This window comes from Poecile atricapillus, chromosome Z (genome assembly GCF_030490865.1).
Source record: "Poecile atricapillus isolate bPoeAtr1 chromosome Z, bPoeAtr1.hap1, whole genome shotgun sequence".
NCBI lineage: Eukaryota > Metazoa > Chordata > Aves > Passeriformes > Paridae > Poecile > Poecile atricapillus.
Genome location: NC_081289.1, coordinates 10,283,725 through 10,536,137, shown reverse-complemented (window position 1 = coordinate 10,536,137; position 252,413 = coordinate 10,283,725). Strand labels below are relative to the sequence as shown.

Here is a 252,413-nt window from a genome sequence, read left to right as displayed (position 1 = left end):
TAATCTGCATTTATAAATAAATGCTATTCATTTTCCATTCTCTGTTCCCTCTTTGCCTATCCATTGGCCCTGATGCTCTGTGGTTTCACCCTCTCCCGAAGGTGCAGTACCTGAAGCAGGCAGGGATTTACAGCCTACCCAGGCATCACCAGGCTGGGATCTTTCTCAGTTCTATTTTGTAAGAGAAACCAAATGCTTTGTGTCAGGCGCCACCCAAAGGGCATCCAGGTTTTCATAAGTTCTTTTGCTTCACCTCATCATAGGCAATCAAAAATTATTCTGGCTATAATTAAGTTTTGCTACCTCTGCCAGCTAACATCACCATATAAAATTACAACACTTTTAAAGCAGTGCAACAAAAAGTCCATAAGTGTCTGCTAGATGTCAGGTTGTTGAATGAAGGTCTAAGACAAATTTTAATGGCCATTAATATTCTGGAGTGCTTTACTAAGACCATGGTTTCCTTTCAGTTCTATGAATTGTTGTTTTTACAAAATACATGGTTGATAAAAGTAAGCCCACCCAAAGTTTCCAGGACTACTTCTTGCACAGCATCCCTTGTGTAACACCAAGGATTTGTGGACAAATCAGGAATTACATTGAGCTCTGTGTGGGCTCTTTCATGTGATTTAGATTTGTAATTTTATCTTTACCAGAATATCTGGGCATAGGACTGGGAAAGTCACATTTTTGCCCATGCTTTGCCCTCGTAATTTTCCAGCTGAAAAGCTCCCATGTGAATGCTTCTGAAGTTAAATTTCTCGATTGATTCTTTCAAGATAGGAGCTAAACCCAGCAGCAGAAAGTAAAAGCCTGCTGGAGGTGCAGGTACTCTTGGGTACTGACATTTCCTGTGTTTTTACCAGACATGTGGAGGCATTTCCTTTTCCATGAATTCACTCCACAGGTGTAGCTATCTTTATATTGGTCAAACACCTGGTCTGTTTTGTAAAATCAAAAGTTATCACTACAGTGAAAGCACCCCCACCCCCCAAAAAACAAAAACCAAAAAACACACACTGTTACTGCAGGAGCTACATTTTATTCTGCAGTCTTGACAAGCTCAGCCTGGTTGTCTTCAGCAGGAGAAAATGAAGAACACTATTGACATTCACAGAGTCACACTGACAGAAAATAAGGTGGAAAAGGTAACCAGAAGCCACTAATTATTTCAATTTTTTTCCTATGAGTAGTGGGAATGCATTAAGAAAGAACTTCTGGCAAAGCATATGCTTTAATTCAGTGATAAATCAGTGCCATTAAGACCTTAATTCAGGAAATCTATTCCAGTAGACATCTAATCTTCCAGGCAGTAGAAAAAGTATTTCCTGAGCACCCAGGAGCATCACCTGCTTTGCTGAATGGATGTACATACATGTCATTTTGGTACAATCCTGAACAAGTCTAATAGACTTACACAGTTTTTCTAGCAGTAAGAATAAGTTAATAGCCAGAGTTATCAGCCATAATGTGGAATATGGGCATTCCAAAAGCTTCTATTCTGATGTGAATCCATTTGGATTACACTGACTCAGATGAAGAACATGCTATGGTTGAGGTTATTCCTTTACACAAAGCTAAAGACCGGGAGGAAGATGATTTTTAGTCCACAAAGATGAAGGGGATTTTGGCTCTGTTGGGATAATGGTTCAGATATACAGGACTCTTTTTGTTAGTTTTAATTCTTACTGGGTTGGAATCAGAAGTAGTCAAAAACCTAAGGCCAGAAACTCTTGATCTTCCTTTCTATCCTGGTGGAGAACCTCTTAACACACGTGCTAAATGCATCTTCTCCTCAAGGAAGGAGAAAGGTGGATCAGTTTTTGGAGTTTATATTATCTATTTCTTAGAACACCAGATTTTATCAATCCAGATGAAAAGCCAGACTTTACCCTGTGTTTTACCTGAATTTCTTTCTGGAGCCAAGCATCTCCTAGGCATTGGAGCACCAACTCTCAAAACATTTAAGTAGTTCTGTTTAAGGCTGCTTTCACCCCAAAGCGGGTATTCTGTCTGGAATCCCTGAGTGAAAAGGCTGGTGGTCCCTGAAATTTTACACAAAAATAAAAGCAAATATACACAGATGGTTTAGCATGACAATGCCTCATGCCACTGTGAAAACTTTCAAGAGTGTATTTAACTCAAATTCATTTGGTAAGAGAGTCCTGCAAGCCTTACTTCACAGCTTCAGGAGCATGGATGGTCAGTGACCCTAGCTGTGGTGGTAGAGGTTAGATCACACCACATCAAAACCTCCCAGATAGCAAATTAAAACCATTTTTACATAATGTCTGATATCTCATTATGCACTAAAAGCTGAAATTTGAATCTTATTAATTCTCACAAAGGATTGAAACAGAACAAGTCAAACAGATATCTGAGTTTAAACCATTCATGAGTGGTTCTACCTTGAATTAGTATATTTGACTTTGTGTTTCAATCTATCTAATGCAGCACACAGAGAAGACAATTTAGGCAACTATCTCTGATCAATCAGATCTGACTGAGACCTGTTACATAGTTTTATGAGTGTTTAAATTTCTGACAGGTGGTTAAAATCACCTATTTGGTCATCAACTCTAAGAGACCAGAAGTTCTCAGTATTGCACAAAGGATGATGAAATATTTACAGACACAAAGATGTAATTGCAGTGTCCATAGCTCATGGTATACAGAAGCTAATGGCAACTCTTCCAAAACAAACCCCAAAGAAGTTTAGGAGGTAGTGGGACAACAAGAAGTGACAGGGCTTCCTTCAGATGAATATCATTTTCAGGACATCTTTTTCAGTAAAGCATTGCGTGTAAATACTATTTTCCAAGTAACTGCAATTATATCTTACCTTGCTATTGTGCCACTTCTTTTCCTCTCTCATTGTGCTCAAAGAGCTGTCTGAGATGTACTTCAGTCTGGAACAGATTTTGCAGCTTTAATTGGTTGCTGAGTCTTGTGTGTGTACCTTACTGGGAAATGCTACTTGTCTATTTCAGCAACACATCTACTGTGTTCTGCTTTCTCCCTCTTCCCTTTAAAGTAAAAGTTGAAAAGTGGGGGATGAAATGTAGATGTAGGGAAGAATGAAGGGCATCTCACATGGTGATGGGAATGGATGGATGACTTTTGACAAAACCCAATTGAACAGCCATATCAGCAATTCTTGAGTGCCCCCTTGCAAAGTAATGAGGATAATGGTGACTCGTGGATACCTCAAATATCCCAGAGGATGTCCTGTGAGAAGTCTTGTTAGAAAATTTAACAATCTTTTCCCATACCTGCATTTTTCAAAACTGGGCGTTATAACACAGTTATTGAGCTGAAAACCAGGCAGAAAGAGGATTTATGAGTGCAGGAGGCCACAAAAGTCATGTAGGAGGTTAGTCACTGAGCCTATACATCTAGCTTTGGTAGAGTCCCTCTGAAAAAACTGGCCTTTTTTTCTGAAAAAACTATCCTCATCTCAGACCCTCAATCCTCCCTTGATAAGCAGCCAAGCTACATCATTCACTGGTATGGGACCAGGTATTCAACATTTAAATATTTTTATGTTCTTTATTCAGACCTCAGCCCTTTTATGGTACCTCCCATAAACCTCTTTCTGAGGAGAAGAAATGAATTGCAAGAACACCCAACTAAATTATTCAGGAGCAGTTTTCTATTAACTTCTCTTGCTAATCTCTTCTAAGGTTTGTTTTTTTGTTTTTTGTTTTTTTTCCACAGTTGCTTCTTGGATATTTCAAAACAGTATTTTGGAAGAAACGCTCTCTTGCGGCCTGAAACCCTGAATGCCATGGTTAGATGCAAAAAGGCATATTTTACTCTTTTGAAAGTTTTGAGTATTTTTGTTCCGCATGTGTGACAAAGCCAGTTGGCTACAAGATGGACCCACTGCTGGCCAAGGCTCAGCCCATCAGTGACAGTGGCAGTGCCTCTAGGATAACAGAGTAAAGAAGGGGGGAAAGTTGTTGTGCAGGAGAAATTGCAGCTGGAGTGAGAGTATCTGAGAGAAACATCCCTGCAGGCACCCAGGTCAGTGCAAAGGAGGGGCAGGAGGTGCTCCAGGTGCTGGAGCTGCAGCCCCTGGTGCAGCCCCAGGCGAGGCAGCTGTGCCCCTGCAGCCCAGGGATGCGGGAGCACAGATCTGCTGAGCAGTGTAGAAGAAGCCATGCCAGAGCACATGGATGCCCAAAGGAGGCTGTGGCACTGTGGGAAGCCCACAGTGGAGCAGGTTTGCTGGCAGCACTTGTGACCCTGTGCCACACCATAGCATTGTGCTCCTGAAGGACTTCAGCCCATGGAAGAGACACACGCTGGAGTAGTTAATGGAGAATTTCTGCCTGTGGGAGGGATCCACATTGGAGAACATTCTGGAAGACTATCTCCCATGGGATGGAGCCCACCCCGGGACAGGAGAAGACTGAGGAGTCCTTCCCCCAAGGAGGAAGAGGCAGCAGAGGCAACATGTGAGGAACTGACCTCAACCTCCACTCCCTGTCGCCTGTGCCACTTGCAGGATGGAAGTAGGGAGTTGGGAATAAAGTTATGTTCAGTAAGAGGAGAGGGGTAAGGGACAGGTATTTCTAAGATTTGAGTTTATTTCTCATTTCCCTACTCTGATTTAATTATTAATACATTAAGTTTGTTTCTCCATGTTAGGTTTGTTTTGCCTGCCCAGGACAGTAACTGATGACTGATCTCTCCCTGTCCTTACCCTGACTCTTGAGTCTTTCGTTGTATTTCCTCTCCCCTGCCCAGTTGGGGAGGGTAGGGATAGACTGGCTTTGGTAGGCATCTGATGTCCAGCCAGGATGGTCCACATGCATCCATGCAGCAAAGCCTGGGAATGCCACAGACCGAGCAGAAGTGGCAGAGACCAATGCTTTACAACCCTGAGTCACAGTCACAGTGTGGGAGTAATGTGCAAGATGTGGAGCACTCCCAAAGGCAAACAGTGAAAAATTTTGACTGAGAAATGAGAGTTACATATTTGCATTCGATTTTTGAGCAAATACTGAGCTGAAAGAGGAAACACTGCAAAGGACACCTGCAGCTTTTCCTTTCTGTATTTACAGGGAGGGAGTACGGAGGACTTTTCCCTGAGTTCTCCTAGAGAAGGAAGGAGGAAAATGAAAGAGCTCAGAGTTTCAAATTTCTCCTACTGTGCCCTCACAAAATTGATTCGTGCTCCTTTAGAAAAAAAAAGGACACTGGGGAATTCTAATAAGACTTTCTTCCTGCCACGGCATAATGATCTTCCAGCCTAACTTTTCTGAAGCCTCCACTCCTTTTTTCCATTTCTTTAGTGCCGGGAATCTCAGCTTCCCGGCTTCACCATGCAGTCTCAGTGATGTTCACTAGATGGCAATGCAATATGTAGGAAGCTCCTAATTCTCCAAATATCCTGAAATATCCTGTCCAGAACGGCTCACCCCGCACCGCCTTTTGGGTGATACACTTTGGGTGTACTGAGCCTTCAGCTGAGGACTATTTTATTTCACAGTACTCCAGAGCATAAAAAAATTGCATCACATCACTGCCTCACACAGTGTAGATGGTTGCAGCATTTCCACATGAAATAGATATTACAGGGCTCTTACCATATCATCAGGGCATCAGCTCTCACTTTTCCTCCTTTTCTCCAGACAAAAAACTCACCTGTGCTGATTTTCCCTGCTTCTCGGGGCTATAAGGACACCTGACCATGATCACAAGCATTTTATCTCAGTTTTGCTAGAAAAGCTGTCGTGTCTAGAAATGGCTCTGTATGGATTTATATAATTTTGTATTTAAGATATTTGCTTAAATAGGGATACAATATCCCTCTCAGATATTCTGTTGTAAATCAAGGCTCTAACAACTAAATGATAACATCGCCTTTACTGCAGGACATGTTTGGTTGCAGAGAAAGGAGGTTATGTTTCTATTTTTTGTATATGGGAAAACCAAATATATTTACAAAAAATTAATGGCTAGATAGTTATAAGTTGGGAAAACATATGACAGCAATATCCATTAATAAGATGTCCATGATAGCAGTCATGAATGACAGGAATGAAAAAAAAAACCAACAAAAAAACCATGTACATTGCAAACTTGACTTTTAGCCTGCCTTCAAAAATATGTCTACAGAAGAGTAAGCAGCCTGTGAGCGATTTCTGACCCTTACTGTCAAACCAAGAAGTAAAGACCTGGTGAGAAGCAGCACCTCAGCAAGCTGGACGGGTCTAGTTGAAATTATGATTAGACTACTATTCACCTGTGTCCATTATTTATGGAAATAATGTATTTATCTATCCCTCTCTGTGTATTTTTTAAACCCAACATATATGTAGTTCACGGAGTTATGGAGATAGGACAACAGTGATAAATATATCTGTTTGTGATTTTTATATATAATTACAGACACAAAGAGAAATATTGGAGTCTCTGTTGAGAAATCATGGGTTATGATGTCTCATACGTGTGAGATGACATCCTAATACCCAGGTGAAACTACTTTTAACACTCAAAAGACCATTTAAATTACGGTATATCAGTTTATTTTTCAAAACTGAGTGACTTGAATTGTATGGACAGAGAGTGAGAAGTAGAGTGTAAGTAATTTCTCAGAGAAATGAGGACCAAGACATTACATCAGAAGTTCACTCTGCTGCTAAACAGACAAGGTGTCAAATGCTGGGCTCATTTTCTTCTCTGTTTGTAGTTGCAAAATGCAGATGTGGATGTCCTAAAGTTATGGTTTCTGTTGGCTGGTCTACAACTGGTATGAGGAACATATTGAATGTAAGTGTGACTACTTGTCACTCTATGTCATGGAGGTTTCTGGTGACAATTTTAGGATGAAAATTTAATGCTAAATTTCACTGTCATGTAGTATGAAATACCTCTTATGGCCTTTTCATATATATATAATTACCATATTGTTTTTTTAATAAATTTTAAACAATAGACCTCTACCTTCTACTAGTCACTGAAATTAGTTTTTGGCACACCTGCCTTTCACTGAAGGAAAATGAATTTTTAATATCTTTACCCATACAAGCTGAACTTGGCACAGAGATAATCCTGTGGGGACCTGGTACCAACTGTAGTGAAGGCTTTTGTGTTGTGGTGCTTTAAATGATTTAGAAACTTGTATCCATTTTCCAAATCAGCTTCACAAATGAGCTTTGCAGCAAGTCCTCCCTGATGGAAGCTCAGCACATGGTAATTTATCTCCCTGATGAAGACTAAGCCTTCATGCTGGGTGCCTGGAGGGCAGAGAGAGTGTTTCCAGGTCTGAGGAGGTGGTGGAAGCATTTTAAAATTACAAATTTACAATGTGCATTAAAATTTCTCCATTACTGGCTTTGCCAAAGGAGATTTCATAGGCAGCTGCCATGGTGTGAATTCATCTCCAGCTGCTGGCTCCCAAGGGAACACACACAGCTGCTGATGTACAAAATAGTCTTTCTCTGCTTCTGTCCCATCACTCTGTTTCCTCCAGCCCTCAGCAGTGGCTGCCATGAAATCCTCCAGCCTGGCATTGACAGCTAGCAAAAAAAGCCATATTGTGAAGCAGGAGTCACTGCACACTTGACATCATTACAGCACACCCACATAAACAAAAAGTAAAATTGCTTTACCTTGTACAAGGCTGAGACTCTCCATTACACCATCTGCAAACACACCCATGTGCCACATCACACTATCCCCACCCATTTCTTCTGTCTTGATATCCACCCATTGCTTTGATAATGATTCTAGCTCCCTGCACAAACTTACCTGGAATCCTCAGGTAAGCAGGGATGGGGGTTAAAAGCCAGATGGCAGTGAGACAACAGAAACATATTTGGGAAGATAAAATGTATCATGTCCCTCATGAGGTATCATCACCCATGTGAAATGTGGCCTCACACTCTTGAGCAACTTTACCATCATAAATAAACAAACTTAAACTGAATGTAATAGGGGAAAATATGCACAAACGTTTTTTGGACATGATCTATATTTTCCCTGCAGAATGCAGCCTCATACACAAGACTGGTAATGTCTTTAAGTTCCCACCAGCCCCTCTGCTTAAAGAAACCTTGATTGCTGTGAAAATATGTGTCCAAGGCTTTTTCACATGGAGTATTAGAGATTTATTCAGTGTATACCAACAGTTTAGTCAAAATATGGGGTGACATTTTGGTGCAGAATGCTGTAGGGTCTGAGATGGGCAGCCTTGTGCTGGCAGTGTGACTGGAAAAGGCACAGGCATTTGTTTCCTGGTGTCATCAATTTCTGAAAATTACAGGATTAGGAAAAGGACTGGAAAAGAGTCACAAGTTTATTGACAGGACTGAGGTGTTTTATAACTGTGCTACCAAAGGATAAAACACCTTTACACCTTTTCCAGGCCACTGTCCTTGCTCTTGGTGGTTGCAGGTGGGACTCAGAGAGGGACTTCCCTCAGGAAGCAGTTCTGTCTTCTGCAGCTTAAACCTCCATGGGCAGGGCATTCACACCCAGAAGCTGACAGAGGTCCAACCTCTGCAGCACTGCTGGCATTTATGACCCCCAAATAATTTCAGTATCCTACAGGTACTCAGCTACCCCTGGACCTCGGGCCCAAGGCTCAGGTTGCTTTGGTTGTAATGAGCCATGAAAATGTGAGCCCAGGGCAATGGATCATAATGTCTACAGACACCCACCCAATCCAAAGAGCAGCTGAGGAGCAAAACCCAAACCTACCTACAATGGACACCATTTCAACAGCACAGGCTCGGATGGCAAACCAGACGGCCCACCCCAGCTCCCAAAATTCCAATGAAAACTTTTCCTTTAGTGCAGTCAGTATCAGTTCAAGACATTTGGCCTTAATGATAGGTTTCTTGCAAGCAAAAATTCATCCACTTTGTCTTATTTCTGTGTTCAGAGATGGTGCTGCAAATGAGTAGATATGAAAGCAACGAGAATTTAGCAAAGCTCCAAATAATACCTCCTAGGAAAAGAATTGCTCTTTATTTTATGCATTTTTCTACTGAAAATCAGTGGCTAGTAATCAAAACTTAATAAATGTACCAGCTTTAAGCATCTGGAGAAATCATTGTCCAAAGTAAATTGTATGCTTTATGCATTGTTTAGCTCTGGTGTGGTCACTTGATTCCTGAGGAATGAACACATTCTGTGTATGTAGGACAAACTCTTCACCCTAAGAATGCAATCTAGCAAGCAACAGCTGTCTAAGGTTTTAGCCAACAGAACAGGAGAAGAAATAATAATAAGATAAAGCTAGAAATCTGTATTTACAGCTGCATTAACACTTAATAACATGAATTTCTTTCAGATTCAAGAAAAAACCTGACCTTTAAAAGTAGCAAACTAGGAATATAAATGCAAAACATGGCTTGATTCTGAAAGCTCTGATAGAAAGCAGGTTTTATTCTTACAGTGCTTGTCAAGCCTTGGACTTGGAACCACAAAGGTCTGCTTGCAGAGCATTTCCAGGCAGACAATAAATCTGCCTGCTTTGTGCAGTTTGATATGACAGCATGGCTCGTGCAATTCTTTTAAGCAATGAAAATACGCCCTATACTTCAAGATTGTGTCACAGATAAAGGAAATCTCTATTGCATTGTTTTTCTTTTTCACAAGGATGCTAAGGGTATTGAAATGCTCCAGGCTCACGTGCATATGGTCACTTATTGATTGACTCTGTAGATCCAGTTACAGCAAATGACATTATATGCTCTCCTCCCTAATTACTTAATGAAATCCCCTTGGGCTGTGACAATTTCCATATCAAAGTGGGTGGTTCATGCATAAATATAATGACTGGGACTGAAGCAATTCTCTTAAAAGCAGTGGCATAAGGCCAAAGGCCGTTTCCTACAATTAAATAAGGTAATCTAAAATCAAGTTTGATCAGGTGCTGTGGTCCCAGAGGTGTGCTGAATAGTCTGAGTTACTTTTCAGAAAGAACATTAAGTTTGTGTATCTCTTCTGTTGCAAAGGTCTGGAAGCTGGATAAGGTGGAGGAAGCAGTTTCTGGGAGCAGATCCCCAGAAACAGAGAGGTTTCATGTGTATCTGCCCAGCAACTCAGTTATCACTGCAGCCTTTCAGCTGCCCTGCCCTGGGAGTCCTGCCTTTTCCCTGCCTTGCTGACCTAGAAGAAGGCCATCATTTGTGTATCTGACCAGGGCCAAGAGCAGAGGACTGGCCAGTGTGAAACAAGTAGCTCCACTCACATTTGCTGTGTTTAGGGCTGCCCAGCACTAGAGAGAAAGTTTTGGGTTTTATCTTGGAATCAAACTTTTGTGTTGATCATGGGACCTATCTGCAGGAGAACTTTCTCTTCAATATATTGCATCTCTCTCTCTGGATGCCTAAATCTAAACTCCCACTTCACCTACTTTCTGACCACAATCAGCTGTCATCTGCCCACAGGAGAGCACAGCAGTCACCTAAGCTCTTAGAAGTTCTCAGATTATGTACAAGCTCAAACAAACACATCCAGAGGAGGAATCCTCTCTTCCTCCAATTTCAATCACAGATCGTGGCCTAACTCAAATGCCAATTTCTCCCCAACCAAAGAGATTTTTTTTGCTTCTCTCAACCAGTTTGAAATTAGCTCTCTTGTTGCATCTTGAGCAGGGGTATTGAAGTATCTCATGCCTCTTTTTTTTGGCTTTGCATGGAAAAAAAAAAAAAAAAAAAAAAAGAATAAAGAAACCTCAGAAGCCTCAGCAGTACATTGTTCAGGACTGTCACCTGAAAAATACTCTGTTCTCTCTGAGCATTTAAACCTTCCTCTTGTTCTGATTGGACTGAAGTCCACCCCAGAGATTCTTTCTAATTCATACTACACAGAGCAGCCCAATGTTGTGGCCTGAGACCTCATTGAGGTATTGTTTCTCTCAGTGTGTTGGGCAATAAACAGCTGTATCAATATTACCTTAACAGTAAAGTGATTTCTCCGTGTCAGTCGTCTTCTTTTTTTGTGTGTTTTCTCCAGTTCCTGGGCTGAAAAAAAAAAAAAAATCTCTTTGTAAATTCAGATTTAAAATTGGAGGTGAAAGGGAAACTGCTGCCATTTTACAAACATGGAGCTACATCCATGGCAGTGGCTGAGCTGTGGTCAGATTGCTCATGTCCCTGGAAATCGCTGTGCAGTGGTGGGATGCTCAGCAGGCAGCTAGCACACATCAGCAAAAGTGAAAATCATCTTCCCAAGGCTAGTTATAAAATATCAGCAATCATGTGCTTACAAACAGAATATGAGGATGTATACATTGTGTTTATTTAATAGAACTCTTTTTTTATCAGCTTGAACCCATTTTTTATCTTTGTGGAAAGGCCACTATGTAGTGTGGGGTCAGTGGTGATAAGAGAAGCAGAAAATATTGGAGGTTAAATGTCCTTTGAGACCTGCATTTTCATTTCAGCTGTTGCTATGTGTATGTAGCTGTCCACAGACCAGAGTGTGAGATCTGGAATGACATACTTATTTTGAATTGCAACCAATTTTCTGACCAGCCAAATGAAAATATAAATTCAGGCTGTGCTCAACTGTGTCTGCAGGTCTGCCATATAATTAAATTACACGTTTCCTTCAGTCAGTGGACCCAAGTGAGCTACAGGCAAACAAGCAAAGAAAAACACAGAACCACCCTGCACAGACAGTTAGAGAGATCAAGGGTGAAGACATGTGGCAGCAAGAAAAATTAAGCTGCACAAATGGTATAAATTCCTTTATTAAGGAAGACAAACCTGCAGAGGTACAAAGCCCTACTACAAGGCCAAGTAGCTGTTACCAATGGCAAAGGAAGGGATTTTTAAATTTACTTTTAAAAAATTTCATCCCTAAACACAAATCACTATTTAGTTAGTAGTGCAGTATTCATGATTTCTAGTCCAGGACTGAAGTGTAGAACTGGCTCATTTTGCAATTTTTAAGTGAAGAGGCACATTGTAAACCCAAGTTTTAAGTAGTCTCTGATCAACAGTAAGAAGAATGTGAGCCATATGCTACTTAATGTAATGCAGCATGTTCTAGCACCATCTAGCCAACTTTAAAGGCAACTTCAAGGCAGCAAACAGGTCCCAAATGCCACATTTCATCAGACTGGCAATAATGGTGTTGCTGGAGTTGATGGACTAAAGAGCACAGTCACAGGACAGCTGGGCTTACAAATTCATCCGTGTATCTCTGTTTAGGTTTAGGACTGCAGTCACTCCTGAAAATATGTGATTCATCCTACAAGGGAGAACATCCAGTGAAGAAACTGTTTAGCAGCCTTACAAATCACCCAGAGCAGAGGAAATAATCCAGAGCTTTGGGGCATGGAGATGATGCAGAGGACTAAAATTATCACAGTTATGACAGACATTTGTCAAATAAAATCAGCATCAGAGTGCATTTTAATTTCTACATAATGCCAGAATGTGTAGGAGATTATTTAATTGTAATTTCAGGGTTTGATTTTTTCTTAATGTTACTGAAACAACAATTTTTCTCCTCTTTCTTTTTTTTTTTTTTTTTTAACGTGTATTCTGAGTGTTTTCTCATTACTGTGTGTTTGCAATAATTTAAATTTGCAATTTGTATATGGTAACTATGGCCATAGTAACCTAAAATAAATAACACAGAAAATAAATGTTCTCTCAGTGATTTGGAATGAATTTATCAAGAGAGTTTATAGATCACCCTTGACCAGGTGGTGAGAAAGATTTCCAATTCAGAAGACCCTGGACACAGGAAAAGGAGACTGAGCATGCTTCTTAGAAAGTTAAATCCCACAGGCCTTATTCAGCCCTCACTCATCCAAGCTGAGTGACCTCAGTAGGAGTTTTCACTAGGAACCTGGCTTAGGGAACTGAGAAAGGAACTACATTGGACTAGACTGCAATTTAAAAAGTCTTCAAGGAAATACTTGCTGGATCTTTCCTAGGATCTGAATAGGAATTGCTAGATTATGGATGCATTAGCCAAGGAGTTTATGGCATTGCTTAAGACTCAGGGTATGTTAGCATGAACTGCCTTGACTTAATTCTGGTTCTTTCATGAATGATATATTTTCTATTTCAATTTGAAAGTATCTTTCACTTTGTTTAGTGAAATAGGTATGCAGCATGCTGTAAACATTTAAGATATTATTCTTAACTATTCTCATCTTACAGCTGAAAAAGGTCACTGCCAAGAATGATTTGCAAATCAGAGTTCCTGGTTTCTGCACGTGCCCTTCTTTGGGATGCTGGTATGACCCAACTCTGTGCAACGTAGAGCTCTGTCCCCATAGAGGGACTTAAAATAATGACCTACACCCAATGGTTGCTTTGCAAAATTCTGGTGATGAAAAGCAGCTGTTAATCAACTTAATCAACCAGTTAAATGCTGTTTATGACTGTCTCAGCTTTCTGGGACAGCACAGAGTAGCTGGAGTAAATCGAAGGAGAGGCGCAGCGTTGCCAGTCTGAAGCAAAGAAAGGGGGACTGCACCATTTCCTTCTCTTTCACTGACAAGTAACACAAAATCTGGTGTAAACAGGGCTGGGGGGATGCAGCATCTGGCATGGCACGATACTGTCTGCCACACTCAGCTCTGCCTTCACAGCCAGGAACAGCTCAGTCAACAGCAGTCACTTCAGAGGTTTCCCTCAGAGGGAGATTTATTCTTGGCAGCCCAACCTGAGTGCTCTTAGCGCAGGAAGGCTTGTACCATTTCCAAGATTTCTGCTGGCTGAATTTACAGTTGGCTGGAGGATACAGGGGAAGTTTCTGTTCAGCTTATATGGTTTTCGCCATCGTGTCGTTAGCTCCTTTCAAAATAACAGCTTGCCTTCTTGACAGGAACGAATAAACTGGCAAGGCAATTCTTTCTTTGTTAATCTCTAGCTGGTCTCCAGCAACACTGGAAAATGAGCTGTCTCTAGCTCCATTTGGGGCTCCTTGGCCTGTGTGTGCTGAGCCACAACAGCCCCTCTGCAGGGAGATGACTAGCATTCTCCAGAGGGCCAGGTGGTTACCAAATGGCACCAAACATTATTCCTAACTTCTGGAGTGCTGGATAGCTCAGCAGGCATGGTATTCTCTGCTTTAACCATTTCCTCATAGCTCAGACATCTCTAGGTGGAAAGCACAGCACGGGACAGATCCATGCACAGCAAAAACCCATATATAGGTAAATATCATTAATCTTTCTAATCCTTAGAAAACTTGCAAAGGGAAGAAAACTTGAAAGCTCCTTTTCATCCCATATATGTGAAGGAGGCACCTGGATTTGTTGCTGAAATAATAAAAGTGATCTTTCTATTCTGTGGCAAAAGGTTTGCCCCTCCAAAGAACAATCTTAGGAACAATTTTTGTGCTCACTGCTTTGGGTACCTTAGACTAATTATTTTCAGTAATAACCTGCGTTAAAAAATAATTTTTCCTACAGGTAATTAAAATGAAGGTGTTTAAGACTGGCAATCTGACAAATAGATCTATATAATATAATCCATTGATATTTTTAATCTATATCCTGTACTATATCTCAAGTTCCCCAAAACAAAATCCTTTAGCTCGGATACTTGTAGTGTCAGGTATGGAATAAACAGCAATCTGCAACATGAATGCCGTGCTGAAAATAATAGCAAAAAATATTATTTTAATGTTTCTTAGGTGTGAACACAGACATGTAGCTAGTAGTTTAGTTCCAATCCTTGCTCTTAAGCTCAAAGGCTACAAGCACATTGGAGGTGTTTTATACTTATTATATTTTGTTTGCTGACACTACAAGCAAAGAAACTTGATGATAAAAAGTCCAGCATCTTTTGAAGATTATAATAGGTAATATATTTCAGAGTATTGGTGTGAAAAGGAGTTATAATGAAAAGAGTTCAATTAAAGTGGGACTATTAGCATGAGTTCAGCTGAGAAAAGGAAAAGGAATAAAGAAGAGTCTATACAGAGAAGGAGGAGTAGAACCATAGAGGAAGAAGAGCTTTTGAAGGAGGAAATGGCTTAATTTTTACCCAAAATTAAGGGGGATATAAAAGCTCTTCAAAGGGCTCAACCAGAATCTCATTGTGAGCAGTGAAAGGACCTTAGTCTTGGTGAGCTTTAACCCATGAGAAAATTTGGCTTTCAGGACTACAATAAGAATAATATTTTTCTATCGTATAACAACATGCAGCAGTGAGGAAATGTTCACAGTGTTATTGTAAGGACCATGGCATGTTCCATTGCTCTGTTTATTTCTGGGGTCTGTGCCATTTTCAGCACAGTCTTACAAATATTACATTTTTTTTTCCCAAATATTGAATCAAATAATGACATTTATTAGGCAGATATCATAGGCAAAACTGAATGCAATATAGCTTTTACTGAGGTCTTATTATACAAAAAGATGAAAGGATGCCCTGAACATCATGTTCTAAGTTGTCAGCTTGGAAAGAACCTATAAATTGCATGCTTTTAAGGGCCTTTGAAATGCAGACAGGGAGAGCAGATACTGGAAAAAGGACTACTATGAAGAGCTAAGGAACAGCATCCATTCAAAAGGTTGTGAACCCAAGATTAAACAAATGTATTTTTCTTATTCCTTCCCCACACTGCATGTTTCTGTACAAGCTAGAAAACAATCCTTTTTATCAACTCTCATTTACCTTAGACAACAAAAATGGCTGTTTTTTAATTTGGCTTTTTTTTTTTTTCCCCCTAAGATCCTTTTGAAAAAAAATCTATGGCTCTATAAAATGTTGGATGTGATGAAATCCCTTGGCCTAAACTGTCTTGAATGTAGAGCTTAGCAAACATTCAGGTTCATTTATAAGGCCAGCATATGAGGCTGTTCGTTTATCAGGCATTCAAATCAGCAGTAATGAAGCTGATAGAGTGCTAAGAATACACAAATGCTGTTTGCTTTGTAAAGCTGTATCTGGAATCCAATAATGAGTCCTGAGACACAGGAGTCTATCACTATAGAGTAATTATTTGTTGACTGCTGAGCCAGCTGTGTTGAATTTGCTTCTTGGTGTGTTCAGAATGCCAAAGCATCTTTAAATCTCGGTCTTTAGATTCGATTAGACATGTTAAATGACAGCACATTTTTTATTACTTACACTGTGCTAGTCTCCTGATGCTAAAAGCAAATTCTTGTTGAGATGGTACAGAACAAGGTAAGCCGGAAAGAAGAGTGAATAGAAGAACTTTTGTTGACTATTTACTTGTCTTTAAAATGCTCTCAGAGATGGGAATGACAATACCTACAAGCTGTTGGTGTCTTGGGACTGTGAGGACTGATTCTGCCCACGTGGAAACAGAAGAGGACACACATCAATGTTAAAGAAAGGCAAGTACTGCATGGAAAGAAAAGCTCCCCTGTATGCAGGTAGCTCCATGTATGCATGAATATCTGGGACCTACTCTGTGTCTCTGTGTAGTTGTACTTGGGCTCAGAGCACATGGAGCCACCTGGGGTGTGTGAGAAGGGCTCAGCAAGCCACTTGCAGTGAAAAGGATAAAGAAGCACTGGCCTCCTGAGACCTAGCCCATTGCTTTGGGCAAAAGCCACAATGCCACAACCTGTTTTTTATGGCCTTCACAGTAGAATTACATTTGCTGATTTCATTCTGGAGGAAACAATTAATTCCAGAGGCAACAATCTGGTAGCATTGGGGGCCGGACCAGTGTTGGCAGCCCCTCCTGTACAGGGAACATTTTTCACTGGTCGCCTCTGGGCTTCTGTGGCTGCCTGGAGGAGGCTGTGCTTGACACTGCTCAGTCCTGTGAGGAAGTGCCTGAGTTCTGCATCCTGCATTTACTCAAAGGGAAACCTTAGAAAGGTCTTTCCACCAGAAGGCAGACCTTACAAAAAGCAGTACCTCCCAATGGAGCTACTGGAAAAAAAAGTGATCTAACACACATTTGAAAGTCAAGGGAGAAGCGTCAGACCCCCAGAGGTCTCACATCTGACATCCAAAAACGTCTTGTTTGGACACTGCTCAGAGTCAAGGCATCAAAACCTTAAGTGCTGAACCCTGCAGGAGAGGGCAAAAAAGAGTCAGGGAAGATCAGCAAAAGACAACTGAGCAGTATGGACAGAGGATCAGACTGGGAAAGCTTTCTCAGAGTGTAAAACTCTATAAATGTCCATCTGTTTTGGAGCCTTATCCAAACATTTCCTACAGCATGTGGGAGTGCTTGAAAACTCAGCTTCTGACCCAGACTGGTCTGAGTGCTGAGCAGGTAACTATCCAATACCAGCACATCTCAGAACCAGCCAGTATGGAAATCCTGGAGTGAGGTCATCTTATCCACTCACACTTCATAAAGCCTTGCAGCAACCTATCTAGCTGGGAAATCAAAATCTGGGTTTAACTATCCAGAATCTTGCTATGAAGGTCAGTATTTGTGGCATTTAATTTTCAATTATTATCCCAAAGAACTGAAGAGTACCTATGCTTTCTTGTTAAAACCCATCTGGAAAAACAATCAGTAAGAAGAGCAGCAATAACACTGCTCAGATGCTAACTGCAGGAAAAAGGAGCATACTGTAGGTGTCAGGCAGGTTATTTCACTGCAAGTACAAGCCAAGAAACTGGGAGACAGCTGTGTGCACCACCCTGTGGTGCAGCCCCAGAAGCCTGCAGAGATAGCTGGAGAATTTATTTTTTTTTTCATATTTTGTTGGGTTTTTTTTCCAGTGTAATAAAATAAAAAAAAAAAACAACAAAAAACATTTACACTTCACTCCCCTTTTTCAGTCAGACATTTCTGATTTACTTTGTACTCCTAGGAGAACACAAATCTTTTTAGTCTCTTTTTTTAATAATGAATAAAAGTAACTTGCTTTTATGCAAGGTACTTATATGGGATAACCTCTGAAAGAATCAATCTCTGACTCCTCATGAGCTCCTTATTATCTCTGTGACTGGGCTTCAGTCTAAAGCAGGGCTCAGAACTGATCAGCTACAATACCTGATGCTCCAAATATTTTCTTGAACTTATTTAGAAAATCTAGAGAATTGCTTTTCAGGTTCCTTCCTTCAAAAAAACAAATTAAAACAAAACATTTTTTAATGCACATCCTTAAGGGGCAAACCAACAAATTTTTAAGATGTTGCAACACACTTTATTTTGTTGGGCATTTTAGATATTCAATTAAATAGCACTATGTTAAACTACATTTTGTTCTTTCTTACACACTATATGATGCATATTCACTGTCGTGACAGTTTCATCATGCTAGGAACTTATACACATAACTACACTTTTAAAACCAAGATTCTCTTAATAAAACACGCATATCTACAGTAACAACAATTGCAAAGAACACATTGTTAGGTCAAGAATTCAGCAAACTTTACAAACTACACAAAATAAAAAGGCAAAAAAAAATAACAATACATAGTGAGTTCTTGGCAGCGAACACATCTTTACATTTGGTGAAGTTATGCCTAGAAGTCATTTTGCTTTTGCATTTTTTTAAGGAATAAAATTATATACATTATTTAGAAATCCTCAAAATAGGAAGTATTAAATAGCACAAATAATATTATAGTCTTAAGTTTTGGTGTTACCTACAGTAGAGGGGCTACTTTAAACAAAAGTTGCAGTTTGTCTTTTCTGTACATTTAAGGCCAAACACTCAGCTGGTATCAACCCCAGTAGCTATAAGGACAGTAAGGAAGTTATATTAGTAACTTCAGTTTACACCAGCTGAGCATCTGGCTCCTGACTTCTCTATACATGCAGGAAGGCTTCTAAAGCATGGAGGCTTGGACCAGTTATGCACTGACAGAAGCTTATTGTATTCATATACTGGAGTTCTCATGCAGCAGGAAAAATGTTAGTTTAAGTATAATCCCTTAAACAGTCATACCATAATAATGGTATATGAAGCAGCTTTAAAAATATTATTTTATAATCATACGAAACTCTGAGCTATGCTGATTGTTTTAATGGAATCCCTTATTGCCAATATTCTATTGGAAAAGTGTAACTGTAATTTCTGAGGCCTAATGGGGGCCCATTAAAATATCACTGTACCTAACCACTTACAGGGCAATTTGTACCCTGAAATACCTATTAATCACTGTATTCCATCTGGAAGCAATTCTGATGCTCACAACAGACATTAGTATCACACTAACTCTGCAGTGAATCTGCTGGGGAGACAGGGAAAGCATGGCAGCATAGAGAGAATATGCACTACTGTCATCCCAGGAGGTAGTTTTGTTCCATGGCACTCAATTTTTGGTTTGTCACTTACACACTTCAGAAGTCAGTCATATTCAGGGGAAAAAAAATAAAATAAAAACCCCCAGATTCCTCCAGAATCTACTTTGCCAGCTCATGGGGCCAAATTCAATCTCATGGAGGTCAGTTTCCATAAGAAGGACCTTAGTTATCAATGGCCAAATATTGCAGAAATACACATTTAGGCCTTGAGTGAGGGAGGAGATCACTTAACTAGATGGCAAAATAAGAGCAGGCTGGCCCTGCCATGCAAGCAGTAACCACACAAGTTCAAAGAGCTCCCGCCAGCATCAAAGGGACTTAGAAACTGTTTAAAAGGTGTGATTAGGGGTCATTTCCCATCTATCCTTCATGAGGTGGTGATAAAGTGACAATCCAACTAAAGGCAGGTAAATACCAGTGTTACCTCCATTACACTAGACTGAATTCACACAGGCACAAACCCAGAAGTGTTTCCCCATGCCCTGTTGAGTTACTCCCAGAGTATTCTATTAAAAGCAGGATTTTAACAACATAGCTCAGTTTTGAGCTGAACATCAGTTAATATTTTTGTATAATGTCATAAATAATTGTGATTTTTCTAAGGTACTAATACATTTTTACTCCCTGTTACTGTTTTGAACAGACTCAGTGACTTACAGAACACTCTTACATTAAAAGTAAAAGGATTGATGATCTGTCCCTCTTTTTGGCATTTGTGTTGATAAAAAAAACAACAAAAAAGTGATTGCTTTTCCTAGCATAGCTTTGTGCACACTCACACAATTTTCAACAAAACTTGCTTCATTAACCTGACAGCTGCTTCTTAAACAAAAGATTTCTGTTTGAACATGCCTCTCAAGTTATAGGTTTTGGTTTTTGACCCAAACCCATTTTTCAGTTTTATTTTTCCCTCATTCATTTTTTTCTTCTTTTCTTTTCCTGATCTGCTTTTCAGCAGTGAACTGAAAATAGGAGCAAATTGGGAAAATAACCTGGAAAAGAATAAGGGTACAAAGACTGGAAAATGGGAATGGTTTAATTAGAAAATTCTAGTTAAAATATTTGCAACTTTGAGAAAAAAGTTGAAAAAATAGTGTTTTAAAATTTTTAAAGACACTTATGACTTGTTTCCACATTGCAGACCAGCTCCAATTTAATCATGGAACAGAATAAAGATAATCTATATTTTTCATTTATGAACAAGTACTATACAGTATATCTGCATTCTGTCCATTGAAAAGAAATTGGAGTGTAATCCTTTGAAAAGTAGCTAAAATACCTAAGTCACTTAGGTGTTTTTCAAAATTGTATGCATAATGAACATTCTCATGTTACCTTTGTGCCTCTTATAAAGCTATGTAGTGTTATAGGACACCCTATTTTAATAAAAATCAATATGATGAGCAGAGATATTTTAAGTTACATTCCAGAACTCATTAATTTATTACAACTCATACTATGCACAATAATCAGTGCTTACTCTGATAAAGTATAAATTCTTTGTTTTCCTTCTGTTTGTTCCTTCATTTGACCTCTGAGCAAATGAAACATTTCTACTACACTTTACTTGCTTCCTGTCATGCATTCACATGATTTGATCGATGAGTGAAAGCTGTAAACCCAATATTGAGCAGCAAACAAGAAGAAACTCATGCTCTTAAACGCAGTGCAAGGAAATCTTAGTACCATCCTACTCTGAAGACACATCTTAACCCAGATTCTTTCACCATCAGTCTAGTTGGTACGGTTCCAGAGTTGCAAGACAATGCACCGATTTTGTAAAAATTTCTATTCAGCTGTAATTAAATACTGTTGTTAAAGATGAATCTGGTTTAAGATGCATACCCAGTGCTGCTTCTAGGACAGAGTCCAGCCTAGAGTCACTAAGCATCCAGGAAAGAAAATGCTCTGAGTTACTTTCTTTAGTTAGGTTACACTGCATTTTATCAGGAGACAGATCTTTTATGAGGTGTGTTGGATTTTAATTAAATTTTTTATCCGATTTGCACAAATTTTTTCTCAATAGACAAATATAAGCCCCCTACACTGAGGACAAAAATATCTATTACTATAAAATAAAATTAAGATCCAGGTAATTGATTCCTTCTATTTCTACTTTTTCTGCTATTGATAAGGGCCTTTAGTTTGCTGTAGTCCCCTCTCATCTTCTGGGAGTCTTCCCTCTGCTGCCCTGCCTGCCTGCTGTCTTTGCAGTACTGGTTAATCATCTGCATCTCGGAGTGGCTGAAGGCCCCCACAAAGTCCTTGGGGTGGAACTGCAGCGCTCGCACCGAGCTGGCCCAGCTCCAAGGGGACCACTTGTCAGTCATGACAGCCACCATCTCCGAATCCAAGACTTTGAAATTGATCTTTGCCAAGGTCTGCTTGAAGCTGTTCTCTGTTGCGATGCAGTGGTAAAGGCCCCGGTCGCTGTCCTGCACGGAGCGGATCAGGAGCCCGTGCTCAGTGGCTATGATCCTCTCGTTCAGCTTGACCTAGAGAGAAAAAAGGCAGGAGGAACCTTTTAGGGAAGGTTATGGACCTTCTGGGAAGCTTCACTTCAAACATAGCTTTCTTAAAGTCACTATATTTTTATGTAATTATCTTCAAGACACCACCAATATTGCTACCTTTAGGAGAGACCTTATCTCAAGGAAGGCAACTGCTGCTGAAGAAAATTACTTGAATATTTTTATTTCTTATATTAGAATAAATTTGATCAGGATGTAGACAAAGATGAAAATTTGGAAACCACATGAAATAGAAGTTTTCATAATGTTCAAATAGCAGAGTTGAAGAAATGAACTTTTATTTGCCCTGCTGCACTCCTGATAATGTCTCTTTCAGCATCAAGAGATTGTTGCTGAGAATCAGTGGAAGAAAGGTGCAGGATCAGGGAGGCTAATTTGGCACTGAACTCAAGGTGGCTTCTCATTAAATATTTTGACTTTGAGCAGGCTCCTGCTGAGGAACTCTATCTGCTCTGCAGAGTCTATAGCCTCGTATAAAGATTATCACCACCGTGGTCTCAAGTGGGACTTGGCTCAATGTGAACCAGGAGCACAGGTACTCTCCTATTTCCTTTCTGCCTTCAGACCCTGCACTGTCCCAGGAGATGGTCACATCATCTGAAAGAAGCAAGCTACCAGAGCTTGTTATCATCCAACTATAAATGAATGTGCAGATGTCCCTTAGCATATCAGTATGAAGCAAAAATTGGTAGTTCAATCCGTTATGAGAGGAAATCACTGCTGGTATTTTTCTGAATGGTTTTTCTATTTTGCTACTCAACTTTGCATTATATTCAGTTCTCTGGGGAACTAATTTACTTATTATGGTATTCTGCTATTGTAAACTTCTGTAGACTTTGTGGAAGATTTCCAGAAATCTGAGAGCTTGAAAACTAATTAACACTTTGATTGTTTTATTCTGCCTGTTGTACCTTGAAACTGCATTGATTCAAATGCAGTTACTGAACATGAGAAAAAAAAGGGAGATGTTCTGCTGAAGTAATGAGTTAAAGAATTGCACCTATTGCCAGGACATGGCTTGAGTCTTTGAATAGTTAGAAAACTCAGTGAGACATTTGCAAGTCCCCTCTGTTTTTTTAAAATGGACTCATAGGAGAATAATACTTTACAGTATTTATAACATATCAACAGACACCACATTACTTAAAAGTTCCTTTTGAAAGATGTTTCTTTTTATCCATATAGTAAGTGCCTTGGATTTGAAATGGATTTTTTCCCCTTTTACATTACTTAAGGAAGGCACATTCCCCATAAACAATAATACTGTATATTACAGTGCTGAAACTCGAGAGCCTTAGAGAGTGCAGTAATGGAAAATGTGATTGCACCATGGTGAGGAAATGCTTTTGTCAATACGTGTTCTTAGACTGGACTAGTTTCTTGCTAAAGAAATCTTTCACTTTTCTCCCACTTTTGCCTTTTATCTCTTCAATGGCACAGAGGAGCTACTGCACGCTGACTTCTCCCTGAACTTTATACAAGTTATTGTTTTTGTGCCTATTTCCTTAGATCAATCAAGTTCTGAGTGCTGCAAACCTTCAGTTTGCAATTTGTAAAGTGTGAAGCAAAGATTCTTTAATTTTCTGGTTGCTGTGCTGATCTGACAGACATCAGTGGGGCTGAGGCTGAAGTCCCAGCTGTACTGAGCCTGCTCTTCTAAGTTTGAGTAAATGATGGGCACGGTCCTGCACCCACACAAATTCTCCAGCTTCACTGTAGCCAGAGTGCCTGACAAAAACACAAACTGTCCCTTGCCTTTGTCTGGGGAGGGAATGTGATGCTGACAGGATTCTCCCAGAGCTCCTGCTCACATTACTCACCTCTTTCCTCCTGTCATTGTCTTTCTGTAGCAGCCATTTAATAGAAGCCTGAGGAGATTTAGGTGTGCATTCCAGAAAGGTGGTGTTGTTTTTTACTCCATACTGAACTATTTCTGCAGCATTTCTGTATGCTAGAAAGAAAGAAAGAAAGAAAAAAAAAAAAAAAAAACAGGTCAGGATACTGTGAATGGTGATTTGATTAGGAAAACATGTAACTCTTTGCAATATAGATTAAATTAAGTATGCCTGATTCTGATATTGGCCAAAAATAAAAAAAAAAAAAATTGGGGAAAATTTTCAAAGAAATTAAATTAAATTAAATGTGAAGCACATTCAGTTTCAAATGCCAGTGTTTTCAGAGTGACATACCTAGTCTGTTCTGAGAAATTAGGATACCTATAGGCTATATTGGATATATTGGATAACTGAGCTCAGGGATATTTTTCTATGAAATTATCTCATTCTTTACTACTCCAAAAGAGAATGAAGTATTTAATATATTTCTTCACATTTCACCATTTATGAGTTGGGGGAATTTGACCAAAATAAAGCATCATGCCCTAAAGAAGGCTCCAGCATCCCAGGGAGGAGAGAGGGCAGGCTGGGCTCCTGCTCCTCTGCTTCTCATCCAACACAAGGACAGGACTTGGCTCTCAACCTGAAATGTTATGAATATGCAGACAAGCCAGCAACAGAGAGAAAGACAGATTTATAGCCCTCCACCAACACCTGGGCAAGTGCTGAGCATATGTCATCACTTAGACTTGTTGTGTCCCTTTATAGCCTCGATAGATGGATAATTGGCAGTTACCAGTAGGAACTTCTGGATGCTTATTGCTTGGTCAAAATCGTAATATTTGTCCTGAAAACAAAGCACCTCCAGATTTAAAAGCTTGCCTCACATATGAAATACAATTTTTCCTTTTTTTTTTTTTGAGAAAGGAGCAATGGATATAAAGTAATATGAGAACGGCAAATACCTAGAGGTTTGCATGTCTAAAACCCGTCTCTGTTTTTGCAAAGTCCTAAGACAGGTTTTCCTCAGTCTCTACTTTATCTCCCATTCTTTTCAGCTTCTTTCATCAACTGATATGTGAAATTGAAATCCATTCTTCTGAAGGAAGGAGACTTTGACTGGTTCTAGTCCTTCAGCACATTTAGGAGTTGTACCAAAACCAATTCTAACTTTTAGGAGAATAATGTGGAAATATTTTGCACTCAAAATGCATTTCTGTAATGGCTATAAGGGCTAACACAAACATAACAATATTAAACAGACTTGAAAAGAAAACCTACAAGATTGCTTAGTTCTTGATGATTTATTTAAAAATAACAATGTGCCAAAAATGTTGAGTTTATATGTGCTTAGAGGTCTACCATGTTTAAAGACTTTGATTCAGCATTTTGATTCTCTATGAGCTTGGAAGATTCCTTGGCTTTTCTTGGTTCTCTGCTCTTTTGTGTTTTAGGTAGATTTCATTTTTTTCTCAAACATAGTCATTTTGCTATAAATGGCTCTAATTATATTTCGCAAGGGTCTAAATTGCTCTTTCTTTAATTTATTTTTTTCCAGGCAAACAACTGTCATCTATCTATCCTATATCCCACTGCTACCACCAACACTTCCTTTACAAAGATGCTAAAATACATAAACTTATAAATGCTAAATACATAAACCTAGAAATACATCCACATTACAAAAGTGGCTGGAAAACAAGAAACCTGTTTCACAAGACAAGACAAGACTGTCAAGCCTCAGGGCTGAATGCAGACAGTCGACATTCTCACATTTTCCACATGGAAAGAGGAGACACCCACCCTTGGGACAGACAATGGGTGGGAGGTATCAGCACATGCCTGCAGGGGAAGACAGGCAGCTCAAGTTGCTTCAACGTGGATCTCTCAGAGCTCAGGTGTATTCTCTAACACTGGGGTCATCTCTTGGAATTACCTGTTCAAGCTCTTCAACTTCACAGAAATGAGCTAATACTGACTCATGGGCAAAGGCTCATTTAAGCAGAGGGATCTGCATTCAGCTGACTGCTGTGGTCTTTTCTCATCCAGGAGATTCTTCCAGCAATCAGTGGAGACTGTATCAGTAGAATTATTATTAACAGAACCTTCCACATGTAACCCTTAAAGCATTGTTCTTTGATTGGGAAAACATCAATAAAAACATTTACAATCAACTCTATTATTTGGTCTCCAGGTGGTACAGATGAGGACATGCTTCAGAATTCAGGCTCATAAATAGAGGTGAAAGGAGCATAATTCTCTGTGTGCCCTCGGTCTGATGGCATATATTGCCACTGCCTAGCTCAGACATGCATGGAGTTGAAGAGGATTGAGCTGCCTTTACTTATTTATTTACTCCCATGACTTTGGGCATATCTGACTGGTGTCCATCAATCTGGAGAAAATGCTAGCTGGGAGGGCAAAGCCTTGGCTCCCCTGGCCACCCTTACCATGCCAGGCTGACAGAAGAGTTGCACAGCTGGAAATAAGAGACTTCATAAAGAAATTTGGAATAGGTTTGCTTCTTTTCCCATGTAAAAGGAGAAGGAAATAATCACAAATAAAAAGAGAGGCCAGCCTAGATCCTGCTGTTTGGTGAAAGGTGTGCTCCAAAACTCATTATGGGATCAAACATTCAGAAAAATTCTGAGGTCCAAAACTTAAATGAATGAAAAGGCAGTAATAAAGACTGAAGAGAAACAGAGGTAGAGAAGCCCTCAAATTAACTTTATCTTTTTCTAGTCAACAGTGTCAGCTCATCAATTCAAGTATGCTGGACTATGTATTTCAGGGCTCATCATTTTATCATATATGTGCAACTTTCATGTAATTGCAAGGAAAGATGCTAAAACCAAATCAAAACAAAACTCAGACTTGGAAAATAATTATGCTTTACCAGTAAACCATACCAATAATGTCAGTTACAATGAATCATATAAAGGAAAGCCATGTGTTCTTTATATAGCATGAGAATCTCTAAATTATAGTACCTTTCAGGTTGAAACCTCGGCACTGAGTCAGAGGGTTTCCATGTCTCACGTCTTGTCTACGGCTCCTCCTGCAATATTTTGTAAAAACAAAATGTTATTCCAAGATAGAAACACTGAAAATAACCACTCTTTTATTTGTGGATTTGTTGTGTTTTGTTTTTTTTTTACTAGATCAAATGCTAGAGGTAGTTCATGACCTACTGTGAGTGTGCTTAAATGTGCACTACTCTTGGCTCGAGTGAAGATCCTGTTTAGGTGAAGCATCTGTTGAAGCTTTAAAAAACAGGTGCAGTTTTTGTAGGTAAAGCAGTTGTGCAGTGGGGGTATAGAGATGGAAGGACTGGAGGTGATACATGAAAGAGACCTCTGTTCACTCACAAAACCAAGCATTCAAAGCCAGAAGCCCCAGCCAGAACTCTTCATAAAGGCAAGCAGCTGACAGTGAGACGCAGAAGAGTCATACTGCTCATGTCTGACACACCAGCACAAAATTATGATAAAGGGCATGCTCCTGCCTTGATTTTAGCAATTAAGGGCCTGAGAATATTGGCATTCCAGTCCTCCTCAGCTAGGAGATCACAGCTTGCAGAATTCAGTGCATGAAAAGCTGGTACACAATTTTTTTATTAAGACATATTATTTTCATTGCTAAATATTGTGTAAGGTAGTTCAGTACTTATCAAGTTCAAGAAAAAAATATATTGGTGATAGATAGTTGCAAATGGACACTGTTGGGATATTAAACAGCTGTATTCTGAACCATGCACTAAGGACTTGAGGATCAGAAACCATAAGAAGCCCCTGGAGCTCCATTACTGCTGAGTGAAGGGTGACAGATCTGTGACCACGTTATAGCAGGTAGTGCACAAACACCCAGAGAAAGTGTTCATAATCCCCTGTCACCCGAGCCTTCACGGCATCATTTGAAAAGAAAATATTTGAAAGGTGTAATTACTGACATTCCAAGTATAGTTTTTATGTTTACCATCAAAAATATTTCATTTTATGCCTTGGGCTCTTAACCCTTGTGAACTATTTACAGAAGTCAAGGGAGGCAATGAAGAATTTCTGAGTGAATATCAGAGTTCTTGTGCAACCATGAGCTGCTCCACGCTGTCAGAAATGGCATGTTGTTTGCATTAAGCAGTTCTGAGAACGTAAACTTAGCACTTAGATATTTATTAAAAAAAAAAAAAAAGTGGTAGTTAGAAAATAAAGATAATACCATAAGGTGTTTTGGGGTAAATCAATGTTGCATGAGGAACTACTGTAATTCACAGGAGACAGAAGTGTCAAAAGAAGCAAATAAGCAAATGCATACAGCAGAAACTACTGTCTAGACAATGGGATTTGGCTCTAATTACCAATGTTTTCTCCTTCATAATCTGTCTTGTTAGATAAAGAGACAACTTATTTCCTTCACATATGAAAACCAGAACTTCTTCCATACAGTTTGAGGTGTTTATTTTGGTTTGACATAAAGAGAAAATTGCAAGCAAAATACAGAAAGTAAGCCCCAGAGGAAATAACCTTGGGTGGGTGTGTATAATGGGGATGGCAAACTGGAAACTGCAGAGGCTGGGTGTACCTGACTGCTCCTTGTACCTTTTGGCAGCTATGTTACTGTAGGAGTTAGGTGGCCTGAGACTTGGGGATTTTTCTTTCCTTTCCTTTCCTTTCCTCCCCCATATTCTGACCTTTGTTCCACGGAAGAAAACAATGAGTTTGCAGACTTGTGGCTGAATATTCTGAATGAAAGCAGCTAACAACCCCATGTACTCTACCTATTGCTATGTGGCCAGTTTGGGCTTTACCTTGTAATCTCAAGTATGGATTGAGTCAAGAGAACTTTGCAGTAACAAAAACAATTGTCCAGGGGATGACTTTATTAGCAGCAGATCCAGGCTTTGCCTGTTTCTGTCAACTGTCTCCCTCCATGAGGGAAGAGCAATAAAAGCCAGTGACTGTACGAGGCCTTCTGCACCTGCAGCTCAGGTGTAGACACTGAGAACAGTCACAGGTTTAGGCTGGATGTCAAGTTCTTCATCCAGAAGGTGGCTGGGCACTGGAACAGGCTCCCCAGGGAACTGGTCACCAAGTCTTGAAGAAGTGTTTGGGAAATGCTCTCAGGCACATGTTGTGATTCCTGGAGTATCCTGTGCAGGCCAGGAGTTGCACTCAATAGTCCTGGTGGGTCCTTTCCAACTCAGCATATTTCATGATTCTGATTCTAGAATATGCAGTCTAAACCTCTTCTGGCACAACTTGAGGCCGTTTCCTTTTGTCTTTTTGCTTGTCACCTGGGAGAGGAGCCCAACCCCCGCTGGCTACAGCCTCCTTCCAGGTAGTTGTAGAGAGCATACATGTGGAAGGTTTGTCTCCTCTGCAGTAACACTTCATTGTGTATTCTGTAGCTTTGTTTGTATATGAAGTGAAATCTTATTAAGAGAAGAGCTCACTACAGTCTTCTGCTATTAAATATTTCCCCTGGGAGGAGGAAAAAGGCTCCCGATTTGCATAAAATTATGAGATGGACGATTAATTCTGTTGTAAATTAAACAGAAATTGCTTTCCCTGTCTGCTTTAATAAACCTCATGTCAAAAGACTCAAATCCACAGGCATTACATGGAAATCACATTTGCCTAAAATTTTCCTGAAAACAATTCTTCTCACTTAGGAACAAATGAGGAACGAAAAAATATAAATGAGTTTATTCCTCAGACAGCCTGAGAGATCTTTTGGTGTATTTAGGGCTATCATAATTACATCCACGGTAAGTAATTGAAGTTAAATGAAAGGAACAAATGTCTCACTGATTTTGTGTGTGTGAGACAGAAAGATTAATATTTATGATTAGGAACCATTTTTCTCCTTTTCTTTTTTTTCCCATCCATTATTTAAATATGAAAAGCCAAGCTCTTCACCATACACTCTTGTAGCACACAGTCCTGGGTGATGAATTACTCCAAGCACACCAGCTATGGGGGTACTGTTTGTAGATGCTCATGAAAGGAATGACATCCTGCTTCTCTATCACAACACTCCAGGCTATGCAGCAGAACAAAAACCATCTTCCCTGGCAAACTTCACCAGGCTGCTCACCGTTTTCCTGTGGGATAAAACCTGGAGCAGGAGTTGCCATCCCAGGCGCAGTATGGATCTCGGGCTAGGCAGCAGTCAGCACAGGCGGTGCCGTAGATGTGGCAGCGATGCAAGGAAACCTGGGTGACCCCCTCATCTGAGCTCACGTACAACTGTTGCTGCAGGAGGAAATGGGAAGGTTTATTTCACATGTGGAGGAGTTTCACCTGAGACCTGGCTAACACACCCAAAAAGCTTTTAAATTAATTTTGGAATTAACTCAATACCAAGAAGGGAGCCAAAAATACGTATAAAATCAAGATCAACAGAAATCTCCCAGGTGAACAGGCCTACATTATTTGCACCTTCCTGCTAGAAAACACCTAGAAACACTGGGGAATGTTAATGGTTTATTGGACATTGAGTGTCACTGTTCTGCTCTGGGGCAGACAGGCTGTGTTAATATCGCTCAGATTTGAGAACTTGGTTCTTACTCTATGAGGATTATTGGCTCAAGCCTTTGAACTAAGTATTTTCTCTGCATATAGTCACTTTAATAAATATTATGCAGAGTTCCTAGTTGGATCCTCCAGTGCATACATATCCAAGATGTAAAAGCTAGAGATTATGTTGAGGCTTATGGCCAGATTCTGATAGCCTTATATACCTGGAAAAATAAGCCAAGAGAACTTTCACAATAAATCAGAGCTGCTGCAAGAGAAGTTCAAAGGGAGTAGGTCATTACCAAAATCTGGGCCAAAATGACTATTTTACAAAAACAATTAATCATTCTAAAAATATAAATCAATATTGAATTAAACCCCTTGAAATTCCTTTGATCTTTTTATCATAAAAATGAAAAAGCATATGAAATTCAAGTCAGTAGTAGCTTCGCAAAATATTGAGCAACATCTTGCTTGCAAAATCATAAAATACACACTTTTAGCTTGTGTGTTAAGCATTTCAGCAGAAATCCTCTCAGCTGTTTTCACCATTCTTATTGCCATTGTTTATTACTGCTAAACAAACATGCACAATTGCACCAAGGACACAACACTGCCTTTTCACACTGATCAGACAGACTTCCAAGGAAAAAATTCTGTTTGGGACTTTAGAGAAAAAAATGGGGAGGGTGAATTTCCTCTTTTAGTCTTTTTTTGATTCTTTAATTGTAAATAAAAACAACCAAAAAACTGACACTTTCACTGACTTAGAAATGACATTAGGAATAAAAATTGTTTTATCATAGTGGCTGAAGGGCATATAAACAGCTCCTGCACACTTCAGTCTGTACTCTATGGAAAATTCACCTTTATTTAGCGTGCTGCACAAGAATTGCTATTCTAACATCTAAGTCAATTTGCTTCTCAGCTAACAAGCACTAAGCAGACATTCTATTTGCCTTACCTTTTTAGATGAAATCTTCATTGTTGTTATAGGAGAATTACTCTGAAAGACAGAATTACAAACCATTGTCAAGAACTCTGTTCCAAAATTAATATTTAAAAGTCACTAAAACCTAAGTTTTAGTGACTAAAAACCTAAAGAAAAACTATAAGCTAGAAAAACTATAAGAAAAACTATAAAAAAACCTATAACTATAAACCTAAGAAAACTATACATTTTCATATCCTGGAAAGGGACCACTCACCCCTACTAAGTACTGCTATTTTCAGAACTAAACAAATGAAACATAGACAATTAATGTCTCACAAAATATATTGTTGAGCCACAATATTATTACATCTATCTAAAAGGTTTTTGTACACTCATAATTAAACTGCATCTGTGCCATCTCAGAAATATAGGAGCCATTACTTTTACTTTGTAATAAGAAACAATGTTTTTTCTTTAATTATGATAATAAGGAAAAATCATAAAATAGCTCATGAACATTTACCACATGATCTAGACAAGAATACAAAACTCTTTTCCTACAAATTATCTACCGTGAATATAGTTTGGCTACCATGCAACATATAAATTCAGATTATCAATGACTAGATTCTTTTAAAATGGCATAAGTGTTCTTGAATGTTTCTTTCCCAGAGATAGTATACTACTATGTGTCATCATAGCAGTCTATTAATGTCTGTGTCCAAATCAAATGTTAAAAAGCTGGAAAAGGAATTGTTACTTTCATTGCCTTAAGTCATTATGTTAATCCAAACAAGTGATAAAATCGATGGTAATAAAAATATTCAGCTTTTTTTAAGATTCAGAATTTGCTCAGTCACAAAGGAAAGCCACAACAGCAGGCTAGGATTAACTGCAGTAGACCACAATCAGCAGGGAGGTCAGGACTAGAAAATCTGGCTGCAAATCATGTGAATTGGCAAAGGTTTGGAGAAGTTTAGAGTTGCTTCATGAACTGTTTGGACACTGCAGGTCAAATGCAACACTGGATCTGATGCCACGCTCTGCTCTCCTTGTTGACTCTGGAAGAGGATCACTCCTTTGCTACCCTTGATATTAATGAGCACAGGGCTCATGACTTCATCCCTGCTCTCTTGGAGAGAGCATCTAAACACCATGATGCCACACAGCTTGTAACAGCAGAAGTTGTGATATCATGGTTTTTAGGGCTCAGGATAAAAAGGTCTGTGCATAGAAGCCCAGAACTGGGTTTAGGCTGAGGATGACTCTCAGCCCCACCTATCTTCCTGCTGCATTAATTGATGTTTCAGTAACTGGAATGAGCAAAATCTCAATGAAGACCGTGGTTTAAGTAAACATGTATCTTTTTTAGCAGGAAGTCTTTGATGAAAGCCTAGGGAGACTAACTGTGCCTTAATGAGTGTTAACACAGATACCTTTATGAGCGTTCCTTTCTTAAGGAAACTGTTAATGCTGCCTCAATAAAGAACCTTACATTTTCCTTTTTTGTATTTTGTCAATTAAATTGATAAAAAGCCATGACAAAATCCTTAACTAAGTTTATAGATGCATACTACCATTTTCCCAGAGAGTACTGTTTAATGAATAGCCCATTCAAATATTTGAGAGGGATTTTTCAACATGGGGGTGAATATTTTCTTTAGGTTATTACAACTGTTACATGCCAGAGTGATTGACAGAGGCAATTCTTTTATCTCCTTGTAGCTTTTGTGTTTATTTTCAGCTTATGTTGTTTTAGACTTGTAGCTTTCTTGACTCCAGAAGCATGTGACTTTGAAGAACAGGAGTTAAATAAAAACAACATTAATTTGATTTCATTTTGCAACCGAGAACCAGGAAGATTTTTAGATAATCAAAGTACAGAAATCTGAAATTCCAACCATACACAGAAACAGTCTCTATAGTGATGCCAATGATAAAAGTCTCCTTCTGGAAGCCATTGTAACATGACGTCCTAAAAAACTGATTATCAAAATATTTCTAGCCAGTATATCAACATAAAAAATTGGCAACTGAAATACCAGAGAAGAAAAGGGCTTCAGGTAGCCATAGGCTTCATAACAGTCAACATTTCATAATCCTCTTTACATGGTTATCAACCTGACATCATGCATATTTACTTGGTATTTTATCAAATCACAGTTGTCCTTGCCAAAGTCTGTTAGAACAAAGTGTTTGTGTGAACATAGACACTGGAAAAACAAAAGGAGGAGAAAGCCAAACCTGAAAAACCTCCATCTCTTCTAAAATGAGTTCTCCACTTGCAGAGAAGTTGGTGGGTAGGACAACAACTTTTTGTACAGTTCCTTGATCTGCAATAGGTGAGAACAAGTGAGACCATATGACACAGAGAGGGAGAAATAAAAAAGCAGATGAACCTTCATTAATTATTAAAGAAAACCATCAAAACAAGCACCAGGACATAGAGACAGGTAAGAAATGTTCAGTAATTTCTGCAGTTTGGAGTCAGTAAGAATGATGAGATGATTCCTTATACAGGAATACTATTAAAATGTTATTCTCATATATGAATATAAGTCATGATAAGATTGGAGTTATTACCATTACTGCTACCATTCTATATGAAAAGATCAATAAAAATCAGTATGTTCTCTTGCTGTACAGACACACAGAGGCAGAATCTATCCTAATGATCTTAAGGTAAAATACAATACAAGCAGGTAAAAGGGAGCTATTGCAGGATGTGATATATTCATATCCAATAATAAAACGCTAGGAAAACTGATGACATGAAAGGTAAACCTGACAAAGAGTAACTCTATCTACACATTAACACAGTAAGATGAAAGCTTTTTTTAAAAAATGAAATTAAAATAATAATCAAGTACATTATATATTGGCAGGAGTTAATATTTTGCTCTGTAAGGTAAAAAGAAAAAGTTAGGTGAAGATATTTTAGCTATTGTATCATGGCTTCCCTCTCAAAATACAGTTCCAAACCTCACAAATCCACTCAGAACAAAGGAGTAAGAAGTAGAAATATGTGGCAATGACAGTGTTTTTGCAGGGTAGATGTGATGAGTGAGACCAAAGGGAAATTTGTGATTAGTTTTCCAAATTTCTTATGTGGAAAGAATACGTAAGATGAAGGGGTCCATCTGTGAAGGCTCTTAAAGGCTGAGGCAGCCACTGAAGTATTTCTAATGTGGCAGAAGAGGCAGACTGTAGGATAATCACAACAACAAGCATTTTAACTTGGAAAAAGCACATAGAATTCCTCTTACCTGAAAGACCTAGAAATTAGACTGAGTAGAATAAATCTACCTGCTCAATACTGATTCTCAGGAATGAGAACACACGGGACAGATTTTGTTCAGCCTTCAAAAGTTTTAAGAGCAATGTAGAGTTGTGCAGTTGGAAGAACATTAGCACAGCACAATATAGGCAAGTATCTACATTTATGGGGAAATTTCAGTTTCCTGTTTGGCAACTCATAACAAAGACAATGTAAGCTGAAAAAGTTGAATTTTATTTTTGCTTTAAGCTCAGTGACTAAATTCTGTAGCTAGAGCTGCAGAGTAAGATGATTACTGTAAGTAATTTGCATCTCTTTATTTCACTTGAAGAAGCCAGATACTACCACTACTACCACCATCACCACTACTACTACTACTATTACTTGTTGTTGTTGTTATTATTATTATTATTACAAAAAAAAAAAAAGGTTTAAAGACAGAATACTGATATTTAATCACTTGACCACACACAGAGAGCACATTACAGTATTTGGTCTTTAAAAAAAAGAAGGGAAAGAGAAATTGAAAGCTGACAAGACTTAAAAATGTGTAGCTATCAATGGCACATGCTCAGGGCAAGTTAGGCATGAATTTTTCATGAGAATTTCTACGGAGACATTTATTCTCATTATACAATGGCATGATAAAACAGTTCCTTCTGAAGAAACTTTACTGAAACTCAATCTTGTGATAGCACAGCTGTGGTCTAGCCTGGGTGCCAGTATTAGCAAAGCTATGAGAATCTGAGAGAGATTTAGTAACTGCCAGGACCCACTGAAGTGTTAAACTGCTGCAGATGCCTCCCTCAGAGGAAAGGAGAAAGGGGTTGTGTGTATTTCTTCTCCTGCTTAAGGGAATAACCCACTCACACATGCACATGGCTTCAGTCCAGCCTACTTCTGCCTCTTTGCATTCTTTTATCAATTCTCTCTCTCTAACATTAAACTCTATACAAAATACTCAGTCAGAAATGCAGGAAGGAATTGCAGCCTTTTGGGTTGTTTTTTGCAGCTGCCTGCAAAATGTCAAGTACCTGTAACCCTGACAGACAGGGCACTAAGCATGTTGACAGTGACCTTACCTGCAAAGGAATGTAAGGCTGCTGAGCCTCTGAAGAACCGGTTTATGTCAATGATCCATTAGCACACGCCACACATTTAAAATTCCTAAATTGTCTTGAGTCCTCAAACATTTCACCAAACTGAAATCAGAACCTGAGAGGAGATTTTATCCTGGGCATTGGCACAGAAAATATTGATAATGCCTGACGCCAAGTCCTTGTGTCCTAATAACCTTTCCTATTTGTAAAGCAGGTTCCTATCTACCTTTTTGTCACACCCCAGAAAAATACACAGAGTGAAGGACTGTTTACCTTTGTATTAATTCCCTTTGACTCAGTATTTTACCATTTGCTTTGACTCAGTATTGTACCATGATAGACAGGTCCTTGCAGAAAGGAATGTTCCATTGTTTCAAAGAAGACTTAATACAACATTTAGAATAAATATTCATGTAGGTAATAGAAAGCTATTGATTACATGAAATTTCTTAAAGCAAGGGATTCTAATAGTCTGTACATATATATCTCTCTATATACACCTATATATAAACACTTCCAATAATATAAAGCAATAATATAAAGGCTATAGTTCTCCCATTGCTTCTAAAAATAGTCTTGCTACTGTTAGTCAGCCTCTTCCTTAATAAATGGAAAGCAAATATTTGTCCCCAAACCCCACTTTTTGTTTCTTTCTCAGCAGCACTGCTGTCTCCACTATAAACACAAATTTGTATCTGACAAATCAAGTCACTTACATGTGTTCACATACAAAGCTTATGGTACATTTGAGTTTTGTTAAAAATATTATTTGATTATTTCTGCTACTGGCAAAAATGTGAACTAAATTCCCTGGGTCAGAGGAAAGGATGAAGCACTGTGCACTGCAGAACATTTATGCAAAGTATTGCCTGAGCTGTTTCCGAGTTTATTTCACAATAGATAATATTTTATGCTGTAAATCAGGCATAAGAGATCATCAAACAAGTGCAAGTGAAATTTTTTCAAGTTTGGTCAATGTATGAAATTAGAAGGTACTCCTCTAAAATTCATAAAAAGGAATAGCATGGTTTCCTTTGCCATTTACTTGTTCCTTCCAGAAATCCACTTGAAAACAGTTCTCCACTGCTATGATTTTACATAGTCAAGAAAAAGCTACTATGTCTCCAGAATATCAATCCGTCACTAAGAAATAAAGAGGCAGAATTTTGGTCACCACTTTCCCAATTCCTCACTGGGAGCTGTTTGCAGCCTTGCATCAGCTCAGCAGTCTGTGAGTTAGGGGGAGATGGACAAACAAAAGAGAATCTCCCTCAAGCTGACAGCAAAAGGACAGGAGTGACCCAAAATGCTTTTCCATTTCAACCCTGCTTAACAAATGTGGGTGCCCCAGCTTGACATGAAAGACAATGACACTGAGATCACATTCCTTCTGAGAGGACTGAGAAACTGGGAACAGCAAGGAAGGGAAGTGCAGATCAAACAAAAGGTGCAGAATGTATCCAGAGTGGGAAATAAATGAAGAAGGAAAGCATTCCGATAAATGGAATGGAAGCATAAGAGGCAACTCATCATAATTATAATAATATTTATTGAAATGCAAGGCATGATTCTGGACTGATATTAATCAGCTAAGCTTCATCAATACCAGTTAGACTGTGCCTGATTACATTAATTCCTAGTCTGCCTGACCATGGGCAATGGAAAAAGTAAAGCTTAATGAACAGATATGAAAAATATGGAGTTTTTTGGCTGAATCAGAAGGTCTGAGTATAAAACTTTTTCTCTGAATTTTGACTAGTTTTTATTTTTCCAGTTCCAAGTGAACACTGCAGCTGTCAGTAATGTGAGCCTCAAAGAGAGCCAGGACCCATTTACTCCTGATCCACATCACATGGACAAACTGAACTACAAATAAAACCACCAAATTTTCCACATCATAAAAAACGACTGCAATAGGAACCAAATTCTACTCTGACATGAGTTTTAAGAAGCTTCTCTCAGTAATCCCCACCCCTGATGTGTCTGATACTGCTGGAGACCCTCTAAAAACTTTTCTTCATGTTTTACCTGTCAGCCTAATGGCAACTAATTATTTCTGGTCTCTTATCTGAGTTGATCCTGATGTATACAAATAACCTTACAAAGAAAAAAAGAAAGCAAGAAGTTGATAGAATGTTTGAAATGTCTGTTTGAGAAAACAGCCTCTGCTGAGGCTCAGCAGAGCACCTGAGAGGGCGGCAGGTTAGCAGTCAGGCCTGACAGCCACGTTCCCACGCTCTGTGTCTGCTGTAACTCAGAGCTCCCACCATGGCCACTAACCTCTCTGTGCTTAGTTCACTCATCTGTCAAATGGGGGTAATTTTTTTCCAGCTCATAATATCTCTGTGAAACTTCATAAAATTCAAGCTGCATCAAAGAACAAAAAGACAGATACAAATGCTCACACTTGAGGGCTAAGTTTTTGTATAGCCCTCACTCAGTCAATCTTTTGGGACACAGGGTGAGCTTGCTTGAATAAAAGCTGAACAAAGGAAATGAAGCAGGTGGAGGTATAACATCTTAACTTACATCTTAAAACTGTGAAAAGGCTTCGGATGAACAGGCCAACAAAAGGTTATGAATGACTCAGGCACTATGACCAAGAGGAAGAAGGAAATTGTGTCTGACGCCTGTTGTGCCACTGTTGTGCAACATCATCTTCCCAAGCTCACAGTCACGCAGCAGCAGCCAGGAAAACTATGGGAGGCAAGTTTGCTCTTTTGACAAGATTATCTCCCCGTTAGAATCTGTAGATCATTTGGCTATTGCATTACTGGAGGCTACTGCTGTCAGCAAGGGTTGGTTTTCCAAAAAGACTGCCATCATACAACACCATGAAAATGAGTATTACAAACTTATGCTCTGGAGGCACTTAATGCATCCAGACTTTGAAAACAAATGTTTCATCAGAGAAGGAAAGATAATGAGAAACATCGATCAGCCTCATGCCACATCAGATGCATGTGGCTGACATTAATCATCTCAATAAGCCACACTGAAGTCTGTAGTGCCTTTTTATGACAGTAACTCAGATCTCTTTCCAGAAAAACATATCATATCTTGATAGCAAGGAGCTGAAAAAAAATCCCATTGGTGCCCATAGCTATTTAATGCACCCAAGTTTGACCCAGCCATTTAAATATTCTCATAATAACAAGAGCAATAAAAAACCCCATGAATAATCTTTTGGTTGTGCAGTCTGTGTGTACTCTGACCAAAGGCTTTTGAGCTGCAAGCAGTAGGTGGCACTTAGTAAATGAAGATTAATCTCATAAATATGTTTGCATGATGTTTTTACTCCTGTCTTATAACTCAGAAAACAATATACAAAAGGATGAACACAAAATATTGAAAGCTCAGGTTTTTTACATATAACTGAAATGAGTAAACAAATTACAGTAAAACCCTAGGGTGAATCAAAAAAACTCAGGACTGAGTCCTGCCCCATCACAGAAATAGAATAATTGAAACAGAAATCTAATCCCAAATTCTTGAACTATGTTATTTCTCATTGCATATGGAAAAAATACCATCAGCACTGCTCTAGTCAAATATGCATATATGAGTGATTACATTCTTTCCAAATAAATTATGTCTTGGGTTTCTGTTTGGGAAGACAAGATAGATAGACAGCACTCTTTTCTTGCAGCACTGCTCTCTACCAGTCCAGACTTGCACCTTAGTCCACATCAGCTCAGCCCAGACAGGGGTGAAGAGACCCCTTAGGGGAGACCTAACAAAACTATCAAGTTTTGTTAAGTGCTTTGGGAGCCTTCATGTTTAAACACATAGGAAAACCAGGAGATTGTAATCATTTGAAAAGCATGGAATGCCACAAGAACAATGTCTGTCCCTGGGATTTATTTTGTTTGTCTCCCTTAAAGGGACAAAAGCAGTGCATTAACTCTGGCTATGGATCAGCACCTGTGAGCACAGAACTGCCTGAGGGAGCAAAGGAAACACTACATTTAGTTCACACCAAGGTGAAAAAATTACAGAGCTGCCTATACCCTCCTGTGCCATGGCTACATGATGAAAGCCACTGGGGTTGTTGGAGCTCTTTACTTCTGTTATTCTTCGCTTGCTTTCAGGAATTGATTTATTACTAAGGCTAGAGGAGGAAAAGAGGAAAAGCTAAACATTTCGTGTGCTTTGCATCTGGCAAGACATAAAACACTCTGATTTCAAGCATGAGACAGGTCACTGACAGTGACAGACATGGCTGGCAACATCTCAGTTCAGCAGCAGTAACTCATCATTTGAACTGAGTGTAATTGTCACCAGGTGTCAAGTCCCATTGTCTGGCTGTGGGGCTCCAGACTCCCAAGGAAATTGTCACATGAAATTCTCCCATACAATGTGGTTTTTGCATTTGCTGGGATGAACTGACACCAAAGCAAATCCCCTCTGCATTCCTTTTGACACTTAATATCTCTATCAAATCCTCCTGAGTCTCACAGAAAGCAGAGAATAAAGAAAACAAGTTTCTCCTCTCAGTGGCTGAAACCTGATCACTTTTGTTTGAAAGGGCTGAGAAATGCAGTAACTTATATTGCAACGATTTCTTTGGAGGAAGACCTTGGAAGGTATTAATGTCCTGTGCCCTGCTCAGGAAGAATAATGCCTGCCCTCCATCTCACTAGAATGCAGAAAATGATCCTTGTCTCCAGTGTAATGAAGAAGATAAAGCAATGGATATAAAGTATCAAGAGCTGCACTTTTTGTATCTGATCCATAATGGGGCCAGTACACAGAGGAGGATTAACATAAGAACAGACTAAGGTATGTTTATGTTTTTAACAGCTCACGTGTGTCTATGAGGCCACACTGATCACCTAAAATCACTCAGATGATCATCAAAGGATAAAATGAAATTACCTATGTTTAACTCTTGCAGAGTTATTAAAATGTTTACTATCAAATTGTGATTTCAAGGACATTTCAGCTTTTCAATAGTTTTCTAGCTTTAACTATCATTGCTACATTAACAATCTATATAGTCTGGGAACTTGTGTCTCAATCTTTTCCACTAAGCTTCAGTAGAATTTGCCTCCAAATAACATTAGATGCTTACAGAGCACTTTGAAACAATGACACTACTATACATTGAAAAGAAAAAAAAAGAGAAATCCCTGTCCTAATTGGGTTCATTTAGTAGTTTCCAACAGCTGCAAGTAGGAGAAAGTCAAGAATCCCTTAAAACTAATTTATCAACTTACAGTCAAGAAAACAGTAATACCCAGATCAAAAACTTATGAAATTCTTTGAATAATTCATTACCCTGACTATGCCTTTTCATATACTAAGCATTCACTCTACATCAGATGAAGACTTGGTAAAGGTTTAGTGGAAAAACATGGAATCATAGAATCGCTTAGGTTGGGAGAGACCTGAAGGAACACTTTGTGACCAGCCACCAGCTGGCTGTGACTCCATTCAGCACCACTCTCTGGGCCCAGCTCTCCAGCTTTATCCCCAGTGAACAGTGCTCCCATCCAGGCCATGATCAGCCAGTTTCTCCAGGAGAATGCTGTGGGAATGGTGTCAAAGGCTTTACTGAAGTCCAGGTAAACAACACCCAGAGCCTTTCCCTCATCCACTGCGTGGGTCACCTCCCATGTGGGTCATAGAAGGAGCTCAGGCTGGTCAAGCAGGACCTGCCTTTCACAAACCCTTGTTGGCTGGGTCTGATCCCTGACTGTCCTGCACACTCCATGTGATGGCACTCAAAATTATCTGCTCCACACCCTTCTGCAGCCCTGAAGTCTGTAGTTCCCCACATCCTCCTTGTGGCCCTTCTTGTGGATGGCATCACATAACTTCCAATCAGCTGGGTCCTCCCCAGTTAGCCAGGACTGTGCTAAGTGATGGAAAGTGGCTTGGTGAGAACTCTGCCAGCTCCCTCAATATCCTTGGGTGGATCCCATCCAGCCCCAAGGACTCGTGTGTATCTAAGGGGACAGAAGACATCTGGTGCAGTCCCACACTCAAAGCAAGTCCTATTAGAGCAGTTCTGTGTTTGTCTGGGTTTTAAATGTCTTGAGTCTCTGAAGATGGAGAATTCATCACCTCTCTGGATCCTTTTTCCAACTGTTTGATCATGCTGATGGCAAAAACTTTTTCCCTTATATCTAATAGCACTGTCCCACATTGCAACTTGTGTGAAATGCTCACCTTGGCACTGAGCACCTTGAGAAGAGTCCCCATCTGTTTTCTTCCCACTAGATTATTGTATCCACCCATTTGACAGCTGTGAGCAGCATTAAGGTCTCCCCTTAGCTTTCTCTGAATAAACCCATCTTCTCATCTTTTTTTTATACATCATACAGTCCCTCCACTGATCCTGCTCCACTAGGTTAATGTTTTTTTTGTACTGGTGAGCCCACAGCTGGGCACAGTACTCCCAACAGGAGCCAAATACAGGGAAAAAATCCTTTCCATCAACCTGTTTGCTGGATACACTTCTGCATGCACAGCACAGTGTGCAGTTGGCCTCCTTTGGCACATAGGCACCCTGCTGATTTTGATAGCTGGAGAGGTTTTTCTAAGAAGAGTGAAGAGAGATACTTTCATTAAGTACTTTCTCTATAGAAGCCTGACATTATGTGATTTTTTAGCACTCACTTCCTAAATCTATTATAACAAGATGGTTATTCCCTGCCCCATGCGAGTTAGTTGGCAGACACAGTTATTCCATAAGCAGAAAACAATCAGGACCCCAATAATATGTGAACCATAAAAGCAGTGCAAGACATCTCTGTAATCATTTTCTGATGTTCAGAGATACATTTGTTCTTTAAAAGAACTCTATAGAGTTATTTTCCTTTGTTCTACTTGAAAGTAAAAAAAGTAAAAAAGATTAGTCTTTGTGCCTATCAACCTCTAATGCCCTGTTAGAATAGTGGGAGTTTCAGATGTGAGTGAGTCCTAGGGTCTACTCAGAGTAGCACTCTACTTGTCTGCTTCAATCTAAAGTGTGTGATTCATATCAGAATATTTAAAAAAATCAAAATTGATCAGTACAAGAATCACTTAACCTGTTCCCTGTAGACTTCAGACACATAACACCAGATTCAAATTTGATGTAAGTAAAAACAGAATATAGGTTATATTAGACAGAAGTTATTTTAGAATACTTGGATCAAATTCTCTGTGTCCACTACTGCTAGGACTCCAACCATTTATTTCTTTTTCTCTGCTAAGTACTTCCATATTACCGCTGTTTTCTGGAGGAGTTGTTTCTGCCTTTGCAACATCTTGATCAGATCGTGCTTTTCTTCAGAAGTAGCTTACACAGCATAAATTAAATAATGATGATGGGAGTATATAAAAACATTATAAAGCCACATTTTGGTATTTTTTTCTTGTGCTAGAGATCATCAAAATCTAATGTGGAATCATATTGCAGACATACCATATTCAAGAGAAATATTATAATTTAGATCAAATAAAATATGCACTGGTGTTGTTTTTTGTCTCAAAAATAAGATCAACACATTGTATCTCTTGCACATAATTGATGTCTATAGTAAATGGAAAAATGCACAGAAAGTAAAAATAACATAATTCCTGGATTTCTATAACATTTCTGTATAGTGCAAACATTTACACAAATATTTCTGAAAGCTGTAAATTATAAAAATCAGAGTTGATTGCAGATTACATTGCAACAGAGGAAAATGAATGCTGCCAAATTTGTCTCACCTGTTCCGAGAAACAAGACATGGTATCTTCCATCAGCAGCATTCACTCGATCCACAGCAATCTTTGTATACTTGTAGTCAGCTCCTATCCTGATGATTAATGGCCTCTTGTGTATTGGGTAAATGGGATTAAACATCAAAGGGTGGTTCCTAATGAAGGTCACAACATCGTCTGGAAACTCTTTGGTTGTCCGCACGTTGGGTGTGAAGGCTCCTCCCGGACACTGCAAGAAACATGCACAGGAATGGTGAACAGCACTTACCATCTTTCAGAGAGTTTTCATCTCCACATCATTTACAAATATGGACAGATAGCTGACAAAGAAAACTCAAAAAAAACACTTCAGACTTGGGCCAAACTTACTATATTCCAGTAAGGGCAATGAAGTGTTGAATAGCTACACTTTGAACTCCCATCACTTTTGATAAAACAAACCAAAACATATTTTTGCATTTTCAAAATCCTTCTTGATGGCAAAGATCTGTACTTCTGAAACTATTTCTACATGTTTTATGCTTCTAAACTGCCTGTTGAAAAAAAAAAAAATCCAAAAGATTGGTACAGGAAAATACCAAACTTTGGCATTTGATTTTTACAGAATTACTACAAAGGCAGAAGACAAAATCTGATACTTAATTGTAATTTGGCCAATATCCCTCTTGTCATTCTGTTGATTATAAGATGATGAAAGGGCCTGTTACTCATCTTCATTTGAAAGAGCAATAATATGGAGTTAAGGAGAGAGTCCCATAACAACTTATTTATATCTGAAAAGGTTGTCTATACTTTCCCCTATGCCTGAGAAGTAACTGAAGTCCATGAATACTTTGGATGCTTCTTTAACTATAATGAAGAACTATCCAAATAATCATCCCTGAGGCATTCTGGGCCTCATGAGAAAATATTAGACATCTTAGAAAAGTCTTTACTGAGTTTGAAAATAAAAGGAAATTGTGAAGAAATCTGAGTTTTATCAGTAATTTGTACAAAGTTCTGGATGTATCGATGTTAATTTACTTGATTTATTTTTTCCAGCTACCACTACCTCACTTCTTATTGCTGCTCCTGAGTTTTCATTTTTTCCCCTAACCATATTTCTGAGCTGTGACTCTCCTCAGAGTACTGGAGAGATTCAGAAGTGTTTCAATGCAGTATTTTTTTCCAACTGGAAAATGATTTGTTCAATAAAAAGCACTTGACAGAAATTTGTTTATTTTGACAAGGGCCATTCTTACATCTAGGATGGAATTTCTGGTCAAAACCACAGACACAAAATAGCCAGTAGCTTAGGGAGAGATTTACCTCACCTGACTTTTACTCTCTTAAAGTCAGGCATCTATTCTTAGGTTTCCTCTGTAGTCAGTAATTCGGACTAAACACCCTGCTTTTAGATGGCTAAAATGACATAAAATGAATCATATTCTGAGAGACTTGGAAACTGTCTGGGGAAATGTGAGTCATGTGTCCAACCTACCTGATGAGATGCAATGTTAGAATTTGGGTCTTCACCTCCCGGGGCATCCCCGTAACCACAGGCAGGAGAGTAACCACAGCCTGTTCTACCCTCACTGCTAAAGCTGCTCCATATTGTGCACCCAATTCACTGTTCATTGGCCATACCAGAAAACAAATAGAGAGGGGACTCCAGCCTAATCACAAGCTTTAGAGTCATCTTCTGGCTCAATTAGGAGTCAATTATTTAGACAAAGTAGAACAGCTCTGGTAGGAACTCTTTAAATGAAATTGCTCTGGCATCAGTTCCATCCAGGAAGAAGAACCAGAACTCAGCTCAGACATGGGTTGTTTCTCTCATCTGACATCCCTGACAATTTATTTTTCTGGGCTCATATTTATCCTAAGGGTTTTGTTTTGGCTCTCATTAGAAATGATGCTATATGTTAACACTCTAAGGTTGCTCACAAAGGAGAATTCTTATTATCTTGCTTGCTTTACCCTCTCTGGAATTTTCATCCACATTCCAGAAAATGTATGGAACTATCTGTTAAGATTAGCAACAAATGCTTAAAAAAGAACTGCATTCATCATTAGTAAGATTATTCTACTTGGTAGTACTCTGCCAGACCCTATTTCCTTTCAAGAGGGATTCTGTTTCACAAACAGTTCAACTTAAACCTTCCTGTCTCACATAGCTCAATTAAAACTCTTTCTCTGATACTTTCAACCCTTCCATTATTGACTTGGAGTCATAAGACTTCTGTCTGTGACTTCTTGCAAAAATGTCTGTGCTATGATTCACACCAGCATGACCCTAAAAACTTACATTATATCATTGTTCCGAGCAAAGCCTTAGCAAACATCTTTAATCAATTAATTCTTTTGCTAAACCAGTGACAAGCAAAAGATGATACTGAAGAAACCCATAAGCTCTCTCTTTCCTGGAAGGATTGAATGGGCAGCCTTCACAGCTCATTTGAGAACTTGTCTACACAATTTTATGTTCACACTCGATTATCAAAATTCTTTAATTTACAGCATATTCCCCCATATGATGTAGGTACAAAAACTATTTCTGTAAACTCTGAAAAATGGAAACTACCCTCAAACATCACAGAGTTCAGTAGCAAGCTGCCAATTATGTATTTTTTTTTTCCATAAGTAAGTTTTGCTTGTGGAGAAATAAGAAACCATTGGTATTTAGTGAAGGCCAGCCAAACACTGCAGAGTTGATCATGGCCAAAAGACTGTATTGCTTTATTTAATCCTACTCAAGCTACACTGAAGCCTGTCCATTGTTTATCCAGTGTACTGCAACACAATGAACTTTCATTTCTAGCCAGAGGTTTAGTATGAATATCTCTTTAGGCAACTGCAAAGTAGGATTTTCCATGTCATATAAAAAGGCATGCCTCTCTAGTGCAGCATCCCAGAAGTTACAAAGAGAGTACATTCCAAAGAAGAAAAGAAGCCCCACAGACTGCAAACCTGGCTAATCATGTTAACTCTTTGAGCACAAATTCTGAGTAAGGAAAAATCCCCATGTCCTGATTTTCACAGATGCTTTGATATAAGTGAAAAATGAAGTTTGTGGCACACATTAAAAGTGGATTTTATTTCGGCAGGGAAATAAAAGAAAAGCCAAAGAAATTCCATCTTAAAAAATATGACTTATGGATACTGTGTTGTGGCTGAATCATGAGGAACACACAAAAGCCAGTGATCCAAAAAAATGGTCATCTAAAGGAATCTCTATGAGCTATGATTTAAGAATTTATCTTCAAATTCAGAGCTCATCAGCGTATCTGGAAAGTGTAGATAACTTCTGTCACCATGTAAAATCCAAATCTGATTTTTTTCCTCTTTCTGTTGTGTTGCCCAGTTTCTTTAGGCCCATCTGGAATACCGCAAAAGCCTCCAAGACATGAACCAAGAAAAACATGGCAGTGGTTGAGGAAACACATACAAACAAAATACTCTGAAGAAGCAAGAAACTTTGAAATGTGACTAATCACAAGGGTGTGAAACTTCCTGTTCAAATGAGTCTTTTTTTAAAAGCCCCAGTGAACTCATGAGATTAGAGCTGTAAGAATTAATTGCAAGGAAAGACTAATGCTAGCATTAGAGCTTAGTGGTATGTCAGGTATTGATTAGTTAATTCTAGAGATCTGGGAATGTGAAGTCCTAACTCTTAAAGCCAGAAACAACTGCATTAAAATGTCATGAAGAATTGTGTGAATGGGGAGAGCTATTCCATGTACCTAGCTATTCCATGAACAAGAAAGAAAGAAAGATATAAAAAGGACAAGATTTTGCAGTATAAAGACAAATCAGACTAAAATAGTGATATGGCTAAAGGTTCTCACAGGGACTGGCAAAATTTAAATAAAATTTAATTTCCTGTGATGAATGGAAAAGCAACAAAGTGTTAATCTAAAAAAATATATAACTGCATTGTTGAGAGATTATTTATGTTTCTCTGCATACTTATTTCATTCTGATACTTGAGAAACTGTAAGACTTCATAGGAGTCAACACACACACACACTACCATACTTCATTTAGCAAATTTGGATTCGGAGATGATTCTATAGAAAGTTCATACATTCTTCATTAAAGCTTGAAATATTAGATGTCACATTTCTGCTAAACATAAATTAAGAACAGCTAAAATAAGTAAGTAAATAAATAAAGAAGAAAGTGCATTAACAGCAATTTTATACATCATGAAGTTGAAAAGTAAGAAGAAACAACTGTTTTGTTTAAAATATTTCATGAGATACTTTTACACAACTGGGAAACAGAGCTAACTCTAATTGTGTACAGAATTTATTGGAAGATTATTACTACCCCTGACACAGTTAAAGAAAGTTCTGAAAGTAAGGCATACAGAAAGCATTCTTATGAGGGAGACTATGGTGAGCTGAATGACAAGAAAATTTTCTAGAAACATCTATTTCTAGGTCTCTCTTCTAAGATTCAGAACCTGTCAGGGTATGATTTAGTCAAGTGACAAGTCCCAGAAACCTCATTGTCTAAATCTCCTACTACATCTCCTAAGCATCTGAGTAGAGGCGCAAGAGTCTAGACAACTAAAGAAAACTCATACAGACAGAAAACAGACTTACAGACACTTGGATCCAGGCTGTGGAACACACTAACAATGCTGTCTTTGCATGCTTGTTTATTTAGCTACAGTTTGCTCAAATGTACCCAAAAAATGGAAATGCACATGCAAACAAGAAGCCTATCACCTAATGAACTAATTCTTATCACCTCTGAGCAGAAAAAGAACGATTAGCATTTTACATGACTTTTAATTCTTTTTAGATTTCCAGACACTACGCGATTTGTAGTTGGATTTGTAGGCAACTGAAAAGCAAATAAAATAGTTCTGAATTGTAACTGTCACAGTCACATACAGACTTTTCTCTTGGAATAAATAATATTTATTTATGCATTAAACGAGGACAAGCAGTTGGCAAGACTGAATAAACATCTTTGTACTTACGGTGCCAGGTCGTGGGTATGGAATTCTGCCCTGATATGGAATCAGCTGGTGGTTTGGGCCCTCCTTGTGTGCAAATGGTCCATTGAACACAGTCTGGATGTCAGACAGATGATACACACACACGGCTGAGCCTTTAAATATGGAGCTGGAAGACAGAAGAAAAAGTTAGCATTGCAATCTACTTTTTTATAGTTTTACAAAAACTTTTTTATAGCTCTTCCATAATTTTACATGGTCCAATGTTGAAAGACACCTCTAATATAATATTTCATACAATTTATTGCTTTTATATGGATTTAAAACATTTTAAATCAACTAATCTAGCTGCCCAATATGCACCACTACTTCTTAAGACTTAGCACCTTTCTGAACAGTGAACTGAAAAAAGAGAGGGGCAGGCACTGCCCTGCTGGTGCAATAAGATTTCGTAATGCTAAATATAGAAGAAATATAATCTGGCTCCATTTAAATCAATGGCAAAAATATTGCTGAGTTCAGTGAGGCAGGAGTTTTATAAACTTTTTACTGCCAAGCTCAGCACAGGTTTCCATAACTCTCTTCCAGTATATTAACCACAAGACCTCCATGAGCCTCCTACAATACATGGCTAAAATATAATCAAAATATCCAAAGCGATGACAATCAGTTGGATAATTATAATCACTTTCCAGATGTTTTTGCAAAAAATGGGGACATGATGTGGCTGTAAAGGAATTACTCCTGTACAGTCCACCCATAAAACTGGTCTTATGAAGACCCAAGTTTGAAGTTTCCTGAGGAGAACCAAGGGATTTGCCTAAGAAAAGGGAATGTTCTTCCCACTGCTCTAGATTCTGCCATGGATACAGGTAGCACAAGCCCTGAATGTTCTCCATCACCCTGTGATGATGAAGAGCACTAGGGAAAAAAATTTCCAGGTTGATGCTAAGGCTGACTACAGTGAATGAACTTCATTTTAACTCTCACTTCATGTAAGGTTTGTAACATTCATTTTTAAAAAGTGGAAACTCTAGACAGTCTAAAATCTGCCTGGTGTTAACTGTAGGATGAAGATAATCCGAGTAACTGTTTTCAGCTGAAGAAGAAAAAACACTCCAGAAAAAAGCCTGAAAATATTACACATAGTGTAACACAACCAAAGCGAAATCCACATTGCTCTCAGATATATATGGATTAGTGGAATGAACCTTTTAGCTGGATTATGGTATTTGTGGAAATTTTACTAGGCATTAATAGATTTTGAGAAATGCATTTAGTCTTTCCAAATGTTTTATGTTACATTTACAGCATATTATGACACTAAAATAATTTAGTTCAGATTACTCAGTTTCCTTCTGTATGATTTAGATAAAAATACTACTAGTTATTACTTCCTGTGATATTTCTCTCTTGCTACTCTTATGAGTTGGAAGTCTACAGAGATGAAGATATGGGAACTATTAAGGAGTAAAAATCCTTATGGTTTCTGTATTTAACTAGGTAACACATTGAACCTATAGCTGAACAAAAATAAAGCAAGAATAGACCGTATGCTTAATGATAACAGAAATGCATGTGTAAAAACTTCAGTAGAGAGAGAAAATATCTTAAGAGCCAGGAAAAAGTGAATTTTTCTTTTTTTTTTTTTTTTTTTTTGTAACCTTATGTGGTCCCTTGATTCAACCTCATTTCCACTGAGAAATACCAGAATTAGGTAGAAGTGTTTCCAGTTCAGTCTTGTTGCACCCCTAACCTAAAGATAAGTGTGGTTTTACTACTAAACATAAGCTCATCCTTTTCTCTTTTTGTGAAATAGGAATTATAGACAACATCTAAGTTTACAAGTTAAGTGATACTTTTTTTCTGAATTAGATATCACAGAATCTTATTCTCCTGTCATATTTACATATTTGAGCAAGCAGACCCCTGTATCCAGTAAAAAAAAGTTTATTGGAGCAAAAAGGATCTGAAAGTATTTTTTTACTAAAAATTGCCATTAAAGGAATTATTAATAATAAATTACATAATTTTCTAATTTAATTAAATAAATGAAAATTAAAAAAAACAAAACAGAAGGCTTCTTTGAGTGTAATAAATAACAGGTAAATAATAAAGGGTAGCATATCAGAAATCAGGGGGTAGTAACCAATTTTACTCTGTGTTAACACTATGTAGTGAGGGCAAGAGGAAAAATAAAAAATAGAGGTAGAGGTGGAAGAATCTGTTGGTCCACCTGTCAGTCTATCTTTGTGGAGAGTTTCTGCATAGTAAGCCACATCTAGTGCTTCCACCACCCTTGGGAGCTCAGAAAATGCTTTCTAAACCAGACAGTGAGTGAACACTACTGACTGGCAACAGGGAGCTGCAAGGAGGTGACCAAATGCCACGTAAGCTTCTCCTTTTGTAGCCAACCAAAGCCAACCTCTGTGATCATCAGCCAGCCCAGAGACTGGAAATCATTGGTATGAATTCATGTAAGAATTCCTGGTTTGATCCTTCAGGGATGCTGGATGTTCTTCAGGAGGTGTTAAGTGCTCTCAGATGCCACATGAGTTCTCTGGAACGTTTTCCCAGTGGCAGCTGACAGTGTGGCAGGAAGCAGTTTGCTCCAAGAGGCATAGCTCTGACACAGATAGCAACAGCAATGACACTGAGACTCCTGCATGCAAACCATGGCCACAGCAGACACACAAAATTGCCCAGCACAGCCTCATCCACAAAATACCAGTTTGAGTTTTCATACAGAAAATCAGGCAGTTCAGGTAATTTTTTTTCAAATCTCCATGTTTACCTTGATGTTGTAAAAATTCCATACACGAGTGTTGTTCTGGGGTTATCTGTCTCTAGCAGAAACACATCCTCTGTAAGAAAGAGAAAGAAAAACATTTTGAATAGTTTTTCTTTATTTTTAAAACCTTTATTTTCCAGTTTAATTGATGATTTTATTTCTCCTAAACTCAACAGTAGTTTTATCTCAAGACTTGAATGGGAACAAGGAGACTTACCACATGAACAGACCATTTATGCATATATCTGGCATTTGAACATTCAGAAACAAATTTGGAAATTAACTTCATGCCCCCTAGCCTTGTGGAGACAGAAGGCAAAGATTTTCAAATACATTCAGGATCTATGTCACACATTTTTCTCAGCTGTATCTTGTTTCAGCAGGTTGTTTAGCAGTAGGGAAACATTAAAGTTGCATTAGGTTAAAGACAAAGAGTTCCCATAGATGGATGTAATTGAGAACAGGGAAATTAGGTGTTTTATTGTCCAGACTGCACTGGAGTGTCCTCACTAGTGCATTTTCAACATGGTATGAACAGACAGCTTTGCAGTAAAGACGGTGAGGGATGTAAACCTCCTGCCTCCTGTTGTGTAGGGATTTATTGACTGCACCGTGCAAAACTCACTGTACCTACTCACCAAAATCAATCTACCCACAATTACCTCTGATCTGTTGATTTTTTTTTTACAGTTCAGTGAGGACTACTTTAATCTCTGACATTTTCTCCTCACAAATGTTTATAATAACTATAATCATGCTACCTCTTACACTTAATTTACAACAAAAAAAGACTGAACTGTTTGAGCTTTTTATCACAGAATATGTTCTTCAGCTTTCCATTAATTTATGTGGCTCTTTCATTTAGCCCGCTGAATTTTTTAAATATTCTTTTCAGTATGTCAAAAGCAAAAGACTTCACCATGCAGAACTGGAAGTGTTATACTCTCCTGCATTATACATGAACACAGAATCATGTGTTTGCTCTCTCCCAGCTTTCTGAATTTCCAGCTGTGATTGGATTCTTCCTCTTTGCTGTGAAATTGTGCTGGGAGCCCACGCTGAGAGCATTGTCCCCTGTTCACTATGGTCCTACACTTTGTCATACAAGAAACTAAAAGCACTTATCCTACTGCTTTGTTGATGAGGAGGGGGTTGGTAAATCACAGTTCTGAAAGATGAGCTGTGGCAGTGCTGAGGCACTGTAAACTTCAGAAAATCAGTCCTCCAAGCACCTTGCACATTCTGAGCTAGACCAGGTTAGGAACTATTCCTAGGTCCAATCAGGTTCCATTGAAAACTTGAACCAAAGCAAGTACACAAAAGAGTTGTAAATATATAAACTCAAAAGACTCCAAACCTCATTTGCTATGGTGGGAATCAGAAATAAGAATGGACAAAAGAGGGAGAGGATACAATGAGAGAAGATCAGAACCAGATGCAGACCCAGTGCAGGGCACGTTAGCTGCCTATATTACTTGTATTTATAGTAAAGCACATACCAAATCTTCCAATACCTGAATTTACAACTATGATTTTGCACATCTCAGCTGTGGAAAATATAGAATTTGAAACTTTCTGATAATGTTGTTTGGCATGTAAGTACATGCATCTATTAATTCCTTCATGAAAAGAAACTTCTTGTGATTGCTGTATCATAATATAGATTATGTAATATATATAGATGTAATATTAATGTTTATTAGCATTAATATTACATATCAACATCATTAATATTGAATGATAGTAATTTAAATAGTAGTTAACATCAATATTATTATTAATGTTAAGTACTGATAAATACGTAATAACGTAATAAAGATTATATGCATAGAATATTTACAGTATTTCACATGTTGAAACAAAAATTGATGTGACTGAATGATTCCTGAGAAATTATATTTATGAATAGTGCTATTGCTGGTGCCAGTAACAGGATTTATTAGTATTATCTTGAATTACCAAATTTAGGACTGTGATCAAAAAATAGAAAAAAAAATCCATTATGGAAAATGATGTGTAACACTCTGTGTTACACAGTGGTATAAGAAACAGTTTCAAAGGGATGTTAAAAACCCTCTATTGTAATCCAAGCTAGTAGCAAAATATTAAGAGTCACTCAGATGTTTCCTTCTAAATATTAATTCTTTACATATGTCATTGTTTTACATAGTCAAGATTAATTACCTTTATTTCAAAGGTAATGATAATTACAGAGAGAGACTTAGGAAGTTTTTTTTATTTTGCCATCATAAAACTGAAAGGGGAATTTTGTCATGGACTTCTAGAGCTATGATTTCACTACGAACAACTTGACTGAGAAACTGAATGAAAATCAGTCATTAAATATGCACAAAATGTAGCATTCAGATAAAATTTTAAGGAATATTTTTTGTGATACCTAATTCATCAAAGTATGTTTCTGTTCCATCTTCATCCATTACTGAGCACACAAGTCTTGCTTTCAAGAATGTTGTCCACTTGTTCACGAGACTGCGCTGACCTCCTGTGTCATTCTGGAAAGGAATATTATTTTCATAAGAGAAGAAATAAAACAGCTAATATTTTACTGGGTTTTCCCACATTTTTCTCAGGTTAATTCATTATCAAGATAATTATCTGGTAAATTTCATATTTAACAGAGATAGGCCTAAGCAAAATCCCCTCATCTAAGCATTCTATATGCAGAAAAAAAACGAGAATTAGTTTTCTGAGTGGACTTTTTCTGCTGGGCTAGAAGGGTTGGAGGGTTGGGCAGTAGATTTTGTGCATCAGCAGTGTATGCTGTTATGACTGGAAATGACTGCATCACTCATTGGCACCCAGGATAAAGACCATGCACACTCTGAAAGGTCTCATGGACCTACAGAGGAATGTTTCTTCTTGTCCTGACAGCAGCATAGCTGCACCTGACCTAATAAAACACACTTCACGTGAGGTGGATGCTCTAGACAATACTCAGAAATGATGGCTAGCGTGGGTCAAGCTAGTTGTGCACTGTTGCAAGTCCTGCTAGCTTGGTCCAGAGATGGCCTGGTCACAGCTCACTCGCAGATCTTTCCAATTTTCCATGGCTCTGTAGCTGCCAAACCAGGGGATGCAGCAGTTTGGTGACAGATCCTGGCTAACTGTGCTGGTGAATGCCTTATGTAAGAGCAGCGTCTTCCAAACTGCACAACATGATGTCACCCAAGGAAAGAGAAAAACCAAATTGAAATGTGATTTCAATAAACTGCTATGCTATTCACTGATGCTGATGGAGTTGGTAATCCAATGTTTTGGGTGACTTATAAGGAGTCTTTTCAGGGGGTGATATATCTTGCCAGTCTCAAAGGTGTTGATACATGAACACGATGGTATGTATACAAGTATACAAAAACCACTGGCTCAGATTTATTTTCATTTGCCTTGGGATTCTGCCACTGGCTTCAGTGTAAGCCTAAAAAGGCTTAGGCCTTTCAAAAATCATCTGGGCTTTGCTGTAACAGTGAAAAACCAAATGCAGCTGTAATTGTGTCAAATGTCTTCTTGCAAAATACCAAAAAAGGCCTTTAGGCACTCTCACTAAAATACAGGGAACGGAGATTATAAAAGAGATCACATGCCAGAGAAGGACAAGCACCTTCACACCTAGGCAAAACAACATCACAAAGCATCAAATTTTAAAGAAAACCCAATATAAAGAAAAGGAATATATAAACACTCACAATGAACTTCCTGAAACCTTCCAAAAGAAAGAATGAATAGGCTAGCAGCAATTGTACATTTATAATTTTTCTCTCATTAAAGAAAAAAAAAATTGATTTTTCCAGAGATATTAATAGCTGCTTCAGTAATTTTTCATCTACAGTTGATTAGAGATATAAAAAAAACCCCAAACCCACAAAATAGAGACAATGAAGAGTTCTGCAAAAAAAAATTAATTATTGCCCAGGAATAGCTATAGCTCCTGAATTTAAATTTCCTGTGCACATTTTTAAAGTTAGGCTCACACATGCATCAATACAAGCAAGTAGAAAGAACAGATGCCATAAAAATGAAAACAGCATTTGCAAGTTAAATCCACCAACTTAAAAGCTTGATATTTTGGATATGCTTTAAATATTTTGAGTGTGTGTGTGTGTGAAAGCCTTCACTGCTTAAAGTTCATTTTTATTAAGAAAATAATGTGCCTTATTTGTGCCAAGGACAATTCAACAATTTCAAGGAAAATCCAACACTGGCAGCCATTCTGACTCAGTCAGAGAAATACACAAATTCCTGAACCTTTACATTTCCATATTCTTACACATAAAGTCAGATATACATAACCTGTTCAGACCCTAGCTGTGAGTTCAGTAACAACTCTTCACAATTATGAATGGTGACACAGGAACAGGAAACTTTGTCAAATCTTTTTGTCAAATCTGCCAAGGCTTTTCAAACATTTAGTCTTTTACATTATCATGTCACACTAGCAGCTTATCCCAGCAACCTGGTAAAAAAAAATAGTTCTTACTGGGCATACTCTTGCAATCATTGAATGAATTTGCTTTGTGCTGCCGCTGTTGTCTGTGAGTCTTTCTTTGAAGAAGAAGTAGATTTTGGCATCATTGGGGTCAGTGCCATCTGGGATAACATGAGCATCCACAAAAATAGGCTCTGAAATGAAAAAGTTTACCAAAAGGATGAAACCAAAAGATGTATCAGTATAAGCAATGAATGATTTGACATTTACTGACTGCTTCAAGGAAGTGGTGAATATACCAAATATTAAGAAGTAAATGGCCCCTTGCTGGCAACCATATGTGTTTGCATCCTCAAATTTTATTTCATAGCAGATTTTTAGAGAAGCAGTCCAGAAGCAGTGGTATTAGATTAATGCAGAGACTCAAAGACTTCAAGGAAGAAGGAAGAATCAGTGTGTTATCTGGGGCACCAAAAGAATGTCTCATTGAGACAAAACATAAAAATAAGATGGAAGAGCTTAGAAATATAACAAATGAGGTTCATAGATAAGAGAGGAAAACAATTTGTGTAACCCAGAAAAGGAAAGCAGAGTATGCAAATGCTTGAGCAGCATCTGACCTCATATCAGAGGCTGGTAAACATACTGAAATACATGTGCAAAACACTGCAAATGAGAATTAGGGAGAGAGAAAAACGATTTATAACCTTAACAGCAAGCATATAATGGACAGTGCAGGAGCTCTCAGAACACCTCCTTTGACTGAAGGAAGAAGTGGCCCCTTTCCCTGCATTTGTCTTTTCAATGATCATGCAAGATTGCTTGTCCTGTTGAAGTGCAGTACAAAGTTTGAAACAATCTGACACAAAGGTTGAATGTCTGACAGAAAACTCTTTTAAGACTGCAGCATTTTTCTGTTCACATAATTCTATTCTCAATTAATATAATAAATGTCATGACTCTGGCTCTAAAAGAACATGGAAATAAATTGTACTTTCAAGAACCTGTTTTGAACAGGTAGATTTTCCAGAAATTAGGCATTTTAAAATTTTCTTTTTCTCTCATTTTAGGATGCACACGTTAGGGTGTGCAGATAAGTATAAAAATGTACAACAAACAGAAAAAAAAAAATTAGAGAGCAGGCATAGTTTCCTTTTCATAGTGAAATGAATTTGTGACTGAAATCTTGTGATTTCTTTGTAGTTACAGCCAGACAGGAGTAATAAGTCACCATAAAAAATATCAAGACAAAACCACAGTAACTTTACTTCAACATACCTGAAGGCTTTTTAAAACTGTAACTGCTATGTTAGTTGCTCTAAAGCCTTTCACACCTACCTCTGCTCAGGGGGTTGACCACCATTTTCATTTAAATTGGTTTCATTGGAAGGAGTCTTCTTACCAAAAAAGACAGGGAAAATTTTCACAGTGATGTCAGTAAAGCAAAGAGTTATGTGATTCCACTCAGAAGGGAGTTTTTCTACTCTGTTTAGATGAACAATTCCTCACCACTGAATTAAGTGGCAATGGCCCTCATTGACTTCTCTGATAGTGGGACACTCCTCTGCACACATTTCAAATGCAAGTGGTGGTGAAACCTCTGTGCAGAGATGGATTGCCTTGAATTAACTGAAGCTGGTGGCTTAGAATCAAACTCTAATTTAAGGCAATATCTGATTCATTAGAGGTGTAGGCATTTTTCTAGAAATCAGACTGTCTGACCAATTGGCACTGGAAAGGTTTTCATGCACTTGCCCTCAAACAACTTGGTTCAGCCTTAATGCAAAAAGGCCCTCAGGTGGAGCTTGGTTCATGAAGGGATCCCTCTACATCTGTGCATTGTCTACAGTTTGTATTTACACACATTCTTCACAGTTCAACTTCATAAATTAAATTCAGAAAAGTTCTTTAAAATATAAGATCTTTGTTTTAAGCAAAGGAAAGCAGAATTTCTGTGAAACCCATTAATATTCTGGTAAATTAAAGGCATCTCACCACTCAGCCACTTGGAGTTGTGCTGGTCAGTCCTCACTGCATTCCTCCTGGTCAGACTGCGAAAAATGGCCGCATCTGTCCCCATGAAATCAATATACATTCCTGAAAAAAGCTCTTCATCTGAAAAGAATTGAAATGGAGGGGGAATTGTTATGGCTTTTGAGAAAACAAAAGTTTATTTTAAATTCATCAGCTCCTTATTTACACAGGAGTCTATAAATAGTGGGTCATGGGAATGAGGATTTCTCTGATTTACAAAGACTTAACCTAGAATGCATGAGAGTAATCAGATTTTTCTTAGAGACTTCATGGAACTGTACCATTAAATGTCACAGCAGAGCTGAATATATGGGAAACCATTCGTGATAGAAAGTTTAGTTGTTCCATTTGCACTGCTAAGGACTAAGGGAGAATAAGGCTACTGTTACCAAAAGGTATCACATTCAGTATGTTAAGTATGAACTTCAAAGAATTGTTTTTTTGTTGTTACAAAAGTAGATGAAATGACTGGATTGAATTTATTGCTGCTGTAAACTGACACGACATCTATTGCAGTCAATGGATCAGTGCCAATTTTTACCAGCAGCAGTTACGGCTGCCCAGGCAGCCTCAAGCTGACTTCAGTACTGCAGAGGCCAGACAATCATATTGTTGAACTTTACTCAGAGTAACACAGAGCAATAGTTGTCCCCTTTTGTGCACTTGGTTCTAAGCACAGGGTCATTATGCTTGAGCAGAATGAGACATTCAACTCCTACATTAACATAACTGTGAGCTTCTGCTCCCTGTGCAGGGCTGGAAACTCAGCCCATCAGTCAGGATGTCTATCTGTGTTTGTTTGAGTCTGTGTGTGTGCATAAACGTATATATAATTACAATTATAATTACATATACTATCATTTTCTACTCTGTGAATAACCAAGCAATTTCCACTGAATAATGACAAAGAAACCCCAGAGTAGAAAACAGTAGCTAAAATAAACTCTCTCAGAGTGGGAGTAGTGGCTGAATATGTTCCAGTACAGCTGGGTCCTTTGATTGATGTTTTTGTCTGTACTCCTGGACTACCCAGAGAGTGTGGTCAAGCTGGCAAAAGTCACAGGCTCAGAAATACTTGAGGCTATTTTCATGCTCTGTGTGTGTGCATTTTGTGTGTGTGTGTTCATAATCAGCATGGAAGACTACTGAGAAGCTCCTGAGAGAATCAAAACTCTGGAGAATTTGCTTTTCTGCTGCTAACTGGAGCCTGAAGTGAACCCTGCCAGGGCATCCAGCAGCCACTCTTCTGCTCTCACCTCTCCCTGTGATGACAAGATTCGTACACAGGGGATTTAAGCAATGCATTTGCTGCATGTTGCTGAAGTGTTTATTTCTGGAGCAGGTATTGACAGAATGATGTCAGATCTGTACAAATTTATAAGTGATTTTGTACATCTGCCTCCTTGCCTCAATCCATCAGAACTTTATTCTTATTATGAAACAAATGGGCTGAAAGAGATCAGGTTTATAGCTCTCACTAAATGTTGTGTACAGTCCTGTGCATAAATACATACATACACACCTCAGCAACAGTATTATACTATGTAATTTTAATCCTATTACATATCAATGGTATTACTTATGTCTTAAGCATTCCTAGTGTCTGTTTGCTAATCATGTATCAGAGGAGATCCATCAGTTCCACTTTGTTCTGGTAAAATCCTTAAATTCCACTCAGTATTTGGTCTGCACAGCACAATGAGTTCACTTTGTTTCTGGGGGGAATTACTGAATTGATGAGGTATGTCTGCTTTTATAAATATCTCAGTCCCGGTGGGGAGAGAGACATGCACCCTCCACACTAGCAATGCTTCAAGCACCTTCTTCATTGCTTTGATGCAAATGCATTTGTGTACAACGGCAAACTGTACAAAGTTCAAATTTATTTTTATAGCACCACTTTCTTCTGAAGGGTGAGTCAGCTTTCCTGCTGTATTCTAGGCCTGTGATGTCCAAAATAGTCAAGAAATTGCATCTAAATTTAAAAAGGGTTCTTTTATTGTGGGAGAGTTAGTTGGTCTGGTGGTATGTACTATCGTCTGAATATGGGAGGGAATTCCTCCTGCAGAAAGCTCAAAGGTGAGTCCAATACATTGGCTCAGTCCCCTCATTACTACATGAGCTGAAACTTAGAAAATGTTCACATTTCTGGCATGGATACTAAGGCTAAATTCATTAGAGCATAATGTTTTTGAAGTGACTGGACTTTACAACTGAAACTATAAAACCCAATCTGTGAACTCTTTTTTACAAGACTCTTTTTACCTTTGTGGAATAATTTAAACTTTGTAGATGAACCATGTCATGAAAGATAAGTCAAACATTAGGGAAAGTCTCCTTAGTCACACAACAGAGATCAAGGAAGATAACGAAAAGTCTGTTAAGATGAACAAAGCTGCCACAGATCTACTGTAGAAAGAAATGAGCTTACTATGCAAACAATAACTCAGAAACAATGCTCTTTAATGTTGCTATACAAAATCCAGAAGAAACAAGGAAAGGAAACAGTTGCTTCACCTAATACCACAATTGCAATGAGTAGCAGTGGACTCAGTTATCACTGACTTCAAACAAATATTTTCTTTACACTGTGAGTATCTGTAAACTCTATCCCTAGATCACTGTTGAGATAAAGGTGTAAGTGCAGCCAAGGTTCAGAAAGATGTCTAGGTAGCATTTACCTGTTCTCTAAAGGTGTTCACTTCATGTATTTGTGAATAGATATACTTGTCCTTTGTTGAAAATATATTTGCAATGAGAAATCAAAACAAAAAAAACCAACAAAACAAAACCCATAAAACAAAACAAACCAAGGCAATTTATATTTTGAACAGGCCATGTAGGACAGACTGTATAACACTTCCCTTAAGATCCATAAGATTTTAAAGAAAATATATTGCAAAATATGTAATAGACTTCAGAGGAAGGTGAGTATCAGAAACACTGCACATTGCTCCCCTGTAAGCTTCGGGTGAAATATGCAGTACCTGTGTGCAATAAGTTTTATTTACTAGGAAAGTTTCAAAAATCTGTGCAACTGTTGTTACCATCATAGCCAAAAATACAGCAAGGAGCAGGCACATGCTGAAAAATCAGGCCTTGGCACTAGGAGTGTGTGAACATACTGCAAATGTGAAAGGTCAGCTTACACTCTGTATTTCCAGCACTTCCTGGTTGAAAAAAATAAAAGTATCTTTTACAGATGACTTAGGCTGCTCAAAGTGTATGCCCACTTTGAGTTTTCTCATAGGTGTGTAACAAGCACAGCAGAAATCCTTTATTGCTTCACTTTCTGGCCTTTCAGATGGAAGAAAATTGCAAAATTGGTTGGGTAAAAAGCCAGTTGAAGAATGAAGAGCTTTATAGTTGGTGAGCTCTACAGCAGCAATGAGAACAAAAATGAAATTTAAAGCATCTGAAGTTTTCAGGCTTTCTTTCCCTGGCTACTCTGAGTTTTTAAAAATAATTAAGTAAGACACAAGTGCTGTCTAGGATGAACAAGGTCAGAAACCATTCAAACACAAATGCTAGACAGGGTAATGCAAAGCTGAAACTATTCCTGGGAACAAAATGTGTAATCTGGAAAAGGGAGAACCTTTTGTTTCCTGTGTCTCTCTCCCCCTTTAAATAACTTATTCCTGCATTTCATTTGTCCACCCACTTTAAGCTTCATACAAGCCTTGAAACACAGATGGATCCACCCCTTGAGCCCATCAGCCAGACAAAAGGCACTGCTCCTGGGAGGCTGAATTCTGTGTTCAGCTCCCTTGGGTTATTCCATCAGCCCACCCTACACATGACCATATGGGTTTAGACCTCAGCAACTTGGAGTATCTTTACTTACTGATCATCACAGACACAGTATTCACGTTAGGGTTGAAAGAACAGCGTCCCTTTCCTGATTCACACTTGGAGTCGATCTTGAAGATTTGTTCCTGCAAAGTAGATTTGTGTGTCACTTCTCATGTCAGAAACCATTAGATCTAAGCTGATTTTTATGCCTGGCTGTTCACAGCATTAGCACTGCTCTATTAGCAGTGCTCTATTGGCCACTTTTACTGTACTATGGGTAGTTTAACTCTTCTATTCAGAATTCCATCATTTTATTAGATAACACTGACACATGGTTATTTCCAAGACTCTTATTATAAATTCAAGACACTGAATCAAAAAAAAGTTCCCTCTGTGTCTGTTAAGGATAGGTTGACTGATCTCTGCAATAATATCTGTGGAGATTGCTCCTGTGGGTTTGAAGTTCTTTATCATTTATTTTCTGAATATATTGGTGTACTTATACCTGTCTAGGACATTACAATAAAGCTATTAGAACAATAATACATATAAAATAAAAATCTCTTAAAACAACTGTCATTAGATTATAGCATAAATAATTTGGTCTTTACTGAGCTATCAGACCTCCAAAAATCTCCCAACATTTATTTTCTTCAATACCGTCTCTTGGATTTCGTGTAGAGCTTCAAATCCACAGTGATAGATGATTTATTGATACCTCTTACCATGGTCTGAAATCTCCTGGGGTTTGTTGGTTGTGTTTTTTTGGGTTTTTTTTTAAGAAATGATGGTACAGTGATTTGTTTATATGTTTTGTACTTTATGAACAGGAAATACATTTAGCAAAGTAGAAGCAATTTGGACTACTACAGCTTAAAATACAAACAACCTGAATATCTTTAAAAAACCTGCTCCTTTTGGTGCAACTCTTCACTTCTTTGCTCCCAGAAATATTAGCACAGTGTGCTCAGCAAGAAGTGACTCAGGCCCAAGATCATTCCTAAAAAACTGCAGTCAACAATGGCAGATACTCTGACCCAACACACACTGTATACCAAAGAACTTGTTCTTAGGCTCCTACAACAAAATTCCAAACTTCAACAAAAAGCCAAAAGACACAATTGCAAGGAAAAAAACCCAACAACAAATAACCAAACTGAAACATTTCCAAAGAAAAACGTAGCTGACAAAAATTCCAAAGCAAGTCTTCTGTCAGGTAGATGCCAAGAAATAGTTATTTGAGAAAGGACAGAAACTCCTTGTAATCCCTGTACCAGTTAATGTAAATCACAGGGGAGTGGGGATGCCACACAAGTCCCTAAGCATTTGGCACCAGCAAATTGAAGATTACACCAAACTCAAATGCACAGCTGCATCAGGAAGTTTTCATATCATTATCCCCTCTTTTCCCCTTCTGTTTTGCCTAGTTTAATCCCAGAGATCTTATCTACTGTTTCAGTAATAAGCTCTCTAAACAATGTAAAACACAAGAATGAAGTTTCTAATGTGATCTTGGGTGGTATCTTTGTTGTTTTCTTACTTCTAGATTATATGCAGCTTGATTCTAATCCATATTTACTATATTAAACCACTATTTACCAATTCAAAATGCCCATTAGTCTTCTATTAAGAAAGCTCCAGGATTACACTTGATTTTCATATATATTAAACTGCTATTTAGTCTATAATTATTCCACATAGGGATTACATTTCCTTCTGTTTGCATTTACTTTGACATTAGAATATATTTGGGTGACTAAGGGAGTAATTACCAAAGACCAAAGTACCAAGCGTGCCAAGGAAGAAAATTAATTGTTTCATAACCTCTGTTTCAGGGAAAAGGGTAAAATTTTACTTCATCAATGTAACCCTCTTTTTTTTTTTTTTTTTTTTGTGAGCTCATGTGGGGTCCTGGAGACAGAAGAGCAAAACAGGCCCAGTTCTTACGATTGCTTGATATGACTCTGTCAGGATTTGTAGCTTCTAGAGAAAAACAGATGTGCTTTGTAAAATATTCATTTTGCACGTGCAAAAACAGCCTTTTGTGCATTGAAAATTGTACCAAATAGAAGGTGAAATGATAAAAGCAGAGGAAAAAATGAATTTTCACTAGTCCCATCAGTACTACATGGTTCCTCATTCTGCTCTATCAATTAGTCATGCACAGATATATGCAATGAGTTCAGAAGGAAATGCTTGGGTTTAAACTGTTATGCTATTGTTGGCCTGTACAGTAATGGCTTTGAGCATGAAGTGTCTACAGTCAAGTGTCTCAGACTCCAGATGTCTGAAACAGCAGTTTATTTAATCAATTGATCATAGGCATGCAGCTATACAGACAGCCTAAGTGAAGCCATTTCTGCTTTTCCAAGTCATGTATCTTTACTTTTCATTTAAGAAATTTAACATCTTGCATCATCTGCAGATGTAATTTCCTGCCCTTCCCTCTGTCCCAATCTCATTTACAAACAGTCTAAAATAATGAGATTCAAACTTCTCTGAGCTGAAATACCAGTACTTAAGATGATAGAGTATTACATTAATTAAAGGCAAATGAGATCACTGTTCATGTTTTAAATGATTTTTCAAGAAATAGAATAATGCCGGGAAAAATTGACCCCCATTTCAAAATACATCAAAATAAGTCAATGAAGAATTTTTTAACCAGGATAGATTTACATACTAATTCTGCTTGCTTCTGCTTTTAAATCCAGGCCTACAGTCTCTACTTTTGGATATTTTAGTAGGATTGAAGTGCAGTGATTCTCAGTGCATGCTCTGTTAAGGACACTGGAGCCAGGTAGGGATCTACCAAAAGTCACTGAGCTCATACCATGCAAACTGACCTGGAGAAACACTGACTAATCACCTCCCTGGCAACTCTGCAGCAATCTTGGGTCTCGGCCAGAATTCCCATCCCACTCCCAATTAAATCAGTGATGAATTTCTCAGTGTCTTCCCGAGAAGCCAGCCCAGCTTTTAAAGCTGCCCTCACGTGGCAAAGCTCCAGGTAGCATTCTCTGATCTTCCTTCCCAACACATCTGCTTCCACATTGTTCTGCAAAATATACTGCACACCCCTGTGCCTGCAGACATGAATCTGACCCAAAAGCTACTGAGGTGCTGCCTCCTGCTTAAATGCCTTTCTTTTTCCTTCTAGTTGATTAATTTATTACCTATTACATTTGCACATAAACAAACACTTCACTTTCAAATCAGGAAACTTGGACCACACACTTCTGAAACATCTGATACTTGTACTGAAAATACACTCAGTAAAACTGAATATAGAAAAACTGGAGACCTATCTAGAAAAAATAAGATCTTACAGTGAAACTTACCAACTTTGTCTGGACACCATCTAGTAGGGCAAAACTTACACAGTAGATAAAGTTCCTGTACTGGGATTGCGTCTAGCTGGTGTTAGGCTGAATTCCAGTTTAACCTGAATAGTTAGCCAAATTAAGGGCTTCTCCAGGGAACCAGTAACACATGGAAGTTATAAAAAGTGGACTTTGTATGTTACTTTTCATCTAACTGGCTATTTTTTTTCAAGTTTTTTTGGGGCATTTTTCTACCAAATGGTAGGAATGAATCCACCAGCAATGTCAAATAAAAAGTATTATCAAATGTATCCTAGATTTTGGTATGACTGTGGAATTTTGGACAACCATCATATTTGAGGCATGATTTTTGATTCTAGCTGGTATCAGGTCAGAAAACTATGGACCTTTGCTCTTTGGCACCTTAACATCGGTGAAGGAACACACCAGGACCACTGATTCTTGCATTTTCAAAACTTAGAGCTTTCGCACCAGACCAGTAGGATGGACCACAAGATGAGTGGACAGATTGAAAAGGGAGGTACCTCAGACCTGCGTCCCCTGTTGATGTAGACACAGACGGGGCTGAAGGCGCCGCTGCCGCAGACGTACAGGTGGGTGCGGTTGTACGACTGGATCACCCGCACAAAATTCCCACAGCCGTGCTGCAGGAAACAGGGACACACAGAGAACAGTCACCCCACAGTGGCAAATGTATGAGATGTTGGGAACTCCAGGGAACAGGCATGACATATCATTTTAATTGCATCGTGAAAACAACTACTGAATTTGTTTGTCTCTGGATTTGGACAGGTGTTTCCTTTCATGTCACTTTGCCTGCTTTGGGGAGCTGGGCTCTCTCTGATGGAGCACCACAGATGAGTTATAGAGGAGTCCATGTAGCTTTCCCACTTCCACACAGCAATCCAATTTTCATTCACATATTTCTCTTGCATGAGAGGAAGTAGGACCTCTAGAAGACCAAGGTGTATGTAACCTTAGAAAGTTTCCTTAAGGACATCTCTGAATCTGTCTCCTCTTCCCCCAGATTTGTTCAACATAAATGGAGATAATTAAAAAGAAAGCAAGTCCAAATATCAGATTTTATTGTTTATATAAACAATTTATTTCAAAAACTTTAAACTGAGGTTTGCAGTCAATTGTTGCTTTGTATTGAAGACATACAGTAATATCTTCAAATCAACATGAAAATTAAAACAGAATGTTAAGGGAAACACAGTTCATAATATTGGATTTACAGTTTTTTCCTTCCCTTTGTTCTCTAACTCTTTTATTTCTTACTATGATCAGGTGTTAATTCACTTTAGGCTGAAAATAGATTTTTTTCATGAATATTTTTTCTTACCCATATCCCAGCACTGCTTTCATATTCAATAATCCGAACCTCACTCAAGACAGTGAGAACTGCATATGTTTTATGAGCACAGCGTTGGAAACTGTGCCATCAGTCATCTTCATGAAAATCAGTGGAGTTAATCCTTGTTTGGCAGACTGCAGTGGTTTATTTACTTTTAAAGGCATTCACATTTTTGGTTCAGCAGGAGCCAGCACCATACAACATCATCTGAAAACTGGTGCACAACTGGGGTCTTCAGACTGCAGTCAGTGGGCACCACCCACCTTCATTCACAGTGAGCTCCTGGGGGAGCAGCCAGCCACAGAACTTCCCCACTCGGAAGAGCAGCTCAGCAGGCTGTTCAGCATCACCCCAGGACACATCTGGAAAAGCACCATTTCCCTGCTTGATTAGTAACAACCAAACAAGGCGAGGAAATGGACACTGCGTATCTTCTCCCACCTGGCAGTCTGAAGATTCATTCTGTTTACTTTGCCTGATTTTCCAAAATTTTACTTTATAGGTTGGCTTTCAAAGCATTTTAAAAGAAAAACAAAGACTTATTTCATTTTGCTTTGGCTGCACTCAAGGTGCTCTTACTTTATTGCCAAATACCTAATATGTGTGTAAGTGTGCATGTGGATTATAACTTACTGTAGGATCCTTTCCAGCCATTTTGCACTCTTCAACCTTGTTTGCCGATGCTGGCCAGAAAATCTGTAAGGAAAGAAGTATTGTTCAAGTAGTATATTGATTACATAATTTAAAAAAAATAGTTTTACTGCCTCACACTCATAGATGAATATTTAGATAAAATTTACACTGATTATAAGGAAAAAATGGATTTTTGTTGGTAAATAAAACTGCCTTAGCATGCACTTAACAAAATCAAGGTTCAAGTTTTTGACTGATATATATTAAGTTTATTACATATTTTTAAGGCAAGTTAATTAATTCAGATTTTTTTCTTCTAAAGAAGAGAGATTTTCCAACACTATTGCCTAAATTACTATCCATCTTTACTTTTTTACTTGTATTGAACTTGTAGAAATTATTCACACTAGAAACCAGAAGACTTAAATATTGAAAGAAGAGCTCTTGTAAAAAATTTTCAATTCTATTATTAAAGGTTTGGCTAGATTATGATAAAACCTACTTGAAATCTCAAGATTTCACATTAATTTCTTTCAGAGAGTTTTTCAAGAAATACCACAGTGTCTGAACATTTATCAGTTTATCTCAAACTGTAAGTATTTTGAGCTTCTTCCATTATTTATTTTGATTTTGAAATAGGAAAGACATCCATTACAAATGTATCCCTAGAAACCTAGTAAATGACAGAGCCTGATAACATTTAGCCCCAAGATAACATAAACAGTATCATTAAAGGATCTGTGTATATATGTACACACACATATATAGATGTAGAATTGTGGATTTGAATGTATATGTATATAGGATTTCTGTAGATATATAGAATCTGCATAGTGAATCTATTGTTAAAATAAATAAACAAATGGAAGACTGTGCAGAATTGCAGTGATTCATTTTGAACTTAATACTGGGTGATCACATTCACCGCCAGAAGGCTTTGTGTGTTTTTCCTTTCTCTTGATTTTTTTTATTTTTTAATTCTTGTTTCTCCAGGCCTACATGAGCTGTTGAAGTGCCTCACAGCTTTACAGTGCAGAAAATATTCCATGTAACAGAGGCCCTCCTACCTAACCAAACCCAGCACAGGATCAAACCCAACCTGCCAAGGACAGGAGGGAGCGTGCCGTGCTGGGGCACAGCTCCTGCCAGACCAGGGTGGCTGGATCACTGTGAGATGGAAATTAGCCAAAAGGTCACAGAAGGTATTTCAGATCCTAGGAGGCAGCCCCATTTCAGAGGGAGATTTGGGTACCATTAGGAGGGGGGAAGGATGCATTCACACCATTGAACGAGAGGCATTTAATTTAAATGGGTAAGTTAGAATCCCTGGCTCCCTGAACAATAAATTCAGGTCGACAGGAAAGTCCAGAGAGTGATTCGGAGCAAAGCCGAACTTGACTGTGCTCAATCACTCTCTGGCAGCGCCCCCTCTCTCCCCTGACACACTAAAAGCCTTGTCTCTTAAGGAAAGCATTTATCTTCCCTATTGCCAGCTGGGTATCGCTGCCCCTCTGAGGTACAGTAATAAAGCCCAGAGATTAAAGGACTGGATGGATTTGGAGGAACAAGGTACAGTAATAAAGCCCAGAGATTAAAGGACTGGATGGATTTGGAGGAACAAGGACTTTTTGGTGCACTTTCAGGCAGGGCAGTAGCTGTGACAGTCTAAAGACAGGCAAGACAAAGTCTGTAGACAGGCAGTAATAGCTCAACAGCCAAGCTTCTGGGCACACAAGTACTTCTGCAGGTCACCTATTTCAAAAGCAGAGAGGCTGAATTTCAGCTGGCTTTGGAGACAAGAGAGGAATCTGTAAGCATTTGATAATGTTATTATTTTCACACAGAGATTGCCTACTACTGTTTGGTGAGGGAATACAAAGTCCTGGGAGAACACCATCTCAGAAGGTGAGAGAAGACAGAAAAGAGGTGGTGTCAAGGAATAGCTGTAGGTCACAGTACCCAAAAAACCCAAATAAGGTGTCTCAGCTACCCAACTGAAGGGCAAAGGCTAACACAGACATAACAAGAGATTGCAAAATAGTTCAGTGATTAGGGTTGATAGCAGAAAACAAAAAAAAAAAAAAGTAGTATAAGGTTAAGGAAACCCTGTCCTTGCTTTTTTTTTCCATATGGTGTGAGAATGGTAGTGCGGATCTTATTCTTCCTTGAGGATTCTTCCAGAAGTGCATCTCTGAAATACCTGATCTTGCAAAGAGGTGAAAAGTGTCAAACCACACAGGTTCTCCTTGTGAGGTCAGGCCAAGCAGAGTATTGCTTCACAATTGGTAAACAGGTCAGTTTTAAACAGTGTTTGAGGAACAGCGTATAGCTTCATCCGCATTACACATCAAGCCAGGACTGAAAATTCAATAAGATGAGGGCATGGACTTCAATGCAAAATAATCAAACACCATTTTTTTGTCTTAAAAGGAAGGGCATGGAGTAAAGCAACCTCAGATTCTCAAAATAAAACTTGAACTTACACTGAGGGGGTCTTGGCTTATATTGTTAATATTCAGGGACAGAATATGATCTTTACTCCCCACGTAGATCCGATCCTGATCTTCATCCATCAATAATATCCTGTAATCCAGGGGGCTGTGGGATATCCTGTGATACTCAGAGGTCTTAGTTTCTTGCAGCTCTGAAATAGTAAAGACAGTAGCATAGTAAAGCAGTTCACTCACGTTTCTTGCTTCTCAACTGCATTTCTTTCTAAGTAAAGACATCTTTAGACACAAGTGGGGTAAGAGAGGGAAGAAAGTGCCTCATTGGACACTAGACAATAATACAATGGCTGACATAAAACAAATTTTCTTTTTCCAGTTTGAATACAACTATCTTGTGCATTAAGTAGACATAGCTCATAAAAATCAGGCAGTGCTGTTATTCATTCATCTAATTAACTCTTATTTTAATGGATATTATTATTTACAGGTTTGGCTTTTAAGGAAGATAATTTATTAAATTAATCAATGTGTTCAACATTATGACTACAGAAAATCCACAAGATCAATGAACATTTTACTTCCTTTCCCTAATAGGGGGCTTCATTAAGAATAGGTTTTTATCATTTTCAAGGTCAAATTTTACTTTGTTCTTCATCACCATGCATGGCTTACTTAAAAGAAAAACAAAATTATTCAGTCAAGCCTCAATGTGCCTGTTCATTCAGTTGTTTGTTTACAGGTTTGGACCAAACTAACAGAACTGTAGAAGGAACTCTATTTTTCTACTTAAAACTTTCTTCAACACAGTGAAGAGAAAACATGCTTTGATCTCAGCAGTGCAGGATCAGGCCTGTTACAGGAATAGCAGGAACTGCAATCTAAGTATTACTTGCTGCCCTCAAGAAAGCTCAGCCTTCCCATCTTTGCTTGGCCAATATATTTTGGCCCCCAGTCAGACTGTTTTACTTTTCTGTAATAACAGAAGGGAGATTTCTCAAGAGCTGAGAGTGGAAAAATAAGACCTTAATAAACAATTTGTCTTTGTTAAAATACTTAACATATCATTATGCTTTCTTTCTTCATGAATATTAAGATCGAATCGTGTTCCCTGTGACTCTAAAAGGGTGGTAAATACACAGTACTTATGAAAATGAAGTGCTGCTATCATGTTTATTCATAAATGTAAGATCTGAGCCCACAGTTCTCAGTTGCAAACGTTGTCTGGGACAATACGGGTTGTCACTTTTGATAAAGATTTTTTAAAAGCAAATTTTTTTGCTCATTCTTTCTCTATGAGAAGCAGTAAATGTCTTATACAAAAGTAGTCATCTAAAGCTACTGATATTTTATAAAATAAAACTCTCAAAAAATAAATATTTTGTATATGTGCTCCTGAAAAAAAAAAACAAACCAAAAAACTGTGCCAATAAAAGTGTGCCTCAAGTCTGAACCTTCTGCAAAAGACATACTTAGCTGAAAGAAATTTTTTTTTTTTTTTTGAAAATTACTTAAGATGGAGAGCCATTTTTAATAGCAGGCAAAAGCTGGAGTCCTAGGATTTATGCCTGTCTAGTAGAGAACTAACGATTGCAAGAACACTTATCAGAATATAGTTTGCATTGGTAAATATGATACATAACTCAATTTTTTATCATTGTTAAATAGTTTCATAGGAAGATGAAAAATTTTTCCAGTTACTGAAAGATAATTGTATTTTGATTAATTTAGATGTGTGACAGCTTTCAGGAGCCATTTATTTAAGATAATATTAAAAAAACCCAAATAGTATTTCTTTTGTCCCTTGACAACAGATAAACATACAATCAAGATTTACAATCTGTGCCTAAAAACTGAAAAAGAACTTGTTAAATATACATGAAAATTCTTCACAGTACTTTCAGAAGTTTTTATTTAGTGGTTCAAAAATCAACTGTTCTACTTCACTTTAACAAAATTCTCCCTGTAAGCTCTTAGCTAGGATTGCCCCAGGCACCTGGAGACTCACCAGCACAGTGCCATTAACACCCAGGACCTTTGGCTGCCCTCAAATGCTCACAGCCAGTCTCAGACACTCGTGCTCATCCCTTTTCCTGGGCATTATTAACTTTACCATAACATTTGGCAGCTGTGAGGTGAAACTGAACCTTCTCCCACCTGTACACTTGATATACCAGGAAAGCAGAGATAAACTGGGAGGGTTTCCCACACAGCACGGGGTAAATGTGAGCACAGTGAATGCACAATGTAATGTTCCACCTTCCTGCCTCACTGACTGACACTGCCTGACAATGAAACCACCATGGCTGATGTAAAACATACTCATGATGATTGCTTTTAAACAGACAGAAACAACAGATTTCCACAATTTTCACTTATCAAAATCTATTATTTTCTTGGAATTTTAACCTCTTTGAAATGGTATTCTTTCCTAGGCTCCTGAAGGTAATCTGCCTCCATCGAGCTGCTGATGAACACCTTATGTCAGGTTACAAAGCTATGGAAACTCAACACCATTCATAAAAGAAAGGAAAGCTGTGAAACAAATATTCTCACACTGATTTATTTGTTTTATTTCTTTTAATGCTGAAGCTTACAGCTTATTACACTCTCTGGGCTACTCAAGCAAGTAGGGAAGGAATTTATACCTAATCAAATTCTATTTTCATTCAACAAAATTTACCACACAATCACCCAAGAATATTTGAATTTTTAAAGATTTACTATCTGGTTGTTGTTGCTTGGAGAAAGCAGTGGCTGCAAAGATGCTGTATGATCTGTCACATTCCCTTTCATCTCTCTCAAACAAAAGTTTTTGTCAAAAAATGAAGAAGATATTTACTGACATTCTGAGCAATTCTATTCCATGCTTTGAGAATTCAACCAAACATTGAAAGCAGTAAAACCTAGATAGAGAATGATGCTACAGACATCTCTCTGAATACTAAAAAAAAATTGTCAATAAAACAATATATATGTAACTTTCATCCTTAATGATACAAAAATAATCTTTGCTGGTAGTTTTCTTCATCACTTGGTGAAATTTGCCTTTCCTCATGGATAAAACCAATACCAACTTGATCGCTGCTGTAAGATATCTGATCTTAGAGGACAGGTTGCTCTAACAAAAAAACAAAAACCTCAGTGAGTTCTCTTTCCAGAATTATGCTTATTATTGAACTGCACATTTTGGAGATCCCAATGACTGGGAGTTTTCTCTGTACACAGTGCACAGATTACTGACAATTAGACAATTTAAGTCTTACTCTTTAATTATCCTTCTAATCCACCACAAAAAAAAGCATTATTTTTAAAAAGTGTTCTCACAAAAGAAATAACAAAATATTTGTGCCATGTCTATTACTGACATCACAAAAGCCTTTGTAACAAACCTAAATACATTGGCCAGAACAAAACCATTTTGGCTATTAGAGACAGGTGTGGTTATCTCACACAGCCTATAATAACCAAATTGTCCAGCCTGCCTAAGGATACAAGAGCTAGATCCATCAGGTAGTCCTCTGAATGTCTTATTTAATCACTCAACCTCAAACTTTCATCACTCCTTGTTTCAAATTCAATGGTAGCACTATGTTAAAAACAGCCTGACTCCCAGACTAAGGAATATAATTATCTCTGATATATAGAGGTAAAACCCTAAGTAACTTCCTTGGTTGACATCTTATAAGGATGTTTGATGCATTTGCTACTGAAATTTATGCAATTTTTAGCAGGATCCTCCCAAAATACAACCTTCCTTTTTGCAGAATCACATAACCACTTATTAATGAATGTTCAACATAATCAAGAATAACTTCAACATAATCAAGAATTATCTTTAGTTGCAGGGTTTGGTAAACTACAGCCATGGTGTGCAAGCATCCCTAGCCCAAGTTCAAAGGACTGAATTCATCCAGTGACAAACTGTGGATGAAATGGGAGACTGCATGCACTCTGCCATCCCTGGGTTTCCAGCCTAGCAGGGCTTCTTTGAGCAAGCCTAGGATGGTCTGACAAACTTTTAATTTAGGATCCCCTGTGGAAGAGTGCAAGAAATAATATGCTTTCCTCCTTATATCCTGCTGGCATAAGGATTCAGTCTCAAAAGGCTGTTTATGGGCAAGTTCAGAGCAAAAGCAGAGATTTGGTGCCTCAGAATCAAGCAGGAGTAAAACACAACAATTCATTCACACGCAGCACCACAGTGAACAAACACAGCTTTCCAGGAAGACGGGCTCCATCTCCCCACAGGACCTCTGCTGCCCAAACTGGCATGGATTTTATGTAGCCTTACTGACATGGAAGTCAGCAATACAACATTTTATTTTACATTCTCATGGGGTGTGGGGTGCACAACTCACATGCCTTGTGTGTATCTAGTAGCAAGCTCGATGTTAGCCTCTGGTTACGGAGGCTGTAAGACTCTCTTAAGCCTCATTAAGTTTTGAGTTTGTGCCAACAAATATGCCAGCCCATGCCAAATGTGAGACTGCAATGTAAAATCTCACCTTCTAGGAACTAAAAAGAAAGAAATTTTCTTTCTCTTTTTCTTTTTTTTTCCCTAGAAATAAATACTTAAATAGAAAAATATTTTTTTATTATAACATCAAATGGAAATAGTCCCCTTTTGCCAACAGGTCATGTTTAAACAGGTGAAAAAGTAATTTGTACATCTAGACACTATGCAAAATGTTGCTAGTATTGAATGGAATGGTTATGTATTTTAAGAATGTAAGTGAAATCTGAGGTTTTTGCAGAGTTACCAAAAATAATTTAAAAAATCCCAAAACCAAAGAAGTTCAGCCAGAAGAAAAGTTCTGTTTTATTTTAGTTTAAATATTCTCCCTTCTACTTTGTATTTACAAATCTGTTTTGTAACATTTTAGCAGAAATGATTGGAAAATATTTAGTTAAATGGTATCAGATTTCATAAGAACCTAAAATTTTTAATTATTTTTGGCTTTATTTTTAATTTTTTAAAGCCATAGAAGAAATAAATGCACCATTTTTATAGTTTACACAGTGCATGTGGAAATAGTCTGCTATAATATTGCAAGTCTGAGAACACCAGTGACTACTTTTTCAATTTTATGTATGGAAAGAGAACAAGTAAAGCCAGAATATTTCTCTTCAAAACTTCAGAATGAATCACCTTTGCCCTGTCAATATTCCTTTTCTTTGAAGATATATGTATTGATTCCTGCTGGTTAAAGGGCTGAGATAAGGGAGCTGCTGAAGCATTTTGCCACTGCTCATGCAGTGTTCAAACCATCCCTCAGCCACGCTCAAGTGAATCCCATTGTGAAGGGGGACACAGTCACCTCACCAAAGAGCCAAAAGTGGCCAGATGTGCTGCTGGTCATTCCCTTGTGTGCCTAAACTACACAGGGCCCAAAAAAGCTCAGGTGGACCTTTGACCTTTTCTTTATCTCTTTATCTCTTCTTCATGCATGAGACTTTTCCTCTTTTCTTTAATGCTGTGACAATGAAATCTGGCTTTTTATACAGGAGTAATAGCTTCATAAGAACTAGAAATCACAGATGTGCACACTTGCTTGCTTCTGAATCCATCTGAAAGGGGTTTAATTCATTTTTATTAAAAAAAAAAAAGTGAAAGGGAAGAAAATAGATTTACAAATGCTCATAAAATCACAGGCTAACTAATTAACAAGATCATTTGAACAAGAGAGAAGGGAGTTCAGACAGTACAGGCTGAAACAGAACCCTCTCTTTGCTCAGAGCTAAAATGTATAATCTGCTAGAAGGAAACTTAATTGCTGCATTTGGAATGAGAGTAAATAACAAGGAAATGTCAATGATATCTAAGTATGATCTGGTTCAAATATACACCTTGAATACTTGTGGGTGTATTTGCTAAGTGAGTTGAGAGTGGAATTTAAACATTACTGGACTGAGATAGTGCAGTCTTTTATAAAGGGAAATCAGAGCACCAAGGTGAGGTCTTTGGAGAATCAGGCCCAGAGGTGGCTCTAGCATATCTGAAGAACAATTTGTCACCTTCAGCAGTTTAACATATACATTAGGAGCAGTAAAACACTCAATAGCTCTTTGTGAAGGGGACCATGTGTTGATAGGAAAAGACATACCAGTTAACAGTTGACCTTAGGCAGAGCATTCACATATGTCAGTAGATGGGTTTTTTTTTTACAATTTGCAAAATACTCAAAACTCTTGAAATCCTGGTTACTCACAGACTTTAAAAAAAATCATAATTGAGTATTAACTGGCTTTTAACACTGTGCCTTTTAAAAAGTTGTACCAAAAGGGAAATACTTCATAACAGAGTGCTGTTTTATTAAAATTACTGAAATCTGTAACAGAATTTTCATCTTTTATTCATCTTATACTTTATTATTTATATTTATATATTTTGAAGAAAAAAGGAGGGGCATATCCTCTGAGGTGTGGGCAGCTGCCAGTTTTGTGCAGAAGGAATGTGCTTTCTAAGCAAAAGCAAACACACAAGAAGAGAAAGCCACTTACTCATGTGTGGCAAAATGTATTAACATGGCTTTGTGGCACACTTATGAACCCAAGACACCCCACGATGCTCTGTGCCTCTTCATTGAAGCTTTAAATTATGAAGAAGAGATATCATTCCTTTTTCATTTTCAAGGATATTGTCATGTGAAATCATACTACATTCCACAACAGAAAACCTACTCCAAAACAAAGAGAAAGAAATGTGTCAATGTTTTCCAAACTGCAGTTACACAGCTATCCTAAATCTTGCCAAATATTCCAGTATTGAGATTCCTTCATTGAGCATTATGCAAGACCACCCACACCCTCCAGCCATCTAGTCTCACTAGGCTGTAGACACTTCTGGGCGTAATTTTCAGGTTATTCCTCCATTTACCTCACTGTAAATCTTGAATAACTCCTCTGAAGTCTGTATAGGCATTTCAATAAAAACATTGAAAAGTATGCTTCTTGCTTTTTAGAGTGAAGTTCCAATTTTAGTGTGAAGTTATAATTTTATATAAATGCAATTTGAATGTTTTATTTCAGAACATGCTACAAATACTGCCATTCTACAGAACTTTCTAGAAGATATCCTATTTTTTCAAATATTATCTTGTTCTTTTCTTCTCATTATTATCCTGTCCAGGCCTTGCTTTCATTTTGGGTCCCAAAACGAAAGGGACAACTTTGGCAAGCTTGGAGAGCTATAAAGACAGGCCAAATGGGTTTAAGATTACTGCAGCTGAGTTACGCAAATCAGAGCCAGTCTCCTCCAAGCTGTGTGTGCAACAAGCCTGTGTACAACAGCTCTGCAGCATGAAAGCTGCTCTCCAAGAGCTGCATACCTCAAAGTCTGCACAGTTACACAGAGTTTACCCCTTTGGCTGCTTTCCAAAACCCACGGAGAGAGAGGGCCCTTGCCACACTGCCCAAAGGGAGCTCAGCCTGGGTGCACACAGTGGCTTTGCCATTGGCACTCGGGATGTTTCTGTTTTCCAGATGCAGGAGTGAGAAGATTTTGGCTGCCAAGAATGACATTATTTTTGAGACAGAGTAAGAAAAAAAAAAGAAGCCACACCCCTGGAGAAGTCAGACAGATTCCACATAGTTTTGCTTCTTCTGGGAGAAGTATATCTCGTCACTGTAACCTCTTGTGTTTTTGCTCTTCCTTTTTTTTTTTCTAGTGGACCACCAATCACACAACTGGAAGAATGGCTGCACTTCTTCCTGTGATGCTCAGGCATGCAGAGAAATGTTCCAAGTAGGGATCAGACTAACTGGACAGCTAAACCCCTGACTGTATGCAGACACTAAAACACTGATACAAATTTACAGAGAGATATGAGGAATGGAAGAAAGTGAATTCTTGTAATTATCTGCCCAAAAAAATTAATTAAGACTGAAGCTTGTGGTAGTCTTCAAGTCAGAACTGGGCAACAACATGAGATCTGGGAACTGTTCTTCCAAATCATATATCTTCATCCCATTTGCCACTAATGGGTTAGCCACAAGGACAACAAGGTCTGAGTGGACTTCTCTTTAGTTCTGCATCTCATTCAGACTATTGCTTTTGTGATAAAAGCAAACCTTTTAAGGCTTAGGCTTAAGTACCTGACTATCTACTCCCCACAAACAGATGGGTCAGATGATGTCAGCTGAGACATCTCTGAATATTGGGAAGGGAGAGAGTGTAAGGAAGGCTGGGTGAGAGGTAGGTTGTTTTACTGCTAGAATTGTCTTTGCAAATTTATCTTTCTGTTCAATCTAAGTGAGCACTTTGCAGATGTATCGAGGTAGTCTGTAGACAGTGAAGACATAATTTGGATTTTGCAAAACTGACAGCTACTGGGCAGTAGCAGTGTTCAGTTTTGAAATGGTAATACATCTTTGCTGATGTACCAACAATGGTGACATTGAACTGTAGTAAAGATCTATCAAATGTTTAAGAATAATCAACACCTAAATAATGAAAGCTTGATAGTAGTCTCCTAACTCCTTTTCAGACTGAAAAAGCTCTTAGCTCACATGCAGTCATTTTCTCTCTGAGCATATTTTCACTATGCTGCCAAATTATTTGTTTCCAGAGTTAATAAAAACTTTTTCAGAAAACGCAGCTTATCCTCTGAAACTTTTCATTATGGTTTCTGTAATAAAGTAAAAACCCACTTCACTGTGGCAAGGCAGAGGAACCCTTTCCATTATATTCCTTTCTCTCCCTCAAAGAGCAACCTCCCCAGAGATTCAGCTAATCTCTGTATGTCTACAATTGGCATTATTGCCCTTGCTGCAGTAATCCTTGCCTTTATTGATGTTACCAACTGTACTGCAATTTTAGCCATGCTACTTTATCCACAAATCTCCTTAAAACATATTGTTCATATCTTCACCAGTCACTTCTCACCACTACTCTTTAAAAAATAGGGCAATTTAGTATATGCAGGCTTGGTTAGAATTTCATTATTATTATTATCAATTTAATCAAATTAGGATTAGCTATCAGGCAGACATCAGGCATAAACAGATCAAGCTAAATCCCAGTGCTTAGCTTTCATTCATTCTTCATTAAAATAATGTAAAATTTACCCAGTTATGAGCAGAAGAAACTTTGGAAGGCAGTATTTCTCATTCAAAAGAATTACAGTAATAAATTTGTTTCAGTTGACTGCTGAAATAAAGGGTAGTATTTTTATATACAAAAAAAATTTGAATTTTGTGGGATACTCATAAAAACAGTTAAGTTGTCCATAGCGAAACCAAGCAAACAAATATGTGGCATGGCAGGTATCACACACAAATAGGTAAACCATTGCTTCTTATTTTTGGTGTGTTTTCTTGTTTCTTCAGTATCAGTATGTCAGTGGGATGCATTTACCTGTCTACATAGTCTTGTCTATATATCAGATAATCATCTCTATATGCCAAGTCAAGATAGTTAGCAAGCTCTGCTTTACATCTGGGAGGGATAAAAGAAACACTTATTCTCACTCAACTGTGTGAGAAAACAAAGCAGCTGGAGGTCAACAAATGGCATCCCCTGCTCAGTGAACCTTCCATGAACCCCTAGTTCAACACGATGCCAGAAGGGTCATTATATTGGAGATAACAAATTTCACCAAAAGCAACAGCCACGCTCAATCCCACAGTCGTGTCACAACTGCATTTATCCAAATCTTTCATTGGTATTTCAATTTACAGAATTTTTAGAATAATAGAATACTTTTCCACATTATTCTTAATTCCTTTTCCTATATTTATTTGTTGTTCTGTATGCTTTAGTAGAGTACCCACTGTACTACCCCTTGTAGCCTAATTTGAGCTCTTGGATTGAATTTTATTTTGCAGCTGCAAGGCCACCCAGCCTTTTCCACTGACAGGAAGCAAGCTGCTTTCTGGACGTGGGTGTTTGGGATGCTTTCTGAAGCCAAGGGAAGTTTGGTTTGGGAGAAAAGGTCAAGCCTCTCTTTAAATGTCTGGGCAATTGATTCTTTATTTTTTCTTGAAATAGATTTTTCTGGTATATTAAATGCATTCTCTCCTATTGGATGAATAGCCATGCGGTGTCATCAGATTACACATTAATTTTTATTTATTCTTTTTCAAATCACTGTTATGACACAACCTGCTTACATGGGGTTTGCCATGTCCCCCAGAGGACTTCAGTGGTTGGACACAACTGGAAATCATTAATATCATTACCAGTGTTTTCTGCTCCTGTTGCTGAACATCGAGGACTGTTATGAGTACTTAAAATATTAAATTAATTAAGACTTAGAGTGTTTTTTTTTCAAGTGTCAACTTTAAAAACAAAATATTTCTAAGCATGTGTGCAGTATTTCATTAAAGCTTATTTTTTTATTTTTTTTTTTCTGTATGGATTTGGCTCTGTCATTGCTAGGTGACATTTATAGGAGTGGCTGTCCCTACTGCTGGCTCCGGGGAGCACGAGTGCCCCAAGCCTGTGGGCAGCCGTGCTCAGTGGGAAGAACACTTGCTGTTTAAACACACAGAGCACAAACGTTTTTCACTCTTTTTCACACCATGAACACTGACACAAAGAGTGAATTTAGGAACACATTCCAGAGCTGCATGCTACCATCAATCTTCAAGTGATCACCAGCTGGTATTTGGGTGCACAATAAAAGTCATGTTCAGTGGGCTGAGCAGAGCCTGGTGGATTAGAGTCCTCTCAGCTCTAAATCCTATTCTGCTGGTGTTTTGCTTTTGACTTTAGACATGTCACATAATCTCTGACTTGTATATGTAAGGTGAAGGTAACAGTTTGGTACTTATTTGCCCGAGATTTTTCTTTTGAATTGCACATGGTAATGTACAAAAAAGCCTTTGAAATGAAAACTAAATAGCTGAAGGAAGTTATTTCAAATGTATTTCATATGCAAAAAGAGGTATTTTTTGTTTGTTTGTTTGTTTCAAGTCCAGACACTTCAGACTTAATAAGCTCAGCCAAAACTCTGGTTTGGATTTAAGAGATAACTTTTATGCTTTTCTGTTTATATTTAATCTGAATGGAAAGCCATTAAAATAAATAAATCTTCTACAGTCACTCACTCCATGTTTAAACTAGACTTGCCATATTTATTCATCAAGATGACCATTTAGAACTTGGCCAAAAGCGGGAAAAAAAAAAGTATAAGAATTCCCTCTTTTGCATTTACACAGATAAAAAATAAAAGTAGATAAAACCTACTTGTTTATATTCAACTTTCAGTTATTAAACATCTCATGATTACAACACTATCTCTTTCAGATAATGGGAGGCTCTAACAGAACTAAGCAATTAGCGTATTTGGATATCCTGAACAACAGCAAAGAAGAAAAAGAAGACAAATTTCTGCTTCCAGATAAAAAGGCAGAAGAGTCAAGATGAGTAACATACTCAATAAAATATCATGTTGTTATTTCTCCTACAGGTTCAGTACAGAAAGTGGAGTTCAAGGAAGGAAAGATTCAAGCAGCAAACTGAACCTGAAGGGTATTTAGATTGCTGACAGATTAAAATTGGCACAGTGCAGGTACAGGACAGGAAGTGTCAATAGGATAGAAATCAACCACAGTCATCCACTTATCTCCACAGCAAACTACTAACTGTAGCAGAGGATGATGCAAGTGCTTTCAGTATTTAACTCTGTGCCCTTGATCCTTACAACAAAAATTGCATTAATTTAGGGGCAAAAATCAGATTGTGTCTCTTCTGTATGCCCTGTACTTATATTTTAGAAGCAGAAGCAAAATAATATGGCTATTCTCTTCAAGTGTAATGTGCAAATACATAGAACAAAGGAGATTTGTTTCATGATCAGAACAGAGAACTAACTGTATGTCAGAACTCCTGGGCACTTGCTCTCTGACCTTGAACAAACCTCTCACCCTCCATTTATGTCAGTTTAACCATCTGCTAAATGTTTGTAACAACACTTACCTGTCTTTCAGAATTACTATCCAGTTCAGTTAATGTATTTTTGGTCCAAAAAACCAAATTAAAGGCATTTTAATGTTCAAGGTGGTATTCTAATTTGAGTTCCTGCTAACTTATTATTAGGCTTATTACATAATACATTTAAATCCCTCTATTTTACAGGTACAGATGCTTTAGTGTTTCCTTTTTTGTATTAAGCAATGCTCCTTAATGTACAATCCATTTTAGCTCCATTAAATAGATGTCATGAATTTGATTACTACAGAAAGAAAATATCTACAATGTGATTGTGACAAAGCAAATAGAGACAGCTCTGAACAGCTTTTAATCAGAATTTGTTTACTAAAGGCATGCTAACTTCAGCAGATTTGGCTGTGAGGAGGAATGCCAAACAGTGACCTTTTGAACTCACATTGAATGAAAAATATTTTCAACAGGTTTAAGTCTTTTGGCTGGTGTTTATTAAATAGGGTTTTCAGTGTTATATAAGACATATTTTGATTTGTTCCCTTAAATAGCTTCACCTTCATAGCATTTCACTGTACATTTTCATCTTTATGTTTTAACAAACTGATTATCAGTTATAAAAACTAGCATTTATTCTAATAACTTTTAGATTTGTAAAATGATCTCTCATAGTTGCTCCTCTTGCTCAGCCCTGTTTGCTATTTCATGCTGAGTTACTGGCACTGAAAGTTCTTAGAAGAAGGGGTTTCTTTCAACAGATGCATATTTAGTGTAGAATAAATAATTTAAACTTATTTTGATGTGTTTTTGATGGCAATCAAAAGCTTTGAAGACACATTATCATTGAAAACACTAAAATCTAGTGATACTGATCTTTTCCATTTGTGCTACAAAAGTTATCAAATCTACTCTTGCTATGTGAATATCATTAGCCTGAGACCTAAAACACTTTACGTGATGCTGGATTTTGTCACTGACCAGTGTCTGCTGACCTGATTTTTCACTGCATTGCTATGAATGTTCAACTCTCAACACCAATAAAACCAACAAGAGCCACTGGTGTAAAACACAGCATTAAAGCCTTAAAATCAATTCTCAACTTTCCAAACAACTGTCAGAAATGAAGTCTCCAAATGTACCATACTGACCAGTATGGTAAAATTACCAGCAGGTAAAATTTCAAAGATTATTAAAACATGAGGGTGAGAAATGACCTAGAAGTTCAGGTGCTTGGGCTCTAGCCCTGGTATTACAAACTAACCTAGAGCACAGACAATCATTTTCAGATGTCATTCTCAGTTTGGCAATACCAATCAGACCCTCCTGGTACAGCAACCCTAAGGCAGAACTGAGGAGAGCACAAATATCCAGCTACTTTTGAGAATATTTCAGGAATTATCCTTCTGTCTTTTTTTTTTTTTTTTTTACAGCAATCACAGACCATTTGGTGCAGGTTGGTAAGGCCTGACCATCATATCAGGCTCACCAAAGAACTTTGGCAGAGAAATGATTGTGTTCAGCAAGCCAGTACACTTTAGGCAGCCAACCCAATGCAAAGACAAACTAAGAAAACTGTGCAGGGCATTCCAAGTAGTACAGTTTACATCTGGGAAAATATCTGAACATGATTTGGGCTGGGTTTTCCTGAATTAATATTATGAATTTAGACTCCTAAATCCTACCTACATGCCAGCTTAGGTGCATAACTGGTGTATTAAATTCGTGGTTGTACTTCCCTTCCATATTTCACTTCCTTTACTCTAGCTTTGGTAATATCACAACTACTTTCATCTCTTTTACAGTTAAATTTTGTACAGCAATGCCACATTATGTTCTAAAATAGGTCCTCTAAGAGAATTCTCAACACATTTCATAACAAAGGAAACACACTGGAATCTGGGGAATTATACTGTCCCTTCATTCTGCTTCCCATGTGCCACAAGAAGGAGACATGCAGATATGAGACTGCCATGCTCAGAGGTCTAACTCCTGAGTCTTCTCACAGGAGGCAAAGTGGGCTGTGCCTCACTTGTCACTGCCTATTGATTCTCCTTTAGCATGTCAAATCAGTGAATGCTTGCCTGGAAACTGAACAACACAGAGCAAGTGATAATAATTTACAACTTGCGAGATAAAGTACACGCAGAGAAGTCCTTCAATGTTCCTCATACCAAACAAAATGGTCACAAATCCTGCACTGCCAGAAAATGCATCAATTTCTTCAGGCTTAAAACATGACAGTGTACTTTAGCCTTGGGCATGAGAAAAGGGAAATCTTAACAATCAGTGACTACTCTGGGGGAAAACATTCTGGGGAATGAGGGAGAAAAGAGTAACACAAGAAACTCTCATCCAAACCTACATAATTTTCTCCTTTGTTATTAATTTCATCCTTCTTCTTCAGGTTCTTGATTTGTTTTGTTTTTCTCTAATGGCTACAAAAGAAGCCTGAATGATTAACTCAGACTAGATATAAAATATTTACATGATGACACAGAATTTCCTGAATGTGTTGAACTTCCTCAGTATGACAAAAGTACAACTTTGTCTCACCTGGTACTTTATGTGACAAGTGTAACACAGTAAAAAAAAATTATCTGAAAACAGTTAACTAAAGGGTTTGTTTATTTCAATGATTGACTTTGGGCCACTGAAATAAAAAAAAAATCTAATTCTCTGCAACTGTAGTGAACTCAAATGTAATTGTATCAAAAACCTTCAAGCAGGACAAATAACACATAGGCAGAATTACGACAAATTAACTTCTTGGATTTATCATCTTAGAAAGTAAGAGGCATATGAGAGAGGAAGGAAGGGAGGGCAATAAAATATCTGCAATTTGAACACATTTGCATAAATCTCCTGATGACCTTAGATACTGTCTAGTATCCCCCTGCCTCTTGCACACTAAGCCAAAGCAGACCTGCATGATTTGTCCTGAAAACGCTATTCATAGAAGTAATCAGAAGGTAATTTTCACAGATGCCAAAAGATAATCATGCAAGTAAATGTTTGAAGGTTCTGTCAGGCTGCACATTACCAATATTTAGATGCTGCTCAAAGATAAATTATCACTGTCCAGATCATGCAATTAATAGTGGTTTTCTCCTTCAGTTCTGCTTCCCTTTCTCCTGCTCTCTAATAAGGTAAAGGACTATCCTTTCAGCTAGTATGAACTTATGCATACCAAGTGAAGTGGTAGAGAACCCAGGTCCAAGTGATAACATTTACCTTTCAAAATTATGAAATGCTGCTGCTAAAAGACAGTTTTTGTTATGTGTCTTGGCCCCCAAGTTATTCATACACTGCAAGAATTCTGCTTCAAGCAGCTGACACCAAAAATCCCTTTAGTTGTTCACATAAGGAATTTTAAATATCTTCCAAAGTTATTTATAGCTATTGCATTACTGTAATTAAGACCTATCAATTACATTAATTAACAATGTTAGTGTGTGGATATCTGCCTAGCAAGTGACTATAGAGTGCAATTTGTTGGAACTGTTTTCTCTGCTGCAATGATACTGTTACTCAAGAAATATTAATGCTTAGCTAGGTTTAATTGAACAAAGAAAACTATGTCAATAGCCTTGGGGAAAAAATCTAATCAGAAATGAGCAAGTAGTTAAACAAGCTTGCATCCGTACTGAAGAAAAAATACGAATATAAAAGGCATAAAATAACTGTTGATGATTAGATATGAGGACATAAAAATACGCATTACCAGTCTAGAATAGAAAAAATATTATAATATTCCCAGAATCTCATCTCTTTTTCTATATTGATGCAATTTAGTTTTTGCCTTTTTTCTTTTGTATGTTCTCTGTATTCTTCACACATATATTTGTAGCTCTGTAGTCTACTGTATTAGTGACTAGTTTTCCCAATATTTTTTCATGGCTTTTCCTTAAGCAGAAAGACAGAACAAATTCCAGGGCTCAAAGCCCTGGGAAGTAGAAGGCTCTGTGCTATCTTGGTTCTTCCTGGCAACCAAAGCCAAGACCAATTTTGGTGATACATTCTCATGGACAAAGTACAGCTAGTGCTGAAGGGGGGCTCCAGAGAAGGGGCTTGACCTGGGGGAGAACTGCATCACCTCCCAGCTGGTGCTTTTTATCAATCATGCTAATTCCCTAAAACCTATAAAAATGTACTCACCCTTGGGGGGTTGGGCTTTTGTGGACATCTTTCCATAGCTGCTCCTGAAGGCCTTCCAACAAAGATCCCCTTTTATATTACCTCCTTACTAAAATTAGCTCAAGTTTCATTTCCAGGTTGGGAAAAAGGCAACAGTATGTCAAGGTAAAAAGCACTTAATTATTGTGGGGGTGTGTCAGTATATCCCACTGTGATAAAGGGACATGTTATTTCTGATTCCATTTCACGACACAGTAGACAATGCTCTTACTTCTTTTCTCAGTTTGTGAATTCATTAAATCAACACATTTTTGCTATGTCTTGCCTCTGAAATTTTAGTGAGTAGCTTATAAAAGTCAATTGACTCAGCTTGTAGCTGGCATAAGCCAGGTTTTTCTTACTAGAACAACATATTTCTTGTGACAAGCACCTCTTAGATTAACTTGAACTCTGCTACTGGCCAGATGCAGAACCAAAGGTGCATCATTTCATCTGTCTAGTTCTCCTTCTGGCTTTGGTCTGTCTTGTTTATTTGGATTATAAACTTCTCAAGCTGGGACCACACACAGCATCTTCTGAATGCCTGTGCAGAAGGACAGGGCGGTATATTACATAACTTCAGTTTACTGCAATATCAATGAGGAAAAAAATTGTGCCCCCAATTTGCATTTTGAACTGACTGAGCAAAGTTCTTGTTGGAAACTTTCTATCAGGTTGCCTCCTGTCTGCTTTGCTGTGTTGGGAGGTCCAGGGTAAATACCTTGTCATTGATACTGAGTCACTCAAACATTGTAACAGCCCAAGCCAACACCAAATCCTCTGTGGGCATTAGGATTACAAGTAATCTAAGCATCATCTTCTGAAGCAAATCAGCAGGCAAGTGTATGTAACAACTGGCTTTGAATATTAAGCAGGGAAGGTCTGTAGAAAGTCAAAAATACATTGTATGGCAGCACAAACCACAGGCTCAAAGTCAGGATTGCCACTAAGCTACAACAGACCCGCAAACATTCTAGGAGGAGAAAGACAAGGGTATTCTTCCAAATACAAATGGCTCCATCACCCTTCCTGACTCAGGGAAACATAAGCAATTAAGAGTGGCTCAGGAGTCCCATGTTAAGCATTCCAGGTTATCTGAAGGTAAGGGAATGGTTTGCACTAGTCTCTCATTTGCACTAATAAAGCCAAATTCCAAAGAGAGGAGAGTTTGCACATTAGCTGATTCAGCAGGCTGGGCAGTCATACAGTCCACTGCAGGGATCTGAGGTACTGAATTTAGGAGAACAGTTTGTAGAAGCTCTGTAAATTCTCTCTGAGAGGGAAAAATCAGAGGGTTAAAGAGAGAGGGGGATGAGGACTCTGCTTTACAAGTAGCTGTCAGTTTGCTTGATCTGCATAAGGTCATGCCTAATGGTGACAATTCCCCATGAACTGTCCATCAGAACAATTCCCATCAGAACAGATGGAAATTGCAACTCCTTGAACAAAACATTGTGGGTATTTTTCAAAACACCAGGCTCATAGGTCAGTGGTTATGTATGTTTTCTTACAAGTATTTAAAAATGCTGCAGGGTTATCCATGTCTCTAACAGGATCATGGACAATATAAAGTTAACAAACTAACTTCAGTTAATAAAACTTCCAACTTCCTTTTATGCCCTTTCAAAGAGATTAATCACTTGGAGAGAGGATCCCTCTCTAGATCTTTATCTCTGCACTCGCATCTTTCACAATCAATGGAATTCACAAGATCACACTGAAAGACTGGTGGCAGTGTTTTTCATAGGGCAAGGTTAAAAGATTGAAATAAAAAATTTAAAAAGTGTACAAGAACAAAAGAGAGGCAAGTGATAAAGTGATTTTAATCTGATACAGTTGTAATATAGTCTTCTCTAGAAAAATAATAAGCACTTAGAGTTTAATTGAAAACATACAAGAATTTCCACTAGGACTTCTCAGGAATGCAAACTAAGCATCTTTAAATGCTCTACTGGACCAATTTTTAATTTCAGGTAAAAAAGAAAGTGAAGAAAGACAATCACTTTTGAGGGGAAAAAAGAAGGCAAGGAAATTGAAATATTGGGTTATTTATTACAAATGACAATAGTTATTTCAATGTTTTAAAATACACAGCAGTGTCTTACGGGAAGATAGGAAGCTAAATTTTATCTGGTTGTACAGAAACAGTGGGCTGCCACAATAATGTATTGCTATCCCAGCAGAGGAAATAATCAACAAGAAATAAGAGAGGATAATACTCCAAAGAAACACCGAACCAGAAAGAGAGCAAGAAAAAAAAAAATATCTAGAAATAAGATTGTCAATACAGCTGAAAATTGATTTAAACACAGTTTTCCTCTTTCTACCTCTATACAATCTCACTTGGACATGTTTAATAGCAGATGACCTCAAGAATCCCTCTAGGTTAAAGATACAAAGATGGACTGTGAGAAGATACTTCTCATAAACCAAAGATGCTAATGTATCTATCAGATAATTTAGTTATCAGCATCAATTTACTTCAGATTGAAAGTAAAATTGCAACTCTGCACAGCAGAAACATAGGGCTGAACACAAACATCTGTCAAAAACAGCTGCACCTTTGTAAACAACTCAAACAGAAATCAGAAACATAAAGAGTGATAGTGACTTGCCAAAAGTCATCCAAGACCGTAACTGGGAAGGGCATTTACTGCCAAGGCCCACTTTCACATCGCGTTCAAGCAAAGGTAGCACCGTGGCCTTTCATCATGCAGAGGAACAAATCATTTGGGAACAGCCATCCCTAAGGAGCTGGTATGAGGCAGAGACAGGATCCCTTCTTAGAGCTTTAGTGCAACTCGACTACTCTGAAGCCTTTCCAGTGGCCTTGGAGGGACCAAGTGCTCTGGCTCTGAATTTGCATGGGTAGGAAGCAAGCACCACATGCTTGAGGAGAAAAACGCAGAACCCCCTACTTTAAACAGCCATTAATGGCTTGTGGTTTAACTAAAAATAACAATGGCTGCAAACACAATCTGAATTTGTTTTTTCTTTATGGGTCAAATTAAGCTGTGCAGTGACGAAGACATTTAATGAGATTAAGTCCCATGAGGTTCACATTTTACTGGCCTGGGAGGATGGGCTGGTTGTTCATCCCTGGAAAACTTGTCAGAAGGAAGTTTTTATTATAAAGCCCACGCTAATAAACTTCACTCCTAGCCTCCCACTTTACAGAAAACTGAGTTAAGAGATCATTCAGACCATCTGCCTCTCCTACCTCCTAAACATGCCTCCCTTGGGTTTTGATCATATATATAATGATATATATTTAACTTAGTTAACTGCTAATGATCATTTTTGAGGAACAATAGAAAGTTTTATGTAGGCAAAAAGAAGTGTCTTTTCTCCTGTAAACCTGAAGGAAAAGATGATTCCCAAACAGAGATATTCTAGAGAGAAATAAGCATGCAATCTAGCAATGGAATTTTTAGCACACAACAGCCTCCAAGTAGTGCATATGAAACAGCAAAGGCTTGCTACTTCCACACCTTTTCACTGACATCCAAGTGCAATGACAACTCTTCCAACTTGTCTTGACATTTGTTATTCTATACTTCACATGCTTTGCACTGAAGGTATATAAAGCTATTTGTTATTTCTGTTTCCTACTAGCAAGGGACTTATGTCACTGCATTAGAATGCTGTTACAATGAATAAACTCATCACCACCCTGAAAACAAAAAGAAGAGGGAGAATAGGACGAACAAGAAAACCCAGATGCACAACCGAAGAGAAAAAATGTTCTAAAGTTCCCTAAAAAAATAAATGCTTTGTCCATGTACAAGTATCTTGGTGAGCCAGTGTCTCAAATGTAAGGGCTTTGACCCAAAAAGTAGAATTTTTGAAGCAGCCACTGACACATTCCATAGCAGAGATGTGCTTCAAACCAAATTCGGAGAGTGAAAAGGAATGTATGTTTGCCACTGTGTGGAAGCAGCAGGATCTGCTGGTCTCCACTTAACCCTGACATCCTCCTCAAGTCATCAAAGGAAGGTACAAATTTTTGTTGCTCTTATAAATATCACTGCCTGAAGAATATTACACAACTTAAAAGTTAAGAAACATTTTTTTAACAAACAAACAAATACAGTCGGCATAAAAGTGCTTGGAGCAATCTGAATAGTGAGACAAATACAATTTTTGCCAAACATTGGCTTACACAGCAGGAGTATGACTAAACCTGGTTCCAGACAATTCTTGCTAGAGGAGCTCAGGAGCTGAAGATTTAAGAAAACAAAGTCACTGGTAGTACAAAGATCATAAAGCAAACATGAAAATCAGCAAACTATTTCGGTTTTATAATGAGAAGATGACTCAATATGAAATAATAAAAGTTGTGCTCTTCCTCTAAAATAAGGTCAGTTACTAACATTCCATAAAACTTGACTTTCTTCCTTGAAATCTTACTGAATGTTGGTTCCCACTGTTCTATTAGAAGAAGAGCAGAAGTCTCATGGGAAATATGGCACCTCCAGTTTGTTTGGAAGTGGTTTGATACTTCCTGAAGTCCTGTAACCTTCTGAGTTACTTTTTCAGATTCTCTCTTTGACACGAACTTCAGCATGATGTCAGACAGAGACAGTCAATTATCAACACTGAGTCTGACACAGGGCTTGGTCCAAGCCCATTAGAGACCTCCCAAGTTTCTGTTCCTGGACACTCCAGGCTCCACATGCGGGGTCGTGTGAACGGGCGCATCCCCCACGTCAGGGCACTCGCAGAGGGTGGGCAGGACACGCCGGCTGGGGCTGCAGCCAAGGACTTCTGCAAGGCAGCATGCTTTCCAGAATGTACTCCTGAGCTCCTCCTAGCCTCATCTCTCTGCCCCAAAAGCCCATTTTCCCAGTGCAGCAGCCAGTCAGTGTGTCCTGGCTCATACTGCTCAGAGAAACTGACATCGAAGGAACTGATGTGAGGATGACCACAGGAATGGATCATCTCTATAAAGCATCTGCCTGATCAGGCACAGTACTTGTGGCAATAGAAAAACATTATAGAAAGAAATAAAACTTAATAGAAGACTTTGTTTTTAATAGGCCATGGAGACAGTGAACTGATGCACACTCAGTTAAATTAAGTCCAGGAAGAAGAAATCATGAGAAAGGACTGAGTACAGTCAGCATGAGAGTTGGCCTTCAAACTTCTTGTGTTTATGGTCAGCAAACTACATCTTGACTTTACCGAGGCTCTTCTCATCACTGTAACTTACAAACTGTAAAAACAAGCCACATGATAATGTGATAAAGTTTCCCAGCACAAATGTCTCACAGAAGCTTCATTTGTTGCCTAACATTACACAGGGAATTAATAAATACTAGTTAGAAATACACCAGTATTTATGGGCTCATAATATATTTGTATCTGTTACAACTAGGATTAAGTTGCATAAGCTACACCTGCAGGCTAAATAGTAGAAGTTTTAATTAATTTCTTAAACCATATAAAGTATTCAGCTTTCTAAGTACAACAATTCTATTCATCCAGTCTGACTGGATACCAATAAATGCCTAATATATCAATTAATATTGATGAATCTAGCTATGAGACAATGCAAGCATTCAAATTGCAAAATGCACACACAGAAATTAGTTGATATGTTTAGAATAATAAAGCAAGTGATTGTAGTGAAAAAAAAAGTGATAGAATATAGTATACAAAAATGAAAAATACATGTATTAATGCATTTGGTAAACAAATTGTTTTTTCTCAAAAAATTATTTCCTTCTCCCTCAAGGGAAGCACACAGCCTCACATCCCTTGTCCAGAAAGAGCTCAACTCCTGCTTGCTACATACATTCAGGAATAAAGCAATGGAATTGCTTACTTTTTGGAGGTTTTAATCTTGAGTAGGAATGGCCTACCTGACCAGATAGAAGAACCTTTCTGTGACTAGGTCAGCTGCTTTGGCATGAAACTTTGTATAATTTCTTTTGAATTTTACTTAGGAGGATAATAGGATGTGAACTATTTATTTGGATACTATTAACTTTTTTTAGTTTAGTTGCATAAGGAAATCTGCTGAAAGGTCAGAAACTGGACCATAATAAACCATGTATCCAAATAAACAGGTTTGTGCTCTCAACCTTCTAATACACCATTTTGAGTGTTAGATTTACAAATTAAGATGATACATACAAAGCAATTTAAAAACTAGTACTGAACAGCAGGTAGCAAAACACTAAACATGTGGTAACACTTCCCCAAGGATCTCAAACCACTTTAAATATTCCTTAAAACACAGCCCAGAGAAGAGTGAACACAGTATAGAGAACACATCTCAATAACCAGCTCCAGGTTAAAAGGAACAGCTGTTTCACACCATAGCAAACAACACTCAAGCTTGAGGATAAGGATAAAAGTGATACTGAAATAAAAAAAAAGATGGTTGGTCAAACACTAAAGTCAGAGGCTTAGACTTTACAAAGCTAAATATGGGTTCACATTTTATATCTTAGTCTTCAAACTTTAGTAACTTGATTTCTGTTTAACATTTCACCTAAGGGATAGCTCCTCCAAGAGCACAAAGAATCCAACTATAATCTGGTTGTACTGATGGTCAGTCACTGAACCACCAGCCAAACTGCAGCTGGGTGTGCCTGGGTACCAATCCAGCTCCCATTAAATTCACAGCCTCAACAGCTGCCAGGATCCTTGGCAAACCAGAGCGGCTGCAAAACCTAGGTGATGTGTCAAGGTGTGCTCAAAACAAAAGTTGAATCCTCACAAAGTCAGAAACCTGAAGGTTTAGAAAAGGTTTTTTTGGTCTTTTAAAGCTGTAGTTCAGTAAAACAAAGCATACTCATCAGTCTTGGAAAATATAATGTCCTTGAAAACCTTTTTAAACCATCTATTGGAAACAATGATGACAGAGAAGTAACATATTTGTTATTATTCACTTCTCCTTTGTAAAGAATTAGACCAAAAATAGCAATTTAAACCTCCCCAGCTACTGAGCACAGAGAACCCACAATAGTCTTGGGAATATTATTTCTCAATGCCAGCAAAAAAGACAAACAAAGAGAAAACTGCACAAAGAAGCTACGAAGTCTATTGTTGTGCACTTGACTATGTTGAAAATGTGCTACATTTGTGTGTTGAGCTTCTCTAATACTTCATCAACACTGAGAAACACTGAATTATTTAATAACTACATAAGTTGTCTTTCTGTCACGTGCATGTAGCTGACCAAAGCTGTATTGCCTGGCAGTAAAATCACATATAATTGGCCCACAGAAATAGAAAACATAATTGTCACCTGCCAGTCCTCACTGATAAGTCACAATACTTGCTAATTAACTGTACAGAAAAGGACAGAGAAGGAAGTATCAGAAATGAGATTCCTGTGGTGAGGTCCTACGTATGACTCAGTTTGACCGAAAGAACTTACATCTGGACAAAATTAACACTCATGCTGGAGATTCTTTGAACTCTGAGATAGTGGCCACAGTGGCTTGGATGCAGCTCTATGGATGTGTGTACACAGACAAACATGACTCCCTAAGGCTGCCAGCCCAGCCTTCTGCAGGGAGAGCCACCAAGCCATAGGAGGAACTGTGTCACAGCTGTTAGTGCTACACTGGGGACTTCAGCCATAGGCAGAGTGAGAGCACATAATGTGATTAAGCAGAAGATGCATATGTGGAAACAAAAAAGGTAAAAAAAAAGGACATTTGATCATTAAAGCACATTAAACAGTGAAGAGAACTGAGCTTTCGGATGTAAAACACATGGCTAAGGCTTGTTATTTACAATACAGGAGTCCAAAAAATGTAAAGAATCTCCTTATAGCCACCAGGTTAAGCATTTGAATTCCAACATGAAAATTCACCCTGTTGCTATTTTTCTTCAGAGCATTGATTATGTTAAATCTTGTACCCCCTCCTTGACTCAGAATTGCCATGACCACATACATCAAGGGAGAGAAATTATGTTCTGAAAACAGCTTTCCAACAATTGCATAAATATTCTCTCACCGATTTTAAAGTTTGCTGGTTGACACCACCTAGAACCTCAGTTAAAAGCTAAATGTAAAAGACTCTCTTCAGTATCAGTGGAATAAAGCCAGAAAAATGTAACATTACTGCAAAACTGGCATGCTTTCATAGTAACTCTATACAGCCTTCTAAATCCAAAATTTAGTTTTGCAACCAGCAAAAGACTTACTGTTAAAGTGCTGGAACACATTTGTCGCTTCCCATGGAAGTGTGCACAGGAAGGACATATGTGACACGTGCTCGGATTTCTTGTTTCCGTACCCTTTCTTCAAAATATTCTTGCAAAATATGCCACCAACAGCACGATGCCAAGTGCCTTAAGGGTCACATTGGGCTTGCTTCACAGGATACAATGATTATATCATGGTGGCGTTGACACACAGCCACGTCCAAACAGCTGCTAAAGAGATGACAGGATACCATCTGTCAGGAAAAACCATGCCCAGCTGCTGTCTAAGCTGAAGATTACTTTGCTGACATGATGCAGATGGCATGAAAGGCTTCATTACCAGGTTAGTTAACCAAGTCAAGAAATCTAATGTTACAATAGTAAAAGCCTTTCTCTAGCTATGACAATGCCTGAAGGAAGTGTTGTGTGCACCAGGACACAGCAGAAGACACTGCAAGCCCCGGACAGAAGTTAAAAGCTTATTAGCTTTTACCAAAAGATCTGACAGCCTCTGTTCTATGGTTGCTAACACTCGCTGCCAGGACAACTTGTTTTTATAAACAAACCATGGCTGTGCACTGTTTATCCTCCTGCAAGGCTCCCCTGTGATGCAGAGGCTTATCACAGACCTCCAAGCAGGGAAACCAGGGCTCCTCTGTCCAGAGGGCACCTCCAGCACTGACCCATGGAGCAAACTTAATTCTATGACAGAAGAGATCTCATCAAAATGCATGAGAGAAAAGTTTTACAGGTAGATTTGTCACCCAGGTGAGAAAGGAAAAGGTTTTGTTTTCTGGAAAATCACATTTCTCTTTTTTACTATTACATTTTAATTAATTTTCTTCATTGTTTTGTAGCTCCAAGGCCTTCAAAGAGCACACTTGCAGACATCAACATGCCCCAGTGCTTTTCTTTCTGCTGCTTCCAAGAAAAAAATGTTTGCTGTAAGCAAAAAGATGCTTAAGTTCCCCTTTCAATATGTTTATAGTTTTATATTACTCTGATCTTGTTTTCTTTGTGATTCACATTGCATTATCTGCTGATTGGACTAATTACACAGATTTTACTGTTGTAATGTGAAAAGTATGAGAATTTTCCATCTAAAAGGTTTAGCAATACCACATACTTTCAGTAAGATTTGTCCTGTCAGGCCATAATTGCTTCTGATTGCCCCACCCTCTAGTACTCTTAGAAAAAAAATAATGTCATTTCAAAATATAGGCTTACAGTACACTGTGTTTTACAAATATGTATGGTCCTGTAGTCTCTGCCAAAATTTACAAAATAAAAAAAATAAGAAGTAATGCCAAATGCAGAAAAGGAACTTTGTTTTATTTACTTAGTTTACAATTAGCAAACACAGTAATTCCATTTAAGGTTGCAAACTGAGGATGCAGAACTCATAAAGAGCACAGTAGTAAAAAAGCTGGATGAGTAATATCTTTTCATGTTTTTTAATTTCTTAGGGAAGAGTTTTTAAATGACAAGGGATACAGGGACAGTATCAAAATGATTGCTTTACAACTGGTAATTTTCTAGAATTCTTTCTCTAAAAATGATGGTAGGACTATATGAAATGCTAAGTAAATAAACTGCAAACTGTTTCCTCTCAATACATGCTGTGTTGCTTGAAATGAGTCGAGCATGAATATACAAGAACTCACTTGGTAAATGATCAGCCAAGTGAAATTTAGAACTGGAATTCCCTTTAGATATTTACATAATGCATAACTGCATCAGCCTTAAGATGAAAGTAAATAATGGAAACAAAGTCTTGGTTATGCACTCTCTGTGGACTGCACCGACCCAGACTTTGCACAACTGAATCCCTGTTGAAATGACTCTGAGCCCAGGCATACGCAATAATAAATAATTGTTCTGCCTTACATGCCTCTGGTTACCATAATACAAGTCAAATTTTTAAGTGTCTTTTTCCTCATAATATATCTGTGGCACCAATGCTGATCTGCTGATGGGAAATCACAGGCAGAAGACACGATATTTGCTCAAAGCTTGTTAGGCAGAAGGAAGGTGAACTTCCATCTGCAGGAGGGACCCCAGCTGCTTGGTCAGCCTTCTGCCAGAACAGATCTAGGCAAAACTGGCAGAAATGTAGTTTTGCTTGGTTAAGATTTAAAACCTTGATCAGGGTATGTAACATTTACAGAAAAGCAGTGGGGGTGTTGTATCCTGCTCATGCTTGTGTCTAAAGGAGTAATGTAGACTCTCTTGGACTTGGACAATCAAGACAACTTCTCAATCCTTCAGTTTATCTATTGAATCATGTGCCTTGCAAAACTTTTTGCTTTCTTCTTGAAAAGTATTGTAAAAATATTATTACTAAATATTAGTAGCAATATTATTACTGTTTCTGCCATTCAACTTTTGATTCAGTAGTACCGGTCTAAATATCTTACAAACAACCACTGTGTTGAAATTCTTTACATACTTTCATTGTGTAGGCTGACTAAGTCCCTGTAAGTGTAATGGTTTTGTACACTCCTCTTTACAGAAAATGGAAAAATGTTCATCTGTTTGTGGGAAAGTACATTTTTTAATTTCCAAACCAGTTTTTTTATTCTTCCTTTCAAGGGTAATTAGAAAATTGTGAAACATACAATAAGCTTTCCACTATGTATTATATAAAAGATAGAACTACTGCTTCATTCACAAATTAAACACATACTGCTTGTACTGTCAGTCTCAGTGAAAACTCTCCCTTCTAACACTGCTGTAAAAACAAAATCAATCAAAAGTGAGAAAATGTACTGCCCACCCAGGACTCAATGCATCAAAGTCCAGGCAGTGTTGGTTGTTGTCTCTACAACATCCGCAAATGTAGAAGTGAAAATCTCACCCTTTCCTTTTTTTTTTCCTTTTTAACTTTTTTTTTTAATTTTTTTTTTTTTTTGTTCCCTCTTCATTTTACAAAGAAGCAGCAGCTCCAAGAACAACTTTCTGGCAGGGTGCTGTACATGCTGATTTGGAAACTCATCTCTGACTCTAATCCAAACCAGCAGGCTGTGAACAAAACCACAGCCTCTGAAGTGCAGCAAACATTTCTACCCACCTCCCTAGTCTACTGAGACACTGTGCCATCAAAGATTTTATTGTCTCAGCAGGTGGTAACCTCGGAGTTACCTACAATTTCAATTACAAGTCAAATGAGGCACTGTTATTCAAAGGGACAATTTTTTTGTTAAATGGTATGAAAAGTGAACATTTACAAAGCAGTATCAAGTCATTTAGACAGCAGACGAGCTGGTGTGGCAGACCAGAAAGCACATCTGCAGTCACAGGTACATTTTAGAGAGATTTCACCTTATAGCTATAGAACAGAACAGTTATGCACACAAATGTTGAAGACAGATTTGATTCAACCCTGATGTAATGAAAACAATTATGAATCTTTAAGGCCATTGCTGCCTTCGAGTAAATCAGTTTCAAACACTTGTACAACCAGAAGATCAGTTCAATGTCTTTAACATGCCTGCTGTACCACCTCCTTACACATTTTGCATTACTGCCAAGTAATTTTCCTTTCCAAAAAATATGTCAATATCTTAAATTCCATGTTGATAACTTCATACATATCTCTATGCTTAAAAGTCAGGAAGACTGAAATCATCCTATCCCTAGGAGTATAGTATGCAGTATATCTCTATATTATGTTTATATTGTTTTTAAAAGCATCAACCCACCTGGAAGTACAAGGCCTCTAACTTCCTGCATTTTGGGTGCAAGAATCATTTCTGATATAATCTAGATATCTTTAACTACTGATGGGAAAACTGAGTTTTTATGGAGCACAACAGAGGACTGAGATACCAAAAAAATGATGGAGCTTGAACACTCAATATAGAAGCCTCTGGATTACAGACCCTCCCATTTAGTCATAATGGGTAACTTCAGTCTGGCACCTCCATTCATAATTGCAGAGCTTCCCTACATTTCAGTACTTTTCAGAAGTGCATTCAATTCTCAGTTCCAGGGATGCATCCTGGACCATCATAACATTATCAGAACTACAGCCTTTGTTTCAAAGAGTTTAATAAATGCATTCCCCCTAGGTTCCTAATATTTAATCATGGAGATATTATTTTACAGCTGGAATCTCACCAGAAAGCAGATACTGCATAAATTCAACATCTCAGATATTCACCTTTCCTTGTGGGAATAGTTGATAAGAAATACTAACAGGCAAGTGGGTTTGTCATACATGTGAGGTAAGATTGACCTTCACAAATGTGGTTGATCAAAATAATGCTGTTAGAGCTTACACTGGGGATACCTCCCCTTTGTGCAGATCCAGCACTGTTTTTAACTCACTAAAGTTTTAACCACATGCAGCATTTACCTTACACCTCTACTAGCTGAAGCTATATAATTATATTAGTCGCCTGTGCCCTTTATTCATTCATAATGAATCATATCAATCTAACATGATAAACACATTTAGCTTCCAGTTCTTACCTCAGGTGTGGCAGCAGGGACACCTCAGTCCAAACAAAACATTCATGCTGAATCTCAAACAAAAAGCTAACTACAAACCATCAAAAGATCAAGTTCTGACCTCAGCCCAAAGCTCTCAAATCCTTCATTTCTACTGCTGATCAATGACGAATGGTGGGCTACCCTGGCTCGTTCATTCAAAATCATCTTCATCAGTTATTTATTCACTCCCCTGCATCCTGTGTGGGTAATACTAATCCAAACCAATCTTGCCCTAAAAAGTTGTAATCTTTAGTTTAACATATGGGTGCAGTAACACTTTCACACTAATATATTCTGTATATATGTGAGTTAGATTGGCTTAATGCCTCTTGTAGTATTGTAGTATTTCTCTTCAAATCTTGGCAGACCTAAGCTAGGCCAGCTCAGCTCTTGGCAGAGGAGTTCAATTAGGCACTATTTGCATGTGCAAAGAAGTCATATGCAATCAATTGGTAAATACCAGCCACATTTCTATGGCCTTTCAAGACAACTGCACTGAACCAAATAATTACTTTTTTGTTGTACATTCTTATGTTTGATGCAAATGTGCAGTATCATTTCACAAACTGTTGTATAATAAAATTATTTATAACAATCGCTGATGACTTTTTTCTGTAAAAGTGATTTATTCACCCCCAAAGCCCCGTGGCTCCATCCTCACCAGCCTTTTCTTTCTTTTCCCTTGGGGTGCTGGTGTCTGCTGCCTTTGCTGAATGTGCCCAGAGAGCTCACAGGTCACTGTACCTCACTTCCAGCACTGAAGGTGGACTGGCACACTTTTACAAATGCATCTGTGGTAGTTCAATACTGAAGTTCATTTAATATTGATGACCAAAGGCTCTCCAGAAGCAGCAAGCAGCAACTAAAGGTGAGCGCACGCTTGAGATCACAAAGAACCCTCTAATGCACAAAAGCAAGGTAAAAAAACCACAAAACCAAAAGAATTGCCATGTCAGAACCCATTTGCAGTAACAATGGAGTAATACATTTTGATTTACATTTTTCCTTTCTAATATATATGGTTCATTCCAATAGCTTGGGCTGTATTGTCTTTGAGCATACCATGCAATTCTGTTTAAACTTCTCACTCAAAGTTAGGGTAGGAACATAGGGCCTCCCTAGAAGGATTCCAGAAATTTTAATATACATCTTCAGTACAGGAGACAGGAGACTCAACTCTGCAAAGTATGATATGAAAAAAAAAAAATTAAAAAAAAAGAGAAAAAAAAAGAGAAAAAAAAAGAGGCTTGAAGAATTATGAAAGACAAAACATGAATGAAAAATGTGGGAAATGCCAGGCTTGTAACACTGTGCACCACAACTCAAATGATGGCATCACTCAGAGATGGCAGCCATCCCAGAGCTGAATCAGGAAATATGCACTTTTGCAAAGGCAACGGAAAGTGGATTTTGAAGCTACCTTTAGCTTATTGAAAACGTCTTATTTCCACTGAAGTCTGTGGCAAAATATTGAATGATTTCATGGATCCAGAGAGGATATTTAGATTTTCTCATTTTCATTTTGAAAAAATGAAATTTGTACTAGAGCCAAATTTTATGATCACTGGTACCATTTTTGGAGGAAAGGGTTTATTTGAAAGTTTGGGTGGATGCTGACAATTAGACAATTCATATTTTAAAAAACAGTTTATAAGTCCTAGCATACTGTGATGGAAAGACCATGAAAATGAGATAACTTTATCATGGAAATATATAGAATGTATGAAACATACAGAAATGTGTGAAATATAATATTGTTGTGGTTATTAAATGCTTATATATAGAAAATATTAATTACCACCAAACACTGACATCTTTTCCTTCTAAAAAAACAATGGAGAAATAAGTTTTCATTTTAAAAATGTTAACAGTAGTGGATTGCTGCAAGTTACTTGACTAATTTATGTTTCAGCAAAGGCAAGAATTGTATGTTTTATTTATTATACCATAGACATGGAAGCTAAAGTAAATCAAAATGGAGACAGAGCTGGTAAGGATCACATCCTGCTAAACTGGAAAAGAATCACTATATGTAGACAGATTCACAATGTTTTTTTTCTGACAAATGTGTAATTCTCTGCAAACCATCACTCCCATTCTTCCAATACAACTTCTATTGAGGTCTGCCTGATGAAGTTTTTCTTTTTGAATGCCTACTACAAATTAAGTCAGTAGCTGCATGTCTCGTCCTCCACAGATCTGGGGAACAACTGATAACCCCTGAGGATGTAATGGTTTTGAAGACTCTTATCAAGTTCCCTTCTCCCACAGCACGAGTCTTCCTCCTTCCAGACTAAACAAAACCAGTTATTTCAAGCTTTCCATGCAGGTCATATCTTCTATACCTCTTATCAGTCCTCCAGGCTCCCTTGGCTTTGTCCACATCTTTGCTAAATGCAGTGACCAAAACTGCACTCAGCAGTGTGAAATAGAGTAATTGACTCCTGTTCCTGACATGGACATTTCCATAAATTTATCTGAAACACTTATGCTTTCCATTTCTTAGTCTGCAAGGTAGACTAAAGCCAGCTCTAACTCCAGTTCTGTCATGTTGCCACACAATTTTCTTCCCTTTCTTTATTTGACCATTTAATTTTATTTTCTTAATTGCATACACAGTTCTCATTGTTGAATTTAAATTTATTGACTTCAGATCACTTTTCAATTAAGTGAAATTATTTTGAGCTCTGACTTTATCCTCCAAAAATCTTGAAATCCCTCTCAGCTTGCTCTCATGTTCAAATGTGGAAATTTTATTCCATCATCCAAACTGCTGCTGAAAAATGTATCATAGAAATAGATTCCAGACAGACACTCTGTAATCACACTAGAGAAGTCTTTCCAGTTTGACAGGAAAACAGTATTCTTAAATTATTTTCCACCCACCACATACATTAAATTAATCTACACCTTAATTCCATAGTTTAGTTTAATGAATTTGAAATGGGAAAATGTCAAATCAAGTTGTAACTGATGTACTTCCTCACATCCACAAAAGCAGACACTCTATGAAAGAAGAAATTTGGACCAGACTAAAATCTACTTTAGTCCTTATAAATCTACTTTGTTTCATTCAATCCGCATCTGTATCCTTCCAACGTATTTAAACTGATTCTACAGAACTTTAGTCAGTCTGGAAGTTTTCTGGTTGCCACATTATTGACTTGTCTGTGCTTTTTTAAACCCTCTGTTTACCTCTTTCCAAAGAGCAGCCTCATATTTGCTGATCCACCATGCTCTGACCCACTTGGGCATTATCATCCTTGAAGGGCTCTTGAACACTCACTGATGCTGCACTTAGCAGGTCAGAGAAAGTCCCGGTTACGTGAGTAACACCGAAGACACAAGTCTGTAGTGTTGAGCAGTGAAAACAGGAATCTCCCCTTGCTTGGCAGCACTTTCCCAACCAAATACTGAGGTCAGGTTTAAGGATGGAAATTTCCAGGATCTATGATTACTAGCAAACGCTTTGGATGCAGATTCCCTGTTTTGAAGGCAAAGGTAATTTTTAGTGGAAACCTGGTCTGTTTCATGTCTCATAGCATCAGTACCCAGGAAAGCTCCTAGAAAGTTGTATTTGTTATTACAACCATAGCCTTGGAACTGAGGAACTTACTCTTCCCTTAAATTTGCCTAGGATAATTAGCTACACATTTGAAATTATCTAGCTTGGATAAATATCCTTTAACTTGCTTCTCTTGAATTCAGAACAGTTTCTCTCTTTCTCCACACTAAATTGTTAAACTTGTAACTGCAATATGTTTATTTATCCCTTTTCAGTCAGCTATAACACCAGGAGGGAGGATGCACTATGGATAAAAACTGATTTTTCCTATGGGTTTCATCAGCAAGGGTCATCTCAGTGCCAGAGCCTCTTCAGTTGGAGAGGATCTAATGTCCTCAAAAATCATATATGATTTACGATTTACACTGTTTATGATTTTTATGAGCATGAGTATGATTGTAGAATTTCAGCAAAAGAGGAAGAAAGCACTCAGAATGCTTTCAAAACATTGTTAAGATTTCAAAACATTGTTATTTTTAAAATATTGTTAAGTTTTTTATGAATTCATTCAGCTTTTCTTTGAAAGAAAACTCATGCTGCAAATTTAAGCACTCAGGAGATGCAAACTGCCTGAAAAAAATGGAATTTGACCCCTGTGTTATTGTGAATTATAATACCATGAATTGTAACATGTTTCTATAATTATACCAGCACATTTTTCCTTAGCACTCCAATTAGCTCCTTCAGTGCATTGAATAACCTTGAAGCAAATTTTTTATTTTTTTTACCTTCATTCCTCAGTTCTAGAGTCATCTGACCTTTCCTGAAAAAATATTCGTAATTCCAATGGGGTTTTTCAGTTCTGCTCAAATGGGCATCTGAGTGTCTTTAGAAACCTTAACTAAACTTAACCTTAACTAAACTTAAATAAACTGCTATTAATGTCTAGTATCTTACAGATGGAAAATTGAAAGTTTAAGTGTTTGGCGCTTCACAATCAAACAGAAATCTCAGCCCCGCTAAAAGCACTTTGTGACCATCTGAAAACACCTACTGACTGGTCTAGAACTTTCAATAAAAACTGTGGAACATGCAAAGAAGAAGAGCCAATTTCCTAAGAAACACTGGGCTGAAATGTTTCTCTTACACTTTGCACCATCTACAAATGATGACAGAGAACCAGGAATCCTATCTAAGGCCTCCATAAATTCTATAGATAAAGGCTTACAAAAAAATGGAATGGTGATTTCACAATACATGATCACAAAATAGCTCAGTTAAATTTAGGCTGGCTATTTTCTAGTCTTTTAGTCATTGATTTGATCCTTCAGTAATGTTCTCTTCACACAGTTGGGCTTTTGGAAGACTTTTGTAATGAGTTTGATTCTCACCCATGCTCACCCACCAGTTCTATTTCCAGGCTGATGTGAAGGGGCAGCTCTGTGAGTAGCTGACCTAATATATGGAAAGGCTTTGCATTTCACAAGCTCTAATGCTTTCTGATATTTGATAATACAGTTTGTCAGTTTTTCACTTTTTATCCAACCTGGGATCCCATTGGAGAATGCAGACAGGCTCCCTCTGAGGAAAGAGACTCCATAGTTCTGTTCAGGTCATGGGAATCTTTCAACTGATTTTAAGGGACAGTGAATCAGATTTAAAGAAGATGCCAAAAGTGAAGTTTTCTCTGTATTTTTGAGGGCTTCAGACCACTGTTCATACAGAAGGAAACACGCTAATGTGTACACTGAATTGTTACATCGGGTTTAGTCTGCCAGGCTGATGTCTGTACGTCTGTAGGAGCTCTTGACCTCCTCATGCATTGCAAGAGAGATTCCACGGCTCAGAGCTAAGGTAACCAAAATCTTTGAAGTAGGCTATAAACATGCATAGTGCACAAATAATCTGGTGGTTTTGTTTCTTGCTAGAGGAAATTTTCAGCATATTTATAATGTCCTTTGATGCACCCTGTAAATTTGCAAACAAGAGGCCACATGTCCTTTCGATGAAACTTGACTTATAAATATATATAAAACAAGATGCTGGAAGAGTTTGGAAGAGTTTGAAATAAACAGAAAGAGATACTCTACATCACCAAAATGCAGCTTAGTTAGATTTTAAAGGCTCAACAAGAAAAGCTCTTGCTCCCACAAGTTACAAAGGGTTATTAAATAGCTCTGTTTCACTACTTATTTAAGCTACAAGCACCATGTCTGAACAGGAGATTAAGATATACACAGCCTTAAGTGTTGCAACTGTTCTTAAATAAGTCCCCAAAAACCATGCATGCAAGAATTAAACAGACACAATTAGGAGTTACTTTCCTTTCCCCTGCACAAAATTTCACTCAGTTCTAGAGCTAAACTCAAGCAAAGTCTGGTGTGTAGATGTGAATTATTCAGACAAGTAATTTTACCCTAAATAATAGAAAAGGAGTGGAAAGGACTGCCTCAAGACTTCTTGTATTAGATGGAAGTAAATCTAGAGAGGCAACTCATCTTGAAAACATATTGATGGAAATGAGAAGTAGGTTTCATAAAATGGGTTATGTACTACACGATAAAGTCTGGAATTCAGGAAATATCTTGTTGATCACCATTCATAACGAGAGGACAGAAGTCTTGGCTGACTTGATGAACTTGTATTTTCTAGCCAAAACAATGCTCCTGTCTTTGATAACTCAAACACATATTTCAGGTGAAAAACCATGCTGTGGACATCCCAAGCAGGAGAAAGAAATGAGACTGAGCATTACCTTACAGCACATGAAGTGAACTTGTACACATTTACAGCAATGTACATGCCTGCAGTTTCCTCTATATTTAGCTCTAAAGACTGCTTGCAATTGCCCTGAAAGAGGCAGTGGTACACTGCATTAGAAGAGTATTTTAACTGCTCTAAAAACACTAGGTAGAATGTATTAGCAGCAGTGATGTAAATAACCTTCTGTGGAAGCAAGCAGGATGTCACTAACAGCAGTGCAAATGGCTTTGCAATGGCACACAACATAAAAAATAGTTACTTCAACAAATTTTGATCCATGCGACCTATCACCATTGTTCTCCACAACAAACCACCATAAAAAACAAAGGCAATATTATTTTATAAACCCCTAATTTTAGGCCTTTACAGGTCTTGCTTTCTAGGCAGTTTTGTAAAAATCTATCTGAATTTCACAAACATATTTAAAATTTTGGTTTTCTGCAGATTTTTTCCAGTATCCAAATCCAGAGGGATTGATGCTCATGCATGAAAAAAAACACCAAACAATTTAAACTATATTGTTTCATTCCAGCTGATAGGGTAGTGACAGTCTTTACAAACATGAAAACATCTTGCAGAAATAACCTCATCAACTAGTGCACACTGTATTTTTGGTAGGATCTCTAGAGTAGCAACTATAGACAGGCTTTGTTCATCAGTGAACAAACTACCATTTTGATCAGCTTTTACAAACATTCATTTCTGCTGCCCCAAACATTTGAATGACCCTTTCATCTAAATGAGCTGCTGTTGCACACAGAACCATTAGCTTATATAAACCTGCTGCTGTAAGCATCTATTACCACAGCCTGGTAGTGACATATTGATTTTCAAGCTGGAACTAGCTCCCTTGAGACTAGAGAGCATATGGCTGTTTGTTAGACCTGCTGGGTAAAACATGTTGATTGCTAGAAGGAAAAGGATGGAAAAACTAGGTGTTAGTCTTTGCAATTTTGTAAAATATTGATTTTAATTCTTAAAATAAGAATAATAATTCAGTCTTGTTGCCTCTTTTTTTTAAACCAAATGAGCTTCAGAATTGGGTCTTCCACTGTGTTTATTATGGACAGGCATTCATGATCATTTGACTTACAATCAATAGTGATATCAAGTTGAAACTATTAGATTTTGAGGTAAAACAAAGCATTGAAAGGAAGCAGAAGACACTATTGGTATATATGCAACTGAGATCATAACCAAACACCTGTTGTACAGAGTCTGGCCAGACAGCTGGACAGCCGTGCAATCCAGAAGAGTCTTCCTGTGTAACGCTTAATGGGCTTTATGTTAGAACAAAAGAAAGCTGATTTAGCTCACACCAGAAGTCTGTGCTGTGTCTACCCCAAGATAGCTACTAGTGAAGAATATAATGGAAATAATTTTTCAAATGAGATTCCATCTTCTCCCCACTCAAAATATCTCCACGCGTGAATTACATCAGTACTTGGTGTACTAAATGTCTATGTTTTGCAGTACAAAAAATCCTATTTATTTAAACTTTTTGGTCTGGACTTACAAATCACATTAAGTAGCAAAGTTAAACATTTCAGATATATCCCAGATGAGGCACTCATAAGAGAAGTGCAGAGCAGGAAGAGGCACAGTAGAAGAGCATCACACCCTAAGCCCTTCACAGGTGCTAAATGTGCATAGGATGAGGGTGGGTGGTCACAGAGGGGAGGCAAAACCCTGCTTGTGAGAAGACAGCAGGCACTGTGCTGTTCCTCCAAACTCTGCCCTCCTCACAAATCTCTTCAAAATATCTTTGCTGTAATAACAAATCATGAGACAATTATGTTTCTGGACTGTTACATGAATGCTAAATCCCCTGAGAAGCCGATGAGTACCTCGTGGGAAATACTTAGGAGCATTACTGAAAGAAAAGGTGGAACACTTGATGCAACAGGAAATTTTATTCGTTTTTAACAGGATTTAGAAGTTCTTCCTTCCATGGCAGCTGGCAAATGTCCCACTAAGTTTAATTAAATTAGACTCCAGACAGAATAACCACAGCTTTTCATTATTTTTTTTCTATGGGACAGAAATAAAATAGTTCTTTCCCACTTTAATTCAGCTCAGTACTTTATTGATTGGTCTGCTCATTCTGAAGCAGAGTCCACTTCTGTTTTCCTCCTGCCATCACTCCCCACTCTTCTTCTCCAATCTCTGTCTCACTCTGCTGCTGATCAGAGACTGCCACTGCAGCAGCACCAGCACTGGTGGTGCTAAAACTTGCTCAGCCCACGTTATTCCAGGATCAATTCGTGGAATAATTATATTCGTAAAGGCTTTTCTTTCTTAGGAACCTGAACATATATTTGAATCATTGTTTTAAAATGCTGTGTGTTTCTACAGAGCATATTGTAGCCCATGAGGAAACTGAAACAAACCAACCTGCAGCAGAAAGCTTTATCCTCTTAAAATGAGTTGAGGACTGTCAAACTAAGTTTTATTAGCGCCGTCATGCCAGAGGGTTAGTAGGCAAGCACTCAAGTGCTCCATGTCTCCTGAACTTTTCCTGAATACTTCTGGCACATCTTTAACTGTAAAGTTCAGAGACTTCCAAAAATACACTGCTGAGACACAGCTGCCCGCTGGCAGTGGCATCTGCCCGGGAAGGCAGCTCCGCTCCCTGCCGAGCGCACAGGGACAGCCGTGACCCCGGACAGGCTCGCAGGGCAGCTCTGTCATCTGGGCAAAAAGTCAAAGGAGCTCAGCCCTGGCATGGGCAGCAGCCCTGCAGAGCAGAGCTGGGAGCTGTGTCCGGCTGTGGCAGCCGCGCTGCTCGCATGGAGATGTGGAGGTTGGACATGGCCAGATTTACGCAGACACTCAGCACCCAGGAAAATCCAATTCCCTGTTCAGACACGGGTGAGTCATAATGTGTGAGAAGCACAGCATCAAAGCAGGCTCAGGAAGAATGATCATTAGAACTGCTGTAGCATTGCTACACAAAACTCTGCATTCAACTGTGTAAAGCAGTAATGGAGATGAGCAGGAGAGAAAATGACATAAAATATAACTGAAGATTAGAAGGACTGCTTTCTCTGATTTTCAATTCTGATGCCTAATACACATGGAAAAGTGATAGTGGACTCTTATTTTCCTACCAGACTTACAGATTTTGATGCTATTTCTGTAGTTTACTCAGTGGCTCTCCTACACAGAGCCTCCTGAAATGGTTAATATTGCACAACATTCTCATACAAGTTTTTTGGTTTTTATGAAAAACCTCTTCAGAGTAGGAAATGAAAAAATGCGTTAAAATCCAAGGACAAACTCAAATGATCCCAGTAAAAATATAAGAATTTTTGATTTTATTTCATATTTTTTCTGATGCTGACATCAAATTTTTTCATACCTTCAAGGAAGTGATAAAGCTAATGGGCTCAAAAGGTACTGCCTACATTCATTACATTCATTTACTCTGCTTAAAGAACATTCATTACATTCATTTATTCTGCTTAAAGAATTTAGCATCAAATTATTTAAACACCATTAATTGAACACCATTCCCTCTTGCATACCTAAACAGTTCTGCACTTTAAATCTGTCTGCTGCCTGGCACACAGACATTTATCCATAAAGAAAGCAAGAGAACAAACAAGAAATTCTTCTTATTTTGCATATATCATTTACTACAATCCTTTGAAGCCTATGCAAGTTAAAACTGCCTTCAGGTATCTTGTGCACCTGAAAAAAAAATTAAAAAAGCCAGCAAATCACCCAACCCATATAAGTCTAACTTTGTTTGTTGTATTTACCTGAGTCCTATTTTGTATGGACACAAATGCTATTAAAATAATATCTTACTTTAATATATACATAATACATATTTTATAGCTCACATAATATCTTAAATTACAAGCTTTTTCAGAGCATCATGGTAAGTCTTTCTTGTTCTCCATTTTTCTTTAACAAAAGCCCCCTTATGTCCCCTAAGCACTTGTTTCTCTACACCCCTTTTATGCCCCATCCCAAGAAACTGGATCAGCTAAATTTTTTCTTCTTAAAACTGAAAATTCCTCAATTTCTGTTATGCAGTAAACAACAGGCATAAGGAGATGATTTTATATGCATATTGCACAACAGCAGTAAGGACTCCACTGCTGAAGCACATTTTCATCTCCTTTCAGGGCATGCTGAGGCTGCTTTCTGCAGAGTATGTCTTGACGGTGAGGGCCGAGGAGGCAGCAGACTGAACAGTTGAGTAATGAGCACTGCTGGCACCAGTGACAATTGTCTGAATAAACAGTGCTTCACCAAGCCTGGGGGTCACACAAAACTTCAGACCTAAACATCCTTCTTTAAGTGTGAGACTGTTCAGAGCACAAGTTTATATGCAAGTCAAAATCCTGCAGGGGGAAGTGGGGAGACAAATTCCTGAGATAAGGAGCCTAATGAAGCATCAGCACCTGCTCTTACCAGCAATCCAACTCCACATGGGCCTCCCCCAACACCTGACAGGTCAATCCTGTCTCAGGTAGCAGTAAGGAAATTCTCTGAGTGATCTTCAGGTATCATTTCCTTTCATAGGAAAAACTTGGGATTTCCATCTCCAGTCAAGCTCACTGGCAAAATCTAGGATGAGTTACTCTGAAAACCTCTGGAAAAACATACTTTCTAATTCATGCTGCTGTTCTACTGCACACATATCCTGTAGAAGACAAGAATAGACTTGTGTCTGAATAAATTAAAAAGTTGAGAGTGCAGCCCTGTGCATTTGTGCAGCTGGTGAGTCAACAGCAAAATGACAAGTTTCAGGAAACAGCATCCACATAAGCATGTAAATAGAGTTGTCCAAAGTCTTGGCTCCATTACTTCACCAGTTGTGTTTCACTGCTGATATGTGAGGGAGCCTATGGACTTGGCTCACTGTACTTTTACTATTTCATATCTAATCCCTTAATACACAATTAGGAAGGTGATGCATATTCACCAGCTTCAAGGGAGTCAGTCTGGATTTGCACACATTAAATTACCGTTAGAACAATGGAAGAGTATGCACCTGCAAGAAATAAATTAAAAATGCTCTGACTTGTATTTAGCATCACTTTGAAGGTTACCTGGAAGAATCTCATGACTGAACACTCCTTTACCACCCTGAGTTTATCCAATGAACTTTCTTTCCAAGTTTTTCAGTATTAGTAGTGTGAACGACAACTGGTACAAGTTTGGAACACTGTAAGTATTCAATTATGAAGAGACTGAATTATGAAGGCACATCAAGAAATCATGAACAAGCAAACAAACAAACCAAGGAGGGCCACCAAGGTAAAAAAACAAAAAATATTATAAAGCAACACAGCAACAGTTTCAGTATGAGTACTCTGTGCTCAAACTGGGTAGGATTACTATAGTGCACAAAAGTATAATTCACTGTTACAAAGAGTTACAAAATACAAAACAAAGGCTCACAGTTAGAAAGTAATTCTTCCTCCTGAAATAACAGCTCAGAAAATAAGTTTCTGTGCTTAAGGCATTCATTACTAAACAAGAGAAAGCACTACAAAAATGTGCTGCAGCAAACACTTTTTCAATAAAATGAGGTGGATTAGAGGGTTAAGATTTCTAATATTTCTGTTTTTCAAATTTCCTACATTAAAACACATCTTTTCATTATGACTGGATTCAAATATTGATTTGGCCTATTCCTTAAGTCAGGGGTCTCACAGTGACTTTTTGTGCCTGTGTGTATGTTTACACATGTACATAAAATGACAGAATATTGCGTGTACATGCGTACATTAGGAAAAGAGAGAGATTTAGATACCTTCCTTACCTGAGGCACAAAATATAAAGTATTCTGAATTCACAAACACCTTGAATAGATATCTATCCTGTTGCTTGAGGGAATGAGACATAAAAGCACCAAAAAACAAGTGAAGTTAATGAAACAAAGCCAAATTCTCTGCTGCCGTAATTTCATTAGAGGTAAATGCAGCTGCCCCCACATACACAGCTGAGAAGTCTACTTTGAATGACGAAGACAGAAAAGGGAGTCAGTCCAAATGTGTGGTTTCAAACTGTATTTTTCACTGTCAGCACAAATTCTAATTGCAACACAAGGCAATTTCTATTCATTACACACTTCAGCACTGGGTTCTAAGTACATATTGCTCTGCATTTCATGGGTTTTAAATCAGCATTGCCAGGATTGTTCTTATACATATACTGACTACAGTGTAGGCCTATTTTGAAGAAATGTACCATTTTCACTAAGACTCATTTTACTGCTTTTTTTTCTTAACTTCTGTAAAAATAAGTTAGAAAATTTAATTTACAGTTTTTATCATTTTATAGTTGCTTTCAATGCAGTAGTTTCCTTCAAGTTGTGAAGTAAATTATTCTTAGAAAGTACCAAACGACAATTTAACTAACCTTATAAAGTTTTACAGGAGTTGTTCACCAGGGCTGAAATCCATTCCAGGACACAGGCATCTCTGTATGTCTGTATGCAGCTTTGGGGTTTGCATTCTAGCAATAGAACTGACAGACTTGCTCACTCACAATAGCAAGAACTTAAAACCTCCACTCACAGGAGTACCTTCTGGCAACATGCACAGAATTAACTCAGTTACAGCATCTGTGTGCCAGTCTAAAGCCAGGACAAAGTGTTACTAACCCTTGAAAATTACATGTTTCCCAAGATTCAGCTTTGGAGGTTGAGAACAACTGATCTATTAGATGTGTGCAGAAGACAGCCAAAGAGGATTTTGGGGGCAGGTGGCTAATGCCTCTTCAGCAGGCTGCAGGAATCATTTGATGAATATGAAGAACTGAATAGTGGTTGGCCACAGCTCCAGTCTTCCACCATCCAGAGAATGTCCCTAAAGGACAATTCCTCAGTTTTACAGAGCTAACAGTTACTACAAAATAAAGTAGCTATTATGAAAAGAAGACATTGCACTTAACGACTCAGATCTAATCTGAACCCCTTAAACTTTTCAGTCGAATTTAGCTCATTTTGAATTATTTTTTGTGTATTGGGGCAGAGGGTAAATAGAGGAGTGAAAAGTGAACCTCAATTAATTTAGCATATGTCTCCTACCTACTACATTACTTAAGAAACATGGGTTAGAATTGGAATTTCTAACTCTTTGCTTCCAAATTAATACAGAAATTAAAACTATTTTTTCTCTTCATTTCTCTTTAGGCAATGATCCTCTTTGCAGATTCCAGGCTAATAGTTATCCCTCCCTGCAGACTTGAACAAGACAACTAAATACCAAGGTTTGTGTCTTATTCCTGTCCTCAAAGATTCTCCCCTAGATACTTCCAGGTAATGTTTAAAGAAGCCTGATGATTTTTGGAGCATTTGTTTATTTGACAGGGTTACTCCAGCTCCCAGTCTGAGGTGCCTAACTCCCAAGAACAAGCACAGACACAAACACACGGTGGCTTTGCTTTCCAGTCCCCAGGAGACAGTCTCACAATGTTTTTGCCAGGCATTTCAGCACATCATTCTTTATTAGCCCTCACTCTGCAATATTGTTTGCATGCAGTCCCTATCTAGTACACTGTGTATTCCAGTGTACAACATTTAGCAGGTGGATGGTCTGTTGAAGTTCATCCAATATATATTAGTAGAAAGTTTTCAGATAATGATGTCAGAGACCTTTGTATGGGATTGTGCCACTGCACATTAGCCATTACAGGGTTTGCTACTGAGTGAGAAGAACCTACATTCTCAAATCACAGCCCATCAGTTACCATAGGTATCTGTCACTCACCTGCAATGATCCATCCTTTATCCTAGAACAACGAAGCCTGGGAATGTGTAAATGTGTAAATATGTAAATATGAGGATCCTTGGCTGAGAATTTAATGTTGCTACAGAAAGCTAATTAAATCCATTCAGATATAAAATGCATTCATTTTTGTTGATTTTAAGCTGAGCTACTAGTGCATACTAGTAAGAATACTTTGAACACATATTCTAAGTTCCTGTTCTTATTTCTTGCTCTAAGGGAAATACTTTATGGGTTTCTTTTTCTTTTTTAATTTAATGAGAGATATGTGTGCTTCCAGTGAGTGCTTAAATGCATTAAAACAGCCATGGTATGTGTCTACTGGGCTTACACAGTATGTAAACCAGACTATGAAAAGGGATGGTATTCCTACCCAGTGGTTAAAGGCACAAAAGAGCCATGGGAACCTTGCTCTGGCCTTTATTTTTGGCTTAGTAAAACAAACCCTAATTCTTTATTTGTCAAATTACTATCTGTTACAGTTTGAACTTTCCTCAAGCCTTACTCTCCTAATGAAGTTTAATCTGCCTCTGGCTTGAAGCAAAAGAGCATTGTGTGTTCATCTGTAGGCAGTGTGAATGCGGTTTTGCAGAAAAGGAAGTCTTCTGAATGTTGGGGGCTAAAATCAATGGAAAATGGAAACCAGCCTATTGCCCTTGTTTGTCCAGCTGTCAATTTTTACTCTTATAAAGTAGACAGTATTTCTTTACAACCTCATTAGTTTTTCCTAAGCAAACTGACAATACCATTCACTGTTCTGTGACTGGAATTTCCATAATTTATGCAATTCTTCTGTGAGAAATACTCTGAAACTTGTGTGCAGAGAAACGAACATTTCAGCAATGTGTTCAGGGGCCCAGGAATCTCTTCTACTTTATTTTACATTTCAACTTGGACAGGGAACTAGATACAGAAGGGAGAAAACGTGAATCAAATTGAAGGAGACAGCATATGTGAAAAATTGTAAGGGCGATGCATATTTTAGCCAAGCGAAGTAGTATGTAGTATCTTAAGGAGCTTGGAAATAAATAACAGCATGTTTTATAGAAAGAGAAGGACATTATACAGAGATTGGTTTTCCAAAATCCTTCTAGATACTATTTTAAAAGCAGATAAATTGAGGATGAGGAAGGTCCTTTTTACACGAGGCCATCTATGATTTCACATGTGAACTTTACATTAGACTTGTGTGTGAAGACATCAGATCATCTTTCTAACCCCTGTATTTGTCATGTGCAAAAACTTCTCAGATGCAGCGCCCTGGTTAAGATTCAGCAGGTCAAGCTATGACCAGGCAGCAAGATCAGAGCAGTAAGAATAACTTAGCTCCTATTGCAAGCTATGGATATTGACTGCATGATCCAACTCAACCTGGCCAGGCTGGCATTTGGGTTTTGGTTTTACTTTTTCCTTCCCACTAAAGGTGGAAGAAATGGTCCCAGTCTCACTCAGTCTGTTTCCAATGATGATGATGATGATGATGATGATGATGATAATGATGATTATAATTATTGAAAAAAGGCAGCTTTAATCAGCTACATATGAGACATATTTAATTATCTACAGGAGAGACAGTAATGAATTATTGTTTCTCATCCACCCCCATGTTTTTCTCACTGACTATCATAAGCATTAGCACTGCTTTACTGAAAACGAGAGTATTCTGCTTTTAATTTTGCCTTTTCTTCTCAACTGTAGTGTAACGTTCTCAATTAGGAAAATTAAATATTTTCAAATATGAAAATATTAACAGACTGTACAAGACAGAACAACTACAGAGAAGGTTTGTTCCTTCAACCTTTGTCTGAACTTGTAAATTACTGGCTTATTTTTGTGGTAGTCACTTGACATGCCTCATTTCAATTGCTGCCAGTTGTCATAAGACAACAAAGTACACAAAAATCTTTAATTCTGCTTCCACCAGACAAACCTCAAAAAAAGGCTTGGGTGCAGTTGTGTCGGATAGCGGCTGAAGAGAAAAGCAGGAATAAACAATACTGTGAACCAACTCAGTCTCTATAAATAATACAAAGTGGCAATTACTGGCATGGGCAGTGAGGAAGGGACAGTAGCAAACATGTGTCCTTTCCATCATTGCCAAGAGGAGTAGCAAGGCCTGTCCCAAGCCATGTAAATGCCACCTTGCTAATGCAAAACCACATCCATGGCCCTGAAACTCTGAACTGGGTAAACGCTTCATGCTGCAGTTTGGACATCTAAAAAAACCTGTAAAAACATAGAAACTGATTTTAATCTATTCTGTTTTCATTCTAGCATTCATTAGAAAATTTAACACTTTCTTACAATGAAAGACATCATTAAACACTGTCATGTGTTCATAATTGCACACCCTCTTTTGGTGTGGAGACTGATTAAATGTAGATTTCTCATTGAAATACTGCAACCACTGGAAAACACAATCATGATCCAAAGTTCAGTAACATCACTGGACTTCAGAAAGGGTTTTTTTTGTCCCCACAAAGAGAAATGTCTTTTAACTGTTTCCTTTTGTTTTGCCAAAACCAAATGGAAACATGTAAGACAGAAAAATACTGCTGCAATACAAATGATATGCTGGGCATAAACCCTGTGGACCATTTTGAAATTAAAATGCATCTGACATGAATATGGATTTTTTTTTTAAGTTTTGTGCCATAAGGCTTTGTAATACACAGTTCTGTAATATAATCTTACTTTAATTTCTGTGTAACATCCATAAAATTGAAATTGGAATGAAAGATTAAAGAAACATCCTTCCTGTATCCTTCCTCTAAGAGTCTCCTTTGGTTTTGGCATTTTGGCTTGCTTCTGTCTGAAGGCCTATTCTGCCTACACTATCCAGATTATGTTGGAGGAGCAGTTCCCCATAATTTTAACCATGACTGACAGTAAAAAAATTATGAAAAAAATCAAACACCACCACTACCACCAGCTCCTCTCCCCACCACCCCCCCAAAAAAAACAACCAAAAAATAATAATAATAAAAAAAAAAAGTTTCAAGACTTATTCCTGTATTTTGGATCACCAATACATGTCACTATATAGCCAAAACCATGCCAGGAGACTGTGCTATCTTGCCTGTGCTTAAATCCTAGGGTAGCATTCCTCTAGGGTGCGATATGCACATGGAATCAAAAAGTCTTAATCCTGTTAAGGACTACGGCCTACAAGCAGAGCAGCACTAAACCTGTTATTCCCTTTACCTTGCTTTCAGCCTTTTTTCACATACAGGAGGATACAAGGCAAAGGAGGTGTGGCAGCTGGGTAAACAAGCAGCTTATTTTGCAGTGAACTTTGACTCCCAAATCCTAAGAAGTGTTTGTCGAAAAGAAAAATCTTGCTGGTACTCTCTACCAATAAATTAATCATCAAAGGTTTTTTTTTTTTCCCCCTAATTTAATTTAGAAAGAAAACACTTTTATTTGTTCTTAAAAAAAAAAAAAAACCCTCAGCTCCTCTAGTCTTTTTTATCATTGGTATTTATTATAGTAGATAACAGCTGAGAGCCTTCAATCACAGAGCTTTTCAGGGCTGATGGAAGCATCAAGTTAATATTTTCAATAGCTCTGGGATCTGAACCCGGATCCTCAGGATTAAGGCAGATCAAATGAAAATGAATATCCCTTTACAGACAAAATCCACCTATCCTTTACCACACAGAGAATGATTTTGTCTGCAGAGAATCTTAAGAAGTGAATTGAGATTTATTCTATTTTATTCTCCATATAAAAGCAATTCTGGTATTGCCAAATGACACAATACTTCGGCTTCCCCCAGTGACCAGAATTAATGTCCAAAATGTAAATTAACAGGGAACTAGTAAACAGACTTTTCCTTTTAAACTGTATATAGAAATTGATTTATGGGAAGGAATCAAAGGGTATCCTCAGAAAGTTATAGAGAAATTCCTCTAGAAATGGCTGGCAGGTGATTTCCTCATAATATCATCAAACTCAGCTTCAACAATCACTCAACATCTGCCATGGGGACTCAAAGCACTCACATTTGTTCACATTCTCTGGGAAAAAAAACCCTCAAGAGCTGACTCTAACAACATTGAGGCCAACAATATCCTCTTTTTTCTTCCCCAAATGGACACCAAAAGAACTTAATAGTCAGTAAGTATATACAAAGAGAGATATATAGTTCTTACACAGTTTTAAAGTGGCTGAGTTATGAATTATTACAATAGACACAGAGTCAGACTCTGCTCATTTTATATGCACAGATGAACCTGGAGAGGGCTGAAGAGATGGTGAGCAGATACTGAAGTAAGCAACTCATCATTAGAATGACAAGATCACTTCCCAAGACTAAAAATAAGCCAAAGAAAGGATACAAGTTTCTGGGCCACATGGCTTCCATGGAGAGATGACAGAACTGAGTTTCTTCAGTTTTTAAAGGCAAATGAAAAGAGGAAATCCTAGAGTCAACCATAGAATGGTTTAGGTTGTAAAAAGATCATCTAATTTCACATCCCCTGCCACAGGCAGGGACACCTTTCACTAAACCAGGCTGTTCAAAGCCTCATCCAACCTGGCCTGGAACACTTTCAGCGATGGGAAATTACTCTTCTCACTGATGTGTAAAATGATCTGCTGGAACGCTACTGGAACATTGATATAAAAGGGTGGGATTTCCACCACTACAGTTATGAAAGACTTAAGTGGACTTGTCTCAAATCAACCTGATCTAATCAGACCTGCTTTGAGCATGATGTTGGCTGGAGGTCCCTTCCAAGCCACAGGATTCCACAACTTTATAGCAGACAGGAACAACAGTGGGACTTTGATAAATAATGACAGTCAGAGACCAGTACGGGCTTGCAAAGAGGCTAAAGAAATCTTCCCTAAGTCTGTAAAGACTAATAATCAATAGTATTCTAATGAATTTGTCAAATATTCAAAATATTACAGTATAAACTGCAGACTGAAAAAGTTTAAGCTCAGAAGCTTTTATCATGGTACTAATTTTTTCAGTGCTGGTTGTGTATGTGTGCACATACACCACTAAAGAGCAGAGCTTGAGCATGTAAATTCAGGCACTCAAATGAAAGAAAATAGCTTGGACAAAAATTAGGATGCTAAGCATTCAATACAGGATGTGGCCAGGTAATTTAGAATTTTTTAACCTGCAATATATCAGATAACATAAAATCTGCCCAGAAGTAGACATGTATACCTCCCCAAATACAGCGTTCACTGGAGAAATCTGCTTTATCAGTTCTGTGTAACATTACACACACACAGATACAAACTGAGAGTAAACTAGAACCAGAACAAGATCTAGTATCTGTTCTGAGACGAAACGCATACTGTGAAATATGGTCAGAAATGCAACTTTTATAATTTAACCTTTATTCTGATTTGTAATAAAAGAGTTCAACAGAATTTAAAAAATAAATAAAGATGTTACAGAATTTATTTAAACCTGTAAATTTAGCTACATACTCCATGCTCTATCATAGTGATATTGATACTGATTTATTAATTGTATTAGGAATGTTTAAAAAGTTTAAAAAGAAGGAAATCTCTTTTTCTTAAATAAGAGTAAAAAGGAGATTATGTAAAGAAAATACACATGGAATCACATGATCTTGTCCTCATATAATTCCATGTAATGCTGCATATCTAGGATTTTTGCCATTCCTTAGAAGAGGAATTGTTATATTTTACTGTTCAACCAAATCAGATAGACCCGCGATTTTCCTCTCCACACCAGGGAAATCTATTCAATTTCTTACTGTAAGAAAACAATTTACACAACATACAAGGTTTCAGTCTTGGAAACTCATACTTTAGGCACAATAATCTGCAGAAGGCACCTGAGTAAAAATTCCAGATGTTGAGTGTTTATAGCGTTCATTGTGGAGAACGGCACACAGGATGCCAGGTCATTTGGGTCAAATTTCTGACCTTTTTGAGAGAAGCTTTCTTTTTCAGAACTACTTTAATAGATAAGCTGTACTGGAAACACTGCCAACATAGATACCAACGTCTTAACACTCACACCTGCTGATCTCTGATAAAATCACAGAAGCAAAAGAAATGCAGGTTGGAAAAGATATCAGAAGGTTGTGTCAGCCAAAATGCTGCTCAAAACAGGGCTGCCCACTGAGGTGAGGTGGGTTTGCACAGAACCTCATCTAGCTGAGCTTCAAATACCTGGAGCAGTGGTGAGTCTGTTGCCTCTTTGAATAACCTGCTTCAATGTCTCAGTGTGTTTACAGAAAAAAAAAAGAAAAACAAAAAAAAGCCCAAAAAACAAAAGAAACAAACTAAAAACAAACAAACAAAAAAGAGAAAAAGAAAAAAAAAGAAAGGAAAAAAAGAGAAGAAGTCCTACTATCTAAACAGAAGAAACTCTGCTTACCATTTGCTCCATCATATGCAGCAGCCTTGTGGCCCCTATTTTGCCAGAACTTCTTATGCTGGGAGGGTCCAAAACTGAACAGCCTCTTTCCCTGATCTTTCATCTCCACAAATAAAAACAAATAAATTGGCATGACTGCAAAAAACTTTAACACATAAATGACAGATTGGGCAAGAACTATGCTCTATTCCTATATGAAAAAATAGCATTTTGCCTCCTAAATGGGGCTAAAAAGAACACACATATACTTCCTTCAACACCAAATCTGACAGCAGATTTCAAGTCCGCTTCAAAGGAACTGGAGATTACCTCTGCACCAGACACTAAGGCTGAATGTTCTCATCTACATGAGCAGTATTTTGTGTCTGTGATAATCTCTACAAGCCCCTTTCACCTCCTAGAGCTTCCTATGTTACCCCCTCACTCTCCACTGATAAATATTTGTTTTATTTAAAGGGCCTTTTAGAGAAAAATTGTCCCACAATCTGCTAGTTCTCTCTAACACATTTCCACATAGAACTTACACCTATCAACTAGGAATTAGACCTATTTTGAGCAAAACTTATTTTAAACTGCTCAACAAACAGGTTGGGGCTATCACAGACACAGTGCTGAAAAAATAAGCAAAGGAAACAGTAAACAGTGAGCGGCCACCTTGTTTATTCAGAGTGCTGTGGTTTATTGATGTTAAACACAAATCAAAAAGTCCCTAAACAGACACCCAAGTTTAGCTCTATCTTGGATGTTAAATGTTTTCTCTCACATCCAACCCAATCTGAAAGGGATCTCCAGCTGGCTAGGGAAGCTTTCAATAGTCATGAGCAAGCCATAAACTCCTTCCTATGCCATTGTCCCCTTGGGCAAAAAAAAAACCAAAAACTTGAAGAGAAAGTCTGTCACAGTCACCACACAGAGTGAAAAGCATAAACTCAGCTTCTTGCCTCTTGGAAAAATCTAGGCAAAACTCTTTCACTTCTTTAAGAACAAGGTAAGAGTGGAAGTGTGTATACAAGGAGCAGGACAGGCTGCTTCATAGCCAGCATTCAATGCTTGACCCTGGTACCAATGCTAATACCAATACCAAAATACCAGCAACCATAAAAATGCAATGGATATAAGCACAAATATATAATAATAGTAATAATAATAATAATAATAATAATAATAATAATAATAATAATAAATAATAATAATAAATAATAATAATAATAATAATAATGATAGTGAGGGATCTCATCACTGGACTGCAGTGCTGCATGTAACTGGAATGTTTTTATGAAGGAAAGTTCTTTGGCAATGACACAGAGAATTTGGAATAAAATATGCGTTTTTATTTTTTTAACAGCAAATGGAAATTAAATCATCATTTGAGGCAGATTCCTGTATCTGGAAGAAAAAAAAAAAATAAATCCTACTCAAGAAAGATTAAATAGTTGGATTTTCTTAATTAATTCTGAGGTTGACTCCCCCATCCAACACATCTCTGTAAATTACCACAGAAGGTATGAAACCTGCCCCAGTATTGATTCAGCTGGCACAGCCTCTATAAAAGCCTCCTCAGAGCCCCTGCACCAGGGTGGTCGCTCTGCTCTCCCCAGCTGCTGGGGAGATGCAGAATTCCTGTGCTTGCCCCTCTTCCCCAGAGCCTGCTCTGACTCGTCCAGGGGCACATACACACAAAAATGCAGCAAGACTCATGTTCTTTCTCTTCAGTAAGCACCATGCTAGAGCTCCATGAACCCACTGCTCATCTTCTGGGTGCTGGGGAGGATGAATTCATCACCTATAGAGGCACATACCGTGCAAGCAGATTCTCCCATGTCTCAATGGAAAAAATGTGACTAGATGAAAAAAGTCTGTGGTTTGTTGGACCTGGCTGGTGGGCCAAACTGTGCTGGCCAAGTTCATAAGCCTCCTCCTAGCTCCACTTTCTGAGTGCTGCTCAGGCAGACAGTGGTATACCTGACTGCATCTGAAAGCTTCCAATTATTTTTGCAATTTTATGCAGCTAAGTCTTTCAGCTTCAGGTGTGAACTTAAGAACACATGTACCTGAGACCAGGAAATAAAAGAGAGGGAGCTTGAGAAAACATTCAATGGAATAAAAATTACTGACAAATGATTCTTTACTTACTTTACTTTTCAAAATTTTGTCTAAAGAAAATCTTATACTTTCAAGTATAAGATTTGTAAAAAACTGTTCCTACTGAAGAAATAAATGGCTGACACGCTTCTCATTTTAAAGGGAGTTACCAAAGCTACAAAGATGATAAGTTATTAAATAAGAAGTCAGTGCTTTACAGGCGTATTTATTTTCATATTTAATAGCTGTGTATGAACTGTTTTAGATCCCTAATGCAAACCACAATAAAACACCTTATGGGGGGTTTAAAGTCTTTTGTCTTTGCTGTAGGTTTGTCTGCTTTAGGGAAAAAAAAAAAAAAATTATAGTGCATTATTTTCAACAGTGGCAGGAAGTGGTTTTTAGTCGAATCAGCTTAAAAAATTCCAGCTGTGTTCACGTTGAAGCCATCGCAAAGTCTAAGCCTGGGATCACTTCTCCATGCCAACTAAATCCTTTTCAGGCCTCAAGAAGTAAATTTTTGAAAAAATGCCAAGCCTCTCCTTGAAAATAACATCTTAATTGGTTGATATTAAAAAAAAGGAAAGTACCATTCTGAAAATGCAAGTGCTCACATTTTTGTGTTCTAATTGATATTTGCCTTGTAAGAGCACTCAACATACTCACACAGAGACTGTCTCAGAAAACTGCACTGAGAGGCATGCAGGCTGCTTATTCCAGACAAGGAGGAGTTTCTAAGGGCTATAGAAAGTACATGTCACTATGTGTATCCTGTGCTGCTGTAAAGCACCAGAAAGGCCAAAGACATGTGTGACACTGTTGGACCCAAGGAAATCAGTGCTTCATTCCCTGGCTGGCTATGGCTCAGTGGATTTCTCAGAGGATAAGGAAAATCCACTCTCCTGAGACCAGTAGTATTTTTCAAGGAGTTTCTGTATCAGTGTTCAAACAAAGTTAAATGCTTGGGATCAACAAACAGCAAATGCAGGCCTCAAATTTATGTGTCTGTAACACTGTTCTAAATACATATGCCTTTTTCATTAAAAAGAAATTATTGAAGGATCATGAATATATCTACTCTCTGCTTCCTGTTACTCTCTGTTTCCTCTTGGACTATTAATTGTGGTGTGCATATATATCACGGTACTTCTCCTTCTGCTGTTCAAAACTTTGTTTGCATCATGAGAAGGAAAGAAGATGAAGCTCATCATTCTCAGCCACTTGAGCTAAATAAGGGATCAGGCACTTGCCTTGCATATTTCTCTTACACCTGTAAATTTAAGTCTGTAGCTCCTTTAAGCTGGGAGACTGAGATCTAGCCTGATTTACACAGATGTTAAAGAAGACAAATGTTTTTGCTATTTAATAGATTCTGAGCTGACATAAATTCATTTATTCTGCACAACTCAAAGCTTTTGAAAATAAATATATTTCATTAAGAATAAAGAGACAGAAGCAACAGAAAAAAAATTATTAAGCTAATAGAAACAACAACTAATGATAAGGAGAACAAGTAACTGAGAAAGCCTATTACTCTCAGGGAGGGATTTACTAGACCTTGTGTTTCTCAGTTCCATTTCAAAGCAATATCAGAACTGTGAAATTACAAAAGAAATTCTAAAAGGAGACAATAGTTGAGACAATAGTTGAAAGTGAATTTTAGTACATCACACATTTACTATGTAATTATTAAAACCATTCTTTTAAAAATTTTGGAATGCCAGTCTGATCTTCTTAATGGCTGAAAGCAGTGTCTGTAATGAAAAGAATTTGGATTCAGCTTAATTTTGAGTTCTTTTTTCAAAAAAATAGAAGTAACTGCCAATACACATTTTTTTTCCATGAAGAAACTTGGCAGTCCCAGCTGATTGTGATGTCTCCTCATCCACATTCTAGAAGATAATTTTGGTGAGGTAATAATTTATTCCAGAGCAGTGTGTAAGATCAGGCAGAACAGTTCAAAAGTCTGGGTATTCATTCCATTCTATCACTAAAAATTGCATTTCACAAAATCACATTTGCATTTGAAATTTTTACTGGAAATAAAACATTCTCATAAAAATAGGAAGTATTTCAAATGAAGTCTTTACTTACAGTCCCCAAATAAAAATTTAAAAACCCCAAACAAAACTCAAAACATTCTTCCTTCCTCAGTATTATCAATGTCATTAAAAAATTACATATAGCACTTGGGAGATGGTGGCTCACAAATTATGAGCTCAGCCCTGACAATTTCTCACAGACCAGTCTCTAAGCTAAAATACTGATTTGAGGGCATTCATACACCAGATCTGAAATTCACTTCTCCCTAACAACACACAGAGTTCCCAATACATCCTGCATCTCTTACAGCTCCCTGGTAGGACTCTGGAGCTGTGTACTGGTGAAATGCTTTCCAGAGACTTTTTTCTATCAAGGTGATTTGATGGAGAGTTCCAGAATTTTTTCTTTTTCTCTCCTGATTGATAATGATGAAATACCATGACCTAATTTCTTGTAAAATGGCATCAAGACATTTCTTCCAGATGCTGCCTTTGAATATAAGCCTCCTAAGATTATAAATTAAAACTATGTGTATTGTGTTTCTGAAAAAAAAAAAAAAATCTTCATATAATCTGAGGTATTAGTTGTGGTAATTGAGGAGCCTTTGTAGCACTAACTTTTGCATAACTGATTTGCCGAGTTAGAGCAGGAAATATCCCAAACACAGCTGTACAAAGGAGCAGGAAACAAAACTTCCACCAACCTTACACACAAAAGAATCAAGAAACTTCTCCTCAGGGAGGAATAGTTAGCCTAACATCCACAAAGATAAGAAAAAGAGCTAAACTCTCTAAAGGGATGATGGTCCCAGCTCCAGAGTGGTTTCATGGGAGAGGCAGAGCAATAACTTCCTATCTTCTTTCCATGGTCACACCTGAGTCGTAGCTCCAGTAAATCACTGCTAGGATTTCTGCTTCCTGAAGAAGCTATGCCAGTGGCTGATGAAGTAATGATGAAAATGCAACTGTACCAAGTTTGCACTGAATAAGGATGGAGATACAAAGAGAAGGGAGGAATGATGTAAACCCTCTGTTAATCACAATCATTCTCTTCATTCCTGGAAACACACTTTTATCTTGATTCCCAGTAAGAGAAATACAACATCGTCCTGATTCACACAAGTAATGGAGCACGTTTCACTCAGTTGTATCCCTGAGGCCCCAACTCTGTGATCAGTTGAACAGGGAAAAATATTCAGTCTTGTTTTAACCTGGTGTCTGCTGAGCCAGTGATGTCTGAATGTGAGACAACATGAGCTGAGGAGCTGCCCTGTGAATCAGTAAACTGTGTCTCTAAAACAGACCTTTCCCTGAGAAACAGTGCCTAGTCTTTTTATTAAGGAGTGTTACTGAGAACTCTGGAAAGTCAGCAGCAAAAAGAACAAAATACACATGTTGAGGGAACAGCCAGTTCAAATAACAGGATAAGTTCTTGGTCTATATGTTTATTCATGGCAGGATCTCAGTCAACGCACTTCAATAAAATGAGTAATTATTGTGAGTCACGTCACTAATTACATCTGATACACAAGAAAGGCTTGTGCAGCTCTACATATCAAAGTGCACTGTGAGCTCATCCAGTATGGAAATGGCTCACAGAGGAGCTCTTGTTACTGGTACCGGAACAATCTGGAAAAAAATGGGGTATTAGAAATGTCTATGCCATTTCTCTCTCATCACATTTTTTTAAACATAAAAAGAAGACGTGTTGTAGAATAATGGCAATTTAACTGCCTACGTAGGGACTTCAGCATTTGCCTTGGACTGGCAACACAAGAAAGGATTGTAATGACAGAGCAATGCAATTGGCCAGAATAAGCTGCTTTCTTCTATGACAACTAGAGAGCAAGAACCTGTCAAAATGTTCTAAGATAAAGTTTGATTTTTCCATACCAAAATAAAAACAAACAAACAAACAAAACCATGGGCTGGTTCAGATACAGGTCAAGTTGACTGAGTTGAGGAACATAAAGAGCTTAAAGGACGCAAGTAATCTCTTAGATTACAGATCTACTTATTAGTGTGCAAGAAAAAACAAGTCTTCACAAATTTTGTCAAATTCAGATGAGCTCTTCATCCAAGAGTAGGATCAAATTTATAGGCTGACAATTTGTTGCCTGGTAATTAACTACCTTTGTTAATCATCAGACACTTTTGTTACCTTATAATTAACTACCTTGAAGATGTTCTTATTTGTGCTTTCCCATGAGGGTACAGTAATTTTAGAGCACAAACACATTATTGGACCAAACACCATCTGTGGCTTCAGCTGTACTGCAAGACCATTTTCATAGCTGAAGTCAAATCACATGGCACAACTTAACTAAATACACAAACAATAAATTATCCTCTCCTGTACACTCATGTCAACAATAATGACAGTGAAGCCAACTCAAAGACACTGCCACTGAACAAGAGTGGGAAAATAAGCAGATTCAATGTCATTTGGCATGTAGAACCTTTACCCATGGAACTCTAAAAAGAATACAGAGGTTTTTTTGCATAATTCTTCCTTTAATATGTTTGGGGAAATTCTTTGGGTTTTTTGGTTTGTTTTTTTTACATTTAACTCATAGCCTATTCAAGTAATTCAATTTCAATGCAAGATTTATTGCATTGAGCCTCTGTTTATTTGAGAAATAAAGAAATAGAAACAAACAAACAAAAAAAAAAATACAGAGAAGGCAGAAGTCTAAGAATGACCCCCAAAGACCATGATTTGTAAATTAGGCATTTGTCTTTAGGAACAACCAAAGCTGTCAATTCAAGACCCAATCTGGAATACTGAGCACAGTTCTGGTGTCCCCGAAATAGGAAGGACTTGAAATTATTGGAGCAAATCCAGAGGCCAAAAAGCTGTTAAGGGGACTGGAACACCTCCTATACAAAAAAAGGCTGAGAAAGTTGGTGCTGTTCAGCCTGGAGAAGAGAAGGTTTGGAGACATCCCAGCAACTTCCCAGTACCTGAAGGGGCTACGAGAGAAGCCAGAGAAAGGCTTTTCGTCAGGAACTGTACTGACGGGACAGAGCAATGGGCACAAACTGAAAGATAGGGAAATTTAGGTTAGATATCAGGAAGAATTTTTGTTCTGTGAGAGTGGTCAGACACTGAAACAGGTTGCCAGGGAACTTGTGGATACCCCAACCCTGGCACTGTTCAAGGGCAGCTTGGATAAAGCCTTGAGCAACCTGGTCTGGTGGGAGGTATCCCTGCCCATGTCAGGGGATGTTGGGACCAGATACATTAAGATCTATTCCAACCCCTTAACATTCTACAACAAACTGTAAAAATCAATCCTCACTACTAAAGAGAAAAAAAGAATTTTATTTTTAGTTGGATGTATTCAAAAAAGTTTTCAGATCTTCAGTGAGACACAATTAAATTGGAAAAAAAAATTCATATTGATGATGTTCAACACTTTATAAATTAACATTATTTAAGACCCATGATACTGTGGGAGCCATAAATAAGTTAATTTTGAGAAAATATTACTCATAATTTGCTAGAAATTAAGCAACTATATGAACATTCAAGGTAAGTTCTGCATGTAAATGAAATTAAACAATGGATTTTTTCTCTCTCCTTTTTTTTTTTTTTTCCCCCCTCTTTCAAGGCTTTACTTCTACTTCATTTCATAAATAGCTTTCATTCCATAGACACCAAAAAAGATCCAGTCAACTATATGAGCGTAAACCTTTGCCTACTGGACTGTCATCAGCACAAAGTCCCCCAAATAATAAATGAACTTTTTATTAACTGTGGTAACATTAACATTACAATGAGGGATTGTTTAAAAACAAGTTGTACTGCTGTTGCTCAAGAGCTCAAGGAAAATGGTTCTCAGTTCCTTTATTTTTCCTTGAGGGTAACCACAGGGGTTGCATTAAATCTTTTAAAATATGTTGACAGTTGAATAAGTGCTGCTGTTGCTCTGGTGACATTTTATGCACTTTAATTGTCATTAATGAATCTGACTGATACTTTCTTAAAAGTCCTTTACGTGTTCTAGTAATTTTATAACAAAGAGAAGAACAAAACTGTCTGCAAATTAGCCTTGATCCACTTCTCATATGGAATTTTCACTGCACACAATAGGAGAATCTCCATGGGAAATATCTGCTAGACCAGACAATTGAGGTAGGAATGCATTGAATGCTCTCAGTAAATTGTGAAATTATCACTTTGTTGTGTATCACCATACAAATTTAAATCCCAAAGAAGGTTTGTTTGAGTGTATTTTTAAAAATAAGTACTCTATCTGCTTCAATCAATACAGAATTTGATGTTAAAATGCTCAGCATTTTAGGGCAGGAACAAAACTCAAAGTAAATGTGAGTTGGAATGAAACAAACACTGACACTAATCTGGAGTCTAGTACCTCCTTCCTTATTCTGATAATACTCCCACTGATTTCAGAAGGGCTTTTGCCCTGTGAAGCCTGAAGGATACAGCTCCCAATTATCAGTTCAGGAACATGCAGTAACAAGGAGGAATGCATGGAGCTTGAGAAACTGCAGGCACCACACTTGATAGTTCATAAACAGATAAGGTAAGTCTTTTGCTTGGAGAGAAAATAAACTGTGGTGCTTTAAATTGTGATAGGTGATTTAAGTAGATTAAAAAATATCTATTCCAGGGACAAGGAGCCCAAAGAGGGAGGAAGAGGGGGGAATAGTGTATTAACAGTGTAGGGAGACATGTTGAGTCCTTTGCTTGCCCCATCCCAGGTTCCCCCAGTCCTGCATGCTCAATGGAAACACTGCAGATGACTGCCAACACTGCTGCACCTGCTGCACCACAGGCTTCGCATCTTTGCAATTTCAGAATCAGACAAACCTGGGACCATCTTTCTTTCTTCAGCTGCAGTGGCTCCTCAAGTGCAGAGCTGCACAAGTGTCAGTGGTCTGAGCCATCACCACTGAACAGGACAATTAGGTCGTGTAAAATCGCTCCAGGCACACGGAGATCCCCTTTGCCCGATTCTCCACAGTCCCCTGTACAGCCACGCTCACCTGAGCAAAGCAGCAGTTCAGCCCCAGCCTGACCTTTCCTTCCAGCTGGGCAAACAGCTGTACAAGGTGCAAAGCAATCGGAATCAGGCTCGGGGTTCTGTATGGCACTGTTCAGGACACTCAGGGTGCAGACAGCAGTAACTTCCACACTCACATCACACACAGAGCTAACAACCTCAGCTAAGTCATGAACTACATTTTAATTAGACAAGGGGCCAGGCTTTTGATTTCAAAAATAGAAGTTAGGGTTGCAGTCCTTCATCTATTGAAGTTAATTGCAAAATCCCTATTATCAGGCTCTTGAGGTATTACCCAGGCTCACTTTTTAATTACATTTGATTCTTAATGAAGTAGATGGTAAAGAGAAAAGCAGCCCATGATTCAAATGATTCACATTTTTATCTTTCTTGATGAAAAACAGAATAGGTCAAGATACTTGCTGGATTTTCCCATGAGAAATGCCGCAATGTGAATAAGCTCAATTTACTTGATGCTGAAGGAGCAGGTTAGCTTTGAAAAACATCACTCATTTTCTCCTCCTCTATACACTACCCCCAAAACTTATGCAATGTAATTGTAGACACCAAGCCAAATCCAATTCAGAGCTTGAAAAATATCACATAAGTATCCTAAGCTTGAATGACTTGTCTTTATTGTCTAATGCCACTTACAACATAAGGAGTCCTAATTATGGTTTTATTTTCAAACTATACACTTTAAAAGAGTGACAATTCTCCGCAAAAAGTGACAGCTTCTCAGGGCAAGGAGACTGCCAAATAACTTGGTATTGCTAAATGATTTAAAAACAATAAGTTATGAAGCAGCTTATGAAGAAAGAGCATGTTATCACACTTATCTAGACAAGAATACAGTTACACCTTTTTCTATTACTTCTCTACTTATGTAAGTAAACAAAGATTTACAGAGCATAATTTCATGCTACAGGTGGGGCCATTCCCTTGGTATACACAACAACCTGCAAACTCTTTTCACATAATGAAAGTTCTTTCTTACCATCTGGAAATAAGGTTTAAAAATAAAACTTCTGTTTATATATTATACAAAAAGCTTAGCTTTTTATTTCAGACATACTTCTCATATTATAAAACACATAATTATTTTTTTACTTTTATGACTTCAAAAGACCAAATAAAAATTTAGGACCTAAAAACGTAATTTCTTTTTTAAAGGTTGGCTTTTAAGCATCAGGGAGAGTAGAAAGTCAGTTTTAAGAAAATCAGATAGTATTGCAAGGCTGTCTAACTGAGGCAAACAAGAAGGGTTACAGCAGGAGCTGAACTGAGGCAAGGCTGTGTCCCCAGGGCTGGCACAGGGGACAGAACCCTTGGGGCTCAAGAACCTGACCAGACAAAGGGGTCACTGCAGCTTAAAGCTGTCATAGCTCCTTCTAAAGGAAGAAGGGACAACCTTCTTTCAGGGACACAGAAAATAAGTTTTTAATTCAGTATTTTTTTTTTTAATTCCAAGGTTTGGTGTCTTTTGCCCTATGGCAGCTTCACTGTTTCAGCCTTGCAGGATACCTGTGATGAAACAAAATCTCTTGAGTTTCTGTTAAAACCATTTGCCTGTCATTACAATTCTTTCCCATTCACAAGGTTGAATACCACAAAACCTGAACACTTCCTACTTCATGGTCATACCAGAGATCAGGGGAAGCTTAGATTACTTTCAAGGCCACCAAGTAGATGATGTGGAAATCTAAATCAGCCTGTTGTGCATTACTGTGGAAAACCTGCAATGTAACAAACAACCACAGCCAAACTTGCTTCTGTGTTGACTTGTGCCAAAACAGTACCATCTCCACCAAGGTCAGTGCAGGCTTTAAGCAAGGAAAAAAATTCTTACCCCTACTTCTTCATTTGAATTCCCTCTTGGAACTCAGTTCCAGTTATTGCTTTTACTGAGCCATCCTATCTTACACCTATTAAGTACTGCATTCATCAGTTTAGGGCCCTTATTCTATAATATAATTATTCAAACTCTGGTTGGTATTTGTGGAAGGTCTAGCTTGGCAGTCTCCTTCTGGATGTCTCTCAGTCTCATGCTTACATAGATATTGATCATTATAGCAAGCAAAAGTTTGAGATACTTACTAGCTCTGATAATTTTTAAAGCAATTCTTAAAGACTGTTCAGAGCACACAGAATATTTCCAAGGCAGTGGCAGGGCATCCCTGCACTAATGAACCACAGAAGCCATCCTAATGCAAACAGCACTGGTCCAGGGAATAGCAAGCCCTCACGCCTCAAAGACAATCACAGAAAAGGCAGAGGGCTGAAGAAAGTCAATGCCCATATAATTAGTGACAGAAAGTTTTAGCTCAGATTTAACAGACACTGTAAATTGAAGAACACACACATTCTGAAGTGGTGGCTAAAATCAGCATTTAGGACTAGAAGAATAAGTCACTTTACTATTAAAAGTAATGCTGGGGTAAATGCTGGGGTATTGCTGCAGCAATAAGGTACTGCTCAGCACTTTAGTAGCAAAAGAAACTCTTTTGAAAATGGTAATTTTCATTGCTGGTTTACAGTAGGCAGTCATCAGTGATTGCTGCATGCTATATGCATCCTACACAAAGCACAAAGTGCACAAGGAATGATATTTTTTCAAAAGACTCTGTGCCTGGCTAACTATTTTAGTAAAGCTTCAGGCAGCCTCATTTTCTGAATATAAAGTGTTTCAGCTGGGCACCAATGAAAGCAACTCAAACCATTAATACTCTCCACTGCATGTCATGTGCGGTATTTTTTACATTTTTTGTTAAAAACAAAGGATAAGAAATACACCTTTAGTTGTAAGTCATAATAATTCAAAATAAAGAGAAAACCCCATTAATTATTAATTATATTTTCATTATGCACCTATATCATATGATGGGTAGACTCTGGTAAAAGAATGAAATTTAGGCTGACAGGTGCTTCAGCAACACAAAAATAGTAATTGTGGACACAGACCAAAAAGCCAGTTTCTACTCAGTTATTGAATTTAAGGGGAAGAAGAAAATGTTCAATCATAATATTTAAGAATGTTTATCTTCTTTCTTACCATTGAATGATAGGAACACCCTTGCTTGAGGCTGGGAAGATCCTTTTACACTGCTAAAGTAAATAAATATCCCAATCAACAGGTTCACTGCAAGAAATGCCATCTCCTCAGATTTGCAACTTAATATCCAAGAAACGAAACCTGAAAGAGAGAGATATCACATTACTCTTATATAATCTTGTGGAGCAAAAACAACAGTACAGAAAGATTGTGTTGGAAGCCTCTTCCAGCTGAAGCCATAATTACTGATGTGAAGGAGGTACAGCACCTCTGTTTTTCCTTTGTGCATCTGAAAGTGGTTTTCTCCAGCAGTCTTCTGTGCTGGCACAAGAAGAACTCTGCCTGTTAGCAGGAACCAAGAGAGACCAACTTTTGGGTAGGGCAGACTACAGCCTTAGACTCAGTTTATTTAAAATGAAGACAATTCCACCTGCTGGAAATATAATTATACTAAATGTCAAGGCAGAGCAAAGCAAGGACAGGAGATAAAGTTTCACGAATAAAAATCTGGCTGATATTTTTAGACATCTCTCTCTCTCTCTCATGTTAAGCAAGGGGAGGTTTGGTTTATTGGTTGTTTGGGTTTTTTTTCTTTTCTTTAAACATCTGAAACCAAAGGTGCTTGGAAATGAGCTTTAAGTTTTAGTAAGCTGAGCTCTCTAATCACCCTCAAGTTTTTCTTTAAAAAAATTCTGGCTATGTATGTCATTAATTTCAAAACCATGAAACCAACAGTATTTCAACACAGTTGAAACTGTTAGTCAGTGTTTGCTTTTTGGGATAGCTCCTTTCAGGATACGCACCTGCTCTCATTGACTTCTACAGGACACTAAGAATCCCAGAGTTGGACAATGATACTACACTTCATACATCTGCTACTTCTCCTGCACATCTGCTGAACCTTCATTTTACAGGAGTTAGCTGCTGAGAAGCCTGAGCATCTCAGAGAATCAGAAAAATCTCCAGAACTCTGTATCTCTTAGTTCAGGAAGGACTTGAGGCCACTGGAATCACTGGAGGAAAGCAGCTTTTCTAACACACTTTGGACCAGATCCAAAAAACCCAGCCACCTTTAGAAGCTGAAAACTGCATATCTGTATCACATCTGCTACTAAACTGCATCTCTCCAAAAATTGTGAAGTGCAAATTTCACTTCACCTATTGTAACAACTTAGTCATTTGAGTGAGAACACCTAACACTGTCATTTTAGGCCCATTCTTCCACACTGCTTATATATATATATATATATATATATTTCTTTTTTATATAAACAGCCCTTCTACTAGACACCACTTAGTAGTTAATCAGGTGTTATACTTGATTTTTTGGCAACTGGAAGCACTTTGAAAGACACAAGCCCTACAGCTAGATCATTAAAGGCTATACATTTATTTGACAAAGAGACTTGTTACCTGTGCAGTCAGCTTACCGTTCTTCACCTCAGCTCTGCTCCAGCACTACAGTCCCTCCAGTGGAAGCCAATATTTCTACAGGCTCGTTCACCCTGTCCCTCTGAGGTTCACACCTGTCCTTAAAGCAGCGGCTGCAACGCCCCAGCACGGCAGGAATGAGCTGTCAGGCGGGGCTGGCTTTAGGTCAGCACTCGTTTGGGCTGGATCCACATCACTGCCTTAGCGGTGCAAGCCCCGTCTCTCATCACCACCTCCGCCATTCCCTACCCGCTCACTGGAAATCGCTTGGAAAGGATTCTCTTTGCAGGAGGACTTCACATCAAGCTGGGGGTGGGAAGGAGAGCGTGCAGGAAAGCGGAGAGCTCTGCAGCCCACACTCTATAAACTTTCCTTCACTGTTTGCTCTGAGTACTGAGAAATGCACGAAGATCAAATAATTCTACAACTCTGCTAATTGACAAAAACAACCTTGTCAGAAACTTGCCAGCTGCACATTGGGTCTGTAGGAAAAATATATCCATTCTGGCCCAGTTCCAAATTATCTCTAAGGGTCTGTTAACTAAAAAAATGATAGTTGCAGAGTTTTTGCCAAGAATAATTTTTAAATAGGCTGCACAAACTCTAGCACTAATGTTGCTTTGTGGGCTTTAAAAAATTGTGACTTGCCCATGGGATATCCTTTAACTTACTCCTCTTCTAAGAGAGGCATTAAATCCCAATGAAATTCCTTGTCAGGCCAAAGGAAACAGCCAATCATACAAAACATGTGATTTAACAGATGCAATGGGATTAGTATTTTACAGTAGTAACACTATCCTTTCTTTGCAATATAGATAAAAAGTCAAAGAGGAACAAGTGTGCAGCTTTCCTTCTTCCTTTAAATAATACTGTAGGAAACAATAATAGAAAAAAAAAGAACCCTTTTAGCTCTCTTTCCCTCCCACTCTCGTGCCTCCTGCCAATTCTAGTGTAATCAGTTAGAGGAGTGAAACATTGCTACATTTCATTGCTCAAATTGCAGATCTTCACCGTTAACACAGAAGTGACAGGCAAATATAAGATTCAAGTGCTGAGCAGCATGGTTCCTACACAGCTTTTAGACACATAAATAATAAATGCATACAGTTCCAAAGAGGTACCTCAGGGTGTCTGACATGTGAGTTACCTAATGGAAATAGGTTTAATTTCAGAGATTTACAGAGCTGGTAACTGACAGCTCATTGCAGGTTTGACTCTTGCTTTGGGCTTATATCCCAGCTCTGAATTTATCTCAGTAAGTCATGCTACTATATTCAGCACGTCCAGTGCACATGATCTCTGCTGACAACACACAGACCTTGCAAGTACTTTAAAAGAATCCTACAGGACAGACAAAAAGCAGTGTCTAATTGCATTTCTGTTCTTACACTCTAGTCTAACTGTAAACAAACAGACAAACCGCTACCAAAGTGAAGTAGTGAAGTTTCCCTGCCACGGAGGTCGCTGGCAGCATGTTGCACGGCTTCTGGAAAGTACAGTACCGCTTTGCTAGGAAGTGCTGCGCAGGTGTCATCCGCTACAGGCTGGGTCCTACCCTTAAATCCGCCAGGAAAAATCATTTGGCAGAAGGAAGAAAAGAAATGGAGAAGAAAAAAAAAACAAAAGCAAACCCTGCCAAACATGGACTGTGCCAATCTGGAAAACATTGATTTAACTATCTGTGAACAGCAGCAAAATTCAAACATCAGAACCATTTCACATGTATTACAGAAAAGAAGGAGAACTTTAAGTTATGCTTACCCGGCTATTGGAGGCACCAGTAATACTGATTCCTATTTGGTTTCTATCACTTTACAGACTCCACTCCTGCTACCAGAACATTTTAATTCCAAACCTGCCTCACGGCAGAGAGAAAAATAAATTTAAAAAAAAGGGGAAAAAAAAAAATAAAGAAAAAAAAAAAAAGGAAAAGACTCTCCTCGTGTTGGCTGCAAAGATACTCGCGGGTCCTCTGTACAATAATCCCGGCAGTGGCTCCCGAGGCTCAGCGAGCGCGTCTCCCCTGCGCGCATTCACACCCCGAGCAGTGAATGGAGCGGCGGCGCGGTGCCGGCGCTGGTTTCCAGTTACAGGCGCTGCCCTCCCCTGGCCGCCGCTCCAGCGAGGCGAGGCTCGGCGGCCGCCGGTGCATCATTAGCTGAGCAAATAGGGGCTGGAGCTCATAAATAATGGCGAGGCCACACCCCGCCCTGCGCGCCGCCGGCTGCCGCCCGGCCCGTCCGCCCGGCCCGGGCACCGCGCGGAGCGGGAGGGGCGCGAACAGCGGCTCGGGGCTGGCAGGGGAGCTGCGGGTTCCCCGGGGCTGAGGGGGCTCGTACGGCAGCCGAGGGCTCCCCGGGGCTGAGGGGGCTCGTACGGCAGCCGAGGGCTCCCCGGGGGATGAATGGGCTCGTACGGCAGCCGAGGGCTCCCCGGGGCTGAAGGGGCTCGTACGGCAGCCGAGGGCTCCCCGGGGCTGAGGGGGCTCGTACGGCAGCCGAGGGCTCCCCGGGGCTGACGGGGCTCGTACGGCAGCCGAGGGCTCCCCGGGGCTGAGGGGGCTCGTACAGCAGCCCAGGGCTCCCCGGGGGCACAGCCCCGCGCTCGGCCCGAGCGGCTCAGCCCCATCGCGCAATGTGCGCGCCCGCGGAGGGAGCGGAACTCGCCGGGAAAGTTTCTGCCCCGCCGGGCGGGTCGTGCCGGGGCTGCCAGCGCGCAGCTCGGGCCGGGGCAGAGCCGGGGGGAGGCGGCGGGGCCGGGGGAGAGCAGCCCCGGGCGGGGAGCAGAGCGGGGCCGGGAGGGATGCGGGACCGAGAGGGGTACGGGAGCGGGGCCGGAGGGATGAGGGATGCGGGAGCGGGCGGGAGGCCGGTAGGTGTCACTGTATGGAGGGAATGAGAGCGGGCTGCGATAAGGGGGTACCGGGTGACAGCCAGACTCCTCGGGGGGGGCTCTTCCCCACTCCCCTCGAACTGTTTCCTCCATTTAAATATTTAAAAGCGAGAAAGAGTAAGCGAAGCATTAGAACAGTGCTTAGACTCAATGTCCAGATTGATCCAGGTGTTTTACTCCAGCTATCAAGCTTTTTTGCAGAGATGGGGAACTATATTTACACAAGCTCAGTTTTCCCTAGGATACGCTGAGCAGCCTTTCCCATTTGGTGAGATTTGTGCTCTTACAATGGCAGGCCAGCGCTGAAAATTTTACCCAAGGTGTCGACTCCCTTAAAGTCAAGGAATTTCCAAGCAACGTCACTTGGGTTTTGGCTTAGGTTTTCCTAAACTGTCTTGCGAGCATATTCTGTGCTGCTCTGACCTGCCAGGTGCAAACTTCTTTTGGATCAAGATTTTCATTTTTGCAGAGAGAGAGATGGTCTCTGATGCGGTCGAGGTGGTGTGGATCACTCAGCAGTGTACTGTCTGTCACAGCAGGACTTTGAGAGGGAGCAAATCTCGTGGTGTACTTGGAGCCATCTCCCACAGCCAGAAATATGTTAAGAAGTAAACAAGTACCCACAATGAATGTGCACATGCTCGAGTCACAGTTTTGTTTCCAACTGTTAGACACTCTGGCCATACTAACCAAAACAATCAATAATAGTGGTGGTGTTATAGCCAGAGATCAGGGAGTAGCCTGAATACAGCACCCTGACTAAACAAGCTTTGTCTATCCATGTGGATGTCTTTCTGGCCTGTGTCTATTGATTACTTTCTGTAAAGGCTCACTTGCATAAGTTAGGGTCACACATATTTCGAAGAGTGTATCCCCAGGTGCCAGGCTAGCAAGTTAGTGCTTTCTTCATGCATGAAATTCCAGTACTGTATGGCACTTACCATCCCAGAGGACACAAAGGTATGGGATGGTCCATCCTCTGAAACGAAAAGTCAGATTTACAGCTGATGCCAGAAAAGAAATGGATCCAGAATTTTTAAAAGCTTAACCCATTTCAGATCATGTCTTGAAGGTTAATTAGCTGATGCCTTCAGATGAACCAAACTCTTCAGATCACAAGTCCTTAAAAACATTGGTTCTCTTCCAGTTCTCCTCGTTAACACAAATAAGCTACACAGAAATGTGTGAACACTTGCTGTCCCAGAGAGTGGTTTAAATTAGTTCTCTCCATGGGCAGGCAGTGTGGTTGTGAACATGATGCTGCTCATCCTTGAATTCTGGTGATATTCAAATGCCTCAGTCTGACAGCAGCACCCTGGCAAAAGGAGAAGTCACTTTTTTTGCTTTGGAAAATCCCCACAACTAAGTGCAATTAGAGATCGTCACACCGAGCAGCAGAAGTGAATCATCCAATCCAGTGTTCTCCCTCTTGCTGTGATCTACGCAGGGTGATTCAAAGGAAAATGCACAGAAAGCCACAGAACAAATACGAAAACCTTTCTCTTTAGGAGATTTTGGGGAGATGTGTAATGGGTGGTGATACCAGTCAGAGAAAGAAAAGAATGTTACCATGAAATACCAACACTAGAATTTATAATGATCCTGTCCTTCCCAAATATTTTCTTTAATAAAAAAAAAAAAATCTACTTTTTTTTCCTTAATAGTACTGATTTTCTATGTAAGAACAAGCACATGCTCCTTAAAATAAAGAAAAAAGAGAACAACAAGAATATGCTCAAACATGAATCAACATCAGCATTAGTTAAAGTCACTTGTGTTTGTAAAGGAGTTTCTGTATGTATGGACACTGCAGGGCCATCTGGCTATCTGCACTTCTTCACATGTGCTAGCTACATTGGAGATAAAAAGGTAAAATGGAACATTGAGGAAAATTGTGGGGCTTTCCAACACTCCCTCATGGACTTTGGGCTTATAAAATAGCAAATGAACTACAAAGAGACAAATACAAAACTTTAATCTGTGAGATACCATCATGCTCATATCTGATAGGCAAAGCCAGAGTATGCTAATTTTAAAAAGCAAATTGAAGCAAGAACAAGCTTGCCATATTGATTTATTTGTATTTAACATGTGCATATGTGCAGGTCAGAGCATGATAATTAACTTTAAAAAGCAGTTTGAACTTTACAGCTGGGCTAAGAGAAATGGTTAAAGTTTTACTTTAGGTGTTTTGTAATAGCATGCATTAGCTTCAAGCAAAACTCATGGAATGGAAATTACTTCTCCCAATTATGAGGTGGGGTTTCAGCATTTACTGGCATGAATCAGCCCTGTGAGTTAAATGAAAAGTATGCAAGACACTTGCTTTCCAGGCTGTGTATTTTACAGCCTAACGGGGGATGAGGACAAGTAAGTTGGACTGTGGTTTCAGCTGATTTTTAATCATTCCTCTATTACATAAAGTGTACAATGTCTTGTACAATTTCCTTCTGGTTCTGATTTCTTGCACGTGAGATCTGTAGCTAAGGGCAGTAATCCCAGGTCACATCACATATGTGGGGACAGAGTCAGGCCCTCAGTCGGCTTTGGAGCTGGAGCAGTTCTGACTCTTGGAGTGTGATCTGAGCAGGCAAATCCCCCTGGCCAAAACAAATAGAGCTGGTATTGTTCTATCTGTGCATGGTGTTTGCTTCTTAACCAAACAAGGCATCTTAATGGACCCAGGCCTAGCTTTAGACTTAAACATGAGCTATAGCCAGGACTAAGAAAGACAAGAGTGGATTTGAATGTTTACTTAACATATGGGCTTGGGGCTTGGCCTTTTTGTTTTGATTTGTTTTGTTTCCCCTCACTTAGATTTTAAGCTCCCGAAGAAGTGAACGTATTGTAGGAGGCATTAGGACTGGAAGGAGCGCAGGTTTAGAAGAAGGCAGGAAAATAAGAATGATAAAGAGGAGAAAGACAGGAACCTTCTGAGAGGCAGTTGGATGGTTAAAGACAGCACAGTGGAATAGAATCAAATAATTTCACTGGATAGCCAATATGAAGATCAACAGGCTTGATAATCAGATTCTGCTTTGAACACAAGCACAGATCAAGACGAGATCAAGTGCCAGCCATTATAAAGAAAAATGTAGTAAAGACATAATAAATTGACCATCAAATGGAATTCATTAAAAATCAAAGGAATGCTGTATACAGTAAATGTCCAGATTCCAAGTGATGAGAGAAAATGCTTTAACATCTATTTTCTCTGCCCTCATTTATGAGTGTCAAATCACCTTAAAGAAATGCAGGGTCATGAGGTAATCCAATTAATTCATCATTGTTTATTTTCTTTCTTACAGTTGCAAGAACTAGGGAAAGTGTGAAATATATCAGCACTTTGTTGTGGGAAAGCTATTAGGTGTTTGTTTTGAAGGTGCGCTCGTATGAACAGCAATTTATATTGTTTTTCACAACCAATACTTCGAAGATTCAAGAGATAATAAGGACATGTGGTGTCCTGGTGTCACCACAGTCTGATCAGAGATGGCATAAAGTCCTTGAACATAGTGTGCCCCCACTTATCAATGGCCTTGTTTGGGTGGGTCAGTGTCAGACTGGCCACGAAGAGTGAAGCTTCTTCACCAAGGTCACAGCCTTATAAAACTGCTGGCATGTAACTAACAATGAGCTGTCAAACAGAATTAATCAGATTGCTTCTTAATGCTTAAGGTTCTGTGAAAGTCCATTTTCAGGAGATAATTTGTCTTTTCAGAGTTTAAGAAAAATTAGGTGCTTAGGATCAGGATTGGTGTAACCACGTAATGAAGTGCTATTACCTGGATGGGAACAGAGGAAAGCATTATGCTCTTAGCTTGATAAAAGTCCAGTTGTTTCATTAAATAGACCCTTCTCTGAGTGGCTTCCCTGAAAGTCAGTGAGCCAGCACTTCATAGTAACTCTGCCCTTGAAGTGACTGTGACTTGGGCAAGGTCAGAATCAAGTAAGTCCTTCTGTGCCTGTACACAAGATGTGAGCATGTTCCTGGTATGCTACCAGGCCTTCATGCTTCTCCTTTTCAGTATGGCAGCCACATTATTGCTGTTTCTAGGAGAAAGACAGTGTTGTAGTCAGATTTTCCACTTTTTAGCCACTATGACTAAATGAGGTCAGTGATACAACCAGAGTCACTGTTCTTGCACAAAATTGTGTTTGAATTTTTAAGAAATCAAACAAGTCATCATTATTTCACAAGCTGATGACTAAGAATATGTATAAGGAAGTCTTGAATGAAAGAAAGGAAAGGGTTGTTGATGCACCAGGGATGGCTTCAGGCCAAGCAAGCTACAAATAGAAGAAAGCACAAATGCATAGAGGAGGCAACAATTTGTAACTTCCACTGTGCATTGGAAGTACTTGGAATGAAGGTCATATGATGCAAGGAGTCTATAAACACACAGGGAAATGAGGCAGCAGCAGCTATGGAACTTTTTATCCAAGCAAAAAAATAGAGATAGGAGGGGAGGGAAGGCAAGGGATTACTGCTGGGGCAGTTACATAACCCTGTGTGTCATGGCCATTTCCAGCATGTGCCACTCTACAGCCTAGTACTTGATCCACTGCTACATCTACAGGGCTCACAGCACTCAAGAGAGTCCTCTCACTCTATGGGAAGGAAGTTTTGGAAAGGTATCTTTTTGTCATTGATTCAGCTACTTTAGTGTTTGTAGAGCATTGTGTGAATTACTGGGTTTTTTTTGTTTTTTTTTAAAGCAGTAAAAACATAAAAGAAGGCTTATGATTTTTTCCCTATTCACTGTAGGTTTGAAACACACTCCTACAAGCCTGATTATAAAAAAACAGCCACCCCAGTCTGGTCCCAGATAATTTACCAGCACAGTCCTATTTCCCTCCATCCTTCATGTTCAGACTAATAATGACTGCATACCTTACAGTCTTCGATTTGTTTTGTCCTCTGTAAGCACAGACTAAGCTTTACTGATGGTATTTGCCATCTAGTTGCTGACTACATGTTGTTTGCATTTTGCAGGCTGTTCCTTTAGAAGAGGAGCAGAAGGGCTGTTCTGTGTATGCCTTGTCCTTCCCTGAGCATGTCCTCTTGGCCACTGTCCCATTTACTCTCCCTAAAGAACTTTTTGCCATGCAGAAGACATAAAATAACTTGTGTCTCCAGATGAAAGAAGATAAAAACTACTTAGAAAGTTTGTAATTTGAAGCATGCATGCCAGGCAGAGCATTGACTGAAGCAATCTCAATAATGCCTGCTGTCCCCTGGAGATGTCAAGGGTCTGTGCATATGGGACCAGAGAATGCTGAGGAATGGAACTGGCTTCAGAGATATCTCCTCTCCTACATATCAAACCTGATCCTTTTGCCTTATGTCCTAGCTCTCAGTGGAGCTGGGATTTTAAACCAGATCTCTCAAGTAACCCAGTATGACCATGCTTCCCTTTTCTTGAGGAAACCAAAGAACCATTGGCTATTTTCATGTAAATCCAATGTACCCTTTAACTTCCCCAAACTGGAAAAATTGAGATGCTGTAGAGTTCAAGTCATAATTCTTTACCACAGCATTAAGGAATGCATTCTTCCTTCCAGCAAACTGATCCCATTTTCAGACAGATGTGCTGTCTGCATGAGGCAAGTTTTGTCTCTGGAATCAACATGGTACACCTGGAGTTGTACTGATGTTTTAGGTGCAATGCTGATATTTATGTCCTTTGTTATACAGATATCACTGCATGCTTCTAAGCTCCTAAAGAAGATAAAATTGAAGCTGTGCTTTAGATTGTGTTCTGTGCTGTATTGACTGTGTGAAGTCTCAGGAAGTGTGGCCTTTGCTAAGGTAGAAACCTTTGTCTCAGGTGCCTCCAAATGCTCATGATTCCATGGGGACAGGAGCTCTGTTTTCCTTTTTCCACTCTCAGTGCAATAGATGTTTTGAGATTCTGTAAAAATGCTTTTTGCAGTATATTAAGTTTTCATACTTCAGTCACCAAAACCCCTCTTGAAAGCTACCCCACGGTATTCACTAGAACGTGGTGGTAGAAGCCGATGAGGGCGACGTGTTCAGTGGAGTTTAAGGGAGTCTGCTGAGTTCTTTTGTATGGTTTTTGGGCCTGGGGATATGGGTTAATTTAAAATAACATTAAGTCATCAGCTTAAAATCAAATTTCATTAGTTAAAAAGTATTTAAAAGTAGTCATAGATTCGGACCTATGTATTTATTGGCTATTATGGATTGGAAATACACTTTATTGCTATTATTTTATTAGTTGCCTACTCAAAGTTAGCACAGGATTAGTAGCACTTGAGGCATGCAAAAAACAGCATCACTTCTCACAATATGAACCAAGCCTCTGACTTTGCTATCCTACTGAAAAGTTTCTATTGCTTTAAATTGGGTCTTGGCTTTTTATTGAGAGAGCTACAATTGAAAGTGAGCCTATGCTTTTTTTTTTTTTTTTTTTGAGCAACATAAACATTCCACTAAATATTTATCTTTTTTATATGAATGTCTCCAGAACATCTGTTAATTGCATCTTTATTTGAATCTATTAGCAGTAGTTTGTTTTAAGCCAAAAAGACTAAAAAATAATTAAAATAAATAGTCTGGATGACAGCCAGTACACAGTATCTTCTCCAAAGTTACACCTTTTTAACTTAAATTCAATTTATTTAGTGCCCATTATTCAAAGTCAATTAGGAGTAAAAAAAGTCAAGACACTGTATTGATACAAAATATTTATTAAAACCTTTATTTTTCACCATTTTGCAACTGCTAACATTTAAAAAACTTACTTTTACTACTTCAAATTTATCTTAATATATTTCCAAAGTATTATGAAATTGGAGATAAACATTTTCGGTAATACTTCAATGCACTCTTGCCTATTTATTCCTTGCAGTTAACTTACATTACAAACACTTCCAGAAATTAGTTAAATCCTTTATTGTCAATATCAATAAATATATGTATAATACATGCTTGTTCTTTTCTTTATGTACATTAAATTTAATTTACCGCTCATCAAAGAACACTCATTAAAATGTTTTAAAAATTAGTTTCTTATCCTAATTGTTTAGAAACTGTTTTTTAGACAGGTTTTTCCTCTCAAATATTAGAGAAGTGGAGGAAGTATAAAGAAGGAAAAAGTTAGTGTAACACCTTAAGACTGTAGTATCATGTGCACCATAATTTTCTTTATTTTTTTTTTCTGTGTAAGTGTTGGGGTTTTGTTTTGGTTTGGGTTTTCTTTAATTTTTTTTTTGTTGTTGTTTGGGTTTTTTGTTGGTTTTGTTTGTTTATTTGTCTGTTTGTTTTCTCTGGACATCAATTTATCCTGTAAATGATTTTAGAACAAATAAATTTTTAGAAATCTCTAAATTTTGCCATAAGAGGGCATTATTCATGCACTTAGACTATTAAATGCATCTCAAATATACACACTTGCATTATAGGAAATGGTAATTATCTGCACTTATGAACCAATGAAGTAAAAAATATTAATACTTCTGTAATTAGGAATACCTTAAAGAAGTTATTGGGACAGGGATGGTTCACTGCCTGTATTCTTTTCCTAGATAGTCTGAAGATGCAAGAGGAGACCAAAGAAGAGGCAAAGTACTGCTTTTGCAGTCTGGAAATTACCACATAAGACAACAAAGCCAAAAGTTGGTGTTTTGACTTATGGACACAATTCAGGAAGTATGCCAGGGCAGGTTTAGCATTAGGAACTTGCTCATGCCCTCCAAGAGAATGAAAGTTAAAGAGTTAGAACATGTGTAAGACAAAGGACATGAATCCTTAAGCTCTTGCTTGAGTAAAAAAAAAAATTGGAAAAGTACTTAATCCTGAGACTCTAACTTTGTGAATGATGTAAAATGTGAGAATTGGAGGAATACAGAGATGCGCCATATCAAAATAAGGATCTGAGAAATGTTTGGGATGGAAAACAATTGTCTTTTCTACTCCCCACCAAAAAATTCAGATTAGAAGTTAGATCCCAAAATATAATGTAATGGCTTCTGCTAATGTTGGTGAATGTTGCATTGTTTCCCAGCAAAACAGAAAATCATCATTCTGGAATCAGAAACAAACAAAAAAAATCAACCAACCAAACAAAAAAACCCTCCACCACCAACAGAAAAACCCCACTAAGTGGAGCTTTCAGAGCCCTGAAAGACTGTTATCATGCATTGGTGCTCTTGAACAGAGGTGGACTTGGGTGCACACACTGGGTGTCTTGTGCAGGGATTGTCAACATCTCACCCTGTGCCTCTTCTCTCAGCTATTGAAAATGTCTCTAGACAAGGATTTTCTTGTGTCATCCTCATCCACCCCAATCACCAATTGATCCTTTTAATTCTGAGTCTCTCAGAGCATATTTTTCTGATTTAATATTATTTAGCATCTACTAAGGATGTATTTCATTGTCCCATTTTCTGGAATAATGTACTATATATCAAATGATCACTCCTTTAAATCCCTTTCACTGACAGCTATAAGAAAAAACAATATGACAAGCAGAATACAAATTGCTTTTAGGTATGTTTTGGGTATTCACCTGCTTGTCAATTTTTTATTTATTTTTTTTCCTTTGGCATATACCAGAAATATGCAGAGATCCAGCAGTAATCTGTTATTTGCAGAAACTGGTAGTTGAAATGTAGAACTGAATTTGGTCATTTTGTCATCTGTGCAGTTTTATGAAGAACTATTAATTAATATCAAAAGAATCCTGTAGGGGAAAGATTTATGTGCATTGAATTTCAATCCACTTCATTACTGCATGGACATTACATAAGAGTTGAAAAGCCAGAAGTGCATTTGGCACAAGAAATATTATTCTGGTGAAGCCAGTAAGTTCACTGAGCTATGAATTTACAAATAATTTGTGTTACCACCTGCAGATCTTTTTAAGTACTCAGTACACTCCCCAAGGCAATAGTACCTCAGTATCAATAAAAGAATCCCTGCTGTAAGAGATTGAAATAATATCAATTAAATTCTGCATCTGCAACCTCAGATTTTTAAATTTCTTTCTCTCTTCTGCTTTAGGGAAAATGACAGGAGTTTTTTTAAAAATTCACCAGATAAAAAAATACTTGGAATGATGGACTACGGCCCAGATTAATTCCAATATTCAAGCTGGCGTCTTTATTTGGAACAGGCTGAAATCATATGGCTCCATGACTGGCTGATTTTGGGAGTGCTGTCCTTGCTCCACATGTGGAATAACTAGTGGAGCTGCTTGTGTGGATTTACATTCATGCCTGAACAAAATTGTAAGATTTTTATTTGTCATACATACCAGCAGCTTCTCCTCCAAAATTCTTCCTGTAATTTTTTTTTTCCAATCGTTGTTGATACTGCTGTAATTCTGATCATTACCTACATACTTGAAGATCAAAAACAATAAATGGCAAATGGAACTCAGCTGGAGATGGGTGTCCACTTATGTTTTTAGCTGCTCAGGAGCAGGGAGCCTTCTGCCACGTAATCTGATTTATAATGCTATCAGGTTTAGATTATCTTTTAATGGTCATAATTGTAATAAAATGGCAGTGTACCTCTTCTGTAGTTTTAATTCTCTATCAGAAACATTGTGCATCCTGGGAACACACATTAGCTACAGGTTTCAGGAGGTTTCATTATTTTTCCAATCTACATTTCAAGGTTTTTTTCCTAGTACCTTTAAACTCAAAACTGCTTTATGTTATTTTAGGAATTTTATTGCAACTGTTTTTGAAACAGGCAGTCTAATGTATGAAAGAGCTGTTACTACTTTCTCAAAAGAAAATATTTGTTATCACTTCAAGAGTCACTGGCTTCCATAGGCCAGCAGATACACTTTCCTTCAGTCTCTTCCATGTGATTGATCCAAAGGAAAGCTGCAGCCTTCTACAGGCTTCAGACTTGTGCCCAGGTGTCCCATTCTCCTGTTTCTACCTGCTTGATGGAATAGTTTTATTCACTCTGGGTCTGGTAAAAAACAAAATGAGACTATAAGGAAGTATTCGCTATTCACTCTTGTGGTACTAAAAGCAAACAAACAAACAAACATTACCCCAACCCATTTGGGGGAAACAATCATTTCCACACCCTGGCAAAAACCTGATACCAATGTACCACTCTTAATTTTCTTCTGTGATCTTGATGGTTAATTCCTGTGGGTCACAACTTCACCTCCTTTCCTATGTGCCTAGTCTTTACTTCCCACAGAAAAGGAGATGTGGCAAAAGTGAGACAATCCCTCGTTGCGTTTTTTCTCCAGCTTCTCTATTTGAATGAGAAACTTTACAAAAAGGCTCTGTCTCTCAATGCCTTTTTCACTTAATGTTATATTGCCTTTAGGTGGTTTTTTAAAGCTAATCCATTATGACTCAAGGAAAACTGAAAAACTTTTAATAAGCCATCAGCAACATCCAGTAACACCAGAGCATACCTGTGTTTTCGATGTCATACAAATCTACTTAGTCCAGAGACAGTGTCACTCATTTTCTGTATTGGTGTGGGACATCTTTTCAAATCCAGAGAAGGCATGAAGTTAGAAACCTGGCAAAACTTGGAAGGGGTCACTGCAGAAAAAAAGAATATTTATCAAGAGTGTTTTCTATCATATATCAAACTCTGTCTGCAAGCTTTCAAAGAACAAGTCTGATATGCAAAAATCCCCAAATCTTTTAAAGTGCAAATAGATATTTGTGAGCCATCTCAAACAGCCACAGGACTCATTCATGCTTATCTTCATCTTTGGGTAATGACTGGTTAAAATATTTTTGAATAATGAAGGCATTGTCAAAAAATCAAGTCCATTCACAAAAGATGCTTGAGAGGAAAACGATGCTCGAGTTGTTGAATACATTTTTTCATTCTGAATAGTTTGTCAGGCTATATTTGCATCTTAAGGAGAATGTTGATTTCCAAGGTAGTTTTAAAATACGTGTCACTGTGTAAATATTTAAAGATGCTAATTTTATACTCTTATCATAGAAACTAATTTTGGACAGAAATCTTTTAAAGCATCTTTGTTAATGAGGAGGTATTTTGAAATCTCTGCTGATTACTTCACACCTTGTTTGGTGGTTTACACAGGTGCAGGGTGATGTAAGTCGCAATCAAAAGAGAATGATTTAACTTTTAAGGAGTTTTTATGTTCCCATTACACAATTGTAATACATGAAAAACATGTGATTTCCATAAATGGAGTTAGTAATTTTTATGGCACATAAACAGTGAATTTGTATACAGATCATCTGCTTTCAGTGAGCAGCTCCCCCCTCCCACACCCAGTCTACACAAAAGTGATTTCTATATGGGGTGTTATAGTATGAGGAATCAAACAAATTTGGGGTTGTTTGTTTTTTTTTTTTTTTAATCACTTAGATTCCCTTTAGAGCTTATATCATCTTAGCTGTTACTAGTAAAAGAATAAAATGTAAATAATGTAATAAATAAATGTAAGCATTGAAGAGAATTCAGAGTAAAAGTTCACTTTCTGAAAAAAATCACAAGCATAGTATCTAGTTATCATCATAAGTTCCAGAGAATTAGAATTAAAGTATGTTTTCTTAGCATTTGCAGATCTAAAAAGCTCATCAAGATCAAATGACCAATAAAGCTTTCATTTTTTAATCTCTAATCAAAAGAATTTAAATTCCTTTGGTATTTAAAATATACAGAGAATCCCAGACACTAAAACATTCAATATTTCAATACTTCATGGCCCTTTTCTTTAAAGTCAACATTTTCTTTAGAAATTTCTCTCTGAGAGTGAAAAGAAAAAAGCTATCAAAGCTGTTGTTCTACATTAGTAAACTTGTACTCGATAGGAAACAGCTGAAAGTGTTTTTTCTGTCTTCATGTCTGCCTAAGTTGTAGGTTTTATCAGAGCATCATGTAAAAATTTGGCTATTTGTTGGGGATAGTTTAAATTAAGAAATTATACTATATATTATATCATTGTGTCATATCATATTATAATATATCATACATAATATAATCCATCATAATGGAGTGCATGGGTTTCTTTGTAAATTGCATTCATGTCAGCACAATAATACTCACCTGCAGTCACTGGAATTCTCTTGTTGACAACTTTTGTCACATAAAAGTGAATTTAACTTAAGTGCAGAATGGCAGGGTGATTTAGGTTTGCAAGGATTTAATCTCATTCGATCCCCTTTAAATGCAGGACTGACTCTGGAGTTAAACCAGTCTCAATGTAGGAACACATTGCTCCTTATCCCATCAGCTCCTAAAAATCTCCAAGGGCTGATGTTCAGGCACCTGAGCAGCCTGCTTGGAGAGGTGTCTATAAGCACCCTTGTAGCAAAGATTTTTTCCTCTTGTCTGAACTGGAGTTTCCTTATTGCAGTTTTGATCCATCCTTTCCTTGATCACCCCTTGTCCTTCCACTGTGCTCCAGGAAGAATAATCTGCCTGGTTTTGTGACTCCCTTTTATGTAGTCTAGCCTGCTTTTTGATCCCCTTTGTCTGTCCTGCTTTCTAGTCCTGTTTGCTCTTCCTTGCCTTTTAGCCAGGATTTAGGTGTCAAACTTTGATCCATTCCCATCACGGCTAGCGCCCGTGGAGCAGAGCTTGGAACAGTGTGTGGGGCAGGGGGAAACAAGATTTTCATATACAAACAACTATGGAGAATTTCTGAATCCAAGACTAAGTGGGCATCAAGCAGGAGAGAAAGAGCCAGCAGAGCTGCCCAATTTGTGCAGAAAAAGGCAGCTGCAGCAGGTAGTTAAACTTTCTGAGAGTCATTTTTAAATAAATACATGCTTGGATTTATAATTGAGGGCTTCTGTTCACAGCACAAGAGTATGTATGAGTAGTCCATGAATGAATAGCTCACTGGCAATCTGGCCAACTTTGTGTAAGGGAAGTGAACTGATGAATATATACCATATGTTTAGATTGTGTAAGTGGATGCAACCCTCAGCGACTTCAGAGAATCTGTCCTTGTTTACACCAGCTAGGAGCTAGCCTTGTGCTTATAATTTTCAGCTGAATAAATGCAGATGTTAGCTTTACACCAAATTTACAGAGTTTCAGGTTACCTTTGTTAAACAAGGAAACTAGCCCACAAGTTTGGATTTGGCAGCAATGCACTGCACTGCTGTTTGAGAAGAGACATAGGTTTGGAAGTAAATGTGGCATTTTTTGAGCCTTTGGAAAAAAAACGAATGTTCATATGTCCTACTGTACAACAACTCTTCCAAGGCAGAGAAAATAAGGAAATGAAAAGGAGGCTATATGGAACCTGAAATGGGGAAATATGGCAGGATTATATGTGTATCTGAAACTTCACAAATTGAATGTCTCCCTTTGGCCAAAATACACAAGAGCAACTGCATCACCTACAGCACTGGCATCCTAAGGATGCTCCAGTTTACCAAGGGCCAGTTGAATTTTCTTCAAGTCTATGTTCAATTTATTTATGTCCATTGCAGAAAATTTGGGCCTTCCTGCAGATAATGCCATCATCTAAGGACAGATGCCCTAATAAAATTTTGACTTGTGATTAATAACTCCAGCAATCTTCCTGAGGTCAGTGTGAGAGCTCACAAAATTTAAGTGCTTCCCAGAGCAGAAAAAGAGTTGTTAAGGACCAGACCTTTAGTTATTTAACTGCACTAGCAAGATTATAAAGCCCTTGAAGGCATGTAAATTAGACATGAAAAATATACTTACCATGATTTATTTTATTTCATTACAAGAGTACATAGTGTTTTAAAGCTGGCTGACTTTTGCAGCAGTGTTTGCAAACAGATCTGGGATAAACAGCAAATGAACAATTCTGCTGACAGCAATCTAACCAGGCAAATGTCTTTTGGTGCAAACCATCACAGGCAAAATTTGCTGCTGCTACATGTGCCAGCTTGAATCACTGATGGACCAAGCTCATTGTAACTTCATAAAAAAAAGTAGGTAAAGTTGCAGCCTGTGTAGTTATTATCATGTATATGTTGATCAGTATAGTATCATTGCTTGAAGATTGTATGACTCGTTCTCTGATGTTTATCATTAATATCTGTAAATGCAATCAACTCAGCCCTAAAAAGAATCGAAATCTGGTTTTGTTTCAGTATGTTGTGAGATTAAAATTGTAGTCCTGGTGTTAGGGCTCTGCACATAGATTAAATAAAAATCCCAAGGCCTGTGTCCTATAGGATGTTAGAACAGCTTGGCAGGGTGAATCCTTCAGGCCTTTTGTTCTATGATCAAACTGATTTAAAAGTTGTTTTGGAAAAAATAATTATTCCTCAATGCAAGAGCCCTCTCCACTGACATTTTATGTGTCAGGGGAAAAAAAAAACATCTCTCTTAAACAGTCAACTGCTTTTCTGCAATCTTGTGTGCTTCTCTTCCCACTTTCTCTTTGTTTACTGTGAGGTTTGCTCAATCATTTATGCACTGACATAAATTTAATAGGCTGACAAGATTCACTAATGAAGATAAAGACATTCAGATCCACAAAGCTCGCTACAGTTTTTCTCTCTCTACTTTTCCTGCTAATAGGAGTTCATTTCCAGCCTGAGTTACAGGGTTAGAGAAACAGCTCTGAATGCCAAGCAGGAACATGCTGTATCCATTTGTGCTTTTAAATAATTGCACTCTGTCTTTGACTTTGGTTGCCTTGATGGTAACTTCCTGTGCTGGTAGCTAGTACACCATACCTTTTCTATAAATCTCTCTCTTTGATTTTCTCTTTAAACTACACCTTATTCTGGTTTTCCAGCTAAAATTAGTTATCCAACTGGCATTCCCGCTCTTTCTTACAGTACTTTAGAAGAGTTCACCCTCAATTTAAATGCTGATTTTAATAAGCCAATGTAAATTTCTCTATGCAGCTATTTTATTTTTACAGTACTCTGAACTTCTTCCTCCTTTGGAAAAAATTCTACATTTTGCCTGTTCATATTTCATCTTTTCAGGACTATATTCTCAGTCCTGAATAAAAGTCTTTACACTATGGACTATAATAATTACACTATTAGCTGTAAAAGTAGAAAGTATGTCACTGATCTCTTTTTAAGTGATCAGTATCCATCCTCAGATTCTTTTAAACCAAAGAGAATCAATAGAAGTTAACAAGGACTGATAATATTGCACACCCTTTACATGGGAACAGTAATTCTTGCCAAAAGCTCTTTTTGGCACTTTGGAGGAGCTATATCAAAAAATAACTAAAAGCAGGACAGTGAAATATTCACATAGTGCAGGAATTATCTCCGTTCTCCCTTACAGCAAGTGTCTATTCTTTCACCTCTAGTCTAATTCATATAAGAAAGGAAAAGACCAACGTCTCTGAGAAATGACATAAATGCATGCCTTCATTGCCTAGGGAAAAAGATATATCAGCACAAAATGGGAGGTTCTGGAACTGTGGTTATAGTTTGGTTCAATGGAGTTCTGAATTCAGGTATAGAAAGTTTCTGCAAAAAATACATATTTCAACTAAAAAAACTCCAGGTTTTGCAGCACATAGGAACCCAGTGACAAGCAGCACAATTCTGCAACACCCATGAAATTAGTCACATCAAGACATCCCCTGCCTTGTTAATGTGGAAGCTTTTAGATTGAGTTCCTAAGCCTCTCTCCCAGTTTTTGGCTGAGCTTTTGTTTTAACAGACAATGTACATTCCAGAATTTCAAACTGCTGAGAGTGCTGTTGCTTTCCTCACATGTCTTGAGGCAAAGAGGTAGAAGTCAGCTCTTGGTACATAAATGTACAAATGTATCATAGAAAAATATCCTTTACCAGACATTATTTATAGGGAAGTCTAATGCTACCTTATCCTCTTCTTAGGGCCACACCTGAATGTAGCCAGGTGTGAGTGGTCCAGCACCTGAGCTGCTGTAGGTGATGACTCCTTTGTCAGCTGAATATCTCTCTTCCATCTCTGAAACACAACACATAAATTTACCAATGAAATCTCTGTTATAAATTCATACAGTTATTATTAGGAGGGCTTAACATATTGTGACTTTTAGTAGTCTCACAAGTTTAAAATACATTGAACTGCTTCTGTAATTCTTTTCACTGACACAAAAGTTCTATGAAAATAAGAGCTCACAGTCTGTCAGTTTTCAAGAAGGTAAATAAAATATGAAGAATTTTTTGGAAAATAAATAAAAAAAACTAAAAAAAACATGATTAAGGTAGTGCTTGATTCCTTGCTTCATAATGTGTTTACCTTGGTATCACAAAAAAAGGGAACAAGGGGTAATAAGATTGAAGATGTAAAGCAGCTTTCACAAAAGCAACAACTGAGCAGGTTGGACCTCCTTATCCTACAGAAAAGAAAGTTTATGAGTATGATAAAGATCAGCAAAATAATTAGCACCATAGAGAAGGTAGATAGGGATCTGTGTTTTTTTCCAGTGCATGCTCCATCAGATGGTCCCCATCTATTACCATCTCAGAGTAGAGAACTTCAAAACAAACAAAAAGCAGCAATTCTTCATGCAACAGGTTTTATGACTGTGTAGATCTTTGCCAAAAGATGCTTTGTTTGCAAAACATTTATATGGATTAACAGATAGATTGAAGGAGCACTTCTAAATAAATCTGAAAGTAAACTGAGGCAAACAAAGTATTATGGGTGAAATATCACAGCAGCTTGGTCTGATTCTCTTTTTCCTGATATTTCCACAGGAGGATATTTCTGAAGACATTACCGGGCTAGTTGGACTGTAGAGCAGTGTGGCTGATTTTATATGTGATGAAAACTATCACAAAAATATGTCTTAGAGGTACATCTCTGTAGTGATGCTGCCATGATGATGCTGCCATGAAAGAATATGGATTTCCTAGTTATCTGGAATTTAGAGAAAAAGAGGAGGTGTAAAGTGGGGATAATATCTTGTGTCTTGACATGTGTGACCAGAAAGTTTTCCATATGGAAAGGGATTACTTTTCTTGCATTTCATTTTGTTATCTTAAGAGGACTGATTTAGTTATAGAAGCCAAGCATGTCATGCCTGGAGAGGTTGACTCATAGAGCAAGCAGACATATGGAGGCTCTGAAAATGAGGATTAATAAGTAAGTCTTCTTCAAACTTAGTAATTAAATTGATCTTACTCTCTTCCGATAGTTTGGTGATGATCCATAAAGCTGGATGAGACACAAAGTTGATCATGTGCTATTATTAAGTACCCTATAATTTATTTAAAGTCTGATCTTGAGAAGTGAAAACATTTCTGCAACATCTGAAGACTTGCAAAATTGCAGGGCTTAGCACTTAGCCAAACTGGTGATTAGCAAGAGCAGAGAAGTTAGCCCTATGGTCCTGGGCAAATTCCAGCTAATTGAAAGTACTGTGTAGAGTGGCGCCTACATTTTCCCTCTGGTTTGGTATGGATACAATATTTTTTAAATCTCCTCTCAGAAAAATAGTGTGCTAAGTTAGAAAAATTCATGTTTCATGCTCTGTATGTGGCTGTATTCCAACACAACAGAAATCCTGAGAATGATAACACAACTACAGAACTGAGATCTCCTAGATAACTATCAAGTGTAATGCACTGACTTTGTATAAAGGATCAAAACATACAGTGATTTTTTCTCATATATCTAATATATAGACAGATAAACAAGTTCCACTGAATGGCTTAGAATCATAGGCTGTGACAATAAACATTGCATATTTTGAGTATGAAAGAATAGGACTTCTTTTCATACAGCTCATAAGCTGTATGAGCTTTTGGCAAGGGAATGCCAGAACAAAGATCTATTATGAAGAAGTAGGAATCCTCACATCAAAAATATAGGTCATTTATTGAACTTTCCCATAATTGTATGGGAAAAGGAATTAAATCACTTCCCCTGCCATGTAGTGGCAGATGTTTTTCTACATGCTCATGAGAGGATGTGTAAGATTTGCAGATGAGGGGTTGTATCTCCCGTATTGGCAGCTCTGAGTACCTTGACTGGAGACAGTACAGTCAGCAAGTTGAGTGTGATGATGTCAGTTTACTCCTTATGAAGTCTGGGTATGATTTTTAGAGCCTTTAGAGCCTGTTGGGACTGTGGAAACAGACATACTTCACATAACATCTGAATATTTTAAAAAGATCTGGATAAAACACTGCCATGAAATAATAAAATATTGGGAGATGGCTACAGTTATTAAAAAAATGTGCCCTTTTGTGCAAGCCTCCTCTGGAACCTTGTGACCACCAAAATAAGATCTAAGATCTCAGGCTAAAATTTCTTAACAAGCCCAGGTGCAGGCCTAGTAATTGCATCAGAGACAGAGAGATGTATGTGGATTTCTGATGGTGCAGGGAAAGGAGATCTGTCCCATGGCTGGGAGAGCAGACCAGCAGATTTCGCCTGCCTGACTCAGCACAGGTTTCCATGGAAATTTGGGCTCCAGTGCTGGGAATGCTGGGGTGAACAAAAAGGAGTAGTTTTACAATATCCCCTTACTCCCCTGCTGTGTCTAACTCTTGCATTTCTCACTTCTGCGTGTTGGCAGCAAGCACTGATATAGGTTTGAACTTTCAAGTTGGAATTTTTCTGTTAACAAAGGCAGTTCTCTGTACCAGGCAGCTCTTAGGGGGAAAAATTATAGTTCTATGTATTCAATTCCTATCTGTCTGGTAGTGGTGCAAAAAAATTTCAAGATATTTTATCATACACCTCTATGCTTGACCATGTGAATTCTTTGAAATATTTGGCAGCAAAGTGTCTGTCAACTGCTAAAAGCCCATTTCTGCTTGGAGGTGGTGTTTGGTTCACTATGACAAATCACAACAACAACTTAAAGATTATTAGTAGTTCCTGTTTTATTTTGCTAAGGATTTAATTTTCACTGAGTCCCCCTTCTATTCCAGAAATATATTATTAACTCTGCTAAAACCTGGATGGAACCTGTGCTTATTTCCACTTTCTACAGAACAAAAATTTGTCACTTGATACTATTCTTCTGCAGCATTTTATGGTTCTGATCATTGTTTGCATTGTGTTGATATGAATAAAGCAATATATTACTTGACATTCCTAGAATCATGTATTCATAAAATGGTTGGGTTTGAAAGCACCATAAAGACCTAGTTCCAAACCTCTGCAATGAGCAGGGGCAGCTGCCACTAGACCAGTCTGCTTAAAGTCCCATCCAACCTGGCATATGTGACATTCGCAGCTTCTCTGGGCAACCTGCTCAAGTGTCTTTCCACTCTCACAGTGAAGAATTTCTTCCTCAGATCTAATCTGAACCTGCTGTCTTGCAGGTTGGAAGCCATTCCCCCTTGTCCTGTCACCACATGCCCTTGTAAAAAGTCCCTTCGGACACTGGAAGATGCTCCAAGGTCTCCCTGGGGTCTTCTCCAGGCTGAACAAGCCCAACTCTCTCAGCCTTGACTTCATGGAAGTGGTGGCCCAGCCCTATAGTTATCTTTCATTTGAATCAGGTTTTTGTGTTCTTATCTATTTGAGACGATAATTTCAGTTTGGTTTGGGTTCCTTTTTGTTTTCCAGAGGAGTGATTTACATTTCTGCCTTTTCATAAACATGATGCTTTTTAATATTATTTGGCATGTAATTGTCATTATCCTCAGTAACATTTTGCAGTTGTATCTGAGGATGTGTTTTGAAGGTAATGGGATTGTGCAGGTGTAAGCAAAGGAAAATCATAATGTAACAGAAATAGAGAAATTTGTCTGCTGAATATTTATGAATATGCTAAAGAGCACAGATAAAACATGCAGGGCATTACCTAAGACTGGGGACAGGAGCAGGAGAAATGGCTGGGATTTTTGTTTGGCATCAATACAACCTTCGTAAGTTAATATAAAATAGAATTTCAAAGTAAAAATAGTAATTAAAACCAGTTTGAACATCTGAAGCATTGGTGTCTACTCAGATTAATAGACTATAGATTGTTACATCTGCAACATATTCTAAATTGCTTGCTCCCTGTGCTTTTGACAGCAAATTTATTTGTAGTCAAGAATTCAGTTTCCAACATAAAGGGGTGAAGTTTTTGAACTCTCTTAGCTAATAGACCTATTGTTTGTATAAATGTTGATGGGATTGTGTCTCCTCCTTTCCTAGTAAAATAATTGCATTTCTTTAAAAGCTACACAGAACTTCAAAAACTCACACACCAAACAAAATGTAAATGGTTGTGTGACCCTGTTAACCCACTTAAGCTGACATCCAGCTCTCTTTATGCTTAAGGGTTTTTTTTCCCTTTGCAACAGTTGTTACATCTTGGGTCAAGCCAGTTGTTCAATGTCCAAATAAAGAGGAAGCCTGATTTTATGGCATGAGTCACTGATCTTATGATGCAAGTGGAGTACTTTTATTTGGGGCTGGGAATTTTGAAGGGTAAATGACTGAGCCCAGAATCAGTGTATCCAGTAAATGTGTGGGAGCCCAGCCATGACACAAATAGGAAAAGCCTATTTTTTCACCTAGAAGTGACATCTGTGTTGATATTCACCACTCATAACAGGAAAAAAAAGGGCTATTTTTCTAATAATAATTAGGGTCACAATAAGCTTCTGTTGAACTTTGTCATGTTAGCTAAGTTTAATGAGTCCTAAACAAATTTGTAAAAGTATTGAAAGTGCTTCAATGCTTTTGTATTTCCATTTTGTATTTTATTTGCTTTTGGGGATATAATACATATTTTGTTTTTCTAAAACACAGATGTGAAATTCTTTGAGTCACTACCAACTCTTAAAATGATAATGTTTTATTTTTCATATTTCCGATTTTTTCTTTTTCCTGGATGAAATAGAAACTGTGGTGAGAACTATAATAATTTGTTGTCTGCTATCTTGTGGTTTTTGATTCATGATTTAGCTGAGAGATTTTCAGATGCTATGTAGACATGCAGAGCTACTACCCAAGCACTTGATGGGATTTTCAGAAGTTTCTGACTTATCCTGATTTCACTGAGAGATACGACCATCCTGCTAAGCCTGCATGTAGGCCACCAGGCATTGATTTGTTTTCACATTCCTCTGCCAAAAATGTGTTATAAACCTTGGCATTTGATCCTTACTACTGTAAGTATTTAATCTCATTATATTTATATACTATTGCACAGGGAATTTGAATCAAATCTCTCTTGGGAGATTATTCTTTAATTTATTCTTCATATGTCTGTATTCTCCTTCCATGTGCTTTTCTTGGGTTGTTACTCACTGCTAATCCTGCTAACAAGTCTGGGGCAATGCAATGAAAGTATTCTTCTTTCTTTCTGCCTCTAATTGCCTTTTTGCCTCACCCTTTGCAGATAACTAATAAGGTGGAGTGGTAAGAGTGATTCTCCTGATGATTCTTCCAGCAGAGGAAGACCAAAAGCTAACTTGTTCAGTCACCTTAACCTCATCAAGGTGTAAGCAGAAGAGCTCACCTGGGCATTTTTCAGAGGACCAAGTGAAGAAGTTCTCAGGCATCTGAGGAATTGCACCTACATCTGGTATTGTGTAGGTGACTGAAGATTGGGTCTTGCTGCCTCTGCTCACATTCCCCTCCAGCTACTTCACACTGCTGTGTCTGCCTTTGAGCAGATTGCCAAACAGAAAATCTTCTTTGAAAGAGAGGCAGGGCCTTTTTCCCCTCTCCTCTTTACAGTTCTGCTAGTTAGGGATGTGCTCAGAACCTCTGAATATCTCTGCACTTCCAAAGCCTGTCCAAGGGCTTCTTCTCCTGTGAAGGAATGCTGTGCTTCACAGTACCTGCAGCTTTACTGGGGAAGTGCTACCATAGCTTCAGTCAAAGCTAATCCTTAATCTTTACAATTTCTAATTCATCATATGCAAATATATTCTAAAGTCTAAAAGTTTTCTTGAATTGCTGTGCTGCCTCTTCATTAGGAGATAATGGGAGGGCGATTAAGGGCAAGGAGAAGGTGCTGATATGGAAATTTTTTACCTTATTATAAAGCAGCTAACAAGACTGCAGAGGTTATTCTGGCTTTTTTGACATACTTAGCTGTGAATAGCCACTTCATGCTCATCAGCAATCTGGGCATATTTTCTTTCTCATGGCCATATCCCAGAAATCATAACTAGAATGTGTTGCTTCTGCCACACATACATTGTGTACTAACTGTTGCTAGGCTGCTTTGAGCTTCTTAGTGGCACCAATGCACTGTGGAAAAGGAAACTAAAAAAAGGTCAAGGAAAAGCAAATTCTATACTACAACTGATTTTTTGTTACAAGAACTTTCATAATATGATTTTAGGATCAAATGCTGAATATTCTCCATATCTTTACTGATGTGTCTGGAACCCTGTTTTTTTCACAGGTATTTAAAATCTAATGTCCTCCCTTAGCTCATATTGATGAACATTAGAAAAGCTGTGTCCACCTCCCAGCATCTTCAGTAGCAAGCTCAGTGCCTCATAAGATTAATCTATAAATCAATCTGTCTTTCTTTGTGTATTATAACTCAAGTAGAGAGAGCTACAACAAGAGTAAAAAAAACAACACTGAAATGTCTGCAAGCTGTAATGCACACTGGCAGAAAGAAAGAACCCTTATGGTTGAATATAAAAACAAAAGTCCAGGTCTTTTCTTTTTGACCTGATAGTTCATTTCAATCCTGGCTGGGTTTTTACCTTTAAGCAGATGTGCAAACACTCTCCAAGAGTGTAAAACTCTTCTGTTCTCAGTATTAACATAAAAGGGATTTATCAGTGATATGCTGATTTTCTATATCATTAAAATTGAATACAAGTTGGCCTCAGTCAAAGCCTTTGACCATCATCATGCAGAATTGTCATTAGAATCTGTTGCACAGAATTACCGATGTAAAAGTACATGTTAAAGAAGTGTTCAAGCAAGGTTTCCTGATGTGGAAGAATTCAGAGTAGAAAACAGTGGTTGCTCTCCAGACAGCAGTAGAGTAGCTGGATCTAAACCACCCCAGACTTACTGAGTGTCTTGCAATGGTGTTATCCTTTGTTTGTGTTGTTTAGTTTAGAAAACAGTTTTCAAGACAGAGATCTGGAGCTCATTATAATTAGTGTATAATATACACAATAAAAAAATAGCTGATTGAAATCTTATCCAAGAACAAAAAGCAAAAACTTCCTCCACAATCACAGACATGGCAAGAAGTAACAGACAGCTCTTTGTGAAACCTGTGTCTTAAAAAATTACTTTTTACATTTCTTTGTTCAACATTTGTTTTTTATCCTTCTGCACTTGTTGAGTAATTTCGTCTTCTTAAGAAGTTGCCTTTAGAAACAGTTTTCTGACAAAGGAGTCTTTCAGGTATGTGCTGTGCCTTTGGTGGATATTTAAGCTTTTTCTTCCAGAACTGGCAAAAGAGAAATAATGTTGATTTCTCTTTTATAAATGTTCTTTTATAAATGTTCCTTTATGCAATGAGTAGCATACATGGTTCCAGTGATGCATTCTTGCAAACCTGGTGAGATCAGTAAGACAACACACTTTTAAAAAAGAGTCCAAAATCTTTTTTATTTAAAGAATAAAATAAAGAAATTAAAAATAATCATTCACACAAACTGGGAGAGAAAAACCTAAGAAACTATGGGCAAAGAAAGTCAATAAAACATTTTAAATTCCATTGGTTATTTTTGCTTTTACCCTACTTCTGGTAATTCTTGAGGTTTTAAACCTCAAGAAGTACGAGCACATTTTTTATTTTTAAGATTTTTCCTCAGTATTTGCAGGATCTCTGTGGATAATAAATTATGTCCAGCAGTGGAAGGAATTCCATTTTACTTGGAACTATAAGTGATAAATCTTGATATAATTTCTAGAAAATTTGGAAAGGTTATTTGTAAATTATTACAACTTCAAACCTCTTCAACTTGATGAGAATTTATAATCCTTGTTATTTGACATCAAGTCACTATATTAAACAAATTTATCATCTTGTGAAGAAATCAAGTGACTAACTTTTGAACCTACAACAACCTTTTTAATTGATGCAAGGACATAGAGACAAAAATGACCAATTCTTGCAGTAAATTTTTTATACTCAGATATTTTACTGACTTTAATTGCCTGTTCCTGAGAACAAAATCTTCACTGATGAGCAAAAGCTGCTTTATTAAGTTAGGCCCCAATGAGCTGCATTTTTACCAGAATCGTAGACTGGTTTGGGTTGGAAGAGACCCACATGTGTATATTACACATAATTATTTTATTATACACATGTATTATTACACACAGTCTCATTCCAACTCCCTTGCTGTGGGCAAGGACACCTTTCACTAGATCAGGCTGCTCAAAACCCCACCCAACCTGCCCTTAAACACCTCCAGGGATGGGTTCTTAACACATACCCTTAAACTTCTCTGGGCATCTTATTCCTGTTTCTCACCACCCTTACAGTAAAGAATTTCTTCCTTATGCCCAGCCTTAGTCTGCCCTCTTTAGATTAAAAACCTTTTTGCCTCATTTTGCTGCTAGAGACCCTGGTAAAAAGTCTTTCTTCATCTTTCCTTTAAGTCCTATTAAGCCCTATTAAGGGCTGCTCTAAGGTCTCCCAGAGCCTTCTATTCTCCAGTCTGAACAACCCCAACTCTCTCAACCTGTTTTCAAAACAGAAGTGCTTTAGCCCTCTGATATTTTATGGCTCTCATCCAGATCTGCTCTAACAGATCCATGTATTTTTTGTACTGGGGACCCCAGAACTGAACAGAGTACTTCAGGTGGGCTCTCAGAAGAACAGAATGGGGGATAAGAATTACCTCTTTGGACTTACTGGACATCTTTTTGTAACTACAGACCAGGATGTGGTTGGCTTTCTGGGCTGTAAGTGCCCATTTCTGACTCATGTCCAATTTTTTTCACCCATCAATACCCTTAAATCCATCTCCCAGCCATATTGAGACTGGGGATTGCCCTGAACCAGGTGCAGCACCTTTTACATGGCCTTGTTGAATTTCATGAGGTTTGCTCAGGCCCCTTGTTTGAGCTTGTTGAAATTTCAGCAATCTGCACCAATCATCTTGATGTCACCTGCAAACTTGCAGAGGGTGCACTTGGTCCCATCATTGATGAACATATTAAGGATTTTTGGACCCAGTACTAGCCCTCAAAGAACACTACTGGTTACTGATATCCATTTGGACACAGAGCCATTGACTGCAGATCTTTGAATTTGCCCCTGCACCCAATTCCTTATCAATCTAATATCCCATTCATCAAGCTCTTATCTTGCCAATTTAGAAGTAAGACTGCTGTGGGGGACCTTATCAAAGGCCTTACAAAAGTCTATGTAGAGGACATCATTTGCTCTTCCCTTTTCCACTGATCCAGTCTCCCATGGAATTGTAGTCTCATGAATACTAGGCTCTTTCAGTCATTTTCTGTCCTTCTGCAGCTGATCTTAATAAAAACTTCCCTACATTCACTTTTTAAAATACACTTTTTAAAATACACGTTTTAAAGCTCATATAGCTTTTAAACAAGCCATGAAGGAATAAAATCCCACAGATGCCATTTTGTTTGTCTTTCTTTTAGTAATAGCAATAATATTATTTTTCTTTGAATTTAGTTTAAATTGGCTGGAAAATTTAAAGCTGAGACCAAGAAGGTGACCTGAAATTCATTAAAATTATTTATAAAATCTGTTTATTGTAAATCCTACAATTACAGGGAATGAAATAGAATTCTCAAAGACGAGACACACAAAACTGAATTGTTAACAGATTTTCCTTCCTACCTAGTGTTCATATGGGAGAAATATGGAGACAAATACATGTGCACAGTGCCTTGCTTTTTTTTTCCCTTCCCACCAAGCATTTTCTCCTTCTTTTCACAGCTGGGTGACCTAATGGAGGCTCAAAGACAAATGCAGGAATCATACCCCGAAGGATTAGCTGTGCCATTTAGCCCTGGCTCTCTGTGCAGGGAAGTGCAGCTCCATACCTCTCTGAAAGGCAAACTTCTTGCACAACTTTCTGTCTCTTGTGTCATCAAACTAGTTAAGCCAGAGCTTTTTTTTTTCCCCCCTCCGGAATATTGAGCTGCCTTTCCTTTTTTAGGCAGTGAATGTGTAGGAAGCAGGGTGAGCCTCTAGCCTGAGCCACTCCCTTCCTCTTTTGGGCTGTGCAGCTGTGCGTTGGCTTTTATGAACACGTGCAGATAGATGTGAACTTGTTTTGTCTGTACTCCAGGGTAGGTGGATGGGAGCCAGCTCCAATCTGTCAGAGGGCTGTGTTAGCACAGCTCTGCACCAAACCTGCTGAGCTCTGCTCAGCCTCTGCAGTTATCACTGAGCTGCAATGACAAACTCCTGATCATCGTAGTTCAAGAGATTGGGAAAGGGTTGGGTCTGGCCAGATCAAAATCTCACAGGGTGTGTATTGATATCCTTCCAATCTGGGTCTGCATCTTTATTGCACTCTTGCACAAGGTGGGGGTGGGGTGGAGACAAAAATGGAAATGAAGGGAAGCCTTCTTTGCATACTTTCATTTCCTTGCTATTTTAACTTCAAGCAGTAGTGGTTTAGCCAGTCTAAAATAGCTATAAGAGAAGCTAAGGATTATTTGTACTTATTCACTCAGTGGAAGAATTTTCTGTGTTTGATCTCATATGACATTGATTTTGTCTTTAACTGGTAATAATTTGTAATGGAAAAATTTGTTAAAGGTGCCTCTCCTGGGTATGTACAACAGTGTAGATATTTAGTACAGGTGTCAACAGCTGTGCTTTGGGTGATTGTCTACACTGTGGTACCTGATACTGTAATCAAGCCCACCTCCTTCTGATGTTAAAAATCCTATAAGAAATAGATGTCAGATAAAACCATACTGTTAGAAAGGGGAACTAATTGTACTGTAATGATACCAAGAGCACCTGAGAGTGTCACATAACAATCAGATGGCACCTTCTTCACAGATGTATAGGGATAATATATATGGAAGAATGTGAATTTGTATAAGATTTATGAAGTCATATAGCTGTTTTGAAAACTCCAAGATTGTGTGTCATCTATCTATTATGGTAAATAAAGTTAGGAATTAACCAACTTGATCCACAGTACCAGAGAAATGCAAAGTAATTCCATCAAATTTATTATTTGGAATGGAAAAAATGAGGAAAGCCCATAAGGGTGTCAGTCAATTTTCCTGCTTTATTATGAAGAGAACATGCTCCAATAAACCACAGAGACGAAACTGCACCAGAATCAACTCCCTTTATGCCACATTGCCTTTTCATACTACCCCACCAAGCCTCCATCCCTGCACATTTTCAGCAGCACAGCTCTAATGTCATTTCACACACTGTACTGGAAAAGCCACACATATTGTAGATGTGTTTTGGGAGAACAGACAGAACGTATGGAGACAGAAAGATCAGTGTCCCTCAAGTGCTGTGCAGTGTGGTTTCACCAGTGTGCTTTAGGGAAAGTATTAGCCTGTTCACAAGCCACCCTGCAACCAGAGAAACTTCCAGAAAAGTTAAGTATAGCAGTAATATATTTAAGATGGGGTTGTATAAAAGATCTTTAATTCAGGATACTCCATTTTGGCTACCTCTATCTAGAAAGACAACTCTAAACTTCAGAAGAACTGGATCTCTGAAATCTCATTTGGCCCAGCCAAAATCTGATGTACTATGAAATATAGGTCTCAAGGGAAGCTTTGTATGTCAAGCATCTGCCTAAGTAGCACATTTCAGCAACTGAGTGTCAAAGGAAAACTGGAAACAGCATGTAGAAGTGTGAACACACATCTGTGCATCTGTAAATACTTTATTTCTTGAAAAATGTAATGCCATTAGTCCCAAAGCTATTCAGATCCTGAGTTTACCAAATATTTTCTTCTGGTTAAAATCAGGGCCAGCTTTGGAAGTAGGTGCTGGAGGCAGTGTATTTCATGCTTTTTCTTTTATACAAGCCATTCATTCGTCACTCCCAGCTATTTCCAGTATCCTACAGAAATTTGAACAAGGATTTTCAGCCCTTCAGAATAATCCCTTATCCTTTATGTTTTTAATTTTTTTCAGCTGATTCTTCCCCTGCCTCTCATTTTTAAGCTGTTTTGTTTTGAACAGAATGCAAAACCAAGGAGAATTTTTTGTTCGCTTAAGAATTATTGTATGCCCTCAGAATGGTTTCTCTTTCTAAGTATTTCATAATTCTTGCAAGACAAAATGTGTCGAAGAAGATATTCATAACACTGTGTGACAGAATACCCATGATCTAGCAGTTGTGGCACTTTTCTAGAAGGTAGAAAATGTAGCTCAACACTCAAAAGAAAAAATTAGTCTGAGACACCCTGGTAAATGCAACAGAGATCCAAGGGAAATATTTATTTCAGCCCAAACTCTGCCATGCCCACACCCCCACCCCTACCTCTATCCCTACCCTGCTTTAAACAAACAAAAGTAATCCTGCTTCAGACCTAATTTTGAGGGAGGGAGAGGATTGACTTGTCAGTTGACAGAAAAAAGCAACAATTGCATAATCCATCTGAAAGGAAAGACTTTATTGAGGGAGGGTAGAAATAAAAACATTAGTCTCTTTAACCCTCCTGAAAATGTTTGAGGTCTCTTACTTGCTCACAATTGGCTGCAACTTACTGTTAATTTTTCTTTATTACACTGGCAGGCTGTTGTTCAATTGGAATATATTAAAAAATCACTCAGGAGAGCTGTGGGTGGCATCCTCACCTCACTAAGGTCAATTAAAATATATCATTGTGAAGTTCCATCCTTTACAGACAGAATACCCAAACTGAAGCTGATTTAAACTATACAGCTTTACTGGAAATTGTTTATACACATTACACATTGCAGAGGAATGGGGGGATTTTGAAGCTGTCATTAATAGGTTCAGTCTCGCTGTAGGGACACAGAAGCCAATACACGTGTTCAAAGAAAGGAAGATAGCCTGAATGGGATTTATCTTAACAGCTGTGGCCTCCTCACTGACACCTGAGATTGTTAACTATTTGTAATCTTTGAAGAGTAGAAACTTAGGGAACACTTAATCTCTTCAAAAAGGAGAAAGCTAATCTGAGCTGCATCCACCTTGTTTATTGGTATTGATTGTATAGAAAAAGTGGCTATTTCAAGTGTGGAAAACTATTTCATACCTGCACAGATATGTGAGAGGAATGTCACTGGCCTTGTCCTTCACCTTGTCTTCCAATGCATCTGGGAGATTTTTAGCTCTTTGTTGCTTACAGCTGAGCCAAAAAAATACCATCTTTCTCTTCAGGCTCTTTTTCCAGTTGTTTTCTTATGGATCTTTCAGAGGAGAAAGGAGGCAAAATTATACATGTTTTAAATGAAGTTAAAAACATTCTGAGCTCTTATAAAATTCTGTGGGCTTGCTTTGGAAATAGACAAAGAAGGGGAATAATTGGTAAATGGACTCTTATTTTTTTCTTCCAGATGCTTCACCACTTTGAAGGAGCAGGAGTGCAGACAAGGAGTCAGTTCAGGACTAACACACCTACACATCTCAACAAATGTTATTAGAAATCACAGGACTGCAAACCTTCATTAATTTTAATAAAAGTGAGAATGCAAGAAAGGCAGTGCAACACCAAAAGGGAAAGGATTTAATTTCTGGTTGCATCTTTCTTCTTTGAAAGAAAAAAAATATTAATGGTGTTTCCTTGTGATTGGTATGGGTTGTTTTTTGTATGAATAATAGCAGTAAAAATTTCATTGTTTTTAATTTTTCAGAGAAATTAGGATTTTTATCTCAAAGCAAGGGTACCTTTTAGTACTTTGAAGACTCCCTGGGCCTTTTGTGCCTGCAAAAACCTCTTTGCAATTTCCCAAGAGAGGACTATATCATGTAGCTTCCAAGATTTAGAACTATATGGAATCTTTTTTCTAGCAATGAAAAATACATTAAAATAAATAAAACATGAATTTTTTAAATATTTCATTTTTAAATATTTCATTTTGGTTTAGATTGTCCAAGTAAGAAGATGAATGTCAATTTGAATTATTAAATTTATGTTAATCTGTTTATTATGCTGTTAGATTTCCAATGACTATTTGTGGGGTCCTTTACATTAATGATTTCCATATATTTCAAATTCAGTTCCAAACCTTAATCCATACCTTGGATATCCTACATCAGTGTAGTCTGAAATATTTTTGTTTGGTAAAAAAAAATGAGAATAGAAACATGAGGTTGTCTCCTGAAAACCCTGACTTGTGATGAGTAGTATTCCAGAACTGTGGTATTAAATCTGAACTAAGCCATGTGTCATACTCCATCTTGAAGAGCCTAATATAAAATATTTTCCTCCTGGGGCTTCTTAAATCTTTGAAAAAGTTAAAGATTAAGATTACCATTTGTGATCTGGCTCTCCATAATCTCCTGGACTACAAGAGTTCTTAAAAAATGTTTTAGTGCTGGAATAAATAATATAATCTTGAAGTCTGAATACCAGCTTTTCAGTTTCTTTGATCTGAGTATAATTTAAAAATATCTGATTTACACAAAAAGCTCAAGAAACATAATTTTTCTTGCTACCCTTCAGTATAAGAGTTATTTTGAATGGATAAACTATTTGCTAATTTTGCTATTATAACTAAAAGCTGTGGTAGATCATCGTTCTCAGTTTAGACTCAAATACAGAGAATTCTGGATATAAAACCAATGTAATACAGACTCTACTTTTTTTTACTGAGTCTCAATTCCAAATTCTTAGATTTTTGTCTTCCAGTAAAATTAATGAAAGACATATGAAAATATGTTAAAGAAGAAGTGCATTCATGCTGAGCTGAATGTGAAAGCATTTGGGAAACTTATAGACTGAATGCCAGCTGAAAGATCTTCCAAATTCTGTCTGAGAAATTAGAGTTTGAGGCAGATATGGAGTTTCCAGACCTCAAATGTGCATTGATGTACCAGGGATTAAGAAGGTGAAGAGGAGTAAAAAAAAAATAAATCTGTTGTTTCAGGAAGAAAAGGGTAATTTTACAGTGCAAATATTTCACACACTGGTCTGTGCAATATTGTAGGATCTGTCTATAGACTTGGCAGTGAAGGAAAAGACCAGTGCCAGTCCTGTGTTATGCTCAGAGCAGAGGAAACAATAGAACCATTAGAAAGGCTAATTTCTCTAAATTAAAGTGCCAGGATGTGCAGTAATAAATATTTGCTGCAATGCTAAAAGAATAACAATGTTTTCATCCATACCAGTATGATATGGAAAACTTATTTGAAACTCTCAGTCATGACCTCATACTGGAGAACCTCCTCACTGGAACAGACTTCAAAGTTTCAATGTTTTCAAGATTATATAGGAGGTTTTTATAAAACAGCAGCTCTCTTCCAGCCTTCCTATGTAAGGACACTGCAGTTTTGTAGTGAGAATTCTCTTTGACAGAATTCTGTCATTCACATCCACACTGGACTATTGTAAACCTTACAGACACCTTCTGAAAAGAGTTTCATTGTCAACCTGAGGAACAGCTCTGGAGTACCAACACAAACAATACATACTGTGGGGTTTTCAGTTTAGAAGTGGGAAAATAATGGGGGTGGATACTCCAAGTGAGAAGAGATGAAGATGAAATACTCTCTGCAGCTGTTGAGCTGTAAATATTCAAGACTTAGAAAGGTGTTTGGTTTGCACGGCTGGAAAATAGACAAAGTTGGCTATAGACCCCTTTTAAAGGTGTTAGGGAATGGGCATGCACACCATGCCTTTGACAATATAAAGGATAACTAAACTCTTGTCAATATTGTTGGAAATGTTTTTATACTGTGGGGTGTTTGAATTTGAAATTTCAAGGTTGTTGCTGGATGGAAATGTTTTTGTACTGTGGGATGTTTTAATTTGAAATTTCGAGTTTGTTGTTAGATGTTTCATTCAAACTGCATATCTAGAAGGTAGTTTCCTAGGTCAGAGTACAGGTAATTAACAATGATAAACACTAAAAAGGGGAATTTAAATAAATTGGAAAATGAAAGTATTTGGGTTTTTTTAAAGTGTACTGAGAAAACAATATCCCATCTCCATCCTGGGGATTGATTACTTCCTTAAAACTTCAATGACATTCAGAGTTCAAGGCAAAGTTTGTATTTGTAAAAAAGATTTGTTTGTTTGTAATGTGTGCTAATGGAAGAAAGCAAATCTATTCATGTATTTTGTTTTCTTGCTCACAGGAAACATGTTTTCCTGATCGACGGCAGAGTATTTATGTATTACAGAGTCACAGAAACATTTAGGTTGGAAAAGACATGTAAGACCATCAAGATCCACCATAAACATATAGACATGTTTGTGCACAAAGTGCCAGTAATGTTGTATAAAACAGTATCTTGGACTCAATGATCTTAGAGATCTTTTCCAACCTAAGCAATTCCATGATTCACTATATATGTAAAAATAGCTTAAAATATATATGTGTATGTGTAGACATATGGATATATGTGCATGTACATATATCACAGAATCAGAATGGTTTTGTTTGGAAGGGATATTAAAGACTATGGACAGACACCATTCCCTAGACCAAGTGGCTCAGAGCCCTGTCCAGCCTGGCCTTGGACGCCCACAGGGATGGGGATGTGTGGATGGTGGGCGTGGATGTGTGTGGATGTGTACATGCACGTGTGCATGGATATCTCTGTGAGGATGCACACACTCACACACACACATTTATACAAATTTATTTTTACACCTGTGTAAATCCAAACCAACTGGATTTCCATCAGTAAATAAAGGTTGCTCTAATACAAGGATAATCTTGATGCAAAAATAAATGTCTGTAAACTATAAATGAATTTTTATAAAGCAATGTGTTTCTATACATATCAAGATGTTTTATGCATCCAGCACATAGAAAAATTAGGACTCTAAGCATTTTTAGGCTCATGATGGGTGAAATTGTTTAAGAGATTATATGATTTGATTCTAAGTGGAAATGGTAGACCTGATTTGGTACCCTTGATTTGGTCTGTTTCTCACAGTTTATCTGTAACTGTTTATGTTTTAAAGCTTAGAGAGATGCAAATCTTGAAAACTTTCAGTGAGCTCAACTTTTGGAGCTCCACAAAGAATGGACAGGTTGAATTTTCTTAAACTTCTGCCTTCAGACTGAGATGGAAGGCAAGAACAGCTGTTCTAAACAATTACTCTAGTTAAAATAAAGCAGTCAGAATTAACCAAAGATAAAGGATCCAGTAAATTACTGTTATTGTGGCATATATTCTTCACATTTGTTCTTGTATAGAGCAGAACAAACTGTCTTTTTGAAATAAGCTGAAATATAATATAAATTTTTGATTGTTTGGCTTTACTTAATTTTTAAATAGATCCACCCACATTATTGAAACTGATCATAGTTCATCAGGATAGTTGACTTCAGAATTACATACAGATAGTATATTCCACTGGTTTGAAATATTTGGTCCTTGAACTTGATAGTGCTAAATTGATGTTGCTAAATTCTTATGTGTTTAGCATTTGCCAGAATGCATTAGAACACATTGTTATGATTGTCATATTTTGGCTTCAGAATGATGACTTTTTTTTGGTTCAAGCATTATAACTATACTGGTTTGGATTGTCCCCAGTGCTTTTTTTTTTTTAGCACCCATAAGTTTTTGACAGTAACTTTCCAGTGCTAACACGTTTATGTTTTCACTGTGATTCTCAGCCTGAGATGTCAAAAAAACAGAGGTTTTGTTGGGTTGTGTTGATGTTTATTTAAATAACTTTCATTTAAAAGTTGAACTGCAAATACAGTGGGAAGAGGCTTCCTTAAGTTTTCCAAGACTGTTCCTCTATCCAGCTTGGAAATTAATAAAAAATAACCTTATTTCATTATTTGACAATATTTTGTTCCTGTGTCAGTAGTGGATAATACAGACCAAAGGTAGAAATTATAAAAGGTCAGAGACTTTTATAGAAATTGTCATTTTAGGCAGCTGAGATTTATTTTATGAATTTGAGACAGTAATTATGTTATTATTATTATGAAAATGAACATTGTAACTGTTATTATAATTAATGTTATTGTTTTTGTTGCTCTGTTGGTGATGTTGTCATTATTGCTATTATTAACTTTATTCCTGCTGTAATTAAACTGAAGAATACTTTTAGAAATTGTTAGGTAAATGTAATTACTGCCAAAATTTTGGTCCTCATGCATAGTCAGTTGTATTAGATTCATTTGAAATTAATTATGAGTGGTAATGTCTTTTCCCAAAGAGATTTTTCACAAATTCTCTTCATTTTTATATTAATGATTAATATGTGTGGTACATGTCTACATCAATTGCTAGTTAAACAGCAGTTTGCATCAGAAGCATCACTTTCTGCAGAAGGCTGAATTTTCTTGCTGTTCATTTTACATGGAGTAATTGTAAAATCTACTGAGTATTTTATTAAGGGAATGTGTTCCCTCCCAAAGAGGGACAGGCAGCTCAATTTATTCCTGAACAATGCCTTGCTGTTTGACTCCTGTGTTTATGTCTGACCTAATGCCTCACAACTCTGGTACCTGACATGTACCATGTTAACTAGTACATGTAGCTTTTTTATTCAATATGTGCAGCTTGGAAAATCTAGAAACTGTGCCATATACGACAGCTTCAAAACAGCAAATCCTGATTGTCCATCTTCCACCTCTGCCCAGGAAAAACTCTCAGTCCACAAAGGTTTCAATGCCACCATTTATTAAAAGTCACTGAGGTATAAACACATTATTAAAATGAGGTATATGCATCATTTAAAAGAACTAGAGAGGAGAAATCTGTCTTCATCCCCTGCAAAAAGAAAAGGATGTTTTGTTTTGAAAGCAATGCCAGGCAATAGAAATCACTTGCTATTTACCAGAGCTGTAGCTATAAAATATCACACAATATTGAAAGATATGCTTTTAAATAATTTCAATACTAAACACTGAGATCAAGGTCTAGAGTAATTGCCCAAATAACACAACTAATAGCTACAATTAAGAAATTAAGAAACTAAGAATAATCAATGTGGCTGAGACTAAGGAATCTGTGAAGACATCATCGTTAGCTACCCAACATGATAGACTAAGAGCAGAATTTTTTTTTTAATTTCCCTTCCCTTTTTAGTCCAAACATCAGGTCTTACTTATTAAGTGTATTTTACTTTAAAAATCTATAGGAAAAAGAATAGAAATTTGTGATCAGGTAGGGGTCCACATATTTATTTTCCTTCAGGGCAGCTGCCGGGATGCTGTGGTTCTGGATCCCTAGGTTCTGCATCACTGGTTGTAGAGCCCCAGCTTCAATGACTCAATTTTCTTAAGATTTCTATATGGTTTCATTTTCTATTAGCACCAAAGCTCAAATACTCTTAACAGCATGTCTGTTAGAACATTTTTCAGAAAATATAAGGATGGTTGTGAGTTCCCTCAGGCTGGAATGAAATCAGATTTCTCACTTTTTGAAATTAATTTACTTACTACATTGGTGCTATGCAAATATTTGGGTGAAGGTCAATATAAAAGTGAAACAAGGTGAAAACAATTCCAGTAGTTGGAATACAGCAATGACATAAAATATTTTTTATTGGAGTTTTCCTGGAGAGAAGAAAAGAGAGAAAAAAGTAACAAAATACACCTGGAGGAATATTTGCAGACTTAACACCTACCTAATTTACAAATGTAAAGTCAAGCGCTTATGCCTGTGTGAAATGTTGCCTTTGAATACATAGAAATCATACTGCAAATCACAGCAAGGTGTTCAGCCAGAGACTTGTGTTTTAATGAGAGAAGGTTTCATTACTGGCAGAAAGAAAAGGTTCAGAATGACTGTTCTGGGATTTATTTAATTATTTCATTCAGTAAAGGCAGCTGGTTCCTACAAAGCAGAAGGGAAAGATAAGAAAGCCATTACATTTGTCTTGTGGTACAGAAAGAGAGAAAGCGCAAGGGAGAAGTATTTTCAGAAATTCAGTAGAATTTTATTTTGCAATTGATCTCTAAAATTTGCTCTTGCTCATAGCAGTATATGCTCAGACCTTGTGGACATGAACTGAAACCACAGCCACCAATTTCAATGGGTTTTGCTGGCACAATTGCTTCATTGTGTTGCCTGAATCATGGCAAATTTTTTCAGGAGGAGGGAAGATACAGAAAATCTTGGAGAAAACGTACTCTGCATCACTTTGTTTTAGACAGTCATAATTTCATGGATGCTGACTGACATTTCTCACTGTGGTTGAGTTTTACATGATAGGAGATGAAATACAACACACTAGACTTACATCACTTTTTCAGAATGCAATTCCTTTGGTTGTCTTTGGGGTAATTCAGATTTCTTTTTCCATCTGAATCATAAGAGTGCCTCAGAAAAGGTGCTAGAGATAGGCTTTTATTTTGGGAAGAAATACTTGTTTTCACCATGTCCTAGATAAATAAAATAGATTAAATAAAATAGAAATAAAAGAGATTGCAGGTGCTGTTCACCCTCTTCTCTTCAAAGGTTGGAAGTAACCCAGGTCAAAATTTCCACTCCATGAACCCAGTGGGAAAACTCCCACAGACTCTGCTGGGGTCAGGAAGGGTAACATTAGATAATTGTCACACTTCTGTCTTCCCTTTGGCCTCAGTAAGATAGGCTGAAATGGTTCTGACTCAGATTTACAGATGTATGGTTTTCAAGCTCAAAAAGTTTTTGAATGAAAGCCGAGACATTTTCTTTAAATGATTGCAGCATGTTTGGGATATAGTTAAGTTACAGGGTGTGTACAGCAGGGAAAAGCACCGTGTAGATTAAGAATTGTTTACTCTGCAAACCCTAGGCAACATCCCCAGTTTTTAGAGTTATATGTGAGAGATACAGGATGTCTCTGAACTAAACAAGATGTAAATCTAACGTGTACTTCTAAGTTGTGAGGATTTCTTTTCTCATTTATTTGGATGGATGAATTACCATTTTCACTACAGTAGAATGGAGATTGATAGAATGTGTTGGCTGCTGAACCAGCTATAGAGGAATCAAGCTAAGGAGGAAAAGGAGACAGTGTGACTAAAAATCGTGAGGTGTCAGTCAGCATCATGCAGACAAGTAGGGGCAAAGCAGAACCAGTGCTGGGCATTAAGAGTGTTGTGTCCTGGAGCATTATCAGATGTTAACAAACAAGGAAACTCAAGTATTACACTAATGTACATTGACTTATATATTTCCTGTTAAGTAGTACCATTTTTCCAAAGCAAAATTATTTGACTTTTCAATTCAAACAAAACGGATTGGCTGAAGTTAATATAAATGAGATTTTGAATGTACAGTCAGGTCTTTAACAGACAGTTTTCTGTCTGAGCACATTTGAAATTATCATAAAATATACCTGATTTGACATTAATTTTATGGATTTTGTTTCTGCTTACTCTGATAAATGACGATTTTCATCTATCCAGAGGTTTAGTCTCAGAAGAGGACAGAAATTTGGTGAAAAAAAATTAGAAAACCAAAAAACTTAATCCAAATTTTTGAAAGGATAGGATTATGTTAAATGATCCTTAAGGGGAACAAATGCAAAATTTTTTATTTTTTTTTTTTTTTATGTAGAAGTTTGGAACAACAATATACCCTTGGAAAAATGCATTTTACACAGAAAAAAAGGCACAGCTAATTTATCAAATAACAAGTAAGATATGAAATACAGTAATCAACTTTCTTAAATGAATTGCTACAAGAAATCTGTGTACTCTCTGGGCACTAGACCAGAACAATTTGTGTGTGGTCGTTTGAACAAAAAAAAAATACGCAACTTTAATTGAAGGAAGGGGAATTTGGCCTGTAGAGTCATTGCTTACTAGTCAAAACAGAGATTTAAGAAAATATAGACTTGTCTTTATTCTAATATGTAGTTTTGGGGTAAATCAAGGAGTTGCTCTGTTTGGATTAGATTTTGCTGAATACCCCTATTTACTTGTACTAAGTGCTGCTGAAGAAATAGAAGACGACATAGACCAGACATTCTATAATTTAAACAGTCTGATAACAGAAAACATACAGTATGCTAAGGGGAAGTGTCTGTTGATTTTGATTTACATTTCATTCATTTACTAATTTAAATAGGTTTTAAGCCACCTGCATTAATTTGAACATATTTGACTAAGAATTGGCCAAAGACCAGAATAGCTGCAGAAGCAGCAAAAGAGAAGGAAAGTCATGCTATAGAGCTAGAAATAAGGTGAAATTTAGCAGTACAAATGAATTCATGAAGATCTTAAGGCTAAGAAAAATTAAATTCATGGCACAGGAACAGTTTAATCAGGAATTATACATAAGTGCTGCATAAGTGACGGATTAATGCATAAGGCTTAGGGTGCAGATGCAAGCATCTCTGGGGAAGGTAGCATGGTGCCCTGAAGAGTGTCAGCCTGGCCCCCAAAACAAGCCAAAATCCTGAATGAAACTCACTGACCCTGTAGTCACAGCATGGGGAGAGTTGGAGATCAGGATGATGACCCAGAGCTTTCTTAAGCAGAAATTATTTAGCGCAGGGCTGCAGCTGTACTCCCGCTTCATCCCTGGAAGATCCAGATCCAGGCTTGTCTGTCTGCTCAACACAAATCCTCTGACAGTTCATATGGGAAAGGTGATGTTTAGAACAGACTCACCTGATGAAAGTGAAAGGTCAAAACGTAGCCAAAGCCAGATGGTTTGAGAGAAAGTGTGACTCAGTGTTTAAGGCACAGAACTTGGGAGTTTAGCTCGGCACAAAACTCTTCTAGTTATGGTACTGAGCTGACCTGGGCTGGGATCCCAGATGTTGGGACTGCAGCCTGGAAGGAGACATGCATTCCACCCACACCCTGATAGCACAAACATTAGCAGAGGGACTGTGTTTCTCCAAGGTTAATGCCTTACCACAGGAATACAATCTGTTTTCCATCTGCCTCTCCTAGCTCTTCTCCCTCCACCAGTGAATCCTGGAGCAATTTCAGCAGTAGGCATGTGGAGTGTGCTTCCTTCCCTAAACCACAGAGTGATTAGGGCACTCTGCTGAGAGGGATGGGTTTCAATCCCTGTAAGCAGGTTAAAATATTATTTCAGTCTTTTTTTGTCCAAATCCTGGGACTGGAAGCCAAAAGTAACATCAAAGCAGTATCATTTCCTTCCTGTGCTTAGCAAGAGTTTTAGTAACATGATGGGCATAGAGTGCTCGTACAGTCCTCAGTTTGATCTCACTGCCAGCAGGGAAGGCATATGCTAATTGTAGTGGATTCAGTTGTCTGTCACTCAAAATTACTTATTTTGAGTATGACTGGAAAGAAAAAGAAATCACTTGGGAATTCTTTGACTTTTTTTCTTTTCTGAATGTATTATATAGCAAATAATTTTACTCAGTTTTGTCCAGTATTAGGAAGCATAATATTTTGTTTCTCTTCTGGATGCACAACACCCTCCAGGCCCATTCCACACCCCTGTTCTGACCCCTTTCATTTCCAAAACATTTTTCTGCATGTACTGAACTCCCTGTGTTAACGCTCTCCCTGTTGCAGCACGCTGGTGGAACGTACAGTCCTGTTCCAGATACAAATGTTTGGCATGGTGTTCCCAGCTTGGAGTCAACTGTTTATGACTTTACTTAGCAGCACGACAGCACTCTGTGATTAAACATGCTCAGATTTCTCTCTGTTCTGCTTTAGTTTATGTTGACCAAAAATATGACAATTCAATTCACCTACTTGGAACCTCACCAGAATAAATCATCCCTATTTTGTTTGAAGCTGTGGCTCTCAGATCAAGCCAGCAAACTCCTAAGGAAAAAAAAAGCGCTACAATAAGTATTAGGCAATAATTTTTCTGCATGCAAAATGAAGGTAGAATCAAAGAGGAATACAACACTGGGTTGATACTGTGTCACTGTGCTGTAACAGAATTTTTATTTATTACCAACAAACTATGGCTCTCTACAAGTACCTGAAAGGAAGTTATAGTAAGATAGGGATCTGTCTCCCGAGTAACAAGCAACAGACAAGAGGAAATGGCCTCAAGTTACACCAGGGGAGGTTTAGACTGGATATGAGGAAAAAATTCTTCACCCAAAGGGTTTCTCAAGCACAGGAACAGGCTGCCCAGGAAAGTGGTTGAGTCACTTGCTCTGGAGATATTTAAAATATGTGAAGATGTGGCACTTAAGGACATAGGATTAAGTGGTGACTTGGTAGTGCTGGATTAACTGTTGGACTCAATGATCTTTAAAGTCTTTTCTAAGCTCAATAATTCCATATCAATTTCAATAAGACTATTCTTAAATTGTGTGAATTTGGTTACTCTAAAGTTAATTGCTGTAAAATATGCAAAAAATTATTTCAGTTCTATTTACAAACTAACATTTTCAACATTTTCAAATAGTTTTGTATAGTAAAAGATGGAGAGAAGAAGGAAAGGGCTAAGAAAATATTAAAATCCTCTTTATTGCATAAATCAAACTTCAAAATAGTCACATTATTCCTAAATTTGTCTGAAAATACCTCCATGGATATATAGCTTCTATTTTCTCAGGAAGGTCTCTATTTACTGTGTTATAATGTACATAGCAGTGGAGCTGACAGAGGTTTTTTTGGTATTTTTTGGGGGGGAGGTATTATGTTTTGGTTTGGTTTGGTTTTTTTTTTTGTTTTTGTTTGGGGTTTGTTTGTTTTTTGTATTTTGCATTCAGACACTCAGTAGAACAGGGAAATATTTAACATAATGATTTTTGTACTTGATGGTGGTTTGGACATTGATGCAGTGTGTAGGAATCTGGCTTCCTTCCTTTAGTTTAGGGAAATGGTTTGTTTGTGCAAAGTATAACTGCAGCAAAGTAAAACATTTATAATCAATGAAAATTTGTCTGAAAAAGCCCAAAAATATTTCAGTAGAGGTTACTGAAGTGACTGTTCTTCAGCTACACAGCACACAGTACCACCCAAAGATCAGGCTGCCCTATAAACAAGCACCAGCTGCTATTGTTTTACATTAATTATAAACTTTGTAAGGACAAACAGTGATATCAAGTCCCAAAATATTTTTATGTCAGATTTGTGCTGGTTTTAGGTCAAGTATTGGCTTATTTGGGTGTAATTCATTTGACTGGACTCAAAAGATGAATTTTACCCTTTTTTTCTAAAATGTTTGAGATTCAAGATGATAGTAAAGGTGATAGCAGAAACATGATCTAGCAGTTGAAGTCTGAAAACTGGGGAATACAGGCTCAAATTTTAAGGTTTTATGATTTTCAGACATTCCTCCCTAGAAAATATTCCAAGGTGAGCATCCAAAAGTTAACTGTCACACTTCTGAAAAACTTGCCTTTGGTTCTGGGTTCCAAGCCTCATCTTATTGCTGTTAAAGCATAATTTGAAAACCTGATCATTTGCTACTTCTCCAATGAAAATCCTTGAAGTGAGCAGAACACCCCTAGATAATTGCTGTTTACAAAATGTTTCTTTTACTAAGGAAGTTTATGTAAAAGCAAACTACAAGATGAAAGAATTTATCTAGTTTTAAAATTGATATTACAATTAGGCTGATATAAAAAATAGGTTTATTGTGGAAAAGAAACCCCTCCAAGAGCAAAGAACTGCTGTATCCAAGAAGCTCGTTTGAAAGTCTGTACAGGACCTGCAGTGTCTCAGGACAGACAGACAAAACTTGTTTCACACTCAGATCTCCTCTCAGGTTTCAGTTCCTTCCTTTCCTGCTCCACAGGCCAGTAATGGCCTGGCCCCAGGGGCAGGGGGATCACCCAGGGAAAGAGAAGGGTGCCAAGGGCTGGATCTGCCAGGGTCACACACCCAGCAGCAGCTGTGCAGCCACGCTGCCTTTTCACCACTTTGTCCTGAGCTGTTTGCCACATGGCAACACCATCAGCAACACAGGGGGTGGGTGGCTGCTTGTGGCCCTTTCCTGGAAAATTAAATAAGTCCTCCTGGAAGAGCTAAGAGAGGTTCCTGTGCGGTAGTAAGAGAAGGAAAAAGGAAACACACCACCTATCTTATTGAATTCTTAGAGAAACACCACAACTATTAGGTTATTACAAAGACAAGGAAACCCTTTTCTCTTGACATGGCTCCATGCCAGTATTTCAGGGAGACCAAAAAAAATCAAACCTGCCAGAAGGGAGAGTGTAGGAACATACTCCTCATCATGGCTATGGGATTTTAAAAAGATTCATTTTTTGTGTTTTACCTTGCTCTGGGTAACTAGAGAACAGAGGTCAGTTGGAAATCTCACAGGGTTCGCTGTTTTGGCATCAAAGTTTCCACACACAGCACACGTTAGATTCTGGGCATCTAATATGAGATTTGTTACTCCATTTCAACAGGCTGGAGTCCTGGAATGGCTTGACCTCTGAACCTTTCTTTTCCTAATAGAACTCACAGAGGTAGAAGTTTTGACCTGTCAAGAGGTAAATTCTGCAGAGCAAGAGAAAGTGATACAGCTATCAACTTCATGACAAATGGCAGTGATTATATCCTAGCAGGCCATCTGTGACTAATTTATGGCATCACAGGTGCACAGGAGGCAGAGGCAAGTAGGCAGTTCAGTAGGGAAAGAACCAGAAACAGTCTCTCCATAGGGACTTCAAAGGTTAATTGATTAGGGATAGCAAAAATTGCACAGACTGTAATCATAGCTAGGTTTTAACAACAAAATGGAAAGAAATTCTTATTAAAGGGAAGGAAGGAAGGAAGGAAGGAAGGAAGGAAGGAAGGAAGGAAGGAAGGAAGGAAGGAAGGAAGGAAGGAAGGAAGGAAGGAAGGAAGGAAGGAAGGAAGGAAGGAAGGAAGGAAGGAAGGAAGGAAGGAAGGAAGGAAGGAAGGAAGGAAGGAAGGAAGGAAGGAAGGAAGGAAGGAAGGAAGGAAGGAAGGAAGGAAGGAAGGAAGGAAGGAAGGTCAAATATAAATGAAAAATATTTTTATCCTTAAACTACCACACTGTTTTGCTTGCTTAAAACATTTTTGAAAGGAAAAGATGTATTTTTAGTGAAAATATTTTCTTCTATTATAGTAACCAGTAAGAAAATATTGAACAGCTGTAATAGCTATAATGTAATATACCCTGTAGAAATCAAATATGTTCTTGAAATGAGCACTGGACATTGAGCACAGATCAGCATGGAGCACCTAAACGAACTAAGGTCAAACCCCCTCTTGATTTTGCAACAGGTTGACACTTCAAGAACAAGCCTGCATTTCTGCTTGTAACCTGGAATAAGCTGCTTAAATTTGCTCTGTGAGTGGAAAGATGTGAGGCAGCCGTGTGATGGCAGCAGTTTGATCTTTGTTCTGATTGAAGCCCATGCAAGCAGGGTCCAGGAGCTGCTCAAGCCAAACTTCAGCATTGGGTATTTCCCAGGATGAGGAGGGCACCACATCTGGCTGCCTCTGACTCCTCAGGCAGGGACCCATTAATATTTAGGGGCAATGCTGGGAGAGTATTTGGAATGACTCACGAGTTTTGGTTCTGTGGCACTTTAATCATCCTTCTGTAATGCTCCTGGCCCATGGCCATGTGCTTCCTTCTGGGACAAAACCTGCACAATATCCATATAAGCATTTCAAAACCAAATATTTAATATCATTCTTTTACAGTATTGAAAATGTAGTCAATAATATTGTAAAAAGTATTTTCAAGGCAACAAAACCCAAATTAAAAGCAAACTAACAAACAAACAAAACAGCTTCAGCAGCTGCAGTATTTTGGTTGCCTTCTGCATTGGTTTGTTTGTTTTTCTATGATCACTGAATTTGCTTGAAAGAATCAGAATGCTTATTTAAAAATGATTTTCTTTAACACTATTCTGTATGTTTCCCTGATCCCTAAGCATGAATTAGAAACAGATTTCATATGAAATATGACTGCAGTGAAGAGTAAAAATAATGACAAATGTGATTGTTAATTCTTTTGGTAGCTTACTGGCCAGAAAAAAACAAACCTTTTATTCAAACAAATGATCATAATCTGAATTACTTCTATTAGTTTATTATCATTCCCAGAAAACTGGATGGTGAGTGAGGCAAGGGATTCAAGAAAGCTCCATCTCACAGTCCTGGAAAAGATTTCTGTTAATAGGTTTCCTTGTAAAGGTCATCTGAGTGTAGTAAATTTCTCCAAAATATGACAGCATTATCCCAGATTCAGGAAGTGTCTAAGTAGGAGGTTAATGAAGAGAAGGTGCTCTACTCTGCCTCTCTCTTTCTCTCTCTGTTGTGCCTTCTCTCCATAGACAAACCCTAGACCATAATCCTGCAGTGAGATTCAGATTGACCCAATTTCACAGTGATGAAAAACATGTTCCTCTTCTAAAATCATAAGATTGGCCCATTAATCAATAAATGCATGCTAAAAGCAACAACAAAAACAACACAACAAAAAGCCCAAAATACCTTTCTGAAATGCTTTCATTGGGTTAATAAATTTTAAGCTTTATTTTTTTATTTCCTTGTTTTTTCAGAGTCAGGATAAGTTAAAGATTTTTCTAAGGAATGGAACGAAAAATGTCATTCTGATGTAATGGGCGGTTTCAAAAAGTTGAGAAACAAGAAAAATGTCTTGAATGATCTTAAATGGCAGAATGGTTATTGTTATTACTATATCAAATGTAAGCATTCAAATAGCAAATTATAAACCAGAAAAAGAGACATGGAATTTTTTGAACATCCCAGGCATTAACATTTTTGCTCTGTCTCCGGTGAAAATTTAATTACTTCACCGTTAATTTTTTATTTATTTATTTTTGCAGATTAAAAGGTATTTTTCATGGAGCTTCTCTTTGGTGGTTTTTTAATGCCTTGTTTGAGGGAGGTGTGGTTAAAGTGATCATTGATTCTTGCTCCTCAACTGCCTAAGTTGCTCTGATTTAATCAGAAAGTAGATTATGCTATCTTTGGCTGGCGTAGAATTAGGTAAAAACCAATATTTTGGGTCCTAAACTTTGTAGGCCACAGGAAAATACCTTTTTACAGAGAGAATTTAAGGAGCTCTAGGGATGGTGTTTAGGTAGATAATCTCTGTTTGAGTAACATTTTCCCTGAAATGTGGGTTGGTTCAGGAAAGTATTTGCTTTCCTGATAAGAAGCCTTTCTTTGGACATTTTCCCAGGTAGTGGAACTAATTCATATGATACACTTGTATACTGTTACAATCAGATTTTGATATCTTAAACAACTTTTCAAAAAATGTCATGTTTTAACTTTCCACTCCTTAGTCTGCAGGTGAAATCAATTTCATTATCCTTTCTGCCTTGGCAGATCCTATAGGACCTCTCATTTCCAGGGCTTTTTTTCCATAGCAAGAGTATTTGAAAATGTAATTTGTAATAAACTAACACATAGAAAACAAACAACATGATGCTTAATCTTCGGTGCATTTTAAAGAAACTAAGGTCAAATGCATCTCTAATATAGTATTTTACTTATTTACATTGGAAACAGCTTTAGGTAGATGAGGATTGTAGTGATGAACATATGAGAAAATGTTATTTCTCTGCATATGGATACTGTTCTACTAAACAATAAATTCAACTCTGAAGATCAGAACAGCAGCTTTAGAAACAGAAGAAGTAATAAGCTCACCAGCATTAATCTGCTTGTGCTTATCCAATTTCCCTGCTGAAGGGGAAAATAGAGAAAAAAAATCTTCTACCTACAGAGAATTAATACAGAATTTATTGCATAAGCACATACTCAGTTACCTCTTGACAGCTAGTCATAAACCATAGCTCCTTTCTTTGTCTTTTTCCTGAGTTACAGGTTAACAAATCATGATTTTGGCCTGTGGACTGCATGCTATCTGCTTTCTCTGTTGCCTTACTCTTCCTTCTTTGTGCTGTTTCAGTGGTCCATGTTTTAAAAAAATACACTCCTCTCTCTGTTATTTTTCCACAGGATGCCTCAAAAATAGTTCTAATACAAATTATCTTTCAAATTCATATTTACATACATAATTTCCAAGATTTATACCAGAAATACAGAAAAAATTGCTTTCACAGTTTGTAAAAAAAACCCAAAAAACAGTAAAGAGTGATTGTGAAATGTCAACTCAAATTCCTGGGTTGCATCATAAATTTTGAGCCAGCACAGCAAAAATAAGAAAGGGACACATTTAAATCACTTTATGTGTCTTCTTCATCTTTACAGAGAAATAGAGATCAGAACAGAACAATAGAGGAATTCAGGTTATATACAAGAAGAAATTTAAAAAGAAAATTATGGCAAAGATGAAAGCCAGAAAGTAAATTCTGAAATTAATATTGTGTCACTCCTCCATTTCTTTCAAGCTTACACTCATCATGTCTTTTCTCATGACTGACCTCATGTTTGGGCATTAAAATAAGTGCTGTAAGCTCAAGTTTGAATTTATTTAGGCCACAAATTTCAAATTCAGCCTATCCTGACTTCTGTGATTCTTCACATTTCAAAGAATGGACCTTGAGAACTCACTGCTTGAATCAGAACTTTCTTAGTTTGGCAGTCCGAACAAAACTTACTTTTATTCAAGCTACAGAGGATTACTAAAGCTCTACTTTAAGCCTCATATTTACCTCAATTAGTGTGCTTGAGGAGCATGGTTGCACTTAGTGCAGTTGCGGAGAAAGGGTACAGATAAAAAGTTTTCTCTTCAAAGGACAATTAGGGTCAAGTCAGCTCATGTAAAACTCAGCTGTTTGGACTGATTTTCAATTTTTAATTTTTTTTTTTTCCTCCTGGATCATACAATTTAATAAATCAGCTGTAAAAACTGGCATATTCCTCTTCCCCTTTGTTGAACCTCAATTGCTTCTGACATGCACTCGATAAACACAGCACAAAGTGTTGACATATTGTAAACCAGATCAGGGCCAGTTGATACAATGAACATTCCCTGCATTGTGAATTCCAGTTGCGTGGAGCAACCACTTTAGGGGTTGAGGGGTTATTTCTCACTGTCCAGATGATGGATGGAAGATATCAAACAGCTGAAGTGCCTTTGTACAATTACTCAAGTAGCAGAGCATGACAAATAAATGAGTATTTTATATTTAATAACCTCTCCATAAAAAAAAAAACAAAACAAAACAAAACCCAACAACTTAAACAACCAAAAGCAAAACAAACCAAACCAAACCAATTGCACCTTAGATATTTAGGGAGGTAGAAACTATAACAGCTTAATTTCCTTGGATAGTACTCCTAGCATAGCTTAATTACTTCATTAATGTTATCTGTCGCTGTGGGGTGCAGTTGTTTAAAAGCATCCAGATTGATTTGAACAGAAAGGTTTTATTATGGTTAGAAATTGAAATAAATGGTTGCAATGCTCTGAACATAAAATAGCGACAGGTAGTAGGGAAAAGGTGATGGCTGAAGAAGACCAAAAATAAAAGAAAAAGGTCTGGAAAAAAGTGACCCATCAAGAAAGACAAACAGAACAGAAAAGTGAAGCCAAGAACCAGACAATGGTAGCAAGGACAACTGAGAGAATGAGCCCAAGCCATGAGATTTGTTGTTTGGTTGCTTTTGATTATTTACTGGTGAAAACAGAGTGAGTTATATTACTAAAATCTGCTAACTTAGAATTTAGCCCAGAGACTAGAGACAGCTGTGGCCTAAATTGAGACAAGTTGTAGAACAAAAGGGTAAGTATGAGGGCTGGTAATGGGGAAATTAAGGCAAATCATTTATAGGCAGGAAAAAGAAATTAACGGCACAGTTAACAGGGAGCAAAGTCCCATGGATCTTTTTATGGATCCATGTTTTAATAGCTATGTATTTCTCAGGCAGCCTTCAGGCAGGCAGAAAGCAGAGCTTAGAGAAAGTTACTCAGACAGGTAGGGGTGGGAAAAGCAAGGCTTTGTGCTTCCCTGGTTTCTGGGTGGAGAGGCTGTCTGTGAATATCCCAGTTAGAAGGAAAACTTTGGATAAATTCAAAGCGAGCAGTTTTCCTTTGAACACCTTTGTCCTGAGCACTGCAGCTGACCTGGATGGTATCCACGCTGTGTGACCACAGGAGGTCTGGTCGTGCCCCTTCAGCTCTGGCAGGACGGGAAGAGGCAAAGGCAGGCACTGATTCAGAAAGCGCCGTCTCAGCTCTGATTGCTGCAGCCAACTCCTTCTCTCGGTCTTTTCATCAAGCCACGATGCTAGTGGTAATACCAAAGGGATTCAAACAAAATCCTGTGGGACAGTTATTCATTTTTACTGACACTGCTGAGAAAAACTGAGCCAGCACTACATCTTACTGTTAAAATTTTATTTGACTGCTGTCAGTCACATAAAATGAAAACACCATCATTGGTAAACTTTCATTGAGGGATCTACTTGAATCTTGTTTCTTTTTCCAAAAATGCTAATAATAACAAAATGTCTCAATGCAACTTTATATCTTTTAAAAAGGCAGCAGGAAGTGTGCTCAGAAATAAATTACAATGTGATTAAAAAAAAATTAGGAAAACTTCTCTACTCAACTGCTTCAGAATAGAGGAAAAAAATGTGTTTCAAGATCTGTGTAAGAATTTCTTGGCAAACATGGAAAAATTTATGATTCATTTTTTCCCCTGCATGGAAAAATAAGGAGTATTTTTGGGCAGGGCTGTACCTGTTTTCTCAGGATACCAAAGAGTGAGAAAGAAGAATGAAGAGCACAGAAACAGTCAAGGAAGCACTCAGTGAAAAGAAAGGGTGCTGTTTATTCTCCAGTTTCACAAGAAAAGAAACCTTGAAAAATTCTGTGAAATGGGTATGGCCAGGGCAGTAGATGTAAGTTCAGTCCTTGATATTTCCTTTAAATGTAACTTTACATTGTGTTTCTTCTGCAGGTAGCACAACATAAATTACTATTCTAGAAAATCCTGTCCCAACCATTTAATGGTGCCCCAACCGATACAATAATATTGCACAGGGTTTTCCAAAGGAGCTTTCTGGAGAGAGCAGAGAAATTTACATTTTGTTTCAACATGGTGGAAAAATTCCAGATACATGACAGTAAGCTGGAACAGGATTTTGGCCAGAAATTCTCAGAAGCCATAAACCAGAAAATATTCCCTTTTCATAAAAAAAAAGAAACCTAACAACAACAACAACAAACCACCCAAAAAACAAAACAAAACAAAAAAAACCCAAAAAACAACAGCAAAAAAAAAAAACAAAACAAAAAAACAAAAAAAAAAACCCACTTGTATCCTACTGTAAACCAATATCAAGGGATTAATTAGCACCCTAAGAAGGTGACAATAGTTAGTGTCATCCCATCATCCCACCCAAAGGCCACAGGGGATGCACAGATACTTCACACTCTTGCTTGAGACGCCAGGCTTTCTTGGGTGAAGTAATAGAGCAGCTGTGCAAGAACAAAAGACAAAAATTATGGCTTGAAAAAGCCCCAAGAAAGCAACACACTCCCTCAAGACCCCGAACACACTTTGCATTTAACCCTGGAGCCGGGAGAGCCAGCAGACACAGCGCCAGAGTGTTCCTGGAGAAAGGGAAGATGCAATGACACAGAAGGAATGTGGAAACTTGAAAATAGACTTGGCAGCAAGTGAATAGCTGAAACTGGTGACCAAATGATGGATGGGTAATATGAAGTGACAATGAACAGAGAAAATTATTTCCCTGCAGAGCAGGCCTTTTTGGGCCTGTATCTATTGCCTGTAATTTATTTTTGAATGTGATTCTGCAGTTAATCATTTAGTCCTGAGGCATCTGCATCAATTTGTGAGGCCTTTTCATGCACATGTAGGGATTTCTATATAGATTTCATAGACCTTTCATGGGGTTTCTTTCTTCTCCTGGTGTTTACACCATATCAAGGGCTAAATTCTTATTACACAGAGGAAGACAAAGAATGTCTTGCAGGTTTCAGCTTCTGTTCTTTTAAAGTAATTTATTCTTACAAGCTAAGCCCACAGCCTATATTTTAAAGACTTTTTGAAAAAAGGTTGGTTATATATTCTGTGAACTGTATAACCAGATGAGGACAGGAGTCTAGAAAGAAAAAGTTTTCTAATCAGACTTTGTTTCCCTAAATATTTTGAAATATTGTATCAAATGTATCAGTAAAATACAGAATTTATTGGAAATTGTGCTTGTACTTTAATTCCTTACCAGAATTTGCTCCAAAATAAATTTTAATGGAAACAGATGACAGTATCTTTCAGAGAACATAATCTTTGGATGTAGTTTTGGGTGTGATAATTCGTTCCAAATCATTAACTCTGTGTTAGAAGCACTCTTTTTTCAAAGGTGAAGCTCCCCAGGCATAAAACTGTACACTGAATCCTGTAAGAGACAAGCATTTGTGTGGAAGGCACAGAGAATCTGCACCATGGCCAGTTCAGTGAGGAGCAGCACTCTGAAGGGAGGTGCTGGGTATCTGCATGCATAGAAACACGTTTTTATCTAGTGTCATCTATTTCCATTAAAATGTATTTTGGAAAAAATGCTGTAATTTAGTAAACAAATGAAGATACTTTATTAGTCTCTTGGATGCAATGATTCATTTATGTCTCATATAAATTGAGTTTAGTATTAGTGTTGTAAATTAGAAATATGCTAAACACATAAAATATCTGTCTTTGCTAGGCCTTTTAAAACACAGCAAGGGTAGGACTTGAAAGTATAGTAGCTGCCATAAAAATACCAAAACAAACCCAACAAATTTTAGTGCAGCAATTCTGTCCTTCCCAGAGAAAGGAATATGATGTATCAGGTACTCTTGGGTGGCATTGCTGAGAAATGCTGACTTTTTAATGATAACTGTGGTGCACACAGAGACGTAGTGGAGTATAATTAGAAATGCTGTGCAGAACTGAAGGAGAGGGAAAAGCTGATAGGCAGGACATCCTGGCCACTGAATTTGTTACCCTGAGGAACTGCACAGTTGTGCCTAAACATTTGTTGTGCCCTTTCCTGCATTTTTTTATGCATTTCCTGTAATCTCTTGGTGTCAAGTATTGTGTGGTGGACCATGCTGTTAATTCCAGCTCAAGACCTGTTACTAATTCTGCTGCAGGAGGAGATGGTGATACCAGTGCAGACCCAAGGGGTGCAGGCTCATTTCAAGGACACTGAGTGCAGGTTACCCACTGCAGCAGAAGTGCCCTACCTGCAAATCCCCAGTTACTACAGCTTTACTGAGGCTCTGGCAGTAGAAGAGCTCCAGCTCCTGCCCAGAAGGAGTGGTGGGGATGGGCCACTGCTGTTAGCTAGGTTAGCTAGGGTCCCCACCATGCCCCTGAGCCAGCCATGCTCTGGCCTCACTGACAGCAAAACTTCTCATGGCATAGATGGACTCAACCCATAGCTGGGTCAGTGGTATCTTTGTCAAAAAGCAAATCCATTTTTTTCTAGTTCCCATCTTAGTGGATTTGTTGTGTGATCTTACATCCAGCTCTCCCATTGAACTTGTAGAAACTGGATGGTTAAATCTTGACTTTCTCCCCCTCATACACTCATTTGGAGCTCATAACTCTAGGGTTTGGGAGTATATACAGAACTCTACATACAGAGCTGCAGAGATCATCAGGATCAGCCATACACTTGGACCAACATGGGATAGAAATGGAATGAAATCTTTTGTCTCTTTATCCATGAGATCATAGCAGTTTATCCTCATGACTGTTGGTTTAACCACCGCTGATGAAAACTAATTTTTATGTAGGTATAAGGAACAGGAAGAAATATAAAAGTCCACAGAAGTTTGTGAATCCAAAGTATGGTTTTTTTTTTCCTTAGGCTTTATACTGTAGCTGTTCTTTTGCACTAAAACTCTTATCCATGATTTGTGGCCTTACAAATTGGGCATCACAGCTTTTCTAATCTGGCCGCAAAGACGCTGATGAGGCACATGTTTCTGATTGCAAACAGTATTAGTCTTGTCTTTGAAAGGCCAGATAATAAAACTATAATATTCTTTCTTGTCTATATAACAAAGGCATAGTTTATTACATTATCTGTTTCCTGTTACTATCAATTTTTGTCAGTATAAACAAAATAAAAATTTAACATAATTATTATCTGCAAGACACTTAAGGATTGTCAAAATGTTTGCTCTTCCAAGGAGAATTTCCAGCCATTATTTCTAGATCCTAACATAAGTGCTGGGCAACTTCTAATTTTTATAAAAACAAAAACCTGTGCATTAATGTGACAATTCTGATATATTACAAACAAGCATCATTTTTTGCATGGGTCAGTGACAAAAAATCAGATTAGGACACAGTTGGAGCCCTGGTTTCAAGCTCAAACTTTTATCTCCCCTTGAGAGAGGGAGAGGTTATTACTCAGAAGCAGAGTTTGTAACAACATCAAGTTTTGTATGTCACAGGCTTTTAGTTAATATGAAGTCATGAGGAAAAAATGTGTATTCAGTTTTCCTGGCTTTCCCCAAAGTACTGCACAGAGCAGCAGGTGCTGCATGTAACAGGCACAAAATCAGTCATGTGGCAGAGCCCAGGCAGCAGATTGCAGACTCGAGGCACACAGTGATCAGGACCCGCTGCTCTCCTTCTACTCCAGACAGAGTAGAAGAGCATAAGAAAAATTCTAGCACTGATTTTTCAGCTTCAATCTTTTCAAAAGCCAGCTCAGAAGCATACCATCTCCATGATTATGATACTTCTGATGTCCCAGGTGCTGGCACAGGCCCGTGCTGTCCCCTCCTGGCCTGGGCTGTCTGGGCTGTGCTGGTTATCAGCACATGTGCTGTGATTGAAGCTCCAGCACTATTTGTCCCCTAAAGGGCATGTTCTCTCTGGCATATATTTAAAGGCATCCTATCCTGAATATTTGTTTTGCAATCTGCTCACTAATGGGTCTAGTTCTGATTATGACTTATGGAGGGCTTGTGGACAATGAGCAGCCCTTTCAAGAAGCTCTATGGAGAGCATGTTTATTTATCATGATTCTACTGCCTCTGATGTGGTCAATAAGAACAATATGAACCAAATTATTCTTCCACAAACTTCTTGTTTTTCTTTCCAAGAATCTGAAACAATTCAATTTCTGAAAAAAGTCCAGAGTATTGAAAATGGAAGTTGTAAATGTATTTCTTTAACCAGAAAAGTCATTCAGACACGTGCTGGACTTCACATGGAAAGCACAAAGGTCAAGACATTGCTCACAAAAGATCTCTATTCAAAATAGTTCAGCTTCAGTAGCAAAACGTGTTTAATACAATTCAGGCTAAAATTGCTTTTAAACTGGATCATTCGAGTAACACAATTTGCAGCACAGCCATACAAACAGTTGCATTGGTTGGATCAGATGGAAGGGTGTGATATGAAAATTGGAAAAAGCATCTTGAGGTGGGAAACAAATGGGTTTACATTGATTCAGCCTCCAAATCAGGCATGAAATAATAAATAGAGATTATTAAATGGATTTCTACCTACCTAAAATGAGCAAGAGAGACAAGCAAATTCCAACAAGGTAAGCAAGAGCTCCAATAGTCTCTCAGGAGAAAGTGCTCAGTTCCCAAACTGTAAAACGGGTTCTACCTCAGGCTTTTGGAAATTACTCTTGATCAGATTTGTCCATACTGGATGAATTTGTTTAAGGACTATCCTGTAACTCCTGTTTAGTGCACCTTCCACACTCAGAGGGGTTTGCTGCCTTAACATCAATAATTAAATGAACAAATATTCAGAGAGAATAATAATAGCTAACATTACAATAGTAAAAAAAATGCTTTATAAAGGCAGTAGTGTTATACAAATTGGCTTAGGCATTCAACATATTACAGGCTTTGACATTAGCAGTAGAGCTGTGAACCTTCAGGAATCAATTGGAATCATTCAGTTTGCATGAATTTCCTTGTAGAATAACACAAAGGAAATGGTAGAAATGAAACTGTAACTGAATATGAAAACAGTCAAGGACATCTGTAATCTGTGTGACCTAAACATAGAAAATAACTTATATATTCTCTTGATAGAGAGTAAGGGCAATTGTTTTGATGGGGTCTTTGTGTACTACAAGTGATTTTTGGCTTTTTTTCCTAGGTAAAACATATTGAAGAACCTCAGGTTGCTGGCAAATATAACTTGTAATTTCTGCTGTGGACACGTAGTGTGTTCTATGGATGCCCAAGCAAATCGAGTCAGTAGGGCAGAAGCCACAGGGCAGCACGCTGTGGATCCCAGAGCAGTATCAGCTTGTCCCAAAATAGCAGCTCCACATGAGACCAAACATCTTCCTGAATTAATAAATGACAACTCTTGTTATTTTAGAAACAGTGTCTTGTGTATATCACTCTTTGTTTGAATGTTGCTGTAATAGTTTCTGGATTTCTTTCCCTATAACACACTACCTCATGATATAAATATATGTATGAATAGTAAGAATAAAGGAAATCCACTAAAAATATCAAGACCTGAGAAATGAAATAAAATTTTAGCATCCTAAACAAACCATATAATATTCAACCGATTTTATACATTTCTTAAAATGTTACTGTGTTTCTTCAAAATTGCTTAGTTTTCCTTCATGCTAGTCATCTTTTCAACACATGATTTTTTATTCTTTGCTTTGAAATACTTGTGAAAAAATTGCCATAGAATAGACTGAGATAAGCATGAGAAAAAAAAAAAAAAAAGCTCACTTAAGCTTTTTCACTTCTCTAAGAGCTAAATCTTGCATTCAGGTGAATAGGTAATTACAAAATTATTCTTTTCCAGGTTTAGTAGCACAGGGAATTGAAAGAAAAATCTCCAGAGATCTGACAAAGGAGATATGAGAGAATTATAAATGCAAAAAGAAATGAAACAGATCATTTTATAGTGTTAATGATGTGTAGCTATGAAATCCTTGGTTGAATCACCAGAACTACAACACATTTTTCCTGCTTAGTCCCTGGTGCAATATTTAAAAACATTTTACTGGTACGAATGTGAGTCAGTAGTTTCTGTGAAGTCTTGAGTACTGTTACAAAAACAGCTGAGTGTTCTTTCTTGACACCCAAGGAGGAGTTTCAAGCTGAATTTTTTTTTAAAAAAGAAAAAAGTTCAATTAAACAAACAAATGAATCTCATGAAACTAAACTCATTTCACCCTCACAGACACAGCTGGTTGAGCTCGCACTCCTATTTGAGCTCTGTCTGTGGAAGGTGGGTCCTCTGCTCTGGTCTCCAGTTGTCAAAGTCTATAGGCTCGCTGATGTCAGTAGGAAGATGTTCAATGATTTAAGTGAGTTTTGGAAAATATCCCATATTTCTCATCTTCTATATGTAAAAGAAAATTGTAACTCTTATCTTCAGCCAGAGATAACAGGGGGGTGAATGAATATGTGGTAAATGCAGTGAACTATTTTTTTTTATAATATAAAAAGTGTATTAATTATTTAAAATATGTACAGTTTATTTATTAAGGTCAAATCATAGATAGTCTTAAAGTTGAAAATAAGCAAATTTATGAAGTCACATATCTCAGAAATCACTGACATTTGCCTCACTGTATCACTTTGGTCAAAGGTCTTTGGGAAAAGCCTGTCACACTTCTGATACACTTTGTCAGCATGGAATGTTTACTGGCAATTAAAAAAAGGAAATACTTGCTGGGGGTGGTGGAGAAGCAAAACTGTTCAAAGATAGCTGTACCATGATAGTGAACAGCCTGTTCACTGCTGCAGTCCCAGTCCCTGATTGCACTGTGGGGCAATTCCAGTGCAATCCACACACAAATGTGACTCAGAACATGTGCAAACCAAACCAGCTAGAACTGCATGAACTGGCATTTTGTACTTTTTTGGCAGATTTTTGCTGGCTGTACGAGGACAGATGCTCTCTGGCCCAACAGAGAGCTCCCTGGTTAACCCTTCAAAATGTTTTGAACAAATCTGAACCAGCAAAATGTGTTTATACTGTATCAGTTCTTTGTGGGATGTGGTCACAGTTCTGGAACTGATAGAAAGAGCCTCAAAGCCAAAGTTCTTGTCTATTTGAGCCCTAGCCCAGGTAAACGTGAAAATAACTTTTGTTCCATAGTACCAGATACTAGCATGCTGAATAGTTTACAAATGAGACATATGTAGTCTCTGCAATATAAACACATTGAATTTTACTTTAAAACAGGATCAAATTAATGCACAAGAAAAACAATAGACTGTTTTTTTTTCTTCTCTTTTTCCTTTTTTTTAAAATTTCTTTCTATTCAGGTGATTTGAGAGCAGTGCTAATCTCATGCTTGTTGGCTTTAACTCTGCTGACATTCTTTCATTCAGGCACATTACATGTATCTATTTTTCATGGGAAAAATTCCAGAAGGATGTAGCACTTTCTCTCCCTGTTCCTTTCCACAACCTTGAATACTTGTCCTAGGAACAAAAATTACCCAAAACCCAACGAAAGCTGAGTCCTTATCCAGTGGGATGCTGCTCATAGTGATCTGCTTGTTCCTAAAAGCAGACTACTCCCTACTTTTAAAAGGTGGTGTCATGATAAATATGACAAATTGGACTACAATTCTCACTCTTCTTTTGAGTAAACATAACTTACTTAGGTTTTCAATCTAAATGTATCCTTAACTAATAATATATTATTATGGTCATATTATACAACTGGGAGCATCAGGAAACAGGATTTTTTTTTTTTTTTGCCTTCCATAAACTCATTTTACTCAACTGTGATGGAGCTGGGGAGTCCTTTAAAGGGGGAATGCATTGGTAAGATAAATCTGTGTATTAGACAAACAAGTCAAACATAGAATGACACATAATAAAAACATCAAGTCTGTTGTTTATATCCTAAGTTAGTCATATTTTAGCAGCAACTGAGAGCCTCAGGAGACAGAGATAACTTAATGAACACCAAGGGACAAATGAAGACTTCTGTGACACAAAAGTAATGCTAGTTCTTTGATTAAGGATGCCTGGTTTCTTACCAGCACAAGAAAGCATAGATTTTTTTTTCCTCAAATCTTTTCTTCTTAACCTCCAATTCACAGGAGGCAGCAATTCAGGGGGGAACTGATCCAGTTCCACCGTAGTCAGTAGAAAAGACGCTGTCTGGGATTTGGCTCAAGTCCTTACAACACTACAGGGTGGGGTTAACAATGTAAAAAGCTAACATTTCCAGATCTATCTAAGACCAGATGTGCAAGGCAGGAAACCATATGATTAGATTCAAACAATAAATAAAAAAGGAGTTGCCCTTGTTTAGAAGCAATTTCCACCAGTGGAGATTTTCTAACCATGACTACATATAGCAGGATTCAGCATTAAGTCACAGAGTGGCTGAACCTCTATCCAGCAAAGCCGACTGAATCTTTGGGGAGTCAGGATTAGCTGAAAGAACAAATGTAAGAGATCACTTCATGTCCAGCAAAAGCCAACAAAGGTTTTAATACTGAACTTTCTTCTGGTTTTCATTTTCAGCATTTTGAGCTAGCTATCTTTTTCAAATCTCCATTGTTGCAGGATCCTTTTAACTATTGTAGTGTGTTTCCAGTTAATAAAAGTAGGCATTGCTTGAAACAAGACATATCCCTTGAAATGCATTTTTCCTTCCCTTTCTATCCTTATCTTTCTCTCTTCTTCCCTCCCTTCCCTTTTTTTCTCTTCATTCTCTCTTCTTCCTTCCTTTGTACTTTTCCTTCCCTCTTTCGTTCAACTCTTCCATGAAAAAAACCACCAAAACTGCAAAGCTCAAAATAAAAATAAAATAACCCCCACACACAAAAAATTCCCCACACAAAAACAAAAACAAACAAACAAATCCCAGCAAAAAGCAACAAAAAAAACCAAAACAGAAACAATACCTCAAAGTCAAACCCAAGTGGCTTGTATATGACAGCCTTACTTATTGCAGCAATGTAAGCACATAATGGTGATTACTGAAACAAGCAGAATCTGGACCTCTTCTGTCCTTTACATTTTGTGTAAGAAGAGTTGCCTGTCTAAACTGGCTTGAAAATATTCTACTGCAGGTTTTTTTGGGTTTTTTTGGGTTTTTTTTTTTTTTGTTGTTTTTTTTGCAATCAGGTTTGCAATTTTTTTTTTTTTTCCACTGGGACAAGTGTTTATAGGAACTGGAAGGCAAATCTGAAATCTTCTAACTTCCTGTATATTTCATATGTATGGATGGAAATCGTGGCTCTGTAAGTTTTGAAGTCATTTACCATTGCAAAACATTCAATCAAACATGCAGTGGTGAGAGAGAGGGGAGATATGAGGTTACTCATAACTGGATCAGTCCCCAGAACCTAGTCATAAATTTGGCCAGTGTTTTCAGGATAAAGAACCCTGTGCTAACTTGTCTTTAAGACTAAAATTTTCACAATTGTGAGTAATTGGATCAGCATTAAGGAGCAGCCACTGTACAAAAGGTGCCTGAATAGGAGCTGATGTTAGAGTCTTAGACATATTTAAAACTCCAAATTCACTAGTCACTGTTTTCCCATTAATTATCACTGTGTAAGTAAGTAAGGATTTATATGTTAACACAAAGGTGAACACTGTCCTATTTTTATTTCCACTCTTTTCTGTGTCAAGGAGGAAATTACACTCACCTGGAATGTGAACCTCTCCTCCTACTCAAAGAACAGTTTGACAGAACAAAACACTACTGTTATAAATCCCAAGGCAGATGCTGTGAAAGCTTCTCTCTGCCTTGCCTAGTATCCCATTTACTACCATAGTTAAAAGATCTCTATACTGTGGCAATAGTAACTAAAGGATAAAGTTAGATGCTATTTTTTCCCCCTTCACAGAAGAACATATTATAGGAACATGACTTTCCTAATAAAAAAATTGACCATTTATTTTATGCCTAAAAATGTAGATTTAGAAAGTAAGAAAAGTAGCAACATTGCTAAATAATATATGGAACTAATATGGTGCAGAAGGCAGAAGATCAGTTTCTAGGCTGTAGTTCAAAACCACTGCTGAATATGTATGCATGGGAGAAATCGATTCTTCAACTTGATGGAGGTCAGCCTGTTCCAGCTGAGGTCATTCTGATTAGTTTGGGCAGCTACCAAGCCAGCTGGTAAACAGATGCTTTCTTATATGTTGATGGCTTAGAATAAAATTGGCCAAACATTTTGATTGTGGTTGATGCAAGAAATCTGATAAATACAGCCTTGTATTTTCTTTATTTTTCTGTTTGAAATTTTTAGCAAAAATACATCATTATACTTAGGAAAATAAGTTGACAACATATAAAGACCATGAACTGAAACTGCACAAAAAAATCTATCTGAGCTACAACATCCCATCACTGCTACTGTGCAACTTCTGATGGGTGTTTGCAAGCACCCTGTGTCAAAAGTTCCATTTTTCTTTATTTTACAGTAATTTCCTGAGGTATGAAGCAAGTCCTGGGAGTACTCCTTCCTATCAAGGTGTTATGTGTATCTGACTACAAGGCAGACATACTCTTGCAATTTTTCCAAAAAAATGACAATGCCTGCCTTAAAAGCTGCTTTTGCACTTCTGGAAAGATATTGCTCAGGATCAGTCACAGCACTCAGTTCTTTTTCATTCCCTTTCCCCTCCCCCATTTTGGGGGAGTTAGGGGAGGGTTGAGAGGAAGTGTGTGAGTGGTTTTGTTTTGTTATGTTTTGTTTTTTTCATGGACTTCATGCAGCCTTGGCCTTAATTAGATTGTCTCAGAAAATTTACGGTCCCTTACAGGCGGTAGTCATTCACTGCTACGCAAACACAGCCACAGATGCACTGAGTTGGATCCTTCTGCTGCTTCCTATATTCCCATTTTCCCCACTCACCCAGTGGCATATCACTGATTTAAACTGCTGGAAATAGTCAAATAATATCCATCTCTTGGCTCCATAGACACACAGAGATCACTTCTCTTGTTAAATCACACCTTTTTTATTTGTCATTTCTGTAGGTATCTGGTCCCAAGGTAACTAAAGCAGGGGTGTAGTGGCAGGGACAGGGGAGAGGGTGCCAGGGGTCTGCAGAGCAAAACCATCTGCCAGCAGAAGTCTCAGATCTGCCCCAGGACTGCTGCCATTACTCAGTGTTAACTCATCAGAAGATACTAAGGGTGAATATTCATGCTGGGTTTCTTTCATTAAAGTCACAACCATGCTATGTAATAGAAACTGTTGACCCCATCAGAAAGTTGCTGATAAAAGATGCATCAAATAACTTCTACATACAGCTAGGACATATAGGCAGCATGCCTTACAATTTTGTTACAAATTTTGGCATATGCAGATTTCATTTAAAGCATCAAAAACATCAGCACATAATGAGTGCAGATGCCTATGACTGGGCTCAGACACAAGTTGAATGCTGAAATTAATGTGAAAGTCTACTTCATTTCATCACTTTTGGATCTGGAATATAGAATGAAAATTTAACTGCCTGGTCACAAATCAGCAGATATTTTTATGCTGTATGTTATTTAAGGAAATATCTAATTTTGTCACAGAAATGTAAAGTATGTTGTGTGTAAGTTAACAGTAGACTGTTATTGTTTCATAACACTGCTGGCCTGGATATGAGATGGTGGAAAAGCTGCAATTATCTAGTAAATAATTAGCACTACTAGTAAAAGAAACTTTTTTTCTAGAACTTTAACATGAATATATGAGAATAGAGGTGAAGAAATTAGCAGAAATGTTATAAACTATGAAGAAATTCATTGCATCTGAGAGATGAGTGGAGATTGAAAACATTTTCATAGATTTTACTGAGCAGATGTCCTGACATTTGGGTTCAGCACTTTTCATACTCTGAAATCAAAATCACATGAAGGCTTTTGGAAAGCTGAGTTTTCAGGCTGTTTCCCCTTGTGATCTGTCAGAAGTTTTCCATTAAGAAGTAACACCCTGGACTGGATCTTGTTAAGATCATGATTCTGATCTAGGTTCTTTCTTCTCTCTTTAATGAATGACCTTTCATAAGGATTTCTTCACTACTGATAATCTGTTTTTTTCTTACTCCATAATTCTTTATTGTCAGTGTCTTTTTTTTTTTTCCTGATTGTTTCCTCAAAACAGTTGTGACTTCCCTAGAGAGTTCACAGCTTTCCAGAACCAGAATGAGATTTCACTTCAAGGAAACTTTCCTCCCTCCACACTTCAGCCACAAAACTGTGGGCTCTCCCTATGAGCTGTGCTTCCAAATACTTATAGTCAGCCTCTGGGTGTGCCTTCATGGGCTGCTGTTTCAAACTGCACAGCTTCCCCTGCAGTGCTGCCAGTGATGCTTGGGCATGTGCTCCTGGGCCATGCTGGCATCACTCCAAAGCTGTGCCCCCTATTCTGTGCAGCCACCAGAGGACAGATGCATTTCTGACTTTTGGGAGCAGCTCAGGCACAACATGTATTCATCACAGTTATCGACTTTCACAGTCAAAAGTCAGAATTTGGGCAACACTTGTCATTTGACTCTTGATGGATACAAGTGGGAGCCATACACATACAGGAAAGGAACACAGAGCCTGACTTTGGCACAGGCTTTGCTGGAGGGAGCTGCATCCTCATTTTACTTCCTGACCTCACAAATCGCATTGTGAGAAATGAGGAAAAGGCCTCAAGTTGCTCCAAGGTGGTTTAGATTGAATATCAGGAAAAATTTCTTCACTGGAAGGGTGGTCGGGCATTATCACTCAGGGAAATGCTGGATCCACCCCTCCTGAAGAATTCAAAAACCCTCTAGATGCAGTGCTTAGTGACATGGTCTGGTGTCAGACTTGTCAGTGCTGGGTTAAGAGTTGGACTTGGTGATCCTACAGGTCTTTTCCAACCTCAGAGACACTGAGATTCTATTCATATGGCTGGGAGCTTGTTAGACCAAGAACTTAGGTAACACTTGAGTGAAAGAAAAGTGATTAACCTTGCCATAAAGGCGAGCTGTACCTCCAGGAGTTCTGAGGAAAGGCTGGAACTGTCAGTGCATGAGACTCAACTGCTGCCTTACAGACAATCTGAGCTCCAGGGCTGTGAAGGCAGCAGAAGATCTGTGCTGTACCACTACTCTGGGATCCTCACTCCTTATGCTAAGACTGAGTCCCCATAACTGAATGACTGGTGGCAGGGACTGTAAAGCACGGATTTAAGGATTTTAACTGCCTCTTAAATGCTCTTTTTTTACTTGATAATATCCATACCCCTTTGGATTAGATTCTGTTATGCCTAGGAATGGTTTCAGAATGAATCCTAAACCGTGGGTGAAGATGGCTTTTTTCATCCTTTCCATACTGCCAGTCTTCCTCACACAGACCAACCCCAATGTGACCTGCACTGTGCAACCACAAACTAATAAGAAGTCAAGAGTAATACAACTGTGCGCAACCACACACTAAAAAGAAGGCAAGAGTAACACAGCTCAGCTTTGTGGTTCACCACATACATGGCAACCCTGACTCTGAACCACCGCTCCAAAGCAAAGCCTGGACTCAACCATGGCTCAATACAATGTGTGAGTTTTATCTAAGTGGGTCTGAAAACTGATATGCTGGGATCAGCAGTGTCTAAGTTAAAGAATTTATATCAAGAAATCAATAAGCCTCAACCAATTGCTTCAAATGAAGCTCAGGATGAGGGATAATCTTAGGACAGCAAAATAACTGAGAGTGATGGGATCAAAGCAACCCTCTAAACCACTGATGCTTAGTTTGCTGCTGGTGGTGGTTCATTTTAGGGTGGTTGGCATTCTGAAAGCTTCAGAAGTACCTCTGTACTGAATGGGAAAAACAACATATCTCTACAGTTGCATTTTGATTTTGTTCTGTTTTATATTATGTCTATTATTAAAAATCCTGCATGTTCTATATTATTTTCATATGTTGTTTATGAATGGTTAACAGCTGATTATTATCTGTGATGCAATTCAAGCAATGTATTGTCTCAGCAAAAGGCTGAGAGCACATCTGTGCAAGATTCAGAAAGTTACAGTCTATTGATCTGCTTGATGTTCTGGCAATAGACTGTGGCATTTGTTAAAGAAGGTATCATTACTTACCAGGAAAAAGAACAGTATGGAGGTTGGACAGAGGGCAAAGAAACTCCTGCAGTTTCCAGGCCAGGAAAGGCATGGACTTTCCTGACATCTCTCATTTAGTACAGCCTGGTCTAACTTCAGTGGGTGTGAGGTACTGCCTTCAGGCATGCCTATCCTATGGTTTTCTGCCTGTATTTCAGGTGTTTGCCTGGGTAATCTCTGTGCTGCAGCATGCAGAGGCTGTAAAGGTGAACGTAGGGCTTGGTATCTCTGAATATTACATTCCCATGTAATGCCACAGAATATGAGAGTGGTTCAGATTCAGATCAGCTGCTACAAAAGGTTTCCAGAGCCTGACTTTGGGGAGATGGAGGGGGCCTGGCTGCACACACTAAATCATCCAAATACAAATGCCTACTCGGCTGCCTTTTGTGTTACAAGGACCTTGGACCTGAAAGCTCTGGCCCAGAGCTCATCCATTTTTAACTGAGAGTTTAGTAAGAGATCAGTGTGGCCTTTCCAGCCTCCAGGTTGAGAAGCAAAGCACAGAAAGTAATTGGTTCCTTCTTGCACCATGAGCCCACTGAGTATGTAAGGTACATAAACCTATTGATGGTAGAGACTGAGTCTATAATTTAAAAGGAGATAAATTTTACTTATTTATTTATTTATTTATTTATAAGATCCAGGCATTCCAGTAAGAAAATAATTAATTAATTAAAGATTTTAACAGAGCTTACATTTTCCAACTCTGGATCAAATTATAACCTCCAGTTTATGTCAGCCTACAAGGAAAAAAAAAATGTCATAAAATTTGATATAGATTATCCTCAATTGCCTAAAAAGTACTGATAGAAATTATCTGGTAAATAAAGAAGGTAGTGCATACCATTTTATTGCCTTGTCACTAAGTATTTGGAATTTATAGACAGCTCTGCAACGAAATGTAAATAAAGCTGTAGATATATGCATAACCTTTGCTGAGTAAAATGAGGTCCACTGAATGTCCTGTACTTCTCAAAGCTTCCTAAAAGCCTCCTTATCCTCTGGGAAAGAGAAACTTTGATCATCAATATAAAAATTATAGAGGCAGTAGATACATAGCACTTTCTTTAGTTACAATACAGTTTTTAAAGTTTATTTTTCACTGGAATTTCATATACAGAAAAACGTAAGTCACTTCCTTAATTTTTTAAGTTCTCATTCTGCATTTGAGTACTTTTCTTCCTCAGTACCTGATGGCTTCCAAATTTTCACCTGTTCATAAAAAGTAATGAAACATTGAAAGACACAATGCAATCTTCATGCTAACTGGATAGAGCCTTAAACTTTGACTCTCAATTTAAGTTTGGCTGCAAGAACACATCTAAACCCTGAATGAGTAATGCAGCATTTCAGGACCAGCATTCTTTACATAGCTTTGCTTTCACCCTCCCTCCTTGGTTGCACTAAGATCTCTAGGTAGTCAGTCCTGGCTATTTTGGATGATCAGAGCCACCTGTAAAGGTCAAATGATCAAACTGTGTGGCCTAGAAGAACGGTGTATCATGTAGAGTATTAAGGATTATCCTGTTAATTTTATTCATGTGTGTGGTCTTACGTATTTCCTGCCTGTTGTTTATATTATGCAGGTTTTTTTTTTCTAGTTACTAGAATATGATATAGAAATAGTACCTCTTTCTTATTTTCCTAATCAAGTCTTGCTTTCATCCACAAAGTCTTCACTACTAAGGTTTAGGATCAAGCTAGGAGTAGATGAATGGGTGTTTCCAGTGGAAGAATCATTTAGTCTGAAATATTTGAGGGAAATGATTTGTGGTAAACATTTGTGTATTTATATGAGGACTTATAGCTGACCTTGATTACCCCAAGGGGAGTTTTACTCAGGAAAGTCCATATGTTTCAGTGCTAGCAGAAGGAATAAAATGACACATTTCATCTATTTTAGTTAAATAAACATCTTGCATGTCTTTTTATCTAAATTAATCTGTTCCATTTCACATGCATATAGTTTCCCACGGAAAAAAGTGACTCCACAAGCTCTCCATTGAAACAGTATTGCTAGTGATTGAAAATAAAAGAACAGAGGCCTTCCATCTGCTAACTTGTCTCTCTAGCTATGTAAGAACATATTTTTCTATTTATCTCTCTGTCCTCACTTTCAAGCCTTGCTATTCCTACACACAAGCCTTGTGTCAGATAGTTTCCCATCCAAAAAAGTTGCAGGTTTGATTTGGGTTTTTTGTCTTTATTTTACATTTAATCATCTTTCACTATCTGACTGGTTTATTCTTTTTGTTTCTACTTCTTGTTTCTCCTGCAAATGTACCCTCACTCTGCGTTGCTATTCATTCTAGAATCTAGGTTCTAGAACACCTCTGCCTTTATTACCTCAGTTTTTGACATTCTTTCTTTTTTATAGGAGGTATAAGTGTATCTGGTAATAGAGTAATTATCTCATTCTCCTTAGAAAACCTGTCTCGCTCTATGTCATGTTGTTTTCACATGTTTTCTTCACTGCAGATTAGTCTTGCTCTTTCCAGAAAATACTTAATTGTCCACACCTGTCAGATGCCTGAAAATCCCTATTGATACAATAGTGTTGTATCTCTTCACCACCTTAAACTCTTATCTGTTACAAGAGTCTTTCTGAGGCTTAATTTTCCTTCTGGTCTTATGCCTCAGTCCTCTATTAAAAAAAATAATTAAATCCTTATTTCTTCAGGTGTGCTCCTGACAATCCATAAGGCTCTCCAGCAAATGGAAAAGAAATTGCTTTGTACGTGGTCTTGTAGCACCTGAGGCCCAATGTAGCAAGCTGTGGAAGAGAATCATGGAATCGATGGCAGAATCATGGAATATGAGTTGGAAGGGACCCATCAGGATTGTAGAGTCCAACCCTTGACCCTGCACAGGGGTAGGAGCCTCAGGGTCTCCTCTTTGCACAGTAAAGCAGTGGACACAGCATGTTCTTGTTTTGTCAAGACCTTGGTGCCCACCCTGTGCCTATCTGCCCCTGCAGATTATTCCCTTAACAGCATCTCTGTAGGACCCTTCTCCCGAGAAGTTCATTACAGGACCACGGCTTGGCAGAGCCAGATAAAAAGAGACCGGCTGGGAACTTGAAGGCTTTAGTGACAAGGTTCCACCCTTTTTAGCACTGAAAATTCATTTAAACTAGACCAGATGTGTTCCTAAATGCAAAGATGAGTGAGGAATAAAAGCTTGTTTGATTCTTGATACTCACATTCATTTTTAATTGAGACCAGTGATTTGTTCTAATTAAGAAGCTGTAATACCATCATGATTTGTTTGGACGATACTGATGTTCTTTATTTAACAGGATCATTTATAATAATTAAATAAATTATTTTTCAAATTAAACATTCAGAAGAGGAGGGGGAAAACATTAATATTTTTTCTGAACAAATGACTAAAATGCACCATGACATTATCCTGATTCTAGTGCAGCAGTTACACTTTGCAAAATTCTATTATTTGTCTTCATCATGGTTCAAAATATAGCGTGAAAGAAATATAAATGAAAACAAAATGGGAAAGGATGTATTTTTTCTGAGTATTCTGTGGAATAATTATTCTGTGGGTAACAGGAAAATGCAAAGACAATTATTTTATCTATTTGTTTATTTCCAGTTAGTTAGAAGTACATTGTTCTGCCAAAAGCCTGAGTGCACAGACAAAGCCTTTTGTAAGAGATCTTGGGAATTAAACCAACTTCCATATACTGCAGAGAAAATAAACCTGTTATGAAAGACCTTACAGGAACAACCACTGTGCAGTGCTTGTCCTCGGGTGTGTACACAGCTTCCAGGGCAATCAGCAGAAGGAACATGTGCATCCCTTTTTGTATCTCCTCAACTCTGTGGATCTCCACAGAGTTTATACAAATCATCAGGATTAAAGAACAAAGTCCAAACCCTACCAAAATTCCCTGAATACCCTGTGCTGCAAACCAGGACATCGTCTAGTTTCAGGTTTGCTCCTGAATTTTTAATATTTCCCTTGGTTTCATGGGAGGGGAGTGAATTCTATGCACATTTATGGGTCTCTTACATCTGTTTCTTGCACATAGCTCTCCCAGGATATTGTTTTTCAGATTTTTCTGGCCTTACAATTTTTCCTCAAGCAAAAGGGCAAAAGAGATGAAAGAAGCTTCCACTTCACTTCAGAAGACACTCACTGACAAAATGGATCCAACTAAGAGTGCTGTAATTTCCTGTCAATGCAGTTCAGAACAGGCAAGATACAACAAGTTTATTTCTCTAGGGCGAAATAAGCACAGGCCACCAGTAGTGCAGTACAATGTGTACATTACCCAGAGCCAAGGACTTCACCTCAAACCATGGACAGACAACTGAGCACTGACCTAATTCCATTGAGAATTATCCTAGAAGTCAGTGTGTCTGCCCACAGTGACAAAAAATTTTGGCTGTCGATTTTAACTTATCTTGTGAGCCCTTTTATTTATTTCAGCTTTAATCCAGAATTGTATTTTTACAGGGGAATGAATATGGACATTTTGTAAAGCAGGTTTCTTTGAGAGGTCTTCTCATGTTTAAATATTGGGAAAGAAATAAGACTTCCATGGCTTCCAGACAAATGAGACTTAGAATTAAGTCTTTGACTTCCACGTTGACCTTTTGTCACTGCTGAGTTGCTGTCAGCCATGCAAGACTTGACAGAACAAAAGTGGGATTAGATTTCAGAGACATTAACCACCACACTCAGTGGTCCGGACTCTTTAGTGCATGACCTGAGAAGTAATTCTGTCTTGCACCCACACATGGAAATATGTAGATCCTAAAATCAATCTCATTAAAGTATTTAAATAAACAAGACAGAGAAGAGAAAAAATTGGAAACAAATGAGCAGCAGCTAACAGAACCTGGGTTTGGCAGCTATGTCCCCTTCAGAAACAGATTGTACAGATATTTCCGTCTCATAAAAAGGGATTTCTTATAAAACAATCAAATATCAAAATAATGGAATGAAGGAAATGAGTAGCTATGTTTAGAAAATAATAATAATAAAAACCTTTAATGACTTGGGCTGTTGTTAAAATAGACGTGTTCTGAAGATATTTCACTTACCCTAATTTCCTGTTCTACCTGGGTGTGATCTGTCCCTGAGTTTCTAAGAAATGCCAGATCTGAAATCCAACATGATTTCCCATTCTCTATTGTGCACTGATTGAAATGTTTTGAAATTAAACAAAGGTTCAATGTGTTTGAGGTGTCAGACAAAAGAAAGCTGAATTTGTCTTTGATCTGGAAATCCCAGGTGAGGAGATTGTATCCAAGGGCTGCAGGTGTAGTTCCACGCTTCCACATTCTCATTCTGTGGTCATTACTGAAGCATGAAAGCAAAAGGAAGAACCAGCAGGCAAAGAAGAAAATACTTATTTGATTATTTTCCCTAAACTCTCTACAAGGAGATAGACCCAAGGACAAATCTAAATTCCTCCCTAATCTCTGGGAGATCTGATACAGTTCTGAAAGTCATGTCATTTAATAAATGAGATCTAGGTTTCAAATCTGGATTTTTTCCTTTTAGGTATATATCTAGTGGCAAGTCCTCATTTGATTTTTTTCTTGTATGAAAATTTCTTGTATGTTTTTTTTTTTTCTTTTATGTTTAGCTAGATCAAGAGAATTCTCTTCTTTTCCAGTTCTACAATGAAAACATCATATTCTGTGCTTTTACACATGAAACTCAGCATCAGAGGGTCTGCTTTTCCAAATAATTAAATAGCTCCTCAAAGAAAGATGGGTTTGCAGCTTCCAGTAATCAACTGAAAGAGCTGAAGCCACACACCACCAAGTGCAGAACTGGTGCAAGTTCACAGTCCTGCTTCAAATTTGTTCAAAATATTTTGATAGGGTAATTTTGTCCTGGCAGACTCAGGATTAGATCAAGTATCATCTGTTCTCCTGCAGCTTCACAAAAGCAGCCCCAGCACCATGTGGTGGGCTCTGGCAGAGCTCACATGCCACAACTGGAACTCGATCACACACTCACACCAGACTGAGATCCAATTGCTGCTGCTTTTACTGCAGAGATCGAGTATCAATGAATATGGAGCTGCTTTTATCTGCCATGGTTTCAAGAGAAATACTCCACTATTTATAGCAAGTACTGGGCTTAAGGGTGGGAGATGCTGAGAGTCCTCCCATCCTGTCTGATGTGACTGTCTCAGCAGACACCCACAGGGACCCTGAGCTGGGGAACAGCTCAGCAGAGCCACACTTCCACATCTGCCACCTTGAAAAGCAGACCCACTGCCTGGCCTTTAGTCAAGCAAGGTCTTTCAGTAGCTGTTGCAAGGCTGCTACTTGCACATATGTATGCACATGCACAGGAGTGTTTTCTTAGAACTTTCTGTCCAACATCCAATTAATCTTTAACTACAAAACCTCTATTTAGAAACTGCTTTCACTGTGACCTTCCCTCAGAAAACGTATTTTGCTTCTATGTCAGTAGGATACATTAATTGCTAAATAATTAATATATAATAGGGCTCATGATATTAAGTCAAACTACTTTCAAAAGTTTCTTTTGGTACTTTTTGCACATTCTGTTCCAGTTCCAAGTATAGAAAAAACATCTATATATTTCTAGCTGTAACTTCATTTAGTTCATAAAATAAAAATAGAGAAAAAAGTTAAGGAAATTTTAGGCCTCATTATAAGACAGATATTTCTGATACTTTATATCTGGTATAAGTCTTGTAAAAAGAAAAAAAAATCTTTAGGAGGTTCATAGTCAATTTCAAACTCTATAAACTTTTTCTTCTGGAAAAAACCCAGGTGGTTTGAGATTTCTAACAAAGCAAAAGAATGAAAGATTAATTAAAAATATGTTAAGACATTCTGCTTTGTGAAGAACAAATGTTTTGTTTCAACTTCTCGCTTTTAATAGCATCTCAAACTTCTTCGAAACTCAGCTAGAAAGCTGCTTCAAAGAAATTTATTTTAGAGTACTGAAACAACAATTTATTTCTTAACAAGATGAATCCAAATTTACAAAGCAATTCTGAAATGCTGAGTGTACATTTTTTCCTAGAAAATGCTTATGAATCCAATGCTAATCAGTTCACACCTGCGTAAAATGAGTGTAAGCAGATGTATAATGCTTCTGTAAGAATGTGGTATTGCTTCCACTCACAGGGGAAATCCTGGCTCCAGCAATGTCAAAGACAGTTTCTCAAACCCATTTCTTCACACCTAATTCATGTTTCATCTTTAAGAATCTGCAATTTCACATTAGGCTAAATGTTGCTACTCTTACTGGTACAGTTGCCAAATCATTCACATTAAATAAACTTAGTAAAGCAACAATTCAGACTTTTTAATTTATCAAGGGCCAAAATAGTTGTTCATGCCCTAAATATTTCCTGTCTAGACTACTATATTGGTCTTTTGGACAGATTTCCAACTTTTTTCCATTGTTGTTTCAATGTGAAATGTACAAAATTCTATAGCTTGCTTCTTCCTTTTCTAAGCTCTCAAGAAAGTGATGTGTCTGTTTCCTTGTCTTATCATATTAGGAAACTATACCCCTGGTGAGGAATCAATCCTGTATTTATATTTGAATTGTGATTATATGAGAAAACAGGAACTGATTCTGTGAGCTAGTAGATTACAATAGATAATGGCAAACTTGCAGCACTGGCCTCTGAAGTACCCTATTTATTGCACTCTGATGAAAGATGAGGACACCCTGCATTCAGTGACTCAGTAGAGACAGAGAGGTCAAATATTCAGCTGGGTTTCATCTGTTCCTTGATTCTGGATATATTTAAGTTAACTGTCCTGGCTAAATTAACCATATCATCTCCATAAGTAGCTCCGGATAATTATTTACATGGATAATCTTAGATGCCTGTCAGCCTTTTTAGGAAGCCTGTACTGAGGGACCTCTGATCCTGAACAAGACTAGAATAGGTGCTTAACTTTTAGACAGCTGAATTAGTTCAGAAGAATACTCTCTCTCTCCTTTTCTGATGGATACTTTGTAATTTGTCAAGGATTCCTGAGAACCGTGGTGTCTGTCTGTGGAATGGTAAATCTGAATATTTTCAGAGTGGATGCACTTTTCATTAATGATTAATAACCCATCACCTATTATTTTTAATAACAGATTGAGTTTAAAGTAAGAAGAAATTTATTACAAAATTCAATAATTCTAGCCCAACCTTTAATACCTTGTTCTCTAGCATTTGACTGAATTATCCATCAAGATCCACAGCATACATTTAAGTAATCAATTCTAATTTTTCCTATTTTCCTAAAACATTGACTTTTATTTCTTTGATATGCTTGTCCATGCACATTTTTTATGTTTCTATCATCTTTCTGTCTTTCTGTCTTTAATGTTCTTCAGAAAAATGTGAACCACGAATAACTCATTGACAACACTCTGAGCTTTCTTTTGTACTTGGGGCATTGGCAACTTCTCTGCTCCTGTAATTTTTGTAACCTCTGAGATTTCAGCTGAGTGACTGCATACTGTCACCATGAATTCTGTTTTACTGAGTTTCATATTTAACATGTTTTTATACAGGGAATGCAGTTCAACCATGCCTCCCAACCAGTAGTCCAACAAAGCTTGAGTGTTCTCTTGATCTCGTTGTGCACAGTTTTTAACAACGATTTTTGGAAGCTTTCCAATAAAAATGCAACAGAAGCAGACTGGAAGAGGTCAGGCAAACAGTGCTGCATTATACATGGCTACATATAACATTGTGCTCAGGAAAGGCTAAAGAAATATAACTGCTCGAGGGGACCATTTCTAGGGAAAAACTAATGAACATAAGTAAATGTTTCAGAGTCATCTTTAGTTTGAAGAAATGATGAAGACCAATGCCACCCCTAACCTATGAGATTTTCTCTCTCTATGAAACTTTTCAGTGGTCAATGGTATGTGAATCAAATGCATTTTCAAAACCACTTGTAGATGATTTTATATTTTACTAGTTTTGTCCAAAACTTTGGACATAATCTTTGCAAATATCAGCAAACGCAAAGCAAAAGTGGTATTGAATAAGGTGAAGGCTATGCACACTTCATTATTCTAATGTTTATTAATTAGTTTGTTATTTATTATTTAATGTGTTTTTGAAAGTAAATATATACAGCTATCTTGTGATACTCCAATGAACACTGTGTAGTCTGTCTAACCCTCAGTGCCATATGTCTTCTGCTTCTGTCCTCCTCCAGAGTATTTATTTACCATGGTCATATCTACAAACAAAAATTATCCATGTTCTTTTCTTGATGAAGATATTCTAGGCAGCCAGAAAATTTCTCATTCTTTATATTGAGACAAATGAAAGTGTACTTGGGCCTGTTTGTCATCTCCCAGCTGATGTACAATTCCTCAGAGAACAGGGCCGGCTAGGGCTACAGCAGCCTCTGGGCTCTGCTACAGGAAAGCAGAGATGGCCTTAAGGAGCCCCTGATCCCAGACTCTTCCAAAAATCTTGATGCTTTTGGAAAAAAAAGAGCAAATATTTTTAATTTTGGATGGGGCATTTGTTCATTCTCTGATATACCATTCACTCATGTACATACATGTCATGGGGTGGCTTTACCTTTAAGATAGCTTTGGGAGCTAGGGAAGTTGAAGCTGCTGGTGGCTGATGGGAGTCTTTCCTCCTGACCAATTATCAGTCATTTCTGAGAATTGACAGCAGTTTTAACCATTAAAAAGTGAAGTCAACTTGTAAACACCTCCTTAAGATGTAAAGTCAGGGTACTTTAGTGCTCTTTGTTTCCTGGCTGTGAAAGGTAACAGAGCTCTGGCTGGCCTCCCGTTCCCTGCCCAGGCCATGCAGGCGGGGGCTGGGCTGGGCCCAGCGGCTCCCGGCCGGGAGATGGGGCCTGCGGGGCTCGCCCCGGGCTCTGGCCGGGCCAGGCCGGTCCCTGGCTCCGCTGCAGTTTTTGCTGTGACTGAATTCACCAGAAACTGCCGAGTAAAGAAAGGAAAAAAAAGCTCTTGACCTGTGGTGGGCTGAGACAGCGACCACACTCTCCAGAGCAGCCATGAAGAATCTTCCATTGCAGACAGCTCCAGCTGCTGCTCCAGCAGAGATCACAGAGCCATCTACAAAAGCCTGGGCAAGATTTTAACCTTTTCATTACCCAGACGAGACTTTCAGATTAATCCTTTTATCCAGAGAGAGAAAAAGAGAGTAATCAACATGTAAAGAGACTTTATAAACTATCAGAGACAGTAAAGAAAAGAAGCTTCAGAAAAGGTAGAGAATAAGGAGATGCTTTATAAGCTGAAATATTTTGCTGTTGAAGCTGTGGAGATGGACAATAAGGTCCTGAAAAAACTCCTTTAATTCATGACAGAGTATATGGGGAGGAATAGAGTGTTCAAAGTGTAGATTTTGAGTAAAAAGTAGAGTGATACATATAATTGTGATACAGTGAAGCGAAGATTTGAAGCCTTAGGGGGCGATGAGAAAACTGTTTTCCAGTGGAGCTCACAGAGACAGATGAAGAAGACTTTTGCCTTTGAATAACTCATCCTTAAAATGACATCCCTAGACTCATTGGCCCATAACACACCTCAGAGTGATGTGAGATGGGAGGAGTGAGCTCTGATGACAGGATTTTTGGGCAGCTGACATCAGGGAAATAGAAAGCTATAACAGAAATAGTTTTCTTGTGAGACACTCCATAGATTAACAGAAGGAGACTTCCGTTTCTCTACAAAGACTGATGAAAAGACTGTAGCAGGAATTGGGACTGTTTTAACCACCAAAGTTCCAAAGTTTTTGTCTCTGTTGTCATGTGAACAAGGGAATGGTGGGTAGTGGGGGATAAAAAGGGTTTTCTGGAAGTTTATTCTGGTGTTCTTATTCTTGTGGTTTGTTAATAAACTTTCTTTATTCCTTTTCAAATTCTAAGCCTGTTTTGTTCTTGCTCTAATCCATATCTCAGAGCAGGAAATAAGTAATTTTTTAGTTACTGGTTTAAAACCACGACAATACATCAGATGCTTCATCATCTAATTTCATCATGCTGATGAAATTTGCAGAAAGAGAAGCCAAAAATGCCTCCTTTATTTGCTTTTTTTTTTTTTTTATTAACTCTGTTACATTACTTTGGGTTTAATGCAAAACTGTGAGATCTGGAGTCACTGTAGCATGGATACTAATGTTGCAGTGTGCAGATGGAAGCACCCTTCTCCTTCTATGAAAACAAGCCTGACTAATTTCATAATGTTTTGTTAAAGACTTACCCTTTCCTCAAAGGATTAACAGGAAATTGAGAGTTTTTTCAATGGGCTCATCACCAGTTAAACATTAGTAACATCTAAGCCAATATGTGCTGAGTATATACTGGATTCACTCCCTTATTCAACATCACCTTTGAAACCCAAATTTCTTAAGCTCCTAACACCAGTAGAAAATATTTATTTATCAGAGACTGATTTTCAGTTCAGGCTTTGTCTTTCCAGCATTGGTATATGTGCATTATTAATATGTGAGCCATCTATATATGTCTATATCTGTATCATCTATCTATATCTATATATCTATACATATATGCACATATATATAGAGAGATAGATTTAGATATATTTCCCCTCTAATATTACATTTCAAATGCCTTTTAATCGTCCCATCTCTTCACCCTCTCTCAGTTTAGATCCTTTATAATTGCTTCGCTCAGCTGCTCTTCTTTTTTAACTCTCCCACAGATCTAAACACATGGCATTTGTAAAAATATATTTATGTGTCTAATTTTAAACTTGCTGAGTGAAAATCACTAAAATTTATTTGGAAAAGAATGTCTTTAGAAGCTGTAGTAGGACAACTTTACTTGCCATCAGCTAGTGGAAGTTTAATAATGCTGCCCTCAAACAGCTATTAGATCTTATATGTTGTTAAAGCTATTACTGAGCATTCAGAAGTAGCCACTGTAAAAGAGGGGGTCTGCGTTGCATTTTTTTCATGTGTCTAGACATTGCCTAATACCTTGAAGAGAGTTAAAAATTATAAACATTGACATTTCATTTTCATGCTTATGAATGTGATGATTTCACACAAGAATGAAACAAAAAGTCCTGCTTTCAGCAGACATCTGGAAATATAAGTGTGTTCCTATACCCTACATCTCTCCCTAGTCTAGGATCGGTCTCCTCTGTCAGGATGCTGCACGACATAAATGGGCTGCTGCCAGATCAGAGCTGGCCTGCCAGCTGCAGGCTCACAGCACACACTGTGCTGGTGAAGGCAGAAAAGGATGCTCAGAAACTCATTCAGCAATAGAGGCAAATCTCTTTCTTTGGGATGGGAAAGGGGCAGAAGGAGTCAGATGGTGTCAGGAAGAGTCAGTTGTGAACAGGTTTTCCTTTCCTCTTTTTCAGAAATCTTGGGTAATCAACTAATTTCCTCAAAGCTGACACCATAGGCATGTCCTGTCCTGCCAAAAAGGCTGGATAATTTCTCTGCTGAATTTCTGATGCTGTTGTGTTTTAGGGGATTTAACATCATGCACAGCAGGACTTGACCTTGAGAAATAAGCTGGACTCTTAAAAACAGATTTCTAGCTAAAATTTTGAAATGAGAGTTTGTCTGGTGACTTCATCATTGTCTTCTCCCCCAAAACCTTACAAGACCCCCAGACTAAACTCAAGCCAGGATCTCTCCAAGGTGCCCTATATTAATATGATGATGTCATCAGAGGCTTGAAAAGGATCTCTCAACTTGACCTGGCCAGCTCTCCATTCGAATTACTTCCCCATGCAAAACTCCATGCACCTTGGGTGAATGTCTGCAGGGAAATCTCAGAAGCATTTATGATTTATGTGTTTTATCTATCCAGCTTTAAAAAGCCATCTCTTTATAGCACTTCTGGGAAGCCTGCTTGAAATAAAGCGGGGATTGGTAAAAGCGCTGGAGAAGAGACAAAGCAAAGCTGTCTGAGAGCATACAAATAAGTATTACATACATCCTTTATCCCTTTAGCTCATATTCTATATTGATCACAAGTATAAATAAAGAGTAAAAATAATCATTACACACAAAAAACCCCCACAATAACAACCCAAAACCCCTTTACGAAATCACTGAGATGTTTCAAGATATAAACAGAAAAATGCTACAAAAGAAGGAAAGATGTAATTATAAACACTTTGTAAAGTTGCAATTTTCCATGATTCTGTACAACACACATTAGGTCTAAATAATTAAGATAAGTGGATCAGGAAAAAGAGTCACTGTTAAAAAGGTGAATGGGAAGCAGTAGCCTCAGGGAGAAGGAGCTGAAGGAGGGAGAAAAACTAGCATGATAAGCAACGGTGAAAAACATGCTCCAACCACAAAAAATCACAGGGCATAGGTAGTTTGGTTCAGAAACAGGAAATACTGCTGCTCTCTGATAGCTGATTTAGCCTAATACATTTTATACAGAACACAAGTTTAAAAAAAACATTGCTGGTGTGTACTTGAGCTTTACATAGCTGCAAGTTGGAAAAGTGGCTATATATTCTATGGCTAGTAAAAGGATTCAAAATCAGGGAAGGAACCACAGACTCTGATTTCAGCTGCTTGTGAGGTCTTCAGGGTAACATGCCAGTCAATAATCAGAGAACTGACACAGGCTTTGCATGAGGCACACACTAGTGACAGCAGAGGTGGATTTTAATGGATACTAATTGGTGCAATTTGTGTGCAGTATTACCATTAAAATAAGGAAAATGCAGCAGTGAGACATTTAAAAAGAAAAAAAAAAAAACAGAATATTTCAGTATTTTCAAAGTACACCTGCTTCAGTCAAAAGCTAAGTGTCCAGAAAGCAATTTTCCCTGCTTTAGAGAGGGTGCTTTGCATTTTGGCTCTGAGTACATATTCTCTCTCTGGTCTCTATAAATTAGCTGGGCTGTCTCCCTACACATTTGCTATAGAAGAGTTAATTGGTAGAAAAAATGTCATACATTTTATAAAGAAATTTTTAATGGAGTTTAATAACTATTTTCCTCAACTTGTTGCGTTCAGACAAGCATAAATACAGAATGCAGAAAAGGTTATCATGTATAGAACTTAAGTTTACTTTGCACACTCTTGGAAATGTTCCATTCCTGTAGATCTTTACAAGTGTGCATGTTGCTATCTCATTTGACTACCTTGCTGGCATCTATATTGAATTCTGAATTTTTTTAAAGGCAGCCCAACTGAGAGGACTTGATACAGCATAAATTAGATAATTATATATTACCATCATAATAGATGTATTCTCAACTCCTGCTACATTTCAGCTGCAATTTAAGAGCCTAGAGGTGATTGCAGCAAGCACAGGAAAGTGAGACTTGATTTGTGCTGTGTTTACAGTTGCAATATCATCCCTTGCATGCTGCAGACTGTAGAATCTTCCGCTTCAAGTTCTGTGTCAAACTCATATGTGTTTTCTATATATTTTTGAAACCAATCCAGTCTCAAATTATTTTTTCAAATGAAAAATATTGCTACAGAGTCATAGAATCATAGGATATCCCAAGCTGAAAGCGACCCATAAGGATCACAGAATTAAAAAAAAAAAACATGACTCCAGATTTTTTTGCTGCGCACATGAAAGTAGGATATGTTACACAGTGCTGTTTAAAAACTCTGTTCAGTGGGTTGATACCACAGTCTGGACTGTAACTCATGGATGAGGCAAGGAAAGTAACAAGGCAGCTGTCTAGATTGCTGATATTTCTCTCCTCATTCATGTGACATGATGGTTTCATGCTGCAGAGGCACAGATTTACATCCACAGCTTTCATAGCTGTTTCCTGACGTTTAACATTAGGTCAGTGAAGGCATTAAGTGTTGCAGAAAAGAGTCAAACAGCCACAGATTCTTACACAAGAGGTACAATTGCCACAGTTACAAATGAATAAATAAATAGATAATTCTGATCAGACTTAGAGTTAACTTTGGCTATAGGTATAGCTGTATGTTACTAGCACATTTACATCAGAATAGCCAAGAAAAACACACTTTACAGCCACTAAAAAGGCATTGGTAAGACTGTCTCTTGCAGTTCTTCGCATCTGGAAAAGTGATGAAAGTTAAGAAGAAAAAGCACAAATGTAATGCCTTGTTAACGACAAATTATTGATTCTGCCTTTTCCTACATTTGCCATTTACTTCTGCAGAAGTGTTAAAAATAGTGAAAATGGCCCCACATACACATTTTTAAACAGACACCTATATATATATATATATATATATACATGTATGTAAACATCTCATTTTAAAAAACAAGTATGGTAGAAATCTGAATGAGTGAGGAGCAGAATAGATTTAATCTTTGTTGTGCTTTTATTCAAATATATAGTGGAAAAAATAAGAAATTTATTTCCCTGTCTTTGAATCTTTTTTTACTACCTTTCCCCACTATTAGGGACAAAACCTAAATGACCCTGTAAAATAGAACGGTGGAAACAAAAGACATGTAAATTATACTATTAAATAGGGGACAGCTTTCACAAGCTTTGATGCCTGCCCTTTCTGAACTTCTCATGGCACTAGCTGTGTTTTGGTGTCTGAGCCATTGCTTGCTATCCTGCATTTTGTGTGCCTGAACTGCCTATACTGCAAGAAAAAAAATTAAGAAAACCAGCCAAGACATTGAAACATTTTGAGGTTTGAGTCAGTTAATTTTCTTTTCATGTTCCCTGATACCAAACTGTTTTTTTATGAGAGAGCAAAAATGATAGTGTTGGCTAATGGGATTAGAATACAATTAAACCAATCAGCATATGAAATTCATATACTATAAGTAAGAAAGATGCCCTTTGGCTTACATTGATTAGTGCATGCAAAACACACTTTAAACAGACTTGGTATGAAATTTGTCATACCAACAGTGACAGCTGGAAAATTTGCTTCTAAGAGGACACAATTAAAAGAAATATGCCAGGAAATTGCACAAGTCACAAATTTCTGTTAATTCATCTGCAGCCCATCATGTGGAGGAAATAAAGGAACTCCTACCAAAAGAACTTCTTCCAGTGCTGCCACATGGATACTCACTGCTGGTGAGGGTATCTCATTGTCTTCATGAATTAGTTCCATATTATTCCCTTTTGCAAATATGTGAGAACAAAGAAATGTGAGAATTATGGTATCAGCCTAGAAGAACTTTTCACCTAACCCAGTGTTTGGCCTCCAGCAATGGGCACAAACTGGAATCAGCCAAGAAAGCAGTAAGAGCAAGGAAACTTCTCCATTCTCTCTGCCACATCCTAGCTATTTTCAGCTCAGTGTATTTACTAAGATACTTGAAATTTAGTTATACTCTGTGATCTTTTTTTCCCATGAACTTTCCAAGTAATTCTGTAAATTTTTGGCATGCACACCATCTTTTAGAGAAGAGTTCTACACATCCATTCTCCTCTGCATGAAATGTTACCTTTTTTGTTTTCCACTTGATCTCTCCTACACCTGTATTGTATTTTTATCCTGGTAGAAAATGAACCATATATCCCTGATCTTCTTTTCTCTGCCACTTATGATTGTAGACTTCTGCTGTACATCCAAGTCATCAGTTTTTGAGACAAAAAAGATCTTAGCTACCATTTCAGTCCACTGAAAACCTTTGTTGCCCTTTTGTGCACTTTTTCCAGTTTTATTTATATAATTTTGGAGATATGGAGATTAGATTTACATATTTCAAGATAAATGTACACAGTGTTTTCTGTTGTGTTCTCTATTTCCTTCCCAGTAATTCTTAATTGCTTGTTCTTCTGACTTTTTTTTTTTGACTGAGTTTTGGACTTCCAAGACTTTGGACTTTATGACTCTATCATAACCCAAACTTCTTACAACTGATGTAATGATCAACTCAGAGCCCATCCTCCTATATGTGATGCTGGGCTTCTTTTTCTTTGAGTGCATTGCTTTGTGTTTATCCATTTTGAATTCCCTTTCCCATTTTATTACTTTACAGCTCAGTCTCATAAAGCCATTTTGCAAGGCTTTACAGCTGCTGCTCCTCTCTATTTATGCGATTAATTTAACAACCTTTGCAAACTTTCTTACCTTACTGATCCCCCCTGGATCAGTTATTTGTAAGATAAACCTGCAGATCTCAGTACAGCTCCCTCCAGAACTGTACCAGTGTCCCCCTCTTGCAAGGTCCTGCCATGTATTTCAGCCTTCTATTTACCATCCTTTTAGCAAATGATTTATTAAGCAAGGACATTCGTTTTATGCTTTGCTCCTTGTTTCCTTAGATGCAAATGCTGAGAGGCTTTGCCAAGAGCCTTTGGAAATCCAAGAAAAACTCTATCAGCAATATACCTTTGTTCCCACCATTTTGTTGTTTTAAGGTACTCTGTAGGGTTTTAAAGACCTTAAATATTTTTGTAAAAGCACTAATGACACTTTCTAAGCAGGCTATATCTAAAGGTATCTATAGATTATTTTCTTTATTACAGTTTCTAGTAATTTGCCAAGACCAAGTATCAGATTTGGAGGACTGTTTCCTTCAGAACTGCCTGGAGGCTTTCTGGAAGTTTTGCCACTTCCTGTCATTATATATTACAACAATTCTTACAAGGGATTGCACATTACTATTAAAATTTCAACTATCTCATCTTTTAGAGTGCCCATAGAAATCTTGGGTAATTGCTAAGCTCTGTTTCTGGAATTTTCCTATTGATTTTGTTTATATATCCTATACTCTGTGGTCAGTTAAATTTTAGTCAGATGCTCTGAGAAATCTTTCACTGTGAAATGTTCCGGTTTAACTATTTCCCTCCACTGTGATCCCCAGTGGTTTTCCTGGGGTGATTGGCTGCATAGAATCTATAGCTGGCTTCCTCATTTTGATGAATTTAAAAAAGTAAATTATTAATGGTATTCAATTTTAATACTTTGCAGCTTTTCTTTCAATCTTTTGTTTGTCTTGTGTTATGGAGGTTCCACTGGTGGTCAGGTTGATGCAAATTTCAACATTATTCCTATCTTAGACAAATATTTGACCTATTTAGTTATTTCTTTTCCTAACTAGTTATTTTTTTCCTAAACAAGGTTTTTTTTCACCTAAATTTAATATTTAATTTTAAATTTCCATTTACAAAATTCCTATATGTATAAAATCAGAGACATAGTAATATGAAGGGGATTATGAATCTGCTGTACCATATTTTGTATATATTTTTCCACTGCTCAAAATGAATACGTGCATGTATTTCAACCTATAACAGATGGCAGGCAAAGAGCAAATGATGAGCATCTTCACTGGTATAAATCATCTTTATTCTGTTCAAGGAAGGGTCCATCCCTTCCAGTATTTTACGTTTAGCGGTGCCGCTATCAGTGTCCGTGGAAAACGTAAAAGAGCAGTGAAAGCATGGGCTGACATTTCCCGCGGCCACAGAGCCTGTGGCAGCTGTTGCTTTGGTCACTTCCTCACAGGAAGTTTGAACCATGTTCTATAGCCCTTGTTCCTGGATGAGTCTGTCTAATACCTCCTGGAACTGCTATTCTTTTAAACTTCACAATACCCCAAGGAGTTTATTTCCTTGATTTATATACTTATCTTATTAAGAGTGCCTTTTAAAAGAGTTACTGTGGCAGGTGATAATTCTACTCTTTTTACCCGTTACCATATATTTTGGGAAAAGGGCAAAAATTTTTCTGGTTCAATATGTGGCTACTCAAAAAAATGCATAACTCTGATTTCCCTTTAAAAATGGTTGCCTTTCAATGAGGATTGACCACAGCTATCATGATAAACGCTCAAGAAGTAAGCAGGAATAAAATGTATACCTTTTTTATTTGTTTTTAAATTCCACTGGCATCTACTCAACTTGCCTAAAGTCTAGGCAGAAATCTGGAAGAACGTTGTCTTTAGCTGAAAGAGAAAGAAAACTCATCTGACTGGAAAAAAAAGTCTCTGTTCTGGAGGAAGCTGTTGTAACCAGCTGTTAGGATCATTACAGACCAAAGTGCATCTGCCACCCATGAATATTTTAAATACACTGAAGAGTTTTAGGTTTTAAACACATTTCTTATTTCCTTTAGTCCTTGAAGCATTTCACATATATGAAGATAGCACGATAAATCATTCTCAAATTATCTAAAACTTACTTTAAATAAAAGTTATGAATTTATATTGTGTTTTACAGGGGAAATTTAAACCCTAGAATCACTTTTTGAATCTAAAATTTACTGCTGTACACATTTTTTATCATAATGATGGAAGAATATAATTTTTAATATTTCTGCAGTATAATTCTCCCTCACTAAGCTCTTTGGAACATTTACAGTTTTTTCATCTTCAGATAAACAAGCCTAATTCCTGATGAAGCTAAGAACCACACTTAATATTGGCTAAATTATGAAGAAGAAATTTTTTTCTGATAAGTGCAACTTTTATTCTGAGCGTGAGTTTCCCTCAAACAGCTCTTGCAGTTGACCAAAGACCCAAATGCTGATTATGTGAAGGTTTTTTTGTGAAAGTTTTATTACTTTCAGCCTGAACTATCCTCTTTGATTTCCCATTAAACTTCATCTGTATTTGAAAATTAAATAGTCTAGGGGTCATTTGGCCCCCAAGCACCAAATTTACATAATGCACGTCCATACTGCTACACTCTTTTCCTCTGCTAGACAGAGCCCTCTCATATGTGCTGTCTTTTGGGAGAAGTCCTGTTCTCAGCACTATCTGATGATAAGAGTTGGGACAAGCAAAAACTGTGCCACTGGGCATGTTCACCAGAATGCTGTACCCTGTTCCAGTGTTTGAACCCAGACTCCTGCGAGTTCACTTTACTAGTGTAAGGGCAACCCTCAATATTTAATGGTGTATCAGAGAGTTTTGTTCTTCAGAGATGAATGGTTGTTTTTAAACTATTTATTTAGACTGCTGCAGTTCAGTATTTGGCTTGACATCAGCAAAGGACAGGCCAAGCCACATGGTATTGCTTATTCTTCTTGATAGGCTTTTTTTCTGAACAAACAGTAAAGAATAGAATATATAACTAGGGGAAAACAGGAGTCAGTGATCACTTCAGTTCTCCTTTCACCAAAACAGAAGCATTTTAAAATCTTTTAACCTAGTCTATTTAAATAAAAAATAATGTGTCAATTCTTCACAGCAATTTACCTATTCACACAAATATTATGATTCCATTATAAAAAAAACCAAAAAAACCAAAAAAACCCACAAGTCAGTTTTCCTTATATCAAAATGTAGGAAAAGGTCTTTATGGGAAATATTCATGAATATTATATTAAAAAAATAAACAACAATTACAGTGTGCTGCTTCTGAAGATCTAAGGAGTTTTGAAAGTTGTTTTGTAACTTACATAACCAAATCTAAGTTTAAGCAGTTCAGAACAGCACTAATCAAACAGGAGGTAAAGCTCTTCAAAATTTCTGAGCATACATTTCCCCATTGATGCTCATCTTAATGTACTGATTGTTTTTGAAGGATTGTAGCGCTGTACTCAATGCAGAAGAACAAACACACAGGAGCAGCACTGGGCTTTTCCTGTTGTGATGTGATGACCACTCTGATGTGATGCATTGTCTTCCTAGACCAAACAGGCACAGAGGTACATGGCATCAGAGCCTGTTGTCAGATACAGTTTTCAGCAAGAGGGGAACTCTTTAAGTTTCCCTATAAAGAGGAACTGATGGTAGCACAATGCAAGTGGGACAGTAATTTAGGAGAAAAAAAAGAGGTGGGATATGGCTACACTTACCCTGGCTAACAACAAGATCAATGGTGGCTGGAGTTGCAGTGCAAACAAGTAATGAGGAGGAAACCTCAAGGTCAGGATTCACCAGGCAAAGTAAAATGCCTGCATTTAAATACCAATGTATAGATGCTTGCATGCAAATTACACATAGCTCTTTTTAGAGACAGTGGGGATATCCATGGGGATGACTCAGCATGCAGATGGCTACTGCCAGCCGAGCTGCTCCAAGCCAGGCTTGTTGTGCCTGGTCTGTTGCTGCTGCAGAGGCCAGGGCTGCTGCAGGGTTCCTGTGTGTCGTTCCTGCAGCTGGTGTGGGTGCTGAGAATGAGAAATGCCAGTGCCTGCCCGGGCCCAGGCAAGAGAGTCAAACCCACTGTCAATACAGCCAGTCAGGTCTGCAGACTGCAGGCAGCGAGGTGCTGGAGCGTTTGTGAGCAGAGCCCTGCTCTGGCCTCCATGGAGGGCAGACATAGCCCATCCAGCTCATTTGTAACAAGAACATCTTCATGTGTCTGAGCCTGGACCTGAACCTGACCTTGGAGACCTTTCTCAGGTGCCCACACGAATGTACCTCCTGCTCTTTGAGGCACCATAGAGATCTTTGGGATCCCGTGTCATGAGATCTGTGGGAACCTTCTGACTACTTGGTCCATCAGTCAGAGTTCAAACAAGAAACCACAGGGCAATGGGAGCAATTACCTGAGCCTCAACTTCCTGCAAATTAAGAAAGGTGTTGAAGAAATTCCGTGTTGCATTAAATCTTTGACAGGTCATGCTATAAACCTTTGTTTTCTGTAGACTTCCTCATGTCCCAGACCCAGTCTCACCTTGTTTTGCATCGGTCTCTCTCAGAGCCCAATTGAGCTCCTTCAGAATGAGTTTCAGAAGAATTTTTCCTTGTGAAAGTGGTACATCCTGTGCAGGGGATGGCCATCTGCACTACTGCAACAGCGTGTTTCCAGCCCTCTTCACCCTGCAGGCACCCAGGGATATACCGTCCTGCTACTCTTCAACTTCAGTCCTAAATAAATATTTGAAATGGCAGTTTCATCTGTAAAGTTTAATGAAATTATGTGCTTCCAGAGCATGCTGAGGTCTTCAAATGACATTTTGCACCAAAAATTAAGATATTTTCTTTAAAGAAAGTGAAAGAGAAATAAAAATGCTACAAAGATTACAGTCTTCAGCATGAATTTGAGCTGAATCATATGCGCTCCTAAAGAAAAACAATATAGCTTTTTTCCCAAAAAATTCAAGAATTTTTTTGCAACCTCAACACTGAAACAAAATAAATAAGATATTATAGACAAGCTGTATGTAAGAGAAAAGAAAATTTTCTTGTATCAAAACAGGTTTGGACTAGGAGAGATTATCCTTGGCAAATGAATAATCTAGAAACAGGATCTCGAAACTCAAACTGTGACAAGAAGGTTTGAGATGCCTACTGTCACTTATTTTTCATAAGAAAACATAGTAATCAGGAGGTTTATCATGACAATAATCCTTGAATAAAATGGAAAAATAAAAAGAGAAAATTAAATCACACATTCCAATTTCCCATACTACTGGTTGTTATCCTTTCTCCAGTGTTCAATGGCAACAAATCCCTTTTATCAGGCCACCCAACCTCTTGTGTTGAATTGTAAATGTTGTGAAAAGTGACTTTGTAAGAGGTGAAGAAAAAGCTTTGCACTAAGAAAAAGTTAGTGTTTTACATAACTGAAAATACTGTATAGCTGCTATTCATATTCAAATAAGGAAAGTGTTTTCTTTTCAGAAGCAAAACTTGGACAATCTGCAAATTTAGGACCAGTGACAGAATTGTATGGAACATAAAAGTGATTTCTAGCTGACAAATGAAAAATCATGATGTATAGTAAAAGCAGAATTTCAGTTGCTTGTTGTATAATTAGGAAAAATCCTTATCAGTTCAAGGTTGTACTGTCTTCTGAAACATCAGTATGGCTTTTGACCCTTACATTCTAACTTTTAAGGATGTCTCTTCAGAGAAGTGGTTGATTTCCGCATTGGGGGAACCTTATTTAAAATTAGAGCAAGTACAAAAAAAGTTTCAAGTAATTAAATACATTAAACATTGGAGCAAATAAATTTGGTTTTTATAATCTCTACTACATTGGATATACAAAGAAAACATTCCAGCAAGTGAATGCTCTTTTCTCTAGCTTTCTAATCTGCAGTTTTGCTGAAGCTAAACTAAGTCCTATTTTGATACAGAAACTAAAATAGTATTAGTGAGATTCTGCACTTAATGAAATGTGTTATAAATGAATTGCAGTCCCTTTTCCAACTGCTAATTTGAAGGCAATTTGCACACTGCAGTGTACATTCTGCATTGTGAAAATATATTTGGGTAAAGACAGAGGCAACAGCTGTGACATTTTGTGCATGTCTAGATGGTTTGGATTCCTTAGAATAGTCCTGAACAAAATGGTGCTGCTGCTGCCATCATCCATGTATGACAATCCATAGTGCTGAAAGCCAGGCTGCATTCTTCAGTTTCCTTTTAAAGGTATTGGATAAAATCATGGCTCCAGTAAAGTCAAGTCAAAATGAAAAATTCCATGGACCTGAAATGGGCCCAGGTTTCTCTCATATGCAAAAAAAAAAAATCCTGTTTTCTTGAACACCCATATCTGAGTCTGTGTTTTTCTTAGTTACCTCCCAAAATGCAAGTGCACTGTGTGTTTTTTCAAAGCACCCTGAGCTGCCTCGTAGATATTTTCTTTTTAACATTGGAGGCAGAAAAAATTATTGATCAATCTTATGCTAAATGTTTGTTTGTATGTGTGTATAACATGATGGCAGTGTTTCCTGCACTTTTGTACTGCTTTAACATAAATATTATTACACTTATTTTATATTAAATGTAAAACCAAAAATATGTCTATTTACAGCATGACAAAAGTTATAATTTGTAGAGATTTTGTGGGTAAAGAAATCTACCTTTCTCTTGGCTTGGGTTATTCTATAACCTTACATGCAAGTTATGTGCATGAGATAATAGCTGGCACAGAATCATAAAAACTGTATTAAATTATAAATATGTTCTCAATATTTTAGATTATATATGGAAAAAATATTGAAGCTGAGAACTGATAGTTTCAGATCTTTATTAATTGAATATGGGTTATTTGTTAGAATCAGTTCCAAGTCAGTAATAGTGACCAAAAAGTTAATAATTCCTGATTCTCTTTAGGAGACTTACTGGAAATCAGTGCACTGCTTCAGTCCCCATTGCAGCAAAAACTTTCCCTGGCCCTTTGCAAAGCTGCCATCAATATCCAGGCAGCTTCCAGCAAGGCTTGGTATGCCACTGGGAAAACCAAGAAAGGAGAAAGGAGAAGTTATTGAAGGTGCTGAACTACAATTTACAGTTTTTATGTTAGCATTGCAAAGCATTTAAGGGAAGTTTTGGCTTTAAAGAGCAAGAACATTTGTGGATTTTTTATTAGGGTTTGGAAGATACAAGCAGTATGATGAGGATTTAATTGTGAAATGCTTCTCAAAAGAAGGGTATGGCTTCCTCCTGCCCATATCCTCCTGGACTACTCCAAAAGTCTGATAGACTAAGACTTTAATCTCAAGACTTGTTTTGCAGCTGAAAATTTTTAACATCTAAATTATTTTTTTTTTCAGGATAATTTTAAGCAATACATTTTGTTTGGGTGGCAATTAAAAAAAAGATAAAAATGTAGTTTTGTCCAAAGAAAATATGCTCAATGGATGGTATATTCAGGAATAATATCTTGGAATTGCTCATACAGGGGCCATCCATTTTCTTGCATAAATGCACCACAAAAAATGTGACTTGTGTCATTTCTGTTATGTAAATATTGCATTTATGCTGTGCTGATTAGGTATCTGTGGCTAAATGAACGCATTCAGAAAAAGAAAAACATTTATGTGTTTGATGGCATCCTGTTGTTTGTCTCTGATTCAGTCTTTGTTCTGCCAAAAGTGCTAGAGATAGCAATGGAATTTGGACTGCATTCTGATTATAGCTATCAGGACAAATCTGAGCCGCATTCATTCCAAATCAGGGAATATAAATACCCTTCATTTTAATGGGTATTTTTCTAACCTAATCTCCCTGAATAATCAAATTAAAAAATGGAATTTTTTAGAAACCAGATCCAGAGCCACTTATTGTTAGAATATCACCAAAATAAGTATTTGGGTGGAACTTGATTGGACAAATAGTGTAATGGACACATCAGTGGGAAAGAAAAGGGGGTAGGCAAAGATCCATTGTTGGCAAAAACAGACACTAAACCCAAAAAAATGAAAATTTGCAAAGATAACCACCCTATTAAATCTTACTAGGCAAATAAATTATTGTGTCTATTTTTATTCCTTAAATGCACAGTCCAAACCTCTCTTTTATTTTTTCCCCCTTGAATTTCTGTAAAGGGGAAAGATAGTATCCAAATTATGACAGCTTTCCAATATTCAAATTTTGAGAAAATTATTTGAAGTCTCAGATTTTTCTTTTCTACTCCTTTTGACTCCTGCATAAAGGCATGGTGGATTATTGCTGAGTGTATGAAATCAGTGAAATAGAGGAATCCTACAAAAAAAGGCATTGAGCAGTCATGCTTGGGCCTCCAAGTTAACCATTTCCATTTATTTTGTACTTTGTAAAAATAAACTGAATGTTTAAAAGTAGGGACTGAACTCTGTTTCGTTATAGCTCTTTCAGCTGATTTACTGACCTGAAGTTAAATTCCACTGAGCTCCCTTGGAATGAAATAACTCTTTCCATCTCTAGGATAGGTTGAAAAAATAAGCACTATGATTACACTGGTAAATCAGGACTGTCTGTGGTCAGGATAATTTACATTTGAACCCATATTGGCTCTGAGGGAAAATTTGCAGGAATTGTTTTTTGATTGCTTCTCAATCAGTTAACCCTTTCCCGCAGTCACATCCAAGAAGTGACACCAGACTGAATAGTTATATCAGACATTTGGCTTTTTTAGGACTTATTATTGCACTGGCAAATCACAGGTGTTCCTTATAAATGAGAAAAAGAAGTTAACAAAATATTTTGAATTGTTATTATCAGTGCAAGAACATGAAGTTCACCTTTTTCATGGCTTAGGGTTGTTTCTGGTGTTTCAATGACCTTACAAACTTTCTCCCAATAGTTTTGTGTGTCATGGCAGGAAGCACAATGCCAGACCTGCAGTTGTGACACTTTAGTTCACAGTTTTCCTTGCTGAAGTAAGTCAAAGTACATATAAATGTTTATGTACTGTCAAAGCACTTAAGAATAAAAATAACAGCATGCAGTAGGCAGGCAGCCATGCTATAAACTTAACTTTGTACATTACTTTCTGCTCTCACTTTACATTCTTCCTTTTTCTCTTGGCATCCTTGACAACATCACAATTCTTTCTCTCTTTCTCTTGTTATATGTAAGATTCTCTAAACACTGAAATCTGTTCCAAGCTTATATTGGTAAGACAAATTTAGTGACATACCAATGTAATAGTGTTAAAAGAACATTGGAGTTCTTAGAACTTGCTAGAGACTTTTACAGTTTTGTGGTGATGTTGTATCGAGATGATTCAACACAGCTCAGTGCTCTGATGTGCTCTGATGACCCTGGAGTGGGGACAGAAACATCTGTTCCAACAGGAGATTGTTTCCTGATGGGGCTGGTCATGCACAATGCTGGTATTTTTAATCCCTGTCTGAGGCCAGGTAGATCAAAAACACAAAATTGACCCATGGAAGGGTTTCTCCCAAAAACTGTTCTCCTTGCTTGTACAGAAGTTGTCTTTCCAATACAGTCCACTTATACCTGCCATATGTTGTCATTCAGTATTTACAATTTCTAGACTCATTATCAGACCATCAAAGGCCAGATAATTTTAAAATATCCTATTATAGACTATTTCATAACTATGTGAACAATCAAAGACTGTTCTGTTTGTTTGCTTGTTTATCTGGGCTTTGAAAGAAACAGGAATTTGATCAATATCATATGGGCTTGCCGTCCTCTTGCATGAGAAGAATTTGTTCTGTCAAATACTCAGCTGTAGTTTTTAGCTGTTGTTGGCATACACTCTGAAATGCTCTGATTGTCAAAATAAAAGCAAGTAATGGAAATTGTTACAAAAGAATTCTGATCCATTCTCAAATAGGGATTTTTTTTTTTGTAATGAAATTGCTTTAGAAAGAGAAGCACCACAAAACACAAAGTTTTGCTAAAATACACTGTAAATATAAAATAAAATTGTTCTGATTGAATCAATACATTTTGGACAGTTTGAGTCTTTCCAAGGGAAAATACCTTAACTTCATAAAAAATCACTGAAAAGATCTCATCTAGAAATATACATCTGACTGTGGACATACTCTGGTTGAAATAAACCCTTATAATAAACATAGACGGTTGGTGGATTTTCTGATAAACTACACAATGTCTTTTAGAAAAATATCCATATTGATGACTCCAGCAGAACATAAATGACATCTTAGATTATTTTTTTTTTTGTCATTCAACACACTTATTTTATTTTTTTTCTCTTGTGGAACTAGAGTTATTGTAGGTGCTCTGCTCAGTGTGGTTTAACTTGAAGGTGAGCCAGGGCTTTGTATCTGAACTCCTTTAGCTTGTGGATGGTATTAATCTCTCATTTCTAGATGGTGTCAGTGACATATGTAGCACAAAGCATTTGGAAAATGGCACATTTCTTGTAACCCATACTTTTAAAGGGAGAGTCTTGCTTCATTTTGGAGGAGTGAATCATCCATGCTGGATGATAATCCTGAATGGATTAGGACAGATTCCTGAAGCATGTCACCCTCAAACAATGTGTATTTTCCAGCTCCTTGCCCCTTGACATTTTCAGATCAGAAATGAAACTGTTTCAGATCTCATTTTACAGAATTTAGTTTTCCCCCTGAGGGTCCTACCATCTTCACCAAGATCTCTGAACTGAAGCTGGATGTTGCACTGCAAGTTCTGAGAGCTGGGGGTTTTTGTTAAGTGCAAAGTCTAACACATGTATTTTCCTTAATGTTTCAAGAAGAATGGGCTAGATTTTAGACTTGGTGCATCCAGGAGTATCTGCTGTGTGGCACTGAGGCAGAAATGTGCATATGGAACATGGAATACAAAACATAATTTTCACCGCACATCCAGATCCTTGATATCTTTCAAACATAAATGATAGTATGTTGAGTGGACAGCACTTGCCCACTTACACATCCCTAGCCCAAGGAATATCCCCAGGAATGATCATTCTCTTTTTCTCTACATATTGGATTCTTTACAGGCCTGCTGCACTAAAAAGTACTCCATAAGGCAGGGAAGAGCATGGCACCCTCACTGCCAAAATGCCTCTTGATATTTAACCTAGGTTTTCCTTTGCTCATTTTCATAAATAACAAGAGTTTACTTTGACTTTAAAGTATCAGAACATTTACCATACTATGAAAGGAAAATGGGGAAGACTGGGATCATAAAATGCTGATTGTTAGCAGTTTTTATAGCACTGACATTATTTGGACCCAAGAGTCAAGTAAATGTAAAAAATACATTCCTTAAATAGCCATAGCCTTCTTCATTATCCAGGACTCTTTTTAATTCCAGATTCAGGATTATTTTTAAGATGAAATATTCAGATTAAAGAAAATGTCTTTTACTGAGCCTAAAATTATTTTCTGAACAGTGGCTGTTGTTCTTGGATCATGGCTGGGTACATTATCTCACTTTCTTTTAAGTTGTCACCTTGAATGGAAAAAAAATCTAGTTCCAGAAACTGGAACAGAATGGAATACCTTAGGTGATGATAAGCATGAAGATGAAATGGTATTATCTGGGGAAGCACAGCTCTGTAACAGTATAGCCAGGACACTTGTCAATTTCCACTCTATTTTATCATTTAATAATAAATTGTAGTAAGAATAATGGAACTTGGCCCAGTGTGTTAGTGACAAAAGCACGCTGTAAATAGGCTAAGTATCCCTTTCCTTCTCCAGTTACTTCCATAGCTCAGGCAGGGACCTTAACTCAAGACTTACTCATTTCTTGGTGGATTTGCTAACAGGCAACTTTAACATAAAAGAGAGAGAAAGACAGTGGCAATTTTAATCTAAAGAACAGGTAATACTTATGAAATTATGATGATCAAAAGTGAATACAGCATTAATATTTTGATATTTTTGGAGAAAATGACATGCAATACCCTCATCCTGAATAACCTTTGGAATAAGATATTAATCTAGCCAGAAAAGTACAAGGGAGTAGAATAGTAGTTCAGTTCAGTTCTGTTCCATCTCTTAAGGACAAACATCTATCCTTGCTGCCATATCCCAGAGTACACAGCAAGTAGCAGGAAATTCAGTATTTGTCATGGACATGATTGTTGTAAACTTTGATTTTGTGCCGACTCTACCTTTCTTTGGTGATCTGACAAAACAGCAGGAACATCTATTGACTGAGAGGAAAGCTTCCTCCCTTGATCTCAAACACACTGGACAAGGAACAAGACTCAGAATCTGGCAGAAAAAAACATTTATAAAAGATCATTTTGTTCAGAGAAAGGAAACCTTGTTTATTTCAGCTCCAAGCAGAAATAGGCTCTGGCCAAGTCTCCAGGCCATGTCCAGGACATGCTATTAAGGGTTGCTTCAGCAGCAGATGGAGTTTGCATGGAGCAAATATAATGTGATACACCCTAAAATCAAGAAACTTCAGATCTTCGAGGACATATGTTACAGATTGCAGACATCATACTTTTATGTATTAAGGTAGTAAGCAGCATAAATTTCCTGTGCTGTTATATATAAAGCTGGACTTCTGAAAGGTTAACCACACCATTTGATTTATACAAAGCAGTGTGAGTATCCAGTATAACTTCCTGTATATAATGCAGACCTTAATCACACTATGTGGGTCAGAGATAACAAGGTACTGGTGATACTCCTTATTCTTGCAATGTCTTACACTGCAGGTGAATTATACCAGCAAAACAAGCCCACAGACCGATCAGACACTGTAGATCTGCCAGGCATTAGTTACCAGCTGGTTGTACTTTCGGTTTTTTGCTGGATTCCTTAGTATATTAATGATTCATCTGCTCCGATCAACAAAACTTGACTGTGCATGGAACGGTTGGCAACAGCTTTAATGGACTTCAGTTATCAGAGCCAGTTAGCCAGAAGGGTTATTAAATGCTTGCAGACTACTATCTATTCATAGGGGAAAAATATTTAACCTTTTCTCTTGCAAATGCAAACAAATCATGAAGATGAGGGATATACTACTATCTGTTTTAATGGCACGGCGCTGGTTGTACAACCAATTCTCTATAGGTCTGTTTTTCTTCTAATTACCCTGAAAATTTCTGCAAACAAATGGGTTAGGTGAAGAAATCATCTGAACCAATCCAAATATCATAAGAATTTGGGTGGAATGAAACAATTGTAGAAAGGAAAAAAGGAAAAAAATTACATTTGAATTATTAACAATGACCACAAAAGCACTGATCATGAGCTTGGCACCCCAACTCTGACCTGTTAAGGAAACAGTATAAATTCCACCAGTACTAGGTCTGGAAAGTATTTTGTAGTTTCACAAAATCTCTCTTTCTTTGTAAATCAGGCATACCACTTGGGACTCAGTTTACTTGTCCATACCTGAATTAACTCAGCCTACTGATCATGAACTCAAGACAAGACATAGAGACTGAATTGAAACACATCAAATTTTGGTTTAGAAGGCATTGTTTGAAAAGATTTTCTTTGAAAGATTACACAACTGATTTTTTTTAATCAATTCTTGACAAAGCAGCTTTATTGTCTTCATGTATAAAGTGTAATTGCAAAATACAACATTTTCAGCTCTGGAAGCTGTGTTCACCCTAATGTCATTCTTTAAAGTGTGTGAAAAATAAAATTCATAAAAACTGCACTCATAACCTGTAAGTGTAGGTCAATTTTCAGCCTATTTGCTTTTTTATTTATTATTTGTAATGGCTGAGAAACTTTTATAAACAAAAGAACAACTAGGAAATATTTCCTTTAACAAGACATACTTTAAATTACTGCATCTGTTACAAGAGACTGAGGGAAAAACTTCTCTCCGTTCTCTCAACTTCTATTTTCCATCATTAACATACATAATGGGAATGTAGTTTGTTTAGCTAGTCTTAGCTGCAGGATACTGAGAGGTATTACTCAGTTTACAGTACTTTGTCTCATGCAGCAGAAAGTTTTTATCCATGCAGAGAACCCCTACCCCAGGATTATTAAAATATTATTTAATATTTATTTTAATATTATTTAATCCTTACATTGAAGATTTAAATGAGAATAAAATATATATTTTGTGTGTATCTGTTCTGACTCAATTAGGACCAAAATGTTTTATTTCATTTTCGTTAACACACTCGTACAATTGCTAGAGTATCACACTGGCTTTCTGACTTCTTTCCTGATTTTCCTGATTTGTAATTTATTCGTTGATGCTCACAGATGCATCTGGCAGTGGCCAGAAAGAAGGTCCATTCCTGTGCTAGAGCTGTGAGGTTCCACTCAAACCAACAAAGCCCAAAATGAAAGGGACAATGTCTTTTTTTTCCACACTCAAAGTACTGCTTTATGCCAAGGAAAAATGTCAGAAGAGAGACCTGTAGCAACACCAGCATGTAAACGGCAGTATCATCATAAATCAAAGGAGGAGGGAAGTTATCCAAGGTCAGCCATAAGCATTTGAACAGAAAAAGTGAAGGACTTGAGTCATTGAGCTCCTTTTGAACAATTCACTGAGAATGACTCGGGATTAGCTGTTTGCATGCTTCCTGCACACGTTTCCTAACACAGATCCTGGGGCACCTTAGGCCTCAGTAATACACAGAGCCTGCATTTGCTTAGTCAGAGTGGAACTGGGGCAGATTATAAACATTAGTCACAGAGGGAAACTCTCCCTCCATTGTGTGATCCAGCCATGTCCCAAGGATTGGACCAGGGACCGATGCAAGCAGAGGAGAATCATCAGTCTTTCCTTGTGTGGAGGGACAGCTGTATAGGAAAAGAATGTTCAGTTTAAATTTTTTTTTATTAAATAAAAATGTCACTTTTTATGACCAAAAGTGACAGAATTCACTTCACAATAATACCAGTTCTTTGCTTCATTTCTTTGCCTTCACTATCATTTTCAGTTATTATTTTATGAAGTCAAAAAAACTAGTTGCCGAAAACATGAAAATTGTACTCTCAATTAATTAATAAAATAATAAATAAATTAATTAAACTGCAATGTTAGTTTCTTCTGGGGTGTGTTTAATCCACTGAAGACATCTCAAAGTATAAAATTTAATGTATTCAGCATGAAGCAACTCTAAACAGAAAGAACAAGACTGTTATTACTCTTCATTTAATACTCTATTTTTATTTTCATTCATGAACAAGAGGAATATAGAACATGATATCACTAGGTAGTTTTCTATTTTAAAAATTTTAGCCTAATTATTTGATACAGTAAATGATGTTTTAACATTTTTAATGGACCAGAGACAATGATTAGAGAATGAAAAGGCCTTAGGTCATCCATTTAAGTACCTAATATTGATTGCTCTTTGCTGTGTATGTTGAATGCATAAGGAAAAAGGGAAAGAGCAGAATGATTCAAACAAAAGCAGCATAACAATATTATCCAGGGAGGATTTTGTTTCCCAAGGACACTGAACAGGACATTACAATATCATATATCCCACCCATAAAAAGAGTTTACCTACCTTTTTTAAAAATGAAAAGCTGTAATTAAAGATATTATATAGTAGAAAATGAGGAAGCAGGTAAATAAAAAGTTGTGTTTTGGTCATGTGGAGGTTGACCAGATGACTGATTGCAAGAACAAAACAACTTCCCTTTATTACCGACCTCCTGCATTGCATCCTGTGAGTTTACAGTTTTGTTTCTATTGAGTAAATTAATTTTGTGCAGTGTTTTCTTGAAATTCAAGCAAAATGAAACAAAAACAAATTAATTATCTTTTCTCTTTAGTAAGCTTCCTACAATACTGATAAAAAGGGGGTTGGATTTAGAAAGAGAATTGCATGTATAATAAGCATGTATAATAAACTTGAGGATTTAAATATCAATATAAATTTTTAACTTATTTTTTCTTATTAGCAACTAGGAAAAAGAATCTATTTTAACAGACCAAAAATAAACTTTTTTTTTAAGCATGGATTATCATGCATGCTTCCAAACTACACTTGTACTTGTATGCAAATCTTATTTATGAGTCCTATTGAGGACCTCAGATTCTCCCTGTTTACTTGACTTGATATATGACAACATCTGGGACATTTACTGTCTTAAAGGTTGTAATTTTCCATACAGTTAACACTTTTCATGTTATCATGCCAAATTCTCTCTTTAAATGTAGGTGAAGTATTTCAATGGGAGATATCTGAATCCCAAGGGATTTTCTTTCAAGCAAGTGCTTCCTTCTTGAATCTTCCCTGATGAAATAAATAGTTAAATATAACTATTGAGTTGTACAACTATCTTTCTGAATTCATATTTGGAGACAAGTATTTCTCCTAGTGTAAGTTATCTTGAACTAAAAATGCAATTTCATTTGACTAGTTTTGAATCCTTTAGCAAAGCCCTTTCTTGAAACCAACTGCTCTGCAGAGACCTACACACTTCAAAGCATTTGTCAGATCATGTTAGAAAAGTTATAATATGACACAAAAAAAAGGGAGACCTGACAATTTCATAGTTCTACTTAGAGTTTCTGAGAGACATAATAATTAAATCTATACATTTCCCAAAAACCCTAGTTCCTCCGTGTTTCCATTTAGCAGCATTTTCCATGAGTTAAATCTTTTTTCTTCAGTAGGTGAACCAGAAAACAGAGTTCTCTTTCTCTTTCAAATGAAAATACACAGATGGGGAAAATCCACAGTTGATGTGTGCTCACCCGGTGTTTGAAATATGAGGAAGTTTGTAACAGAAGCCCTCAAGCTTCCATCAAAGAAGCCAAGGTAATAGATACAGCAACTCTGTTGACACTAAAATGGCTGAAACATCATAATTCTTTTTACAGGCCTCATGGCTTGACTTCTACCAAAAGTAAACATCAAATCTATCTTGCACAGGTTACCTCAGCAACCTCCTCATAAAAGAGGAGCCATTAGATTGTCCTCTAATGTTTGCAGAATTTGAGAACATGTAGCAGAATTCCCTCTTGTCTAACAACTCACCTCTACAAATACTCCAATTTCTTCAAGAATTTTTAATAGTCTTTTTCTCTTTAGATGTTGAATGTGCCCATTGAGTTTGAAGGATTGACCTATTCACCCCTGGCCATTCTAGGTGTAAGAAAACTTCTGTAGGCCAAAACTATAAAAGGGTCTGGAGCAAAGTAGCAGTTAAATTTATTTTGCAAACAAGAGCAAATGTTTTTTCTGAAGATATTGGGCAAGAGTTGTTGGAATTCTGGAATTTTTCTTTCCAGTGTGTGTCAAATTCAGTTTATTGGAAACAAAAAATGAAAGCAGTAAAAAACAATAGGTTTTTTTTTTTGGTTGGTTGGTTGGTTGGTTGGTTGGTTGGTTGGTTGGTTGGTTGGGTTTTTTTTGGCTCATTGGTGTGTATCGATATACACCCCCATATATACAGTCTATAAAAGGTATTGGGTATTTGGAATTGGGACATTCCAGTGGCCCCAGGCTGGAACAAGAGAGGGACTCCTCTCGCTGAGCAGCAGCAGAAACAGCTCTGGGAGAACTGACTGGAGCACCCATTCCCTGTTTCCCAGTGCTGCTGGTGGGGAAGAGGTAGATCTTGGAAAAGAATGAGGGGTGGGAGGAGGGTGTTTTTAAGATTTATTTTACTGCTTATCATCCTGCTCTGGTTTTGTTAGTAATAAATTCAATTAATATCCCCAACTTGAGTCTGTTCTGCCCATGACAATATTTGGAGAATGTTCTCTCCCAGTCATTATCTTAACCCATGAACTCTTCAATATATTTTCTCTCCCCTGTCCCCTCGTGGAGGGGGGTGTTAGGTTTTGGTGAGTGCCTGGCATCCAGACAGGGTCAATCCACTACAGAGGTGAAGAGATTAAGTGGCTGTGTGGGTGCTCACCTTCTTTGTTGGGGACATTAGCCACAGTCTTTTAAGTTGTTTGGTTTTTTAAAAATTATTTAACATCACTTTTCCATCTTCATTTCTATCAACCAGCTTGCTTTAAATCCCACATCATACAGGAGCATTCTCATTGGACACAGAGACCAAAAGGTTATTAGTAGATCTTATCAAAAAACTACTTCAAAATTTACCAATCCTAGCTTTGAACTATTCTGTTTGTTTTCTGGCTCTCATTTACCATTAAAGAAACACTTGCCGCCGATCTTTATTCCTCTGTAATGAATCTTTTTTGATGCGTTTCCTGATCTCTCATGTGTAGCATTCCTTCCTCACTCCTAATATCCTCCTTGAGATGATTCATGGAGTTACTCCTGGAGCCCTCCTCTCCGCTGTGCTCCCTCCTTGTGGTGATACCTCCAGATGTTTTGGGCATGTTTGCTTTAGAGAAATTGCAAACTTTTTCTACACTTAAATCTTTGAGTGACTTTTCCCAGTTTACTTACCTTACTCCCTTCCTAATTGATTAGAACTTTGTACCTAACTTTGTAATCTTAGCAGATTTTTTTATTTCCCTTACACTTTGTTTTAAATTATATCTGAAATGACTTATTAATAAATGATTGATTATAAGCAATTATAAGGTGAAATCAATTTATCTTTTACATCGTGTTTGTCTTTATTTTGAAAGAATATCAAGCTTTATGGAGAGAAAATATAATCAAATAATTACTTGATGAAGAAATTTAAATGGAAAAATTAAAGAATAGCAAAAAATACTGTATTAGTAACCATTTCTTTGCCAACACAATTATTGAATTAATGTCAATTCCATGTATTACTATTTACATATTGTATTGAAGAGCATTTGACCAATCAGGTAATACAAGCAGTCAAAACAACATTGTCTCCCTTTCTTTAAAGAATCTACTTAATATAGTAATTCAAATGTAATAAACCAAATATCTTATTCAATAATGTACAATTTTACATGTGCTGTTGGGTTTTATTCATATATTTTTTTTTATCTCTTCATGCACTTAGAGAAATATAATATATGAAAGACTGGAAAAGGACATAAGGTTAGGAAATTGTTTCTCATTATGTGAGAATAGCAGCTGTAAAAAATTTTACAGAAGCCAAATAAAATTGAATTAATAAGGAGTTTTCTTCTGATAAAGTGACAACATAAGTTTCATTTCAAGGAATCACTGTTTTGTTAAGGAAGTTATTAGTGTGGTAAAGAGCAACAAACCTGTATTTCATCTCTTCATGTAATCAGTTGAATTTCAATGCTTATGATATTAAATGTACCTTTCTATCCAATTTTGGATGTTTGTAAATTTTGACTGTCTGAATTTTTATGTCTGCCTGGAGTGTAACTTAGTGCAGTGCAGCACTGGACAGAAACCAGGACAGGTGTGTCATAGTTATTTTCAGTGTATTTATTCAGCCTGTGGTATAATTAATGAGAGATAATGAATGTGTTAACTAAAATTTGTATTAGATGTGTGAAAAACAATCATGTAATTACTGTAAATTATCAACATTTAATGTAAGAATTATTGTCCTGCTTGAATTGTCTATATAATTTAAACACATCTTGGTCACAGGAAAATATGCAGTACCCTTCATCTGTAAAATATAAAAGAGATGACTCAGTCACAGCTTGAATATGTTTAATATGGAGCTTGGCAGTAATGTTTATGAAAATCCAATGTCTGATTTTAAACAACTATTCTTTGAAACTTGACAGATACAGTTTTCCAGAAGAATCATCAGAGCTCTGTAAATCTTCCATGTTTTCAATAAACATTTGGAACATAATTACTCTACAATAAGTATCCTATTAAATTCAGTTATATTTAAAAACAGTTGCTGCATAATTCATACAGATGAAACCAAATGGCTGATATAAACAGATTTGCCAAAGGTCAATGGTTATAAAGGAGAGATGTACACTATATATATATATAGACTAGTTCATATTTATATAGCTATAATTCCTTCACATACACATATATATAGGTTGAATATTTCCTTCATTCTTTCACATTTTCATCTTTATATACATATATTTCCTTTCTCATACATGCATATATTTAGACCATGAAGTGTTTCAATCAAAATTTCAAAAGCAAATGCATCTGAAATAAAATTGCTGCATTAATTTGACTTTAAATTTCAGATTTAATTCCCTTTTAAGACTTAATATCTCTAATAGATTTCACACCAAAACCAGTACATTAGAAACACAGTATAAAATCATTTTCCTATAGACTACAGAAGTTTATGTATAAACTATAGACATTTACACTTAGAAAAAAGTAAATGTCTTTTTTCGACCATAGTTTCCCTACAATCTCTCTCTAAAATAAATAATTTTATGTTGTTTCAGTGAAGCCATTTTAGTACTGAGCATATTATTTCCACAAAGTGCTCACTGTGCTCCACTGACTAGAAAAGTAGCCTATAGTAAGTTCAGAAGTAAATGGGGGCATTACAAGCCCATATCTTAGACTCTAAACTCCTACAGTCAATAATTAATATATTTGATGTGTCTCTGTCTGCATTTCTAATATAATTTTACAGAGTATTCCCAAAAATATTAAATTTTTGAGTACTGTAAAAAAAAAAGTCTCTACACAAAAATATATATCAATCTATCTCTGAAACACCAACACTGAAAACTGGCATATTTTATATTGTTAAACTATTCTTTCTGATTGAAAGGATTTTTTTCTTAATGTGAATTTATAACAAATATCTATGCATTAAAGTGCAAAGTAAACATCACTCCTTTTGAAGAAATTGGCAAAAATAGATCACATCTTTATTAATCTTATTTATTTTGTCAAAAGTATTTTTGTCATATGACTATGTCTTGGTGAGAGAAGACTTTATCAAATGGATACTCAAGAAAAGCTTTCTAGAAAAATTTGGCCTGTGCTTTTTCCAGAGTAAGATACTCCTTGTTATTAAGGGAATATAGGTTATATCTAATATTTTTTATTACAAGGAATATATTTATGATATGTCAGAGATTTTTCAATCCAATAATGCAACTTTGATTTTATTAAATTTTTGATCTACATGCTGTATGCTGAGCAGTGATGTGTTTCAGTCTTGAGATGGAAGTTTATTGTAACAATCATTGTTACTGACATTCCACTCAGTGGGTTGACAGGATTTGCCCACTGGAAAACACTGGGAATTGGATTCACGAGGAACATTTATGCAGCCACAGTGTGTTAGAAGTCTAGATTGACTACCCTGAGATACAATAATTTCCCTGAAGTGAACCCCAGCCATAAATCTGGCAGACGTGCCAGTATCTTCTTACTCATCTCACATTCCCAGCAAGACCTGTGGAGTTTATCTGGCTCTCCAGTTTCTGTCTGGCATGAAGTATGCCGGGAAAGGCACAAAGAATGTAAGGGCTGAGTGGGGTCTGACTGAATGAACCTTAGAAGCTGCTTGTTGCCAGTACCCTTCTTAAAAAAGGAAAGACAAAATCCCCAAAAATAAAAGAATGAAATATGCGGTACACAAATTGAAGATAAATTGAGCCCTGAAACTTGGGGGAATGTTACAGGAGGACCAAGATAGGAATGAGGTCAAGGGTGAAAGAAAAAAGCTCAAAGGAATAAATAAATCCCTTGTTCAAGAAGAAAGGGTTCTGATTGTTTACCCACATCAAATCCAAATGGAGTTCTCCTCAATTTTTACCCCTCTTTCATTGCACAACTGCATATTTTATGGAAAAAAAAACAACCAAACAAAATCAAAAACCAAAAAATATAGAGAAACAATTTAATATGGTAATTGTTTACTCTTTTAACAATTGGGAATTATCTTGCAAAGAAAAGGCATATTAGATCAAGTAAGTTTGCACAGGTACTACACAGAGTTCTTAATCAACCCCTGAAAATCCCTCAGATTTTACCACAAATAAGAACCTTTAAAATCACCAGAAAAAACTGTCAATTCTACAAATGTCAATCTGAGTTCTGGGTCAGGGACAGCTAAATGTACTAGTCATGTTACAGATTCCACAGAATACTTAAAGTGGATTGCAAGAGTCATTATTCTGAAGTTATAAAGCTTTTCCTTTATAAGGTAATTTTTTCAAAGATTACTACGTAAAATATTAATGGTCTGTCCTGTTGTTTCTGAAGAGGTAGTAGATTATTGAGGTCTGTGACATGATGTTACATATTGTAACAAGTGCATGTTTTCACAGGGAGTTGTCTGGTAGTGGGGAAAAATCAGCTGTACTCCATGAATTTCTAAATATATTCTCTTTGGAAAAAAATACTCCTGTTCCATTTCCACTCCTGAATTTTTTCTACAGTTTTCCTTATGCTCAACACTGCTCAGTAACCCTTTTAGAGTCTTTCAAACTGTTTATGAAATTAAAGAGGCATGCAAAGGGTTACTGCCAGGTACTGCTTGAAAGAATTCCCTCAGGTCTTGCCACACAGTCAACAATAATTTAATTTTAATGAGTTACCACTCATCAGATGTGCAACAGGAGCTGACTGTGCATATTCTTCCCTCACCTGAGGTCTGAAATGAAGTGTGTTTAATCTAAATTATGCTCATTACTAGCTCTAGCTCAATTTAATGGGTTTTACTTTGCAATTTGGAAAGCCTATAAGCATAAACAATCAATGAATAAGATTATACTACAAAGATTCATTAAGTGCAGCAATTAAAGGTTTTATACAAACCACAGAACTGCACAAAAAGACAAGGAAAATTTCCCTTATAAAGTTCATATAAACTTTTCTATAGTGGATAACAATGCAAAATGAAACCATGGTTAATTTACTCAAGTTTCAGTAAAATTGCATCTTGCAATTCTAATTGACTCCTTTTTGGAGAAAGAAATTATAGGACATATATTTCATTAAGATTCAAGGTAATATATTTGCTTCAAAATGGTTAAACATTGGAAGAGGCATATGCTAATATAAACCACTTTAACTAAGTAAAATTTCTGTATGGCTGAAGTTTGACTTGATCCTAGTAAGATGAAAGAAGTGAATAAGAAATATGATAAGGGAAATTATACTTTAGTGGTAAAAAATAGTAATACAGTGGCTGAGAATCTTAATTTTCAAGAAATTGTTCCACTCCAGTGTACTTTTCTTTAAAAATTCATATAGGTTACATTTCTTCTTTTATGGAGTCACTGTGACAAGGATGATAAAAAACGCTTAAGAAATTAAGTTTTTTTCACTAAGGAATTAGAGCAGTGGGCATGTCTAGGTGTATCAGCTCTCAGGAAAGTGTGAGATGGATATTTCTAGGACTTTGTTTTACTTTAAATTCCATGGAAACAGATTTTCACAAAGCTGGAATAAATGAGAACAAAATTGTAAGAGTGTTTATGATTACTGAGTTCATATTTGTATAAAAATATGGAAGAGACCGTAAATACCAGTATCTTCTGTGTCTACTATTCTTCATTTATGGCCTTGACAAAGCACAAGATCCCTTAAAAAAAACAGATGAAATTTATACTTTTGACTTCCAACACAAACAAAAGGATTGTTTGTCATGTACGTTAGAGTTCCTAATACAAATTTTAAACTCTGGTAGATGATGTGTTTATCATGCAAATTAGTTTTAGCTTGCATATCTATTAATTCAGATGGTTTAATGCTGATATCAGAATGACAAAGACCCTGGAAAAAAGCAAAGTATCATGTATTGTTTAATTCTTGTAGCATATTGAGAGCCTGATAAATTCCATTCCTATGTGTCTGTTTTAACAACTGTTGACAATATAGATAATAAATGTAATAACTTTGGAAAGCTGGACAATGGAGAAGAGAAAGAATGAAAAGCAAAACACATTTTTCTTAGAGTGCTTTAGCAGGTGCTTTTATTCAAACATGAGTGAATTTACATTCCCTTCGAAGAACTCAGTCTGCTTTCCAACTTCAGTGCACGTTTTGGTGTATTGTGGGTTAATGATACATTCTATTCAATTGACCTAAAATATATATAATAAAAGAAGTAGGATGACATGAGACTCCTTAGGCTGCAGCCTTTCTGTGAACCAACAGTCTTCCCAGAGCAAGGTCTACTGGCACAGGCAAAGGGAAATCACTGTTCTGTTGACCTGAAAGTAGCAAGGCATCACCTATAAGGAGAAACGGTAATAACTAATTTTAGATTAGCCACTCATGCCAGACCTTTTCAGTCAGACTAAACCTCAAGCCTGACTGTTTCTGACTACACATTGCATATATGGTACTTACTGTATGTAAGTTATAGTTGTAAAAGCAAATTTTACACAAATACACATGTTGAGAGATTTTTCCCACCTCAGATTCAATAGTTCACACTTCCTTTCTGATCCAGCTATTTTTTTCAATCTCCTAATCCTTCTGGATCTAGTCAAATAAAAAATCTCTCCCTTAGAGGTAATTTTCACTTCCATCCACTTCAATCGCATGCTTGTCCTCTCTGGTTTTCTTAGCTGCTTCTCTGTTCTTGTTCTGATCTTGAATCTTTTGTGTTGTGAGATGTGAAAGGAAGGACACCACATTTCTCAGATCTGTTTCATTGCTCCAGACCATGTCAGGCACCTTGATGCCTTCACATTATTCTCTGCTTGAGATGTTCACCATGGGTTGTGTCTGGGTTCTTGTGTAGCCTCTACATTCTGTTCAACACTACTGGTGATTAAGATTATACTATTGATCATCTGATGAGCCTTAAAGGAGCCTTGAAGCTTAGGGTAAAGCTCAATATGAAATCATAGTATACACAAATGACACAAATACGTCAATATTTATGACACATAAAAAATTAATAAAAGTATTTTTGATGATATTCTACTTCTTCCAGTCGCTAGGCTTACAGATAGATATTTTCAGGTAGTATTTGTCGTTTGAATCCTCACACTAAAATACCAGAAAATGTTTTTTTTGAAACCTAATATACCTGTTCATAATCATTTGGAGATGAACATATAAGTGATGAAAATGAGCTTTTGGTCATCACTGGAATATTGAACAATGAATGTCTATGGAAAAATGAGTCACGTTTTGTTTTACAGTCTGAGGATTTAAGCAAATTTTCAGCTGCAGTACCATATTCTGCCCTCATTTTTATATTTCCCTGCTTTAAAGTAGAGGCAGAAATTGAAGAGAGAAAGGTGCTCCCAGTAGACTTGGTTTGACAGGGTCTTTAATACTTTTGTTACTGTATGAGTCAGAAAGAAATCAAAGCAGCTCTCATGGCTTCCAGGACTGACACTTAGGAAATACCTAAAAAAACTTTGTCTGCAGTTCCTCAGGCAATAAATACAGAGCCTCATAATGCAGATTTTACAGAGCAGTTTTCTGAGTAGCAGCATGCTGAGGTTTTGATTTTATAGCAGGACAGGGATCACTGTATTTTTCAGTAGTTTCTATGCTAGCCATATGATTAAACCATACATGAATTAAAAAAATAAAAAATAAAAATCCATATTTGGACTATTTTTAACCTTTTTTTGATCAAGAGGAGCAAAGGGAGGAAACACCTATTCCTCAATGAGAGTTCTAGTACTGTTGTATTAAAGCAGTATGTCACTTAGCTGTAATATTGGAGATGTTTGATGGAATACTCTTTCCTTAGTTTAAGGGAAGTTTTATTCATTTATCTTCTACAGGAAAAAAACTTCAGCCACTATATGATAGGCTATCTCAGAAAAAGGCAGGATGCTACTTTACACATGAATATCTTAAACACTGAGCAAAGAAATCAGGTCTCCTTTCAGATCCTGGTTTTAAATATGAAAGCAATTTACATGTATACATTAAAGAAGGACATGTTATACTTTATTGCTATTGACACCCAATACATTTTTGGCATGCAAATGGAATGTTCTCTGCTGGATTCAGAACAAGGATCTGAATCAAACTGTCAGTAGTTGTCCAAGTATGTGATGCAACATTGTCAAGAAGGATTCATCACATTTTCATCGTGTCTGCAAAATATCCATGAAATGTCTTCTTTCAATTCTACTTTTCCATACTGTCTGCAAGTGGGCTTATTGGGACACAGAAAAAAGACACTCACAGTCTCACTAATTTTGTGTATAAAAGGAAATTATCTACTTTTTTTTTTTGCTGTTTTTCTTTGAAAGGATACTTGTTACTTTTTATCTTCCCCCCCCCCCCCCCCTTCCTTTTTTTAAATTTTCCTGGAGGAAAGAATCATTCAAACTAGATAAATATTTAGGGTTTTGTTTTAATATCCTGAGTTCTTTTAATCTATTTTTCAGCTCAGTGGTTGGAAACTGTTTTAAAGAGGATATGGAATTAACAAGATAAGGTGAATTAAAATCATCAGAGTGCAACTGGCATGTAGACCAATCTTTTGTCCCAAGAAATTAATTAGAAATGCCTTGTGTAAAGCATTTTAGGTGTCCATATACTATGTGAAAAACCCTGTATTCCCTATACTAATGCTATATTTTATAAGATCAATAAACCTAAACTAGATTTATATAGTGAACCAACAGTGTATCATGTAGTTGTAGCATGTGTTTTTATTTATCTGTAAAGGTATCTGCAGGCAAACAGAAAGCAGAGTTACACACAACAGTGTGCCTCAGAAGCATTCTTTGTCCTCTCATGAAATCCAGACCAGTAGATTTTTTTGTACCTCAATTCCCAGGGATGACTGAAAAATCCACTTTCAGAAAAATATTATGCTTATTCCGGAACTTACTTACAATAACATATTTTTCAAGTTGTCCTGTGCAGGATGAGCAAAAATTATTTACTGGCTAGACATCTGTGAATGCAGGTGCTGGTGATGAAAAATAACTTCTCAAGAGGAGCAGCATGCAAGTATAAACACTGCATGAGATGACACCTGGTCCTTTGCAGGTGGACACTGAGCAATTATTGTTTGAAATAAGCATTGTAAATAGGCATTGCAGTATACAAATATGCAGAGAAAGCAGTGCAGCAGATTGATTTTATATGTATATTCATGCAGAAATGCCTTTCAGTCTTGTCACAGAATCCTGGAATGATTTAGGTTGGAAGGCACCTAAAAGATCCTCTTGTTCCAGGCAGGACTGTTTTTCACTGGACAAGGTTGCTCAGACCCCCATCCAAACTTGCCCTGAATGTTTCTAGGGGACACCTATCACCTCTTCAGGCAACCTGTTCCTTTCACCACCTGATTGTAAAAATTTTTTTCCTTATATTTAGTCTAAATCGATAGTCTTTTAGTTTAAAAGCAACACCCCTTGTGCTAAAACAGACTCTGCTAAAGAGTTTCTCTTCACCTTTCTTGTAAGCCCCCTATAAGTACTGAAAAACAACATTAAGACCTCCCCAGAGCCTTCTCTTCCCCAAGCTGAACAATCCTCTCTCAGCCTGTCTCCATGCCTCTGATCATTTTTGTGACCCTCCTCTGTACCTGGTCCAAGAGGTCCCTGATTTTCTGGTCCTGCAGAGCTGGATGCAGCCCTGCAGGTGGGGTCTCACCAGAGCTGAGCAGAGGGGCAGAGCCACCTCCCTCACCCTGCTGCCCACACTGCTGTGGATGAAGCCCAGGATTTTTTGTTTGTCTGGGCTGCAACTGTTCATTTCTTGCTCATGTATTTTTTTTTGTCCTTCTGACCTATATGTGGTTACTAATGAAATCCCTGCCACCTAACAATTAACATGCTGTCATAAATCATTAAAATATTTGTCAAGAATGGGAAGAATGTTCTTCATGAGCATATTAACGCTTATTTTGCTTTGGCCTATTACAGTCTCGGCCATAGCATACAGAGGTGAAACACAGTCCTGCCTGAAATTCAGTGTTCTGAATTAGCTTATGCATTTTTTGAAAATCATATGCTCTAATTCAGCCAGTTCACTAACTAACAGGTAAATATATTCAAATTAGCTTTACATTGCAGTTGAGCCCAAATTGTCAGCGAAATACCTGGATTAAATTATATTTCTAAGTTATTTAATATGCTAGTCAGGAAGTGGAGAATACTCAAGAGCATTAGAAGAAACTGCAGAATCCTATTATAGGAGAATATGCTGGTAGATGGATTGAATACTACAGTTTTTCTCCATCTCCCAATGGGAATAGCACAAATAAGATTAGGTGAAAAAAAAACCACTCAAACCTATATAAAAACAATTTCCACATAATTTTTGTGGGGACACCTCTCCAGATGCCCATCTTTCTCAAGCATTAATGATGATGAATTTTTCAAGACAGCATTTTAAACCTGTGTTTTCTCACTTCTCATACATTGGGCTTTCCCTACTGAGTTAGGAACACCAATGAACCTAGTGCAGTGCCAAATGGTTTACTTTATAAAATCTAAAAACTTACCTTAAGCAATCAGCTAATGAAAAACCACATCTGAGATATATAGTCAACTTTCCATTTAAAACCTCTTGCTCTTCAAAAATTGTGCAGTACAAAAAAGAGGTAAATCACTAAATATTTCTTGCGTACCCTGTTCCTTACAGAACAAATTTCTTATTTGATCATTTTAATCAAATAAGAGCAATTCCATTTTGAAGTCAAAAATGATTAAATAAGAAATACTACAACGATTTATGGAATAAGAAGAATATGGAAATGGGAGATAACATGGACCCTTAGATCACTGCTCTAATTTATTTATTTTATTAATAAAACTAAAATTCATGGATGCAGATTCTTTTGAAGTAAGAGACACCCAGTGGACTGTGAGGTATTTTCAGCCTGATGAATTTGAATGTGTCAAAACCCAAAGTGTGAAGTAAGATGTTGCTTTTGTAGTTCCATTTTGATTCTCAAGCATATATCAGTTTTCTTATAATTAGTTGAAAATATGCAATCAGCATAAAAGACCATAAGCTACACTTTCACAATTCCTCAAACATACTCATATAGAAACCATCTACAATAAATTTTGTGGAAGCTTTGCAAGGTACCTTTAGTAACACCCAAAGTGCAACCATGCAATAACTGCATTTAGAAAATGCTGCATGTGCCACTCTGTGTGTTAACAGAGCCTTCATGAAAGTACCAAAGTCTCATAAATGTGTCTTCTTTGCAGTTTTGATACCTGTTCAGATCTCTGGCAGCCAATGGATTTCCAGATATTAGGCTTGGCTTAAATAATCTGCATTTGAGTAGAAGCTCAAAACTTCTGGAGGTTTTCAGATGTGGATCTTGAAGACACTCAGTCCTATCTGACATTACCCCTTAGGCTGTTCTCTAATCCCACACAGTGAGTCTCAAATTATAGATAGGTGTTTTTATCATGTCAGATATATCATTAACAAACCATTAGATACAATAAAACCATAATGGAATAGGTTTCAGATGATTGCAGAGATGGATTTTTTTTATTTGTCTGTCTGTATTTCATTGTATGAGTACATAGAAAAAGAACTGTTGGCCTTTGAATTAATTATCTGTCCATTTTGTTCTCTCTTAAGCCTTTCCAGGGAGAGGGATAGCAGTCAATAAACAGACAGAGGAGAAATGGTATTGGGGAGTCATCAGTTTTGAGGAATTATTGGCAACATTTCCTTTTGGATATTAGTTAAGTCCAGCAGTTTTGCATTGCTGTTGCAATCACATCACATCCATTTCCACATCTCCAGATGGAGCTGCTGCCCTCCACCCGTTGCCAAGGAGCTCTGCCTGTTTTACTCCATTGTTTGAAAAAGGGAAATAGGGCCCAGGAGTTTTAAATATCTTCAAGAAACTTCTGACACAAAGGAGACTGCTTTCTTACCTCTATAAGAGCTCACATTTTGACAGAAAGTAAAACACATTTTCATCAAGTAAACATGTATTTTGGCAAGTCTGAGTAGGACAGTAAATATGAAGTGCTCACAAACCAGCCAAATCCTAACTTGTAATGTTCAAATTGGCTAAAGAATATTTACGACAAGTTACATAGTCCATTTTTAAGTAAAACAGACCATTACTTCCATTATGATTCCTTGTACATAAATTTATGTCAATATCAGGTAAAAATGGCAAGTTACATTAGTTTCCTTGTGTCTGAGAAACTTGGTGCATCTTTTATGAGTGTTTCTTTCTTAGCCTCCAAGAGTTAAGAAGAAACTTCAGGTATTGAAGATTGCCATGTCCATTGCACTCAGCCTCTAAAGAGTATTTTCTATTGTTTCTGCAGCTATTCTCAGACTGGTCTGTTCCCTGGCTTAGAATGTGGTTGTTTTTAGCTAGATTAATCTGTCAGAAAACATCCTGGCCTCTTTCCAGCCTATACAGTTGCCTTTTATCACAACAAGTATAGGTTAATTTCATATGAATATATTGAAAATTAGGTCTTTTACCCCTTTATATTTCTATAACTGTTAAAGTACAACCTGTATGTACACTCTGTTATTTAATTCTTTACATAGTTAAAACGGTTTTGGTGGGTTTTTTTCTTTTTAAGTAGGAATTATTTTCTTTACATTTTCCAAAATCATTTGCTTTTGTGATCTACTGAATAAGATCTGAATTTCAGGCTATGGCAACTGCACAAAACTTAGGTGTAGTGGAACTCATTTATGTTCAAGAGAAAGATCTTAAATTTCCCTAGGAAAACAAAAAGCTTTGCATGTTGGAAGTGGTCTTAAGGCTATAATTTATAAAAGTTTCTGCTGAAGACAGCTGAAGTATCAACAGATTGTTATATGAGTCTAGGAATTCTAGGAAGGTAACATTTTCATAAAATGTGATCACATAGATCAGCTTTTTATGAAGGCCACAACAGGCACCTTGGTGTCAAACAGATGGGAGCTCTTCCAGAGGAGTATTCCAAGTACACTAAGCACAGTTTTATGGACACAGCACATGAGGTGTGCCTAGGCAGTGATGTGATGATATGAAGCCTTGTTAGCTTTTTTCCTGTGTGATTTCAGATTAATTTGTAATGATTTTTGAGAAATATGCATTTTACAGATGTGATGCACGAAAGCATCATGAAGAAACATATAAGAATGACGGCCAGTACTTGTCAAACACATGCCTAGAAGATAAAGCGCCAAATTACACCTTCCCTCTTTTCCAGTGTAGCTGAAAAATTGTTTTTTCAGAGGCTGGTGTGCCAGATCAAAGGGCTGCACAAACTGGAAGAGTTTGTAGGCAGCTACTTTGTTTGGTACCAGCTTGGAAGGTAAATATTTTACAGTCTTAAGATTTGCGCAGTCTGTTTAAGGAGTTTTGATTTAGGGTTTTGTTCTAAATACATGGTATTTAATTTGAAGGAAGCAATCTGGCCAAAGGGAGCAGACTGAAGGGCTTGAAGTTAAGATAGAAGTGTTCAGAAAATGATCCTTGGAACCATGACCCAGATTTAGCAAAGAATTGTGTGAATCTGTATTAAGCTAATCAATAACAGCCAGAAACCCAAGAGGTGTGTGCTCAAGGGAAAGGTCATAAATCAAATTTGCACAGTAACTATGAACTCAAGCACTGAGCAGAGGAGAAAACAAGAGTCTCTCGTATTTAATTCTGGTTTAATTAATTTATTAATTTGATTAGTTCTGGCATGTGACAGCATCATATGCTTTCATTATGTCACAGAAGAAGGAAATTAACCATACAAATCTCTATTATGCAATGAAATAGAGGTTTTTGTATTGGTTGAGTTTTTTGTTTGTTATTGTATTCCAGAAAATTATGTGGGTATTTCCCTTTTATTAAAAAGTCTATTCTGAACTAAAAATAAGGATATTATTTTTGAGCAAGAAAGACAATTTCCCACTGACAGTTCTTATTCTGTGACTTTGAAGATTCTCCTTATAGAATTGAAACTCGTTATTTTCTGAGAAAGAAACTGGATCTTTCTAATAGATAGCTCAGACTGTAGTTATAGAGCATATACAAAATTAATAGTTGCGATTTTTCAGATTTGATCAGTAGGTAACCCTGCCTTCAAACTCCATGAGTTTTTTAAAGCTGTAGTAATATAGATGTGTAGATTTACATAAAAATTGATTGAACAAACTCATGCAGTAAGGATGATAAAAAAAAAGGTAGCTGGCTGATATATGTGATAGGCTTTCTCTCTAAAACTCCTTTTATTCACCAGAGGTATGTAAATGACAAGAGCTGGTTTTGTTGATGTGAAGTCATAGCTGACTGGAAGGCTTTGATATTAAAAAAAAAAAAAAAAAAAAAAAAAAAGACTAATCTATTGCAGTTTCAGCAATTTAGCACATTAGTCAATACATTGTTCCTGGGGAAAAAAAAAAATGAAAAAAAAATTTGCTGTTGGATGAAAAATGTGTCTTAGGGATGGCAATGGCAGCTAGCTCACATTTCCCTTAAGGAAAGATGATTTGGGTCATTTATAGTCTTGTAATAACAAACTTCACTGTTTGTTCTGGAAAACTCTGAGTACAAGTAAACCTACTGTAAGTACAATAATCCTGTTTCACTGACTTCTATGTTAAATTGATTTAGTAACAATCCTTGCTGAAATAGTTAACAGTGACCCTTTGTCAGTGAGGATGTTGCAATTTTCAGTGTTTATCTTTTGAAGGTAGATACAAATCTTCACCCAAATCAGTCTCCTCTCAGCTGGAATGGGATGGCTCTTCCCTTTTATACCCAAGGTAATGTCAGTTTCACACTTTTGTGTGGCTTTCACAAGACCATAATCAGAGAACCAGTAAATCAGCAGCACCCAAAAATGCAAGAATATTATTTATGGGAAATAGAGTAGGATTTAAAGTCTTTGTTGTCATAAACTCCAAGAGGGTATTATTCAATTATAATGTATGAGACCTGAGTAAAAATATAGACCAAAAATTTAGATAGAAAGATACTGTATTTATACAGGGCATGCTGTCTGTTGACCACAGAGCTCAAATCAGTTTCAGTCTTAGAGAAGTTACTCCTAATAATAAGTACAACTGAGAGAAGAATCTGGCTTATTGATTGCTGGGTTTAGGGCCTCACTGGTGACAGAAAATGCTGGAGTTAAATTTGAGAATTCCTAAATAATTTGGCAGCAGCTTTCAGTGTCTGCACCCCCTCTTCCCCAATAGTAGGCCAGTAGAGAATGTGTAAAGGATGGACACATGCTATGGCCCATATGAATATTTCCACTAACATGCTGAAAGTAGAGACTAAAAACCTTAAACAATGTGAAACATAAAGCACCTACAGATCAAATAAAAACATTTTGCTCAGTGTACCCACTACACTTTAAAAACTACCTCAATAGAAGATACAAGAGCAATAAAATTCCGTGAAAATCAATACCCAAAATGTTCTAAGGCTCTACAGTATTATCCCTTTCACTGGATTTCATTGTAGGCATCTCCTGGGCAATCTTGCTGGGCTGTTGAATGGACACAGGTATTCCCTAATGGTCCCCTGAGAGAAGGAACATTGAAGAGAAGTGCTTGCACAGCAGGTCTGTAAAGAACCAGCAGAATGGTTTATGATGAAAGAACGTGAACTGGGTTTCCAGTAAGCACCAAAATATACCAGCTCTTCCCTGAGGAAGCAGACATTTAGCTATGCTTCCAGTCATGAAGCTTGCATGAGTGCGTGGATTAATATCTCCATATGTTCTTCCTCATCCAGATCAGTATGAACTCCAGGAGAATTTCCAAAAAATCTGGAAACTGTATAGGGCCAATGTAAACCAAGTACTTTAGGTGCCAAGAAACTGCAATCTTGTCCAGATCCATACCACACCCTACATATGGGTTGTGTCTAAATAATAGAGTGTAGGCCTAAATATACTTCTTAAGGAGTTGCATATGTCCTTTGGAACAGAACATTCCATCATCTATTCTTCTATTCCTACCATGCTGACCAATAGTTGTTGATGGTATGAAGAGAGAAATAAAGAACTAATTCAAAGTTGAACTCTCAATTTTTACAAGCAAATCAAGAAAGTCATCACATCTTAGTAACAAAGAAAAAATCCTGGTCCCATACTTCTACTCCAAACTGTATTCATTATTCATTTTAATTCAAACCACCAGCAATACCTTAATGGTTCAGCATCAAGGCTTTTATGTTTCAGAATTGTCTCGTGTGGCTTATTCTACACTGTATAGTATCATGCCAATTCTGATGCTACCAAGACTCAATAGTTTAGTATAGAAAACAAAATGAAGGGTGCATCTAGTGTTCTCATTCTAATCAGTATCAGTAACCCATTTTTGAAGGAAATACCCTGGCTGCCTCAATTACAGTGCTGTGGTTGGAAGTAGAGGATGGCCCCAAAGCATGAAAACTGGATTCCTTACAGAGCAAATGAATCCAGAAGAGAAATTCCTGAAAGATAATATGTTCCAACCATCATACTGAGGTCCAAGACAAGACTGATTTGGGAATATAACCCTTGAAGTGCTTGTGATGTGGACATTGGACCATCAGCAGTAACTACACTCAGTAAAATCACTGTGTTGATTTATTCTCTAATGTAGGCACATTGAACAAAACAATCCCCATTATTCAAGGGTTATCTGGGTTGTGTGGAATATGTGAAGCAGGACTTGATGTCCTGTTCCTGTGGTTGAGCAGGGAAGGCATCTGGCCACCTTTGTTCCAGTGTCTCTATTCCTGTGAAGTCATTATACAGAGATCTTCCCAATCTCATCCACAAACTGATAGCAAGACATTCTCTGGAGGAAACCAGCTCACAGTGGAATAGTGGCAGAACAGATCACTATCTTGAAATGGAGATCAATTAATTAAAGTTGAAGTATTTTATTCACCCTGTAAAATCAAAAGCAGGATGAAGACAATATTTATGGAAGGACTAAGAGTAAAAGCTAGAAAGCCAGAAAGCAAAAGGCCAGGCCAATGTGCCAGAAGAATGTGCCCAGGAATATTCTTTTTACAGGGGAAAAATAAACTAATTAATTTTAACCTAAGTTTATGTTGAAATTTTTCATTAGCTAATAATAATATACAACATTAACAATAAGATAAGCATAATGAATCCAAATTTCCAGTTACTCTACACAGGCTGGCACGTAATTCTTGAAACATCAGTTTATTTAATCAGAGAATCCCACAGCACTCCAGTAATGTCATCGTATCTTATGTGGCAATTCTTTCCTTTATTATGCTTGTTTCAATAGCACTAGAAATATTCTTTTTCTGCTTCATCAGAAAAACTAGCAGCTGCTTGTTTTCCAGTTTAGGAGAATGAAATGGCCAGTGTGGCGACATGGAGTGTCTATTGTCTGTTTATTAGGTGCAAAGAATCCCAACATATTTCCAGAATCTGAACATTTATATTTTAAAGTGATTTTGCCTATTGCTATTTTTATAACTCAAATATTTCCACATGTGTTCCACATCAAATGTGAGTATCCCTTTTGAAACTGAGCATATATACTATTAGTAAAAGCAGACTCAACTTGTTTATAAGAATGAGATCCCTGGCTGACGCAGATCAACATAACTATAGTGGTTTCAGTGTAAAACCCTGTTAGTCAAGATCATTTTTGCTTGAATAGAAAGTATTTTCTTTCAGTTCTACATCTTTTCTAGTAATTTAACTAGGCAAATTTGAAATAAGCAAAAAATACTAATCCAATTTCTATAAATAAGTGTCATTTATAAAATAAAAGAGCATGAATGTGTTTTCCTATTTTTCAAAAATGTGTTATTTAATAGAAAAAAATGTCGTTGTAACTATGTAATTAAATTGTTTAATTTTATGAAAAATCCTTTTAAGTCTTCACATCTTTTTTAATTTCTAAAATCTGTTTTAAACTCCATTTCATACTGGAGAAATCAATTGTGGTAAGTGAGCACAAAAAAAATAGTCTAATGTTTTATTTCTGGCTGTAGATCTGCATTTGAAAACAGAAATTGGCTTTTCTGAAACTAATTTTTATTTAATGTAGTCAACAAAGAGTGAAATTATATAAAAAATAGAAATTTATAAAAAGCCATGCCTCATAAAACTCCTGGGGCCTGTGCTGTTCTGACTTATGCCCCATGCAACTTCATTGAAGTCATGCACCCATGGATTTATAAAAAATATTTGCTTATCATGATGGACCTCCAAAGTGTACCAGCAATGTCATTTATAATCTGTGTTGCGTTAGGAAGAATCTAAATGTTTTACATTACATATCACACTTGCATCCTATTAATAGGCACTATAGACAGAGATGTATTTTTAGATTCAGCTTCTTTGGCACTGAGTTTGTCAGAGTAAACAGCTCATTGCAACTGAAATTAATTCCTAATATAAGGGAACAAGAATAAGAAAAGCTGAGGCAGATTAGAGTGGATGAAATTCTCTGCTCTCTTGTGAATACTTAGGCCCAAATTTTGTCGAATTATGTGCACATATATGCAGTCATTAAGATTGATTTAAGACAACAAATTACTAAGTAGGCATTATTTGTTGTTATATCCAATATAATGTACTCTGGAGGCTTCTGTCCTTTCATATGTATTCTTCAGAGCTAATATAACCAGGTGGAAGTATAATATGAAATTTAGAAGCATTTATACAAGTTCTTGAAATAATTCACACCTAGAAGGTGTATCAACCAGAAGAGGTACTTTGCTTTGCTTCACAAACTATGGAAGATTTAAAGGCAACCAAGAATTTTGCCAAAGCAAATACTTGATCACATTCTAAATGGAACTGGAGCAATTATATCATGTGACTTCCATTGTCTTTAGGAAAGAGGCCAAGCCCAAGGCAATCCAACAGCTAAATAACATGAGTTTTGTAGAAAATGTGGTATTTAAGGTTTCATGATCCTTTTTCTGTCTGAAACCTGTAGGCAGAGGCGGACTGTTTTGCAACTCAACATAAAATCATTATATCAATCAAGGAATGGAATATTTTTGATTATCAAAAGAAAATAAGTCAGACTTGATGGTCTACATAAACCTTTGTGAGCTGCACAACGAGGAAGGATAGGACTGTTATGATCATAATAACCATAATCACAACATAGATGATAATTGTAATGATAATTGTCCTGGTTTCAGCATAGTACAAATGTAAACAAAACTGGGGACAGGCACAGTAAGTACTATTGTTATGACTTCTTCTGCTTATTCCTCTGAAGGCTTTAAATATGCCATACATCCTATCAGAATTTTTATACAGGTCTTTTCTGTGTCTTTGTTGTGGGCAGTGTTTTCTGATCTGGAAAATAGAGATGGGGAGGGAATTATTCAGAAGCATGTGAGTCAATGGAAAGGAAAGTATTCTGAAACAGAAAGCAGATTACATGTCAAACAGAAATGTTCCAATCTGCAAATAAATACAGAAAGAAATTCAACAGGTGTTATGACTCCAAATCTTTTGATGTTTCTCATCTGCATAAAGGATACAGACAGGGAAACCAGCTGCAAATATGTTAGGTTTACTGAAATACAAGACGAGAGGGAGCAGTAAATACCAGGCAGTTATCGAGGGTACAGAGAGGGATTTGGGATCGTCTTTGTAGAGTAATTGCACAACACATGTTAAATCAACATATGGTTCTAGCAGTGGATGGAATAAATAAATTCTTTTAAAAGCAGACTTAAGAAAATAGAAGAAATATAACTTAATATATCAAAATTTTATACAGGGGGAGAGGGAAAGTCACATGATTAAACAAAAAAAAGTGAAATTACTGAGTCCAGAAGTAGGATACATGGTTGTGAAAAGTATAACAGTGAGACTTTCTTCACATTCATTTATATAACTATATGGTGGACAGGAAAGTAGGAGAATTTATTTATTTATAAAAGAGAATAATGTGACCTTTTGTAAAAACTCTAAATTTAAAAGATTGACTAGGTCATTGAATTTATAATTCCTCTTCACTCTGTGCAAAAGATTAATTTTTTTTTTGATTAATCCTTAGGTACTGATAAGAATGAACTCATTTCTAGTCATTTCAATGAGATATTTTGGCTAAAATGATATTTCAATATACTTTTTTTGAATTCCATCAAAAATTAAAAATGGAATTGCTTGTACAAGAATTTTCATTTCTATTTCATATGTGTTTATGACATACTTTTTAGTCATAATTATTTCATGTTATATTTATGACTTTTCCATCTGTATGAGAATATGATATCAGCGATTTTTAAAATCTTGAACAGTGAAATATTATGATAGCAAAGTGTTTGTCCCATTCTCTTTATGACTTACCCTCAGAAGAAGGTTCCATGTCTATTGACATAGTTTGCAAATTCAGTTATTTAACAAAAATGACCTAGTCTGAGCTTTGCTATGGTGTCCTGGGGTGACTTTATGATACTGCTA

General features: G+C 37.5%; 1 protein-coding gene across 3 annotated transcripts; it reads right to left on the bottom strand.

The window, feature by feature from the left end:
• Positions 1–17,875: 17,875 nt before the first annotated feature.
• On the bottom strand, positions 17,876–133,757 carry LOC131572986 (semaphorin-3C). 3 transcript variants are annotated; one of them, XM_058826464.1, is made up of 18 exons: positions 131,617–131,760; positions 130,187–130,327; positions 68,905–69,065; positions 66,422–66,484; positions 64,956–65,075; positions 61,140–61,230; positions 57,257–57,376; positions 55,313–55,455; positions 53,216–53,330; positions 50,821–50,890; positions 48,051–48,195; positions 43,085–43,307; positions 33,248–33,336; positions 31,034–31,075; positions 29,648–29,805; positions 26,545–26,612; positions 23,540–23,670; positions 17,876–21,683 (listed from the first exon to the last, which is right to left on the bottom strand). In XM_058826464.1, exons 2-18 carry the CDS (start codon positions 130,287–130,289, stop codon positions 21,270–21,272), a joined length of 2,256 nt encoding a protein of 751 aa, XP_058682447.1. In that variant the 5' UTR covers positions 130,290–130,327; positions 131,617–131,760; the 3' UTR covers positions 17,876–21,269. The 3 variants fall into 3 exon arrangements, with proteins under 3 accessions (XP_058682447.1, XP_058682448.1, XP_058682446.1); XM_058826465.1 differs by having other exon boundaries at positions 131,600–131,729; XM_058826463.1 differs by lacking the exon at positions 131,617–131,760 and adding an exon at positions 133,379–133,757 and having other exon boundaries at positions 17,877–21,683.
• Between the last annotated feature and the right edge of the window lie 118,656 nt (positions 133,758–252,413).

Coding starts and splice junctions, on each gene's coding strand:
- LOC131572986 (XM_058826463.1), bottom strand. CDS start 130,289: ATGGCATTTCTTGCAGTGAACCTGTTGATTGGGATATTTATTTACTTT. Junction 69,066..130,186: donor GGTGTTCCTATCATTCAATG/GTAAGAAAGAAG, acceptor TTACTATTTCAG/AGCTGCAAGAAACTAAGACC. Junction 23,671..26,544: donor CCGAGGTTTCAACCTGAAAG/GTACTATAATTT, acceptor CTTTCTTTCTAG/CATACAGAAATGCTGCAGAA.